The sequence below is a fragment of the Xenopus laevis genome, chromosome 5L (genome assembly GCF_017654675.1).
Source record: "Xenopus laevis strain J_2021 chromosome 5L, Xenopus_laevis_v10.1, whole genome shotgun sequence".
NCBI lineage: Eukaryota > Metazoa > Chordata > Amphibia > Anura > Pipidae > Xenopus > Xenopus laevis.
This window is the reverse complement of record NC_054379.1, coordinates 80,706,425-80,994,782: the sequence shown is the minus strand read 5'-3', so window position 1 is coordinate 80,994,782 and position 288,358 is coordinate 80,706,425. Positions and strand designations below refer to the sequence as shown.

Here is a 288,358-nt window from a genome sequence, read left to right as displayed (position 1 = left end):
TTTGAACAACTGGCAATTCAGCATACAGAAAAGAGCCAAGGAAAAGTAATTTATGAAGTGATCTTGACCTGCTGGGATTTTCAGCATTGGCGTAGTACCCAGGCTCTGTAGAACAAATTGCCCTTTTCATTAGCACAGTGCAGATTAACTCAACACTTTAGCTGTGCCAATTGAACTCTTAAGTGTGTCAGTATATTCTGAGGGGATTGATGAAAATGGGTTGCTGCTTGCGCACATGAATATCTGGCTGTTCTGTGTTCTATTGCCTTTTTGGTGCCTTGACATACTTGTTGACGTACAGTATAAGCTTGTGTATAGAAGTAATCACTTCAATTCAAGTAAATATGTAGTATATGTCATCTGGGACAATTCTGAAGCACATAATTCACCTCTGATACTAATTTCTATTATCTACTATTTGGGATGGCTATTAATCAATAACGTCAGTTTGTATTATGCCTGAGATCTAGAGATTATTTTTGCGGATAAAACAAAACCGGAAGGAATGGAAAGTTGCCATGTGCTATGAGTTATAATCCTGAGCCCATCGGAAAGCCAGGAAGCTGAAACAATAGGCCAAGGCCAGTCAAAAATTAAGGCAATTTTAACTTATAAAAAGTCTTGATATTTGTAATGGACCAACCTTTTTAGAACAGTTAAAATAATCTAGCCCTATGGCTGGACAGAGTGCTAAGTGCCTATTTCCTATTTCGAGGCAATTTAGAGAAGCAGGTTAAACAGAAATACATATTCATACTATTATTATGGGATTCCCCTTTCAAACCATATACAGGTCTGGAGGCTATGACTAAGTGCCCAGAAGGCACGAAACGCGTAAGGCCACCCTCTGAGGTGATTCTTTTTGTACAATAAAACTTTTTTTATTTTCATCTACTTTTGGAGTGAAGTCCAGTTTTTGTGCCAGCCTACCACTGCAATTTGAATGTCTTATGTTGCCTCCACGGGCTGAAGGTCTAGGGCTTGAGCACCTGGACCCCCTGTTGATATTGGTAAGTGTACCTTACCGCTCACAAGTCTTTATAACTACTGGATATTTTCCCCTTTTTTCCATATCCCATGTGTTCCCTGTAAAATCTGGAACCTGTTATACAGAATGCTCGGGACTTGGGGTTTTCTCGATCATTCCGTAATTAGGATCTTAATACCTTCAGTCATACCTTAATACTCATACCTTAAGTTACATAATTACATAGTTAAATTGTGTTGAAAAAAGACAAAGTGGGACATTTACTAAGATTCGTTGTTGCGCCAGCGTCCGCTTTGCCATGCTTCGCCGCGCTTTGCCACACTTCGCCAGGTGTATTTTCGCCAGCGCTACGCAAATTCACTAAAATCCAAAGTTGCGCTCAGGGGAAGTGTAAGGTTGCGACGTTGCGCTAGCGTTAATTCGCCAAGCAAAGCAAAGTTACGCTAGCGATGCTTAATTTGCATACGGCGCCAAATTGAAGTTACAAAGGAGGTATATGTAGCTAGCACTACACAAGCCTGGGAAACCTTCAAAACAGCAAATAAAATGTTTATTTTGCCCTACACATGTGCCCACTGTATAGTTACGGTCCCATGAGTTAGGAAATGTAGGGGGGAAGGAGGGTAGCCCCAAAAAATTTTTCGATCTTTTTCAGCCTATCACCCATAAAAAAAGAAAAAACGCCAGCATTTTTTGGGACTTAGAAAATTTTCTAACTTTTTTTGAAGCAATCACTATTTACTCTATTGAACTTTGCCTGGTCTGAGGTGGCGAAGGAAGTCTGGCGTAAAAGGTAGCGTTCAGAATAATTTGCGTGTCAGTGAATTTGCATAGTTACATCCGTTGCGCAAATTCGCCAGGTGTAAGGGTGCGAAGTAACACTAGCAAATTTACGCCAGCGTCCGTTAGTGAATCGGTGAATTAATTGTATATGCGCTACGCTGGAGCATTCACGCTAGCATTAGGCGCTTCGTCGTTTAGTGAATTTGCCCCAAAGTCCATCAAGTTCAACTTCTCCAAATGAAAACCCAGCATCCATACACACATCCCTCCATATCTTCACATAAATTATATATATACCCACAAAGTTCTTTTCTTTTAGTCTGTAGGGGTGGCCTCTGGTGCGTTGATCCTCTTTATGGGTACAAAGGTCTGATGCTATTTGTCTATAATGTCCTCCAATGTACTTGTAAAGTGTAATCATGTCCCCTCGCAAGCGCCTTTTTTTCCAGAGAAAACAACCCCAACCTTGACAGTCAACCCCAACCTTGACTACCATCATAATTTATAATAATAGTAACTTTTTTATTAAGGTTTCATTAACAACAAGATAGAAGGAAATATAGAAGGAAGGAAGAAGAAAGGTAGACATGGAGAAGATATAATGGACTTTTCTCAAATAGACTTATTGGACCGTTGTTGTGGGCGAATCCAGCGAAGGAGTCCATATTTTTTCGAATTTCTGTGGGCAGCCTCTGGCAATATAAGTTAACTTTTACAGTTCCAGCTGAGAATTTATGAATTTAATCCATTTTTTAAGCATAGGAGGTGTTGGTCCAATCCAGTGTAGGGCTACCGTTTTCCTGACGTAGAACAAAAGTACTCTCATCAATAATCTGGAGTGGGTTCTAGGTACCAGAGCATCTCTTACACCTAGTAGGCAGGTAGTTGGGCTCAATACTTGCGGTAGAGTAAATTTGTCGGCTAAAAACTGCATTACTTTTTTCCAAAATTTCTGTATATCTGGACAATACCATATGAGATGTATGAAATCCGCATCTGGTAAGTTGCAGCGAGGACATCTGGAATGCTCTAGGCAACCCATTAGATGTCGTTTTTTTGGTGTCAAGTACGTTTGGTGTACAATTTTAAATTGAATGAGCCTGTCTCTTGTGCTGATTAGAGGGAGATAAAGGCTTTCCTCCATCTCTTCCCAATCATCGGGTTCTAAGTGAACTCCACTTACCTTCCCACTTAAGTTTGACCCTTGACCCTACTAGCTTATGTTTCCCTGGTGAGTGTATCATAGTTTCTACAGTTGTTTGTTGTATTTTGGGTGGAGTAGTATGAAATTGATAGTGGAATCCATGTTGCATTTGCTTGTAGCTATACACTGATAGATCTGAGGGTTCTGGGGTTTGTTGGAACTGCTCTAGTGTTTTAAAAATACTCGCTTGTGTTATATGTTGAAGTTGCTTTACTCCTGCTCTTGCCCAGAAGTCCCCCCTCCCCCCTACAAATTTGTCAAAGTTGCTTAATGAAGCATTATGCCATAAGGGCATATCTGTTGAGAGGGAGTTGTCTTTATGTCTGTCACGGTAGGCACCCAACACCAGAACAAACACCAGGCACCCTGGTCTCGGCTCGTGCTTCACCAGTAGTGTGACCGCCTTTGGGCCTCGGGAGGAGCCCTCGGCTTACTGGGATGCCACCTGGACTTAAACGAGAGGTGCAAGATGAGGGTTCTGGATAGGCAGAGGGGCACGACAGTAAAGCAAAGTCTTTGGACAGAAGATCGCAGTACAAGGCGTTAGGCAAAAGAGTAGTCAGATCAGGCCGGGTCGAGGCAGGCAGAAAACAAACGTTATCAGACAGGCAAAGGTCAAACCAGGGAGTCAATCAGAGGGTTAATCAGAAGCGGTAGTCAATAATCAGGCAAGGGTCAGAATCCAGAAGTCAGAATAGTCAAATAGCCAGGCAGGGGTCAAAAACAGGAATCAAACAGGTTCAGAATATAGCACAAAGCTCAGAAGCACCAGGAACTAAATCCTATCATGGGCAAGGTCCCACAGCCCTAATGGGCTTTAAATAGTTTTTGAATTGCATGCCCTTGCGCGCTGACGTCACAACGTCAGCGCGCCTGCGCCTTTAAGAAACCCCAGAGCGCGCCGCGCGCACCCTAAGATGCTGGCGCCTGCGGCCTAACGGAAGCCGCTCGTCGAGGCGGGCGTCCCCGCCGAGGGAGCTACAGGCGTCCCTGTCGTCTCCCCCCTAGACCACCAGGTAAGTTCGTTACATTACCCCCCTCTCTAGGTTGGGCCACTGGACCCCCAGGCTTACCGGGAAACCTAGCATGGTATTGTTTCCTGAGGCGGTCAGCCTTGATGTCATCAACTGAGACCCAAGAGTTCTCCTCAGGACCGAAGCCCTTCCACCTGGTAAGATATTGTAACTTACCCCTCACGAGGCGGGAGTCGAGGAACTCCTGGATCTCATACTCAGGCTGACCTTCAACCAACACTGGGGGAGGAACAGACAGGTGACGAGAATTATTGGCAGCTTCAAAAGAGAGACATGGAAGGAATTAGAAATTTTGAAATTAGGAGGTAACTGAAGACGGACAGAGGATGGATTAATTACTGTAATGATGGGATATGGACCAATGAATCTAGGACCTAGTTTAGGAGAGGGAACCTTCAATTTGATATTCTTTGTCGACAACCATACTAAATCTCCCACCTTGTACTGGGGTGCTTCCCTACGGGATTTGTCAGCAGCCCTTTTCTGAGCTAGGGAAGCTGCAGATAAAGAATTATGAACTTGAGACCAAATTTCGGAAAATTTCAGGACAGAAGAATTGAGGGTACAGGGGAATTAGAGTCAGAAAAAGAAATGCTTTGGGGTGCAAACCATAGACAACAAAGAAAGGAGACTCTCCTGAGGAGGAATGGGTAGCATTATTGTATGCAAATTCTGCCCAGGGTAGCAGTTCGGACCATGTGGACTGGTTATCGGACACATAGCATCTGAGATACTGCTCAAGGGACTGGTTCACCCTTTCGGTTTGACCGTTAGTTTGGGGGTGATAGGCAGAGGAAAAAGATAATTCAGTACCCACCAAGGAACAGAAAGCACGCCAAAATCTTGAAACAAACTGAACCCCCCTGTCAGAAACAATATTTTCAGGAAACCATGGAACTTAAAAATATGAGTAACGAATAAGTCAGACAGGGTTTTAGCAGAAGGGAGATGTGGAAGAGGTATAAAATGAGCCATTTTACTGAACCTATCGACCACCACCCAAATCACTGTCTTACCCTGAGAAGGAGGCAACTCCACAATAAAATCCATGGAAATGTGAGACCATGGTTTCTCTGGGACGGGTAAGGGGTTTAATAGACCCTGGGACAGATGATGAGATGACTTAGACCTTTGGCAGACTGGACAGGAATTGACAAATGTTTTAGTATCCTGTTTGAAGGAAGACCACCAGACATGACGGGATAAAAGAGAAATGGTTTTTGCAATACCTGGATGACCTGCCACTTTAGAATCATGAACCTCTCTTAACACTTGTTCCCTAAGCTCCTCAGGAACAAACCATTTACCAGATGGGGTATCAGCAGGAGCGGATGACTGTAAAGGGGACAACAAGGAAGAGAGGTCAGACTCCAAGGTCGCAACAATTATTTCCCTGGGAATGATGGGAGTGCACTCACTAGAGTCAGAGGAAAAGGATTCAAAACTCCTAGAGAGTGCATCCGCCTTGGTATTTTTGGAACCAGGCCGAAAAGTTAACGAAAAGTTGAATCTAGAGAAGAATAAAGCCCACCGGGCTTGCCTTGGATTTTGGCGTTTAGCTGATTCAATATACAGTTAATTTTTATGGTCGGTATAGACCGTCACCAAATGTTTAGCACCTTCTAGAAGATGCCGCCATTCCTCAAAGGCCCATTTGACTGCCAACAATTCCCTGTTACCTATATCATAATTCACCTCTGCGGGTGAAAACTTCCTGGAGAAGAAAGCACAGGGATGTAACTTGTTGGTAGTCGGGTGCCTTTGAGAAAGGACTGCCCCAGCTCCTATCTCAGAGGCGTCAACCTCCACAATAAAAGGAAGCGCAGTGTCGGGGTGTCGAAGAATGGGGGCAGAACTGAATTCCTTCTTGAGGAAGTCAAAAGCTTGTACCAGTTCAGGAGGCCAGATGCTGGGGTCCGCAACCTTCTTAGTCAAATCAGTAATGGGGGCCACAATTAAGGAAAAATTTTTAATAAACTGACGATAGTAATTTGCAAACCCCAGGAACCTTTGGGTAGCACGTAATGATTGGGGTTGGGTCCAATCCAGTACAGCTCTCACCTTGCCTGGATCCATTTCAAGACCCTTGCTGGAAATATTAAACCCTAAAAACTGAACGGAAGTAACCTCAAAGATACACTTTTCCAGTTTGGCATAAAGATTATTCTCCCTGAGTCTGCACAAGACTTGATGAACATGATTTCTATGTTCACCCAAATTAGAGGAGAAAATCAAGATATCGTCAAGATAGACCACTACGAATATCCCCAGCAGGTCCCGAAATATGTCGTTGACAAATTCTTGGAACACGGCGGGTGCGTTACAGAGACCAAAGGGCATTACAAGATATTCGTAGTGGCCGTCCCTGGTGTTAAATGCAGTTTTCCACTCATCCCCCTCCCTAATATGTATGAGATTATAGGCGCCCCTAAGATCTAGCTTAGAATAGATTTTAGCACCCTTAACCTGGTCAAACAATTCAGAAATTAACGGGAGGGGATAGCGGTTCTTTATGGTGATCTTATTGAGACCCCTATAATCTATACAGGGGCGTAGACCACCATCTTTCTTTCCAACAAAGAAAAAGCCTGCCCCTGCAGGGGAACTGGAAGGCCTAATGAACCCTCTTTCAAGGTTGTCCTTAATATACTCTTTCATTGCCTGGGCCTCCGGCAAGGAAAGAGGGTATGTTCTACCCCGAGGGGGAATAGACCCAGGAATTAGATCTATAGAGCAATCATACTGCCTGTGTGGAGGTAGGGTTTCTGCAGCTTTTTTAGAAAACACGTCAGCATATTCAGCATATGCTGCAGGTAAACCTTCTAAAGAAGTGGTTGCCACCACCTGAGGAATACATGAACCACCACATTTAAGACCCCATTGCAGAATCTTCCCCGATACCCAGTCAATATGAGGATTATGGGTCTGGAGCCAAGGTAACCCCAAAATAAGAGGAGCAGATGCACTCTCAATGATAAAAAGGGCTAACCTCTCACTGTGATGATTATCAGAGCACATGGAAAGGGACACAGACTTTTTAGTTACCAGGCCTGAACCTAAAGGTTTTTTATCAACAGCCAAAATCCTCATAGGAGGAATTAGGGGGATTAAGGGAATACCAAATTTTGCCGCAAAGGTGGCATCCAGAAAATTTCTCTCCGCCCCTGAATCCACAAAAGCGGACACCCTGACAGAACCCGTAGGCCAGGTGAGTTTAACAGGTATCAAAATCCTAGAGGTAGACTGGGGAGAGGAAACTTCTGCACCCAAATGGAGCTCCCCTTCTCCATTTAGGCTTGGAAGTTTCCCGGCCTCTTAGGACAAAAATTCAGAAAATGACCCTTTTCCCCACAGTAAATGCAAAGACCAAGGGAACGCCTGCGGGCTTTTTCCTCAGGGGTTAGATGGGATATGCCCAATTGCATAGGTTCCTCCTGAGGTTGAACCATGGAGGGGTTAGAGAGCTTAACATTGGACACCATATTAGGAAAGTTATACTTAACATTGGTAAACCCAGAATGCATAGGAGAACCCCTTTCACCCCTTCTTTCCCTCTGCCTCCTATCTACCTGGATGGCAAGTGACATGAGATCATCCAGGTTGGAGGCCAAAGGATAATTTACCAAGCTATCTTTGACAGGATCAGACAGCCCAATACGGAACTGACTACGAAGCGCAATGTCGTTCCACCCAGTCTCCACTGCCCACCTGCGGAACTCGGTGCAATACACCTCCGCATCCCGTTTCCCCTGGCGCAATTTACGAATCGCGGAGTCGGCAGAAGATGCACGATCAGGGTCATCGTAAAGTACAGCCATGGTTTTAAAAAATGAATCAAGGGAAAAACGGGCAGGATCTGAGAGGGGCAATCTGAGAGCCCAAACTTGGGGATCACCCTGTAATAGGGTTATTACGAACCTCACTTTTTCCTCGCCAGTAGTGAATGAATGGGGGAAAAAGCTGAGGTATAATTTACATGCCTCTTGGAACACGAAAAATTTTGACCTGTCCCCATTGAATTTATCAGGAAACACAATTTTGGGTTCATGGGTTTTGGATACATTACCCAACAGAGCAGGAGAACCCACAGGAGTGGCCACAGGAGGGGTGACTACTGGAGTTGGAGACTGAACCGAAGCATCCAGTCGACAGGTCAAATTGTGGAAACCTTGCATCAGGTAATCTTGCCTCTGCTCATGTTCTTCCAGGCGCTGTAACAGAGTGGTAAGTAGCGCTTCAGTGGTGGAAGGAGCAGCGGCAGCTCGACCTTCTTCGTCCATCTTGGGCCCTTGATAATGTCACGGTGGGCACCCAACACCAGAACAAACACCAGGCACCCTGGTCTCGGCTCGTGCTTCACCAGTAGTGTGACCGCCTTTGGGCCTCGGGAGGAGCCCTTGGCTTACTTGGATGCCACCTGGACTTAAACGAGAGGTGCAAAATGAGGGTTCTGGATAGGCAGAGGGGCACGACAGTAAAGCAAAGTCTTTGGACAGAAGATCGCAGTACAAGGCGTTAGGCAAAAGAGTAGTCAGATCAGGCCGGGTCGAGGCAGGCAGAGAACAAACGTTATCAGACAGGCAAAGGTCAAACCAGGGAGTCAATCAGAGGGTTAATCAGAAGCGGTAGTCAATAATCAGGCAAGGGTCAGAATCCAGAAGTCAGAATAGTCAAATAGCCAGGCAGGGGTCAAAAACAGGAATCAAACAGGTTCAGAATATAGCACAAAGCTCAGAAGCACCAGGAACTAAATCCTATCACGGGCAAGGTCCCACAGCCCTAATGGGCTTTAAATAGTTTTTGAATTGTGCGCCCTTGCGCGCTGACGTCACAACGTCAGCGCGCCTGCGCCTTTAAGAAACCCCAGAGCGCGCCGCGCGCGCCCTAAGATGCCGGCGCCTGCGGCCTAACGGAAGCCGCTCGTCGAGGCGGGCGTCCCCGCCGAGGGAGCGACAGGCGTCCCTGTCGTCTTCCCCCTATACCACCATCTAAGTTCGTTACAATGTCTTTATGTACAGAATGTCCCATGATTTCTTGGTGGCCTCTAATAATGGGATTAAGATTTGTAAGGATTTTTTAGGCATAACATAGAGCATGATGTAGTGATTCAATGGAGCCGAAGTATAGGGCTTCCAACAGAGAAGCTTGGTTTTCAGTGTCCATGGTTTTTCAGTTGGAGGCATGATTGCTTGTGTTGCTAGGTAGTATGATTCGAAGTTGGCCATTGCTAAGCCTAGTTGCGTTGTCGGGGCATGCAGTGTCATTCTAGTTACTGTAGGAGTTTTATGGGCCCACACAAATTCCGCTTGTGTGCAGTCTATTATTTGCAGAATTGATTTTGGTATATAGCAGGGAGAATTGGTGAAGAAGTACAAAAATCTTGGAAGAAATACCATTTTACATATATTAATTCTGCAAATTTGGGTTAAAGGTAAAGTGGGCTATTTTGTAAGTGTACTTTTCATAAGTTGTATAAGTGGTTGTATATTAAGAGAAATAAATTTGGTTGGATCTTATGTATTAGAATTCCTATATACTTGAATGTATCAACTGTTTTAATGGTAATTGTAGGGTTTATTGTCTGTAGCGCTTGTGTGGTAAGTGGAAATATTTGAGATTTATCCCAGTTGATTTGTAGGCCAGAAAATTTCCCAAAGTAAGAGATTGTGTCAATTCTCAATGAGTCCGCTGGGTTTGCTAAGTATAGTAGAGTGTCATCTGCATATAAGGAGATTTTTTCCTCTAATCCTTTGTATAGTAGGTCCTGAATTTGGGGATTTTGTCTAATTACAATGGCCATGGGCTATATTGCCAATGCAAATAGTAAGGGGGAGAGAGGGCAGCCCTGTCTGGTTCCTCTAGTTAGGTTGAGGGGAGTGGATAGAACATTGTTTATTTCAAGTCTGGCTGTGCGTTTACTGCACATTAGGCAAACCCATTTAATAAAACCTGGGGCAATTCCTATTCTTGTTAGTACTAGAAATGGCCATTTGATGGAATCGAACACTTTGGCTGTGTCTAGAGATACCACTACCCATGTTTCCCCATTGTCACACGGTGCTTGTAGGTTAAAATATAGCCTGCATATGTTGATTGCTGTTGATTTGGAGAGGGAATGAAATCAGATTGGTCTTCATGTACCAGTGAAGTTATAATTTTAATTAATTGTCTTGCTAAAATTTTTGCGAATATTCTGATTTCAGAATTTAAAAGTGATATTGGTCTATAGGATGCACAGCTAGTGTTATCTCTACCTGGTTTGGGTAACACTATAATTGTTGCTTCTGAGAATGAAGGCGGGAAGTGAGAAATTTTCATATGCATACATGAATGTGTCTAGGAGTTTAGGGACTAGCTGTTTTATGTGAAGTCTGTACCATTCAATTCTGTTTCCATCAGGACCTAAGGACTTCCCTGGAGACATAGCCATTATCGCCTTTGCTATTTCTACTTGTGAAATTTGGTTGTCTAGCTATTTGGACTGATGTTGGGATAGGTGAGGGAGGGTGATCTCATTTAGATAGGTGTGCAGTTAGTGCATAGTTAGTGTATAGAGCTTTGGATGTATATAAGTCCGCATAGTATGATTTGAATTCTTCTGCTATTTCCGAGGGAGCCAAAATGTCCAAACCTTGTGCATTAACTATTTTGGGAATAGCTGTAGATTGATCTATTGTTTTGGCTAAAAAGGCCAGAGATTTGCCATTTTTGCCTCCCAGGGTAAATGCTCTACTAGTGGAGTATAGAAGCTGTTTTTTTTTAGGTTTAGCCTGTGCAGTTCTACTTGTCTAAGGGCCATGACAAATGTACCATGGTTTTGCAGGGTAGGTTTATCTGTGAAATCTTCTTCAGCTTGTGTTGTACTGAGTTCAAGAGTACCTAATTGATCTTTAGTAATGTTTCTAGCTTTAGTAATAGATGTTATAAAAGCCCCTCATAATACTGCTTTGCCGGCCTCCCAGGTAGTGCTTGGGTTTGCAAATCCTGAGTTTACTTCCCAGTAGTTCTGCAAAGCCACAGTAGAATCTTCAAAAATTGTTTGGTTTTTGAGCCATATTGTAGAAAGTCTCCATTGTTGGCTCTGGGTTGATGGGTGTATTTGTATTGATAAATGGACAGGTGCATGATCTGATATTGCACAAGGGAGGAATTTAACTTCTCTTACGTTCATGACAAGATCAGCCAAGGCTAATATTAGATCTATGCGGGACAATGTGCGGTGTGAGGCCGAGTAACATGTAAATTCTCTGTCGTTTGGATGCTTCCACTGCCAGACATCAGTTAGTTTAAAAGCCTGAAGCCAATCTCGAGGGGGAGATTGGCGTCCCCCATCAGTTTTGAGGGGGAGGCGTGCGAGAGGGAAAGCTTATCCATGGATGGGTCTAAATATGTGGTAAAGTCTCCCGCTATGCATATGGGGGATGGGGGCAACTGTGAAAGAGCCAAAGAAACGTTGTGTAAAATGGTTTCAGAAAATGGAGGTGGAATATACAGATTAACTATTGTGATGGGAAAACCCGATATCAAGCCATGAATTATTTGAAATCTGCCAGATCTGTCAGTGCGCAGTCCCTCTAGATGAAATGAAAGGCCTTTTCTGATGAGTATTGCGGTACCTCTGCTGTAGGTGGAGTAGGTGGAATGGTATGCATGTGCGACCCATGTTTTTTTTAAACCAAGGACTTTTTGTCCTGTTAAATGTGTTTCTTGTAGTAATAGGATATGTGGATTGTAGGTCTTCGGGTAGTTAAAGACTAAGGCTCTTTTGATCTTATCGTTTAAGCCTCTGACATTCCATGAAATGATTTTGATGTCGGCCAATAAGTTATCTGTGAAATTGTCTTACCAAATGGGTAGTTGCTGAGTAACATCCAGATGCCCCCGCTTGGTTGTAGTACCACATGTCCATTAGCTTCATGTCTAGGAAGAGAAAGTTTAGAAAGGAGAAAAGAGAGTGTGGTAGAAGAAGAAACAGTTAATAATACAAAGTAATACAAAACCCCGTCAAACCCTGCCCAACTCTCCCCAACCAGGTGGGCCTTGTTCCCATAACTGAATTAACAGGGAATTGTGGTTGCCACTAACTAGGAAGTCTGTAATAACCTTTTATGGAAGAGCATTGCTCCGTGACCTAGTAAAGAAGAAGGGAGAGAAACTAGAATAAGGCTCCCCAGGAAAGAGAGCACGGGGGAGGTAAACCCAGAGAGATGATCTATTTGAGGGTCATCATTGTTATTGGTACATGTAATAGTGGTTCAAAAGAGATAGGTGTCGATACAAAACAGCGCAGAGGTACTGCTGCAAAAGTGCCTTTATTAACACGACATGTTTCGAGCACCAAGGCTCTTTATCAAGTGTATACTTGTATACTTGGTGCTCGATACATGTCGTGTTAATAAAGGCACTTTTGCAGCAGTACCTCTGCGCTGTTTTGTATCGACACCTATCTCTTTTGAACCACTATTACTGGCTTTGGATGGAAGCAAGGTGCGGCGATACTTAAATCTAATGAAGGAGGAATAAGTACCAGTCTCTTTACAATTGGTACATGTAATACACTCTAGAGTAAAATTGCAATAGAGTTTTAAAATTTTGGATATTGTTATTGAAAATTATAAAGTCGTGGTGTTGAGTTCCATCCCAATTTCCTGGTATGTTCCCTCCTGACAGTCCTGTCCCCATCATACAATTTTTGCTTTCAGAAAGTAACCCTTGATTATTTAGGGTATAGCAATCATGCATGAACTGATTTTTATGTTCCCATATATGGCTCAGTAAGCAACTTAGCACCGAACATTGCTTTATGTCAGGGGTGATACATATATCGTCTCAAGGTTCCAACCCCCTTTAGAGTATTGTCTCTAGATCCAGCACGAGGGCCTTGTCTGGGTCTGGATTCAATCCATTCCATGGCTTCCTCAGGTGATATGAAGAAGTGTGATCTATTGACATCCATTATTTTGAGTTTTCCTGGGTAAAGCATTGCATATGATAGGTTCAAGTCTCTCAGCTTCCGCTTGACTGCTGTAAAGGAGTTATGCTGCTTTTGTAGTTGTGTGGAGTAATATGGGTACAATGCTACCCTCATAGTCTTCCACCCCTCTTACCAGTTTAGTTGCACGTCTCTGCACTCTCTCCAGCTCATTTATATCCCTTTTAAGGACTGGAGTCCACAACTGCACTGCATACTTCAGGTTTGGCCTTACCAGGGACCTATAAAGAGGCATAATTATGTTTTCATCCCTTGAGATAATGCACTTTTTTATGCAAGACAGTACTTTTTTTTTTATTATTTGCTTTAGTGGGCAAAGAATGACACTGCCCAGAATAAGACAACTTGTTATCTATAAAAAACCCTAGATCCTTCTTAGTTAACATTGCCATTTAGTGTATAACTTGCATTTATATTATTTTTGCCAAAGTGCATAACCTTGCATTTATAAACATTGAGCCTCATTTTCCAGTTTGCTGCCCAGTTTTCCAAATCACTCTGCAAAGTGGCAGCACCCTGCATGGAACCTATAGTTCTGCACACTTTTTTTTTTCAAAATAATTTTTATTATTTTCGTACAAACAATCACATACATCAACAGTGAAATTGTACTTAAAATTACAGCACAGTATGTAATAACAAGCACATAGGAGACAAAACATAGGGGGGGGGGTACCGTTTCCCATTACTCTTCCCTAATTCTCATGATGAGATTAGTCTACATCTAATCCTTCCTGTGTTAACCATGGCTCCCAAATCTTTGTAAATTTAGTCATGTTGCCCCTTTTTTCAAATGTAAGCTTATATAATGGAAGTACCATATTTACATGTCTCCTCCACTTTTTCATGGTGGGATTATGCCTACCCATCCAGTGCATAAGAATTGTTTTCCTGCCATAATGGTGTAAAATTTTAATCAAAGTACGAGTGCCCTTACTTGTATTTGGGAGATCACCAGTGGCATCCAGTAATACCTGCTGTGGTTCTGTCGTCGGTGGTAGTCCCAGATCATAAACCATTTACCTAGCTATTTTATCCCAGAACTTTTTAATAAGTGGGCAATCCCACCACATATGTATCCAGTGAGCAGGGGTCTGATTGCATCTATGACAAGCATCATTTTCCCTTCTCCCTGTTTGATGTAATCTCTGAGGTGTAATATATACTCTGTGCAGGAGTTTGCATTGAATAAGTTTATCTCTCCCTGAAACCAAATGACAGTATGGGTCTTCAGTAGCTTCTTCCCAGTCGTCTTCAGTTAGATTAGGTACATCCGCCTGCCACTTTAGAAATAGAGTTGGAAATTTTGAGTCCTGACTACCCATAAGTGCCTTATAGATTCTGGATACCACTTTTGTAGGGGAAGCATTCCATACCTGCTCCTCAATTTTGTTGGGGTGTGAGGGCAAAGATAATGTGCCAAATTGTTCCCTGAAGGCATTCCTTAACTGTAAATACCGATATTGCAGAAGTCGGGGTGGTGACATATTTTGTTGTAATTGAATGAAAGTGGGGAAGGTATCGTTCACTTGTAGTTGTTCCAGATATTTAATACCGTGTTGTGGCCAGTATAAGAAATCTGGAAAATGCCGAAAGTGGGATAGGCTATTATTACCCCATATTGGTTGTTTAATGCTTATATAGGCTGTCTTTTTCCCCATGTGTTTCATCACCAGCTGCCATATTTTAATTGGGGTAGTTATAGTGAGAGGTTGATCTAGCATATTTGCCCCTAACCTATATGGGTCGTTACGTAGGGATTCCCAGGATCCTGCCACTAAAGCTTGAAGGACCAATAGTGGACAATTCGTGTCTGGATTAAACCAAGCATGAAGGTAGGAGATCTGTGAGGCCACATAGTACTGTTGCAGATTTGGGAGCGCCAGACCGCCCATATCTTTAGGCAATGTAAGGGTGTGCAGAGCAATCCTAGGGGCCTTATTTGACCACAAGAAAGGCCTGATTATAGCGTCAATTCTACAAAATACCTTATTGTCAATGTACATGGGGCAGTTCAGGAGGATGTACAGAAACTTGGGTAAATATATCATCTTGATAACATTGGTCCTCCCCCAGAGTGTCAGTGGTAGGTTGGCCCATTGTGTGGTAGCTAGTTGCAATTTCCTGATTACCGGTTCTAGGTTATTAGTCACATACTTGGTCATATCCACTTCTATCTCTACCCCTAGGTACTTCAGTTTGCTAACCCATTGGAGATCTGGTATTTGCAATCTATCACTTTCTGGGATCAGGTCTATGGGGAGCAGGGCCGATTTATCCTTATTTATTGTTATACCAGCGTGTCTCCCATATTCCGTTATTGCCTGTAGTGCATTAGTTAGAGAGGGGCCTGCATTCTCAAGATAAAGTACCACATCATCGGCATACAACGATATTTTCTCCTCTATAGTCTTGTAACGTAGCCCTGTTATTTGAGGAGCCTGCCTAATTAAGAGTGCAAGGGGTTCAATACATAGCGCAAACAGTAGGATAGGAATAGGATAAAGGGCATCCCTGCCTGGTACCCCTCCCCAGCTTCACTCTTGGTGAGTTCACCCCATTTACAAACACATATGCTTTGGGTTTCTTGTACAACAAACGGATCCATTTTACAAAATTCACCCCAAATACAAACCTTTGCAGGACTGCCCACAGAAATTCCCACTCAACTGTGTCAAAAGCCTTGTTGGTATCTAGGGACACCAGAATCCTGGAGCCTGCATTCTCATGTCTTAGCTGTAAGTCTGTGAATAAGCGTCTAATGTTTCCTGTCCTGGTTTTCCCAGGCATGAACCCAGCCTGATCCGGGTGTATGATGTCTGAGACCACCTTGGATAGTCTTGTGGCCATTATTTTGGCCAGGATTTTTGCATCAGCGTTCAAAAGCGAAATAGGTCTGTACGAGCTGCATAACTGTGGGTCCCTGCCAGGCTTGGGTATGACCACTATCTGGGCATCGTAAAAGGATGGCAGCAGTTCTTCCAGTGCATATGCAGTGGTAAGTTTGTTCTAATTTGGTTTTGATAGCCTGTTTGTACCAGTCTACTGGTAGGCCATCTGGACCAGGGCTTTTGTGAGGGGTCAGCTGTGTTATGGCCTCAGCAATCTCTAATTGTGTCAGTGATAGTTCTGCACACTTTAGTTTCATCTGCAAAAATAGAAACAGTACTTTCAATGCCCATCTCCAGGTCATTAATAAATAAGTTAAAAAGCAAGGGACCTTGTACAGAGCCCTGCGGTACTCCGCTAACAACACTAGTCCAATTACCACCACTCTTTGTAATCTATCTATTAGCCAGTTCTCTAGCCAGGTACAAATACTATGTTCCAGTCCAACATGACTGAATTTAACCTTCTGTGTGGCACTGTATCAAATGCTTTAACAAAGTCTAAGTAAATCACATCCACTGCCATCTCAGAATCTAGGTCCCTGCTCACCTTCTCATAAAAAGAAATGAAGTTAGTCTGGCAAGATCTATTATACATACAACATGCTGGCACAAACTCATAGTATTATGATTTGTAATGAAGAGCAGTATCTTATCCTTTATTAACACTTGGAAAAGCTTCCCAACCACTGAATTCAGACTAATTGGCTTTTAGTTTTGAGTCTGAGAACGGGATCCCTTTTTGAATAGCGGCACCACATTAGCAATCCGCCAGTCTCTCTGCACCATGCCAGACCTCAATGAATCCTGAAAAATTAAGTAAAGAGGTCTGGCAATCGCAGAGCTAAGCTCGCTAAGTACCCTGGATGAATACCATCCAGCCCCGGACCTTTGTTTATCTTGAATTTCCTCATGTGTGAACCATGCATCATTAGTTGTATTACTAGAATTAGAACAATTAAGAAGGAAACCTTCATTAACTGGTTCCTTATTTGTGTAGACAGATATATACGAGTTCAGAATCTCATCTTTTTTTTGTTCTCATAAACCATCAGATCTCCCTCTGATATTAAGGGTCTGCTAGAAAATCATGTAAACATTAAATAAACCCAATTAGGCTGGTTTTGCTTCCAATAAAGATTCTTATATCCTAGTTTGAATTAGGTACAATATACTGTTTTATTATTATAGAGAGAGAAAAAAATAATTGTAAAAAAATTGGATTATCTGGATAAAATGGAGTTTATGGAGTTTTTTTGTAAATCAGAGCTTTCCGGATAACAGATCCCATACTTGTATATTAATACTGTTTCCTAATTTCCTTTTTTAATAATGACCTCAGTTATTATTATATATTAACTATTATTATATATAATCACTACATATAATTGTATAAGTTTAAAACATAATATCCAATACTAAAAATTATATTATATACAAAATTAAACGCTTAATTAAAAAGATCACAATCCTTAAGGAAACTGTTGGCTCTCATAATGCAGGATAACACAAGTGAGGTATATTGATTTATTGTAGTCTATAAAAAGAAAAGGGTTGTTTAAAAAGGTTGACGGTATCAAGAGCATTGACGTATTGCCTGATAACGCCATGGCTTTGGTTGTTTACACTGAGGAGCATAAAAGAAGGATTGAACATTGCATAATTTAAAAGTGATATCTGAATTTTGTGAGCTCGCTTCCTTATCGGAAGTCCTGCGTTAAGCCACACATTGTTGCATAACATAGGCAGGAGTCTTATTAAATGGATATGTATGAAAGATTATCTTTTTAAGGTTCATTGACTTCCAGTGATTACGGTGAGATGATTAACAAAACACTGGATTTATTAAGGCATCAGTTGTATGTACAGTTGTTTAACAGGTTCCGCACTTATTACACAGACATCTATTTAATTAACTTTCTATTTAAAACTCTGTGTGCTGTGAATACCACTACTAAATATTATGTTGGCATTGTGTTATTTATTCCAATTTTCATACACCCACCTTACATTCAGAAACATACTTTAATTTTTAACAAGGATGGTGGGTAACATTTTTATTTGGGGAGACTGCTTCTCTGCCTATGTTGGCTCATTTACAAATGCTCAGCTCTAAAATTGATTATTGGCTACTTTAAAGGGTACTTGTATCTATAAATACTTCTTTGCAACTTGCAATGAGTGCCAGTGTGCCTTTTCAGCCTGCACTGAATAACACATACAGTAAGTGCATGCATTGACACAAGGGAACCCTGGAATTACTGTTAGCAGGGCCGGGCCAAGGTATTTTGGCACCCTAGGCAATGGCTTCAATTAGTGATGGGCGAATTTATTTGCCAGGCGCGAATTCGCGGCGAATTTGCGCGATTCGCCGCCAGCGAATAAATTGGCAAAATGCCCGCGATAATTTGCGGCAAAAAAATCGCCGGCGTCAAAAAAACAGGCGCTGACGTTTCGCAAATTTCACGCGAAATTCACTAATTTTTCGGCGAAGTGAAACGGCGCAAATTCGCCCATCACTAGGGCCTTCAATCAGTGCCCCCTCTCCACCCTGCATTACCATTTCCCACCTTACCATTCACATTGCCCCCTTTACCTGTGCCAGCAGCTATCTTATTGCCCCCATTTGTACCTGTGCCAAGTCAATCCCTCAGATTGCTCCCAAGCCCCCAATCTGAACCTGTGCCAGAATAAGCCAAAACATCCATCATATTGTCACCCCCAATCTGTACTTTTGCCAGCGGCAGACAAAAAATCCATCATATTGCACCTAATTTGTACCTGTACCAGCAGGAGCCAATAATCCATCATATTGCCCCAAACATCTGTGTACCTGTGCCAGCAGCCACCATATTGTCCCATGTACCTGAGTTAGCAGCAGCCAATCCCTCATATTGCCCCCAATCTGTACCTGTGCCAGCAGCAGCCAAAATATCCACAAAATTGCCCCCAAATATGTACTTGTGCCAGCAGTAGCTAAAAATCCATCATATTGCCCCCAAAATGTATCTGTGCGAGCAGCAGCCATAAATCCATCATATTGCCCCTAATCATCTGTTTACCTATGCAAGCAGAAGCCAAGATATTGCCCACAAATATGTACTTGTGCCAGCAGCTGCCAAGAGGGAGGTGGGAAGTGCTTCTGCCCCCAGTATGAATCACGGGCAAGAATAGGTGGTTTATAAAATTTAAAAACTATTAAAGGTTAAGCAAACCAAAAAATCTGCCTTAAGTGTGCCCCCCCATGATAGTGCCCTAGGCGGGCGCCTACTCTTCTAAATTCCGACCCTGACTATTAGCCTGGAAGTAGTGGTAATTTCAGGGATCCCCTAACGATTTGCATCAATGAATGCTACTGACTTGCTCCAAGTGATTCACACACTAATACAGCTAGTAAGTGATGCCTTGGAACCAACACAAGGAGGAAAAATCATGTGCTGCAACACGCATGTTAATTTGAATCTATAGGGGTGCAGGTTGTGGTGGATGCAATTTAGCATCGTGCTGGAATTATACTGCATTTTGGGTAGTAAACATGAAGATTTGCATATACGTTTTGCAATTTTATACCTTTGGTGAGTTCATAAGTGAGCCCACGGTGTTGAAACATGTAAAAAGCCTATTCCCTGTACAGTGAGTGCGCACAGATCAAACATCCAGCATTCCAATGTGAATTTGCATAGAACTAAGCAGATTCCTGTTAACTATTATTATAATCCACACGCATGTATGTCAACAAATTTTGCAGCTCTGTACAATAAATGGGTGCATACATTGAACATACATACAGTCATATTAAAAAGTTTGGGAACCCCTCTCAGCCTGCATACTAATTTACTACACTTTCAACAAAAAAGATAACAGTGGTATGTCTTTCATTTCCCAGGAAATGTACTGAGGCAGGGCCGGCCTTAGGCCTATTGGACCAATTGGGCCCAATTGGGCCCCGCGCCTCTGGGGGCCCCGCACCAGAGGGCAGCACAGGTAATATTTCCCCCAGCACATGATGCTGCCTGGCCTGCCCCCAACTCCTCTCACTCTCTTACCTTGTCTGCCCCTTTCCTTTCTATTTTGTGCCTGTATGCCCTTATTTTCCTAAATACTTGGTGTGTCGGGAGCCAGCAAAACTTTGTCTAGGGGCCCCGCCAACATGGTCCCAATTGGGCCCCACATTTGATAGGACCAGCCCTGTACTGAGGTATTTTCTAAACAAAGATTTTTAGTGAAGCAGTATTCAGTTGTGTGAAATTAAATCAAATGTGAAAAACTGGCTGTGCAAAAAATGTGAGTATCCTTGTAGTTTTGCTAATTTGAATGCATGTAACTGCTCAATACTGATTATTGGCAACACCAAATTGGTTGTATTAGTTGGAACTTCATAGACAGGTGTGTCCAATCATGAGAAACGGTATTTAAGGTGGCCAATCGCAAGTTGTGCTTCTGTTTGACTCTTCTCTGAAGAGTGACAACTTGGGATCCTCAAAGCAACTCTCAAAAGATCTGAAAACAAAGATTGTTCAGTATCGTGGTTTACAGGAAGGCTAGAAAAAGCTATCTCCAAGGTTTAAACTGTCAATTTCAACTGTAAGGAATGTAATCAGGAAATGGAAGGCCACAGGCACAGAGCGCTTGTTGTATGCAAAAGCTCATTTAGACAAGCTACAGTCATTTTGGAGACAAAAATGTAGTTATTTGGTCATAACAAAAAGCGCTTTGCATGGCGGAAGAAGAACACAGCATTCCAAGAAAAACACCTGCTACCTACTGTCATATTTGGTGGAGGTTCCATCATGCTGTGGGGCTGTGGGGCTAGTTCAGGGACTCGGGCCCCTGTTAAAGTCGAGGGTTGGATGATTTCAACCCAATATCAACAAATTCTTCAGGATAATGTTCAAGCATCAGTTATGCAGGGGTTGGATATTCCAACAAGACAATGGCCCTAAACACACTTGGAAATCTACAAAGACATTTATGCAGAGGGAGAAGTACAATATTCTGGAATGGCCGTCACAGTCCCCCGACTTGAATATCATTGAAAATCTATGGGATGATTTGAAGCAGGATGTCCATGCTCGGCAGCCATTAAATTTAACTGAACTTGTGAGATTTTGTATGGTGAATGGTCAAAAATACCGCCATCCAGAATCCAGACACTCATCAAAGGCTATAGGAGACGTCTAGAGGCTGTTACATTTGCAAAAGGAGGCTTAACTAAGTATTGATGTAATATCTCTGTTGCCCAAAATGTCTAATTTTGTTATGATGCATATTTTCTGCTAATTCAATAAACTTTATGTCACTGCTGAAATACTACTGTTTCCATAAGGCATGTTATATATTAACATTAAGTTGCTACTTTGAAAGCTCAGCCAAAGATAAACAAAACTCCAAAGAATTAAGAGGGTCCCCAAACTTTTTCATATGACTGTATTACATACATGTTGTAGTTTCTTTCCATGCTTAACTGCTGGACAGAATGGTACTTTCATTGAGACCTAGTTGGCAGCTTATTGGATCATGCACTGGGCTTACCAAACCCATATCAAGGTCTACTCTTGTGGCAACTTTGCCAAATGAGCAGATCAGAAATTAACCAAACATTCAGCATCAGCAAATGTAGCAAAATTAGATCTTCTTTAAATTAACCCCTTGTGCTCCTGTCCAAAGCACAGCGAAAACCAAAGAAATTTGAGGAAGCAAAGTAGTAGAACTATGTTTCTAAACTTTTTTTTATTGATATAGTGCACCACACTAAACTACATGTTTCGGGCAAGCATGTCCTTTATCAAGTGTACTTGACAAAGGGGTTGCTACCCTGAAACGTTGCACTTAAACACGCAAGGCCTTATCCCTGCTTGCATTTGCCACGAGAGTCAGTGAATTTTCTTGTTTCTTGTACACCACAGTTAACCACACAAACATTTAAAGGTATACAATTATAAAGCCTCGTCCAAAGTGCCCATTGGTTTAGCAAAAGTCCATAGGAAGTCCTTTTATTGGTGGACCCTTAAAGGGACTTTACATTTTTGAGGTAGAGCATGATATTTTAAGACAAATTGCAAATGGTTTTCATTGTTTATTATTTATGTTTTTTTAATTATTTAGCATTTTAGTAAGCAGCTCTCCAATTTGCAATTTTGGGTTGCTAGGGTCCAAATTACCCTAGCAAACATGCATTGATTTGAATGAGAAACTGGAATATGAATAGGAGAGGGCCTGAACAGAAAGATGAGTAATAAAAAGTAGCAATAACAATGAATGTGTAGCCTTCAGAGCATTTGTTTTTTTAGACGGGTTCAATAACCACCATTGAAAGCTGGAAAGGGTCAGAAGAAGAAGGCACATAATTCAAAAACTATATAAAAAAAAGGTCAGTTGAAAAGTTACTTAGAATTAGCCATTCTATAGCATACGTAGAGGCCTATTTATTAGATCCTTGATTTTTGTTTTAAAGGGGAAAACTTGAAGTAGAGGGTAAAAAAACATTTATAGATTTATTATACCCCAAAGCTGCTAAAAATCCAAATAAAAAACTGCTCCATCTAAATCCTGTTGAGGTCATGTAGAAGTTAATGGCAGCTGTCCCTTTTACAATTTGAAAAAGGTCATGAAATGTGCTGAGTTTTGTACAATAATCTTAAAAATTCGTGGGTTTTGGGTGACAACTCGAAAAAATCAAAAGATTCTGGCGTCAAATCCAAAAAAAGTTATGTGATTCGAATTTTCATTTGATTTTATCAAAACTTTCCCCACTCTGTCTTTTTTGAGCTGATTATTTGATATATGATTTAAATTCGTTAATGGGAGTTAGGTCGACTTTGTTTTGATAAAAAATTAGATAAATTTGAGTTTTAGTAAATAACCCTCTAAAAGTTAATATAAAGGTGAACCGCCTGGAACTACCAATAACATAGTCTTCCAAAAGAGTGGATCTGGCAGTGAATGGGTATTTTAGAAACCTCAACATAAAATCAAGAGGAGGTGTATTTGCTCTCTGATATTTACTTATTGCCAGACGCAGAACTATCTGTTTTGGGGGAGGGCTGTGGATATACTATAGAAGATTCAATTTCCAGCAACAGCAAACTTATATTTGCAAGTTTAATCATTTAGTCTAATCATTTAGTAATCTAGTAAATACTACATACTGAATGTATCATCCTTCCGTGGACTGTTATTTCATTGTCATCAGTCAGTGCAAATACTAACACTTCTAGTAAGGCTACACTGGATATGTTATTCCTTCTGTCAATTTACTTCCTATCTTTTAAACATATTTTTCATTTAGTTGTATTCTGTGACTACACAAGGTTATTTATTCATCAGGTACAAATCATTACTGTAGTGAGCTGAATTGTAAAATCAGGGAGATGAACTCTCGACACTTTCAATTATTTCTTATAAGTGTCAGACACAATAAAAGTAATTGTTTTTAGCTAAACAACTTGTTATTTTGAAAAGCCAAAGCTAAGAAAGTTGCTACCACCTGACTCACTGAGAGTGATATATTGAGTTCAGTTAATAAAAGAAAAACCCAGACGCAGTAATGGCCATTTCATGAAATGCACCACAGTATATAATTATCAGCTCTGCTTGGGACCTTGAGAAGGTCAGTTTAACTCCCTGTGTTTGATATTAGCAATACCACAATGATATCTGTTGCAGAATCTCATTAGGAATTATGAGCAATGAAAACATTCTGCGAAAGCAACAGGTCACCAGTCTATATATATTTTTCTGTGTGACAATAGTAGCCAGTCAGGTAGACTGGATCTAAAGAAGAACACTAACTTCCAACTCGTGTGGCTGCTCCTTGGAAAGCATAGAGATAAGAGGTAAATGCTGATATGCTTCTACTGATATAACAATACCTACTGTAGGGTGAATATTATGATGTTTTTATACCTTGGCAGCTAGCTAAATGCTGACAAGCAAAAGAGTGCTTGACATGGCAGTGTCAATACAAAGCACTTCCCTTTATTTATACCCCCTATAACCATAAGAACAACCACGGGAGAGCATCATTGGGTTGAAAAGATGGCAACCTGCTTTCAACAACTTACTGCCACAACCCCTAGTCCTAGGTTTAACACACTACCTAAACTAAGCACATTCCCCTTATTATCCACGCATGGCAAGCCCTTTGCCCACAGCTGCAACTAGTTGAATAGTCCCTTCCAATGAATTCATTACCTGTACTAATGTCCAAACTTTCACAGCATTTTACTGAATGTATATCTACATCCCCCACTTTTTGACATGAGCTAATTTAGTTGGGCTTATGTAAAGAAATGGTGCATAAACACTGTTTGAGTTTAATATTATGTTTATTTTGCACCAAAATACTGTACATGTTTACACAGTTACACAGACTGCAAGGAAACCATGAAAGTCTTCTTCTGACTTGTAGGAGCCATTTTTCAACCCATCTTAGTCATTCAACCCCCAATTTCACGTTTTCACCAAGTGTTGACAGTGATAACATCACTTACAGTTATGATGTTTTATTAAATAACCCCTTTCTCCACACTTCTTGTGTATTCTCTTAGCAGATCTATCCTCTCCTAAATTCCCCCAAAATAATAGAGACAGTGGGGCTTTATAAACCCTGGACAAATTTGCCATGGGCATTATGCCATAGCAACCAATCAGTGATTCGTTTTTTTTTAGTCAGCTGCAGGTTAAATACTAAAAGCATTCATCTGATTGATTTCCATGGGTTACTGCCCAGGTGCAAATTTGTCCAGTGTTTATAAATAACCCCCAGTCTGTTTTATACAATGAGAATATCATTCTACACGCACAGTGACCCAGTGGGTAGCATGGCTCCTGAATAACACCAACCCATGTGTGAATGTGATAGGGATTTTAGACTTTGAGCTCACCTGGGGCTGTGAATCTCTGTAATAGCACTGGTTGAATGTGTTGGTCCTATATAATGTAACTTATAATAATATAGTGAATAAAGTCCCCCCTCTTGTAAAATATAAGGATATTATAAGTTACAGAGGAGTTTCATGACCATATAACAGTACGAGGCTGAAGGCGGAGTGTTTTTATACAGGTCATGGAACTCCAAGGTAACTTATAATATCCTAATTTTTTGAAACAGTGGGTACTTTATTTATTATAATACAACAGTTTCAGTGAGTCATGTGACTATCCGATTATTTGATTATAATCGATTACATCACTAAGCACGGTTTATAAGGATATAATCTACAGGATATTCATGGCTCTTGTGTATTCTATAAAAATAAAGCATTTGAAAGAATATACCACCCATATTATCGGCTCGCCCTACTGCCATTTGAAAATTAATCTTTTTTGCTGTTTGGGATTTTCTGGGAGCTAGAATTAGGAAAACAGTTCATGAATGAAAACTTATCATCTAGTAAGAAAATTAGGAACAACTTGTTGGTAACACACACTCAAGTAAATAATTTAATTGATGTTACACAATAAGAAGAATGTAATTATATCTAGCCTTATAGCTAGGGTTCTGGCAAGTTTCAAATGCTAAATCCCATTACTGTTACTGAGTATCACATGAGAAACAGATCTGGTTTTTAACTTGTGTGGAAATTGGCCTTCAGGGCTCCATCCTTAAAGGTCATTGTGCATGTTCAGTCCTTACACTCTGTAGCGCAGGAAGTAGTCAAATGGACATGTTCCACATTGCTTATGGGTGAATTAAATTAATTTTGTTGGACATATCATAAACCAGCATCCTTTGCTTGAAATTACAGTCTTCCATTATCGGGAAACAAATTTACATATGATGTTTAATATCATTTTGTCTGTTTAATACAGTGATCAGTTCTCTCCAGATATATAAATTAATGAACACACTAAAGTGATCTTTTTCTCGATGCAGCACTACATTGTTTCTATTCTGTTCCAGCCTATTATAAAGAATAAAATATACATTATAAATGCTAAGCCCACTACTTCAGCTTGATGGAGCACAGGCCTGCTCTTGCTTGCTAACCCTGACTATTTTACACCCCTGGACACCCACAGGATGCAAGTCTGTAACTTGATTACTTTTGGTTCTGACCTGGGTCCTACCTACACTTTAGGACCTCTGGCAGATCCACCTCCTGCTATGGTGGAGTCCAAAAAAGAGATTGAGTACATTTTCCCCCCCCCTCTAATCAGGGTCAGACTGTGCCAGTTGGACACCAGGAAAAACCCGGTATGCCCCGCCAACCCAGACACTTCCCCCGCTGGGTAGGCTGCCTCATGCCTATTAATCTTTTTTAATCTCGCCATTAACTTCTGAACTCATAACAAACGAGTCCAGTTTGTTAATGCTCACACGCAATTTCCACCAACATGAATAAATTACTATAAGGCATTATCTTTTTCAGAAGATAAATATGCTCTTACAAATAAATTCATATCTTGTGTGTATGTGCGTGTGTGTAGTACAGAGCTACACTTCTGTGGATATTCATTATTTTACAGTGATAACAATGTAGAGACCCATAAATTCTCTTCTAGGTAATGCACTAATTATTAAAGGGATACTGTCATGGGGAAAAAAAGTTTTTTCAAAATGAATCAGTTAATAGTGCTGCTCCAGCAGAATTCTGCACTGAAATCCATTTCTCAAAAAAGCAAACAGATTTTTTTATATTCAATTTTGAAATCTGACATGGGGCTAGATATATTGTCAATTTCCCAGCTGCCCCAAGTCATGTGACTTATGCTCTGATAAACTTCAGTCACTCTTTACTGCTGTACTGCAAGTGGGAGTGATATCACCCCCCTCCGTTTTCCCCCCCAGCAGCCAAACAAAAGAACAATGGTGAAAATAACCAGATAGCAGCTCCCTATCACAAGATAACAGCTGCCTGGTAGATCTAAGAACAACACTCAATAGTAAAAACCCATGTCCCACTGAGACACATTCAGTTACATTGAGAAGGAAAAACAGCAGCCTGCCAGAAAGCATTTCTCTCCTAAAGTGCAGGCACAAGTCACATGACCAGGGGCAGCTGGGAAATTGACAAAATGTCTAGCCCCATGTCAGATTTCAAAATTGAATATAAAAAAATCTGTTTGCTCTTTTGAGAAATGGATTTCAGTTCAGAAGTCTGCTAGAGTAGCACTATGAACTGATGCGTTTTGGAAAAAAACATGTTTTCTGATGACAGGATCCCTTTAAAGAAGTCACAGTCCATGTAACCTATGCCCTCAGGCAGGATAGTTTCCCTACTGGCCCAACGAAGTAGTGACTATTTCCTGTTCATGATTAATATAGTAGATGGCAACACTGGGCTCTTCCTCTTTTGCCTCCATCTGTTGAATAGGATTCATGCTGCTGGGGAGCCTAAGACACAGTAAAGAACAGTGCCCTAAAGAAACAATCCTTTTAGCAAAGGTTGGCGAACAGAGTTGGATAATAGAAAGTGAATGCTCAACTATACTAGTAGGAGTGTAAACTAGACAGAATTAGCTAGAAAGAGCAGCACTGAGCTTCAACCTATGGTTGATAAAATGGAGGCCGCTCCCCCAAGGCAATACTGGTCTTGGGAGCTCAAGTTATTATTCTCTACTGGTGGTTTCTGCTGAAGGGGATCCAGACCCCTAGCTGATGTTCCAAAAAGTGAAAGCCTACCAGTTTTGTCTCCATAGTGTAAAACTGCCCTGTTAGTACTGGATTTTGTCGAGAGCCTTGCGTTCAATACTTCTCTGAAAGGCACTACTTAAATCTACCTCATCTAATACACTTTACTATGTGAGTACTACTCCTTGTGTGTTCAATAAATCTATTCTTTTTATTAATTGTTCTTTCTTGATTTTGCAGTGTGAGAAGTGTAGTACAACAACACCACTTCCTTTCTTCCACACAAAAATGTAAGGGCACCAGGGCAGCCATCAGGGGGGGACAGGGGGGAGAGATGTAGGGGGCCCTGAGGGTAAGGGGGGCCTGGCCACGCCACACTTCTGACTGACTTCGGGAAGGCATGGATGTTTAAGGGGCCCTGGCCACCAATTTTCTCATAATGTGGGGGGGGGGCCTGGACACCAATTTTGGCCACCAATTTTTTTTCTCATGTGGGGTCCTAGCCACCAATATTTTTTAATGGGGGGCCCTGGCCACAAATGTTTTTTTATGGGGGGGGCCCTGACCACCAATATCTTTTTATTTTTTATTGTTATGTGGGAACCCTAGCCAACAATATTTTTTTTGTTTTTTTTACTGTGTGGTGGGGGCGGACCTGTGGGGTGGGGTGCAGCCCAGGGGGCCCAGGAAATTTTGTTGTATGGGGCCCTGCGATTTCTGATGGCGGTCCTGAAGGGCACAGCAGAAAGAGAGAGTCATAGTGTAACCATGTTGTACCTTCAATCTAGCTTAAACCTTCTATGGTTGATGGGAGAAGATTTGGGCCACCTATGTGCTTGTCAAATAAGGTGTGCTAAAAGCTAATAGTTGTCTCATTGTTTTCACATTTTGTTTAAGGGAGCTATGTTATAAATAAGAAACACAGGATTTCTGACTTTGGTTTGAATTTTCTGTTTTGTGAGAGATGTGTGAAAGAGTAACAAAAAAACAGTAAAAACTGAAGAATTACATGTTTAAATAGCTACAGGAAATAACACACCAAGCTTTCTGGACAATGGGTTTCTGGCAAATAGATTCATACCTGAATGAGTAAATTTATGAATCTAGTACTGGTTAATAAAAGGGGCTGTGAAGAAGTATAATTATCTCAGTCATTTCAGTTCAATTCCATCTGCTCTTATGTAGAGTTGCCCATGTAGTTGTTTCTCAGTAAATAAGTCTATTCGCTTGGATGTAGAAAGGGACTTCTTTGCAACACAATCTCATCACATGGCTAACACGAGACATTTAACAATAAAAGGCACGTGAACTTCTTCTTTATGCCATTTTGATAAGAAATATAGCTAATCGTGTACTGATTACTTGTTCCTTCTCACAAACCATGCAGCAGACAGGGATTAACAGGGTATGACAATATAAAGAGTTATCAGCATAGATAAAGAATAATGAAGATTTACACAGGATTAACCAATCCAAAATAATCGGTTTTTATATGTTCATATTCGAATGGGATCTATTATCCAAAATGCTTGGGGTTTTCTGGATGAGGTTTTTCCTTGTATTTTGGCTTCCAATATATTAGGTGGAATGTTGTAAGGGAAGGATGGGTCCCATCCTCCCAACCCCTCCCTGCCTCCCAGCAGGGAGGGAAAGCCAGGCACGGTTCGGCCGGAGGATCTGCTTTGATCCTCCAAGCCGGCGGGGTCGAACAGACGCGCACGCGCATTCGCGCGCTCGCGCACATGCGCGGTGACGTCATATCACCGCGATAGCCCACGTGTTAGAGTGGTGCGTGTCGGAGGAGGGGCGTGTGTGCACGCTGCTGGGCGGACTGAGCAGGGTTTAAAAGGGCCGGCGCAGCTGCACTCTCCCTCTTCTTCTTGTGTGGAGCGCCCGGAGAACATCACCCCCCTGGACAACTAGCATTTAAACCTGGCTGAGTATATCAAACCCCTACTATCCCACCAAACCCCTACTGCTCAAACCCCTACTATCCCACCAACGAATCCCATTAACCCCTACTGCTCAAACCCCTGCTCACACCCCTATTATCCCACCAACAAAAACCCTTACTGATACCACCAATTCCCTATCCCCTGTACCCCAACTCCCTTTTGTTGGTTCAGGGAAAGTTTAGCACCAGGAAGGGCGGGCAATTATAACGTGTGTGATTGTGTATGTGTAGTTAGATTGTGGGTGAATTTTGGGGATTGTTAGTGTAAATGAGGATTGTTTTATTTAGTTGTTTTATGTTGTGTAATTGTGTAATTGGTATATCTGCATTAGTATATCTATATCTATGCATTGAGCATAGTGAACCTTTAATACCTTCTCTGGAGTTTTGTTAAATATTTTGTTTGCGATTGAGGAATTTTATTACATATACTGCAAACGTTTTCAAAGTTTGAGGTCTTAATCAGTCAAAAATTGTGCAAACATGGTCACTAATGGGCGCAAGCGTCTTCGCAAACGTTTTTTGCAATAACAAAGCATATTACATTTGTTAAGGGGGTGTATTCGTTATCGCTGTTTATGCAGATGTTTGATAATTAGTATTCATCCATAGGCAATATCATTGGTTGATAACTCCGCCTATTTATTCCTTAAAGAACTACTCTTAATTAACCTTTCACTATGTACACTATATATTGTACTGTACTAACTATCTGCGTGCGCTTGCTACTCTAATTACATAATAACAAACACAACACAGAAGTTACAAATAACACAATATATATTTAATACGACACTCAACAATAGAAACAGCAACTACCTATCTGCGTGCGCTTGCTACTCTAATTACATAATAACAAACACAACACAGAAGTTACAAATAACACAATATATATTTAATACGACACTCAACAATAGAAACAGCAACTACCTAGGTAGTTGCTGTTTCTATTGTTGAGTGTCGTATTAAATATATATTGTGTTATTTGTAACTTCTGTGTTGTGTTTGTTATTATGTAATTAGAGTAGCAAGCGCACGCAGATAGTTAGTACAGTACAATATATAGTGTACATAGTGAAAGGTTAATTAAGAGTAGTTCTTTAAGGAATAAATAGGCGGAGTTATCAACCAATGATATTGCCTATGGATGAATACTAATTATCAAACATCTGCATAAACAGCGATAACGAATACACCCCCTTAACAAATGTAATATGCTTTGTTATTGCAAAAAACGTTTGCGAAGACGCTTGCGCCCATTAGTGACCATGTTTGCACAATTTTTGACTGATTAAGACCTCAAACTTTGAAAACGTTTGCAGTATATGTAATAAAATTCCTCAATCGCAAACAAAATATTTAACAAAACTCCAGAGAAGGTATTAAAGGTTCACTATGCTCAATTAAGATTTACAATGCAATAAAAGCCTTACGAACAATATTACATTGCGACAGGCAAATCTTTATTTGGAAAGTTTTGCTCTTTTCGAATATCATTAAATTTCCCCCATTGTCTATTAAAACATTTAAATATTGTTGGATGGGATATTTAATCTGAATAGTCAAAGGATCACTTTCTATGTCAATTTCAACAGCTTAGCCCGCAGTCCCGGGTTTCTTATTGAAATGTCCGACTTTCTCTTTGATTTCCTGCACTGACTTGAGAAAAAGATGCAAAGTTCCTAAAACTTAATTAAAATAAGAGACTTTTTGGCAGAGATCTCAGAACAGTCAGCAGCTTTAAGCAAAGATACTATTTGAAATAAGCAGATCTCTTGGAGGAATTATAACATATTGAACATTTTACTTAAACTCCCAAAAATGTGTTCAAACTTTAATAACCTGCCAAATTTAGTAAAATGAACATGGTAATTAGGGGGTGGGGCCATGAAATGGGCATGGCCAAAATTTCATGGCACAGGTTTTTGTCCCTCTTTTTGTTTTTTTTGGAAGGTATGTAAACGGTTGTCATGGGGTGATCCTACCCCCTCTACAGCCCTGAGGTGGCTTTCCTGCTGCCGCCCCTTCCTTTCCCCCGCGCTCACATTTCATTGTCAGAGGGAAAGTCCACGTCACTAGTACAAAAAGTGCAAGTATGCTCCTTTGGGCCCATACAGGGAGTATATGTGCACCTAGCATTAGTCAGTGCAGTATGCATCCTGGCACAAGGTAAATGAACACAGAAATGACAGACAGGGGGTGTGCACTTCCTAGCCATATGTGTGTTTGATGTGCAAGATAGGGTGCAGGGGTGCCACACCTCTACCTCCCCTTCTTGCAGCGCTTCTAAACACGGCTACAAAAACAGGATGTTTGGCATTCGTTATATAACATTGCACCTTGCCCCATATGTAATAAAAAAGATTGATATTGTAGAAAAATACCTGTAAAACCATAGTTTGTAAATCTAATAAGATGGGTGCACAATGGTCATCATGATGATGATATAGGATGACATAGGCGGAAACATTTTGTTGAACAACATATTTTTGAAGCAATGTCAGGAAAAATAAACTTATACCATCATAATGGAACCTTTGCTCTTTCCGTAACTACAGAAAGTTCTTGAACATGTGACTTTCAATTTTTCCTTTACATGCAAAAAGTCTCTATTTCTTCATTGTTTGTGGTAGTTTATTACCACCTAGTGGTGACATTGACAATACAAACCAACATCAATCAACTTCAACATCAAACACAATGGAAACCAGTGGAAACGCATTGTGAGCCCTAGAAGAATCAGGCATGCATACTGGCAGTTCTATCCCCACCTTTAAATTGTACAGTGCCTCCAGCATATAATGGAACAGCAACTCCAACATAAATTAACATACTGAGGTAGTATATAATAGCAAACTGACCTGCATAATGGAATTGTGCACCCCCGAGCATTTAATGGAGTAGTTAACAAAATACAGTATACAGAGGATCAGTAACTCCACCATGTAATATCACATTGACCCTCAATATATAAGGGCACAGTGACTCCCAGCATATGATATCTTACAACAAAGCAGTGATCTCCAACCAGTGGCTCATGAACAACATGTTGCTCACCTAGTCATTGGATGTTGCTCACAGGAGCCTCAAAGCAGGTGCTTATTTTTGAATTCTAGGCTTGGAGGCAAGTTCTGGTTGCATAAAAATGATGTGCACTGCCAAATAGAGCTTCCTGTAGGTTGACAGTCCACATAGGGCCAAATGGCCAATCATAGGACTTATTTGTCACCCCAGGAACAATTCCATGCTTGCCTTGCTCCCCAACTGCTTTTACATCTGAATGTTGCTCATAAGTAAAAAAAAGGTTGGGGGCCCCTGGAATAGAGCAATAAGGGATAATGCTGTATATAATCGGTAGCTCACCAAGGTAGACATGGCGTCCAAGTGCACTTGCCCAGATTGTCAGTGACGAGTAGGGATGGGTGAATTTGACCTGTTTCGTTTAGACAAAAATATTTTTGACGCGTGTCATTTTTTTTTTGACGCAAGGTACCATACAAGTCTATGGGCGTCATTTCCCCGGCAAAACAACACAAAAAAATTCGCCCCTCCCTAGTGACGAGTGATAGCCAGGGCCAAGGAATCAGGTCATAAAATCAACATAGTCAGGCATAATGTCAATTCTAAACTATTTTTATTGGCACGTAGGTACGGTCCAAACAGGGGATAATGTAATCATGGGTTCAGTGTTAGGAGGAGGCCCCTAAAGCGAAAATTGTAATATGTGAGTCTTCCTGCTGAACCCCTCCAGAGGGTAAATATCTCTATGTCTGATCTGAAGACTCTACCCTCCTTTTACAGGGAATTCTCTGATGTATTCTGTAAGAAGTCTGCAGAATTCCTTCCTCCACATTGACAATACGATTGTCCTGTCGATCTTCTGCCTGGAACCATGCCCCCTAGAGGTTGTACTTATCATCTCTCTCCAGCAGAGACCGCTGCCATGAAGCAATATATCCAAGAGAATCTCCAGCGGGGGTTTATTCGCCCTTCTACTTCTCCTGCCAGGGCTGGATTCTTCTTCGTGGAGAAGAAGGATGGAGGCCTACGTCCTTGTATTGACTACTGGGGTCTTAATAAAATCACTGTTAAGAACCGGTATCCCTTGCCTCTGATTGCTGAGCTCTTTGACCAACTGAAGGGGGCTAAAATCTTCACTAAGTTGGATCTCCGTGGGGCGTATAACCTTATCCGCATCCGGGAAGGTGACGAATGGAAGACAGCATTCAACACTCGTGATGGGCACTATGAGTACCTCGTAATGCCCTTTGGTCTCTGCAATGCCCCCGCTGTCTTTCAAGAATTCGTGAACGACATTTTCCGAGACCTCTTGGGAAAGTTTGTGGTCGTGTACCTAGATGACATCCTGATTTTCTCCAAGGACCTTGCAAGCCATCGCTCCGAGGTGAAGGAAGTACTCTCTCGTTTGAGGAAGAACCCCAGAGGGTTTCGAGATGCATCCTGTGAAAGTGTCTGCAATCCAAGAGTGCCCCCTACCGCTGAGCACTAAGGCAATCCAAAGATTCATTGGTTTTGCCAATTACTACCGGCAATTCATTAAGGGGTTCTCTTCTCGTATAACTCCTATCCTGGCCCTCATCCGAAAAGGGGGGTAAACCCAGCTCGTGGCCCCCGTCTGCTATTGAAGCCTTTCAATCCTTGAAGGATGCCTTCACTTCGGTTCTCCGCCATCCTGATCCGGAGCTACCCTTCTTCATCGAGGTGGACGCTTCTGAAGTTGGAGCTGGAGCCATCCTATCCCAAAGACATCCTGCTGATGGGAAATTGCATCCATGTGCCTATTTCTCTAAGAAGTTCTCTCCTGCCGAACAGAATTATGATGTAGGTAATCGAGAACTCCTGGCTGTCAAGCTTGCTCTAGAAGAGTGGCGTCACCTTCTTGAAGGTTCCTTGATTCCAGTCTCAATATACACTGATCATAAGAATCTCGAGTTCATTCAATCTCTCAAGAGGCTGAATCCCAGACAAGCAAGGTGGGCTCTCTTCTTCTCTCGATTTAACTTTGTCTTGACTTATCGCCCATGTTCCAAGAACCGGAAGGCTGATGCTCTGTCACGAAGTTTCACTCCAGTGGATCGTTCTCCTGAAAGACAAGAGACAATTATTCCTCCTGTCAAGATCATCGCTTCCTTGCACCCTCAATTCGCTGATCAAAATCTCGAGTTCATTCAATCTCTCAAGAGGCTGAATCCCAGACAAGCAAGGTGGGCTCTCTTCTTCTCTCGATTTAACTTTGTCTTGACTTATCGCCCATGTTCCAAGAACCGGAAGGCTGATGCTCTGTCTCGAAGTTTCACTCCAGTGGATCGTTCTCCTGAAAGACAAGAGACAATTATTCCTCCTGTCAAGATCATCGCTTCCTTGCACCCTCAATTCGCTGATCAAATTCAGGCTGTTCAATCTTCTGCCCCTCCTGATACCCCCATTGGGATGGCGTTTGTTCCTTCCGAGCTACGTCTGCCCATTCTTCAACAGACCCATTGTTCCAAGCAAGCAGGACATCCTGGTCCTGAAAAGACTCTTGAACTCCTTCGACGTTTAGTCTGGTGGCCGACTATCCGAAAAGATGTCAAAGACTTTGTTGCTGCTTGTACCGTTTGTGCCACATCCAAGCCTAGCCATTCCCGCCCCAGTGGGTTATTGCAACCTTTGCCTATTCCCTCTCGTCCATGGACTCATTTAGCAATGGACTTCATAGTTGAGCTTCCTCCCTCTTGTGGGAACACTGTGATCTGGGTTGTGATTGACCGCTTTAGCAAGATGGCCCATTTCATTCCCCTGAGGAAGCTTCCCTCTGCTGTGGAGTTGTCTCAGCTCTTCATCCAGTATGTTTTCCACTTGCATGGTTTTCCTGTGGAAGTTGTCTCCGACAGAGGTTCTCAGTTTACAGCTAAGTTTTGGCGTTCCCTGTGCAAAGATCTGGGTATTACTCTCCAGTTCTCCTCCGCTTATCATCCCCAGACAAATGGAGCAGCTGAACGAGTAAACCAAGCTTTGGAACAGTTCTTGAGGAACCACGTCTCCCTTTGTCTGATCTCCTCCCGTGGGCGGAATTTGCTCAGAACAATGCATGCCACGCTTCCAGGTCTCCATTCATGTCGGTGTATGTTCAGCATCCTCAAGCCTTCCCCCAGGACTTTGTGTTGTCTGATGTCCCGGCTGCTGATGACCATGCAGCCCACATGTCTGCTATTTGGGCTGCAACCAAGTTGAACTTGCAGAAGAGCGCTCTGGTTCACAAGACGTTTGCAGATTGTAGACCTAGACCCTCTCCTCCCTACAAGGTTGGTGATAAAGTCTGGTTGTCTTCCAGGAACATTCCGTTGAAGGTGCCATCTCCTAAGTTGGGTCCGAAGTTTGTGGGTCCATTCTCCATCTCGGAGATGATCAATCCTGTGGCTGTCAGACTTCAGCTTCCCCCTGAGATGCGAATTCCCAACGTGTTTCATGTCTCCTTGGTGAAACCCGCTACCTCCAACCGCTTTTCTGTGAACCAGTCTCCCCCTCCTACTATCTCTGTGGATGGTCAACAAGAATATGAGGTGGAAAAGATCCTTGACTCCAGAATCTCCAGGGGCTCTCTTCAGTACCTCATCAAGTGGAAGGGCTTTGGCCCTGAAGAATGCTCCTGGGAAGGACACTCTGATGTTCATGCTCCTCGTCTTGTAAGGGATTTCCACTCCAAGTTTCCCCAGAAGCCAAGCCCTGGTGGTCCCGGTGGCGAATAATCCAAAATGGCGGCGCCCAGTCAGCCCACGTGGGCGCTGGGACACCAGCGCCGCAACGCCGACGCAGGCGTAAACGCGCATGCGCAAACACGCCGGCGCAAGCACGCCGGCGTAAGGACGTCAATGACGTCACTTTGGCGCCAAATTTGAATATAAAAAGGCTCCCAGGACGCCAGAATGGCGCCCAAGAATAGGTTCTGCTTCCCTGAACCTGGGTTCCTGTTCCAAGTCTTGATTCCTGTACCCTGATTCCTGCTCCTGCCTTGGTTTTGACCCTCTGCCTGGACTCTTGCTATTTGATCCTGATCTGCCTGTCACTGAACTCTTGCCTGGACTTTGACCTTCCGCTTTGCTTAACCCTTTGGATACCGCGACCTTGCACCCTCAAGAGGGCTTCCTCCTTGATCCAGACTACCTCCCTGGAGGGAGCTCCCGGCTCCCTGACAATTCTAAAGTACAGCAGTATTTTAAGGATTAAGGCTTCTGTCCCAGATTAATTTTGTTTATACAAAATGCTATGAGTTGAAACCCAGATGGGTCAACAACAAAGATATGTGAATGCATAATTCACATTCTATTTTTAGTTTTTTTAATCTGATAAAAATAGATGTTGGAAATGTACCAAGTGGCTTGTATTCAGGGTGATTTCAAAAAACGGTCCGCACACACCAATGTTGCAGTTGATTGTTGGTGGCATTAATAAAAGGGGCACAATCCCCGACTGCAACATTGGTGTGTGCGGACCGTTTTTTGAAATTGCACAGCAGTAAGGAGACCGGGCTTGGTCAACGGAGAACCAGCACCACCACGCAGAATAGTGGAAGGAGGTGTGCGGTAATACAATATTTCATTGTATTCAGGGTGAATAAGCAACAACCCATTGGGGGGGGGGACAATGGTTTGTGACTTGTATGGAATTTGAGTTGAATTTCTGCAGTACATATCATCCTCCTCAGGATTTGAGTGATAACCAGTAATTTCTAGTTATACCAATAATTGTACTTTTGCAATATCTTCAATTATTTTTAATTTTCTTCCTTTGAAAATCATCATGACAGTGTTTTCTATTCATTCCCTGTGAGCAGGTAGCATAAGTATTTCCACGTCTTCCTAAGTAAAGCATATTAACCTACTGGGGAATGTAAGTGCCAAGTCACATTGTCATAGAAACAGACATCACATGTAATTGTATCAACAAATGTCAGCAGCTACACAAAGCATTATGGAGTCATGTCTAAGACCTATCTCCTTGATAAAGGTTATAGTTAAAACAAGACACAATTGTTTTTGATGAATGTATAGGGAAAACTCACTTTGACATGCTGACTTGACACTAGTGAGCTAATATTTTATGCAAAGTTTGAACTCATTGGTGTCTTAACATTAGGGACACAGAGTAAGTGTTCTCTTAGCCCTGCCAGTTAGCAATAATAAAAATAACTTCCTCAACAAACTGTGAGTTGGATTGTTTGTCTTTTCTTAATAAATTCGATTTTCTTTTGATTGAAAACCTGCGTTCACCAGAAAGGACCTTGTTAGTCTTCAATTAGGAGAGATACAGAATTAGAGGGTATAAACAAAACAAAAAAAATGCTTTCTGAGAAAAAGATTAATGAAAATACAGATTCCATATATCTAATATATTGTCCTTGTCTATTTTTACTAGAATACATTAGCCACTTCTGTTTCATATGGTGATATTATTTCCATCATTAGTATTGTTTTCTACAGTACCCTATTGTTCAGGTCAATGATCAGTACATAAGTTATACAGAACATCAAGCATGTGGCTTTCCTGGACTAAAATGTGTCTTTGGTTAGGATTTGGGTATTAAAGGGGCTGTTCGCCCTCATATAAATCTGCAATATTGTATGTACTTTATGTAGATTTTATGTTGTTTTTTTGTTGCTTATATTGTATGTTTTTTAATCATTAGCATTTTCTAATGTGCCTTTTTATAGCCTGTAATTAAATGTGTTATCTGGTTGACGCGGGACGGGGGTCATTGACACATCGCACTCTTGACGCTCCTATCCTCTAAAAAAGTGCACTGGCCTGGGGTACAATCCCTTGAGCGTCATGGTATTATATCTGGATCCTCTGTCCTGTCCTGATTAGCATGAAAACACAATAAAGTAAAAATGTAAACATTCATTTTAGTTTAATTGTGCATATGGGCTTTCCAGGACAGTGAAGAGGATCACAGTGAGATTGGCAGAAGTGATGTGCGGTCTGGCCCGAAGCCCATGTGTTTACCCACTAGTTGGGATGCTTCGTGCTGACCTCTGCACAGCCGTTGCGGGCCGCAGCTATTCCCCTCTTCCACCAGTGGTGGCGTCCTTTTGTACTCACAGGGGTGCGGGTGTATAAATACCGGCACATGCCGGGTTAGGGTCTGGATCTGGATCCAAACGCCCAGGTTAGGGTTGGGTGCGGGTGGACATTTCTTCAACCCCACATAACTAACTGCTAGAGATGCCTGGACAATGCTCAAGCCACTTTTCAGTGATTAGGAGCACCATCCTAGGGTTTAAGATAAGTGATTATATTCACTGGTGGGCCAACTGGACACCAGGGATAAATTCAGCGGGTCCTGCCGACCCAGGCCCACTCCCCGCCAGGATCTTTGGCCACTCCTACCCCTGATTGTGGCCTCAAAATGGAAGTAAAAGGTACATAGCAGGGTTTGAGGAGTTTGGGACTGGGGTGGAGGTGCCATGAAATGGAAGCCCTGGTGGGCCCCAGACATCCCAGTCTGACACTGCTGGGGGTTGACTAACACATCGGCCCCTCCCAGTGAATTTGGGTTGAATTGCCCTTTAAAGCATTGATTTAACACCAGTACTATATAAACTCTTAAAATATAAAGGAAAACATACGATTCTAACTTCAAAGCAATTTTATAATGAACAAATCATCAGTAAAAACATATAGAGTACAGAAAGCATTATTCTTGAAGCTGTTGTTCCCTAGAGAGCAGGCCCGGACTGGCCATTTGTGAATACGTGCAAATGCCTGTTGGGCCGCTGCCCATGCTGTGTAAATGGGCCGCATTGACAGTGTGTGACTGTGCGATCTCCTGTGCGCAGGGCCCTTGCGCTTGGATGAGGAGAGAAATGTAATTTTGCAGGACCTGCACTAACATTTCCTACCAGTAGAGGGCGTGCAGCAGAAGTGAGCCGGAAACTGAAGAGCTGCACGGGAAAACAATTAGCAAGTTTGCAGTGCTTTTGAAACGCTCCAATGAAGGGATGAAGGGAGGGATGGAATTTTCTGCTGCTGTTCTGCATTTCCCCCCTTGCCCCCCCCTCCAACTGTACAGAGAAAGGGCAGGTAAGAACAACTACTTCCTGCTACTTAAAGTGATACTGACATGAAATCACTCAGAAAAGCCACTTGAGCATCTCACATGGATTCCTGTCAGTCTCATTGGAGGATCAGTGTCCTCCTGACTGCTGATGCGCCATGTTGCTGATCCAACCTGAAATTCCTGACAGACCAACCTGGCTAGTTTTTGGGAAAGGAGATCCCAGGGGAGCACACAAGTCTAGACTTGGATGTATCATAATTGTCACAAAGTCTCTAAAAATGCTTTTACATGCCTGTGTCAGTCAGCACCAAGGCCCCACCCCTTGACTTGTGCCGCCAAACTGGAAAACTTGCCCTTTATTTCTCTTAAAGGAGAAAGAAAAGCCATCATACACTTGGGGGTGCCAAATGTTAGGCACCCCCAAGTGATTGTATTGACTTACCTGAAACCCTAGGCCGGTGCTCCTATCAGCAGAAAACTGCACTGGCCTGGGGTTATACCAGCAAGCACCACGGAGCGATCTTCCATCTTCTTCTTTCTTCAAATTTCGAAGGGCAAACGCATGCGCAGTTGAACGAAATAGCCGACAGGCTCAGCCATGCGAAAAAAGAAGAAGCCGGAAGAGGATCACTCCGCAGTTTTCTATGCAGGACATGGCAGGCTTTGGGCATCTGTTCACAGGTTTTTAGCTAATATTCCCCTGTATAATTGTGTCCAAGGAACGGATTAAAAAAACTTGCTCCCAATAAAGACTAATTATATCTTAGTTTGGCTCAAACTACTGTTTTATTATTACAGAGAAAATTAAATCTTTTAAACATTTGGATTGTTTGAATATAATGGAGTCTATGGGAGATGGCCTTTCCTAATTTGGAGCTTTCTGCAAAATGGGTTTCCAGATAACCAATCCTATACCTGAAGTGGGCTGCTTTGATTTTTTTTGCCAGGGCTGCTTTTTTCTCCCAGTCCGGCCCTGCTAGAGAGTGAAGTTCTTTTGATATGGAAAGTTCTCTTTCGTAGTCTCTTAGTGACCTCTGGTGGTTAAAATAGTTTTCCTTCCATTGTATTTTTACATAACAGGCTAGGGACCTGGGGCCCTCTACATATCAGCAACATCCAACCTATAATATGCCAACTGTTAGCATATAACTTCTTTCGGTAATCCCCTTCGCTGTTTGATGGTGATATCTTTAATAAATGTATCAGTATATTTAATATATATCTAATGCTGGGGGCTCAGGGAAAATGCCCTCTCAGTCATTTAAACGGCTCTGTCTATAAAAGAGATTGTAACAGCTTTTCTGTGGGCATTAAGTCTCTCTAAATTTTCATTATTTGCACCCTACAGTTACAGGTAGGTTATAAAATCCAGAATGCTTGGGAACTAAGGATTTTCAGATGATTTGTTGTTACTAACTTTAGTGCATTTGGTGCTTTGTCAACACAATGATGTGGCATACAAATTATTCACTTATAGCAACATATATACCTGCTAACATTATCCTCTTCTTTCTGTAATATGCACCTCCTCTATGTCTCACTTTTTTCTTTTCTTTTTTTTTCACAGTTGTATTGAGTAGGAGAAACAATAGCTTATCTGATAGTGGTTCTATTGTGGAGTGTTTTCTGAAAACACATGACCAGGCACAATGACCTGGCATAATGACCTGAGATGGCTGCCTACAAACCAATATTAAAAAACTACAAAAAAATACACTTATCTGGTTCAAGAATAACATTTTAAATGGTGGAATGAACTATGTGCAATGTACACAGTGTCATTTAGTAATAAAAACTATACCATAAAAACAACGACCAAAACACACACAGGCACAGGTTATATAGCAGATAACAGATATGCCCTGTAGAATACAATGATGTTTTATTTGTTATCTACTATTTGACCTGTGCCTTTTCTCCTTTTTTCCAGCTTGAATGGCTGCCCCAATGGCTACTAAGCAGCTTGTTTATAGTAGTCTTTCTGAAGCAAACACAGAACTTTTACCAGTGCAGGGCAGCAATACATTATATTTTAATTTATTTTAGTCACATTTATTGGTGTTACTGTTCCATTAACTGCAAAACACAAAGAAGATGCTTTTATAGATACATCACTCCATCCTGTCCTGTTTCTTGTACCTTGCAATGTATGCTCACTGTATACACACGGATGCTTGCGTAGTTAAAGTTTATAAAGATGGCTATACGTTGGCTGACCTTAAAATATTGCCACACTGATGGCATTTGTGTGATGGGGCTATACACGTGCAGGACCACATTCTATTGTTTAATTTGATCCAGCAGTAACTAAATGCACCATCAGTGGCGTAACTTCGGATGCCAGGGCCCCCCTACAAAAAACAATTTCAGGGCCCCCTCTGCACAAAATATTGGGAGAATTTCATGTATAATATCCCCAGAACTAATAGAAGGATGGCACACTCACAATTTCAGATATAAATAGCCCAGAACTATAGAAGGGTGGCAAAGTCGCAATTACATGCACAATTACAACTTTGCACATTAAGGCAAGGAAAGAGTTAAACAACCACAAGGCAGTGCAATAAATGTGATTTGTATCCTTACCTCCCTCATTCTTTCTATGCTGATAGTGTTAATTATGCGCATAAAAAGCTGCCTTTCTCACTTAAGTGTAATTCATGTAAAATATGTTAAAGATTCTGCCATCTTGTGCCCCTCAGTGACTTCTAATATCCTTATTATTTACAGTAGGGGGTACATTATCCCTTATAATACATGAGTGATACTCAGAGTTCCCTGTATAACTCAGCCTGCAGCCTTGTGCCTTTATATGGTCACAGAACAACCCCTCAGTGACTTCTAATATCCTTATCATTTATAGTAGGGGGTACATGAGTGATACTCAGAGTTCCCTGTATAACTCAGCCTGCAGCCTTGTGCCTTTACAGTGTATGGTTACAGAACAACCCCTCAGTGACTTCTAATATCCCTATATTACAGTAACGCAACATTAGCACTATAGTGTAATTTTTAATTAATGGGATTAAATGTAATGTCTCAAATGACCCCGCCTCACAAAACACAAAAATCATCATGCCAGTAGCTTGCTATTAATCCCTCACCTCGCACCTGTAGTACCCACATAGCTTGTTCCCGTAACGCTTATTGCTCACCCTCCATCCTGGCCGTTGCTCTTGCTTTAGGGAGTTACTTGGCTTGTGTCCGGGGTGAAGGGGGATAGTCCCCGGTCGGATCTGCCGGAACGGGGGCCTTGCTCTGCAGTTGGTAAAAGCCTGAGCTAAGCAGCATCTGTTACCCCTACCTCCAAGCGGCATGTGACGGGGTAGGCGGGAGGCAAAAGGCACAAGTCCCCAGCAGGAGTGGGGCCAGGCAGCACACATCGGGGTACATTATATATAATGAGGAGTGAAGCCCTGGTTTTCCCGCGCACCGTTTGTATCCTGGGCTGAGCTAGAAGATTATAGGTGTTTGTGAGTCACTAGCAGGGCACTGAGCAGTGGTGTAAAGAAGCCACCTGGTGACTCTGCAATGCGGAGGTGGACTCGGGCCATTCAGGACTTCCCCCCCTTCAGAACAGGACATGACTCCCCCCCCCCCTTCAGAACAGGACAGGACTACCCCACCCCCCTTCAGAACAGGACAGGACTTCCCCCCCTTCAGAACAGGACAGGACTCCCCCCCCCCTTCAGGACAGGAACCCCGCCTTCAGAACAGGACAGGACTACCCCACCCCCCTTCAGAACAGGACAGGACTTCCCCCCCCTTCAGAACAGGACAGGACTCCCCCCCACCCCCCTTCAGGACAGGACAGGAACCTCACCTTCAGAACAGGACAGGAATACCCCCCCCCCTTTCAGGACAAGACAGGACTACCCCAACCCCCTTCAGAACAGGACAGGACTCCCCCCCCTTCAGAACAGGACTCCCCCCCCACTTCAGAACAGGACAGGACCAGGACTTCCCCCCACTGCTAGGGCCTTAATAACGCTACTGCATACTACATACTGAGCTGGGACACTCACACAGGAGACAGCAGCAACACAGAGGAGACAAGCGAGAACAGAGGAGAGGAGTGGGAGGGGCAGAGCCACGATGGAAGACAGGACGGCGGAGCGGTCCTAGAGACCGCTGGATTCCCCCGAAACAGCTTCTGCTGCAGTCAGCGCTGTTTTTCAGGTGAGGAGCGGCCCACTTGTACAGCGGCCCTTCGGGCATTTGCCCAAATAGACAATTGTCAGTCCGGGCCTGGTAGCATTGTGGGTGCCGCGTGAGTATGGATATGCAGAAAGTCATTTTGTGTGGAGCCCGTCAGAGTTCCGGATTGTCAGCACTCGGCACCATACCCCGACATTGTACGTGCTGATTGTGCATACTACTGAGGAAGCAGGCCCCCACCGGGCCCCCTGTACCCCCACGCGACTGCGGGGCCTGCTTCCTCGGTAGTTACGCCACTGTGCACCATGCACCTGCACTCACTGACATTGCCAGAGTAAATTTTTAGTTTGGACAGATAATTGCTATCTGCGTGCCATGGATGATGCACAAGTAAAGAGCGTGCATGTGGCCACATGTTCAGATAAAGCTGGATACATATAGGCAAATATAATTAGACAATACAGGCTTAAATGTAGTTGTGGAGCTTGTGCACAGTTGTGACTGGTCATTTTTTCTACCATCCTCTACAATTATCAAATCCATTTGCAAGCGTATTTACAATCTATTTTATTTGTAGCAGATTACAAAGTGTTTCCTTGGACCCATGCCAGCCAGTATCATACATTTTCCTGAGCATTCAAAGCTGAATTCAAAAAAAAAAAAAAATCCCATTTTTACTTTCTTTAATGAAAAAGAAACCCATCTCCACTATACTTTAATTAAAAAATGTGTACCATTTTTATAAGAAACCTGACATATGCAGTAAAATTCTCTCTTCATTTACTGCCGTGAATAGGAATTGTCAGACGGTCCCTAAATGCTCTGCAGGGAAACAATCATACTTATAAACAGCAGGGGGAGCCCCCGCCTTAATTCCCAGCCATGCAGAACTCAAGCAGCTTTGTTTGTTTGGCGACTGTGTAGAGATTTGTATTGGATTTTAATTTTGCATTAAAATACCCTTTATCGTTTCCAACTCCAGTTGCAGGGACAAAGATCATGGAGCCAGATTCAAACAGATATAAACTGGGATTCTATTTGGAGGATTATTTTGCTGCAGCCACTGGTTCTGCAGAGTTGTTTGTAGTAAACAATACAAAAACTATAAAATCCCCATTAGATTACATGACAAAACAGGACCCAGTTTAGTCTGCCTATTCTGATTATTAATCAGTCTTGCTGTAGTGGCTTCTGGCAGATATTATTTGACTTGTGCTGTTTTGATAATTTATGACGGCCCCTAAGCAGCCAAGACCACACTAAACATGTGCATAGTCTTGGTCTTGCAAAGATGTCTAACAAAGTTACAAGATGGTGACCCCCTGTGGCCAACTTTGATTGGGCTTTTGTGTAGTAAGTTCATGTTTATGTTTAGTATACAAAATACAGCATTTATAGCCTTATTCTATTTTAGATTTTACTTCCCCTTTAAAGAGGTGGTTCACCTTTCCGTTAACTTTTAGTATGATATAGAATGGCCCATTCTAAGCAACTTTTCAATTGGTCATCCTTTTTATTTTTTTTAATTATTTGCCTTTTTCTTCTGATCCTTTCCAACTTTCAAATGTGGGTCACTGACCCCATCTAGAAACAAACGCTCTGTAAAGCTACACTATTATTGCTACTTTTTCTTACTTGCCTTTCTGTTCATGTCCTCTCCTATTTATATTCCAGTCTTCAATTTAAATCAGTGCATGGTTACTAGGGTAATTTGGACCCTAGCAATCAGATTACTGTAATAGCAATCTGGAGAGCTGCTGCTAAAGTCAAAAACTACAAATAATAAAAAATTAAAACCAATTCCAAATTGTCTCAGAATATTATTCTCTACACATCATACAAAAAGTTAATTTAAAATGGAACAACCTTTAATAAACAAGCTCAGTTGCCTACCTTGCTGCTTACTACTGATCATTGAATCACCACCAATTCCTTTGCCTGTAATGGCACTTTTTGAGAACTGCACAAAGTTGTGTGCTCTTCTTGGTGCATTTATACCTCAGTGCAAAATCATAAATGGCCTTGCATTCTAGGTCTGTGATCTGTAGCTCACTGGCTGCTGTTTTATGCTTGGTGTTATTGGCAGGTGCAGTTTTCTAAAGTCTAATTTATTTAAAAGAAACAAATGCGAATACAAGCAGCTTCTGTTACTGGGGTGGATATCAAAGTACACCTTTTTTAAAATTCAGATTATTCTATAAAATGTGTGTTTACGGGACCTCTCCAGGGCAGCTATATTAAATAACAGTTGGATTGAGTTGACTGCTGTACATTACACTCAAACCGCAAAGGTTAAAACGAAGTAAACTTCATCAGAAAGGTCTATATAAATACACCAGTAAACCCGCAAAGTAATGCTGCTCTGAGTCCTCTGTCAAAAGAAACACAGCATTTATTTCCTTCTATTGTGTACAAATGGGCTTCTGATTCAGACTTCCTGTTTTCAGCATAAACTGCTAGGGCTTGGGCGTGAGCATGCTCAGTTTGCTCCTCTCTCCCTCTCCCTTCCTCCCCTCGCTGCTGTAATCTGAGCCCAGAACTATGAGTAAGCAGGGAGAGACTCAGGCAGGAAGTGATGTCACAACAATATAATATGGCTGCTGCTATCTTAAACAAACGGAGAGTTTCTAGAGCTGTTTACTCAGGTATGGTAAAGCATCCTGCAGAATAAATATAGTGTTATAGCTTGCATTATTGTGGCTAATCTGTTGGCAATAAACTGCCTCGGTAGCTTTCCTTCTCCTTTAAGGTATACGGCAAGATTTTCCAGACAGAAATGAAGAATACAAGCAGAAGGGGGGCTGAAAAAGAATTGTGTCATGAGAGAGCTCTGTAGCAATATGAAACTGTTCCCATTCCAATATAAATACATGGTGTTGATATAAATATGTAATGTTTGATCATAAGTTTAGAATCTAATAAAAAAAGGAATAATGTCCATTTAAAATGATGAATTTATTAAATCAAACTGTTCTTAAACAGTTACATAAGTTACACAGAATGTTTAAAATAATATTTCACATGGATCTTGTTTTTTTTTCCATTTAGCATACAGGCAAAATAGTACCATACAACATGTACATAAAAAAAAACGTAGCATTCATATAAGGCCATAAAAAAAAATAGTAGAATTCTTTTATCTTTGATTTCTATCAATTTAAATAATTTTCTCAGTGTAATGACCTGGGACCAGATTTATCAAGGGTCGAATTACGAATTTGAAAAACTTCGAAATACGAATTCAAAAAAGACCAACTGAAATTAAATCAAAGTTTTTTATTGGCTGAATAGGTCAGTTTTCGATCGAATAGTACGATTCAGAGTAATATTGCATTCAATTTTTTTCCCAAAAAACCCCCTGAAGTCCACCTATTGACTCCAAATAGGTTCTAGGAGGTCCCCAATAGGCTAAAACAGCAATTTGGCAGGTTTTAGATGACGAATGGTTGAAGTCGAATTTTTAAAGAGACAGTAAATGATTTGTTTTTTTAAATTCAAATCAATTTTGTACTATTCCCTAGTTAAAGTACACGACCTTTGATAAATCTGCCCCTAATGTATAGCAGTGGGATTTGACAACAAGGTTGTAAAAACAATTCATTTTAAATTAAATAGATTAGTTAGATACAAGCTGCCCTTGGAATTTCAATCTCTGGTTTCCTTCATTAACTTAAAATTCACAAAGTGCACAAGTAGTACATTAAAAAAATAATACCCTTCCTATTCTACAACTTGACAGCTGCCAATTGTAATACTTAGTGGTCTATTGAAAGAAAATGAGTGTCCTCCAAAGAAGTGTAAAAAGCCACTGAAAAATGTCAAGATTTCTAGTTTTACTGTAAACTAAAAGTACAAAAAACATGATTTAGTCTGGTGGTGTAAAGTAATAGAGATACAAAACACTAGAAATAACCAAACATTTTCAATGGACAAGCACCACAGTTTACATCTGCATTCCAGTTTGTAGTGTATATCTATATCAAATATGCTCTATTCTAGCCATTCCACCTCATCAAACTCAGAATCGTCTTCAGAATCACTATATTCCACAGCAATGCGACGCGAGAGGATAGTGGCCACATCATTTTCAACGCGCTCGTGTTTTGCTTCCTGTTCGCGCTGTTCTTCTACTTTGCGAAGCTGGATTCCTGAAATAGTCAAAAGTGATTAAAACATGACAAATCAAGGAGTAACAACAATCATACAATAGACTAGGTGAAACATAAGAGCCAAAGTCCTTTTATTTAGGACTTTAGCACACGGGCCCTTCAGACGACTTCGGAAATCGACGCGCCACGAGTGCACTGCCGCAGGCGATTTTTCATTTTAGCAGACAGAAGGCAGGGGGAAGAGGTGATTAGTCGCGACTTAATCTCCCAAAATCTGCCCGAGTGCTAAAGCCCTTATAGGTACTGTAAACAGGCGTGTATTGAAGCAATTTAGATTAACACACCATTTGGGGGGAGGGGTATTTACATATTCACATAAAAGGCCATTAATTCAAGGATGATCAAATATGAGCTATGAAATATGTAATGCTATATGGTTGAGAGCAGACATTTAATTTGTTCATAGTATAAAATCATTTGTTTATATAGCAAAAGCAAGTTAATCAGTACTTTACAATAATCTAACAAACATAAAAAAAGGACCGGGTCACTGTTAACAAGAGCTTATGCCTATGACACTGCTTTGGGTTTCTAGGGAGAAGCTATGAATGTTTCCACTTAAAGGGATTCTGTCATGTTTTTTTTGGTGTAGTTTTTGTTTCTAAATTACACGGTTTACACTGCAAATAATTCACTCTACTATGTAAAACTTAATTCCTGAACCAACAAGAATATATTTTTTTTAGTTGTAATATTGGTGTGTAGGCAGCCATCTTAGGTCATTTTGCCTGGTTATGTGCTTTCAGAAAGAGTTAGTGCTGCACTATGAAACTGCTTTCTGACAGACTATTGTTTCTCCTACTTAGTGTAAGTGAAAGAGTCACAGTGAGACCAGGATTTTTACTATTGAGTGCTGTTCTTAGATCTACCAAGGAGCTGATATCTGGTTACCTTCCTATTGTTCTGCTGATGGGCTGCTGGGGAGGGGGGGGAGCGAGGGGTGATATCATTCCAACTTGCAGTGAAGCAGTAAAGAGTGACTAGTTGATCAGAGGACAAGTTGATCAGAGGAAAATTCACATGACTGGGGGCACCAGGAAAACAGACATATGTATAGCTGCATGTCAAATTTTAAAATTGAATACAAAAAAAAAATCTGTTTGCTCTTTTAAAAAACAGATTTCAGTGCAGAAGTCTGCTGGAGCAGCACTATTAACTAATGTGTTTTCCCATGACAGTATTTCTATAAATTCTATAGCCACCATAAGCCATAAAAATACAAACATGGGCCCTCAACAAAAAAAGTCTTTGTTTATCCCTTTCTGTTCTTGACTCAAAGGGCTCTGTTCAGCTCTAGAAATAACAAAAACCATAGATTTGTCCCTTATTAAAACAATAGGCAAGATGTATATTTAGCACAAGCCCTATTTAATAACCAAGGCAGTATACTGCTCTTTGAAAACTAACAAACCTGACCTGACACCTGTTACATAATCAACTTTAATCGGAGACAGTAGTGCAGAGATTATAAAGGAAGAGACATATATGGCTTTCTGTTGCAATATCATTTACAAATTTCTTCAAAAAACCAAACCTTAGCTCATATTGGAAAGTGGCTCATAATTACAATCTTTAACTGAGAAAAAGTATTTTTTGTAAGGAGGACCCCTTTAAGGATTACATTTAACATTATCACTTATTTAGCTCAAACACTTATTAATATCAATTATTTTAGTTATGCCAATTAAAATTAGTACTGACCTTTTCTTATTGCTTCCAGAAGTACACTTCTAGCATCACTGATGACTGGGAGTGTTGAGGGGTGCCTCTTAGGTTCAGGGCCTTGTGATGGTGGCGATGGGGGCAGTAATGCAACGTGAGAACCAGGTACAATGGAAGCAACAGGGTGGACACCAGCAGGATGAGAAAGAGGTGGGACTGCAATAGGAGGTAAAGGTGGAGGAGGAGGTGGTGGAGGAAGACCTGGCGCTTCGATTTGTGGAGCAGGAACATTTTCACTGATCTGAGCAACTCGTGTAACAGATGGAGATGGTTGTACAAGTGGAGGTGCTATAGGAGGTGGAGCTGGGTGGAGAACACCAGGAGCAATTTGTAGGGGTGTTGGTGGAGGAGGAACAACAGTAGTCTGAATGGCAGTTGTAGGTGGTGGAGGTGGTGGTGGGATTGGAGGGGGAGGAGTAGAGGATATTGATGATCGTAATGAGGAAGCCGAAAGAGCAGATGGAAGAGGTGGAGGTGGTGGAGGTAGTGGAGGAGGAGGTGGTGGTGGTGAAGGGCTGGCGAAGCCTGGTGTTCTACCCATGGCAGGAGATTGTGGTCTGTTCTCACTTAATCCTGGTGTTGCACTATGATGTTAAGAAAAATAAAAGAAGAGATATAAAAAAAGATTAGGACAATTTAAAAAAACAATAGTAAAAAACCTTTCTAAAACATTTTCTGACTGAATGAACTGGTGTATATTTATGTTATGCTATTTGCAGAGCAAGTCACTAGTCTCTGAGCACATTGTCTGACTGTCCACACTCATTGGCTGGGTGCCTGTGTGTACAGGTATGTTATGCGTCTGTCCTAGAACTCCACAGGTATTCAGAAGGCAGTGGTAATTTATTTTATTTTTGAGGTTCCAGAGAGTAACAAGTTACCTTGAAACGGTTGTCTGAACCCTTTCTGTACCATGCAGTTAGCTGGCCCTGCAATATATTGGTGGTGCAGTGTGTGTCCCTATGGCTGTTGGGTAGGTACAGTTGTTTCCTGCACCAATCTGCACTCCAAGAGAAAAGGACAGGCATGCAGAAAAAAAACATGACTTTCTGCTTTGATTCAGTGGGTTGAACAAAAAGATTTCATAAAAATGTGAGGAACGAAAGCCTTTTTTTAACACAATCACTTCATTTCAGGGGCTCAAGTAATTGGACAATTGACTCAAAGGCTATTTCATGGGCAGGTGTGGGCAATTCCTTTGTTATGTCATTATCAATTAACCAGATAAAAGCCCTGGAGTTGATTTGTATGTGCAAGATTTTGCGATCAAAGGAGTGACACCACGCAATTCCTAAAAATAATTGAAAGCGTCACATTTGAAACACAATCACCCATACATTGTACTATAGACGTCAAAGATTTATATAACTCAATACCACACAACGAGGGATTGGTCTTAAAGCGCAACTACTTTCACTTTGACTCAGATTTTTACTTACAAACCCAGGGTACCAATATGGGGGCAAACATGGCCCCGGCCTACATTAACATCTTCATGCATAAAATTTAGCTTGAAAAAATATTACATCATCCAAGTTTCAAGGAGCATATCGCCCTATGGAAACCCTTTGTGGACGATATGTTCCTAATTTGGACAGGTTCCCTAGAAATCCTAACTGAATTTTTCACATATCTGAACACCATACATGACACCATCAAATTAACCGCCTGTATTGGTCCTAATAGTGTCAATTACCTGGATGTACAAGTTACAATTGCTGATGGCTCTCTAATGACAGACCTATACAAAAAAACTACAGATAGGAACAACATGTTGAGGAACGATAGCTTTCATCCAATAGGGACAGTCAAAGGGCTCCCTAAGAGTCAATTTATAAGAGCCAGGAGGATAACATCATCTGACACACTGTATAAAAAACAAGCTGATGATTTGATCACAAAATTCATACAAAGAGGTTACTCCGAAGTAGAATTAGCCAAAACTAAAGAGGACGTAGGCAGAATGAAAAGAGAAGACTTAATGATAAAAAGATCCAGGTCGCAGAAAAAACTAGGAATTCCATACATATGGCCCCCACTCAACATTTTTCAAAATATTGGCCAATATTGGAAAATGATAAGGTTTATGGGAAATTATTCTTAGATAATCCTTTGTTTTCTTATAGAAGAGGTAAAAGCATAGGGGACCAACTCACTAAAACTGACGTGAGACCTAATAAGCCCAAAAAAATTTATTTCAGAAGGGTGGGTACTTTTCCCTGCTTAAAATGTGGACACTGCAGTGGGATAATAAAAGCAAATGTCTATACCCATCCCGGTAAAGGTTTTCCCATAGAACTGAAATGTTACGCTACATGCAATACTGAGGGGGCAATATACCTGTTAAAATGCCCATGTGGACTGGGATATGTGGGACAAACCTCAAGAGCTTGCTGAGCAAGACTAAACAAACACAAAAGTGTTATCAAGAATTTCAAACCAGAAATGTGTGAGGGGGACCCAAAAGAAAGTAAGATAAAAGACAAAGTTAAGAAAGAAACCCTTTTAGCTAAACATTTCTATACAAAGAAACATACAGTTAGACAAATAAGATAGCAAATTCTTGAAAGATTATTGTAACACAAGGAAATGAGATAAAGCTGGCTCTCCTCAAAAGAGAAGCATTCTGGATGTGGAAACTTGGAACTATACAACCTAAGGGTTTAAATGAGAATTTTAGCTTGACCTGCTTTTTGTAAATGTTTTTTTATACTTTTCACTGACACTTTGTTTCCTTTTCACAGATAATACTTGCCAGTGGGAATAATGAGAGATAAAGATAATGATTATCATTCCGCTGGTGTGAGTAGTACAATTTAATTTGTCTTGTAATATATTTTTACTGTATATTGAAACTTTTGTTTGTGTCTACGTATGAAATGTAACCTATATGGTTATATAACTGGACTTTTTACAATGGTACCAACACATGGACTATGAGTGTCAAGCCTCACTGTGGAAAACATTGCACCCTGGTGGACTATGGGAAAAGGGGTGGGACTTCATGTATTCCATATGTCTTAAATGTGTGTGTGGCACTAACATTTGTATCCTGATGAAGGGAGGGTTAATCCCCCCCGAAACGTTGATGCACAGGTGGTCACAATAAAGAAAAGGGGAAGCTCCCCACCTTCAACATATTTGGTGTCGTGCGATTCTCTTCAAAAATTCTTCATCGTTATGACGTGTGCAACACAATATTGGAGTGCTCGACCTAGTGCAAAATCCTTGTGGACCAGGTGCTCAGCAGTAATTGACGCCACCTGCCACAGGTCAGGAGAGTTCAATACAAAATCCAATGACTGCAGCACACTGTTAGTTGTGTGCTGCAGTCATTGGATTTCGTTATGACGTGTGCCGACCGTCTAGGAAAATCTGCACCACTAAGGCAGGAATATCTAAGGGAAGGTGAGAGGTGCGGCTTCTTCCACATACAGTATTTCGATATTCAAGTCTACCATAAAGAGAAGAAAAGCATGAAAGTAAATACAGAGGGTGCACTGCTAGGTGCAAGCCACTCATAAGCCTCATAGAAAGGCTAGATTGTACTTTGCTAAAAAAAAAAAACATCTAAAAAAGCCAGCACAGTTCTGGAAAAACATTCTTTGGACAGATGAAACCAAAATTAACCTTTACCAGAATGATGGCAAGAAAAAAGTATGGAGAAGGCTTGGAACAGCTCATGATCCAAAGCATACCACATCATCTATAAAACATGGCGGAGGCAGTGTGTTGGCTTGGGCGTGCATGGCTGTCCGTGGCACTGGGACACTAGTGTTTATCCATGATGTGACACAGGGCAGAAGCAGCCAAATGAATTCTGAGTTGTTCAGAGACACTGTCTGCTCAAATCCAGCTAAATGCAGTCAAATTGATTGGGAGGTATTTCATAATACAATAAGCAAAGAAGTGGAATATTCTTGAAAAGCCAAGTCAGTCACCTGATTTGAACCCAGTTGAGCATGCATTTCACTTGTTGCAGACTAAACTTCAAACACAAAGGCCCACAAACAAACAGCAACTGAAAACCGCTGAAGTAAAGGCCTGGCAGAGCATTAAAAAGGAGGAAACCGATGACGTCCGGTGCGAATCTGGTGATGTCCATGAGTTAGAGTCCTGCTCTGGTCCATTTTTTGGGACCTGTACCCACAACCTGCAATCCGCAACCCAGACCCGCATTCTTACCTGCTTGGACCCGCTACCCGACCTGCAAGTACCTTATCCGCAACCCGGACCCGCTGACCATCAAGAATTAGGAAGTGCTGTCATTGTAAACCGGAAGTGACGTAATCGGAAGTATACATGACCAGAAAAAAGGAGTAAATATCGCTATTGAGAAGACCCGCGGCTCAACCCGCAGAACCGCCGACCCGCGTCTATACCCACACCCGGAACTTCTATCCGCAACCCACAGGTTCTTGCGGGTAACTCGCGGGAACCCGACCAGCTGCAGGACTCTACCATGCGTTCAAGACTTCAGGCTGTCATTGCCAGCAAAGGGTTTTCAACCAAGTATTAGAAATGAACATTTTATTTTCAGTTTTTTAATTTGTCTAATTACTTTTCAGCCCCTGAAATAAAGTGATTGTGTTAAAAAAGGCTTTCGTTTCTCACATTTTTATGCAGTGTTTTTGTTCAACCCACTGAATTAAAGCTGAAAGTCTACATCGGAGTTGTTTCATTAAAAATTCATTGTGGTAATGTACAGAACCAAAATTAGAAAAAAGGTGGCTCTGTTCAAAGATTTATGGGCCTAACTGTAGTCCATGAGTTTACATGCGATAAATATTTTTCTCACAAAATTGAATCTAGCCCAAATTGTGAGATGTCCATTTACATAGTATCCAAGAAAAACGCACCAGTATTTTGTGCATAATGTTAAAAAGAAAGTCTAATTTTTACCTAATAATTTGAGGCATTGCCTTTCCATCCCCAGGGGCATGCACTGGTGGAGGTGGTGGCGGTTCATGAGGTCTAACCAACACTCTGTCTTCAACTCTGTTCAGAAGATCATTCATCTGACTAAATGGTAGTGCTGCAAGTGAAAACGGCCCATCGATGTTTTCACCATATGCCTGGGGCCTTAAAAACAAAGAAAAAAAACTTGAAATTTAATTTGTATTTTTGTAGTTTGGGTATACTTCAGCCTTAAAAATGCCAAGCCAGTGTTGCATGGGTAACACTTACATGGTAAAGAAATGTATGAGGTAGCTGTAGAGAAAATCGCACACCCACGACAGACGTCCAATATAGTGGTACCTGGTGCCCGGTGATAAAGGAATCGGCAAACCTCTCAAATGGATACGAAAAAGCACACCGGCACACAGGATTTGAAGCTGCAGGGCAAGCCCTTGCAATTTTTTAATGCAGTGCAGGTGCAACGTTTCGGGGTCACGCCCCTTTGTCAAGCATGTATGAAATGTATGAGCAATTTAGATGAGGCACCAACCAGAATCACAAAGTCTTTTGAAACATCTGATCAGGGCCTCTTAAATACCATCAGGCCCAACATTGTGTTTGCACTTAAACCACTGCATTTTATCAGCAGTTTTAAAATGTCAGCAAATTTCTTATCAATTTTTTTTTTTTGCTTTTAATGGAGTAAATGATTTTAAAAATACAGTTTTTTCGAATGACTTTTACTACTGACATCAGATCTAACAATTTACAATGGATTAGGCTTGAAGTGTCGTATTGTACCTTATAACTGTGGCTTATTTACTACCAAAAAGCATAGCAGTCCTGCCTTTAAATTTAACTGGTATATTTCTGATACATACCAAACTACCAAACTGAGCAAAGCTGTCATACTTAGTGTGTTGCACACTACTATATCAAGCTGAAGAAACACGGTAACATATAGTTCGAAGCAGAAAGAGGGTCACAGTCATCTTAACACAAATTGTTTACTTTCCTAAAACAATGTAATATTATGTACAGGTATGGGTCCTGTTAACCAAAATCCTTGGGTCTGGGGTTTTCCAGATAAGGGGTCTTTCGCCATATTTTTAACCTACTGAAAAATAATTTAAGCATTAATAAAACCCAATAGGATTGCTTTGCCTCCACTAAGGCAATTAATTATACCTTAGTTGGGATCAAGTACACGGTATTGGTTTTATTATTACAGTGAAAAAGGAAATCATTTGAAAAAGTTTGAACTATTTAATTTAAATGGAGGATATTGGAGATGGCCTTCCCATAATTTGGAGCTTTCTGGTTAACAGGTTTCTGGATAACTGATACCCATACAGGTACTTGTTTCTAAAATATCAGATGTTAGATAGGATAGGAAAGTGTATTTCCTCTCGTGATTACAGCAGGTTTGTCATGCTTTACGATGGTTATTCTAGATCCAGAATGATAGCATGGTACATGGAAGGATAAATTACCATATTTAAAGAAATATATATATATATTATTGCTGCAAATGAGCTGTGTGCCTTGGATTCAGTTATCTCAGTAAAAGTATGTTATCACCAGACAAAAAACAAACAAACAAAAACAGACAGTAAATTATGGTAAATAGATTACAAAAAAAACACAAAAAATTGCAATGCAAACAAACCTTGTATCAAAATGAGAAGCTGGTCCATTGGCGATTTCTATATGCTTATGATTAAGATGAAGATCTACATCATCCTCAGCCAATTCCAATCCCTGAGCCAACTTTTGCCATTCACGACGCCTGTCATGTGGAAGCCGAGGCACTTTTTCTGGTTCTTGAGGACGATCGATATTCTTTTGCTGTAAGAAAGAACATCAGTTACAATCTTGACTATAAAACAGAAAAAAAAAATTATATTGTTGCTTGAGTAAAATTATATAGTCATAAACAGCTCTCTAACCCAATACCAAAAACTGTGCATTACATATTGCTGGCTGGACAGATCCACCCAGTATATTTTGGGCAATCTAAAGAGCAATATTCAGATTTTGGGTCAACCCAGTCATCATTACTTTCTATGTGTGTCCCTTAAAAAAGGGAACAACAAATCTAGAATATTTTACTAAACAATTAGGGCATCGAATTTTATGTTATGTTCCAAGACGGTGAACACACTATAGCCATAAAAATGACAATCTTTAACAACAGTAATCCATCATTTGTGCGCAATACAGCAATAAAAATCCTCCATAAAAATAAAAAAAATCACATAGTGGCATACTTTTTGCTTTCTCTTTTCTTTCCGCTTGTCTTCTGTGTCCTGCAACATCTTTTCTTTCCATAAGTCAAAGAAGTACGATGGATTGGTATAAAACTTCAAGCCCTCTTTGCCATCATCTCTGTGAATAAAAAGAACAGCAATTTATTTCATGAGCAACATAACAAAGAACTTAAATCCAAGTGGAGGCAGCGCTCAGTAGTGTAGAATCCTCAGCTTCATACACACCAACCAGAAAATGCTTAAAAAGAAAGAGAGAGCGCACAAGGGAAAACTCTCATAGTGTATAACCAATGGTATAGTTGAAAGGTTTCAAAATCCTGTTACCACTTAGCAGGGAATGTGAGTAATATGTATCAGGTAAGGATTCACCACAGTGCTCCCCCTCCCGCCTATATACTCACAAGCACAATGTTGAGAGTTATTTTTCAAAATACTATTTTTATCCCTCAGTGTTTCAGCAATGGCAACCCATTCAGTCGGTGTAAGAGACAATAGAAGATACAATTGTGCATTAAAGCTTTTAATGTTATATAAATAGTATATACAGATGTCTACGCGCAAAGTGGATAAAAGTACAAGCAGTAGAAATATCAAAGGAGCTGATGCTGACTGCTCCTAACTTCTACCACCCGAGCCCGACCTTCTGGTTCCTTTTATAGACCCACCGCGCCGGTGACATCACAAAGGGGGCAGGTCTATAAAAGGAACCCGAAGGTTGGGCGGGCACATCACTACTTGCAACTATACCATTGGTGATACACTATGGGAGTTTTCCCTTGTGCGCTCTCTTTTTAGTTTTATAACAAAGAACAAATATTGCCAATATGCGCCAATATAAAGGAATTATAACTGGCATATAAATTTGTACAATATGCTAAAACAAATAGGTGTCAACTTTAGTGTTACAAAAAATGGCACAATTCCTGTTAATCACCATATTTATAAAGATACTCAATTTTTACACAAAATTTTACACAGTGTGTCACAATTTTGTGAGAATGGGGAAGAATTTACACAAAAATTATTTAGAAAATATATATTATTCTAGACAGGGCCTATTGAATTAACTCATCTTTAAGAAGGAATATATCCTTTCTGAGGTGCATGGTCATTACCTACTATAACTAAATCAGAGCTATATAGTCTTGTGAATGAACAATCAAAGCCACCAGGATACATAAGGAATTAAGAATTTAATGGAATAAAAAATACACACATAACAGCACACTATAACAATCTAATTGGCATATTTAAATAACAGCCATAAACTAGTGACATCTGTTGGATGCCATGTGCTGTGCTCTGTGGTAGCTCATTCTTAGCAAGAGAACACAGATTGCAATTCGAGAAATTTGATCAGTAAATAACACCGCAGAAAAAAAAGTTAGCATGATGAAATACAATAATAAAATATCAAAATTAAACTGTTAAAAAACACAGATTATGACTATAGGGCTCATTTAATAAGTAACTTCCTCTTGCAGCCCCAATTACAAGAAATTATGCTGCACTGCAAGTAAAAAACACGGTGACCCGCACCAGAAATTGCACACTGCACTTATGCTAGTAAACCAATCCTAATGGGGTGTATTCACTTGCTTAAAATTTTTTTTAAACATGTTTACAAAATCTTTTGCCAAAATGTTGGTTTTGAACAGCAGCTATCAGTAATCAATTTAAAACTGTGGTAGAGGGGGACCTCCTTTTCTCTGTCTCTCTCAATGGCTTGTGTAAAAATTGTGATGAAAAGTTTCTGCACACTTATTTATGCACTCTTTTAAATCTACATTATGTTCTGCATTATGTTCTGTAATTTTGAAAATTACACTGCACCAGGTGTGGTGTTTTAATAAACAAGGCAATCCTATGTCTGACTGTGGGATGGCCATACTGTGGCATGATCTGGATGTCATGGAATAAGAAACTTGCAAAGGCAGACTATATCATTCATGCACAGACAAATTGCCTGCGTCTCTAGAGATATGGGTCAGGGTGAAAGCCAAGTTCCTTTGCACGAATGGACGAAATGAAACACACAAATACCCAGACCTTGCACATAATACCAGATTTTACTCACCTGTAGGGAGATAGTATATTAAGTGGTGGAGGATGTTCACATAGTTCATAAGTTTCATGAAGAGGAATTGGCAATGTCCTGCGGTGAAACAATTGCTGATCTTGAATAGTTGAACTCCGAAATGCTTTTCTCATTGTGATGTCCTGCAGTGACACTGAGAAGTAAGCAGTAATGTGAGTAAAGGAATCAATATAGCATGGAAACATTACAAAATACAATCTTCAAACTGGGAACCTTGTGTTTTATTTATAAAGTGTGCTATCAAATAAACCATGCAGATCGCCTCTGAAAAACGAGTTACTGAAAAGGCAAGACACTGGGGCTCATTTATAAACACTCGGCAAATTTGCACCTGGGCAGTAACCCTTTTTTTTTATATTACAGACAAGCATTAGCTATTTGGTTGTGTCTCAAAAAATGTAGTGCTCTAGAAATATTAAAAGGGTTGTCCAATTTCCATAGGACAATGCTAATTTAAACCATATCCTGTATAGATACCTTATTTTCATTACATTTTAACTTCTTCAATAAGCCTTTTTTTCTACATCCTATTATTGTTTTACTTGCCTTCAGAGGGGCTCATCTGAGCTAGATGCCACTTCAAATATTTATATGCAGCTCTGACTTACCGAGAGTAAAGAATCTGACTAATTTTACTGTTTTTGCTCTCCTATCCAAGCTGGCTTCCTTAAATGCAAGTCAAAGCCAACCTAACAGAGGATCTCCTTTCTAGATATTTTGTTTTGTAATCAATTTATTTTTGCTTGTTGGCTGCTCTCTCTACACAGCCCATATCAAACATCAATGCAAAAGTCAACCAAGACAGTCTCTATCCTAGACACATTCAGAGTTAGTTATGGCAGGTAAATAAATTGGGTCTAAAGTTTGCCAGAAGCAAATCAAAATGGAATTGTGATTCAATTTTTGTGCTCATGCAGTTGCAACACCAGTAATCAATGGGATGCCAGGGGACCGTCTGAAAGCTTACTGGAGGGCATTGACATTGGGTGAATATATTCCCAGATACTTACTTTGGGTGTTAAATGGAAAGTAGGTCTACAAGAAAACCTTACCCATTGAGATTTCAGGGTCCAAAAGAATTTAGACAACAGAGGATTTAACTGTAAAATAATTGTGAGCAGCTTATAAAATAGTACAATCATGCCAGTATGTGCGAATAATTATTTTATTTCATCTACACAATTCTAAATCCTCATACAAAAAGAACTCCTACAAAAAGGTCTAGTGTAATTTCCTTGAATTAGCCTTTTATACAAAGGACACATTAATCTAATGAGTTTCTGCAGAACAAATACTGAATGGATCAATTGAAAGTTACTTAATGGAAACATTCAACTGGTTCTGATTGATAAAGCAATGAAAGTGAGACCTATTGACTGCATAGGAAATCAACGGTCTTATGAATATGTAACACCACCTGCCCCAAACTCCTATAAAAAGCACCACATAGATCAACAGCATAAATGACTGTATTGCAAGGGAAACACATTTATAATCAAGGTTAATTATAATTAGTAGAAGACACAAAGAGAAATCTTGCCATAAACAGGTGCCCTAGAAAAAAAATTAGCTGAATACATTTAAGGTGACAAAAAAAATTTTTTTTTCACACATAAGGTACAAATTATTCAATATGCCAAACGCTAAGAGACAAAACTGTATTAAAACAATTGTGTCATACAAAAAAAAAGCAAAGTGATACTGGCACTGAAAAACTACTCTAAGTTGCCTTAATGTTGATCGTTTTTTTGTAGATAGGTCTTCTTTTGTAAGTGTTACTTGAAGTTCCTAAACCTGACTGTTTTGCCAACATGACTGTCCCTTCTCAGTCTGTCAGTTAGAGTTTCTAATGCCAACGGACTACTGCTGCACAAATATGTCGGCCTTCTCATAGAGGAACATGGGGTATAGATAGGCAATGCAAAAGCATTGTCAAATGCCTTTATGTCAAAATTGCAAATGACATGCAAAGACAATGTTATGATACATAGAGAAAAAAAGGTTTTTATTTCTGTTGTCCGTATCATTTTAAGAAAACCACTGGACTGCTTTATTGGCCCTTGGGCCCCAGTTAAGATAGTAAAAATACATACAATGGGTAGATTGTATGGCAAAATATGTAACAGGGGTTTAAACTCCTTAGACTATAATCTCTAAAGCCTGGCACTACTTAAACAATTATGTGTAAGAGAGAAATACTACAAAGGTTTAATCAGGGAGTTGTATTACCCCAGTGATTTCCATCTGAGTAGGCAGATGGCAAAATGTTTAGAAATGCCCCTCATTCATTTCAACGGCAATCGCCTACAGTACACTCAGTCAGGAAACTGTTGAAAAAGGCATCCACAACATGTTAATGCCTGGACACAAGCTAGAAATCATGTCGGCAGCAAATCACATGAAATACTACCACGTGCCACTGCCCTAAAATACTACATATAATTAGTAGGACTGTATAATATCTCAGCAGTGAATATGACATACACGTGGCTTCCAAACCAACAGAGCAGAATTATCAAATCCAATTCACAGGAGGCTTTACAAAGACTGGCAGAAAAGAAATATCAGATAACTAAGGCCAATTCTATTCCAGTTAAGCCTCTCGGGCAGATAAATAATAAAGGAGCAGAGTTACTGATCAGTAATTCAATGACAACAAATATACATAGGTTGCCAGAAAACAAAACAGAGATAAGCTATGAAATGAAATGTCTATTATCAAATGGCATAAACCCTATATACAGGTTATATATTTATGTAGTGGCACACACTGTGCTAAATCCGAATATTTACACACTGTGAAATTAATTTACTGCTCATATGACGGGAAAGGAAGTAACTCTATGAAAAGGAAATCAATCTAGAAACATTGCATGAGATCCAACCTTTCAGCACTGAGAAACAGCTGCTTCCTAATGTTTTCCCAACAGTTGCTCCTTAAATACACCAGCTGCTGTTTCCTTAAACTAAATTAAACCAGGATTATTTGATAAAAAAAACAATATGTGCATTGTTAAATTAACTAAATCAATGAGGTAGGAATTGTATGTTCAACTGCCAACAAAACATCTAGTTTTCACAAAAAAAAAATCAGTTAGATTACTGAATATAGTATTTTTCACTAGTATTTGATTAGGAAATGTTGTTTCCTACGGTGTGATCATTGTTAATGGAAAAACAAACTGCTGGAAGACTTCTGTGTATATTTAACCTTTTACAGGCTATTCTTGTGTCAGATTCATCTACTTCCTCAGACATCCGGAGGACACAGCAGTATGTGACTTTCTAGTGTGCAAGGTTATCTTCTTTTTTGTTATGATCTACATTCCAAAATTGTTCTCTGATCATTCCAGCCAGACTCATGTAGAGCGCATAGTCACAATTCAAGGCGCCCCGTTTGTATTTTGTTATATAAAGGTTTTACTGAAAACAGATACACCTGAACATTAAAGCTCAATGCACAACAGTTGTCACTTTCCTGAAGCATTAAGACAGGCCTTAGGTAACTTTTAAGGAAAAACTCAATTCCCTTCTTATAGACACTTGGGGTGATGAGCAAAGGTTATGCTACTATGCAAAGGTTATGCTCTTGCTATACATAACAGAATACTTATAAACCACAGCATACAAACATAACATGCACCAGCATGGAAAGCAGTCTACCTTTGCCTTTAGGGAGGCAACTAAATAAATTATATAAATGATATATAGTTATATATATTATATAGTAAGGTGTAAAAAAAAATTCTTATTTTACATGAAACACAAGTTACAAGGCAGGCATTTGTATCCACTAAATATGGAACGCTACTGTAATAGTTTCCTCCATTGTTATATTAATTGCAATGGAATGTGGACCTCCACATGACCTATTTCATGTGCTTGCTCCCAAACAATAGCAACCGTTCAGCTGTGTTAGCTTGTCAATGAATTGTCTGTCTTTTTTTTTGTCTTTTTTTAAAGTGATTTTTGTATTACGTTAAGTGAAAATTTTCAAATCCGTAAAGGCCAGATAAGGGAGAGAAGGAAAGAAAATATAACAATCAATATTTAGTTAAAAGCCATAAAGAACTTACGTTCTTCCTCTTTTGGGTCAAGCTGTGTTACACTAACAGATAACCTGTCTACACGTTCTTGAAGAGAGTTAACTCGGAAGGAGAAACTGTGCGCCTCATTAAAGAGTTCCCCAAATACATCTTCTGCATATTTACCTGCAAGACAAGAACAATAAATTACACAACGGTAGTTGTTCCTATATTGATGCCACAGTTAGCATTCTCAAGAAGCTGTTTTTTGTTACCCGATAAATAAGAAACTAATTTCTAAACACTTTCATATTTCTGTATCCTGTTTATTGCTGCGAGAATGTTCTTTGACTAAAATTCTTGGGATGAAAGGTTAAGAGAGAGGTAGGCTAATCATTAGTTAACACTGGCAAACCAGGTTAAACAAACATCAGCCCAGAGTACTGCAGCGGGTCAGGTACCCATGGGGTATCCGCAATAATTTTAGATACATTTTGATCACAGGTTTCCCTCCTTGATTTGTAAAAGTCTGCTTACAAAGTCTGCCATAAGAACTATTGTAGTGCTTTTCAGACCAGTGCATTTCAGGAGGATGAAAAGCACCACAATTTTCCAACTGTAGCTCCCAGACACCTACAGTAGAAGTTTTCCAGCCTGATGGTAACATTACCATTGTTATTGTTCTCTCTGGCCCCTTAATCCACTTCTAGTCCAACCTTCCTGAATCTGCAAGGTCTGATATTCCTGTAGCATGGCCTAGAGTCTGATTTGTGTTGCATATTGTGACCTCATTTGGGTGTATAGTAACGCATCACTAGCATGTAGTCAAAGAAATTAGAATGATCATGCAAAAAAAGGGGTATAAAAAAATGTATAATTTGAACATATATATATATATATATATATATATATATATATATATATATATATATGTATATATATATATATATATATATATATATATATATATATATATATATATATATATATATATATATATATATATATATATATATATATATATATATATATACACATACATATAGACACTCTGCTGTTCTAAGCACTATTTCGGTTCAGTATGAAAATCAAATGTTTTGAATCCTTTTAGGTCTTTTGAAAAGAAAATTACCTTCTATTCTATTTTGCCTTGTGCTCTTTAAAATAATGTTCTGACCTAATGTCAATTTTGGGAAGTTATACCTTAGTTAAGTGATATTGAAAGTAGTCTAAACTCATATAATTAATTAATGTAAACAAAAGTGCTTCTCTGGGCAGTTGTTGCAATTTACATACATTTTCAATCTTAAGCAGTTTAAGATATTTGCATTTTAAGTTGCTAATGGCAGACTTTTGGCTCAACTAACAGTAAGCAACCTTTGAGTTACCTGAACACAAGTGCTGACACCAACATTTAAAGAGAACTGCTGAGATGAAAACCTAGAATTAGCAATTTAAAACTGCTAATATCTCAGAAACCATGAAAAAAGGATTTGATTTGCAAAAAAATCCACTTTAAATACATTTACATCAATTTAATTTTGGGGGCTTATGTCCTCTTTAAATGCCAAGCTCCATCACAGACCACTGTTCAATGTACTATAAAGCATTTTCTATTTACCAAAACATGGTTACACCAGGAGATATTAGTGGAGTTTTAGGATCAACAAATGTGATTAAAACTGAGAATAAAAGTGTTTTATTTATAATGGGAATGTCTGCACTCTGCAGACAACCTTAAAAAACATCTTTCAATTTATAAAGCATTATACAATGTGGAACCAGCAATGGCATAATGTAAATGTATACAAAACTCACTTCATATTTTAAGGTTACTGGTCAGTAATTTTGGACATAAAAAGACCACATGCTAGTCTGAGTTTATGTCGAAGGTTGTAGAGTTTAAGGTGAAATATCTATTCCAATACCAAATGATTACTGACAATTACTCCTAATAAGATTATACAATAAGGCAATTCTGGGCTTTGATGCAAATAGCTGGTTTTGAGGGGGCTCAGAACCCCGTAGACCATGAGCAATAAGGTTTGGGATTTCAATTCAGAGACTCAATCCTTACAAGGTCTACATAATTGTTGAGTGCTTGCTTGGGATTGTTTGTTTGTGCTCAAAACTTAACAGCACAGTGAAAGTAATTTTGACAACAGATCTCACTAGGTGAAAAGAAATATTGATTTAAGTTTAGTAGTTTGGAGTACGTTTTTACTTGTTCTGGATTCTGGGGAAAATGTACCTTCCAAAAATATACTTTAGGGGGGGGAGGTTGTTTCTATAAGAGGGCCTTACAACAAATAACATTTGCTATCGAAAGTATTAACAAGGAACATTTGTATATATTTTCATTTGGGGACAAAAACATGGGTAAACCTACATAGATTGGGCATTAGACTGTTAAGCAGACCCCTGCTGTTGATTTTTAGGATATTTGATCTTAGTAAATAAGGATATATGGGACATATGACATTGCAAAATGCAGGTTTGTGGGGCTTTTTTGAAACTTACTATTTTGTAGCTTTACCACATAAATAAAATGCACAAAAGCCATGATATTTATATGAATGGTTTTAATTTTGAGGCCTCTAAATGCCACATACTTTACGATCGTATGTGTACACATGATTGCACACCAAAGCATTTCGAAGACCCCTAGCATTCGTATTTAGGATGTTTTATGTTGGCACTAGACATGTGGGAGGCAAAATGCAGTAAAATAAAAGGTTTTAAGTGAGGTTTTCAGCAATTTGAAAATTAACTTTAGGAATAATTTGCAGTTTTGTAGTTTGGAGTAAAAAGACATTTACCCATTCCGGGGGATTCCAGAGAATGTGTTATCTTCAAAAATATATTGATTTCTAGGGTGAATATAGTTTATATGCAATATATATTTTAGCACCTCTACACACTTTACACTTTGGTAAATCTAAGCACATTGGTCATGCCATTGGTTAACCAAAACTAAACTGTTTCCCCTAGCATTCATATTGGTATCTAAAGAGAGCATATTTTTTTAATATTTCAGATTATTATTTTTATTATTTTTAAAGGTTATCTTTTAGAACACAGCTTGGTAGTTTGGCATATAAATACAGCTTTAAACATTTTGGATTTGTCAAAATGTGCATTTTACAAAAAAAAGAATGGTTTCCTAGAGTAAACCTACTGTTGATTATTGAAGCAGTGCTTTGCAAATTTATATAGGTCAATGTCTCCCAGCAGTACAAGTCATTTCCATAAAACAACATATATTTGATATTTGCAGGAGAATATGGACGTTGCAAGTTAGTTGTATTTTCACGTATAAAAATTGTTTCCAATATTGGTGTCCAAATACAATTTTATAGAATTTTGTCTATTTAGAAGTCTATATCTTTTTTACAGAAGTGCAATCACACTAACACTCCAGCAAAGTGTAAAGCTCAGGTTCCCTAGAAAAACTTTTTGCAGATGTAAACTAAAAGCTCCCCCCAAAAAAATAAAGTGAAAGAGCAGAAAATGTTCAAACATTTGTCCCACAGTGAGTGAAACATTATTCTAGCATTAAGAGAGTTTAACTGTAACCCTGAAAACACAGATATTGTATTAACGTGGGTTTAGAATAACAGTAGGGAAACTAATATACATTGGCTAAGCAAAAGTGGCAGTATCTTACAGTGGACTGGGGTAAATGTGCATATATTTTATACAGAGTGACAATAAGATTTAAGCAAAATTACAAGACAAAGATAACAGCAGATTAACAACTAACTAGCTGCTTAATGTATAAAGCTACTTACTTAGACTACTTAACTGTCTAATTATATTGGCCAGCGAAATGTTAGTAACACATTCCAGTTCATTCTTGATTCCTCTGGGAAGGGCAGTATGGCACAAGTGCCGAGGATCGATGTTTCTTTTAACCAGAGGCATTCTTTTTCAGAGTCGGGCACCAACACATCTGTAAAATACAGAAAAGGTTATTAATTCCAACTGATAGCATTCACATATAATGTAAATGTTATGTTTTGGTAGCCGCTGATGAGTAGAGTACAACAGTGCTTTATTAGCAGAGCCATGCAGGCATTACACAACAGGAAGCAACGCTTTCTTTCACTTTTAAACAGTCTAGACCGTATTGTGTATTCACAGTATAACTATTGTGTACAGTGACATCTACAGCCCATTTGTTTCAATAATACTGAAGGTGTCCAAAAATGCTCTGCCCATTCGGTGCAGGATACTAGTGCAACTTTTCTCTTACAGGTCACCACTTTCCTGATATTTATGCTTTTAGTATAAGTGAAATGAGGAGAGCACTCAATAAGCATAAATGCTGTGGTTACTTTATTCAATGCCGACCACCAGTACACGCCATGTTTCGGGCTTCTGTGCCCTTTATCAAGTGCACAGAAGCCCGAAACAAGTCGTGTACTGGTGGTCGGCATTGATTAAAGTAACCACAGCATTTATGCTTATTGAGTGCTCTCCTCATTTCACTTATACTACAGGCCATTTGTATAAACACCACAGTAAAGTGGCGTTTTTTTAATATATATTTAGATAAATAAATTACATCTCGAAAGGAAGGCTTGGAATCATAATTCACTACATATTCATGTCTTCCAGACTGATCATATTTTGCGATTACAGGTATGGGATCCAGAAACACAGAGCGTAGAAAGCCCTAAATTACAGGAAGGTGATCTCCCATATGGCTCATCTTAAGCAAATAATGAACAATTTTCTTCAATCAATTCCAATGGGTTTCTTAAAGGGGTTGTTCACCTTTCATTTAACTTTTAGTATGATGTAGAGAGAGACAAATTGCAATTGGTTTTCAATTTTTATTATTTAAGTTTGAGTTATTTGGCCATTTATTCGGCAGCTCTTCAATTTGCATTTTAAGCAATCTAGTAGCTAGGATCCAAATTACCCTAGCAACCGGGCATTGATTCGAACAAGAGACTGGAATATGAATGGGGGGGGGCTGAATAGAAAGACTAATAAAAAGTAGCAATAACTATACATTTGTAGCCTTACAGAGCATTTGCTTTTTAGAATGGGTCAGCGACGCCCATTTGAAAGCTGCAAAGGAATCAGAACAAAAAGGCAAATAATTATAAAGCTATTAAAAATAAATAATGAAAACCTTTAAATGTTTTTGGTGATCCAAGTACAGAAATACCCTTTATCCAAAAAACCCATATCTGTATTATAATTTTCTTCCCCACAGACTTCTGCCACTTCCCAAGCCGAGCCACGACAGACGCATCGAGGTTGATGACAGCCTCCCTTAAGTAACCATGTTCATGGTTCCCAACACTGGAGCTGTTCTTAAAGGGCATGTAAAGGCAAAAAAATAAAATCCCATTTTTATTTTTTTTCCAATATACTTTAATTAAAAAATGTGTACCATTTTTATAAGAAACCTGACTGTATGCAGTGAAATTCTCCCTTCATTTACTGTTGTGGATAGGAATTGTCAGATGGTCTCTTAACTGCTGAGCAGGGAAACAATCATACTTATGAACAGCAGGGGGAGCCCCGCCTTACTTCCCAGCCACGCAGAACTCAGCAGTTTCGTTTATGACGATCCCTAAGCAGCCCAGTTCACACTGAGCATGTGCACAGTCTTAGTCTTGCAAAGATGTTTAACAAAGTGACAAGATGGTGACCCCCTGTAGCCAACTTTGAAAGCAAAAATTATTTGTTTGATTAGGCTTGTGGTGCAGTAAGTTCATGTTTATGTTTAGTATACAAAATACAGCATTTCTAGCCTTATTCTATTTTAGACTTTACATGCCCTTTAAGGGCCTGTTTCCCATTCCACAGTGCTCTTAACATATGACACTTCCCATCATCTATATGCTCCTGTTTTGCAGCTATCCCACCTCCTTCCCAGCACCTTATAGATTGTAGTGCAGTACCAGTTAAAAGCATACGAACCACACAGATCTGAAGGTATTTTTTAGGGTGCCAAGAGGTGCTGACCGTAATACTAGGAGAAAATGAATTTGAGAGATACTATCTTTTATTAAAAATAATATTGCTGGTAGAGAGAGTCAAGATAAAACCATCAGCGAAAGAGAGGGTAAAGTTACAGTCAAGGAGAGAGAGCCAATAAATATGCCAACCGGTGATCCAGGGACAGCATACAATCTAGAAAATGATTTGTGTCCCAACATGGACTCCACCAAAGAATGCCGAACTGGAAACCAAGATTTATTAAAACTTGAATGACTTTATTGATAAGTTAACAGTGGGCAGGGGAATGTGTTTGCTCGACGCGTTTCGTGACGACTAGGTAACTTCATCAGAAGCATGGGCGCCACCTGTTGGTCATCCAAAAAAATACCAAACACCATTAAGAACATAATAAACATCTGTTTAAAAATCACAATGCGTACATCTAAACCCAAAGATGTGGGAGAATGACATATAGTATAAATATAAATACATACATGGTTAATTAGTTGCATTCAAACCAAAAATTACAATGTTACTTATGGTTGAAAAAGCACAAGCACTCCGGAAAGATAAGGAAAACAAAAAGGTCAAATATAATAGACAATGTCTAAAGCTAAATTAATTAATACTGGACCAAATCAAAATGATAAATACACAAAAGATATATAGATATAAATAATGTAATGTAATACATTATATAAATAATGTAATGTAATACACCGTCCAAAATTCATATATATTAAATTAAATTAAAGATCCTTATGTTGAAGCAGCATGACACAATACAAGTCCTAAGGTAATACACCAGAGGTCAAGGATTAAATGATATCTTACAACTCGTCTAAAAAGCGAAATATGATCATTAAGGTGGCAAAAAGCATCAAACCCAATCCGTAAATATATTTCTGGCCAAGAACATGACAAATAGTTGATCTACAATCATAACCATAAAGGAGCAAACTAACGGTCTATAAAGCAGTTCAGTTCCCAGTCTCTGTTGAGACCAATGGGGTGGCCGTATTAAGTTTGTATATCCAGAAGGCCAGGGCAGATAGTACAGAGGCAGAAACTGGCTCAGGATAAAGCAGTCGTCTGGGAACCGGCACAGGAACAGAGTCTGGCTGAGGAACAGGTAGGGAGACCGGCACGCAGGCTGGAACCGGCTGGGCTGTTGGCACGGAGGCTAGAACCGGCTGGGCTGCTGGCACGGAGGCTGGAACCGGCTGGGCTGCTGGCACGGAGGCTGGAACCAGCTGGGCTGCTGGCACGGCAGCTGGAACCGGCTGGGCTGCTGGCACGGAAGCTGGAGCCGGCTGGGCTGCTGGCACGCAGGCTGGAACCGGCTGGGCTGCTGGCACGGAGGCTGGAACCGGCTGGGCTGCTGGCACGGAGGCTGGAACCGGCTGGGCTGCTGGCACGGAGGCTGGAACCGGCTGGGCTGTTGGCACGGAGGCTGGAGCCGGCTGGGCTGCTGGCACGGAAGCTGGAGCCGGCTGGGCTGCTGGCACGGAGGCTGGAGCCGGCTGGGCTGTTGGCACGGAGGCTGGAGCCGGCTGGGCTGTTGGCACGGAGGCTGGAGCCGGCTGGGCTGCTGGCACGGAGGCTGGAACCGACTGGGCTGCTGGCACAGAGGCTGGAAACTGAAGCACTGGCATGGCAACGGGCACAGGCAGCTTTCAGGGAACTGGAAAAACTAGAGTTTGAGTCCCTGACAGATCGGCAAAGGAAAAAATTCTGAGGGTTTGTGTTGCAGTTATATGTTTTGTACATTCCTCCGGTACAGAGATCAATGTGCAATGTAGTGAAACAAGCATGCACATAAGCAAAGTGTTCCAACTTGCTTATTATGCAAATGTGTGTGACCTCACATGCATTGCAAATAATTAGCAAGCTGTGCGAGTCTCATAAAATGTGAGTGACCAGACATGGCCACCTGGTGTGGGCAGAATATAGCTTGCTACCAGCATTTTTCCCCTCTGCCCCAGATATGTCCTCTTTTAAAGGGCACCTATCACAGCCAAAATCAAACACATATTAATAATCTGACCAGTACAAGCTAAACATGTTTAATCAAACTACATATATAGTTTTTTGAAAAAACTGCAGGTTTTAAAAAAAATCCCTTACTTTGTCAAATGGGTTCTTTCACTGAGGGAGGCCATACTGTGACTATAACAGAGACTCTAATATGCAAATTTCAGGAGCATGCTCAGATTGTAACACTGCTTTGAGTATTCTACCCAGAATGCCTTGTTTAAGTAAACTCCTCCACTAGAAGTATCAGGATATTTCCCTATCTTGTCCCCTGCTGGTAAAGTCATTATGCAAATGAAGGGCACACACTAACTTCCAGCAGGTGGCAGCACTACTGAACAGCAGCTAACACAGAGGTTTGGCTGATTTGAAAATAGCTTAGAAGGGTTGATAAGCAAGCAAGGAATTTCAACTGAGCATGTGCGAGATTTCAGAGCTACAGTTGACTGGGAAGATATAGGTAGGAGGAGCCAGTGAAATCCAAGATGCCTGCCTCAGCTAGAACTGCAGTGGAGATAGGGGAGATCTTGCAGAAGGTATAGTGAGCTGATGATTTACATTATACAAACAATTCTGTTTTAAAAATCGAATTTCTTGAACTTTCACATAGTGTATTTACTTAGTAAATGATTTTGGTCATGATTGGTGCCCTTTAAAGGACCAGTAACATCAAATTTTTTTTTTACAAAATTCGTTAGTATACATGAAAAAATAAACACTCTTCTCCAAAACTTTCTCTCGCTTCCTCTCTGATCGGCCTGCTGCCTGCAACTGCAAACATCCACGATGAGGCCCAGCTCCACCGCCGCAGGTACTCTACAGACGCGCCGATGAGCCAGCAATCCACACACATGGTAACCACGCTCCCTGATAGTGTATTTACTTAGTAAATGATTTTGGTCATGATTGGTGCCCTTTAAAGGACCAGTAACATCAAATTTTTTTTTTACAAAATTCGTTAGTATACATGAAAAAATAAACACTCTTCTCCAAAACTTCCTCTCTGATCGGCCTGCTGCCTGCAATTGCAAACATCCACGATGAGGCCCAGCTCCACCGCCGCAGGTACTCTACAGACGCGCCGATGAGCCAGCAATCCACACACATGGAAACCACGCTCCCTGATGCATCAGCCGCTTCACATTCACAGGCCGATCAGAGAGGAAGCGAGAGAAAGTGATCCTCCCAGGCTGGAAAGTAGCTCGCCTTTCCCCACTCACTTCTTTCTGACTTTGCGCTCTCTCCTTAGCGCTCAACCTGACAGCGCCGCTCCTGCTTCTGCTGTAACTCTGGGATGTGACCCCGGGGCTTTGGCTGGGTCGGCAGCTGGAGAAGGATTGCGCCGGTGCTTGTAGCTAAGATACTGTAGGTGGTGCTGGGGGAATTCGGGTTGGTGACAAGCGCTCTCTAGCATGGAAAGCAGCGCATGACAAGAGTGGCTACGTGCCAGTGACTGGGAACTCCGATCGGCCTGCTGCCTGCAACTGCAAACATCCACGATGAGGCCCAGCTCCACTCTGAAAAGCTCCCCTGCCGCAGGTACTCTACAGACGCGCCGATGAGCCAGCAATCCGCACACATGGAAACCACGCTCCGTGATGCATCAGCCGCTTCACATGCTGTCAATACAACATGAGACAGAGCCAAGGAGGAGAAATCCAGCGCCGCACAATGGATGGTCGCCGTGTCGCCTTTTCTGTAGAGGACAGGAAGTGCAGTTTCGGTAAGTTATTTCTTAATAAAGGCTTTGCTATTTTAAAGTTTTATTTGACTTGGTGTTTATTTTTTCATGTATACTAACGAATTTTGTAAAAAAAAAATTTGATGTTACTGGTCCTTTAAGAAACGGTTCTCCAAATTTCAGAAATATCACTTATGCTTTAATGGATCGTGTTATGAGCTCAGGGGTGCTGATCAAATGTTGGACAACAGAGTAACTCGAGTTCAAAATCCTTAAGTGGACTGCAGCCTATATACCACGTAGGTCCAAGAATGATCTTCTTTCAAACCCCTTTTCTAATGTATTAAACCTTATACAGGTATGGAATTTGTTATCCAGAAACTCGGTACCCAGAATATCAAGTAATTCAATTTGAAATTTAAAAAATTAGTTTTCTCTGTAATAATAAAACAGTTCATTGTACTTCATCCTAATTAAGATAACAATCTTTATTGGAGTCAAAACAATCCTTCTGGGTTTAATTCATGTTTAAATATTTTTTAGCAGACTTATGGTATGGAGATCCAAATTATGGAGAAATACTTTCTCTAGAAAACTCAGGCACTGAGCATTCCCAATAATATGTTCCATACCTGTATATTCTTTTCAGGTACAGTTTCTTATAAAGGTTGTGCTTACAACATGCAAACTGAATTACTATCAGTAGGCAAGCACTTAAGTGAAAAGGAGACAATGGGAACAAAGAGTCCACAGGTTCTTAAGTTATAGAGCAGAACTCTTCTCCAAAACACTCGAGAGAAAAATCTCACAGCACAAAGCGCTTTAGAAAAAAGAAGCCTTCAAAAAAGCCTTCATGACTGCATATATTGACAGTCCTCCAAATACTGGAATAAACGGAAAATAATTCCTTTTATATTTTTAAGTTGTTAAACCTTCTACATTACAGGAAGTGCTTCTGCGTTACTCAACAGTTCCTGACTCCCCTAATATAACATCAGAATATTAACCGCTCTGTTTTTGAGTAAAAATACAGAAGGCAAAATACATTTTAAATGTTACAAATAAGAAAAGCAGAAATATAACAAAAGCAGAAGAATAAAGGAGCCTTTAATTTGCAAAAAAAAACAAAAAACAAAACAACCCATGGCTGTTGCTATGAACAAGAAGCAGGTTTTGCCAGTGGAATTGTCTAAGCATGCACAAGCTACCCACACAGTTTGGAATGGTACATAGATTCCGAAATTGGACGGATATCAGCTCAACTGTAGGCGAACATTCATCCTTTTGTTTTGTTCTCCAGTTTACTTGGGCTTTGCATTTGTCCTACCAAAATATGTCCTTTAATTCAACACTTTAGTTTTTTTAGCAAACAGGGTGTCAAAATTTCCCTTGGCTATCACACCATTCTTCCATTATTTTAAGATGCCCAACAAGATGCCCAGTCCCACTGGTAAATTATCCCCTACATATTCTGAATTCCACCGGGGCTGCTGTCAAGGGCCCCCTTCCGGACCCCTGGCCCCCACTGCTGCAGAGGCTGCACCAACTCCCCCATGCACCGCCGCTCCAAGGAGCGTGTGCACTTCTGCTCCGGCGTGCATGCGCATGTTTTACGCCAGTCACGGCAGGAAGGAGCGTGAAAAAGGCCGTGCCTCCAGGGCCCCCTGCATGCATTCGAGAATGCCAGCGTGTGGAGCAAACTGTTTTTATGGGGGGCCCAGCAGATCGGGGGAGGCGGTCTGGGTCGGGGGGGGGCCCAACGGGTTTTTCCCGGTGTCCCGCCGGCCCAGTCCAACAATGGACAAAGGAGTTTTAATTGGTGGTTCACCTTTGAGTTAACTTTTAGTATGTTACAGAATGGCTAATTCTAAGCAACTTATTAATTGGTCTTCATTTTTTAATAGTTTTGAATCATTGAAAGTGGGCTTCTGACTCTTTCCAACTTTCAAATTGGGGTCACCAATTCCCATCTTAAACAAATGCTCTATGCGGCTACACAATTATTGTTATTAATACTTTTTATTACTCACCTCTCTATGAAAGTCCTCTCCTATTCATATTCCAGTCTCTTATTCAAATCAAGCATGGTTGCTAAGGTAATTTGCACCCTAGTAACTAGATTTCTGAAATTGCAAACTGGAGGGCAGCTGAATAAAATGCTAAATCAATCAAAAACCACAAATAATAAAACATGAAAACCAACTGCACATTGTCTAAGAATTACACACTCAAAACTACTAAAAGTATGCTCAAGGTTAATATAGGAGATCTTGAAAAAAAAAAAAAAAAAAAAAGTATTGGTTTTGCAACCACAAAGGACCATTATGTCCTTGCTGCTGAACCTTAAGTAAAAGATGTAAAGCAGTGCGGAGTAGAGAGTAGATAATTTTACAATGGATATCTAAACAGTTGTGTCCAAAGATAAAGGATTGTACTAGACAGTTGTTTCTAAGAATTTTAAAAAAGTAGTTCTAAAATTGACAGTGATTTAGATGGTATACAGAAAAGTATATTTACATAGAGTATAAAGGACTTCATTATGTATGTAGCAACAGTATTAGGTAAAAGACACAAGATTCTTGTTATATATTGTTGCAGTAATTTCATTTCTAAGCAATGGAGGGTGCGTTATACATCTATATTTATTTCATAAAAATTGGCGACGGGAAATCAGGTTCCAAGGATATTTCTGTTGTGTTGAGAAAGAATGCAAAGAACAAACTATAAAGGAACAATAGTTCTGACTTTTATTATTATTTTATTATGTTACATCCAATATTAGAAAAGGTGCAGTGTAGTGAATGAAGATGCTAATTAACAGAGTACAAATATTAATAAAAGCATACCAGTCTAACAGCATTTGGCAATGGATATAGGATATATTTCAAACAAACTGTGTGATTTTAAAATCAGGAGGTATAAAGGATGCATTTCATCATTTGCCAAAGAGAAAAACAATGAGGTCATATCTGAAGAGAAATGGTAATACAATCCAAATTAACTAATGTGTTCAGCAAACAAATTCATGTTACACTCGAGGCAGATCATTGTTTAGAGGTGGCTCTGTTAAAAACAGTGAACCTGGACAAGCATTAGGGTAGGTAAGAGAGTGCAAATGATAACAATCCATAGGAACACATTTCACAATAAACGCACATTTGCAAGGAATGGCTTCCTGCTGTTGAGCCTTTGTGTTCCTATGAACTGTTATAATTTGCACTCCATTACCCTGGCTGTGGGGGAACAAGGAATTGAGATAATAAGGCTCGGTATGTAGATATAAGGCATAGAATCTTTTACTACATGAAGCAGAAGAATTTTCAACATAGCATAATGACTTTTGCCTGATTTGTTTTTCTTTTAATACTCTTGTGGCCATATAGGCAGCATAGCTGTGTGTGATATACAATTAAAATGTGTTGGTGCTTATGCTGATTAAATGTATGTCCCTCTGGGCATATGAACTAGACAGAATACAAATGATAAAAAGTTGAGTGGAACATGAGATTAAAGCTACCATATTTTGCTCTGCTAGGAATGGAAAATGAGAAGAGCCTGTCTAAGCTGTGATGCCCACCAAAAATCACACACACATTGGGGGTTACTTACTAAAACTTGAATTTCTCTCATATTTTTTATTGAGCCAGACTCGACCAAACTCCCATCCACAGTCAGGAAAAAAACTTAAAATCGAGTGAAAATACAAATCGTAAGATTTTTTGAGATTGCATGGCCGAATTGCTCGCTCAAAAAAAACACCAAATTTTTCAGGGACATATCCCATTTACTTATACAGGATCTCGGCGGTTTGAGAAGCAGATTTTCAGATTCTGACTTGTTGCAGCTTCGGGGTATAATAAATCTCGAAAGATTTGAGTTTTTGGCCAAAAAAATAAAATCGAGTTTAGTAAATGACCCCCATTATATGTTAGTCTATATTTTACCAAATCCATCTGGAAATTATGGTTTTGGATTTAAAGTCATGAATGCCATGCTGGGAGAAAGTGACACATGCTGGGAGGAAATATCCATGTAGATGTAGCCTCACACCAGCTTTACATTTATGGAGGCATTGGGTTTTTGAAATCCAAGTGGACAGTGCAGCCTTTTTCCCCAAAGGCATTATATATTAGGCCATTAAAAAAAGCACAAAACAACTTGGACCACAACAGTTTTTTCCTTTGTTGCCATGGATGTTTGAAACATTAAATATTTATCTTTTTTATTGTCAATTTCATTAATAAAAAAAAATAGATAACAGATACATAGAGCAAAGGTTCATTATTTATGAATCTTTATCGCACAGTAACAAAGCAATGTTCTTTGCTTGTGTCCGGCCCATTGCAGCAAACTGCTTTTAACCTCTTGTCTGCTGGAGTTCTTTGATCACATCATGCCATTTGTTACCAGAGGTATGTAGCAGATTAAAGAGAATCCTGCTGCTGCCATAACGTATATATGGCAGGCAAGTGATTAACGGGCAACTACAGTGCTAATGTGACATAATGTGACACTAGTGGCTATGAAGAGTTAACCAGACTGAAGTCAGGTATTGTTTTACACAAAGACCCTAACAACTCTAAACCTGTGAGAAAACAGTTATCATTGCAAAAATTCCCTTTGCTCCGCTCAAAGACAACTCACAGGTAGTTACTGGGAACCACAAAGGGGTGACACCATGTTCTCAATGAGGCTGTGCAAATTGCTACCCATTACTAGCATTGTACACATAGTAGGTGTATAACAAATACTGTCACAGATTATTAATCAAACAATAGCAGACATTTGAAAAGGTTTTTCTTTATATCCTTTTTTGGGAACCCATTAAAGGCCCCCATATATTAGCAGATATAAGCTGCAGACAGATTAAGTCAACATCTTATTGGGCAGTGTATGGGGCCCTCTGATGGGCTTCCCCAATCAATATCTGTCAGATCAAGGACTGCATTGATTTGCTGATGTGGTCCTTTAGCCGACCGTCCATATTCTCCTCATTATGATCCAATGGTTAGGCTCTAGGGCCCATGATCGGATCAGCCCGTTATCAACCACCTCAAGGTGTATATATGGCCAGCTTTAGGGTATATACCCTTAGACCCTAAATGGGTTGGGCAAATGGTTGATAGAAAGAAACATAAGGAGAAATTAGTCAGAAGGGCCATTGTTCTGTATTGATAAGGGTATGCATTCATAGGAAAAGAGGGCAGTCTCCACCCTTAAAGCACTAGCAAATCCAGCGTAGAATATACAGTGCAGTTTTGGTCCCCAGTGCTTAAAGGAGAACTAAAGCATAACTAAAAAAGTAGGCTAGAAATGCTGTAAATGCCTCCAAAGAAGCTCCCCATCTTCTTTTCTGCTGATCACATGCTCTGTGCTGCTGTCACTTACCTGAGCTTAAGGACCAACTCAAAATATACAGTAAGCATAGAATATAGATGTCAGTATATAAAAATGATTAATAAATAATACAGATAATTATTACATGGCAGCATTGAACCCAGTGCAACTAGCATCAGAATTTAATAATCAGCCTTGTTTCATCAGCTTATATTACAGGCCAACCTCATTTTCTGCTTGATAATTTGCAACAACCCCTAAGCTTAGCTTCTCAAAGCACACTGAATATGTGACCCCCATGTGACAAGTTTGAAGTTCTAGATCATTTCTGCTATTGAGAAGCTGAAACTTTAGGCAGGTGTAATAAGTTCAGTAGATAAAATATGGCATTTTTAGCCATATTTATTTTTAGGGTTTAGTTCTCCTTTAAAATAAAGACAATGGAAGATCCCAGTAAAGCATTATGCACCAACATATCCTTCCAGCAGATGATTTAATCTTAAATGACAAAGCAAGTCCCAAAAAACAAAAAAGTGTTCCAATCTGTAATCACCTATGCCCTTTCTCAATTTCCAAGTTTATTTTGTGCTAGTGCCCTTAATTTAAGGAAAACCAGATGTTCAAAATTTGACTGCGCATCCATTTATGTAGTAGTCATATCTTCCATAAATGTCACCAAAATGTCTGCCAATAGACACCCTATAAGGTAAATTATAGGCGGCATTAAATTGTTATTTTTATGCTTGTCACCTGATGTTAAAAGAAATGGCAGGTGATAAGGACAGCAAGCCAGAGGAGGACATTCATTCTTGGTGCCAGTACAACATGTATTGTAACGAATGGGATCTGTTAAGGGAAAACTATACCCCAAACAACGCAGGTCTCAGTAAAAATATATTGCATAAAACAACTCATATTTAAAACCTTCATCTACATAAACCAATTTCATAATAATATACTTTAATAGTAGTATGTGCCACTGGGTAATTCTAAATAGAAAATAGCCATTTTAAGAAGGAGGACCGCCCCCGAGATCCTACAATTCACAGTGAACAACAAACCATACATTACGTCACATAAGCCAATAACTGGATGAAATTCTGTCTTTTACTCCTACACTTCTTCCTATTACAGTTAAAGCTGAATTATTTCTGGTCAGGTGATCTGTGTGGCAGTACAGAGAACATCACAGAAAGGTAGTTCAAGGTAAGAGTTGTAAAAGGGCAATATTTACTTAAATATATATTTCAGTTTGGCAAGATTCTTTAAGTTGCCACTTAACATGATATACACTGATGCTCAAGTATCTATTTTGTGGGTAAAGTTTTCCTTTAAGACATATGGCACGGTAAATCATAAGCAAATGTTAATGAGTAAGAGCCATAAAGAATTTAGTTTCTTACTGCACATCTTTTTTCTTAACTAAAACAGTTTTCATGAAAAACGTGCATAAAAACTGCAGGTGGCACATTTAACCCTATTGTTCCAACTATTTTAATAAGCAGGATACCATTAGTAAAAGCTTTACTGCTTCTGCAAAACTATATTATTATACCACACATACAGTGAACAAAGATTCTAAAGTTTCTTCACAAACAAAATTTGTTGTATAAAGCAGTTATTTAAGCCTTAACCAGGATCATTTGTGGCACCAATTAGATCTTAGAAAAGAAAAAAACTGGCACTCAGGACTCCATGCAAGCGGGCCAAGCCCTGCGTGTTTAATGCAACTTTACGCACTACAGTAGAATGGCATACTTTGGATTACAAAGCCAATAAATCCTGGAACAGTAGGTTTAATCAAGGAAACAATATATTTTTGAAAAGTACAGATTTGTTCTAATCCAAAATGGTTAACCATTTCTGTCATGATTGTTATGGTATAGTTTGTATTATTAAACTACACTATGTGCATTGCAAATAATTCATTCAACCATTTAAAAACGTTATACTTGAACCAACGTGTGTATTCTTTTAGTTGCAATACAGGTGTATAGGCAGCCATCTCTTGTGCAAACAAGGGAAAGTTGTGCTCACCACTAATTTTTAAAACCATTAGACAAATACAAGAGTCCTCTGCACCCAATATCAATATATTTAAGACAGGGACATTTTGTGCATACTGTTACTAAAAAATGCCTTACCCTTCAAACAATACAGGGATTGTTTGTCCATATATTGCAATATATTTAAGCTGGCCAACAATGTCAAAGTCATCCCATATCTGGCCAGTCCTATACTCAATTTTCATATGATTCATTAAGAATTCTATTGTTTCATTATACATTTTACAAAGGGACTAAGTTTTAACTGTAACTTACTAGCTGCTTTCAAAGTAAAACTCCCAAACTTGGCTGCCCTTTTATTAGACACCAGTGGGTAAGGCATTTTTCAGTAGCAGTATGCACAAAATGTCTCTGTCTTAAATATATTGATAATGGGTTGAGTGCAGAGGCTCTTGTATTTGTCTTTAGATACTGTAAGCCAGTTTATCCTACTCAATGTAATTGAAGGTGTCATGGCCAGACTTGGGTGTTTTACTACTGAGTGCTGCTCTCATATCTACCACTGGCTGGTGCATGGGAGTACTTTAAACAATGCAGGTGTCAGGGAGCTGTAACTTTCCCATTGTTCTGTTAATAGGCTGCTGAGGGGGATATAACTCCAATTTGCAGTGCAAAAGTAAAGACAGACTAAAGTTTATTACAGCACAATTCATGTGGCTGAGAGCACCTTGGAAACTAATAACAGGTCTAACCCCATGTAAATTTCAAAATTAAATATTATAAAACCTGAACCTGTGCTTGCTCTTTTGAATAATGGATTTGAATGCAGGATTCTGTTGGAGGAGTGCTATTAACTGATGCATTTTGTAAAAAAAACAATTTTTTTTTTCCTGTGACTGGATCCAAAAATCAGTACTTTATGTAGTAAAACCATCTCCATATAGGCAGATGCGAGTTCCTGGCATTGTGTGAATTTGGTTTATACTAAAACGAAAGGGGTTTATCCAAAAAAAAAAAAACAACTAAATTTGATTTACGTTGTATAAAGCTAGTTAATTTTAAATTAATATAGCAATTTAAAGGAGATCTAAAGTCATCATTTTATTCCCTGCAGTTCTTGCGCTCCTCTCCTTTGATTTCCCCGGTTGCCACTGTTCCTGCAACCCTGCAAATGTTGGAGTCAGCCAACAGGAAGTCAGTGGGTGTGTTTGTTTATATCTAAAACATTTACAAATACATGCTCTGCTGTCAATTCTTGTTTTGCCAGCAAAACAATATCCATCTCCATGCATCTCCTGCACTGCTAAATATGAGATACCTCTTAAAGGGGAAGGAAACCTAGTCGGCGCAAACCCCCCACCCACCCTCCCTCCTCCCCCCTGGCCTACCCGCGATCTTCTTCCTGCTGTGAACGGCGTTTTGGCGCATGCGCAGTAGGATAATTTCGCCGGTATGGATCTTCTGCGCATGCGCCAAAATTCACGCGCATGCGCAGTAGATCGTACCGGCGAAATGATCCTACTGCGCATGCGCCGTTCAAAGCAGGAAGAAGATGTCGTCTGTGAACTCCCTGGACTGGACCTGCGCAGAAGGGTAAGTAACAAGTTAGGGGCATTTGCCCAGCGGGACGGGTAGGCCAGGGGGGAGGAGGGAGGGTGGGCAACAAACGGGTGGGGGGATGGGGGGTTTGCGCCGACTAGGTTTCCTTCCCCTTTAAGAGTCAGAGCATAGTCATCTTCTAGACAATTCAATAACAAAAGATTAAAACAGATGACCTGTACTACAGCAAACAACAGTTTATTATATATACATGCAGTCATGCAAATTGCCCTACCTATGATGGGCGTTTGCACGGTATAAATTGACTGCATACTCAGACTGAGCCTTTTTATGCAAAGCATATGCTTTAAATGTCAAACTATTAAATGAATATTTGGCATTTAAAGGCGCAGCCATGAAATTGTTGGTTTTTTTCACACATGCTTAACCCTTTAGGTTCCAGCAGAATTTCATATTTAATTTGCATGTTTTTTGAATATTTTGTGCTCTCTCATTTTAGGGGCATTTCCTGGGGGGGATTTTTTTAGTTTACCAAGAAAAACTATACATTGTTTTTATATACCTGAATTTCTGTGTATTTCAACTTCTGGAACAAGATTTATAGCTCTAAATACAAAAGAAAAAAAAACATTTTTATATATATTTGGAAAGCCTCAAGTGTCTCGAATGTGCCAATACCAGCTATTTCAAGCAGTATATTAACAAATTTCAAAGCACTACAGTAGAATGGCATACTTTGGATTACAAAGCCAATAAATCCTGGAACAGTAGGTTTAACCAAGGAAACAATATATTTTTGAAAAGTACAGATTTGTTCTAATCCAAAATGGTTAACCATGTCTTTCTGCTCCTAATTACCAAACATCAAAGCTTAATTGACCTTACTGGTTTCTATAACATTTTTTGATAAATCACCTCAAAACTTTCACTTTGCGAGTTAATATCTCCCACATAGCATTAGGTACCAAGAAAAAAACATCCTAAACATGAATGCCAGGTATCCACTGAACAGTTTGATGCACATTGTGCATAGACCCCAAATATAACTAGTCCCAGAAGTTCCTTAAGCTACTGAATAATCATCACGTTTACTGCATTTTTTGTGGGGTAAAAACACAAAAAAATATTTTGACCCTCCAAAACCATATATTTTTGGAAAGTGCACATTAAGACGAAACCAAAATGGGGAACCATGTCTTTCTACTCCAAACTACAGAGTCACAATGCTTTCCCAAAATTGTTGGTTTTGAAGAAATAGCTGAAAATCACTTCCACTTTCTAACATCTTATCTCCCTCATAGCATAAGGTACAAGAAAATATATCAAATATGAATGCCAGTGGACCACTGAACAGTTTGATGCCCATCGTGCATAGGTTTACCAAAGTATCTGGCATTTAGAGACCCCAAAATAAAATTAGTGCATACAAATTGTCCTGGAGGTCAGTCGAAAAATCAACACATTTACTGCATTTTACTACAAAAATATACATTTATCTTCCAGAACCATATAATTTTGGAAAGTACACATTCAGATGAATCCAAAATGGGTAACCATGTCTTTCTACTACAACTACTAAGTCACAGCTTTCCCAAAATAGTCAGTTTTGGTGAAATAGCTGAAAATTGCCTCAAAGCTTCCACTTTCTGGTATCTTTTCTCTCACATAGCATTAGGTACCATCCTAAGTATAAATGCCAGATGTCTACTGAACAGTTTGATGCCCAATACGCATAGATTTACCAGACAATAGTAACAATAGTGCACATGAATTGGCTGACACATTGGCTGCTGCAATATGAACACATAGTGTGTGTATTATGTGCCATAAGCCATCAGAAAGTACACATTCTTACAAACCCAAAATGGGTAAATCTTTCTACTGCAAACTACAAAACTGTAAAGCTATGCTGAATGTAGTGTTCATGAAATATCTGAAAACAAAGCCTGCAATTTACCCCATTATATGCCCCACATTTTCACAACGTATCAGCATAAAACATCTAAAATATGAAAGAGAGGGGTCTACTTAACATGTGATGTATAGAGGCACAGAAATGACAATAGTGTATATAAATGTTCACGTCTGACATTGGCTTCTGCAATATGAACACCCAGTGTGTGTATTATGTGTAATAATACCCCCTAACAGTACGGAGACGCTAGAAACCCATACATTTTGAAAAAATGGCAAAATACATCTTTCTACTGCAAACTAGCAAACTGCAAAGCTATGCTGAATGTAGTGGATTTTATGAAATTTCTGAAAATCGTCACAAAGCTTATATTTAACACCAATATATGCCCCACATTTCTTAACGTATCTGATAAAACATCCTAAATATGAACTCCAGGGGCCTACTGAACAGTTTAGCCCATTATGCATTGATATGCCAAACTATATCTAGCACAGTGACCCCCCAATGGATATATAGCAGACACAATTTACATGGGCAAAACAAAGAACAGTACAACATGCAATAAAATCCAATAAAACCACAAAAAGCAATGCTTTTTTTTTTTTTTTGCCTAGCGTAATCAGCAGTAAGAATCACAGTTTGAATATTTTAGCTTGGTCAAATTGCCTAGAGGCGGGGGAATGAGCAGGGATTGAGTGAACAGCTCTGCTCCTCAACCCAGAAGATTCTGTGGCACGTTGGTACTTTTATCCACAGAATGTAGATTCTACATTATGTGGCAATTAAATGGTTAAAAAATGCAACACTGATTTTGTTATGGGAAAAAAAAATAAAAAAAAAAATATATATATATATATATATATATATATATATATATATATATATATATATATATATATATATATATACTATTATTATTATTATAATTTTGAAACTTATTAAAGCTTTGCATGCTTAATTCACATTCCATAAGCCTCCCACTCTACTGCTTTTTCCACCGATAACATCACAACAAATTTTAAAGAGTATAAAGAACAATGGTTCTGCACTTGTAAATCTTAAAGACAAAAAGAATTTTCAATATACAGTGATGAATCATTTTCAATAGTTATATAAGTTATTTGTAAATAAAACAGTTGCTAAAAAACAGTATGTCTGTCTTTTTCGATTTCTGCACCAGGGATTCTGCTTTCTGAAACTTAGCAGAGGCCTGCTGACTTTCTGACCTGTGAAGTAGTATATAACCCTATCAACTTAGCATGCTGTTTTGGGGTAATCTTTCACTGATCATATTAACACCACAGTCAAAACCGGTCATTTTTTCTTACATAACATTGCCAAAATCTGTCCCTTTCTTTCACCTGCTACGGCCAAGACTCTCATTAGTGAAAACAGGAACTGTTGTATTTAGGTAGCGTGAACCAACAGTGTGTCCGAAAAGACCGTTCTTGCAGCGGCACACAAACAGTCCAAAGTAATAGAAATGGACTCAACCGGAAGAATAGCGATCATTGTGGAAATCAGCGTATTAAAATTTTTCAAATGCTTTATTGAATACCACTTTAATAATCACAGGAGTAGCGGGCAGGGGAATATCCCTATTCTTCCGGAGGAGTCCGTTTCTATTACTTTGGCCAAGACGCTCATGCATGCTCTCATCCTAGATTACTGTAACCTTCTACTAACTGGCCTCCCTAACTCCCATCTTTCCCTCTACAGTCAGAGAGAATCCTCCCTTAAGGTCTTCAAAACGAAACTCAAAGACTACAGCTGGCCATAGACGCAAAGATACCATTGTATAAAACGAAAGTTCGTACGATTTTCGGACAGTGTGTGGAGTGTCCTGAGATTTTTTGTACCATGCCTGTCGTTCAGTCAATCGGACAGCTTTAAAGATTTATATCGGCTAACAATAAGATGTCTGCATGTATTTTGACAATATCAATGACACTACTATTTGTTGGACATAACTTTTGTACAATTGCAGTCTGTCAATTAAAGGCCCGAGCATTAAATTGAATGCTTAGTTGCAGGTCAGAAGATTGGCCCGGACGATCGTTCATCTGACATAGGCTAATAATCTGCATATCTATGGCCAGCTATCTATGGTTTGCATAACATCTGAATTGGGAACTAGCAGTTATATGCAAGTGCAAAATCCGTAACAAATTGTGGACAAAACAGGCTCAAAACCGCAGATACTTTGCTGCAAGGTTTATTCAACACAACATGTTTCGAGCAGTGTGGCTCTTTTCTCAAGTTTTGAGCCTGTTTTGTCCACAATTTGTTACGGATTTTGCACTTGCATCAGCATCTAATTGGGACAGAAGCAGTGGCACAGGCAAGTTATTGAGTAACTGGTACCAACTCATATAATTCCAACTAGCAGTTATATGGCAGTGTCACTGACTGTAAGCTATGGCACTTAATATCCCTCCGATTTGTGTCTAAGTTACCCTTCCATTTAGTAGTAAGCTCTATGGGGCAGGGACCTCCATCTTTTTGTCTCATTGACTGTATCTAAAAATACATATAGGAGGCTTTTATCTCAATTTAAAGTCAGCAAAAAATTGTGTTAATCATTGCTGCCAGAAGAACGGATAAACTATACAAGTTACTCGGATTATAAAAGGAAATAAGAGGGGTCTCATTTAAATGGTAGTTTAGCTTTGCAGGCAGATTTAGTAAACCAGTATTATGCATGGCCACCTTAGCTGAAATTAGCTATATCAAACAGGACCACGTTAGTTTTTCATTTGTCTTAGCACAATTTGCTGCCCTTGTTCTCATCTTATATGTGCATATTTTAAAATTATAATTAAATTTAAAATTATAACAGCAGAGCTTTTTATGAAATTGAAACAGGCCCAGGGTGCTGCTGAGTTGGTAGTTATTTTTTTTAGTCCTGTGCCTGATGTGCACTGCTGTGTTATAATGCTTCTTCTTTATGCATCAGGCACAGGAGTAGACTGTACATTGCATGGTATGAGCCACCAGTTTACATTTTTCACAGGGGGTCTGAGGAGGGGGATAACCTTCGCCAAACCTCTTTTTAAAGAAACATAAACATAGCAAATGGAAAACCGAATTATACATGTTAATTTATGTGCTCTCAGATTGCAGATTAACAAAATGAGGAGCTTCATATTCAAAACAGTCTTTACAGTAGACACAAAGGGGTCTATTTATTAAACCTCTTTTTCTGGTCGAGTTTTTATAGGGGAAAACTTGAATTTTTAGAGGGGAAAAAAAACCTTGAATTTTCAGTGATTTATTATACCCCACAGCTGCTAAAAGTCCAAATCTGAAAATACTCCAGCTAAAACTTGTCACGGTCCTGTAGAAGTCAATGGCAGATGTCCCATTTACAATTTGAAGAGTTGTGAGTTTTCTGGCAACAACTTTTGAGCGATTTTTGTGTTAATGGGTACAACTGAAACAGTCATTCAATTTTGTCGAGACTTTCCAATGTTTAAGATAGATAGGGGGTTATTTATCAAAAGTCGAGTTGTTTTTTCCATGAAAAATGTTAGTTTTTAAGTTAAAAAAAATAGATCAGAAAAACAGATTCGATTTTTTTTTTTAAACTCGAATTTTGGAGATTTATTATACCCCGACCCTGGAAACAGCTTAAATCCGAACATACACCATCTAAAACCTGTCCACCATTTGAAGATATTAATAGCCTTTATGACGTTCAAGTTCATTCGGTGGGTTTCAAGCGATTTGTGGGGTTTTTTTCTCCGAACTCGTTGAATAGAGAATTTAGAAACCATTCAAGTTGTGAGTTCATTCAAGGTCTAAAAAAAGCTCACATAGCTCTAAAGTTTTGACCTTTGATAAAGGTCGCAAAATGAGCGGATTTTTCACGAATATGCCCACCAATGGCACGTCGATATTGGGTTAATCTGATCGTTAGGCCCTAGGGCCAAATGATCCTATTAGAACGATGGCAATGGGTGCAGATGGGTTGTAGTTTATGTGGTCCTGAATAGCAGGAAAATTCAAATCTGCCAAATCGATATTGGGCCGATTTTTGGCCAGATATCAATCAGAGAGACCCACCAGAAGCCCCCATACACGGGCAGATAAATTGCAGAAGGACCGATATCAGCAGTTTTAATCTGCTTGTGTATAGCCACCTTAAAATATCATTAATCCTTGGCAGACTTAAGGTATGAAGATCCAAATGAACAAGTACAACCCGTGTAAAACTTTCAATCTATGGACAGATCAATATTTTATCTTATTGCAACAGAAGATGGAGATAAAGGCGAGTCAACTGATCCAGGACTTCAAACATGCATCAATGATCCAGGACTTCAAACGGGTCACAGGGGTCACCATCTTGGAAAGTGTCTCCGACACTCATATGCTCAGCTGTTGAGAAGCGGAGCTTAGGGGTAGTCACAAATCATCAGGCAGAAAATTAGGTTGGCCTGTAATATAAACTGATGCTACAAGGCTGATTATTAAATGCTAGTGTTCGTTGCACTGGATTCTGTGCTGCCATGTAGTAATTATCTGTATTTATTAATCAGCCCATATTGTGACATTTATATTCTATGTGTACTGTAAATTGAGTCAGCCCCTGAGCTCAGTAACTGATAGCACCACAGAGCATGTGCAGTGAATCAGCAGAAAAGAAGATGGGGAGCTACGGGGGCATCTTCAGAGGAACAGATCTTTACTGCTAAAGGGCTGTGGTCACCTTAGGCTGGTATAGAACCCAAAAACATAATGGACAACATTCATAGCTTACTTCTTGAGTTTTTTTTTTATAGATGTCAACCAGTCTGTATCATGAGCTGCTGTCATTCTCCTTGACTAATTATAGAAGCCTCCTCATTAGATTTACTGGAATGGTTAAGGTAATGGTCATGTTGAAGAATCCACCAATGTTTTCAGTCTCACAATGTCCTTGAGGACCTTCTGGATTCTATGGAAGGTAAGCTGTCCAGGTCTGCATGCAAAGCATTTCCACCACAACACAGATGGAAGTGCTTTCTTCAGTGACCAAATAACAATCATGCCTTGTCTGTGGGCAAACTTAATTCTTGACGGTCATCAATAGTGGCGACTGATTTTCACTTTCAATCAGGGATGCATCGAATCCACTATTTTGGATTTGGCCGAACCCCGAATCCTTTGGGAAAGATTCGGGTTAATATTAAACCGAACCCAAATTTGCATATGCAAATTAGGGGTGGGAAGGGGAAAACATTTTTACTTCCTTGTTTTGTGATTAAAAGTCACGCAATTTCCCTCCTGCGACAATCTCCCCGAAATGCCTTCCCCCTGCCCTCCGCCGGCTAAAATTAAAATCGCCTGGGGGAAGGCACACGTGGCGCTTCATTTTCCGAAGTCGCCTGAAGTTTCCTCTGGGAGATTGTTGCCCCGAAGAAAAGGAGATTTGTCGCTGGGACGACTAATCTCCCTGAATCTACTCGTGTAGCCAGACCCTTAAAATGGTGATCAAAAATCTATGTTGAATGCCAAAATGTGCCATGGGGTGTACTTCACACAATTGTAATTTATTGGGGTAGTTCATATTAAGACTGAATAGGTCTGCACATTGATATGTTTTCAGCTGTAATTATGCATTGCCTGTTATGGATTGTTTTTTTTGGCTGCATCTTTATAAACACCCGTAAAATGTATTATTCAATTCAGGAAAAAGTACTTTTCATGTGTTTTTGCCAAATTCATCTTTAAGGTCTGTCTGTGAAATTGACGTTAACTGGTATCAAATTAATGCTCATGCTGATCAATAATCACATATATAGTTATAAGCTTTAAGGAAGAAAAAAAAAAAAAACAAGTGTGCTACACCACTACATTTACATTAAAAATATCAAGACATTTTTATACTTGCTTGCAAATGTTGATTACAACTTATGGTAATGCCAAACTGATGCCAGAACAAACAATATAGTAAAGTGAAAAATGTATTCCACCTATTTCATACTACCCTAGATAGTGCCCCCAGCCTGCTTCCCCCCCCCCCCGGCATAGTTCCTTACCCCTGAAAGCTTCCCAAATACATTGTTCACATATCAGTGCATAGTAGTTGCAGCGGAGCTCATTAACGCCATCTTCCGGATCTTCGGTCTTCTTTGGGTCCTCTTCCTTCCCTCTAACAAATCATGGCACTTTTTGGCGCACGAGCAGTTGCTACAAACAGGAAGTCTTCTCCAACTGCGCATGCGCCAATACAGCGCTCATCACACTTGAAGACCGAAGATCCGGAAGATGGTCCCCATGAGCTCTGCTGCGCTTACACTGCACCGATATGTGAGCAATGTATTCAGGACACTTTCAGGGGTAATAAACTATGCGGGGGAGAAGCAGGGAGGGGGACAATCTAGGGAAGTAGGTAGGGTTTTGCTTATTGGGGGGGGGGTTAGTTTTCCTTTAAGAAAGGGTGCAGCCATACAGGGGAGACACTATAGGGAAGAAGTTTAAAAAAAAAAATGTGGTGGTGTGCGGTCCTGTCAAAAAAAAAAAAAAAAAAAAAATGGTACACAACCACTGTTGAGCTATGTGGAAAAATATTTAACTGCATTATGTTGGTTATGTTTTTATGAAAACACAACAAAAAAAGGATCACCATTAACTACCTTTTACCACACGTAAACAAAAAAGAAGTGAACCATGAAGAAATAGCTCAACCATTGTTAAACATACTTTTCAAGATGAACCAACCTTATCTAGTCCAACACGTCAGTCATGAAATATCAGTTTAGGAATGCTGAAAACAACTAAAATAAGTCCGACGCTAAATATAAAAATTTTAATTTTCCTTATTAAAAATAGTAACTTGCCCAAATCATTCAACTGTTGTTTCACTGAAATAGACAAATCTCTAAATGGTCAATGGTCAAACTGTGCCAGAGTTTTGACAATCTGTGCTTTTCTGTAGTGACTGCAATATATGTGCCTGCCATTGCGTACAACCCATGTGCACACAGATAGGCGGATTGCTTTCATTCCTGTCATTACACATAGGACAGGTGTGGGACATAACGACTTACTCTCTGCAAGTATACAAAACTTGCAGTGTGGTGTACACTTATCAGCCACACACAACACAGTACTAAGCCAATTAAATTTCATGACACACTGGGTGGTCAGATTCTTAGAAAATTATGTCAATCATAAATACATGTCCGAAGAGTCTTTGGAGAGGCTGACGCCAAATAAACAGTAGTCCCTTGAACTGGAGCTTGATTGCCCTGACCTACTACCTGTAACATAACAGTGCATAGGTTAACAAACAGACTAGATAATGCAAACAAGGGCATACAGTTCAGGATGAAAAAGAAGGGTCTGACTCTTAATGCTTAAACTAAGCATTAAAAATAAATGACCAAAGTGCCAAAGAGATGGATATTTTGCACATTAAGGGCAGATTTCTTAAAATGTGAGTATACATGGTAATAAATAAACTCAGCCATGTTCTATCATTCCTATGGGATATTTAGAAACATATTTATCAATTGGTGAAAGTTAGAACATTTGATAAATACACTTCCAAACTCCCTATAGGAATGAAAAGAACTTGGTCGAGTTTTTAGTTATCAAAATCTAAACTCACATTTTGATAAATCTGCCCATTATAATGGGACAAGGCATTTTGACACACCAGGGTGAATCTTTCAGAAAACTGTTGACCCAATAGTATGCCTTTTGCCCAGTACGTCATTATCTGTACAACCTACTCTTCTTTATAGTGTAAATAGTTTTTGTTTAATTTTACCAATTTTGGTTAAATCAAATAGTTTGAATCTCAAAATAAAGCAAGAATATAGTAAAGAAAATGTGACAGGCAACACAAAAATTAAATTCTCTCTTCAGCAAAAGTTCAATTAACATAACGTAATAAACAATTTATTCCTAAAATTCACCTAAAAAGAATGCTAAATTTTAGAAAGAATGAAAAAAAAAAACCACAAAAATGATTATATAATTTACTAGATGGGCTGCAAAAACACCAAAATGCTAAATTTAGATAGCAAATACTTGGCATGGATCTCTACACTTGGTGCAAAATGACTCGTTCATATGAATACAATTTAAGAAGCAGCAATATTTTTATATGTAGGAATTTCCATGAAGGGTTGGAATCTCACAATGAAAAAGATTTCATTTGGCAGTTGGAATGCTTCCCCATCAGGTAATGCATAAAATAAGCAAATTTTCTCTACAGTGAAGAATTCTCTCTATACGCTGTAAACCTGCAGGTAAGGGACAAAATGCAAAGAGAACAAACTCAAAATAAACTGAACAGAAGAACATGCTGTGCTAATAAACAGCACTTAATTTAAGTTTATTAATTTAAATTGTTACTAGTAAATATCACACAGACTTTACTTTACTGCAGGTCTCTTTAGCTTCAGATATACCTTCTCCAAATAATTCAATGCTAATGGGCAAGTGCAATAAATAAAAACCAATGACTCCAAAGATACAGCAATGGATTGAACTGGTAAATGGCACTTTCCAAGTAGTCAAACTAACCTATACAGCCCAGAGAACTCCCCTAAAATATGAAAAGCCTCCATAGTTGTATTCCATTCCCAGGTACGGGTTACCCTCCGAACGGCCTGCCCCACCAATATCTGGCCAATATATGATTTGATCAGCTTGGTTTGCCCAGTGAGTGAGGCCAAATCTGGCAGAGATCTGCTCATTTGTGAAACTTGCCAAATTAGTGGTTCTCTAACTGTATGTCCAGTTTTACTTTACCAACCAAACTCACACCATCAAATGGAGAGGTATCCCAAGGGAACAGTATGTAATTTAAATATTAAATACTATGCTGTCAATAATTGTATTCCTGGGAAGCAAGGTATTTACTCGTGTTGTTTTGTCAAAACTATACACATTTGGTTTGTTATTATATCAGCTCTAAATAAAGCTTACAACAACTGCTGTTTCACACTGATATAAATAAATTGTGGCTTGCAGAGTCTACTTGAAGCTACACCAGGAGTACCGTTTAGCTACATATAGCAGGCAAAATTTACTACACTGTATTTTTGTAAGTATGGTTTGCTGAAAACTCAGGACATTTAGGGGTCATTTACTAAAATCTGATTTTATCAAATTTTGTTAATGAGACCAACAAAGCTTGACCATACTCCTATCCACAATTTATCTTACAGACTCCAACCTCACCCATAAAAAGATATGCAATAACTTTGAAACAAAAAAACAGGGACATGATCACCTATAAAAAATGGCAAGAATGGAAAATCAAACACTTCATTGATTAGTAATTTAAAGTAAAAAGAAAAAGAAAAAAAAGACTCAAAACAATAAGAAGCCAGGAAGTAGCAGGGAGAAAATCCAGCAATATAGACATGGAACAATTAAGCCTTTCCCCTTTAGCCCCCACTCGGACGATTAACTTTTCTTTCTTCTTCTCTTTTTTAATTGTAAATCTTATGTAACGAAAAAAAATCAATAAAAATTAAGTTAAAAATAAAATTACTTGAAAAAGTCGGGTCCGGAAAAACTTTATAATACGGAGTGATAAACTGGAATCGTATGAATTTTTCGGATATTAGTTATTGCCCGCTAAACCCATCGCAATATCTTCAAACTGGGATAGGGACATCTGCCATTGACTTATACATATCCTTGACAGGGTTTGCTGGGTTTTCAGATTCGGGTTTAGCAGCATAATAAAGATCTGGGAGGAAAACCGACATGCTCAGTCCGTTACGATAATAAAATTAATTTATGGATCTCCGGTTCTCGGGGGGGGGGACACACTGGTCTCTGCGGCAGTCTCGCTGTGTATCCGAATAGTGTAGCGGTTCTTTTTAGGGATATGTACACCAGTATTAGGGATTCCTCTGGGTCAGTCAGTCTGCATTTCGTATATAGAATACTTCATCAGGGACTTTTTTCATATTACAACACGGCACTCTTTATCTGGTCTGTATTTCCGGTAATTAATTTACATAATCAATTAATTAATTTATGTATAACAAGCAATAAAAACAATTCATGTTGAATACATTAATTTCATGGTAACAAAATATTTCATGTTATATTTCAAGTTTCTTTAAAAACATGTCAGAATCTAAAAAATCTATTTAAAGAAAAAGAATATAAAGAAAGATATAAAGAAAATGTGCGACAATAAAGAAAGAAATACTTTTAGAGAGAAAAAAATAAACAGGAAAACAAAAACAACAAATGTATTCCTTTTATCACCACCTTCAACAACTCCAATAGAAAGTTCAAAAATATAATTAAAAAACATTGGCACATATTAAAAAAGGATAAAGATCTAACTGAACTCCTAATCAAACATCCAAAAAAAAAAGTCACAATAAAACAAATCCTTGTATACAGCTGTCTACACAATAAGATCAAATAAAAAAAGGCTTCTTTACCTGCAGAATCTGGAAAGCTTGCAAAATATGCACTAACAACGAAAGAAAAGTAACCAAATTCAAATCAAATGTTACAAACGAAGAATTCAATATTAAAAAGGTAATTGCCTGTAATAGCAACAATGTAGTCTATTTGCTACAGTGCCTATACAAACTACAGTATGTAAGTAGAACCAGTAGAAGTCTAAAAATAAGGATTAGAGAACATACAAACAACATCTGTAAAGGTTTACTCACACTTAGGGGCCAATTCACCAAGCTCGAGTGAAGGATTCGAAGTAAAAAAAACTTCGCATTTCAAAGTGTTTTTTGGGCTACTTCGACCACGACTTCGACTCGAAGGATTTGAACTAAAGATCGTTCGACTATTCGATAGTCGAAGTACTGAAGTACTGAATCTTTAAGAAAAAACTTCGACCCCTTAGTTCGCCATCTAAAACCTACCGAACCCAATGTTCGGAAGGTCCCCATAGGCTTGCCTAAATTTTTTTGGTCGAAGGATAATCCCGATAAGACCGTGATCATACTGCCTTCTAGTAAGTATAACCGCACGTGGGAGCTAGGCCAAAGAGTCTGACGACACTTCACCATAAGCGCCTTCAATCTGCAGGTACCACATTGCACGGGAGACACGCTGAAGAAGTCCGCGATTCACATTACACGCAAGAACAAGTGCTCCATATGTGAGTAGTTTCTGTTTTGAACGCAGCTGCAATCTTAAAAGGTATAGTATTTTTCCTTCCTTTAGGGATCGGCGAATATGGCACCTAACAATTTTTCTTTTAGCGCACTGAAACCTAAACATTTTTACTTATAATAAAGATTTATATATAAATATATATGATAATAAATCTGTAATAGTTTTTGCCCTAAAAAGTCCAAACAGAAAAAAAATTGAGTTTTAGTATATGACCCCCTTATTATCGCATGCTGGAAAATAGCAATATGGACATAATTCACTAAAAGGTCTCTTTTTCATACTTTAGTTTGATTATTCTCAATCAATTGGGACTGAGAGTTGGTGCACCTGGCTGATTTACAGTACAAACTATTAAAGGGGTACTGTACTGCACATTTTTCATTATTAAAACCATAGGTTAAAAGTATGTTGTGTACAAGACCTAAACATTGAATTCATGTTAAACAAGAGAATTTACTGCCACTTTAGGTCTGGGGATTTCATGATCTGATTTCATGTAGCAATTACCTCGCATTAAACAGAGAGTTCCAGAATGCTGCAGCTTAAGGTGGCCATACACGGAGAGATCCGCTCGTTTGGCGATGTCGCCAAAACGAGCGGATATCTCCCCGATATGCCCACCTTGAGGTGGGCAATATTGGGCTGATCTGATTGTGGGCCCTATGGCCCAACGATCGGATCCTACGGTGGCTTTACGGGTGGTCAGATCGCGGGACCGCATCAACGTACAGATGTGGTCACGATCCGACTGGATTTTTAGTCCCATTCGATCTGGCCGACTTTCGGCCAGATCTCGATCGGGGAAGCCCGTTGGGGGGCCCCATACACGGGCCAATAAGCTCCCGACTCGGTCTGTCTGCAGCTTTCATCGGCCCGTGTATGGCCACCTTTAGATCCAACCTGAAGAGCTGGATTTAAGACTAAAAGCCAATTTATGCCAAAGAAGCAGCATGGAATTCAAAACATGTTTCCCATGTAACCAATTGTGATTTTCATTGACTTTGCCAGTCATTTTTTCCTTTGAAAACCCCATTCCAATTAATTGTAATTAAATTGCATCATGCAATTGGCAGATGCATCCAAATTCTGTAAGATACATTATCATGCTGCTGGAATCAGTCCAGCTGAGTCAGATCACAGCCCATAGTGTGAATTATTAATTAATCAAGGTAGGAATAGTTTTCTGATATTTCACAAACTGTTCTGGTGGTGGTATATGTGAATGAATGTGCACATGCAGTAAAAAAAAAAAAAAAAAAAAATACCACATCTGCTATTATTTAAAGAATGACCCCTTTAAACATATATATTAACTGTGACACCTTTAGATTCCTTTGCACAGCTTTATCACCATTATCAATCATATGGCTACACTCTCAAAAACAGATACATGCACAGACATAGAATGCCACAGACTGGAACAAATACATCTTGACCATGTATCTGGTTTTCACATTAGTATGATATATCCTTTTAAGGGTAGCTGCAGCATCCCATAAAAATGTTTGATAATATAGGGGGAATTGCAATGAGTATTTAACCATATATGCTTTCTGTTCCTGAATACCAGAGCAGCAGGGACAGGTTGGAAAAGACCAGCACTTCCCTCAAACCTTTGCTCATTACTTCCAGGAAAATAGACTGCAGACTCCTCAGAGAGCAGCTCACCCACAGCCTTGGTATTCAGTGAAAATGGACACTGCTTTTCCCACAGTGCGGCTCAGTGCCTTTGCTAAACTACAACACCCAGCACATATGCTGCTAAAGGCCCGGCTGCTGTAGTGCAGCAACAGCTGGAGGACACAAAGGTTGCAAATGAGTGGAGCATGGCTTGTGAAGCAGTGTGTGTGCAGGTATGCGCTTTCCATGTGGAAATACTGCTCTCCTCACAATCCCATGTACATCATACACAAGATAAACACACGCACATACGTATACACATGCATTTCTACACAGACGTTTCCCCGTTGCCCGGACAAATACATACACACAGCCCAAGCTCCGGCTGAATGAAGCCCTTCGCACTTGTCTCGGCAGCTGGACACTCAGCGCTCCCTGCAGCTCATCCTCCCTCCGTTACTCCCAGAGTCACGTGTTGCCTCAGACTCCCCTTCTTGCTCTGCCAGTTTAGCAGCTTTCCCCCATCCCAACCCCCGTTGTCACGGACAGTCCGAGAAACAAGGACAACAAATAATGACACAGAAACCCAGGGGCGCTCCACTGCCCTACAGCAGGAGCTTGTGATGGAAGAAGGCGGGGAGAGGTGATTTGTGAGAAGGAAGGAGGCAGGGAAAAAAGGGGGGGCGTGTTTGTGAATATCAGCTGAATCTTCTTGTCCCACAACACGGCATACAGCTAAGTTGGCAAAATGGCGACTGCGTTATGTTTCATTTATTTCACTCGCTCCTAAGCATAAACGTGAATTTGTATATGCTGTGATATGCTCTCGTGTTCCCAACCCCTACGGACACACAGTGGTACAGCCCATCGACCAGGGCAGGACTGGGAGTAAAAATCAGCCCTGGCAAAAAAATCAAAGCAGCCCACATATAAATGCTTGCTGGTCTTTTACATATACACATGCATCTTTTTATCTATCTATATAAGGTATGCAGGAAATTACCGGCACTCATAGGGTTTAGCAAAAACAAAAAGGTTCTGTTTCAGCTCAACGTTTCGGGAGTACATAGAAAAATATTGTGTACTCCTGACGAAGAGCCCTGTGCAGGCTCGAAGCGTTCAGCTGAATAAAGAACCTTTTTGTTTTTGCTAATCCTATGAGTGCCAGTAATTTCCTGCATAATTTATACAATTTTCTTACCAACACCTGGGTATCAGCAAGGTCAATGGTGTGCACCACTACATTTTTTTTTTTGTGTGTATATATTGCACACTGCACACACTAAAAAGAGTTAATGCCCTGGTGCTAACAGTAGTAACATATTGAATTTACAGAAATGCTGTTGCACTCTAGTGATTTGTGCAAAAAAACTATTAGAAACAACGTTTTGACCCCTCAATGGGGTCTTCAAGATTTTGCTAAAGATCCCATTGAGGGTCGAAACGTCAATTCTAATAAAGTTTTTTGCACAAGTCCCTAGAGTGCAACAGCATTTCTGTAAAATTATATAAATATCCAACCCGCACTATATATATATATATATATATATATATATATATATATATATATATATATATATATATATATATATATATATATTTATTTATTTGGGGAAAGTGGGAGAGTAAATTAACACTGGCAGATAGTTATAGTTTGACAAAAAAAAGCTTTAGTCTTTTCCACTATTCTCCAGGCACACTGTTTAGCTGGGGGGGGGGGTTTGAGAGCAGAGGGGGAATCTGGAAAGAAGCCAGCCACAAATGTACCCAGTTTTTCCAGAGCCCAGATCAGTGTGAGTCTGTCTGCAGCTCTTTAGTTGTTCTGCTGCTCACTTGCTCTTCCCTGACAGAGGAACATCACAGGCAGGAGGCGGGCCTCAGATTGAAGAAGATCCGGCAAACTTCTGTCACAGTGTGCAGGAAGAAAAAGCTGCTCCTGGGTCCTAGTGGTGAGCAATCTGCCGGCCCTGTGTTCTCTCCACACCCGCCCTCAGTCTGAGCAGCAGGGCAGACCGAAAAGTAGTGTTTAATAAGTGCAGTGCCGCATCTAATCAGGGAGCCTGTAGCCCACTTAAAGGCTAGAGCGGCCCCTCAGGCAAATGTCCGAATGGACAAATCACCAGTCCGGGCCTGCCATCGAAATGCGTCTGATTCTATCCTTGTGTTTTCTTGAGGTTAAGTAATAATAAAAAAAAATAATTGTGATGTCACTGCCGGCTCGTTCTACCAATTAGAAATGCTGGTTGTTAGTGAAGTGGCCGGCGATATGGTGTGTGAGGCGTTTGTGCTGTCAGTGCAAGCTTTTTCTGCAGTCACACAACAACATGTTAAAAACCGCAAATGTTAGTGTGGCACATATTTCGTAGAGACAACCTGTGCTCGCTTACAGATTAAGGGCTCTTACACATGAGCGTTTTTACCTGCGCTCCCCTGCGTTCCGTTTTTCGGCGTTCAGCCGCAGGGGAGCGCAGGAATAGACGCATTTAATTATTTCAAATGGGGCTGTACTCACACAGGCGCATGTAGGCGCCGAACGCAGGTTGAGACGCAACATGCTGCATTTTTCCTGCGTTCGGCGCCTACATGCGCCTGTGTGAGTACAGCCCTATTTGAAATAATTAAATGCGTCTATTCCTGCGCTCCCCTGCGGCTGAACGCCGAAAAACGGAACGCAGGGGAGCGCAGGTAAAAACGCTCATGTGTAAGAGCCCTTAAATAACTTTATAAACCCCTGTTCAAGCTTTTTCTATTTAAACTATACTTTTGTCTTTGTGGCCATGTATATGTTTATAAATGGTTTAGGTTTGCAAAGGCCTCCTGTAGTAATTAACCTTAACATACACAAATCATGTTGAGTGCGGTGGCCTTGTGAAGCATGATGGTACCAATGAAGGCCGATATAAGCTTATAGGCTTACTTTTCTCAGGAGTTGCACAGTCCCTGGCATCCCCCAGGTCAGGTCAGTCTGGGGGTGGAGGAAGGGGGGTTGGTTTATCTGTAGGAGATGTCTCAAGACTAGACAATAGAAGTTTGGGCAGACTTGCTAACTATCCTTGGTGCAGCTCTGATTATCCTTTACACTAAGTCACAGACTTTTCGTTTTTCATTACTTTGTAAAACACTGTTGCATTGATGTTTTCCGAGTTTACTGAATTTCCCTTATGAAATAAGAACTGCGTTTTTGGAGCAATTCTCAGAATAAATCTCTGGATTTCCTGATGCCTTTGGGTCATTACAAATATCAATACTGTATATACTAACCCAATAGCTATATGCACATCATGTGGCACCTTGTTGCCTTTGCTATCCAAAACCACTATTCTGTATACACTACCAAAAATCTTTAAACAAACCTACGGGTCAACTTATAGTAGTGGGGGTTAATTTGGTGTTTGGTGGCAATCCATAGGTTAAGGGTAGCAAGGAAACAAGGAAAACAAACGTAGGGGCACGTTAACTTAGCTTGAGTGAAGGAATTTTAAGAAAAAATACTTCGAATTTCGAATGTTTTTTTGGGCAACTTCGATCTTCGACTACGACTTTGAATCGAGCAATTCGAACTAAAAATCTTTAGCTTTTTTTGATTAAAGGAATTTCGTTCGATCGATGGATTAAAATCCTTCGAATCGTTCGAATCATTAGATCAGACGAATATCGCTAAATCATTCGACTTCGATATTCGAAGGATTTAACTTCGACAGTCAAATATCAAGGGTTAGTCAACCCTCGATATTCGAACCTAAGTAAATCTGCCCCGTAGTGTGTATTTTTGCCTGTAACAGAACCAACTGGACAGGAGAGATACAATATAGCTGTGTGGTAATGGTTTACTGCTGAACCTTGTTAGACTTCTGTTTACGATGCAAAGGTATGATCATTGATCATATCAGTGGATGCACGTTAACTTTATTGCATTATGATGCTTCACAAAGATGTGTCACTTAGGGCAATGACACACGGGAAGATTTGAGGTCCATTTTAAAAAAATTCACTACCACTGGCAACAAATCTTGCCAAAAATGCCTTGCCGTTATTATGGTTCACTTTTGAGTTAATTTTTAATATGTTATAGAATAGCCAGTTCTAAGCAACTTTTCAATTGGTCTCAATTATTTTTCATAATTCTTTAATTATTTGTCTTTTACTTCTGACTCTTACCAGCTTTCAAATGGGGGTAACCTACCAACTCACAAATGCATTGGTATTGCTGCTTTTTATTACTCATCTTTCTATTTAGGTCTCTCCTATTCATATTGCAATCTCTTTTTCAAACCAATGCATGGTTGCGAGGGTAAGTTGGACCCTATCAACCAGATTGCTAAAATTGCAGACTTGAGAGCTGCTGAACAAAAAGCTTAATAACTCAAAAACCACAAATAATAAAAACTATTTTGTATTATTCTATACATCATTCTAAAAGTTCTCAAAGTTCTCAAAGGCAAACAACCCTTTAAACTTGTAATTACCACAAGTAAATTACATTATTAACGGAGATTCGGCATAATCACGGTAACAAGAACAGGTATTTTCCAGCAATGAAGCCGAATTGCCCCAAGAAATGTAATTCACTAGCGGTGATTATCGACAGACTAAATTAGCAGGTTATTGGCACGTGTATGGGCCTTCTGAAGGGCTCCCCTAACTGATATCTGAAGCCTTCAATTAACACAATGTAATACACATTTTATGCCTACAATTCACCTTAAAAAGAATGTTAAATTTTAGAAAGAATGAAAAAATAAAACACACAAAAATGATTATATAATTTACTAGATGGGCTGCAAAAACACCAAAATGCTATAATTTAGATAGCAAAACTTGCCATGGATCTCTACCCTTGTGCAAAATGACTAACTCGTTCATAGGAATACAATTTAAGAAGCAGCAATATTTTTAGATGTAGGAATTTCCATGAAGGGTTGGAATCTCACAATGAAAAAGGTTTCATTTGGCAGTTGGAATGCTTCCCCATCAGGTAATGCATAAAATAAGCAAATTTTCTCTACAGTGAAGAATTATCTCTATACGCTGTAAACTTGCAGGTAAGGGACAAAATGCAAAGAGAACAAACTCAAAATAAACCGAACACAAGAACATATTGTGCTCATAAACAGCACTTAATTTAAATAAGAAAACATTATTATGCCGAAAAAAGCAACCTGTTTCAATACTTATAAGATTAATCAAGTTTGTTAATTTACATTGCTGCTAGTAAATATCACACTGACTTTATTTACCGCAGGTCTCTTTAGCTTCAGATATACCTTCTCCAAATAATTCAATGCTAATAGTGCAAAGATGCCAAAATAAAACCAGAAGAACTTATGAGGCATACTATCATAACACTAATGAAACCAATGACTACAAAGATACAAAAATTGATTGAACTGGTAAATGGCACTTTCCCAGTAGTCAAACTAACCTATACAGCCCAGAGAACTCCCCATAAATATGAAAAGCCTTCATAGTTGTATTCCATTCCCAGGTAAGGGTTGCCATCCAAAAGGCAATAAAATCTGCAAATTCTGACCCTCTGAACCGCCTGCCCCACCAATACTTGATTTGATCAGCTTGGATCTGCTCATTTGTGAAACTTGCCAAATTAGTGGATCTCAAACTGTATGTCCAGTTTTACTTTACCAACTATACTCACACCATCAAATGGAGAGGTATCCTAAGGGAACAGTAAGTAATTAAAATATGAAATACTATGCGGTCAATAATTGTATTCCTGTGAAGCAAGGTATTTACTTGTGTTGTATTGTCAAAACTATACACATTTGGTTTGTTATTATATCAGCTCTAAATAAAGCTTACAACAACTGCTGCTTCCCACTGACATCAATAAATTGTGGCTTGCAGAGTCTACTTGAAGCTACACCAGGAGTACCGTTTAGCTACATTTAGCAGGCAAAATTTACTACACTGTATTTTTGTAAGTATGGTTTGCTGAAAACTCAGGACATTTAGGGGTTATTTACTAAAATCTGATTTTATCTAATTTTGTTAATGAGACCAACAAAGCTTGACCAAACTCCTATCCACAATTTATTTTACAGACTTCGACATCACCAATGAAAGATATGCAATTACAACTTTGAAACAAAAAAACAGAGAAATCATCACCTATAGCAAGAATGGAAAATCAAACACTTCACTGATTAGTAATTTAAGTTCAAAGTAAAAAAATAGACTCGAACAATAAGAAGCCAGGAAGTAGCAGGGAGAAAATCCAGCAATATAGACATGGAACAATTAACCCTTTCCCCTTTGACCTGGGATAGGTGCCTTATTTGCCATTCCCAAAAGGAAGGAAAAATACTATATGGTGTATTAACCTTTTTAAGATTGCAGCTGCGTTCAAAACAGAAACTACTCACATATGGAGCGCTTGTTCTTGCGTGTAATGTGAATCGCGGTTTTCTTCTGCGTGTTTTCCATGCGATGTGGTACCTGCAGATTGAAGGTGCTTATGGTGAAGTGTCGTCAGACTCTTTGGCCTAGCTCCGACGTGTGGTTATACATACCAGAAGGCAGTATGATCGCGGTCTTTGTAGGAAGCTTTGCAGAGGTAATTGCAGAGAGGGATTTGCCGTCTGTGGTTTTTATCGATGTACTTGCTGGTTCCCGGTAGGATCTCCGGTTCTCGTGGGGGACGCTGATCTCTGCAGCAGTCTCGCTGTGTATCCGAATAGTGCAGAGGTTCTTTCTAAGGGATATGTACACCAGTATTAAGGATTCCTCTGGGTCAGTTGATTTGTGAATAATCTTTTATTCAAACACTCTTTTGCCCAACGCGTTTCATATATAGAATACTTCATCAGGGGCTTTTCCCATATTACAACACAGCACTCTTTATCCGGTCTGTATTTCCGGTAATTAATTTACATAATCAATTAATGTATAGCAAGCAATAAAAACAATTCATGTTGAATATATTTATTTTGAGGTAGATAAAATATTTAATGTAATTCATTTAAAAGTTTCTTGAAAAACATATGTCAGAATCTAAAAAAACAATTTAAAGAAAAGGGATATAAAGAAGAAATAATTGATTTGGCAAAGAAAATGTGCGACAATAAAGAAAGAAATGAACTTTTAGAGAAAAAAATAAAATCGGAAAACAAAGACAACAAATGTATTCCTTTTATCACCACCTTCAACAATTCCAATAGAAGGTTTGAAAATATAATAAAGAAAAATTGACATATATTAAAAAAGTATAAAGTTCTAACTGAACACCTAACTAAACAACCACGTATGATCTATAAAAAAACACTCACAATAAAACAAATCCTTGTACCCAGCTGTCTACCCAATAAGATCAAAGAAACCCCGACAGACACCTTTCTGACTGAGAAAAAAGGCTTCTTTACCTGCAGAAACTGTAAAGCTTGCAAAATATAACAAAAGTAACCAAATTCAAATCAAATGTTACAAATGAAGAATTCAATATTAAAGAGGTAATTGCCCGTAATAGCAACAATGTAGTCTATTTGCTACAGTATGTAGGTAGAACCAGTAGAAGTCTAAAAATAAGGATAAGAGAATATGCAAACAACATCCGTAAAGGTTTACTCACACACAGGGGCACATTTACTAAGGGTCGAATATCAAGGGTTAATAAACCCTCAAATTCGACCCTAGAAGTAAAATCCTTCGAATTCGAATATTGAATTCAAAGGATTTAGCACAAATGCTACAATCGAACGATCGAAGTAAAAATCGTTCGAAGGATTTTAATCGATCGATCGAAGGATTTTTCTTCGATCAAAAAAACATTAGAAAACTGATGGGGAAGGTCCCCATAGGCTAACATTGTACCTCGGTAGGTTTAAACTGCCGAAGTATGTAGTCAAAGTTTTTTTTAAAGAGACAGTACTTCGACTATCGAATGGTCGAATAGTCTAACGTTTTTTACTTCGAATCGCTCGAATCTAAGTCGAAGGTCGTAGTAGCCTATTCGATGGTCGAAAGTACCCAAAAAAATATTTTACTTCGAATCCTTCACTTGAGCTTAGTAAATGTGCCCCATAGTGTTTCAGCACACTTTAAAACACACCATAATTGCGACCCCTCCTTACTCACCTTCATAGGAATTATCCAAAAAAAAAAAAAAAAGCTCACTGGCGTGGTTGCAATATGGTACAGTTAATATCCAGAGAGTAAACTCTCTGGATTCATGAATTAAAAACATTAGCACCAAGTGGTTTCAAAACTGAAATTGATTTAAAGTGTTTCTTAAACGATTATTGGTAACTAACCGTATCTTCTTACTAAAGATAGCTTTTATCAATTTTTTAAAAAAAAAACTTTTAAAATGAATAACATATTTTATCTGTCCCAAATCAACTGACCCAGAGGATTACTTAATACTGGTTTACATATAGCAAGAAAGAACCGCTGCATTATTCGGATACACAGCGAGACTGCCGCAGAGATCAGCATCCCCCACGAGAACCGGAGATCCTACTGGAAGCCCTACAGAAACCAGCGATAAAAACCCACAACGGCAAATCCCTCTGCAAAGCTTCCTATAAGACTGGGAGCTAGGCCAAAGATTCTGACGACACTTCACCATAAGCGCCTTCAATCTGCAGGGACCACATCACATGGGAGATACACTGAAGAAGTACGCGATTCACATTACACGTTAGAACAATGTGAACAATCCATATGCGAGAAGTCAGGGCCGGACTTACATAGCGGGCACCCCTAGGCCCACAGTTGTTCATCACCCCCACCCACACACACCCACAACCCCCCACACACACTTTTATTCATTCAAATTTTCATCATCGGGACCAGAGCAATGGGGAATGGTGCACAGGAAATTTAAAAAACGATTGTATCTCCTGCGCATCCCCAGTGTTTGTGAACCAATGTGGGTGTGGTTGGACATCATGCTGCCCTAGGCCCGGGCCCCCCCACAATTCCGGGCCTACGAGTAATTTCTGTTTTGAACACAGCTGCAATCTTAAAAGGTTAATACACCATATATTATTTTTCCTTCCTTTAGGGATCGGTGAATACGGCACCTAACAATTTTTCTTTTAGCGCACTGAAATCTGAACATTTTTACTGATAATAAAGATCTATATATAAATATATATGATAAGAAATCTGTTTTTTTTTTTGTGAAAAATTTTAGTTTTTGCCTCAAAGTCAAAACAGAAAAAAAAAAATTCGAGTTTTAGTAAATAACCCCCTTATTTTGCATGCTGGAAAAATAGCAATATGGACATAATTCACATAAGGTCTCTTTTTCATACTTTAGTTTGATAATTATTCAGTTGGTACACCTGGCTGATTTACAGTACAAACAGTATTAACTGTACTGCACATTTTTCATTATTAAAACTATAGGTTAAAAGTATGTTGTGTACAAGACCTAAACACTGAATTAAGGTTAAACAAGAGAATTTACTACCACTTTATGTCTGGGGATTTCATGATCTGATTTCATGTACCAATTACCTCTCATTAAACAGAGAATTCCAGAATGCTGCAGCTTAGATGCAACCTGAAGCGCTGTATTTAAAACTAAAAGCCCATTTATGCCAAAGGAGCAGCATGGAATTCAAAACATGTTTCCCATGTAACTAATTATGATTTTCATTGACTTTGCCAGAGTAATTTTTTCCTTTGAAAAACCCATTCCGATTAATTATGATTAAATTGCATCATGCAATTGGCAGATGCATCCAAATTCTGTAAGATACATTATCATGCTGCTGGAATCAGTCCAGCTGAGTCAGATCACAGCCCATAGTGTGAATTATTAATTAATCAAGGTAGGAATAGTTTTCTGATATTTCACAAACTGTTCTGGTGGTGGTATATGTGAATGAATGTGCACATGCAGTAAAAAAATAAAAAATAAAAGCACATCTGCTATTTTTTAAAGAATGACCCCTTTAAACATATATATTAACTATGAAGCCTTTAGATCAATTTGCACAGCTTTATCACCATTATCATATGGCTGCACTCTCAAAAACAGATACATGCACAGACATAGAATGCCACAGACTGGAACAAATACATCTTGACCATGTATCAGGTTTTCACATAAGTATGATATATCCTTTTAAGGGTAGCTGCAGCATCCCATAAAAATGTTATATACACAGCTGTTAGAAGACCCAAATACTGCTCATACAGGAACTGAACAGGAACAATCCGTACCACTCTCTCTACAAAAGCCATCTCATACAGTTCCTTTCCTGTACATGTCAGATAAGGTTTAATGTACTGCATAATGTCTAGAATTGCTCTGATAATCTATCTTCTGCTTTGCTTTACAGTCATTTTGGAACGGTCTGCATTAACATGACAGAATTTACACCTTGTCACAGCCCTGCTCATTGAAATAGAAAATTATATAGAGTAATGTGTGCTATACAATCTTTCAAGAGCAGCTTAAGAAATGATTACCGATAATCATATTTTATTCAGATATGCATTAAGTATATATAATATATATATATATATAATATATATATATATATATATATATATAAATTAATACATTAAAGGGTTTGCTGTGCCACTGTAACATGCTTTCTTGGGCGATCAGCAATGGTTTCTTTCCTCTTTGCCCTGGTACAATTCCCACAATTCACTAACATTACATGAAGAGGAGGAAGCAGGATACCAGTGAGACATCATCTCACCCCTCCTTTTCCAGGAAGGACAAACTGGCAGGTGGGGGTTGGTTTAAAGAGAAGGAGGATCAAATTGCTTTAATCAGATACCAGTCCAAGTCTGACACAGCAAGATTTATATTCAGGGCACACACCTTGTCTGTGCACACAGAAGTATGACTGTGTTTGCTATAGACGACATACTTTCAGGTACACAGGATACCTATATACAGTACAGAATGTCTAACTCACATGTCTAACATATCCAAATGAGCACCAAAACCATTAGCTTTTCTTTTCTGAAAATCTGATCTCTTTATTCAACTTGAAAATAATAATAATCATTGAAAACAAGAAAGCACTAGCCTTGAATCCATACTCATTTAATACATGCTGCCTTAATAAGGCAACAGCCTACTAATACATTTTGATATCACTGTCCATATCAACCAAACGGATATGAGTGACACTGAAAAAGCACTTTAAACTCTATCCACGTGAAACAGGGTGACCTATAGGGTAAAGTAACAAATTACAAAATTACAAAAATTTGTCATTTTTTTTCTAGTTACTGTATATTTTTCCTTTTCCTGCATTAGGGCTCTTACTCATGAGCGTTTTTACCTGCGCTCCCCTGCGCTCTGTTTTTCGGCGTTCAGCCGCAGGGGAGCGCAGGAATAGACGCATTTCATTATTTCAAATGGGGCTGTACTCACACAGGCGCATGTATGTGCCGAACGCAGGTTGAGACGCAACATGCTGCATTTTTCCTGCGCCTACACACGCCTCTGTGAGTACAGCCCCCATTTGAAATAATGAAATGCGTCTATTCCTGCGCTCCCCTGCGGCTGAACGCCGAAAAACAGAACGCAGGGGAGCGCAGGTAAAAACGCTCATGAGTAAGAGCCCTAAAAGAGAATGTGTGCACCAATTAATAAGACTACAATAAAGCTTCCGTACAAGGTTCACTGAGGTCTGGCAGATAACACGTCCTCCTATTAGAAATATTTGAAGCGGACAGATACAATGCATGTTTCACAGTCACTGGCTGACAACACTAGCACCACAACATAAACCTTAGATTATCACGGATTATTTACCTCTCCAGATGTTGCTGAACTACAACTCCCATCTCATTTGACAGCATTTAGCTCCCAAAGGGTGTCATATTTCAAAAGCTGCATACTGGGCATCCCTTTATCTCAGAGACCCCTTCTATAAAATCATCTGGGAATATAAATATGGGGCAAGTAGAAACATGCAGATAAAGCAGGGGATGTAAGTAAATTAACAACGTTTCCATCTCGCAAAGATTCTATTAAAATGAATGGTAGAAAAAAGGCTTGAAACTGATCAGAATGAAAATGAATTATTTGATTTGATAATATAGGGGGAATTGCAATGAGTATTTAACCATATATGCTTTCTGTTCCTGAATACCAGAGCAGCAGGGACAGGTTGGAAAAGACCAGCACTTCCCTCAAACCTTTGCTCCTTACTTCCAGGAAAATAGACTGCAGACTCCTCAGAGAGCAGCTCACCCACAGCCTTGGTATTCAGTGAAAATGGACACTGCTTTTCCCACAGTGCGGCTCAGTGCCTTTGCTAAACTACAACACCCAGCACATATGCTGCTGAAGGCCCGGCTGCTGTAGTGCAGCAACAGCTGGAGGACACAAAGGTTGCAAATGAGTGGAGCATGGCTTGTGAAGCAGTGTGTGTGCAGGTATGCGCTTTCCATGTGGAAATACTGCTCTCCTCACAATCCCATGTACATCATACACAAGATAAACACACGCACATACGTATACACATGCATTTCTACACAGACGTTTCCCCGTTGCCCGGACAAATACATACACACAGCCCAAGCTCCGGCTGAATGAAGCCCTTCGCACTTGTCTCGGCAGCTGGACACTCAGCGCTCCCTGCAGCTCATCCTCCCTCCGTTACTCCCAGAGTCACGTGTTGCCTCAGACTCCCCTTCTTGCTCTGCCAGTTTAGCAGCTTTCCCCCATCCCAACCCCCGTTGTCACGGACAGTCCGAGAAACAAGGACAACAAATAACGACACACAAACCCAGTGGCGCTCCACTGCCCTACAGCAGGAGCTTGTGATGGAAGAAGGCGGGGAGAGGTGATATGTGAGAAGGAGCAGGGAAAAAAAGGGGGGGCGTGTTTGTGAATATCAGCTGAATCTTCTTGTCCCACAACACGGCATACAGCTACGTTGTTTGCGTTATGTTTCAATTATTTTAGTCGCTAGTAACATAAACGTGAATTTGTGTATGCTGTAATATGCTCTTGTGATCCCAACCCCTACGTACACACAGTGGTACAGCCCATCGAGCTGCGTCTGATTCTATCCTTGTGTTTCCTTGAGGTTAAGGAATAAAAAAATAAAATAATTGTGATGTCACCGCCGGCTCGTTCTACCAATTAGAAATGCTGGTTGTTAGTGAAGTGGCCGGCGATATGGTGTGTGAGGCGTTTGTGCTGTCAGTGCAAGCTTTTTCTGCAGTCACACAACAACATGTTAAAAAGTTGCACAGTCCCCGGCATCCCCCAGGTAAGGTCAGTCTGGGGGTGGAGGAAGGGGGGTTGGTTTATCTGTAGGAGATGTCTCAAGACTAGACAATAGAAGTTTGGGCAGACTTGCTAACTATTCTTGGTGCAGCTCTGCCTGCTGATTATCTTTCACACCAAGTCACAGGGGCAAATTCACTAAAGCACAAAGAGGCTAACACTAGCGCAAAATCACCAGCGTGACATCCAGTACCGTAACTAGAGGGGGACGGGCCCCTGGTGCGTGAGTCTAGGGTTGCCACCTGGCCGGTATTTTACCGGCATGGCCGGTAAAAATGATGGCTGATCCCAATGTTATTAATAGGGAAAAAAAAGAAATATATAGGAAGGCCGGTATTTTTCTCCGGAAAAGGTGGCAACCCTATGCGTGATGCGCAGCCGGGTCCCCGCCCCCCTCCGTACGGCCCGAATTTCAGCGGCACACGGCGCTGCCCGGGGGATTTCACTGGCCCCTGGCACTGCTGGGGGGATTTCAGTGGCGCCCGGCGCTGCCGGGGGGCCCTGGCCCGCTCGCACCCCCTGCTCCCCCGGTATTTCCGCCACTGGTGACATAATTTCTTTAATTCGCCGATTTACTAACGGGTGCTGACGTAAATTCGCTAGCGAAGTGGACCTACTCTAGCACTACTTCGCACCCTTATGCCAGGTGAAGTTGCGCTCTGGCGAAGGGAAGTATCTACGCTAATGCACTAACCTGCAGATTTTGCTGAACGTAACTCTTGCGCCACACTTGCCTTCGCCACCTCAGACCAGGCGAAGTGCAATAGAGTAGATAGGGCTTTCTTCAAAAAAAGTTAAAATTTTTTCTAAATCCCAAAAAACACTGGCATCTTTTACTTTTTTAAGAGTGATAGGCTGAAAAAGATTTTAAATTTTTTTGGGGGTACCCTCCTTCCCCCATACATTTCCCAACATATGGCACCTAAACTATACAATGGGCACATGTATAGGGCAAAATAACAACTCTATTTTATTTTATGAAGCTTTCCCAGGCTTGTGTAGTGTAATGTATTTGCTGCTACATATACGTCCATTGTACTTTAACTTGGCGCCGTATGCAAATTAGGCATCGCTAGCGTAACTTTCCTTGACCAATTAACGCTAGTGCAACTTCGCTACCTCCCTGATCGCAACTTCAGATTTTAGTGAATTAGCAGCGCCCTGGCAAAACTTTGCATGGCGAAGTGCGGCGTAGGCATTGCTATCACATTTTCGACAATTAGTGAATTTGCCCCACAGACTTTTAGTTTTTCATTACTGTAGCTTTGATGTTTTCCGAGTTTACTGAATTTCCCATATGAAATAAGAGCTACGTTTTTGGAGCACTTCTCAAAATATTTCCCTGGATTTTCTGATGCCTTTGGGTCATCACAAATATCAATACTGTATATATCAGTGATCCCCAACCAGTAGCTCGCGAGCAACATGTTGCTCTCCAACCCCTTGGATGTTGCTCCCAATTGCCTCAAAGCAGGTGCTTATTTTTGAATTCCAGGCTTGGAGGGAAGTTTTAGTTGCATAAAAAACAGTTGTACTGCCAAACAGAGCCTCAATGTAGGTTGACAATCCACATAGGGGCTACTAAATGGCCAATCAAAGCCCCTATTTGGCACCCCAGGAACATTTTTCATGCTGGTGTTGCTCCCCAACTCCTTTTACTTCTGAATGTTGCTCACGGGTTCAAAAGGTTGGGTATCCCTGGTATATATTAACCCAATAGCTATATGCACATCATGTGGCACCTTGTTGCCTTTGCTATCCAAAGCCACTATTCTGTATACACTACCCAAAATCTTTAAACCAACCTACGGGTCAACTTATTTAGGGTTGCCACCTGGCCGGTATTTTACCGGCCTGGTCAATAAAAATTATGGCTGATCCCAATGTTATTAATAGAAAAAAAAATAACTATATAGGAAAGCCGGTATTTTTTTCCAGAAAAGGTGGCAACCCTACTTATAGTAGTGGAGGTTAATTTGGTATTTGGTGGCAATCCATAGGTTAAGGGTAGCACAAGGAAAATAATCTAAGTGTGTATTTTTGCCTATAACAGAACCAATTGGACAGGAGAGATACAATATAGCTGTGTGGTAATGGTTTACTGCTGAACCTTGTTAGACTTCTGTTTACGATGCAGAGGTATGATCATTGATCATATCAGTGGATGCAAGTCAACGTTATTGCATTATGATGCTTTATGATGCTTCACAAAGATGTGTCTTTTAGGGCAATGATACACGGGAAGATTTGTGGTCCACTTTAAAAAAAATCACTACCGCGGGCAACAAATCTTGGCAAAAATGCCTTGCCATTATTATTTAAGGGGTGGTTCACTTTTCAGTTAATTTGTAATATGTTATGACCAGTTCTAAGCAACTTTTCAATTGGTCTTCATTATTTTTCATAATTTTTCAATTATTTGCCTTTTACTTCTGACTCTTTCCAGCTTTCAAATGGGGGTAAGCTACCAGTTCACAAATGTATTGTTATTGCTGCTTTTTATTACTCATCTTTCTATTTAGGCCTCTCCTATTCATATTCCAGTCACTTTTTCAAACCAATGCATGGTTGACAGGGTAAGTTGGACCATATCAACCAGGTTGCTAAAATTGCAGACTTAAGAGCTGCTGAACAAAAAACGTAATAACTCAAAAACCACAAATAATAAAAACTTAAAATCAATTGCAAAATTTATTAGAATTATTTTCTACATCATTCTAAAAGTTCTCAAAGGTGAACAACCCCTTTAACCTTGTAATTGCAACAAGTAAATTACATTATTAACTGCGATTCGGAATAATCACGGTAAAATGCAAGAACAGGCATTTTCCAGCAATGAAGCCGAATTGCCCCAAATAATGTTCTTTACTAGCAGTGATTATCGACAGACCGAGTTGGCAGGTTATTGGCACATGTATGGGCCTTCTGACGGGCTCCCCTAACCGATATCTGAAGCCTCACGGCTGGGTATAGCTCAGACTTTTTGGTAAAAATGGGCTAACCAGTCAATGTAAAATCTGGAAATCACTAAAGATATACTTACCTTTGTTGAACTTCCCTGAATTATATCAAAGTAGCCAGCAAAATAGTAACTTTTCTGGCCTGGTAGAATTCTAAACTGAATAGGAATGCTTAATGTCACCAAAATTAATATAATGCTTTAACTACATTATGGGGGTTATTTACTAAAACTAGAACTAATCTCATTAGTCAACCTAACTCCCATCTATGAATTGAACTCATTTATCAATAATTCTTCTTGAAGGATTTGGAGCGAAAAAAATGCAACAAGTTTGTGAGTCAATTTGAATCGTATATTGACACTCCAAAAACTTGTTTTTATCGAATTGTCGCTGCGAAAACTCAACTTTATCAGATTATCCAGGGTAGAATGAGACAACAACTTCAGGGATATCTGCCATTGCTTCTACATGACCTTGACAGGTTTAAGATGGAGTATTTTCAGATTTGGATTTTTAGCATGAATGTGATTGCTAGTTTTTATTACTCATCTTTCTATTCAGGCCCTCTCCTATTAATATTTCATTCTCGTATTCAAAGCAATGAATGGCTGCTAGGGTATTTGGACCCTAGCAACTAGATTGCTGAAATTGCAAGCTGTTGAGCTGCTGAATAGAAAGCTAATTAACTCAAAAACCATAAATAATAAAACATGAAAACTAATTTGTCTCAGAATATCACTCAAGATCTTACTCAAAGTAAATTTAAAGGCGAACAACCGATTTGCATTGTGGGAAATTGAGCATTAGTTGGAGGAGAGTTGTTTTCTGATACATTGTTTCTGTAGTCTACTACTTTTAATTGCAATTTCATTTTCAAATCAATTTAAACTCTTTACAATTATTAATAAATATATGAAGGTTGAAATTGTACCATTCTACTTAGTTGGCTGGACAATGAGCTAATAATGTAGGCCCCTGGCCCTATTAACCAAATAGTATAAGGCCCCATTATTTCTTCATGTTGGTTCTGAAGATATATAACCTCCTAATATTAAAATAGTTAGAGTTTACCAAACTTTTTCTTCTCTATTTTTATTATTCTTTAATACAGATAAGTACCTTAACTTTTATATAATACAGCAATGTCATTACATTTATTATACCATATACTTGGATTAAAAAAGCAAGGTATACAACATAGGATTAATATAAATTAAGACAGATAGTAATCATTTTCCAAAAGAATAAAAGAACAGACAATGATGTTGCTTTATAAATTAATGTTAATACTACTACTAATAATAATAAAAATTATTCCAACATTTTCTAAACTTATTTAAAAGAGACAATGGGTCTAAAAGAAGTAAAAGCATCTAACAACTTTTTTGAAAAGAGGTTTCAATCAATGGTCTAGAACAGGAGTAGCAAAAATAGCTGTTAATGACATGAAATAATTGGTAGCAGAGAAGGCAGACAGGAGTGACTTAGATATTGTATAGTAGAAAATCTTGAAGAAAGTTTGGAATTCACTAATTGTGACATTTGTTCTTTAGCTGAAACCTGGTTGAATCATATTATTTCCAATTTTTTTTCAACTGGAAGTTGAAAGATTTTATGAATTCAGTTACTGCTACTGCTAGTCTAAGACAGCGGACCGAAGTGTTGCACAGAAAGGCCACCTGTTCTGCATCCAGGTCACCTTAGGTCATATTCTTTCAGGTGTCACTATTGATAAAGCATCTTAGCTTTTTTCTACCATTTGTGCAGACCCTGCTTCATTATCGCTAGAAGAATACTCATGGCTTGTTAAATGGGCACTTCATATTGTTCTTTTCATGTTGCTGTTGTGTGTTTTGTTTGTGCTTGAGAGATACCTACAAAGACCACACAGACATCAGCGCTAAAAAAGTAACCCCCCCACACACACAAGTTATAAAAAGCTATTGATGGTCAGGGTCCCCTTATAAATTAAAAAAAAAACATTGGCGCCAGGGCTTCCCATAAAAGTTTTTTTAAAAAAGCATTAGCGCCAGGGCCCCCCTTACAAGTTAAAAAAAAATGGGGCCCCAAAAAACATTTTTTTAAAAAACCATTGGTGGCAGGGGCCTATAGAATATTACAATAATACATTGGTGGCCAGGTGATTAAAAAAAACACAAATTGGTGTTCAGTAGAATTGAACTGATGGCTTCAGGACTTCAACTTCGCCTCCTTTCATGACTTTGGGTCTTTTCGCCGCTTCAGGACTTCAATTTCGTCTGTTTTCGTGACTTCGGGTCTTTTCGCCGCCTCAGGACTTCAATTTGGCTTTTTTTCGTGACTTCTGGACTTTTCGCCGCTTCTGGACTTCGGCTTCGACTGTTTTCGTGGCTTTGGGTCTTTTCGCCACTTCGGGAGTTCGGCTGTTCGGCACTTCCGCATTGTTAGCTGTTCGGATTTCAAAATGGCCCTGACCGTAGTACACTTGCACTGCATAGTCCAGATACTAACAGGCATTGTAACCTAATAGCCTTGTAACCTTGAACAAGGCAAGTGAAAAAGGCTAGTATTAGAACAGCACTCAGCCTCGCCCGTAGACACTTATAAGTTCTAAGGCCTTCATCCTGTTAAAATGCAATGTAGTAAAAGCATAAAAGTAGTGTATTGATCTCACCTTGCTACTTGGGCCAAGTAAGTGTTTACTCCTGCTGAAACGCCATCATGGGAGCCATAAACTGATATCACCCCAGGGACATTGATACTTCCAATTTCAGCAAAGCAGATATCAGTGCAATATGTGTTCATTCTGCTCTTGAAGCTTGCTCAAGGCTGCTACTCACAAACACTCTCTATAAAAAACCTTGGATGTGGTCCTCACCTAAAAGAGTCTTACATCTTCAAGATATTGGGTGGACAGGCCTTATATTGGCCAATAATATGCTGACTAAATCTGGATTGACCAATTAAGCAAATTTTATAGGCCTATGTGTGGCCAGCTTTACTTTAGACAGATCCCTTATGATAGAGTGAATTAAAAACAACCTCCAGATTCCCAGAAGGAATATGTGAATCCACCTTGCCACTCCTTTGAGGTGATTGTACACTGACAAACAAGAGGAGATTCAAGATATTGGGTGCCAAAAAGATGCTGACTGTGTCTGGATTGACCAGTTAAGCAGATTTTATAGGCCCGTGTGTGGCCAGCTTTACTTTAGACAGATCTCTTATGATATATGAAATTAAAAGGAACCTCCATAGTCTCAGAAGAAATATGTGAATCCACCTTGCCACTCCTTTAAGGAGAGGATCTGGGCCTGATTTGGCAACTCACAGGCTTGGCCAAATCAGACTGATCCATTTGTTGGCTGGGACCAACAACTGGATTGGATCATACAGTGGGGGGTCAGGTTTGGATCGCATCAATGTGCTGATAAGAACTTATAAGTTTGTTACTATTGGCCTAACTATAGCAGGGCAAACTTTACAGCATCAGGTGGGCCTGGGGCACAATGGGCTCTTCAGAGGAGGGGTGTGGTCATGGGGAGGGGGTCCAAAACAAATTTGGTGGGCCCATCCCATGCACCTGAAGTTATGCCACTGGTTCTCAATTTACCATATGGCAGAACCATCCTTGCCTAACAGCCTTCGCTATGGCATGGGTGTGTAAGGAGAACTAAACCCTAAAAATGTGTGAATGTGAATATGGCTAAAATGTCATATTTTATATAATGACCTTATTGCACCACCTAAATTTTCAGCTTCTCAATATCAGCAATGATCCAGGGTTTCAAACCTGTCACAGGGTGTCACCATCTTGGAAAGTGTCTGTGACACTCACATGATCAGTGGGCTCTGAGCAGCTGTTGAGATCCTAAATTTAGGGGTTTTCGCAAGTTATCAACCCGAAAATAAGATTTGCCTGTAATATAAGCTGATGCTACCAGGCTGATTTCTAGTTGTGGCCATGTAGTAATTATCTGTATTAATTATTAAACTGCCTTATATTACAACATTTGTATTCTATGTGTACTGTATATTTTGAGTCAGTCCCTAAGCTCAGTAACTGCCAACAGCACAGAGCATGTGTACTGAATCAGCAGATGGGGAGCTACTGGGGCATCTTTGGAGGCACAGATCTTTACTGCTAAAGGGCTGTGGTTGGCTTGGGATGGTACAGATGCCTAAAACATAATGTATAATATTTCTAGCCTTTAGTTAGGCTTTAGTTCTCCTTTAAAGAACAAACTGTCAAAAGTCAATAACATCATTAAATAGTACTTTCCTGCAAATTAAACCCATATTGATAAATGGGCAACTACATACTAAATATTACTAATTACCAATAAATATACAGTTATTCTTTATTTCATAACACTTGGGTTAGACTATGGTTTTGTAATAATCTCCGCTTACCCTGATAGTCTAGTGGTGTTTCCTCTGGCATGCAGGGGCGCCAGCCATGCCTTCGGCAGGGACACCTGCCGCATGAATCCTGTCTCTTGCAGTGCCAGTTCCTCTATGGAGCGCGCGGCTGCACGATCCCTTAATTATGCGCCGGCGTGATGACGTCATCGCGCAACGGCGCGAAATTTTAACTATTTAAAGGGACCTTTTAGAATTTCTCACTGCCCGTTGTTAGGTTCAATTCATTTTTTCCTGGTGCTTTAGAATATTGTATTCTGCTGTTTTCGACCCTTGCTTTGCCTGACTACTCTGAAATCTCCAATCCTGATCTTAGCCTGCCTGTGACTACTCTGACCTCTCCAATCCGACCTTTTGCCTGTCCACTGACTATTCTTCGCTGATTCCAGCCTGTCTGACGATTCTCTTCTTGTGCTGGCCCGGCCTGCCTGTTCCTGGTGGTGTTCTTCATTCCAGTATCCTGGTGAGACGATCGTGCCCCTTTGCTCGTCCAGAACCGTTAGCTTTGCTCCTCTCTCAATTAAGACCTGGAGGCATCCGATTGGCCGTGAGCTCCTCCCGAGGTGAAAGGCGGCGGTTAGAGGCAGAAGTGAGAGCCGAGACCAGGGAGCTTAGCTTGGGTTCTGGATATAGGTTGCCGAACGTGACAGGTTTGAAGTGTTATGAAGTAAAGGATAATTTTATTTTAATTTGTGTAAAAGTAATATTAAGTATGGATGTGTAAGAGCCCTGGAGCATTGTCATTATGCAAACTTTTAATGAGTTACTGGGCATTCACTGACATTAAATTGCACACTTCAGTTTGCTGAGAAAGGATGGCTGTCGTCCTGTTGGTTTACAAGCCATCTCCATATTTTTTTACAAAAACTGAATTATTTTCATATTGCAGGGATGCTATGAATATCTGTCCGTGTTTCTGATCTCAGGCCATTTACTCCTGAGCAGCATGTGGTTCTAGAGTGACAACCACCTGTTATCCTCCTGTTCTGAGCCATGCACCGGTGGTTCTGTCTTAGGGAGTGCATTGCCTCCATCTTTTTTTAAATCTCCCAGATAGTCCTTGCATGGGCTTGAGCTGGGTACATGCAAAGTATAGCAATTTCAGTCCTACTGTACTGCACATATTCCCACCACAAGTCCAGGCAAGGACTACCCAGGAAATTGAGGTGGCAAGCTCTCAGCAGATAGCCCTGGGTTGGTGCAATTCTTTTAGGAGAGGTACACCAGCTGAGTCAGAAGGTTAATGTTTTGGGGTGGGGGTGGGTCCTAACAAATTGGCTTCCCCTATTGTTGCTCTAATTGTCCTTTAAGCAATACATTAAAACTGTCAGCACTTTTCAGCATTGTTTTAACAGTGTTGACAAACCATAAATAGCATAGTAATGGACAGACTTGTTTGGTGCACAAGCATGCAAATGAGGCTTAGGAGGTTATTTAGTAAACTCCGAATGCAAAAATCACGAAAAATGTGTGATTTTTTTTTTTTTTACAAAATCTATTTGTTAAATATAATTTGTTAAAACCCGAGGATGGAAAAATCCGAATCAGAAAATCTGGCATCTCAGACCTGTCGAGGTTGCATATAAGTCAATGGGAGAAGTCCCAATGATTTTTTGATGTGCGCTGGGTTTTGCGCAATACCCCGGAGTTTTCGGGCAAAGAGCAGAACAAATCAGTATTTTCAGGTAAAAAAAATCCGAAAAAATCATGAAAATCGGGTGAAAAATCTGAACAAGACGTGAAAATCTGATTTTTTTTTTCCTGCATAGAAAATTTTACGGAAAATGTAATAATAAATAAGTGTAAAAAACCCGAGCAGATTTGATCGGAGATTGTAGCAGAAAATATAGAGAAGTTTGGACTTTGATAAATAAACTCCTTAGTGCCCCAGTTTGCTTGTTATGTGCAAATGTGTAACTTCACATGTATGTGGATAATGAGCAAGCCAAGGGGGATAGCATATTGTATTTAACCCACAGCCTTCAGGATGGCATTTATACTTTACACTGTTTAATGTCTTTTGTGCTCAATTAGCAACCTTCTGGGAGCCTGGCTTTCACATGGTAACTAGCACAGAAGGGCTGGTGCTTTCTCTGTTGAATTTTTCTGACCAGCTGGCTTTAGAGCATACATGTGGTTATAGCTGCACTTTTGAACCCTGGGGGGAATATTACAGTTCCCCATAAGATGAAGGTTATGAAGAAGCAAGTTGTCAGCTTTGTGTATAACAACTAACACACATGCAGTTGCCATAAGGCATGCAGTGTAATTTTGCCCATAAGTTTGGCACGAGTTGTTTCCCATTTGAAGGGTAATGGCACACAAAAATAAATTTAAATAAAAAGGCATTGAAATCCTGTGGTTACATATCCTTTAGGAAATACATTAAAACAGTGATCTTTAGTTATATTCTTTGATCACAAACAAAAATATAGTTCACTTGTAATTAATGTTCACTCACTTGTATTACCCGATTTCAGGCTGTGTAGAGGTATATAAACCAGAATAGGGATACTAAAAATAAGAGAAAGCAGTAAAACCCCACACTGCCTTACTAAAATTATTTGAGATCTAATTATATAAGTGCTTAGTGCTATTATAAACATATGCTTAGTCCTCAATAAGTTTAGCACCAACATACAATTAATGGTATTTCAATCGATTGTGTTAATACAAATAATTATGATTAGTGCTTAAGTGCTATAAGTTAGGTGCTGTGACCTTCAACAAAATGTATCTACACACAATTGATGAATAATCTAAAAGTTCATGGTTCTTATATGAATTAAATAAGGTGCTAGTGCTGTAGTTATAATTTTAAAGTGAGTTCATGGTATCAAACAATTAAAAATAAAGCGTCAGCAATTCATGAATAAAAGTTAGAAATTAGAAAATAGTATAGAGGTGGAGTTGTCCCGAAGAAACTAGCTGCGTTGTTCTAAACCCTGGGACACCACACGTGGGAGAAAGGCAGAACACTGAGGACTGTGGTCTCATTACTACGTTTAACTGTCTTGTAAGGAGAGCTAACTTTGCTATAAAACCAACAAATCCTCAGTGCCTTAGAGATAAAAGAGAATAAAAGGAATGAATGCTGCGCTAATAGCGCTACAATTCCATTAAATTTCTCTGGATTCGAGATTCAATTAAAGTTTAAAAGGTAAGATTTCAATAATGAGCTTTTTTTCAAAAAAAAAAAGGGTTTGAAGGCTCGCCGAAGTACGTTTCGTTTACGCTTTATCAAGGAACCGAACGATTCAAAGGATTTTAATCCATCGACCGAAGGATTATCCTTCGATCATAAAAAACTTGGAAAGCCTATGGGGACCTTCCCCATAGGCTAACATTGGCCTCGGTAGGTTTTAGGTGGCGAACTAGGGGGTCAAAGAAATTTTTAAAGAGACAGTACTTTGATTATCGAATGGTCGAATAGTCGAACGATTGTTAGTTCGAATCGTTCGATTCGAAGGTCGTGGTCGAAGTAGCCAAAAAAAACATTCGAAAATTAAACTATTTTTCCTCACTTGAACTTAGTGAATGGGCCCCATAGTGTAGTATGTCCATTCAAGGGAAAAATCCTATGTGAAAGTGCTTGTGTCCAAATAAAGTGCTCAGAACACAGTGCCAAAAGTGGATGTACCCAAACAGGTCACTTAGTTAGTAAGCCCAGTCACCGGGCCTAGTTAAATGCAAGCTCAATACACAGTCCCCACCAGGGCCACTAATATAATATGCAGACAATCCAGGTACAGCATAGGATTCCAGCTTCAGGGGTGTATGTTTAGCAGTGTAGGTATCCCTGGTTATATGGGAGACAAAACTAATATAGTGCAACCCATTTATTAAAATACATATAAAATGTACAGAATCTACTTACAAACCAGCAGTAGGGTTTCAGCATATATAAAATCAAACTGTGAATTGGAAACTCAATGCATTTCACATAGAGTCGCCACACTACGTCTCAAGCAGATAACTTCTTGATAAAAAAACGTTACTATTTATACCCTTTCTGAATTTTTTGTGAATTTTCACTCCACAGATTCAGTGTGAATTCTAATTGCGCATGTGAGTGTGATGATGTTGGCGCCTACAGACGCGCGCTGCGCATGGGCGTGTCCCCACTGAGCCATTATTGCTTCCAGATACCCTACTCCCAAACCCTAAAGGAGCTATACCCCTAGGGATTGACCCTGCAATAAAAAAATAAATAATTAAGACCAATTAAAAAGTTGCTTAGAATTGGGCATTCTATATCATACTAAAATATAAAGAGACTAAAAAGGGGAACAAAACAGTTGGGGACTAAAATCATACATGAAAGTAATAAAGGCTGCAGTGAACCCATTGACACTACAAAACTACTAAATGATTGAAATGTTCTCTTTGAGAAATTCTAAGTACTAAGTACAATTTGAATGAGAAATATTTTCCTATTTTGAGTTGTAAAAATGTTTCGATATTTTCTAAAACATTTCCAGATTGTGTTTATGTAGTGCATGACTTACCTATCCATAGTGAAGTCATGGTATTTCCTGGAGTCCCACCGGATGACTGTAAAACCTGGGTGTTTTTGAATGTTTTTGAAGCCTAGTCTTTTCTCTGGATACGTTTCGCATGCGAATATATTTATATATTATTGACATTAAGCTGCACTCTTACCCCCTTGCCGTGCAAACGTTTTCAATGAAAGTGAATATCAGGATCAGGGCTGCTGCTAGGAGCACCACCAAGTACCTGGAAATATATATGTAGCAGGACTAGGAACTGCCTTTCAAAATCCCCACCTGTAAAATATGTATCCTTCAAAGCCTTCTCAGGTGATGTTTTGTTAGCCATTTTGCAGATGATGACCTTGAGTGATTTCTTATCTTTAGCCCTGCTGAGTAGAATCCCTGAGTTTCATTAAATGCAGCTGTTAAAATTGATACAATAGTTGCTTACATTCCATAGATGCTGCTGAGAAATGTATCAATTAAATGTAGAAAATTGTAACAATACATTGAAATGTAACAGTTAAGAATCTGCACCTGGATCACTGAGCTGCCAGACTGAAATACCAGGGACAGGAACATTAAAGGAGACATATAGGATAAATGAACAAATCCTACTTTTGTAGGCAATTATAAGTAATATATGGTTTTGCTTTTACATGGTGCTAAAAATATATTTTATCTTTAAAAATAGCCCCTTTATTGGAGCTCCCTATAGATGTTCTCTGCAGGCCCGGATTTGTGGAGAGGCCACCAAGGCCCTTGCCTAGGGCGGCAGGATTTTAGGGGGCGGCATGCTGCCCAACCACACCCACATTGGTTCAGAAACACTGGGGAATGCACAGGAGATACAATAGTTTTTTTAAATTTCCTGTGTGTGAAACCCCATTGCTTTGGTCCCCATGATGAAAATTTGAGTGAATAAATGGGAGGGGATGGAGGCAATGAACGACCAGCGGCGATCCTTGCCTCTTTGCCGCCTGAGGCTGCCTTCCTTTGCCGCCCCCACCCCCGGTGCACTTCGCTAGTGCAGAGAGCGCAATTACGCTCTCTGCACTAGAAGAGCCAAATTTCCGGGCTTGAAAACCGGAAATTTGGCTCTTACTTACCAGGAGCGGCATTTTTGGGCCTAGGGGCACCTGCTATGTAAATCCAGCCCTGACCACACCCACATTGGTTCAAAAACATTGGGGATGCACAGGAGATACAATAGTTTTTTAAATTTCATGTGTGTGAAACCCCATTGCTTTGGTCCCCATGATGAAAATTTGAGTGAATAAAATTTCCCCTGCACCAGTCCCCATTGCTCTGGTCCTGATGATGAAAATTTGCATGAATAAAGGGGAGGGGAAAGGGGGCGATGAACAGCAGTGGTCCAGGGGCGCCCGCTATATAAATCCGGCCCTAGTTCTCTGGTCCCTGTCTGTGTTTCAAATGAGGGGTGGGCGTGTCCTAACAGTCCCTGCCAGAAGCAAAGTAGGAGAGGGACAGCCAATCACAGCCCTGCAGTCACACAAGCACAGAAAGGCTCCAGTTCCCTATCAGGTCCTGCTAGCTGCTGATTGGCTCCTGTCCTACAGTGCAGTGCGCTGAGAGCCGCTGGCTCCCCTGCACAGCCAGGGAATTCAGTGGAAGAGAAGGGAGGGATTATTAGGGTTTTTGCAGAAATATTCAATAAATCAACACTACTTTTTAAGCACAATTCTTCTATATCTAAATGAGTATAATGCACTGGCACATTCTTATTTTTTACACAAAATGTCTTTAGACTAAAATTTTTATAAAACTAATAAAAGATAAAAAAAATGGAAATGAATTTAAAAAAGTCTTTATTGCTGGTGAACAATCTGAAAACAACTAAACTGAAAAAAAGTGTTTGGAAGGTGAACGACCCCTTTACCAGTTTGATAGCTCTATTATTGTGAGTGCCCCAAATAGATTAGCCAGGCCGCCATTATTGGAATTCACAAAGCTCGACGCTAACCAGCCTGCGCTCCCTCTGCAATACAAATACCTAACACCCATCTGAATTTGGCCACACTTCAAGAAGGTCCGATGGAACACACACATCAAATATTTTGTACGGATTTTTTTTTTAACTAAGCTTTATGTATACAAAACGCTTTTGCGCAATAACAAAACATCTTGTAAACCCCTCCTCCTATTGCTGCTCCCACGCTCCTTTGCGGTCGAACTGCCGGGGTTCTTCTCACTTCCGCTGGCAACATGGCGGCGTTTACATCCTTAGTATCGTACAGCAGTGGTTCAGAGTCTGATAGTGGGGCGGACAGTGAAGATTGCAGCGCCCATTTAAAATCTTTACCCCCGGGAACAGGAGTCTTAAGAGTTGTAGACTCAGCACCGGAGGTAGCGGTGAAGGTGAGTGCTTACTTGAGTTCTACTTTTTGCATGTTCTTTCCATGTGTATCTTGAATATTATAGTTGGACTCAGACACGATGATTTTTCTGCAGTTTGCTTCTCACTTTCTGGGAGCGATTTTAATTAGCTTTGTGCTTTAAAATGTGTTTGATTCTCTGCCTATGAGTTCTATATCTATAGCAGGTGTTCAACCAGCTCAGTGTCGTTCTTCTGCATATATATATATATATATATATATATATATATATATATATATATATATATATATATATATATATATATATATATATATATATATATATATTCTGTTCTGCCTGTAGCTGGCTGAGGGAAAAAGCAGATATGTGATTGGTTGCTATGATTTAGTGCCCTGGTCCAAATTTGCCCAGTGTCACTAAATATTCCCAGTATCTTTTTAATGGCCGCAGTGCAAAAAAAATTGCTCCCATCCATTCCGATTAGAAGAAAGCAGGTTCCATCTTAATATTTGGAATGTTTTTTTTAGTGAGAGCTGTCAAGTTGTGGAATTCTCTCCCTGAATCAGCAGTGCTTGCAGATTGATAGCTTCAAGAAGGGGTTGGATAGCTTTTTAGAAAATAAGGAGATTCAGGAATATTGAAAATAGCTGTTAGTACAAGTTGGTCTAGAAACTGCTCTGATTGCTATCTTTAGTCAGGAAGGAAATTTTCCCACTTGAGGGATAGACTCAAAAGGGGATTTTTTGCCTTCCTGGATCAGCTAGCATTTAGGCAGGTTTTATATAGACAGATAGGGGAATTAGAGCTACAGTCAGTAACGAACAGTAATTACGTGGCCCGCAGGTTTGAATATATCTACGTAAAAAAGGAGAGAAAATAAAGGCATGGGGTTTAGAGGTGTCTTGACTTGTGGTCACCTCCTCCCCCCTCCCTTGTGCAAACCAGTTCAGGCGGATCAATGAGGTCTAATATTAATAAATAGCTAGAATAGCGTGTAAAACTTCACCTTTAATATCATTTAAAACCAGTAATCAAAAACACTTGGCCATGCCCTCACAGCAAACCAGAAAAAACATTAATACAGACTCACTGCTCCATAATACTGTGGGCAATGCAGGACTGTTGCCTTAAAAACATACATTAAAAGATAAGCAAAAAGGTGGTAGGTGAGGGAAACGTTAGGCAAATACTACTAAGTGTTAGAAAATGCCTGAGTGTGCATGCACATGAACATGCATAGTTACACTAGACGTAAAAAAAAGTTCCCTTTCAACCAGCCCCACTCCCCAGTGCATAATTCTGCATGTCTACGTGGGGAGCGGATAGGTTTTATATAGACCTAAAAAGGTCTTTTTAGGTCTATATTTTTTTTTTTCCAACCTTACTTACTATTTACATATAGGTGATTATTGAAATCTAACTGTTGCTTAATTGCTGTGATATCTCCAGTTGTTATTTAACCCACCCCCCTTCTCTGTAAGACTGGGCTAGGAAGTATATCTCTTGCGATGATGTATTCAATGTCATGAACACTCATTTCAGCCTTGACACTGAAAACATCTTTCATCCGCTCTTAAATAATGTTTTTGACACAATGTCTCCTTTAAGGTTCCAAAATAGAGCAATATCTCTTATCCAGAAAACTCCAGTTTCCAAGCATTCTGCATAATAGTTTGTATAACTGATTATAAATAAAAAGCTAGAGGGTACTGCAAAGGGGTCTGTTTGCTATCGTATGTGATCTTATTCCTGGAGCATATGCAGTTAGACCTCACCTAAACCTTTTTTGAGATGCACATGCTCAAGGTCCTTTCTTCTGAGACTGCAGATCCGAGGTGGCACAAGATGTCACCCAGTAACCCTGCTGAACTACTCTGCTTTATACAATCTGGTAAGAAAACAGTTTTGGGGCCAATGTAAAACAGTATTCATTCATCATTAAGAAAAAAAGTTAAAACATTTGTGCCTGTGAGTATTTCTCAATGAATGGAATCATGTAAGTGTGTCATTAATCAGATTGGTAAGAAGTTACCTTGAAAACCCTCAGGTACATGCTTCTCCTTTGCCTTAATGCATTACTGAGTAGTTTTCATATACAATGTATAGGATATACTAGGATATGCAATGCTGTACAATTTTACAATATAGAGGGGTACATGCAAGGAGGACAAACATTGTAAAATGTATGTATACATATACAGAGAGTAAGTGCCATGTGGAACATGTATAACGTTGGACTCCAAGTTGTCAGGAAAATTTGCTGTATTTTAGGTGGGGGGGGTTGTTTTTTTTCCACAAAAATAGTAATTGACCTCCCTAATAAAAGGATGGTCTCTTAAACTTTGTTGCATATAGTCATACACTATGGAAGGATATAATCTGATTGGTTAGATTGGCAACTATTGCAGGTAGTGGACAAATGTATTGTCAACAGCCATTGACCTCCCATAAAAGGACGACAGTACCTGTAAAGTTTGTGTACTCTATCTAAGTCATTGATCTATGGTAACATGAAGTAACACTGCCATGGGGTAGACAGGGTCATTGCATACAAGGGTCCATTGTTTTTTGTTTTGTACATCAAAACGTAGTTGTTGATTTAATCAGGAATGAGAGGATGTCGCGCTGCCTTGCCGCAGCGGCACAGAGTTGTTTGTGGCTGGGGGGCCCCTGAGGCTGCAGTTCACAGTCCAAAACTGGACGTTCATATCTATGGTGTTTTTATGCTGGTGCATTAAAAATGTGAGGCATATAATGGGGTAAAATGCAAGCTTTGTGAAAGCTACGATTAGCATAGCTTTGTAGCATAAAGATGCATTTATCCATTTTTGTTTTGTCAGAATGTGTACTTTTGGAAAATAGTTTTCTTTTGTTTTCTACCCCACAAAAAATGTAGTAGATGTGTTGATTTTTCCGTTTCTTATGTGATCTCTGGGCCAATTTGCATGCACTAACTTAATTTTGGGGTCACTAAATGCTAGATACTTTGGTAATCCTATGCACAATGGGCATCAAACTGTCCAGTGCACTCCTTGCATTCATATTTAGGGAATTTTTTTCTTGGTACCTAATGCTATGAGGGAGAGAAGGTGCTCAGAATGTGGAAACTGAGGAGAGTTTTAGGTATTTTATCAAAACTGGCAATTTTGGGAAAGCATTGCAACTCATTGCAGTAGAAAGACTTCGCTACCAACTTGAGTTTCGCCGAAATGTACTTTCCATAATTATTTGGTTTTGGGGTTTTATGTGTTTTATCCCATATTAATTGTAGTAAATGTGTTGAATTTTCAATAGCCGAAGTGATCACTGAGTCAGTTTGTATGCACTAACTTCATTTTGGTGTCTCTAAATGCCAGATACTTTGGTCTTATGGGCATCAAACTGTTCAGTGGACCCCTGGTATTCATATTTAGGATGTTTTCTCTTGGCACCTAATGGTAAGTGGGAGAAAAGATGTAGAAAGTGGAAGCTTTGAGGCGATTTTAAGTTCTCATCAAAACATGCAAATTTGGGAAAGAAATGGTTACCCATTGTGGATTCGCTAATGTATTTTTTTTGTTCTTTTAACCGCACAAAAGGCAATCAATGCGTTGATTATTCAGTAGCTGAAGTGACTTGCAGGAGAACTGTATGTGCTAACTTCATTTTAGGGTCTCTGAACTCTGGATGCTTTGTTAACCCTATGTACAATGGGCATCAAACTGTTGAGTGGACCCCTGGCATTCATATTTTTCTTGGTACCTAATGCTGTGGGAGATTAAAAACTTGCAAAGTGAATGTTTTATGATGAATTTTCATAAATTTTTATAGAACCTGCTAAGTTCAGAAAAGCTTTGATGTTTGGTATTTGGGAGTAGAAAGACATGGTTTCCCATTTTTGTTTTGAAAGTACTTTTCAAAAATATATGGTTTCCTGGGGGAAACCTTCTGTTCCAGGATTTTTTGGCTTGGCCAGAAGTGGAAATATAAAAAAAAAACTCACGCAGATTTAGAAAGCTGAAGTTCTCCCGAAAAAAATGATGTGTTCTTAGGTAAACTAAAAATCCCCTCAGGAAATGCCCCTAAAATGATAGAGCACAAAAAGTTCAAAAAACCGTCTGGCACGGAGTAAAAATGAAAAGCGAAATTCTGCTGTCACTTAAAGGGTGAAAAGCATATAGAAACTAGTTAAAAGGGACTTTTCATAAAATCATAAACACTACAAAATCTTTAGTTAACAGCATGTACTTTAGTACTATGGTTTCCTTTAGAGCTTTTCTACTGTCCTATGCTGCTGTATCACACCTTTCCCATCCCCTGTAGTATTTTTTATGATTTAATTTGCTCATATAGAAAGAACATACATTTGAAACATGTTTGATTGTATATTCTAGAATAAAAAAGAACATTGTTTTGGATGAAATAGTGCATTACAATTTGTCACCAAGGCAACATGGTGCCAAGTTAAAAGCTTGTCTGTCTCCCACGCTCAGTAGTTAGCATCTATTCATTTTGGCGAGGCTAGTAATTTTTATTTCCATCCTTTTATATGTGTTGGTTTAATGTAAAACCTGGCTGTGTGCCACTTCGCTAGCAATCCACAACCTTAGGGTAACCTTGTTAAGAATGAAAGGATCAGGCTTTTATCATTTCAGAATGCAGTTTGCATAGTTCAGTGCTGAAAAAAAAATCTTTCCACATATTCTGTTTTTATACTGTGTATTTACTTGCTGACCTATTAGTCTATTGTGAGAGTCCTGCATGTAAGCTAATGTACAGTTTCTAAATCACTGTAGGCCACTCCTACCCAGCTTTATACCTCGTCTTTGCACACTTGTTTTATTATATGTTTAGTCTGTCTGCCCCCTCTCACACGTTCATTTTTCTTTCAATAGTTTTTATTTGAGTTTTAACATATTAAGAGAGATAAGCAATCGTTACATTCACGCAGTATCTTCTGTTGTTTGCTTAGAAAAGGAAAATGGAAAGAGAGATAAAGATAGAATCGGTCCTAGAACTTTTTCGAGCTTCTCAATTGTTGCATTGGGTTAAAGAACGTTGGCTATTGCAAAAACCGGGCGCAGCCGCCCAAACCTTCTTTGAACGATGGTGTTCGAGGGAAACCATACCTGCAAAATCAGTGTCAATTCTATATAGATGGATGCTTTCGCCCAAGGAGGTTACTAATTTGGGATATATTAAACTCTGGGAAAAAGAACTAGGGACTTCTTTGTCGGAGGAGGAATGGTTCAGGGTCTGGTCTAATTTGAAATATAGTTCCATTAACACGGTCCTTTTGGAAGCAGGGTATAAAGTCTTGACTAGGTGGTACTTAACGCCAGCTAAAATAGCGAAGATATACCGCACTTCTAACAACCATTGCTTCCGAGGGTGTAGGATGCCAGGCACGATGGGGCATATTTGGTGGACGTGCCCGAGGGTTATTAGATTTTGGAGGAGGGTCTATCAACTAATATTTTCGGTTTTTCAAATTAATCTAAGGCAGCACCCTTACGAAGCCTTAATGGGACTACCTCCTCCAAATATCCCGAAAATTCAATGTAAATTGTTGAATCACATATTCTTGGCGGCCAGACAAACGATAGCGAAATGCTGGAAGTGCCCCACTGTCAATTACACTATGTTTAAAAATAAGGTCGATTGGATATATGTAAATGAAAGGCTCTCGGGGTTGGCCACGGACAGGTTACAGACGATTAACAAAATTTGGCAACCCTGGATTAGGTATAGGTTTAATGGTACAGTTTCGGGCGCCATTTGATGGGTTGCGATAGCGGGGCAGTCAGGCACTCTATATGTACTTGATTTCCATTCTCACTCCATGGTAACTGGGTCTCCACCGGTTAGGTTATGATGACCGTTTTTTTTTGTTTTTTTCTGTTTGTTTTGTATTTCGATTTGTGGTATGATGTTGAATTGTTGACACTATTGTTGAAACGAAAACAGTGGTTCGCATTTATACATAAAATGTAGTTCTGTATCATGGCCGGTACGTACCGTTTTGTGAATGTATCGGGAGTATGCATTTTGATATTAACAGAATGTAATGTGATGGTATATTTCTGCAAGGAACTACACAAATAAAAATATTTAATAAAAAAATAAATTTAAAAAAAAAAAAGATAGAATCGGTCCTAACGCTGACTAAAGAGGGCCGATTAGAGAGAGAGAATAAAGCAAATAGATAAAAAATAACTTTTGATGGCATATTGTGTTTCATGAATTAGTATTGAGCATTGCTTGTTCTAAGATGTTTTCTGCGAGGTCCCTTGTTTACCATAATAGAAAATAATTATGTGGGCTTACAGTTGTAGGACTTTCCTGAGATATAACCTGGGAATATTAGCTAGTCTCGAAATATATAAAAAAAAAAAAAAAAAGAGTATAACAAAACACTTATCGCTCTATATAGTCATTATAGAACGATTACAGGAAGATTGAAGGGGTTCCTGTATTTGGGAAAGAATACCCATGGTTCCCATATTTCTTTGAATTTCTCATATTTATCTGTAAGTAAACTGGTTAACTTTCATTAACCATTATCCAGTTAAATTTGTCTTTAAAATGGGAAATCGGAACAAAGGTCATTTCCAGTGTTTAGATATTGTGATTTTCGCTGCCAAAAACATAACATTTATCAAAATTCTGGTATAGGTATTGATGTTAGATATCCTTTTATTCAATAGAGCGTTTAAAGGATCTTTCCTAAGGTTGACTTGTGTTACCGAATATATAATAGTATAAATCCTGGTCCAGAACCTTTGGATATTTGGGCTAGTGCCACCAGATATGCATCACAGTACCCGTTTGACCTCAGTGTCTTGACTACCAGCGCGTAAGAATTTTATATGCAGTTTCCAGTAGCGAAATTTTCCTAGAACAGTGAGCTGTGGTTTCCCATAAGATCCTTGTCCCATGCTGTAACATATGACAGAGGGGTTTGGTACTGTGTGTCAAGAAGTAATCAATACAAGTACGAAATTAGGCCCCTTGCGTATGGATATTTAATTCAAGCATTTTCAAAGTATGTGGGAGTAATTGGTACTTTTTCTTTATTGTAGGTATGTATAAAGTGGTTTATTTGCTGGTATTGAAATATCTCTGAAAGGGGGAAATTATGAGTTTCTTGTATAGTAAGCCAGGTTTTAGCACAGAATAAAAATTGTATATAGACTTGAAACCCTTAGATGTCCACCTTTGGAAAGATGTGGGAGATAAGCCAGGGGGATTGCCAAGAATCGGTGCTGCTGGGTGGGAAGATGACATAAGTTTAGCTTGGTATTTATATTTATCCCAGATATTCAGGGAATTATTTAAAAAGGGGTCAATAATTTCTGGGCGTTGTACTGCGGGGCACCATAGTAATGCTTGTGGGGTAACTGGATGTAGTTTCACACTTTCATATTTACTTATTTGGAGTGCTATGTACATGCATTCCTGTGAGGGAGGACTTGGTAAGGTGGTGAACACTCCACAAAAGGTTGGAATTGGGAAACGCCACCATTTTTTTTTTTTTTGTAATTTAACTTTTTATTGATCTTCATTTCCAAGGAAAGAGAACAGGTACAACAATGATGTTAGAAAATATGCAGTGGGCTATATCAGATGCTTCACAACAGAATATATCCTTTCAGTTAGCTCAATCAACACATATGCATCATATCTTGAAAATGTACATTGCAATAACGAAACATTGAATCCACACGGAAATGGAAGAAGTTTTGGTAGGACGCCACCATTTATTTAAAAAAAAATATCAGATTACTTTTTTGATAAATGGACTTGCTGCACTGGTTCAGAGCAGTGCAGAACTATGAATTTAGATAAGGATAAGACCAAATAAAAAATCATTGAGTAAATTATAATAACTTGACCAAGTATTTTTTATAATGGCCGTAGACAGTCGAATTGCAGTAATAATATTTTTGACTGAATTACTTTATGTAATTGCTGGTCGGTATATGGTAAATATTACTTTCAAAAGCTTTTGTCAAAGGGCAGTGTACCGGTGCACATTTCCAAATATTTGGGTTCGTAGAACTTAAGAAAATGGGGATGTAGAGCTGTTTCTGCTGGTTTAAACAAATGTTATACAGACATGGGATCCCTTATCTGGAAACCCATTATCTAGAAAGCTCCAAATAAAAGGAAGACCATCACCATTAATAATTATAAGTTTTAAAAATGATTTCAAGGCCAGACTGGGGCCCAGGGCTGCGGCTTCGGGAGCCCTCCTTGCAAGGTCAATGGCCTTTCGTCCTCATCCCCAGGGCTGCCCCCCTCTGTCACAACTACTTACTGTTTTTCCAAGTAACTGCAGCTGTGATTGGGGTACAGAATGGTCTGAGCGGGTGAAGGGGCTTGGGTTAGAGCCGGCCCAGTTCCACCCTGAATGATTTCATTTTTCATTGTTGTAATAAAAACATTACATTGTACATAATTGTAACTAAGCTGCATGAATTTATATTGGTGGGTTTTTTAAGGTCTAAATGATTTTTAGCAAGCTTAATGGATGGGGATTCAAATTACAGAAAGATCCTTTATCTGGAAAATTCCGGTAGTACAGTAGTTTAATCTGCAGTGGTTCTTTTCTCTTAGAACTTTTTGTTTCTGAGGTGAGTATGGTACTGTATATCTCAAAGCTGTGGCCGTTGGTTAAATAATAGGCCATTGATCCTCTAATAAACTTACTGTCTTAATTTAGAGTCTTAGAACAGACAAGATTTATAGAAATAAAGCTGAAAGATATAGTGTACCCCTTTTTAAACTTGAGTGCAATTAATAGGGCTTGAACTAAATTGCCTATTGTTTTAGTAAATATCTATGTTCATTATTCTAGAGCTAAAAATTAAGCTACTCCATGTTTGTTCCTTGCAAGTTATATAATTAAATTTCCAACATGTATCTCCTTCCCTTCTCTCTCTGTTGTGACTGTTTTATTAGCAAGAGTCGGTTATGTAGGGGCATTATCTGTGCTCGTGTAATCTGATTATCTCATAAAAGCCAAACATGGATAAACTTCAGTCTCCTTGTTTGTCGTCTTTAGCCTGTTGTCCGGTTAATAAAAACCAAAGATTTTTTTTTCTCGATTTAAAACAACAAGTAAAAGTATTTTAAGCCCAAGCCCTAATTATTGAACTCATATTGAGAAGTAGTTATCACTTTCCCTTTAAGAGAATGTTTAAGATTTTCTTTAATTTTGTCGTAAAACTATAGATGGACTCAGCTGTAGTTATAGAATTGTGATAACCATTGGTCTTTTGTTGTAGTGTTTTGTTTTAACAGCAACTTTAGCTTACTTTACAGATATGCATATTTGTACTTCATAATTAACTTTAAACGAGATAACAACAGACCTTAAGCTGGCCATAGACGCAAAGATCTGGAGAGAGATCTTTTGGACCGTGTGGAGAGTCCCGACATTTTTCGTCCGGCGGAGATCGGTCGTTTGGTCGATCGGACAGGTTAAAAGATTTCTGTTGGCTGCCGATAATATCTCAACATGTATTGCCGATCGTACGATTTTCAGTGGGAGACTGTCACTAGCTTTGGTCAGACATAACTGTTGTACAATTGCTGTCAGGGACAGAACATTGGCTGATCTGTTCTTTTGTACTTTAGTTGATGGAAATGGTTAGTGGCAGGTCGGGAGATGGGGAAGTCCGATCGTACGTTGATTCGTACGATCGGATCTTTGCGTCTGTGGCCAGCTTAATTCTCCAAATTTCCTTTGGTAGTTTTGTGGTGTATGTCCAAGTATGCACTAGATTCTGTTTGCAGACTGTTTTCAGTAAATAAATATAAACATATATTGCACACCCTCTACTTAAGTCCGTTATCAGGGGGTGTTAGTTGTTGTATCTGCTGAGTTTGAGATATTATTACAAACTGAAAGAAAGTAACGGTCTTGTGAAAAGCTATTGTCTGCCTCCAAGTAATACATAATTATCTCCATGAATCATTGCCTAATTCAGTAGGCTGGTGTTCTTAATGTATCAACTTGTATAATTGACTGGAACGTAAAACCTGAAGTCAGGGTGCATGATTGATAGGGCTGAAGCCACTAGAAATTGCAATGGTATATCAAATTGTAGCATCAGGACTTACTGAGCTGCTATTCAGCTAAAGGGTAGAAAATGTACTGTAGCTGTTTTTTATTTATTTTTTTCATTTATTTTAAGATTTTTTATTTATTTATTTTTAAAGAATTCACACTGATATTTCCCATCCTCAGTGATTCTGCTGCTTTTATTAACATGCCTGTTTTTGTTATAGGAAGATGTGGAGACCGGAGATCACCTTGATCCGTATGCCAAAGAGGTTCAATTTAATCCTACCTATGAGACAATGTTTGCACCACAGGTAAGATTTTCTAAACCTCCGACTATAGTACCGTTCTGCTGGCATTAGTGGCTGAAAATCAATATTCACGGTACAGGCAATCCCCCCCGTGTTACGTACGAGATAGGGACTGTAGGTTTGTTCTTAAGTTGAATTTGTATGCAAGTTGGAAACATATACAGTACATTAACTTATTAAATGCAACTAAACATAGTATTTATTTTTACCTTTCTGTGTTCTGCAGTAGACAACACATGCCAGTGGAGATTGGGGCAAGTGATTTATTAAAGCTAAATGCTAATAAAAGTCAAGCAAACCATAGTATGTTACTGTAATAGCCCACTTGACAAAGGCTTGATAAAGGGCCCAGTGTGGTCCGAAACTTTGCCTTACTTAGTCTACTAAGAGTCAATAAATCACCATTGCAATTTAAAAAACTGGATCAGTGTGCTACAGTTTCCTTGGATTTACTTATTACTTACTTTGACTCTGAGCAGGGGGTCTGATAGACTGTTTAGCACCTGATACCCGAGAGGGTACTTTATAACAGGTAGAGCACTCTATTTTCGTGTGGAACTGTAATAGTCCCTGTCTGTAAGTGTGAGTTGCATGTAAGTCGGGTGTATGTAACTCGAGAACTCCCTGTACAATATTAAGGAAAAATACAGACTGGGCACATTGTCACCCCCAGGAAACGTCACATAACAAATCCTGATTCATTACAATTGTGCATGTAAAACACTTTACATGTGGTGAATCCCAGGTTATTATGTGAAAATGTTGAAGAAAACCTTTTTGCACAGTTACCCGGGATCACAGCATTCAAAGTGTTTCACATGTACAACTCTAATAGATCATGAGGAGATGGTATTTTCAGTCTAGGGAAAATAGTTTCAAACAGGTGAGTAGCAAATGCTATCTGATTGCTTTGGGTTACTATACCTGATGCAAAGTTTGTAACATTTATTCCATTGCCCCGTAAAACTTCCAGCAAGGTGGGTCGGTAAAATGTTGTAAATATTTTTATTTTGTACATATACAAAATTTTTTTTGTACATAAGTTGGTGCAGTTTTCATATGTTGCAGGAGTCACAACAATGTGAACCCCTCACAGCATTGAGGAAATTATCACAACGTTTCTCTTAAACAGCAGATAGAGAGCCTAAAGGGGTTCAACTTTAATCATAAATTAAAGTTTAGTATGACGTGAACAGTTATATTCTATGACAGTTTGCAATTTTTTTTGGGATTTTTTGAAGAATTTAGAGTTTTGGTTAGCAGCTCTCCAGATTATAATTTCAGCATGTTTGTGAAGATTCACGTTCATCCCGGTCCTGGTATATCTATAGAAATAAGTCAGATCAACTGGACTTGCTGTCTTTTTCTTGAAGACGTTTCACCAGTCATCCAACTGGCTTTCTCAATTCAGAATGACTTGTAAATAAGACCTTTCTTGAATAAATACCCTGGAATGTTGTTCCAATCAGCATGTTTATCATAATCAGCAAGGCTGTCATGAAGTTAGGTGTTGGTTGTATTAGCATGATTGAAGCTTTAAGGTGTTAAAAAAAAACCTTCCAGCGAGAGGTGCAAATAACACCTAGGAAGGTTTAATACACCTCAAAGCTCCAATCATGCCAATACAATCATATGCTGATTGAAGAAACATTCCAGGGTATTTATTCCAGAAAGATCGTATGTACAAGTCCAGTTGATTTGACTTATTTCTACAGAGATAATTTCAGCACCCACCAACTACTGATTTGAATGAGACACTGACCAGGGCCAGAATTGAATCATAAGTAATAATAAAATAAAAAAAATTGCAGCCTCACAGAGCAATATGTTTTGACTTCCGGGGACAGTGACCCCCCCCCATGTGAAAGCAGGATATTCTATGACATACTAAAAATTAACCCCTTTAAGGTTACTTGCTATTGAAACAGTATTTTAATTTTGTTGCTGCAGTTCGGTCCCAAAAATCCGTTCAGAACACAGCAGATGGCTGCTCCTAGGAACATGCTTTCAGGATATGCAGAACCAACGCATATTAACGATTTCATGTTTGAACAACAGAGAAGAACATTTGCAACATATGGTAAGAAATGTTATCATTGATATATTTAAGACATATTTAACTTTCTACAGGTATGGGATCCGTTAACGCCATTTTATCCAAATAATTAACATTTTTAAATTTTAATGATTTCTTTTTTCTCTGTACTAATAAACATTACCTTGTACTTGATCCGTACGAACATATAATTAATCCTTATTGGAAGCCAGTCTATTGAGTTTACTAATGATTTTCTAGTAGAATTTAGGTTTGACAATCAAAATTACAGAAAGATCCATTATCCGGAAAACCACAGCTCCCGAGCATTCTGAATACCAGGTCCTATCCCTGTACTTCTAATACTAGTGATGTTAGCTTTAAGTACACCTTTTAACAAGTTTCATGTATATTAATTGTTTTTGAGGCTGATTGATTTGTGATTTTCCCTTGGGAAAAATTATGATCTAAAAGAGGGAAACTTTGCTTTTCACCTCTATTCGATTTCTATTAAGAAAGGATTTTTATATGTATTCTTTCAAAGACATTTACCCAAAATGGCATGAATCACCAATCATTCCCATCATTATCATTGTTGCTGCCTGTCGACTACAAAGTGAGATAAGAAGAAATTCAAACAAAGTATTTTTCTCTTAATTTTGTATACGTGGTAATATTGCATCAGTGCAGTCTTTTTCCACTAAGCAGTGTATGAAACTGGCTTCATGAATGGCTAAAAAGCAAAAGTGGCGCATGTTTTGTTCGGCTCACTGAGAATTTCGTTTTCTTTGTTTCGTGTCTATATGTTCCCTGTCGCTGCCCAATTCAGCTGTAGTCCCTTTACAATTTTATCATCCGTTTCTTACAAAATGGCATATAGCTTCTTTAATATATTTGTGTAGAATAGCAGTATTCAAACAAAATACATTCACTGATGCTTGTACATGCTCTCTGTCCCCTGCTATATGTGTCTCTCTATATCAGGGGTCCCTAACTGTGGCGTGCCAAATTGGACGCCAGCACGCCCAAATTGGACGCCAACCCGATCCGACCCCCTACCTAGCCACAATGCCTTATTGGTTTGTTTACACTCTGATGCATGACTGTTGGGATATCTCTGCGTAGGCAGCATTCATCCCTGTATTGCATATAATGTCAATATATGATGAAGGAAATCATAAGGCACAATTCTTTTGTAAAACCTCATACCTCATAATATGACCACTGCTAAATAATTTGTATATAGTGAATAAGTATATCCCATCAATCAGAAAATCAGAGTATTTTCTAACTTTCATCTTTCATCTACAGGTAAGGAATGCTTTATTTGACAACCCTTTATCAGGAAACTCAGAAATACAGGAAGGCCAACACCCATAAAGTTCATTTTAAACAAATAATTCTAATTTTTAAAAATTGATTTTTCTCTGTGATAATAAAACAGTACTGTAAGAATTAATGTATTCTGATCCAAATTACAAATTGATTTCTCATCCGGAAATCCCCGGGTAGTTGGCATTCTGAATAATAGATCCTATATTTGTAATACCATGTATTTATACTGGCATGTTTATTATCTAATCATGATAACAATAAAGTATATTAGATCTGATTACTCGGTGTATCCTCTAATGTTATTAGATAATAAATTACATTATTATATTATTCTATTATATTATAATATGTTATTATAGATTAATAATTGCGTTATTTACAAATCAGTGCTTTGGTTTCTTCATAAGAATCATCTCATTAGATAATGTTTAATGTTATCAACAGCAAAACGTGTATTTAAAAAATTACTAACAATTCCATCAAGTATCTGGTCGATTGTGATTTTTACATAACATCAGTACTTTGTACCTTAGGCACAGCATTTCATGTGTACTTCATCCACTCTGCATTAATGGTGGGTTGGGTTTATTGTTCCATTAGGTGGTGCTGTCTACAATGTCATATTTAAGTCCATGCACTTACAAAGACCCTTTTGTAAGAATATTGCATGAAGATTTTGCTGCATACTGTTCATGTTTGTGTTGTCTAAAACCTACAAATAATGTTTTCTGCTTTAAAGCCAAGTTACTTTTGAAAAAACTAAACCTGAATTTTAAGATAAATCAAAAGATTCAGTTCCAGCATAAAATAAATATTTCAGCTTTTTTGTTCTATTTCTTAGGTTATGCATTAGATCCTTCCATAGACAACCAGGAAACCAGCACTAAGTATATAGGTTCTGTTGATGAAGCAGAAAAGAATCAAGGTAAATGTATTGAGAATATATTGAAATATATTTAGAATTTACCTATTTTCTCTAGCAAGTTTCATGCAAACATCTTGCTTTATATTCTTTGAATGTGTGTAACTCAGAATGTGGATGTTACTCAAGAAAGGCTATTCAAATGAACCTTAATGGAATACATAATGCTCTTCTTTTAATACACTAACAAATAGTGTATCGCATTCTATGAGCCTTATTGCAAATATTTCCCGACACCTGCCTGTCCGGAACCAAAGGTATTACTATGATGGTGGGGCTCTCTAGGTTGCTTTAACAGTCTCTTCTGTTCTAGGAATGATTTCCAATACATGGAATGTACTTGAATTTACTTTTATACAGTCACAAGAGCATTAGTACATTTTGACACAGGTGTTCAGTTGAGTTGAGATCAGGTCTAAATTCAGGCCTATTAAGTTACTTTCTCAGGGCAGGTAGTGGTGCTTCCAGCTTGAGAGCCATGATTTCTTTGATCACTGAAGCATGTAGCAGCAATTAACACTAAAGTTTATGCATACCCAGGCAGCTAGCAAAAGATTCCAGTCCCACCAGTAAAATTCATTGGAGTTACCTTGTTGTACTGCAATTCTAAGTACGTCAGAAAAGATCTCTACTTATCTGTACAGCACAGCAATTGGGCAAGAAATGTAACCAACAGTAGATTTGTAGGCCGCGCACTCCTGGGTATCAGCAAAGATCGCTCGTCTCCAAATTATTTAAAAAGGTAAATTCTTTATTAAGACATACAATCAAATAACCATAGCGTCTGAGGTCTGACGCGTTTCGTGACAACACACTTCCTCAGGAGGTCTCTGAGGAAGTGTGTTGTCACGAAACGCGTCAGACCTCAGACGCTATGGTTATTTGATTGTATGTCTTAATAAAGAATTTACCTTTTTAAATAATTTGGAGACGAGCGATCTTTGCTGATACCCAGGAGTGCGCGGCCTACAAATCTACTGTTGGACCTTTTGACGTTCCCTCCTAGTGACGGACTCGGGGCTGGCTGCACCCGGGTCACTTCTCCTGCAGGGTAAGATTCCAAGGATTGTCTTTAATTGTGTAAAATCTTGCACAGCGGACTAGGAGTACCCGGTGTTCAGATTAAAGAGTGGGGTCCGGGGCGTAGTGCACCCGGACCAACCAATGTTTACGGTGAGCAGGGTTCAGTCTGCATTAAGCTATTTAGTTTGAATCGATACCCGCACTATTGTCGTATTTATTAAGATTAAGCAAATGCTTAGAGCCGGATTTGCTTCTTTTGCAAGAAATGTAACCATGCTAAGATTTATTGTGGGTGTTATATTGCATACATGCCTTTCCTGGGAAATGCCAGTAGAAACAGATGAGAACAGTGTATTCCTGCTGCTCACTCTTCAGCCATCACAGAGAGCTATTCGCCTCTCCCCGCTATATGACATAAACACATTTTTGTATTGAGAACACAACAATGCGGTCTACTTAATCTTTGGCATTTTCCTTGAATAGCAAATAGATTGCAGTGTTAACATTTAGTTGATCATGAAGAATTAAAGCTTAGGGTTTTTCATATTATTTGTAATGATACAAAAGCTGTAAAAAAGCTAAAATAAACAAGTTACATGGCTAGAAGACTCCTTAAGGAAGTGTTTTGTGTATATTAATATTATTTTATGCCAGTCCTTCCTGTCCCATTATATAGAACTGCATCTAAAACATTTAATAAATACAAAGTGTTAAGATTTTTAAACTTATAATGGGGTTCTTAACCCTATGACCTTATAATCTACTGTTAATTTGTTACAAAAGCTAATGTGGGTAATGTATTTTATATATGTCCATTTATTAGATATATTCTGAAATGTAAACTGAAAGTCTGTTGTAACTCAAGCCATGGGGAAAGTCTCACCCAAGACTAGCAATGTGGCAATTCCACTTATTTCTAATACACCTATGCAGACAAGTTATGACCCCTGGAACATGAGCCATGATAAGCTTTTCTGCTGGCCTACCAACTATCCATTTCAAATTCTTCCTCATAGCCACCAAATATTCAGAAGACAAACATAAGAGGTCTAGATATCTACATTTGTTGTTATGAAGGCTAACAGTAGCTCTAAGCATTATAATTCACATTATATGATGTGACTGCCAATGGTTTGTATTCTGCAGCTTTCCCTTGAAATGTCAGAATATTGGTTACAGGGTAGAAAACCAGTATTGGTTTTGAACATCGTCTGGATGTCCTACCCCCAAAGTTCTGGTAGTTTTTATGATAATTGCTTCATTTCAGGTTTAACAGTGTTTGAATCCACACAGAAGAAAGTCGACAAAAGAAAGAAAATTAAAGGAAGCGATGCCTCGAACATAGAGGGTTTTCTTGGCCCATGGGCAAAATATATTGATGAAAAGGATGTTGCGAAACCTTCAGAGGTAAACTTGTGTGAGCTGGTTTCTGAGCACAGTACAGGTATAATCAGGGCTAAGGCATGGAGGGCAATTTTATAAAGTAAAAAAAAAAAATAGTGGGAAATACTGCAAGTAGCAAGCAACACATGATTGTTTGCACATGATTGTTTGGTGGATTCCTCATGTCAGTAACTGGCATTCTGGCTGCTGCCATAAAATAACAGTAAATTAAACTTCTTGTGTGCATGCACCATGTAGTAAATCTTAAGCATTAATTAACATGTATTGTTATAATTAAAAGCTTGTTTTTATTTTTACACTTCTAGGAGGAGCAGAAGGAGTTGGATGAAATAACAGCGAAAAGGCAAAAGAGAGGCAAACAGGAGGAGGATAAGCCTGCAGAAGAGAAGACCATTTTACATGGTATCTCGCTCCAAAATTACAAATTATTTTGTAAAAGTAAAAGCCTGTTTTTAAGAGTGCACCATCTACTCTTATGTCATTTAGTCCAGAATATGTACACACAAGTTTTTTTCCCTTAGCTTTACAAACTTCATGAGCGCTTCATGACAGGACTGTGCAGTAGGTACATAAATCCTTCATCTCCGAGTCCTTATTTTGTGTTGCCTCCGATTCCATCTTTGACTGCTCTGTACTGGTAAAACTGGAGTATTTGCTTCAGAAAGACTATTATAGTTTATATAAAAAAGCTGCTGTGTAGCCATGGGTCAGCTCTTCAAGCTGGAGAAAAGGCACAGGTTTCATCAGCATATATAAATATGCCCTGTCCAATACAATGGTGTTTTATCTGTTTTTTTTGTAGTAGATTATATATTAATTACTTTAAAACTTAATTTTTTTTGGTGGTACAGTTTTTTTTAAATATACTAATATACTGCCCATGTTAATTGAAAGAAGTACATAACATACAAGGCATTTTATCACTGCCAAATCTTAAAAATATTTTTGCAACTCTTGACTCCAGATACCCAAAATTGCTTCCAACCCTATGACCCAGACTCCACTGCTCTGCTTCATGAGCACATTCAACACATTCCTGCTTTCTAAGCTGCACTTCCTTACTGCTGCACCTTTTTTCCCTCCCCTTTTGGATGTGGCAGAAATGGACTATCCACACCTCCAACAATTGATCTCTTGGTCAAATTTCAGAATCCATGTAATTTGACCATTCACGCATTCATGCATGTTCTGTGGAAGATATCTGTTGGATATTTGCTACTCCGCTCTGATGTGGCCATCAGTTAAGCACAACTTGTTTTGTACATGCAGAGCTTAGGCAGATAATGAATTTGAGACAGTGTATTGACGTATATGACAGTTGTGTAACTAATTTGTGTTTTTCTATCCCCAAGGTAATCATCATTACAAATTTGGTTTGTATACTGTACACATTTCGTTAATAGCTTATCTCCACATTAAAATAATAATAAAAAAATCTCATCACTGAACTATAATTCATATCCAGCAATCTAATTCAGGTTTTTGGGAGGCAAATTGACTCAGCCAAAGGATGTTTTGTAGTGCAAGGTGCAAGTGTATAAGTATACCTTGATGTTACTCTTATTATCTTAAAACTAACTTACCCATTTTCCCCTAGTTAAAGAAATGTACGACTATCAAGGAAGATCTTATCTTCATATTCCTCAGGATATCGATGTGAACTTGCGCTCAACAGAACTCCCAGAAAAGTGCTATCTTCCAAAGAAACAGATACATGTCTGGTCAGGGCACACTAAGGTAAATGTTTGGAATATGGTAAATAATGTGGCCACTGATCATTATGCACCATGGATATTTGTGTTTTCTTTAATCACAAAAGGTGAAATGGTGCCCCTTTACAGAACCCTGGATAACGGTTTTAAAAAGTATTGGAACTGCATCACTTGATGTTATTTCAGCAACTTACTTGCCCAAATCAAAAGTTTTTGTAGACTGAGGTAGCATGGAGAGGTGCGGAAAAATCATATTGAATTCATTGTTCACAAGATATGGATTCATTCACTATTCTGTAGGACAGTTGAAACAAAAAGTGAAAGACTTGTAATTGCATTTTGGAAAATCATGGAAACAATATGACACATCTGTGACTCTGCCAAAAGAAGGCCATGCACCACGGTGCAGCATGCTGGTGGTAGTATTATTTCTTATTTTGGTAGAGTGTGGGAATCCTGTTAAAGTGGACCTGTCACCCAGACACAAAAATCTGTATAATAAAAGTCCTTTTCAAATTAAACATGAAATCCAATTTCTATTTTTTATTAAAGCATTCATAGCTGTTGTAATCTCATTTAAAAATCTCAGCTGTCAATCAAATATTGTCTGCCCCTCCTCTATGCCAGTGGCATAGAGGCGGGGCAGACAATTACTTTCACTTTCCATTCAGCACTTCCTAGATGTCACTGCTCTCCCCACATTCCTCCGTTCTCTTTACCATTTAATTGTGTAGCCAGGACATGGGGATGGACATCGGATCCCACATTCTGGTGCACAAACAAGATTCTGAGATGATACAAGGCTTGTCTTAATAACAGTGTCCACAAAATGGCTGCTGCCTGCTTGTTATAATTTTGAAATCCCAGACTGAAGGAAGCAAGATTCAAATAATTTATATAGTGTAATTAAAGTTCATTTTGCTTGACTAATGTGATAAAATAGGATTTTGAATAATTTTTTTGGGTGACGGGTCCCCTTTAAGGCAGTGGTCTAGATGGATAGAGCCAAACATAGGGCACTTCAAAAAAAACATGCAGCTGGTTTAGGTTTACTGTTTAAAAAGGCAATACTGCAAAGAAGGCTGCAAGGCAGTATGCCTGTGTTTATTCAGAGGTAACAGCGTTTCTTGCCTTGAAACATTGTGTGTTACCTATGATTAATCAGAGACATTCAGCTTTGCATCTTCCATTGCAGTGTCACCTTTCTGAAGTGACTTGATACATGCAAGTTTAGAATAAAGCCTTTTTCAGTCTACAAAGACACTTGAGTAGCAGAGGTTCAGCTTTCTGCAGAACAATGACACCCAACGCACTTCTACAGCTTTCAATCAAAGCCAATATCTCAACCTGCTTAAAAATCTGTGTCAGAAATTGAAAATTTCTGTTCACAAGCGATCTTCTCCAGCCTGACAGATCTTGCATAATTTTACCAAAAAGAATGGGCAACAATTGCAGGATCCAGATGTGCCAAAAACAAGCCTATATATGTCCCCAGAAAGGGATATATATAAGAAGCGATCAGCGCCTGTGGCAACAGAAATAAAAAACAGTTTTTAATTATGTTTTAAATAAACGGTGTTATACTATTATCGATTTGTATTCCTGCTGAGAAACTCGGAAGGAGTGGTGAACGCTGAAGGAGGAACTTGAAAGAGCTTCATGTTAAATACACCATACCACGGCAGTGGTTTGTAAGTAGGCATTTTTTATATATAAGGTGAAGGCATCTGCATCTTCGGAATACACATTCCATTTCACAGGAAAGTTCATAGAAAAAAATACCTTTCCTTTCTTCTGTCCATCTGTATTGCCACTCTACACCCTTATAAGTGGCCATTTAAAGGAGAAGGGAAGAACACATCCACTTACCATCCAGTGTATGCACAGGGTGATATTCCACATTGTGAACATACTGCGCTATGTCTGTTTTTTATTTCTGTTGCCACAGGCGCTGATCGCTTCTTATATATATCCCTTTCTGGGGACATATATAGGCTTGTTTTTGGATTTACATACGGTTGAGAGACTGTGAAGGGGTCGGCAAGAAATATTCTAAGAGACTGACATTTTTTATTGGGCTGCATTTTGTAAGCTATACATTGTTTTCATCCAGATGTGCCAAGCTGGTAGAAACTTACTGTAACTTGCAACTGTTATTGCAGCTAGAGGTGTTCCTCCAAGTATTGACTTAGGTGTGTGAAAAACATATTTTGGATGCACTAAATCCCAGATTTGTTTTGCAATTCAGTCAAATTGAATGCACTGGATTGGCTAAATCTTAGTGCCAGGCCATTCTCATCTGAACTCTAAATCACATGATTTTTGACAACTGACGGTGGCGTACTTTTTGCAAGGTGCACATTTTTTATTTTGCTCCTTTAATATGCAAATTTAATTCCATCAAATTCAGAATTAAGGTGAATTTTTGTATTGCAAAAAAAATATAGAACAATCTAAGTTAAAAGACCAGTAACATTTTTTTTTTTTTAAATTCTTTTCTACTTAACGAAAAAAAAAAACCAAAACAGTTTTAACTTTAAATTCTCAAAGTCTTTATTAAGAAATTACTTACTGATTCTCTGCTTGCGCGCCTCTTCAGAAACGGCGACAGGGCGTCGATCCATTGTGCGGCGTCCGATTTCTCCTCTGCCTTCTATAGGAGATAGCCAGATAGGAGAAATCAAGCGCCATAAGATGGCCCTGTTGCCATTTCTGAAGAGGAGCACAAGCAGAGAATTAGTAAGTAATTTATTAAAAAAGACTGCGAATTTAAAGTTAAAACTGCCTTGGTGGGTTTTTTTTCTGTTAAGTAGAAACAAATTGTTTTTTACATTTTTTTTTAATGTTTTTTACATCTTGGTTTTCAGGGTGTCAGTGCTGTGAGGTTGTTTCCAGTTTCTGGCCATTTGCTGCTATCTAGTTCCATGGACTGCAAGATTAAGGTGAGAATTTTTCTTTACCAAATACATTTAAACATGAAATTTACAAATGACATATGACCTTTTAATGCATCGATACTTGTTAATAATTCTGCCAAATATCTTCCCCGTAATATGTGAATTTGAATACTAAATGCTTATGTCGAACCATTTAAAGAAAGTGACCTTTTATGTGACTGCTCTTTTATAATGAAACATTAGCATGAATCCGTAATCGGTTTTGAAAAAGGAATATCCTTGTTCTGAAAAAACTTTCCTTGAATATCATTATAGTTAGTCAACAAAGATTTCACCTTTTCACCATCTTTGTTTGTATTTCATGTTAAATGTTTACGGTAAATTTTGGGCTATTTGGCTAACATGGTACAACCCCTTTACGTATGGAGTTATGTTACAACCCCTTTACCTATGGCGTTAGATTACCTTAAGCTTTTTCAGTACAATGTAATTGAGCAATTCTGTTTTATATTCTGTGCAGTGTTGAATGAATAGTGATTGGCAGGCAACTGGGCAACAAAACAGCAAACATGCTGTGCCACTCCTGGGTAAATCTATAAAATAAATTAGTCATGTAAAAAGACCCTCCAAGCATTTTGCACAGTTAAATTATTTTAATACTTTCATTGCCGTTAAGTAATTTCTCTTGTATGATATATCTACATTTTGTAAAGCACAGTTCTATTAATATTTTTCCTTTCTTCTTTTTTTTTTTTTTTTAAATAGCTCTGGGAGGTGTACAAAGACCGAAGATGCTTACGCACATTTATCGGTACAGTACTGAACTGTCTTTTCTAAACATTGCAAGAACTTTTTAGAATATGTTCAAAGATATGACTGTATAAAATAAATTTGGTTCATGGACTGTGAAGTATGCATATGAATTGACTTTGAGTTGTTAGGATTATTTTTTAATGGCATGTGATTCGTGTGTGAGACTGTACTGCTTGTCTTTTGCTCCCTAAACTAGAAAATGGCACGTCCAGCTTCCACATTTTACAGATCGTGGTATCATATTTAATATCTGACACTTCAGAGCTTTATGTACACTATGGGAAACTAAGTATCCAATATCATTGTTAGTGACTGATGTTTTATGCATGTTTATTTTATTGTACACATGGCCTTTTGAGGAATTGGCAGTTGTATCTGAAAAAACTTACCGGATCTATCAATTCAGTACCATATGCCTAGTTTAGAGCTACAGTATATATGTCTGGTTATACAAAACATTTACCCATCTGCTTATTACATTTATGCATTATAAAAAGACAGTGTTAATCTTAATCCTTTGCATTCTATCTTGTTACTCTTAGCATTAGATGGCGACTTATCCCTAAGCATGCCATCTTGAATTCATCCCAAAGGAAAAAAATGTAACTTTTCTATTTAACTGTTCAATGGAAAGATTTAAATGTTTCTATTAATGAAGGGGTATCATTAAAAGGTTAGGTAATTCGCTCATGCCACTCGTTGCACAAGTACCTGCTATAGGGGTAACAAACTGATCCGTGCTTTTGTGTCTTGGGCTACATTGTTAAAAGTAAGCCTGATTTGCCAAGGGATGTCCCATTCACCTAGAACTCAAGAACTCAAATAGCTGCTAACTCTGCCCCTTCAGCTAACTGACCTATGTTTTGTGGAAGCCTGACTGATATTTGGCTAATAACTCACAGGTAGAAAATTACACCTTTTCTAATAGCTGTCTAATGCCTATATTGGCATCCAGTCATTGGCCTAGGGCAGGGATCCCCAACCTTTAGAACCTGTGAGCAACATTCAGAAGTAAAAGGCATTGGAGAGCAACACACAGCATGAAAAATGTTCCTGGGTGTCAAATAAGGGATTTGATTGGCTGTTTAGTAGCCCCTATGTAGATTGTCAACCTACATTGAGGCTCTGTTTGGCAGTGAACCTAGTTTTTATGCAGCCAAAACTTGCCTTCAAGCCTCTAATTCAAAATTAAGCAACTGCTTTGAGGCCACTGCGAGCAACATCCAAGGGGTTGGAGAGCAACATGTTTCTCACAAACTACTGGTTGGAGATCACTGGCCTAAGGGCTCAAACCATAAGATCCTCCCTGTTGGGTTCAGAACATGGATGGCCTTTAATGATTTTCTTGTTTTGCTCATCTCTTATGTCAGTGCTGTCCAACTGGCCAACCCCCCGCTTTTCTGTCCCCCACATGAAAGTCTGCCTGCTGTGCCTGCTTACCTTGATTAAGCTTTAAAAGCAGACAAACTGCTGGAGGGGCACTTTGTCACTGTATGTAGCACAGTATGAACTGTTCACCTTAGAGTGGCCCTGATAGGTTTCCCTGTCTCCTGCTGTATTCTACCTTTCCTATGATCACTGTGTGTGCCATACTCTGCCTGCCCTATGCTCCCTGTGTATGCCATACTCTGCCTGCCCTATGCTCCATGTATGAGCCATACTGTGCCCGTCCTATGCTCCCTGTGTGTGCCATACTCTGTCTGCCCTACTCTGCCTCTGGGAGATGAACCTGGTGGGGGTTTGTTAGCATTTTGAAATACCTGTTAGGGGTCCCCAAGGTTTTAACCATGTGCTGGGGGGGGTGTTGTGTTATCCACAGGAGAGGATGAGGCATATGGATTTATGGCTGTATCTTAATATGACTTAATAAACTTGTTTCACATATGAGCAATATCCCTGCAGTGAACACCAACTATTTGTTTTTTTTGGTGTTCTACCACCATTAATGTGGACATGGTCTTAAAAGTTCTTGTGCTAACTTGGGTGTGATTTAAAGTGGGCGTGGCTTAAAAACAGGGAGTGGTCAACACTGGCTTTCATTATCAGCCCTCCACCACATAGGCCAGAAAATTTTTGGCTCTCGGTACCTTTGAAGTTGGACAGCACTGTCTTATGCTATTACTTTTCTTAGTGGTCACCCTCCCTAATACAATTTTTTGTATAGTGAAAGGAAAGGTCATTTTTAAGCAACCAATACATTAAGTACAAACGTTCAATGATTTTAACATTATTTACTATTTTAAAGCAGTATCTTCAGGCTAATTTACATTTCCTGCACACCTGGTTCCGACTCCTGAAACAATGTTTCAAACTGTCTGATTAAAAGACCTAGAGGGGACCTGACTTCTATTACATTGTTTTAAGAATCAGACCCTAACAAATACTTTTTTAGACTGTATTTACATTTGCAAATAACTTTACAGCCATTGAACATTTTTAATTAATGTGTATTGCACAGTTGCTTAGTATAGCATGATCCTTCATTATGAATTTTTTTTTTTTTTAAATGGACACCTTTAAAGTAGAACAATTCTATGCCCTTAACTCTAACTTTTTTTATTTATTTAATGGCAACTCAGGGCACAGTAAAGCTGTGAGAGACATATGTTTCAACAATGCTGGGACCCAATTCTTAAGTGCTGCTTATGACCGCTATCTCAAGCTTTGGGACACAGAAACAGGTACATTTGCTATTTAAGACTCATTTACAAAAAAAATAGGAGTGCTTGTACCAGTAGCCATAGCAACCAGCAAATATTTGCTTACATTGTTCTACCTAGCTCTCCTAGTGTTATTAAATAAATCCTATGCAGAGTTTAAGTTCTATATAATTCTAATTTTTACATTTTGTTTTTGTGATCTTTATTTTAGATTTTCTAAGAAAAAATGCATTTATCTGACAAAAATGGTATTCGCATGGCTAAATTATATGGCGAAAGGGCTTATATTGCATATTCATAAACAGTTCGGATATAATTGACACTAAGGCTTTTTATGCTTGTTTGTCAGATTTCATGTACTGGTTGAAATGCTTTCCAGCAGCTGGAGGTGTTGATGTGCATCTGCCAATAATAAACTAGGGGAGTCGACTGGGTTGCAGAACAAAAGAGTGCAGCTAATCTTCTATTCATGCTGATTCTTCGTTACTGATAGTCAAAAGTGATTATGTAAACACTTTTACCCACCCACACATTAGATGAATTCCTTTGACAATTCATTGCTCATTGTTGTTGACAAAAAGGCATTTATGCAGTAAAGTGGTTTGCTGGAGCAAAAGTACATTTTACAGTGTAGGTTTAAGCCATTTTGGACATGAGAATGTTTGTAATAGGATTATTGACTACATTTTTTCTTTTGGGTTTATTAGGACAGTGCATTTCTAGGTTTACAAATAGAAAAGTACCCTACTGTGTAAAATTCAATCCTGATGAAGATAAACAGACTCTATTTGTGGCTGGAATGTCTGATAAGAAGATTGTGCAGGTAAAACCTATTTTGTTCATAATCTTAATCACAAGTACAGATCTGAAAGTTCTCTCTGATGGGCAGGTGCATAACTTGATCTGTAGTAATAACTGTTCAGTCGATGAATAGAATGTGCTAGCCAGTCTTTCCAGTATATCTAATTGTAATCTGTTCCACCTCAGACAAATGCTGCTGGGTTCTTTTTGATCCACATATGGACAGGTTTAGTTGAATAGCCCAGATTACCACAATACATAAACTGCATTCACCTGTGTACAACCTTCTGTCTATTTACTACAAAAATCTTATAAATTGACACTGTTCATGAACAGCAAACACAGGCAAAACTGTATGTATGTTTTTGTGCTAAGTTTGGCACTTCAGTTGGGAACTTTTTTTTTTTTGTTGGTATTTCTTCTGTTTTAGGGCCTTTTTAAACAGTACTTCTAGCAACCGATTAGGCTGCTGTGTTGTTGTTTTTTTTCTACCAAATTAAAGGAGGCCAAAGTCTCAATATTAAGCAGACCCAGCCATTATGGGGTCCATACAGTATATAAATATCAGATATTCATGATATTCATATTATGGACTTATTTCTAGTTACTTCTAAGTAAAATTGTAGCTGCTGTTAAAACATATGGAAATTTTTCATCAAAAGCCTTAATTAAAACGGTCTGGTTGTCTGCTTTAGTTGTATAATGATGAATTTTGCACAGCTTAACTCTCTCACCATGTTTGCAGATATTTGCTATAGCTGTGAATAGGAGATTAAACTATAAAATATAATGTAAGTGCTACTGATCGAACCAAATTGCTTTCAGATACAAAAACAGAAGGTATTGATCAATGTACGATTGCTGGGTTCCCATGTTTTATCAGTAATTCATTCTGTGCAAGTGCATAAATATTCAAAACAGGTATGTTGCGTTATACAAGTCTATGATGAGATAAAATTGCCAAGCCATTATACCATATCAAGTTAAATCCCATATGGTGGCCCTAACTATTCTGGTCATATTTTTCACAGGGTGGTATCTCCCTGTTTGTTTGCATTTCTTGAGAAAAGTGTATTTTGACAAACATTCAGTCAGCTGTCTTTACAAGAAGTGTCATTGAACTCCAATGTGCTGTCGAGTGTCTTTATACTGCATTTTAAAATATGGAAGGATTTGCACATAGGATTGAACCTGGCTCATTTACCAACACTTGGTCACCTAGACCGTGACCCAAGGCTTGGGTATTATGTGTAATGCTATTACACACATCATATATAGTTTAGTTAGGAAAACAGCTTAGCTTCTTTGATAAAAATGCCACAGATAAGGGTTACTGCAAAACACATTCTCTCTCCAACATTCCAGTGGGATGTTCGAAGTGGAGAGATAGTCCAGGAGTATGACCGACATCTGGGGGCTGTCAACACCATAACATTTGTGGATGAGAATAGGCGTTTTGTGAGCACCTCCGATGACAAAAGCTTGAGGGTCTGGGAGTGGTAAGTCCTATATCTATTCATTCTAATTATTTACACACAATAATATAAAATCTTTTTTTTCTTTTTTTTTTTAAATCAGTATCTTTAATTAAAACTGGTTTATGAAATTGCTGCATTTTCAGAATTGCAGTTTTATACATTTTACCATTCTTGTGTTGGAGGAGAATACTGTTTGTATTTTTCTATAGCATATGTTCTTTTTCAGCAGATGGTATAAGCATTTCTTATTTCCTAAGGATATGCATTTATCTGCTGGGGTTAATCATCAACATCCAGCTTTTTTTCTTTTGCATTCTTGCATGTTAAAATGTTTAAGCAATGTGTTTTACAGAATCTTGGAATTTGCTCCTGAATTGGGTGCCTTTTAAAGGCATTCTGTCATGGATAAGCATGCTGCTAATAGTGCCTCGTCAAGGATAATCCTCGACTCATATAAAATATATATTTTTTTTAATTTGAGCCAAGATATTCTAGTTATTTCCCATGATTTCTTCAGCCTCCTGAATTGTGCTTTGATAAGCTGCAGTCTTTCTTTCTTCTCTTTTCTATCGCTCATCAGCGCTGCTGAGCATGCATCCATGCACCACCTAGTGCTGGGTGTCAGAGTGCTCCCAGCAGGTGAATTTTATTTGCAAGGCACATACAATATGGTATTAAAAACGACATCAAATCACGACCATATCCCTTTAAAAGTAAAATTAACCTTAGTTAGTATATTGTAAATCCCTGATGGTATAGTGTTTTTTTTTTTTTTTTAATTTATCTTTTTTATTTTTAAGGGACATTCCTGTGGATTTTAAGTACATCGCAGAGCCAAGTATGCACTCCATGCCTGCTGTCACCTTATCACCAAATGGTAAGTTGGCACAAGACACATTGTCTTACCACAGATCTTTCACCTGTCCAAGTCTGCATCGTTACATTGCACTGGCCAGACGGATGACTAGGATAAGTAATACAGCTTTATTAATTTGCTTTGCCATGTTCTAGAGCAGGGCTGTCCAACTGGCGGCCCACGACCCCCCCCCCCCCCCCCATGTGGCCCTCCACATCAAAGTCTGCCTTCTGTGTCTTTTTACCATATGTAAACTTTAAAAGGTATCACTACAGAGATGAACTGGCCCCTGCATTGTCTAAACCTCAAATTCAGATTAATCCCCTGCATTGTTCACACCTGTGATCCCCCTGCATTGTTCAAACTTGTGACACCTCTATTGTTCACTCCCCTAAAGCCCTGTACTGTTCACACCTGAGACCCAGACTGAAACTGCCCACATTGTTCCTGTACTGTTCACACCTTATACAAAATACTAATGGGGCACCAGAACTGTGTGTCTGTATGTAGTACATATTAGACTGGTCCTGATTTTCTTGTCTCCTGCTCTGTTCTGCCTTCCCTGTCCTCCCTGTGTTTGACATACTTTGGTATTTGTTCTGGGGGTTTGTTAGCATTTGAAAATTATTGTTAGTGGCCCCTAAGGTGTTTAATCATATGCTGGGGTACTGTATTATACACAGGGGAGGAGGAGGCATATGGATTTAAGGGTATGTCTTAATATGACTTAACTTTTTTCACATATGACATCCTTGCCAGGACAGGCACAAGGTAGTTTGGCCCCCTAGGCAAGAGCTTCAATCAGTGCCCCTCTGTCCTGCATTACCATTTCCCTCCTTACCATGATGGTTTTTAAATAAAGAGAGCAAGAAAATGTACAACACTTTTTCATTTATATTACTGCCCCCTGTACTTGTACCAGCAAACTCAGCAGCCATCCATCATACAGCCCTCCTGCAGCCATCATATTGCCCCCAATCTTTACCTGTGTCAGCAGTAGCCAAAAATAAATCTGATCACATCATATTGTCCCCAAGTATTTATGTACCTGTACCAGCAGCAACAATATGGCCCCCAAATCTGTACCTGGCTGTCCCAGCAGGAAGCTTCACACTTTACAGTAATAGAAAGAATGTCTTCAGTTCAGTGCAACTGTGCAAGGCTGAGAGCAGCAAGAGCAACACCAAGCAGCCCCCCAGCTCTCTCCCATCCAACACATCAGTGATGTCATTGACGCGTGTATGCACGTCGCGGTGCACCGCACAGAAGGAGCTATTACTTGCCGGCAAGAAGGGGAGGGAGATGGATTCCACCCAACTGGGTGACCATGATTACTGAAACAAATTATTAAATAAACGCTTGAAAAGTGCTCCCCTCAATGTCTACCTACTCTGTCTACCCCTAGTTCCGGCCCTGATCCCTGCAGTGAGCACCAACCATTTGGTTTTTTGGTGTGCTATTAATGTGGACATGGTCTTGCGGTAACATGGGTGTGGTTTAAAGTGGATGTGGTCTAAAAACAGGGAGTGGCTAACACTGGCTTCCGTTATCGGCCCTCCACCATGTAGATTTAAAAAATTCCGTCCCTCGGAACCATAGAAGTTGGACAGCACTGTTCTAGAGCATAAGAAAGAAAACACACATTTCTGTGAATAATAAAATGTTAACGTGGGCCTTTTCCCAAAAACTGTAACAGTTGTTCGGGCTCCAGCTGTTTTGTTACTCTGCTAGCTTGCAGCATTGTTTCAGGAGTCCGAGCCAGTAGTATCAGTGATACGGCTTTTAATAGTGATTGCCTTTACAAATAGCTTTTAAACCATTTCAGTTTGTATTCTTGTATAATGGCAGTTCCTTAGGATTATATATTTATACACTAGATAAAGAAAAAATATTGTATGGGTGCCTGTTATGCAGAGCTTAGTACTACTCTTTTGGCAGCCATTAACAGGAGCTTGTCTACACATTTTAATTTCAGGATTCCGTTACATTAGTAATTGCTGTTGATGACAGTGCTCATGTTGGGATACGTTAACAGGGAAGGTCTCTGTAGCAGATGGGCTCATAGAAGCAGCCTTGTCTTCAAAACCCACATCTCTGTCCACACCTGTACCTAAAGATAAATATCCTCAAGTCCAACTTCTTACACCAGATGCACTTAGATGCATTACCCTACTTGACCCATGTTAGAAGCCCATCTCTGAACATGGAAGCAAAATCATAAAACCAGAAGATACATATCTGAGGGTGGGAAGAAGGCAGGAGTCGATTAGCCTGTTTACAGAGTAATATGGCAAATGTGTTAACTCTCCTCTACACTGTACTTGCATCTAATATACTGAATGGTCCGTTTTCTGCATGCACCCATGGTTACCCAGCCCTCTATTAGACTCTAATATAGGGATAGTTACCATGTATGGTAGTGAAAAAGGTTCATGAAAGTAAGGAGAAAATTGCACAAAATATTCCATGGCATTTCATATGTACCTTGGTTCATCATAACTACTTGTGATTCTTTCATATATCATTCTCTGGGAATATTCCAATGGAAATGATGCTGGTCACTGTCTTGTCTCCAGCACAGAAGGTTTTGTTTCTGATCTGTGATGAGGCTAAAAATAGCTTGCTTCATATCCAGACATTTAAACTACAGCCTACAGATTCTACATCAACGTAGATGGTAATGGTAAAAAGTACTAGACCTCTGGCTGTTACTGTTAGTCTGTAGTTACTTTTATTTCTTCTCCTCTTCGCACTTGTTTGACACTGCCTTTCACTTGGATCTGACCCCAGTTAGAATTCTGAAACCTGCCTTATTGCTACCATTCGTAACCAGTAGCCTTTATCTGTTTATCCACCTTCCATTTCTTTGCTATGGAATGAGAATCTGAATCTATGTATAAAAAGTCTAATGATGACAGGCCCCAAGATGGCCTTATTATTATCCTTTATAGAACATGATGGTTTTCTTGGAACAACACTGCTGCTATTGGATATGGTTTCCTATTAATTTCTACCAACTGCATATTTTATAAATTCTCTAGAAACCCTTTATAAACAATCCTCTTGCCCTGAGCAAATAGGAATGGTTTTAATGATGTAAAATATATGCAAAATCTCTTTCTTGACATTCTGCTTACTTATTAAAAAACCTATGGTGGTGAGGGACATTAACTGTACCATGCTGTAAATGAAAATTAAAGGGGTTGCAAACCAAGTATAAACTACTGTATAACTTGTTTTTTTTCGGGTAAGGAATCCCATACCAGTTTATACTTATATAATTATGTATTTAGTAATATCACTGGTAGTTTGTAATTAACATATATTGGAAAGCTGCTTAGAGTAAAGTGCTTTATATATTGATGTAGGTATAAGAAGGCATTAATCAAGCTCTCTTAGAAAAGACTGATCTGCTTTTGTATATTCACAGGTAAATGGCTAGCCTGTCAGTCCATGGACAATCAGATTTTAATATTTGGTGCTCAAAACCGATTCAGACTGAATAAAAAGAAAATCTTTAAGGGCCATATGGTGGCAGGGTATGCCTGTCAAGTTGACTTTTCTCCAGATATGAGGTAAGTGAATTGTATCAGAAATAGGCTGGAAAAGCAGAAAACTCCACCATTTGAACTACATACAACCCTAAAGCAAAGGGTACAAAGAGTTTATTTAGGACTCCCTGTCACAGGTTAAAATACTTCTCTATAAAGTAAGAATGAGCAACCTCACTGGGTAATTACTGCTAACCAATCAGACGAATATAATGGGAGCTCCAGTGAGTTGGCCATTTCCAGATTCACTGTTGCCAAAATAATCTCCTGTGAGGTCCAGAGAGCATGTGGCAATGCATTACATCGTGCTCAGAATACCTGTTAGATTCTTTCTGCACATTGGTTCTGCGTGACAATTTTTTTTCAAGTTTTTGTTTTCTTTGCAATCTTTAAGTTTTCACACAACAAAACTGCTGGCAGGGTGACATTCCAGCTGTTACTGTGTGACAATTTTAGTTACAATCTTTCTTTCAGATAGCTAGATTCAATTATAGCAGCTTTGTATGTCATGTGAGAGGATTATATATCCCAAAGTAACAACAATTGCATTCCTTTACCTTTATGAACAATTGCCAACATCTTCCCACAGTAAGAGTGTTAGGTACTGGCTTTAATTGTTTGTAATAACTTGTGTATTTTGAGCAATAACATGCCCCCTCTGAAATTTACAAAGGATATAAGAAGTTAATCAGAACTGTGACAAAAAACTATGCTTTCATGTTTATGCTTTTACATTGCCATGGAACTTCTGTTTTATTATATACTATAGAGAGGTCCATTATTCCTATATTTTCTAGGACTAGGAATCCATATAAAAAAAATTAAAAAAGCTGATGCAAATCATTTACCCCCCAACACATGCATACATGCTGTATATTCACACACACTTGTTAATTGTGTAATTGTGTTGCTTAAATGCATTAACAGAAGCTGATCTTCCTATTTCCTAAACAGCTATGTAGTGTCTGGAGATGCTGATGGAAAGCTGAACATCTGGGACTGGAAGACAACTAAACTGTACAGCAGACTGAAAGCACATGATAAAGTTTGCATAAGTGCTATTTGGCACCCTCATGAAACCTCCAAAGTAATAACATGTGGATGGGATGGTCTTATCAAACTATGGGACTAAGCAGAGTGAAACAGAGTGCCTATGCATTTCAGTGAGGCTATAAATAATGGCTGGTAATCTTTGGACAACAGCAGAATTAGCAACAGAGAAGCACAATATCTGGATCACTGATCTGTGCCAATAAGAATAAATGTTATTAGGCCGCCAATAATGCAGCTATGAAAGTACAATATTTTGTATATGTTCTTGCAGATTGCATGCTGATTGGGTTATATTTTTTCTACTCTTCAGGTGTTTTTTGTGCTTCATAGAATGGGTTTAACAGTAACTCAAAATGTGGCTATCCTGTTGTCATTGGATGGTTCCTGGGATCTATAGTATAGGGGTGAACAGAAGTGCAGTAGGTTAATGACCAAATTCTTTTTGTAAATTTTTTTTCCTCAAAATGTATTTTGCCTGCCAGTATTCACTTAAAGGGGCAATATACACTTAAATACAACCTTGTTCAACATGAGCAAAATAAACACAGTTTATTTTTAAAATATATGTCTGTCTTTTAGTTTAAATTCCATATTTGTTATATTATGAGCCATTGTTTGACCCACACTACTTTCCACGATCAACTGATTTAAATATTAAAATGTGAAGGAGTCTGTTATGCAGGTGGGTTATTTGTCCCCTGGTAATCAGTTTGTTTCTCCTATAAGTGCTTGAAAGAACCAGTGAAAGTGAAAGCAGTGTTGATTTCTCTGTACCCTGCTTAGCTCAAGGAATACTAAAAACCTAATTTTTCTTAATGAAAACAATAGGCAAAAATGTTGCTCAGGCCAAGTTCTTATTCATTGAACTCCTGTTGAACAAAGGGTTACATTTAAAACCATGAAATGTTATGTATGCCATGAGAGTCATTCATGACAGACATTTGTAAAGCATCACCGTTATTTATGTTCCATGTATATAGACCTTGTTTTTATGAGCCGTAATAAAGTTTTATTGACTTTTGTTACACATTTTGTAATAATGAATAGCAGATATAATAATTTTTTCTCCAACGTTCGAAACCACACACTTTACAGGAATTTGCATCATGGGTGTTTGCAAATATATGTGGATCATTGTATATATTAAAGCATCTGTATTATCAACCCAGACTAGTTTGCTTCAGAAGTTCTTGTAGTAAAAGACTATCTAGCCATTGGGGCAGCCTTTCCAACTACAATAGGGCCCACGTGTACAGCAGATAATAGGCCAGTAAAGTACAATGATTTTATTACTAGGGTGGAGACAGATAAAACATCATCAATGGCTCTTCTCAAACCTGTAGTATGGAATTTTTTATAGTATAAAATAGGACTGTTGCTGGCAAGAAATATTTTGTTATACCTGCTTTTCGAGAATCTACTAAACTTATTCTGGTGTAATGGTCCTTAAAGTTTGTTGCTCAGGCATATGTTTAATAAATATATACATATACTATTATCTGGAATGCTTGACACCAGGAATTTCTGGATAAATGATGTTGGGTGCCTGTAACAATATTACATATTATGTATTGTCTAATGCTCCTCGTAAACATTCCAGAGCATTCAAAGTCCTCCGAGTTACATGACTGTATGCAGAGGAGGTGCTCAACCACCATCCGGCTGTACCCATAAAAGGTAGCATGCTCAAAATTGTAAGCAACTGTAAGTATTTGCCGTGGGTTTTACACACTACATTACAAATTTAAGATGTCCTAATTTCAAGTAAGTCTAAACTCCAGGTTCAAAGGTGCTGTACATGTTTGTTAGTCTGCAGGCCAAGGCATTGTAGAAGTTGGGGGAGGCAGCTATTAGGTCTGTGATAGAAAACTGATCCTGTACTTTGTAGCCAGCAGCACTGAGTAGGATCAGTTCAACAATGTGGTCAGTGAAGATAAGCAAGACCTGGAAGCCTGCAGTGTTTGCACCCCGCTGCAGTCAATGAGGTGTGCTTTAGGCTGGCATACTCTAGTTTAGAAGCCTTTTTTTCTGCTGAGCATGATTCCCCTTCACACTAAACTATGCTCCTTTTCGAAATGTTGACTGATCCAATAGATATGCAGTTCACACCTTTGCAAGCCAAGTCCCTATCACATTCACACATACTAGAATCGAATTTATGAGAAGCCAGTTAAACTGGATGTTTGTTTTGTAGGTGGCAGAATACCCCACAAAGACACGGCTGAACTTGAAAGAAAACAGTGAAAAACTCCTGTAAACTGTACAATTGTTTATTGGTCATTTAGACCTCATAAAACATCTTTTCACATTGCAAACATACAGTATCTGTGGGTATAAATAAATACCTAACAAACCATTTCAAGCTCTCATATCATAACACAATCCAGTTGTGTTCTTCTTACTATAAATATTGACTCTGTAAAACATTGACAGATTTGTTGCCCTAATATTATAACCAAGTCACCATACCTGACTGCCACACTTTATTGAACCAATAAAATGCAAAACTCAGGAGACCTGAAAGTTATGTTGTTCTTTCTACAAACTTGACTCGAAAGCATGCTACTGCATTCATCTCTATTCAGTTCTGCAGTACATGTCTAATATAAAGCAGCCAATTAACTTGCAGGTTTCATGTCTTGTTTTAATGGTATCTTTATAAATTTGCCACATAGAAAATCTACACGCTGCATGGCTAACTATTAAAGGACCAGTAAGACCAACAATGGAAATGACTGGTTTGACATTTATATTCTTTATATAAACAAATGTTTTCAGCATATTTGCCCTCACCTCTCCTCCGTTCTGCCATTGTTTTCTTCTGTTGGAGTCCCAAATAACAAAAATTCATAACTTTCCTCCCAAAATCCTTTTTCATTTTAATTAGAAACATCCTTTAGAAAATGTTTGCGTTATTTTTTTTTTTTAAAGTGTAGACCAAGGGGCAGATTTATTGTCTAACTGAAAACTCTAAAAAAATTTTATAGTGAAATTCAACTCAATTTTTTTTTTTAAATACATTTCTATTAGTCGAGTTTAGGGGAGTTTTTAAAAAATGTTTCTCTTACGTACCATATCAAAGTTGACTCAAGCTTATGTTTTGTCTGCCCCTATGTCTAGAGAGCATAGAATGGTGGTGGACAAAGATAAACAGCAAATCTGTTTAGCCCTGGATTGGGACCAACAAAAACTTCATGCTGACGTTGCTTGTGGATGGAACAAGAAAACGTATTCTTTAGGGTAAAAGAACACAGGGTTGTTTTGGAAGGGGCAGTCCTATTTTTTTTTTTTTTTATCAAGTGTGGCCATCATGAGGATGCTATCATAGTATCGACACAAGACTTTGCCTTTTACTATTTTTTCCTGCTTGAAGCCACTCAACTGCAGAAAGTTCAAAACTGATTTCTCTGGTCTAATAAACAGACTGCAGTGGTTCAGTAAATCATTATGTTGGGAGTATTAATAAACTAATTATTAACAACTATAAGTAAACTATACTTTTGGTTCCTAACCTGTAGGTTACCAATCGCTGCCCTATGCTTTCTATCAGATAGTATTTGATCATCATGGTTTTTGCTGGTAGAAGTTACAATAAAAATACAGACAATGGTCATGGAATGCTTTCCTTTATAGTCAATGCAAAATGGCAGTAATATAGAACAGGAGTGGAAACCATTTTGTCTATTTTTGCTTTGACTATAAGCTGGTGAATCCCTTATTAGGACTGCATGTTCAGTTAATTGAGTTAGTCATTGTCAGGTTGCATATCCAGCAGTAGTAATGCAATGCAGGTTAAGTGCATGTCTGTTGGAATTAATGTTTCAAAGGTTTGCATAAGTATATCTTAGTGCCACTTGATATATAAATCTACAAATGTTTTGTTCGTTCAGCATACAATAGCAAAACTATACTATGCAGATCCTACCCATGCTACAGTTTTTGTATAGCCAAAAGGTTCTTGGAGCAGAGTTTCTTGATGTGTGGCTGACTTGTTTTGCTATTCTTTTTTTCCCGTCGTGTAGACTTTTACTATTTCAGTCCTGTGCTCTGAATGTTCAGATGAAAACATATCATGTCCATCTAGTGTTTACCCAGCTTAGTATGTAGCAGCTGCTTGCATTAAACATTTCCTTTTTAAGGAACATTTGTGGCTTGGATAAGTCTTTGTAAGAGTAGAAAAGTTTAAAGTCTTTGCGCTCAAGCTCTTTGAAAAGGCTGTACCAGTATCTGACAACAGTGCTGTCATTTCCACTGACTTCAAAGCCCGGCCAGTGAAGGTGGATCTCAAAGACCAGTTGTCCTATTTGTTCAACAACACCTTCTAGGATGAGGTTTTCCAGAATCTTCCACTCAGCGCTTTCCATGTCTGCTTTAAGAACATCGATCTGAAAATTTAAGCAAATCAATTTATTCAGATGGAAATACCCAAAGCTGCAATGTATGATTTATTTTCTCCAACTGTGAAAACAGGGCTATCGGTTTAAAAAACCCTAAAACTGGCATGTTTTATATACTGAACTTATTGCACCAGCCTAAAGTTTCAGCTTGTCAATAGCAGCAATGATTCAGGACTTCAAACTTATCACAGGGGGTCACCATCTTGGAAAGTGTCTGCAACACTCACATGCTCAATGGGCTCTGAGGAGCTTTTGAGAAGCTAAGCTTAGGGGTCGTCTCAAATTGTCAATCAGAAAATTAGGTTGGCCTGTCATATAAGCTGATGCTACAGGGCATATTATTAAATTATGATGCTGGTTGCACTGGTTTCTGTGATGCCATGTAGTAATTAACTCTATTAATTACCAATCAGCCTTATCTGCCCTTTTTCATGCAAGACAGAACTTAATTTGCTTTAGTGGCTACAGAATGACACTGCCCAGAATTAGAATCACATCCACTGCCATCCCAGACTTGAGGTCCCTGTTCACCTTCTCAAAAAAAGAAATTGTTAGTCTGGCAAGATCTATTACCGTACACCATGCTGGCACTGTCATAGTATTATGATTTGCTATAGAGTCCATTATCTTATCTTTTATTAACCCTTCAAAAAGCTTTCCTACCACTGACGACAGACTAACTGGCCTATAGTTTTGGGACTGAGAATGGGATCCATTTTTAAATTGCAGCACCACGTTAGCAATTCACCAGTTTCTCGGCACCATGACAGACCTCAATGAATCCTAAAAATTAAGTAAAACGATTTGGCAATCACTAGCGAGCTAAGCTTGCTAAGTACCCTAGGATGAATACCTTCCTGCCCCAGACCTTTGTTTATCTTAACATGTTATATTCTCTTTTGAATTTCCTCATGTGTAAACCATGCATCATTAGTTGTATTACTAGAATTAGGACTATAAAGACGGATATGACAGATGGGTCCGATTTTGATTGACAGGTACATCTAATGCATCTTTTAGGGCAGAATAATTCTGCTTTTGAGTAGAATAACTCAAATAACCCACTCCAGCACAAACAAAAGGTAACAAAATAGACTCTGGCAAACACTCTGCATGCAGAGAAACACGATATCCATCAGAGACTGTTATTTTTAAGGAGTGAGCACCTAGTTAAGGGTGCAACCCCTCCCCCCCGAAGGATGTATTAGACCTGTCAATCAAAAACGGACTTCACCTACTGCATGAAGACAGAATAAAGAGAGACAGGTTTCTGAAAGGGAGAGAGTGAAGAGTAACTTGATTATGTAATACATGGCACAGCATTTTTAATTATATTTATAAAGTTTATTATTTCAGCAAGATGTATTTTGCAAAAGATAATTTTTAACAAGTGTGTGCAGTGTTACTGCTGTTTATACCTTTCTGTAAATATTTTGAGACACTAATCAAAATATTTAAGTGTTATTTCTATGAAATAAAATAAGGGTACAGACCCTGTTCTTTTAAGTGCACACACATATTTTGAGGCCAGTTCACACAAAAAATAGCCAATTGCACAGAGAATTTTGCGTGAAAACATAATTTTTTTACTTATTCAGACCTGCAAACACCAGCGTTTTTAAAGTGCCCATCTGCTGGATAATGCAGACGTGCGTGTTACAGGAAATAGAAGATCCATGGACTTATTAACAATTTGCAGCTGATATCTGTTTATACTAAGGATAACTGAATAGATGATTCAACCAAATGGCCAACAACTGCATGGAACTATTTACATTTTTAATGGTAATAAAACAGATTAATGAATCTACAGGGTTTACAGAGGTTCTTCTACCACTATGAATCTAAAGATGAAGTACTAGCGATTGTTCTTGCCACAATAATAGCTGTGTATGCTTGCCAAGAATGACATGACACAACTGCTGAGGAAATGAATCATGTTAATTTGATAAGAAATAAAATGCAGTTTTTTTATTTAGATGATCTCCTTTAATTATTTTCCTAACAACAGAATAAACATCTTACCTTCCAATGACCAAATTCAGAAAGAATGGAACTAAGTTTCTTAGTAGTAATATGTAATTTATGTTTTGCAATGACAGGGTTAGGATCCCTCCAATCAATGGAAAGACGATGGTGCCGCAGGCGTTCTCCTTCATGGCTGAGTGCAGATGCAATGCTTGGGTCAAACCTATGGACGTCACACCCTCCACTGGCCATATTGACTTCAAAATTGTTGTCATCCTCGCCCAATCTAAAAACAAAAAATATATATTTTGCATAATAAAGCATGAGTTGGGTATTGAAAAAGCATACTTCTGCTTTCACTCCCAGTTGCTGTTAGAATGTGCTGAGGGCCCACAGTAGCTCAATGCATATTTATAGGAATCATTTTCTGAATCGTTTCCAGTCTAAACTTTCATCCCCCTGCACTTTTAAAGGTGCTCAGACTGGCTAAATGGCAGTTGAAAAAAATCTGCATTGTTGCCTTTATTCTCCTTCAGTAGAGGATTCTAGATTTAGCCATAGTAGGACAGAAAGTGATTTTACAACCTTCTTTTACTGCATGTCTACATTTATACATTTAATGGGAGTTGAAATAATGTTTGCCTTGGCAGAGACATTCTCCACAGAAACACTGATCATAAAAAGATTTTGCTGTTCCTAATAGTAGGCATTAATGAGCATTTCAAGAAAAGGCACTGGCATAACTATGGGTGAAGCAGTGGGGCTCCGACCGCAGATCTGCTTATTCTATGGTTGTTAGAAATCCCCCACTTCCCCAGTTGCTCTCCTACTTAATGTGCCGCAATTGGAGGACACTGTTCGTGACACTGTGCTTTTTAAATGGCTGTCCTATCACTTGTGCTCTTTCTCTCTGCCACTCATAGAGCCCTAGGTGAGGGCCCAGAAAACCTTAGTTACTTACACAAGGCACTGCATAAAGAAATGATATATGATTTATTTAATATATAGAGGCCTCAATATTTTTCACTGTGAAAATCTGGCATATCCAATCGTGGGAAGTAAAAAAAGACTTTCTGCTGAATGTGACGTTGTTCTGATGGGTAAGGATAACAAATGCATTCTAATACCAGACTGTTTAAATACCAGTCTTTATCAGGAGCCTTCTTGTACTCTTAAGGAGTCGGACTGACTATGCATCATTAAAAACAAAATTCTTGGCAAGAACTTCGTTCTGGAATGACTGCCTAGAGCATAGTTCAATGATGGAGTTTATACTAGGAACACTAATTACCTTTATCTTCAGAATTTCTTTCAAGAGTGGAGTATAATACTGAATACTTTAGTCCCTACTCAAAAATAAAGATTGGATTTCCAGTTAATTAATTAGAAGTGAAATATAACCTAGGTATAAGACTTGCTTTCCTATACTTTTTTGTACAGAGGGCCTTAAAGAACTGCTTTGCCTCGTAGAATTTTATTAATGTATTTTTGTTTATAACCCAGTCAATTATTTTTAAAGGAGAACTAGACCCTAAAAATGAATATGGCTAGAAATGCCATATGTTATATATTGAACTTATTGAAGAAGCCTAAAGCTTCAACACCTCTAGAGTAGTAATGGCCCAGGCCTTCAAAGTTGTCACATGAGTTTCCCATCTTGGATTTTGTTAGGAGTGCCTGTGACACACTCATGCTCAGTGGGAGTTGAGAAGCTGAGCTTAGGGGTTATCAGAAATCATCAAGCAGAAAATGGGAGCTACTGGGGCATTTTTAGAGGCACAGATCTTTACTGCTAAAGGTCTGTGGTTGCCCTGAGCTGGTATAGAAGCCCAAAACATAATGTTCAATATTTCAATATTTCTGCTCTGCTTCTTTAGTTAAGCTTTAGTTCTCCTTTAACAACTAATATATACATAGCAACATAATTTGCATTATGTTGCTAGCAAGCCATGCACTAGAAAACAACAGCAGAGAAAATTCTCTACTACTCTTTTCGACGGGATGAAGTTAATTTTCAAGCTGTCTTGTCCTTTACATACTCTCCTATAATGATTTGGTTTCTACCTGTCTGGTTTTGTAGATTGAACCTAAGAGTTTGGTTTTTCTTACAGTTGTTTGGTTCATAATTGTCTGTTGAGGTTTTAACAGTGTGAAGTCAAAATAAAAAGTTGGCCAAAACCCAGCTCCAATGTCACAGCCCCAAACCTAAATGGTACGACTTGAATGCACCTCCATCCATACAACATTGCTCCAGCCCTGATGTCAGAGGCCTGCCCCCTTGTGAAGTTTTTTTGTGGGGTTAAAAGGAGGCAATGTCTATAAAAATAAAAAAAAAAGGTAGAGAAGGCATCTAAATGGATAAAGTTATGCATTAAACTATGTCTTTTTAACTGCATATTAAAAAGGAACATGATTAAAGAGTTTTAACAGGACATGTGCTTCCAATAATCTGAAAAATGTGTTATGTAAACTGTGACTTGAGTTGCTATATGAAGAGGAGCAGTGATACAGAGCACAGCCACATTAAACACTACAGACTCAATATTCTATATGTAACATTCTAACCCACATTCCTTCCATGGGACATGAGAAGTAATATTTAATGTGGTGCTTAAGCATTTTTCTCATGCTTGTGCAGTGCCCACATCACACCAATATCTTATTTGAAAGCAAACATATTTCAATACAGGTATGGGACCTATTATCTAAAATGCTTGGGACCTGGGGTTTTCCGGATTACGGGTCTTTCCGTAATTTGGATTACTTTGGACTACTAGAAAATCATAAGAAAAAAACTGTAAAACCAATAGGCTGGTTCTGCTTCTGAGGATTAATTATAACATAGTTTCGATCAAGTGTTTTATTATTAAAGAGGAAAAGGAAATCATTTTTTAAAATTTGGATTATTTGATTATGATGGAGTCTATGGGAGAGTGCTTCTCCGTAATTCGGAACTTTCTGGATAAAGTGTTTTTGGATAATGGATCCCATACCTTGACTGTAAAGGCATTTACTGACATGGGTGTTGGGAGTGTTTTGTTCCACAATCATCATAGCATTTTAGCTTCTCACATATCATAAGGGTCATAAAGCTTTCTTGAAGAGGGAACAACTATAAAAATGAAACCCACCCACCACCAACCCACAAGCCATGCTCAGCTTTCCACTTAATGTGATTTATCTGTGTATAAAAGCTTTATAAAACAGTTTTTGGCAAATTAACTCCTGTTGATCCATCATAAACTCCAGCTACAGTTAAGGTAGAATTCATATTAGGACTCACATAAGTCCAATCCAAAGTTCAGCCAAAATTTACAGCTGGTGGAATGTCTGATGGTGGCCCCCCTGACTTAGAGATCGCATTTATTAAAATGGCCTTGAACAGAGTGGTGCCACCAGCTATAACCCGTGTTTCTTTAATGGCTGACAAGCATTAATAACATTTGAAGGAAGCATCTTGCAGGAATGTGGTCTTCTCCTTTTAATAAGCAGGTATAGTTTTAACAAAGGTGCCTGCCTTGCGGTGGCCCAGACTGAAGTCTAACTAGAAAGGTTAAATATTAAATATGCCAGCAAAATGACAGAAGGTTTCAGTCTTCAGCAGTTCCCAATGTTTAATTGTTTCTTGAAACCTTCATGGAGCTATAAAGCTTTCAGCACTGTATGCGTTTTTCTAATCAGTGGATGGAAGTGGCTTTCAGTGGCTCACAATTAATCTTTGTATGTAATTCCAATTTCACATCTCCTTTCTATCAGTTAATACAAATCTCTCTCTGCTATGCGATAAGAAGACGCTTTTCTAAGAAACAGAGAGGGGTTGGCACTAAGCCTAAATGTTAGTTCTTGCCAAGTGTTGTTGTAGGCTTCCATCCGGCCAAATGGAATAAGAGCAGCCAATATAAAGGAACACATCAAATATGATTTAATGCAATGCAGCCTTTAGACTCTTATTTGGCTCCCCAAGAACAGTTTTCATACTTGTGTTGCTCTCCAACTCCTTTTACTTCTGAATGTTGCTCACGGGTTCAAAAGGTTGAGGATCCCTGCTTTAGAGTCGTCCCAGTATCTCATACTGGGACGACACAGCCATTTCCCCTAAAGAATGCTGGAAGTGGTAGTATAGCAACACCCGTCTAGAGAAGTTATATTGAAGTTGAACTACAGCTGCTGCTAAACTACAACCATCATCATCCTCAGCCATCTTAGATATGGCCGGGGGGAGGATGAATTTAAAATCCATAGTCTAGTGCTATATTCTGTACTTTCCTACAATTAAGGTTTTAGTGTCAGAGAGCATTCTGAAAGCAAAATTATAAGGGCTGGTGATTTAAATGATGCATTGGTGAACCATATTACAACACAATCTCAGCAAGCCTAAGCCTCAGTCTAACAAAGTTACATCCTGTAAAGTATCAGCTTGATTTTCCCAGAAAGTAAAAGCAATGTGTTTATGGCTTTATACAAATCCCACTCCCCATTATGAAATGTATAAACACGTTATGTATTATATTATTTACATATTTATATATTTTACAAGAATATTTATGCTAGCAAATAATTATTTACCCCTAGCTGTTCTTTACATTATGTTTTCAATATATACAGTATGACAGCTAATAAGCATTCTGCCTTAAACAACACACCAGCTGGCCCTCAGACTGACATCATGCAATGCATCTGCCTCCATGAGGGAAACCCTATAGTTTAGATTTATATAAATAAGTGGAATTAATACAATTTCTACCTAATCAGTGGAACATCTAAAGTATGTTATATGCCTGGCAACTCCTAGTGAAATGCTGGGACTCAAAACACAGGAGCTGGCATTCGGCTAGAGAGAGACAGCTACATAAATGGGCAGTCTTTGGATCTGCATGGATGATAATAATTGTAGTTCAACCCCCAGTTCAAAGGCTTCATGTTAAACAGAACACATTTTGTAAATATATAAAAATAAAATGAATTTTATCATTAATATGAAATAAATCTATAAACAATGTGACTTCCCAAAAATATACAGTATGTGATTTGCAGATGGGATTGAATTACAAAGAAAACATTATCACCAATTACCCCAGTGAGTAGACACGACATTGTTTATTTCTGATTTGATGTGCCAAGTTAAATTTCTCATCTAAGCAGACAGTCCAAGGCTTACTGGCATCCACAGACTGATCTGTCTGTCCATTCTTCATCCTGCGAGAGCAGATGATCTGTGGGGGAAAAAACATCAGTTTTGTCCAATGAAATATGTTCTTCTTAAAGGTCAAGTGCAGAACACTGGACAAACTAACCCTATTTACTGCTAAATGAATTGAAGAATTAAAGAGACCATAAGTATTAATTTTTATGCAGGATGTAAAACAAAGGAGAAAAGACCTTTCACAATTAAATTTGAAAAATGAATCTTAGAACCTTATTTATTAAAATTAGGATATTTGTAGTTTTCGAGGTTTTTTCAACCTTGGCTAAACTCATATATTTAAAAAGTATGAATGTCTACTTGTTTTTTATTTTTTTTTAAAATTTGTTTTTATTTAGAATTTCTTTACATAATAATCGTGTAATATTGGTTATACAGTAAATTTTCCATCTGTCCCATCAACATTATATATCAACATTATTATAACATAATAATAACAGTACTAACATTCAGCTCTTGTGATATTGGTAATGAGACCCTATAGAGGATTGTGTGGGTAGGAGGCTAATAACCTATTAGTTAGGTGACTCTCGGGGGGTGCGTAGTTTGGTTGTCTATGTTCTTGTTGCAGGCTTCTGAGGTACTGGGACGACTCCATGACCAATGGTTGTTCTGTCAGTAGTGCTGTGTCATACCATGTTGTGTATCTAACTGTATGGACTGTGAGATGTCTGATTTGTTGTGGTAGAGATTCTATGTATGTTGTCCATATCTTAAAGAGTTTTGTTGTATTTTGTTCCTTTCTGATTGTTGCTTCTAGCTAATTCATGTGAAAGATGTGTTGTAATTTTTGTTTTACTATCATCATGGAAGGAGGATCTTTGTTAACCAGTGCTGCAGTATTGTTTTCCTAGCAGCCACCGCCAGTCTTCCAATCAGGTTCTTGCCTGTTTATCAGGTCATCTGAGCACCATATTCTGCTACTTCTTTCCATACGTTTTGTAGTGAAGGGCATGACCATAGGTTGTGTATTAAATATGCTTTAGGGGATTGGCATCCGGGGCCAGTTATCAGAGGGCAGATTTCCGATTTTGTATCTCCTGATTGGAGTTAGGTATGAGTTATGTGTTTGAGTATATGAGTATTTGGAGAGCCATTTCTTGATATCTGCTTACTGGAAGTAGCTTCATAATGTTTGTGTGTTGTAATGTCTACTTATTTATTAATAGATCTGAATGTAGAAAGCATGAACAAATAATAACACTGAATCAATCCAAATAAGAATACAAAAACCTCGAAATCCTTGTTATCCTCAAATTTATGTGCGAAATGACAAAAACCTGAAAACCTCTAAAAGCTCAAAGCAAAGAGAGATTTTGACTTCTACATGATCTCAACAAATCACATTAGGCAGGCACCAATCCGGAACATCCAACGAAAGTAGATTCCAAGAGCCAGAAAAGTATATATTAAATATGAAACTTTATTTTACATCTCATCTAAAATGGAATAACGCCTGACGCATTTCGTGTCACACAGGGACACTTAATCATGAGCCTCAAACCACACACTCAAACACACGCTGTCTAGGAGTTATCCTAGACTCACATCCAAACACTTGCAAAATCTTGTCGTATTCAGCTGCACCACATTGCCCAAATATGACCATATCTTAGTTCAGACTCAACCAAAACATATATTCAGTCTCTCATCATCTCCCGCCTTGATTACTGCAACCTAATCCTCGCAGGTATTCCAACAAGTCACCTTTCACAACTCCAATCTGTGCTAAATGCTGCTGCTAGACTCATTCATCTATCTCACTGCTCAACATCAGCTACTCCCATATGCATGTCCCTTCACTGGCTCCCAATCTCCTCTAGAATCAAATTCAAACTACTCACACTTACATTCAAGGCCCTTAACGATGGAGCACCTCCCTATATTTCATCTCTGATCTCCAAATACACTCCTTTATGCAACCTTCGCTCTGCTTCTGACCTTCACCTCGCTTCTCGTCTCATCACTTCTGCCCATTCTCATCTACAAGACTTCTCTCAGGCTTCTGCTTTTCTCTGGAACTCTCTGCCTCGTGCTGTCAAGACTTTCTCCTTCTTTCCAAACTTTCAAATGCTCCTTAAATACTCACCTGTTTAAAGAAGCTTATTCAATGTACCTTAATTAATTAATCAGTCATTGCTGTATCATAAATTACAAATGTGTTTCTACAATCCTAATGTCTCAATTGTACCCTAACCTTTAGTTTGTAAACTCTCACGTGTAGGACCCTCTTATCCTATTGTACTCTGTAAACCCTTGTTTGTTATTCAGTATTTATTCCCTGTTTGCTATAGACTGAGGTAAAGCACTGCGTAACTTGATGACACTATATAAAAAACTGATGATGATGGCAGGAGAAACTTTAGCACTCTCAGTGTTGCAGTACTCCCAGCATTCCCCTACCAGAGTCAATTAAAGCTACAAAGTAGCCGGACGGGCCTGGTCGGACCGTGCGGCCTAGGGGCGGCCGGAAAAGAAATCCAGCGCTGTATATATTCTCAAATCCCAGCAGTATGACTTGTTAAGCATAGTAAATAGTAACCTATCAAACCCTCTCCCCTTGCATTTAATGATTTCCACTAAATAAAGCTCCCAGAGAATAAGATTGTCCTAAGCTGTTTTCTGTGCGAAACTAAATGATATTGGAGTCTCACAGGCAATCCATTTTTCAGTAATACTACAAGGTTTTACTGAACATAGATACTGTATATACTCTAATACAACAAATACACTACAATGTATCACTTTAAACACCTGCCTTGTCTATGCTTTAAAACAGGGATCAGGAACCTTGGCTCTCCAGCTGTTAAGGAACTACAAGTCCCACAATGCAATGAAGGAGCCTTTTGAAGGAATCTAAAGGCAAATGCATTGTGGGACTTGTAGTTCCTTAACAGCTGGAGAGCCAAGGTTCCTGATCCCTGCTTTAAAATGTTTCAAAATATCTGCCCTACCCAACTTCAACATCAAGTTCAACACTGTATCTGCTCCTATGGTGACTGTACTAATCACACACAATGTTATGCAAATAGTCCATGCACACCTATGTATAAGGCCCAACAACAATTAAAATGTGAGTCAAAATCCAATAATGTTAAAGATAAAAATAACACTTGGATAATGTCACACAGTATGCACCCAATTGAATAGAACAGCAAGTAGTTGCAAGTACCTGCCCAAGCTTGTGTCAGGCCAACGTTGCCAGGAAAAGCAGACTGCTAAGCTCAGACAGGCATTTTCAGGCCATTGCAGTGCACGTTAGTGTGGATTCATTTAAACATGTCTGAATCACTCCTGCAGTGGTTTTGCTGGAAAGTTGCAGTTTTGTTTGTTGCAGATTTTCTACACATTAGAATTAGTACACACATGGCTTTCCTGCATGATTGTTGCCTTACAAATTCTTGTGTTTTTGTTGCAATGCTTTGGTCCACACCTAAACAACTGCCACATGTTAAAGCTGCCGATATTGGTCCTTTAGACCAGTTTGGCAGCTTATTCGCCAACAAGCTTATTTTGCTTCCAACAAGTCTCCCCTATCGATATCTGGCCAAAAATGGCCAGATATCGATAGGGCAGGTTTGAATGTTTCTGCTATTGAGGACTGTGTCAGCTAATTGATGCAGCCCGTCAACACCTATTGCCATCATTATAATTTGATCATTTGGCCATAGGGCCCTGGTGTTGGTGGGCAATATGGGGGAAAAGACTCGCTCGTTTGGAGACCTTGCCAAACTAGTGGATCTTATAGTGTATGGCCAACTTTAGGGCTAAAATACACAAGAGACTTTAGAGTCACAAAGTGTTTCAAAAGTGATCACAATCATCAGTGTGCCATGGGATGATGTTTTTTGTAAGCAGCAGTTTCCCATTTTCCCTTAGAAATAATGGCATCTTTGGATCCTACAGATCATATGGCAAACAACAGAAACATCAACATATTTCAAAGAATACAACTCGTTGAAGTACTCTGTTGTTGATGCTGAGTTTCTTCCCTGCTATTTTGTCACACCATGTCACATATTTGCCAAATGTTTTTTGGAAACTTAAGATGAAATTTGATGAACTAAAATACATTAGCTGAGATGTACAAAAGTTGCAGTAAATCTGATGCTGTTCCATGTAGTACATTATGTTCCATGTTTACATAATGTATGTCACTGCAAGAGGCTTCTCTCTGCTTGAAAACTGCCTGTGTAGTTAGCCTACAAATTAATTATGGCATCACGTTCTGTAGTGACTGTAGTGACTAGCAGGTAATACATGCTGGAAGCTGATTCTATCTTTAAATTCTTCACATAATTGTTTTTACTGTAATAATCAGCAGATTGTTTTAAAGGTGGAAGAAAGGCTTAATCACTGAGGGGTGCAGATCGGGTAGACATCCTCTAGTCATTATAATCTTTAACTTCTGATCCCAGGCAGGTGCTCATAAAAAAAAAAAAAACGTGTAGGTCCAGGGTATTATTGTAAGACGTGCTGGGTTGCAATCTTATTCCTGGTCTCTGTGATTCTCTCTCCTCCTCTGGATTGTGAGCACTTTCATTGTCTAAACGCCCAATATTGTCCATGAGCAATGGCCAAGGCAGCAGTTACGATTGCAGGGACTGAATAGAATAGAACCTAAGGCAAGTGCAGTTTTTAGCAAAGAGAAGCACTGGCCCAGGCTTTAAGGATAGTATTTATAATTATTTGGGGCATCCCCCAGTGGTTAAGCCTTTCATTGTCCTTAATAGAGATAAAAATGCTGTACAAACTAAGGTGTGAAAAAATATTCTCCTGTCAATTTATGACTAACTTACTTGAGTTGTTGTTATGTAGCGAAGAAACCTTATGGCCTCACTGTCAAGCGAATGAGAAGAGCTTGCCCAGGGCTGTAAGTCAATATGCCAACGAATTGGCTGAAAGAAAGAAGACATATTAACCATTAAGAAAGGAATGTTCACAAGCCTTCAAGCAGCAAACTGAATAGATAGTGACACTTTCCAAATGAACCAGGAATGTGTCACTAACTTCACAATCAACACAAAGGAAAGTGTTAGAAAATCATATCATTTAACAATGTTTTAGTCTCAAAATATTGTTTTTAAGGAAAAAGTGTAGAGAATAATTTGTTGCCTAAATGTATCTGTTTACTTCAGTATCTTTTATTTATATAACACCAGCACATTTACATTGCACTTGTCAGAGATTTTACATCATGTAAATCATCATCCATCCCCAGTGGAGATATATAATATAAGGTCCCCAAAAAAGAAGTGTAATTCACTCAGCCATCATGCTGCCGCAATATGTCAATATAGTTTCCCACTCCTCAAAAAGCATTTTGTGTGTATTCATTTTTTTATTCAACACTGGGCATATTTACACATGGCCTGTAGCCCATGGCAACTAATTTTGACTTTATTTGTTCTACCTGTATCTGGCTGAAATAACCCAAAAGTAATGGTTAGCAGTTGGGGTTTGAGATTTTCAAACTGCTGCAGAGACAATAAAAAAGTTATATTACCTCATGATGTTTTAGTAATTGGAAAATTGCAAAAATTGCCCAATCAGGGGACAGAAGAAAGGAGCACATAATTAAAGGATACAAAAAACACAGGGCCAAGTCTGGCTCAACACCACATTCAGGAAGGTTGCCATCTCTGCTTTTCATTACAAATAAAATTAGTGAAAGTGGAACAGTTGTATTAGGTTTATTCTTCCTATAGCTGCTAACCATAGGTGTTAAAGGGTAATACACCTTTGAGTTAACTTTTAGTATGTTATATTAAGTCCTGTTTTTAGCAACTTTTCAATTGCTCTTCTTTCTGTCTCTTTCCATCTTTCAAATGAGGGTCACTGACCCTGCAGCACCAAAAAAAAAACAACAACATAACTATTGCTCTTTGAGTCAAAAATGTTATTGTTATTATTACTTTTTATTACTTATATTTGTATTTAGGCCGTCATTTGTATTTTAATTTTTCATATTATCTATCATTTAAACAACTGTCTAGTTTCTAGGGTCCAAAGTGGAGAGCTGCCAAAATAAAAAGCTTACTAAATGATGTAGACATTAAAGGGATACTGTCATGGGAAAAAATAATTTTTTTAAAATGAATCAGTTAATAGTGCTGCTCCAGCAGAATTCTGCACTGAAATCCATTTCTCAAAAGAGCAAACAGATTTTTTTATATTCAATTTTGAAATCTGACATGGGGCTAGACATGTTGTCAATTTCCCAACTGCCCCAAGTCATGTGACTTGTGCTCTGATAAACTTCAATCACTCTTCACTGCTGTACTGCAAGTTGGAGTGATATCACCCCTCCCTTTCCTCCCCCAGCAGCCTAACAAAAGAACAATGGAAAGGTAACCAGATAGCAGCTCCCTAACACAAGATAACAGTTCCCTGGTAGATCTAAGAACAACACTCAATAGTAAAAACCCATGTCCCACTGAGACTCCTTCAGTTACATTGAGAAGGAAAAACAGCAGCCTGCCAGAAAGCATTTCTCTCCTAAAGTGCAGGCACAAGTCACATGACCAGGGGCAGCTGGGAAATTGACAAAATGTCTAGCCCCATGTCAGATTTCAAAATTGAATATAAAAAAATCTGTCTGCTCTTTTGAGAATTGGATTTCAGTGCAGAATTCTGCTGGAGCAGCACTTATAACTGATTCATTTTGGAAAAAAAAATTTTTTCCCCATGACAGTATCCCTTTAATATTCTGAGATCATTTTCAATTGGTCTTCATTTTAATTTTATTATAGTTTCTCAGTTATTTAGAATCTCTTCAATTTGGTATTTCAACAGCTATATGGTTGTATGTTTGCTAGGGTCTTATTTACCCTAGCAACCAGGCAGAGGTGTGAACGAGAGACGTGACTATGAATAAGAGAGGTACTGCATAGAAAGATAATTAATAATAAGTAACAATAACAATAAAAGTGTAGCCTCACAGAGCAGGAGTTTTTGTCTAAAGTTTTGTTAAAGTTGGAAAGAGACAGAAGAGGAAGGCAAATAATTCAGAAAGTATAAAGAACAGGGCATTCTATGTGACACTTAAATAACTTAAAGGGGAACCACTCCTTTAATTCCTATAAGTAAAGGTGTGCTCAACTGATACGTCGTGTTAGCCATGGATGGTTGGTAATTGGTTTGTAAGGAGAATTCTATATCCTTTTCAATCTGCTGCTTGAGTGTTAGATACATAGGGGCTAATAACCAATAGTATTTTCATATTTAAACTTAAGGACTGTTCAAAGCTAACTGCTTCTCTGTAACAGTGTGTTCATTGTAAACTCCACTATAAAACTATTATTATAAGAGCATAAACCCTAAGATCATGTTACAAAAAAATGACCAATGCCATAATTTGGCAAATTGATGAAAGTGCATTCCAGAGATAAGTGACAGTTAAGCAGAAAAATGATTACAATGTAAGGTATTGGGTAGGTCATCTAAAGGCAAAGCAAATATCTTTCGGCTAAGATCACCAAGCCATTAGTCTCTTCTAGACCAGAGTTACTTTGAAGAAACAACTTGGCTACTCTGCATCCAGTACACAATGACATACGACGTCAGTTCATTATGTTGGCTTGGGCTGATTTATGGGTTGGCAATTGCTCCAAATCTTTACCTGCAGTTATTTGTAATACAGTGTAATGCAGTATAATGCTTCCCTTTTAAGAAAAATCTCATTATTATTATTAGCATTATTATTAAGCAAATTGTCTGTCAGTGTTCATGGGAAATCTGTAAGTGTTTATTTTTATTCAATGGATGTCTGTGGAAGAACATTATGTCAGCTCCCACTGAAATTATTGAACTATAACATAAATAAAATCCCTGTGCAGATAAGTACATGTTGACATGTTCTACGTAACATTTAGGGGGTTATTTACTAAACTCTGAATGCAAAATCACGAAAGATTTGTGATTTTTTTTTTATAAGATCATACTTTTATAAAATCAAAAAAATGTTGGGAATTTCTTAAACCCTGAGGATGGAAAAGTCAGAATCTGAAAATCCGGCATCTCAGACCTGTCGAGGTTGCATATAAGTCAATGAGAGAAGTCCCAATGATTTTTTGATGTGCGCTGGGTTTCGTGCAGTACACCAAAGTTTTCGGGTGAAAATTCTGAAAAAAACATGAAATTCTTGAAAATCATATGAAAAAATCAGAAAAAATCGCGAAAATCTGATTTTTTTTTCCCACAAAGCAAATTTTTGGGAAAATGTAATAATAAATAAGTGTAAACAACTCGAGCGGATTTGATCAGAGTTTGTAGCAGAACATATTGAGATAAATTGGGGTAAATAACCCCCTAAATGACTCATTTTAGAAAATTATATTTCTGCTTTAAAAGGGACTGAACTGAAACATGTTCTTGCAGAATTGTGATTAGTACAGGGGAATAACTATTAGATTGTTGGATAACTAACAGATTATTAACAGATTACAGTCTGATTCATCAGATATTGATCTGAGGAATACTAAATATTCCAGTTGTTTCCAGTTTATCAAACCTTTCTTGACTGTTGGGAACATTGTTTGTTTTTTACAAAACAAAACATTTATCAAATCTGATTTTTTGATTTATCAGATTATGTTCGACTTCTCTGAGCAGTCTGATTTACTAAGGGGTAATGATAAACCCTACTACTCACCAGCAGCACTGACCACTATCACCCATCAGAATCCCTGATGGAACTCACATGTGGAGAAAAGGATTCAAATTGACTCAGAATAGATTGTTAAACCTGAACCCGCCCATTAAAGTGATACTGACACTAAACATTTTATTTTCAAAATATTAATCTACAATATGAAAAGTTACCTATAGTTCATGTTGAACATTTTTTGCTGATAGTTCTGCTTTTGTAAGTAATTGTCACTTGAAGTTCCTAAACCTGACTGTTTTGCCAACTTGACTGTCCCTTCTCAACTTTTCAGAGTTTCTAATGCTAATGGGCTACTGCTGCACAAATATGGCAGCCCCCTCATAGGGAAAAAAGGGGGTAAGAAAGGTAATGTAAAAGCATCAGGCAGATACTTTTATGGCAAAATTATAAATAGCATTCAAAGATAATGTTATGATAGATATTAAAAAAGTTTATTTTCTGGTGTCAGTATCTCTTTAAGGGCTTATTGAACTACTGCTTGGTATAAAGTTTGTCAGCTCTTAGTTTCTGTATATGCCATAAACAAAGGTGAAAAGAAACTCTGCCCATGTATTAAAAAAAAATGTTTCCCTAATGAAAGAAGCTGTCTTCTGGTAGCACAGGTTTGAGGCTTTAAGGTAGATCGGGAGACCTGGTAATTAGTAGATCTCAAGACACTGTCTAGTCTTGAGATCTACAGCTTGTCTAAATTACCCTTCTGTTTAATTCAGATATTTATTCTGTTAAGGTTACATAAGAAATAGTTCATAATAATAAATTATTATTATAATAATACTACAATAATATCATAATAATATAATAATACATAATAAATAATACAATTCTTAAATATAGCAATATAACTTTACCCATAAATCAATGTAATATTCAAGCAATACAAAATGCTAACACTGTTATTATAGATGTAGATCATAATGGGACAAAATCACTAAAAGTAGAACCCACAATAGTAAAGAATGGGGCTGGGCACTCCTGCTTTAAGATAAGAAGGCAAAGAGAGAGCAGGCCTGTGGTTGGAGCTTTCGGTCATGGACCAAATCTAGAAGAAGAGGTCATGAGTTACAGGAAGAAAGTGCAGAAGTGAAGGTGAGGGAGAGAAAGAACTTTGGATGTTAGCTAGCAAGGATACGGTTAGGAAACAGTAGAACTGTGCTAGGGAAAGTGTTACGTCCTTGGGGGAAGCATGGAGCTAAGGCTGAGAGAGTGGGTTACAGACAGTGTCACATTGGTTGAGAGAAAGAGATGTAGTATCTATGACAGTGAAAAGGTTCTACTATGGTTAGGACAGAGTGAGTATGGATGATGATAATGCTGACCTTGTGCCTAGCACCTAATATCCAACAATAACAATATGTTGCTTGCTCCACTTGTCTTTTTTGTGGCACAAGGGCTAATACTTCTTGATGGGCAGAACAAAGAACAGAGCCCTTTATGGTCTGTTTATGAATAAGCTTCCAAAAATTACAGGGCAGCAACAAAGAAGTTTATAAATCAAAAGTGATACATTACATATTACAATGCAAGAAAACATACAGTGAAGCTAAATTCATAATTTTAGTATATAGCGTATATTTAATTAAAATGTATGATTTCTTACTGTTCACTTGATAGAATTCTATAAGTTTCTGCTAGTTACATTCACTGTGTTTTGAGTGGGATGGGAGCCACTTGTGGAAGCCTGAAGGGGCAAGGATGAACAATAGGCTACCAGCCATTTCTATTATATACAGCTAATTAAGACTAGAGATTTGTGGAGCTCCATAGAGCTAAGCAACATGGGAATTTTGCACACCTTTGTAAAAGCTGCTAGCGCTCATTCTTTGGCTGGAACAAGTTAAATAGGTAATGCTACACTGGCTCAGTTATTATTTGCAAAGACAATAAGAAGAGCACTTCTGTGGCGCTAAACCGGCTAATGCTACAAACTCTCACCTGCTACATCAGCAGTGACAACACTCCAGTATGCATGTCTCTTTTTTGTTATCACAAGGCAGGCCCACAGCTCATTCTATCTCCCTTCCAAGCCACACACATAAATCTAGAGATGAAAATCTGCATGCACGATAAACGTACACTATATTAAAAGAAAATCCTCTATAAACAAACAAAAAATAGATCATTCTGCTACACTGCAGAGACAGGCAATTTTGTATAAAACTATGCAGAGCTGAGACGCAAAAGCAATAAAACATTTTCCCAAAAGGATATGTAATTATAAATAGTACCTGAGGTCATAAAAACCAACAGTGGGTCCTGACAGCACTAATCATTACTGTCAGCAACTTCCTCAATAGTAAGTCAATTAGTAGTGTCTACCCCAACAGACACACCTGGTATGGGAAGATATATGTGCCTTCTGCTGTTGCCGAGGTACTCAGATGACCATTACTGTCTCTTTCTGAAAGCAGTTCCTGTCTATATAACTCTCCATTTTTACAGAAGCTTAATTCCCTACACTTTAGAGAAACTTCAAATTAACTGGGGTAAGGTTCCATAGCCAGAAAGTACTGTAAGTTGAACTTCAGCAACATCTGAAATGCCACTGTTTGGACAAAGCAGATATAAAGCACAGCGGTCATTACCACTACTGTCACCACCTTGTTCCGCTTTACCTATCTCTCATTCTTATTATATAGAAGCTGTTTGGGTTCAATTATTTGTTGATTCTATGATATTCACCCCTATTTGCACCTCTTTAAAGACAACTATGGTGAATTGCACTGAATCCACAATTGAATCCAAATGATGACTACAGTAATGCTTATATTTCTATTCCAGATCAATTGATAACTCCATATACATGTCAATAGGGATCAACAGACTTCCATTCTGATAGAATAAAAACAACGGAGTAAAACTGTTACATTTGCTCCTTTGGATGGTTATTTATTTAGTTTTGGATAGGGATGTAGCGAACGGTGGAAAAAATGTTCGCGAACATATTCGCGAACTTGCGTCAAAAATGCGAACGGTTCGCGAACGTCGCGAACCCCATAGACTTCAATGGGAAGGCGAATTTTAAAAGCTAGAAAAGACATTTCTGGCCAGAAAAATGATTTTAAAGTTGTTTAAAGGGTGCAACGACCTGGACAGTGGCATGCCAGAGGGGGATCAAGGGCAAAAATGTATCTGAAAAATACATTGTTGACACAGCGCTGCGTTTGGTGCTGTAAAGGGCAGAAATCACACTACGTCACTCAGGTGATGTTTCTGGACACGGAATGTGAAAAAGCTCACACAGCTAGGTGGCACTTGGTTAAAGACTGGGCAAACAATGCCTGCAAGGGCAACGTATACAGTAGTGGATACGGAATATATTATTGCTGCTGTAAAAAAATCACTCAGGTGATGTTTACGGACACGGAATTATTATTGTTATTTAGACAGAATGTGAAAAAGCTCACACAGCTAGATGGCACTTGCATACCTCCCAACTGTCCCTCTTTTGACCACTCAACCCCCTGTACCTCTTTTGTACTGGAAAGTCCCTCTTTTCTCTGCACTGAACAGCCAGAAAAAAAACAGTTTCTAACTTAATTAGCTTATGGCAGAGAGCTCAGAACAGCTAACAGGTGCAAATAAGATACTTTGTAACAATTTTGACTCTGGTTGGTGCTGGTGGTGGTGAACTACTAGGAGGAGCAGCACACCAGTCCCTCTTTTCTCTGAACTGAACAGCCAGAAAAAAACAGTTTCTAACTTAATTAGCTTTGGCAGAGAGCTCAGAACAGCTAACAGGTGCAAATAAGATACTTTGTAACAATTTTGACTCTGGTTGGTGCTGGTGGTGGTGAACTACTAGGAGGAGCAGCACACCAGTCCCTCTTTTCTCTGAACTGAACAGCCAGAAAAAAAACAGTTTCTAACTTAATTAGCTTTTGGCAGAGAGCTCAGAACAGCTAACAGGTGCAAATAAGATACTTTGTAACAATTTTGACTCTGGTTGGTGCTGGTAGTGGTGAACTACTAGGAGGAGCAGCACACCAGTCCCACTCCCCAACACAGCTAGACTAATAGCACTGGGCTCTTATAGTAGCAAAGTAAAAAAACAAAAAAGAAAATAAAAGCAGTCCTTACAAGGACTATTGGGTTACAGGCAGCAGTCAGCAGATGAGAGATCAGAAGCAGTGCCCACAGCAGCTACATACAGAGCACTGCAGTAGAAGGTAGATTACTAGCCAGCAAAGCTACCTAACCTAAAATGTCCCTCAAATCCCTGCAGAGTTCTGTCCCTACAATACAGAGCAGTATCAAGTAGATTACTAGCCAGCAAAGTTACTATCAACTGTCCCTCAAATCACTAAACAGCTCTCTCCCTACACTAGCTCTCCCAAGCACACACAGGCAGAATGAAATAACGCTGCAGGGCTTCAGTTTATATATGGAAGGGGAGTGGTCCAGGGGGTGTGGGGGTGGTCCAGGAGGGAGAGCTTCCTGATTGGCTGCCATGTATCTGCTGGTCTGGGGTGAGAGGTCAAAAATAAGCGCCAGCTAAGGCGAACCCAAATTGGCGAACATCGCGCGACGTTCGCGAACATTCGGCGGACGCGAACAGTCGATGTTCGCGCGAATTAGTTCGCGGGCGAACAGTCCGCGACATCCCTAGTTTTGGATACCAAACTCAGTGACAGCATATCAACAAGCCTATGAATATGACACGAATATAAAACAGAATGAAGAATATAGAATGCAGTTTGGATGCTAGTTCTTTTTTATCAGCATTCTCCCCACAAGGAAAGAAAATAAGTGCAGGATGCTAATCCCCTTCCTGTACCTAAATTCATTTGGCCTTTTTGCTGATTCATATTGCTTAAAAAATGTGGTGTGTCTTTATTCTGAGCTTCTTTAGCCAGGAATAACAAAACTTGATGGTGCTTGCTCAGGGAAAGCATGTCAATTAGGACAATTAGACAGTGACTCACATATTCATAGATGTTGCAGGATGCGGCCCTTTTAAGTTTTCTTTTCAGTCTTTTATCACCATTGCTCCCTTTGTTCTTGTTTGTTTTAATTAATGAGTACTTTCACTTACTAGTGTCTGTGCTTGCATGGAGTTAAACATATTAAGCAGGAGCCATTTGCACGTAGAGTGGTCCCTGTTGCGGGTAGTCTCCTGTTATAGTTTGCTGAAACATCATAACAGGGCAGTAAGTAACTGGTTGGTTTCCTAAACTTTACAATGAGAAGCTTATTTTCTGTGGCATCAGTGCCGTCGCAGTGTCAATCCCTTTGACATGAGGCTGATCAAACATGTGGCTTCAAAGTAAATTGCAATGAGATGCTTTAGAATTACAGATCCATTAAATTCTGACACCATGTTAGTCTTTATGTCTTGTTAAAACGTGTTTAGCTCTTCCTAGCTGTGCCAGTGACTCATGGTGCAATTACTTGCTTGGTATTTGTTTTTCATTTAAATTTTGCCAAAATCTGCTGTAAAATAAATCCATGTATAGGATATTTGCTCCACTAGCTCTAATCAAAAGGAGGACGAGGTACAGTAGATTACCTTTAAATTAATAAACACGTGCTTATTCTATGCAACTTCTACTTTTCTTATCAGAATAAAAGATTACAGTGCAACCATGTTGGATGTAAAATTTATATGAAGCTGTAGAGATTATGGGCCTTTTTGCATTTTCTGTATGACAAGACAGGGGTGGCAGGCTATTCATTCACACAAACTCTTGGGAACTGGAAAGTCAAAAATGATTTCCCAAGATTGTCTACAGCTGCAGCACTTAACTGGACTCAGAAGAAAGCTTAGGCTTAGGTGAAATTTAGGGAGGGGCCTGAGCCTGCTCTAAAGGAAATAAATGTGCCCATATACCTCATTTATACTTCAAATAACACTGGGTAAAATGTTTTTGGGCAGGGATAACAATATAAGTGCCTTTAGGGCATCATAAAACAAAACTGCAAACAATAATAACTATGCCAAGTCCAAAGATAGAAACTTGCATCGGCATGTCAAATTTGACATACCAAAAACCAGTGTAATCAGTGTTGGGCACGGTGAAATTAATTTAGCTTTGCTAATGATCAAATTCTCGGCAGTATAGGTTGATATGACTTACTGCTCTTTCTTCATTATAATGTTCCATTCCTTATCCAAAATTTAATCTCTTGATCTAAATATAATGTGTACTTTAGAACAATGCTAAGGATACATTGCTATAGTTTAAAACACCAAAATATACATTTACATCCAAACGCACCATTTTAGGTTCTCCTAAAGGGGCCAGCCCCATAGTTTGGGAATCACCGTCTTAAAGGTTAAAGAAGCAGAGTCAGAACCTAATCTGGTGTATCTGTGCATTCCCTTTGTGCTTCCGAACAATCGCTCTTGTGTCTGAAAGGGACCCTGGCCTGCTATCACTGAATGTTATTGTCAGAAACTACACTAAGCTATATTGAGCTTTCTGGTGCACAGCTGTTCCCTCTGTAAAGCCCACGAAATGAAGTCTTAGGGTGAGAGCAATAATTACATGAACATGAGAAGTTTCCTATGCTCATGACCACACAACAAAAGCCATTGATGCCTAGTGTAGCCTTATGTCATTTTGCTGCCCACCATAAAGATCTAACTGCAGGCATGGTGGTATCAGGTTTGTAAAGTGAAGCTTTCTACAAAAAGAAAAGTTGCTGGCCACTGGCACTAAAATGAGAATATTATCCCATCATTAGGAATGATAATTGTTGGACTAGTCTTTATTTTTATATGTCATCAGAGAAGGGTGTATGAGGATTACAAGTAAGGGCCCTACTCATAGCATGTATACATAGGACTATGGGTTATAAAATCTACACAGAATATTCAACAAGACCACTAGACAAAGTTACTTTGCTTTCACAACATTCAAATCACTAGGCTTATCAACATTTAATAAAAAAAATGTAACTTGCATTTTTTGGATGCAAGTTTAATCATGTCTGATTTTAATGTAGTGCCATCTGAGGGACCGAAGATCATGGCCAACCAATCTTGGATTTTGGCCTTGTCCCTTGCCTACAGAGATTTCTCAAGGTTCTCTAAATCTTTTAAGAATATGATGTATTGTAGATAATGAAATCCCTAAATTCTTTATATTTTTTATTTTGAGGAATGTTATTTGTAAATTGTTGCTGTATTTACCTTCACAGTGTTTCACAGTGATTACGGAACCCCAGACCAAGTGTGTTTTTTTATACCCAATCATGTTACTGACCTGTTGCCAATATTTTTTTTTAGCATTACACTACTTTTTTGGTCTTTTATTGCCCCTTTCTTTTTTTTTTTTTACTTATAGTTTATTAATAGATTTTTCCTTTTTTTCCAGATAAAAAAAAATTATTGCCCCTTTCTAAACTTTTTTAAGTGTGTTGCTTGCATCAAATTCAAATCAAAATATATTTTTCAGAAAACAATAGACTCATTCAGTTTCAACAATTGATATGTCATTTTTAAAACTATTTTCAATTTAAAATGGGGTTTAAAGGGATACTGTCATGGGAAAAATTTTTTTTCCAAAATGTATCATTTAATAGTGCTGCTCAAGCAGAATTCTGCACTGAAATCCATTTCTCAAAAGAGCAAACAGATTTTTTTATACTCAATTTTGAAATCTGACATGGGGCTAGACATATTGTCAATTTCCCAGCTGCCCCAAGTCATGTGACTTGTGCTCTGATAAACTTCAATCACTCTTTACTGCTGTACTGCAAGTTGGAGTGATATCACCCCCTCCCTTTTTCCCCCCAGCAGCCAAACAAAAGAAAAATGGGAAGGTAACCAGATTGCAGCTCCCTAACACAAGATAACAGCTGCCTGGTAGATCTAAGAACAGCATTCAATAGTAAAAACCCATGTCCCACTGAGACACATTCAGTTACATTGAGAAGGAAAAACAGCAGCCTGCCAGAAAGCATTTCTCTCCTAAAGTGCAGGCACAATTCACATGACTGGGGGCAGCTGGGAAATTGACAAAATGTCTAGCCCCATGTCAGATTTCAAAATTGAATATAAAAAAATCTCTTTTGAGAAATGGATTTCAGTGCAGAATTCTGCTGGAGTAGCACTATTAACTGATACATTTGAAAAAAACATGTTTTCTGATGACAGGATCCCTTTAAATGATTTGCAAACCATTGCATTCTGTTTTATTTATGTTTTACTCAGTGTCCCAACTGTTTTGGAAATGGGGTTGTACACCATGGTCACCTGCATTCACTTTTCCTGTCCCTTGTGGCTTGGATCAAGCCAAATAAATCAAGCTGAAATCAAAGGAGCAGCCTGTTTTTTCTGAAAGAAGCACAGCACCGTTTATGGCCTTGAGCATAATTATGTCTGATGGTTACATTTTTGTTTTGTTGTTGTAGATTGTAAACAGCAACTATTGAGGTCAAGCTTCTTACTAGCAGGCACAACTGTATGGCATTTAGGCATTTCCTTCACTCACTCAATCGCATGAAATGTCTGAAAAGCTGGCCACCAGCCAAGCATATAAAAAATATGGCTAGAAATAAATAGCTGGGACAACCACATGTGAATACTCTGACCGGATATAGTGACTTGTCAATTTCATGATCATAAACTTGTAAATAATCCCCCTTATTTAAAAATGTCTGCATCTGCTAAGTTAAACTATCAATAAAATGTGGGGCCAGGGAATGTGCCCAACAAGCTACATCCAGCTGTTAGTCTATTATTGAAGTCTCAGTTTTGCAACAACCTGGGGGAGATGTAAGCTGAATTTTAAAAATCCATACAGTGATTCTGGCCTTACCACAAATAAAGACATTTCTGATCAACCCTTGGAACAAAACTTAAGGCAACTGATTGTTAATTCTAGAATTCCCAAATTCTAGAGCAAGCATGGCAACTACAGGATCTTAACCATGAGAAGATGCTCAATAGCCTGAGGTCTGGAGTTTGACATTCCCATTGTGCAATTTTATGAGCATAACAATTATGCCATTCTTCAAAAGACAAAAAGCTCACAGTAAAAAGGTCTAACATTTCCTTCTTTCCTTCTATACCTGAGCACAAGCCAACTCATAACCTGCACGTTTCTGGGTATAAAGTAAATAGGTGCACAAAACAGAGATTTTCTTTTTCTAAAAACAGCAGAAAGCTGAATGCAGTTGGATGAGAGAGCAGAGTGAATAATGATCTTCCAGAAGGCTGATGGAGGATGCACCCAACAGCATACTTGCTAAGGGGAAGAACTGTCATTTTCAGGAAAAAAATGTGCATAAATCTATCAAAGGAAGATAAATTAAATGTGCAAGGAGACAGTATTAATTCAGTTGTTTAGGGTTCTAGCAAGTGTGTTTGTGGCTTTGCACATGGTTATGTTAAGTTTTGTAGTCTTTCGTATACAGAATACCACATTGGCTAAATACTGAGCTGAATCTAAAATCTAAGTTGCATTTTGAAATTTAAAAATCACAAACTTGCAGCATCTGCAAAATATAGGGTTGCCATGTTGCCAACAGTGATCCATAGGTCTAAAGTTACATGAATGTAATGTTTCAGAGGAATACTAAGGCTAATTAAGGGTGGCCTAACTCCTACTGTGCTACTGCTACAAGAATTGGTTCCATGCTGGACTCTAATACGAGGGCTCACTACCATACAGCAGACTGCTACATGGTAGTTACATCACTGCTAATTAAGTTATTTACTTAACACCTTCTGGCATTGGCAGATTGCCACAGGTCTCTGTGTTCTTTTTCAGAGCACAATGATCAGTGTTGAACTGGGCTGGTGTGACACTGGGAGAAATCAGGTGGGCCCTGACGGCCCAGTTCTGCTCAGTTCCTATGAAGGGCCCTGTGCCCAAAAGCACCAGTCTGACCGCACCACTACCCCCACAAATACAATGCTGCCTGAGTTCGGCACTGCTGTATTCATGAGGGGTGGGAGAGATACATATGCACGATTTGCAAGTTAGACAGCAGAAGAGGACACAGACCACAAAGGGGCCTTGACCTTGGAACCTGTCCCAGTATAGGACAGGACTGATCTGCATCCCCTGATGCTTTAACCTGCACCTAGTGCCAGATGTTTCTTTCAAGGTACAAGTGGCAGCTAGTGTCATGCTTGTGTGTGTGTATATATATATATATATATATATATATATATATATATATATATATTATATATATATATATATATATATATTTGATATATTTATATATTTGATATATATTTGAAAATTCATTCATGGTCTTCATGATTTATTTTTTATTGTTTTTAACTATCTGATTTTTTCCAGTTCTCATATGGGGGTCACTGACCCCATCTAAAAAAAACAAATGTTCTGTAAGGCTACAAATTTATTGTTATAAAGCTATTCCCCCCGGTTGCTAGGTTGATTTGGACCCTAGCAACCAGATTGTTGAAACTGATAACTGAAGAGCTGCTGAATAATTACCTAATTGTCTCAGAATAACAGTCTTTACATCATACTAAAAATGAATTTGAAAGCTAAAAACCCCTTTAAACAAAAGTTTCAATCAGAAAAAATGTGGTAAGATTTGGCCAGAAGTTAAATGATTCCTGGGCTCTGTGCATCCAGGGCAGCCATCAGGGGGGGGACAGGGGGGAGAGTTGTAGGGGGCCCCGAGGGTAAGGGGGGCCCCGGCCATGCCACACTTACTTGATTAGCCTGGCCCCCCATCTTTCTGAGAGCTGCTGACTTCGGGAAGGCATGGACATTTAAGGGGGCCTGGCCACCAATTTTCTTATAATGTAGGGGGGGCCCTGGCCACCATTTTTTTTTTCTTATGTGGGGTCCTAGCCACCAATATTTTTAATGGGGGGGCCCTGGCCACAAATGTTTTTTTATGGGGGGCCCTGACCACCAATATCTTTTTATTTTTTATTAACATGTGGGAACCCTAGCCACCAATATTTTTATTGTTTTTTTACTGTGTGGTGGGGAGGGTGGACCTGTAGGTGGGGCTTGCGTTGGGCGCAGCCCAGGGGTCCCAGGAAATTTTGTCGTACGGGGCCCTGCGATTTCTGATGACGGTCCTGTGTGCATCATTAAGTTATATACAGTTGCATATAGAGTACAGATATGGGAGACGCTGCTGAAACACTAAATTAACCAGCTAACCTAGAAAGTGCAATTTAGCAGATGAGGACATTAAAAGGCTCTGACAATGATTTCATGCTCTGAGAGGTGTGTTCTGCATTCCATGATCCTGCTCCTGTTATTTGGATGTCACACTACAGGTGGCACACACAAAGCCCAGCAGAGCAGCACACTCCTACCATATAATTAACCTTTTCTCGCCCAAGGGGGAAAACAGATATTGAAAGTAATGTATTTTCTTGCCTTGAGGCAAAAACTGTGTTTAGCAAAGTGAGGCACTTTTATTAAAAATTCTGCAAAGGCATTTCTTGAATTATTAACATATTACATCAAGATTTTGTGAATTTATTATGACAAGAAGTGACAGCCCGGCATTTAAGAAGCTCTAGAACAGCTAATGATTAGGAGCACTTGTGAATAAGTTCACAGTAGTGAATATTAATGAATCTGACTACTTACTTGCCACCAAATTTAGCAGAGCGGGTTAAAATGCAGTGCTGGCAATTTCAGAATATTGTTCATGGGCAGAGAAAAGTACCTAGAGCCATGTATAAAAAAACAGCAAAGCCATGTGATGATGATGACTGGCCAAACCTCTGCTCAAAGCAGCTCAATGCCAACAATAAAAAGACTGAACCCAGGAGCCCAGCATTAGTAATGCATTCCATATACTGTTAGTACTACTGATAAATGTGAATCGAAAAAGTGCTTTCTCATAGCTTTTTTGCTCAATAATAGAGATATGCCAGTAAGCAGATGCCCAGGTATTCACTGACCTTATTATTGTCCCTCCGGTGAGTGTGAGGGTTGGCAGCCTTGCTGCTGCTACTGCTTCTCCTCACATAGATCACCTGCCTTCTGCTTGGCATTTCCTCTGGCCGCTTATTACTGAGATCCCTGTCAGTACTCTCCATCTTTGGCACCGGTCTTTCTGGGCTCCAGGACCTCCGCTTGAGCTCCGCAGTGAAGTGAGTACAGAGTAGGAGTGCGAGAGAGATAGCGAGGAGGCGCAGGACGCACGTTCTCCAGCGCAGCCGGACCTCTCTCCCCAGCATCCTTCTGGCCGAGCTCAGTATGAGCAGCAGAGGGGGGGAGGTTATTGCATGGAGACCCGGCAGCCAAGGAAGGGATTTAGTGTATCACTTGGTTAATGAGTAATACCTTGGTTAGCGAGAAACATTGTTATTCCCCTGGAGGTTCTACAGCTCAGTGACTGGAGAAGGGTTTCGGCTCCTGTAACTTAAAAGTTTGGAGCCTCCCATCTGTGTCTCCCCTCCCCGGTCAGAGTTCTCCCTTCTCCAGTCCTATGTAACCCTATCCTCAGCTTCTCTGTCCTGGCACTTGGGGAGGACACATGGCTGCAGTGTTAGAGAGCTCCCTAGTGCTGAGATTTACACAGGTATGGGACCTTGTGTTTTACTGATAATTTTCCTTAATTTGGATCTCCATAGTTTATGTCTACTAGAAATGCATGTAAACATTAAATAAACCCAATAGGATGGTTTTGCCCCCCCCCAGAAAAGATTTATTATACCTCAGTACAAGGTACTGTTTTATAATTATGGAGAAAAGGGAAATTATTTTTAAAGATTTGTATTATTTGATTAAAATAGAGTCTATGTACCCAGCATCCATACATACACCCCTCTCTACTTTTAATTAAATTCTATATACCCATACCTATACTAACTATAGAGCTTAGTATCTCAAAGGCTATTGTGATACTAAGCTCTATAGTTAGTATAGGTATGGGTATATAGAATTTAATTAAAAGTAGAGAGGGGTGTATGTATGGATGCTGGGTTTTCATTTGGAGGGGTTGAACTTGATGGACTTTGTCTTTTTTCAACCCAATTTAACTATGTAACTAACTATGTAACTATGTATGTAAGATGGCCTTCCCATGTTTCTGGATAACGTGTCTGGTTAACAGATCCCATACCTGTACATTCAATTGGCTCTGTAATTGGCCTGTCATGTGTTATATAATGTTTTATAAATGAAATATGTACTCAGTAACGTAACTATTGTGAGGCTGGCCTGGGTGCAGACTGTGCAGCCTCCCACTCCCCTCTGGAAGCGGTTTTAAGCATTTTTTCGCTCACTCGAACTGCCGGCAGGCTTGGTCCCTGGTACAATTGCACCCCCTGCTTCCCCGGTAGTTCCCCACTGTATGTACTTTATCTTCCTTCCCGTATTTGTCACTTTTCCTGCTGTTAATAACATTGGCATAAATAATAGGTTTTACCTGCCATGCCAGTAAAGTAGTAGCCAGGAGGCAACTCTATGCATTTGTTCTGCCATGTGTTCTGGGGTATTAAACGATGGAACTGGTCCATGGGTGTGGAATATGTACAGTATTTAATAGAATTGTTCACTTTCCTTTTAACTTTTAGTACGACATAGAGAATGATATTCTGAGACAATTAGCAATTGCTTTTCATTTTTTTTTATTAGTTGTGGTTTTTTGAGTTGTTTCACTTTTTATTCGGCAGCTTTCCAGTCTGCACTTTCAACACTATGGTTGCTTGTTACCCTAGCAACCATTCATTGATTGGAATGAGTAATAAAAAGTAGCAATAGCAATACGTTTGTAGCCTTACAGAGCATTTTTTTTGCTGAAAGCTGGTAAAAGTCAGGAGCGAAAGGCAAATAATTCAAAAACTATAAAAAGAAAAAATTAAGCCCAATTGAAAAGTTGTTTAGAATAGTCCCTTTAATTATCCTCCCCAAACCCAAAAATCTCACTGTCAGGAACATTTTCAAGGTCCCCTAAAAGGGAATAAAACAATTTTCATAAAGATACACCAAGCTGCTTATCATTCAGTGGCAGTGACCCAATGGGCCCTCTGCAATCGCAGGGCCTCCTTACTTGGCCTTGATGACATATCATCCAATGACTAATATAACAGTAATAGTGATGTGAAGGCCGGCCCTAAAACCTTGATAAAGGGCCCTGTGCGGCCGAAAGGTTGCCTTTTTCTACTGTAATGAGCCAATAAAGCATTTGAAACGCAACAGAAACCTATTTGTCAGTGTGCTATGGTCGTATGGACTGAGTATATGATTTCAACCCATGGCAGAGAGGGTAATTGACCACTAAGCACCTGGTCTGACGAGACGGAACACAGGGGTCGAGCACTTCATTATCGTGTGGCCCTAAAACCCATGTGAGTCGGGCTGGCTGGTCTAAAAATCTTCGGGGTCTCATGCACGTTCAGATCGAGCACTCCCTTCCGCAAACTCACACTGGCGACTTACGTTCCCTGAATTTATAGACTCAGGCCTGCCCCGCCACTTTTGTAATGTCACCATGGGGCAGGCACAGGTCTATAAATAAAGGGGACAGAGCGGGTCAAGAGAAACTTGAGCCATACATCACTAAACAGTAACGTTAGTGACTAAAATAGCAAGGGAAATGGAACAAATTGTCACTCCTCCTGCTGCGGATCACTTCCTATTCATTTGATTATTATCTCATCAAAAATTAAATTGTTTATTTCCAGGTGGTAATTCCAATGCAGTGCAACACCTCATGCCTCCTGTTCTAGTCAGTAGAAAGACCTGTGTCCCTTTTCACAGCCACACTAGCAGGTATCAGAGAAAACACACATGATTGATTTAACAGGCATTTCCTCAACAATAATTACTTGCTGGGAGATTTACAGCCAGGACATGGTGGGACCTTACCTGGAATACCCATCTCTGCCTACTCCTGGCTTGGAACTAGGGTTGTCTCCTGGCTGGTAAAAAATATGCTTGATGCCATATTAATAGGGTAGGAAGATAAAACTATAGAAAAGCATGTTTTTTCTCCAGAAAAGTTGGCAACCCTACTTGGATATCATGCTCCTTGCCACTATTTCAATTCCCCTGCAAATCATTTCTCAGCTTTTAAAGACTTGATTTTTACTTATCTATATAAACAAAACAGAGAGTATGCATGGTCAGCATTCTATTCTCACAGCCTACACAGACTACATATCTTCATTAATATTTAACAGAGCTGTTATTTATTAAAGTTATTACAAGAGGCATTCATTGCACTCTGTAGTTACTGGAATCCCCAGCAAAATCATATCAGAGTTTTAAAATGATTTATGAAAATGATATTCTCCATGTAGTGTGCCGCAGTTACTCGTGTGAATGCAGAATTTAGCTAAGGAATATAAAGAATAACCATCCACACACTGATTGTCTTCTGATTTGGTCCTGTTCAGCCACAAGCTGATTTATAAATCTATGTACTTGGCTACCCACATGTTTGGTCTAATTCATGAAATCTTATTTCTTGGCTCCCTGGGAACTATGAGTATAATACTATGAGAGTATATGGAAATTAGACAATGTGACCTGTCTGAAGAAAGCAAGAAGCACATGCTATCATTATTTATCTTTTTATTTAGGCCCCCCTCGCCTATTCATAGCCATGCCTGCTGTTTAAACCACTGCTTGACAGCATTTATTAATTTTTTAGCCCATGACTAAGTGCTTGCTGAGAATGAAATGCATAAGGCCTCTAGAGATGTCCATATTTTTTTTTTTCAATAAAAGTTGCTTTTACTTTTATATCTGTGACCTTGCGGATTTCCTAGAGTGCACAGAGGGTCCACGTCTGCTTGTTTAGAATTTATTTTTATCCTTTCTTTATCTAGCACCTGTATATTATATACACAAACATGGGAGAAAATACAAATAATTGCCAATAGTGCCTTGGGTAGATAAAACCTATGACTTTTCTCCAGCATTTCCAAGCAGTAATGCAACATTCCACTACTGTGCCACTGAATTCCACTAACAACCATAGAGCAGTTTAAAATCTGGATCAATGCAGAGCTAAAAAGCTTAACACCCCATTGCATGAAGTTCATTGGGCTCAGAGCTTGATCATAGCCCATTGACTGCAAAACAAAGCTACCACGTAGTTCTGCCTTTCACTTTGATAGCATATTAAATATGTTTTCCATATTTATAGGAGCAAGTAGGACTTTTTGTTGGGTCACTACATGTATAGACAATAGGGGCCATATAGGAACCATGGGGAGCGTTAATTCCGTAAGGATTTATGCTTCCTGCCAGCAGAACTCTGTATGATGAAAACTCTGGTGCTCAGCACAGAGAGCAGGGTCAGCAAGAACAGGGCAGAGTGTGGGCTGTGGGTCTTGCCACTCCCTGCCTTGCAGATGTCCCCCAGCTGTCAGTGCTGGACTCAGAGGCCAAGCTGCTCCTAAATGGATTGCACAGGCTTGTGATCATGTGCAGTCAGCCAAACACATGGTGCTAAGTGCAAAAAACAGTCTAGTGTTGCCTTATTTTCAATTTTGCAAGCTATGTTTGGCTTCACAATATTTTCTTTATCAGCATGAATTATAAAACAGGTTTGTGGGAATAAACACTGTTTTATCAATATATATGAACATAGTCCAGATCACACAGGTGAATTATCACAAACACCAAGCAGGGGCTGACCAAAAGCGGAAACTCCAAAAGGTGAAAAGTTAATATTTAGTTTAACTTGTCCTTTAACCTACAAACATTGCCACTGTCTGTTACCATGTCACAAATGTATGTGTTATTTTCATATGTTAGCAAGTACTACTCTAAATTTACACCAAGGAAATGCAAGAGCTAATGAAATAAAATACCCTGAATGAGACAGGAGTGGAAGAAGGCAACTCCCACAATATGGATCTTACAAATAGATGTACAGACATGGCAACTATAATCAGGCATTGCATGAATGAATATGTCGTTTTTCAAAAAAAAAAATCTATTTTTTAAAGTACTTTTTTAGCATTTTGGCTGTAAGGGAAATACACCCAGAATCGCTTTTCAGCTGTGTTTTTTCAGCCTTATATTGATCTTTGTTGTAAAAAAAAAATGTTTCTTTCACTCATGATGCTGATTTGTTCCGGATTGCCTTACTTATGTCATTTGATTACAGCATTTTTGCCTCTCTTTCTCTGGTGTGGATTTACTTTTGGCTATATAGGGTTATTTTGCTTCTGGCATAGTGGGAAAAGTATTATTTTCTTAATTTTTTTTCCTTTTCATAAACAAAAATCTACAAAAAAGTGAATACTCTTAGCTTATATTAATATTATATTAACTAATGCCCTCATATTGTACTGTCTATTTAAATGGAAATAAATGGAAGAAGAAGTACAAAAAATCTTCTGCAATCTTATAAGGCTCTGGCGGGATTGCATTTCTGTTTTTTCTTTAGGAAAGATACTATCTGGACATTTCTTAGGGCATTTTCACACAGGGATTTAAAGAAGAAAAAAAAAACTGGTGTAGAAATCTGTGTGTCCTGAGGCCATATTAGACAACATCTGCAATATAAAGGTCAAGGGTCAGGTTTTTCTGCTGAAAAGACTGTCTGCTCTAAACCAAACAAAGGTAATATTACTCTGGGGACTTTCTAATGAACAATTCCATTAAGTCTGGACGGCACTCTTGACTGAAAGAATTTCACCTGTCCAAGGAGAGAGATTCCAGCTCTTATTATACTACAAAGTATTTTAACCTCTTTGGTTATAAGTGGAACACACTGCATGGAATGAGTTAGTGTTTGTTCCTGTACTCCTGCAATTTAAAGTTAGTCCCACAATTGCCAAAGGGTGCAGTGAAGTGTGACCCTGTTGTAGTTAATCCAGCCAGGAACAAAGTACATAATGCTGGGCTAAAGTGTATAAAATGGTATACCACTAGGGATTGCTGCTCCCCTCTAGACCTTTCCTCCAGAACTATGTGCATCACTAGCTATTTCCAGAATTATATATATGGCTTTGAGTATTTACCCAAAATGTAGGTTTATGGGAAAATGTGCTTGCCAAGAGGGGTAAGTTCATCATCTTTAAATATTTTCTACCTCCACTAGAAAAGCAGCTTTTCTGGATGAGATACAAAAGTGCCATTATTGTCAAAATGCATTGTTGAATTGTACCAAGATTCCCAATATTTGGAACGGCAGTTGATGGACACTGAGTACTAGTTCATAGTCCCAGTAAAAAAGAGGGGCTTTAAAGGGGGATGTAAAGGCAAACAAATTAAACTGCATTTTTACTTTCTTTATAGGGATCCTGTCATCGGAAAACATGTTTTATTCAAAACACATCAGTTAATAGTGCTACTCCAGCAGAATATAGCGCTGAAATCCATTTCTCAACAGATTTTTTTATATTCAATTTTCAAATCTGACATGGGGCTAGACATTTTGTAAATTTCCCAGCTGCCCCCAGTCATGTGACTTGTGCCTGCACTTTAGGAGAGAAATGCTTTCTGGCAGGCTGCTGTTTTCCCTTCTCAATGTAACTGAATGTGTCTCAGTGAGACATGGGTTTTTACTATTGAGTGTTGTTCTTAGATCTACCAGGCAGCTGTTATCTTGTGTTAGGGAGCTGTTATCTGGTTACCTTCCCATTGTTCTGTTGTTAGGCTGCTGAGGGGGGAAGGGAGGGGGGTGATATCACTCTAACTTGCAGTACAGCAGTAAAGAGTGACTGAATTTTATCAGAGCACAAGTCACATGACTTAGGGCAGCTGGGACAAAAAGTCTAGCCCCATGTCAGATTTCAAAATTGAATATAAAAAAATCTGTTTGCTCTTTTGAGAAATGGATTTCAGTGCAGAATTCTGCTGGAGCAGCACTATTAACTGATTCATTTTGAAAAAATTATTTTTTCCCATGACAGTATCCCTTTAATGAAAATAAATCTATCTCCAATATACTTTAATTAAAAAATACGTTACATTTTTATAAGAAACCTGACTGTATGCAGTGAAATTCTCCCTTCATTTTACTTGCTCTGACATCTGCAGATAGGGAATGATCATACTTTCAAATGGCAGGGTGGAACCCCCCACCTTACTTCTCTGACCTTGAGCAGCTTTGTTTGTTTCCCTATAAAACAGCCGGTGACTGTGTAGAGGTTTGTATCCGTAGACCCAGTGCAGTCTGCATATTGTGATTATTAATCAGAATCATTTATGATGACTTTTTCAGTAAGAATTTTTACTATATACATTGCTTACAAATGCAATCAAAAATATTAGCTTGATGAGGTTGCTGGATAGTTTCTAGGTTCGCAAAAGCTATATTAAATTTACATTAAGGAATACGTTTTTGCATTGGAAATATTTTTCCGTTTGGCGACTTTTTCTTACATTCCCTGATACCTCTGTTAATAAAATGCATCTGGATCTGTTGCATGAATGTGATTGACTTATAATCTTGTTTACAAAAGGATCAATAGTTAGTCTGGTTTGCTATTACCCTGAGATCTGGGTATCATGCCTAAGATGATAAATGTGAGTCCACATTTTCCTATAGCTCCCAGTGTTAGTATCCATTAACACAACCTACTAAAAAGAGAGTGATTTGATATGTATGACAGACTATACGGTAAAAAGTATCCAGACTTCTGCCTGTCCAACATCTCATTCCCAATCCAAGGGCATAACTATGAAGTTGGTATTTGCTGCTATAACAACATCTGTTTCTCTGGGAAAGCAGTGCACTTTGGAACATTGTTGACGGGATTTCATTGTAAGCAGCCACAAGATATACTGATGCTAGGGATCAGGCCTGGCTCCCATTCTGTGTTCCAATGGGGCATTATAGTGTTAGAAAAGGAAAGATCCTTTTCAAAATGTTGCCACAAAGCACAACATTTTTAAGAATGTAATTATACACTGGGACATTAAGGCTTAAACCAGGGCAATAGCCTAAACTGTGGACTATAGCCCCAATCAAGGACTGGTATCTTCAAGGTCAGCATTATGCATTTAGACAGATAGTATTCTCCTAGCATCTGCCAAAGCTAGACTTTTCCAGCAGACTTCCATTTAGCACTCCATGGAACATGTTTTCTCTGCTACAGACAGTGGCAGTGACCTTTAAACCATTCCAACCAACTGATGCCTGACATTGTACATGGTAATTTAATATTTGGTTGCTTCTGATCACCCATAAAAACTCTACCCTCCCTATGAATAGTTCTTGTGATGACATTACTTCTGGAGATTGTGAGTGCACTGAAGACATGTCATTTTAGTGTCCAGGAACCACAGTTTGATCAGTTGCTGTCTTCTTGCAGATTTGTCATGTGTATATGCTTGACTAATGACCTATCATATGGATGAGCTTTAAATAAAAGCTACTGGTATTTCAGACAGGTCATATGGCTTCTCTCAAATCTGGAACTCATTCGAAGACCAGGGATTGTATTCCCATTAATATTTCCCACAGAATGTCAGTATGCCACCATGCACTCCTGCAATATTCAGAAAATACAGAGGAGGGCAATGGATGGGTCACAGGTTTTTACCAGCATGAACATTATAAATCTCTGTTTCTGTCTTAGAAAATCATCTCCAAAATTCAGTTTTCCCTGGTCACTATGGCAGCCTACACCTGATGCTTGATAAAGGGGCTCGCCCCGAAAACGTTGCACGTCCGCACTTAATAAACGCAAGGGGTAACCCTGCATAAAGTTCCCTGTGTGCCAGTGTTTCCCTCACTTCAGCCTACACACCTATGGGTTTTCCTCGCCCTCTTACCAATGATAGGACAGAATCCGCAAATGATATTCCTATATAGTACACCTCCCTATGTAGGCTATGTTTTTTTTCTGTCCTTGCCAGTGTGAAGGATTTTGGAGTGTTTTTTATTTTGTGGCTCACCAGGACCCAGTTTTGGGATCCCATACCTGGGGTGTTCAACTTCTCTCCCTGGTAGGACCTAGCAAAGTACTTCCTTAGAGGAGGTCAGCAGATCAGACCCCTTTATTACGCAACCCAGGAGTCATTTTCTTTACCACCCAGCATATCTGGATTATCCAATGCTAGGGATATTGGTTTCGCTTGTCTTAGACTGGCAGTGGGGTAGAACTTAGAGAGTTAGGTTTGAGGGGAGGAGATTTGCGTTCCAGCACACACACCTTAAAGGATACGTAAACCTTTAAAATAAGTGAATGTAAAATTGATGAGGGTGCTATTCTAAGAAATTTTGCAGTGTACAATTATTATTTATTTTGTTTTTATTTCAAGATATTAAGGGATACATGTACTGTTAATATGAATGAATTTTGTTACAACAGCACCACCTGCTGGTCATTTTCCAATCAGTCTGACCACTAAGTAGTCAAGGAAGTTGTCCAGTAGCCCGGACAATGCTATGAATGAGAATAGGAGGTGAGCCATGGTCATGGTAAGTTTGTAGTGTTGTCAGGCAGGCAAAATAGTGCTAAGGGTAATTTGCTTTGTTTTAAGTGTGTCCCGTCCCCCCCAGAAAGAGGACCAGCAAGGAGAAATATAATAATTGTGTTTCATGTGACAGTCCAGCAATGAAACATTCAAAGTTGTGTCAAAGTTTCACATAAAGGTTGTCTGGAGACGCAACATCAGATATGGCGGATGTAATGTGCTGGATAAAGGAGCAGTAACAGAAGGACTTAAGTCAGCAAAGCGGTCCAGGGAGGAAATTGAACATAGCCCAAGACAGGAGTTTAGGGTTAGATCTCCAAGATGGAAAGAAAGGGGGGTTTCAGAAGATGAGGAAGTATTAGAAGAAGAGAGTTTCTCTACCTTTGAGATTGTGGAACCGCTGATAAGGGCAGTTAGAACGCAAGTAAATTTACCTTTACTTTCTTAACCTTTTAAATTCCTTAGAAAAGAGAAGGCTACATTCCCTTTACATGAATTAATCAAGGAGTTGATTGTAAAGGAATGGGAAAAAAACAGATGCAAAATTTCCTATTCCATCAAAGGTGCAAAGGGTGTACCAATTTCCATTGGAAGAGGAGCAAATATGGGACAAACCACGGCTGTCTCGAGATTGCCAATAAAAACACTTTTACCTGTAGAAGATGTAGTATATTTCTGAAACCCCATGGATAGGAAGATGAAGGCATCACTCAAGAAGTCTTATGTAGCGTTGGGGGCAACATGCAGACCGGCATTTGCACTTACACCAGTATCAAGAGCAATGCTGATGCGGTTGCAAAATATTGAATCGGCCCTAAAGAAAGGTGTCGATAGAATAAATATCATAGACACTTTAGCAGAAATTAAGCTAGCAGCAGATTTCATTACCGAGTCTTCAGTGGACTTGGTAAGATCATCTTCAAGAGCAATGGCGTTGTCAGTGGCAGCCAGCATTATGGCTGAGAGCATGGTATGCAGACAAGGCATCTAAGATGAATTTGTGTAATCTGGCATTTGAAGGTCAGATGGGATCATTAAATGAGTAATGGGAGGAAAAAGTGTCTTCCTACCTCAAGAAAAAAGTTTGGAAAAGCATCAGAGGTCACTCAAAATAGACATTCCCTTCAGAGCAGGCCTTCCTTTAGAGAACAGAGGTCCAGAACAATGGGACAAGGTATACAGTCGCAATGGAGAGGAGGAGGTCAGTCACCATTGTTTAAAGCCCAGAAGCCTAAGCAAGAGAATACAAAATTCACAAAGCAATCATTATGAACAATTGGCAGCTCAAGTTTTAGGGAAACCCAGAAGACTTCAAGCAAGTTTGGGCGAGGTCCATTACAGATCAGGGGGTACTACACACAATAACAAGAGGATAGTATTTAGAATTCAAAGAGAAACCAAGACGGAATCTTTTCGTTGTGTCACAAATTCCTCTGCAAATGGCCAAGAGGAAGATTTTGGTATCTCATGTTCAACAGCTCCTAATAGATGGGGTAATAAAACTAGTACTTCAGAAGTTTTGGGGGAAAGGCATATGTTTAACTTTATTCATGTTAAAGAAAAAGACTGGGGATTTTCGACCAGGGCTAGATCTGAGGTCAATAAATCCTTCCTGCAGGTAAAGAGCTTCAGGATGGAGTCCATCTTCACTATAATTAAGGAAGTACAGCAAGGAGATTGGCTGTTATCACTAGATTTCACTAGACGCATATCTGAATGTGCCAATAACAGAATCTCATCAAAGGTTTGTAAGATTTGCTATAATGAGAGGCCTGCACTATCAGTTCACATGTCTCCCGTTTGGCCTATCATCTTCCCAAAGAGTTGCCACAGGCACTGCTCATTTTTCATTTTATTTTTGGAAACTTCCCCAAGAGTGTTTACTTGGGTACTTCGGGTCCTAATAGTGGAGTTGAGGAGACAAGACTGATATAGAGCAGAAGGGGCAGATGTCATTGCAATACTTCCAGGTTAGCCAAAAAAGGCATTGGTATACACTCCTCAGATCGTTGTTAGTGGACAGACCATTGACTCTACCAGTTAGAAAAGATCTTTTACATGGGGGGGCCAGTGTTGCATACAGCTCCGCAGATATTATCTCTGAAGGTATGGATATTGAGAGGCAAAAGATTAATGAATGAATAGCTGTCTGGCCCATAATAAACACAATTTTGGCAGCCAGGAAAAGCTCTACAAACAAAACATATGAAAGAGCATGAAATGTTTTTCTTCCCTGGTTATTGCAAAAGGGCTGAACGGGGGGAGAACTTTCAGTTACACAGTGACGTTGATTGCATTCACGCATTTGCAGTGACGCCGCACACCTTCACTGGAGTTGAATGATTGGTGAGTCTGGACTAAGGGGTAGGCAGAAGAGGTAGCTGCCCTGCACCCCCTAATTGTTGTGCCCTAGGCAGCTGCCTCTTCTGCCTACCCCTAATTCCGGCCCTGAACAGGAGCACATTGGCAAAAGACTCTAAGATAGAAAGATTTGTAACAGGGGTAATGCACCTTAGACCACCGAGCAGGATATGCTTAGCTTCATGGGATTTGCCATTAGTCTTGGAGGTACTAACAGAAGAGCAATTTGAGCCTCTCAGGAAGATAGCTGACATGCTACGTACCTTAAAAACTGTTTTCTTAACAGCAGTAGTATCGACTAGAAGGGTGAGTGACTTGCAGACCCTCTCAGCTAACCGTTCATTATGATCCAGGGGGATAAGCTAACGCTTAGAGCAGTGCCAGAGTGCCTACCAAAGATGAATAGGATTCAACATCTGAATCATGAAACAGTTTTACCATTGTTTTTTCAATAAGGCACTTCGGAGCAAGAGAGGAGATGTCAAATGTTGGATTTAGTTAGGTGCATATCAGTCTACTTAAAGTGAACAGAAACTTGGAGAAAGCCGGATAGACTTTTTGTTATATCAAGTGGCAACAGGAAGGGTATAGACCCATAGGTGTGTAGGCTGCCATAGTGACCAGGGAAAATGTAACTACCTTTCCTGGGCAGCCTTCACACCACCGCCCTCCCAGAAATCAGCCTCGACCACAAAGACGTAGCCTACATGGGAGGTGTACTTTATAGGTAGGTGGAATATCATTTGCGTAAGATTGCTGGGAAAACTGATAGGTGTGAAGGCTGCCCATAGTAACCAGAAAAGAAAAATTTTGGTAAGTATTGTAGTTAAATTTTCCCTTATATGTAATCTAAAATATATGTCTATGTGTGTATTTGCATACCTCCTGCCTCGTTTTTGTGGGACAGTCCCAATTTTAAGAGCTCAGCCTCCAGTCCCTGATTTTTATTAAAATGTCTGGAGTTTCTCTTTGATCTCCTGCACTGATGCCAGAAAAGATACAAAGTTTCTAAAACTGAATTAAATAAGAGGCTTCTGTTAGAGAGCCAAGAATACTCAGCACTTACACTTAGAAACCATTGTAACTAATAAAAGAAGCAGATCCCTTCGGGGAGCTTTGACTTGCAGCTTAAAGGGCAATTTCACCTTCCTTAGCAAAACTGTAATAACACATAAAACATAGCCCGAAAACTCCCAGAAATGTGGACAAACTTTCCATAACCTGCCAAATTTTGTCAGACACCTGTTTATCCGGCATGAAGTGCAGAGTATAGCCAGACCCCAGGCAGTAATACTCTTTGTATGAAACCTCCTTGTACCCCTTCCCAGTGTTGTCATAAAGGATCCCTATAAAATACAAATTGAATACAAAAATACAAGTTGAATATCCCCAGAAGTTAACCTTGCACAGATAACAACTGTCTTTTACTGTGATTGGAACGCTCAAAATGACTGTCAATTAATGTGAATCAATATTTAGTCATTTTTAAAAAATATATATTATTTTACACTGTAATGTATGGCTGTTGGAAAGCATAATAATAGTATTAGGGGCATCATGTAGGGTGTGTGCAATAAACTATCCCTTACATAGTGAAAGTGTCATATGGCAGATGTATTTAGCAAAAATGTGTCCTGGAATTTTCTTTCAGCTGTTGGCAGAGATAACTGTTCCGTACATCCCAATCATTGATAAATCAAATCAAAACAAGACATCAGATATGTGTCTGGATGCAATTTTTCAGGCGTTAATTAGTCAGCAGAAAAAAGTTCTCTCCATTCCATAACTGTGTAAATAGTCAAGCAAAGGCTCAGTGGTGTAGTGGTGCAGCAGCAATGGTCACTGCATCCAATCTGAGTCACAACATTTCCAGTTTCCATGCCACTCAGTAGCAGCCATTCATTGTAATATTTACCACCTCGGTGAACTGTGGAATAGAGACAATAAAATTGCTAATCAGAACAGAAGATTTGTATTTTAATGCACGTACCACTGCTGGAAGCTTTTTTCTACCCAGCTCAGAATGTGTGTGAGCTCAGAATTTTGAGTGAAATCTGACATTTTTATATTAATTCTGACCTGAGCAGACAGTTTAAAATGTGCGCACAAAAGGAACATTGCTCCCCAGCAGCAGTCATTGGGAGGCGTACATATCAAGCCTTCAGTGCTTTGTAAAAAGTGTCAACATGCCTGTTACCTGCTGAGATTCATTGGCTTTGGCTGTCAAAGTTATTGTTGTTGAACTTGTAGAATGAACTGTGCTTATTACTGCAGGCAAGAGCAATGTCGTTCACAATCTAAAACCTGGATCTCTTAGCAGGTGCTCTTGAAAGTGCTTTTTGTATTTGTAATGCTCTGTAGCTGACTCTCAATTACACTTACTGCTGTGATCTCCAATAAGAATGTAATTGTCTGTTCATGCTTCGTGTGCTTAAAAATATATTTAGTTATATATTTAGAAAACAAAAGGCCGTAAAGAGAAGTGTCATGGATGTGGAGGAGGATATAAAGAAGCATACGGAGGTGGTGTTAGTCTCAGGGTTAGCTTCAAGACTATAAATACATTTCAGCAAGCAGATATCCACAACTAGCTTATTCTCTGGGATTTTCAAAGGATTTTTGCAACATTTGCAGTGCTATACCATGCCTAATGTGTTGATATTTTTTGGCTTTAACATGCCTGTAAATATGGTGTATGGTAATGAGCTGACTCAATTTGCAGCTTTATTTACTTACAGACCGGTAAGTCGCCAGTGGCTATTCGTTAACATCTTCTAGGATCATTATCAGTACAGCAGATTTTAAAGCACACAGAATCTAATGAGTACAATAAAAAAAAGAGAACCACTCTAATGGTTTCATCTCCATTTAGATTGAAACTGTTTCTGAAAAGCATTATTTTTCTTAGTGCCACTGCATTATCCTGAATGATAGTACCATCTAGTGGTAAAACTAAAAAATACATTTATTGGTGAAAAGCATTGCTGATAACAGTGGCAAACAGAAGGCAAAAAAATAAAGCACCTCGGTATCCCCAGTCTAACATTGATTCCTGTACTTCGAGAAGGTAAATAGTACTTTGTACTTACTGTACCAATTCAGTGATAAAGAAATGCTATGACAGCCTATTCCGCTAAACAGGAATGCATGAGTTGATAGACCCCATGCTACCCTATATTGACAGTAACCACTCCACTGCTGAACACTGATGTCTGCTTGTTATATCTCACCTGCGTTTGGCAGTTCAGTGGGGTGCAATGGGTACTGTAACTATAAGGTAGAATGGGGTCTATTAAAAAAAACAGGCTAAAATAATCATAATCAAATTTTAATTGTGCTAGCTGGAGAATGAGCACTGATCTGGGATGAGGACTGCATCCATAGGCCAATGTGATCTTTTGAAAGATCTTTACTGGTAGAAGACCCACTGACCAAATATTTGGTCTCAGGCTTGCAAAGAGACCCTTGTTTGGGTATCCCACCAGGGGCTATGGAAAGGTGACATCCATATCTTCTGAGACAATTGGAGTCACACCATTTGGGCAAGGAAGCTGGGCCAGTCAGTTCTTTGATCAGTTGATCAAAGAACAGAGCTGTGGACCTAGAGCAGCAGGGGGGATAGTTAGTAGAAAAATATGGATTATAGGAAAGGATCCATATCTCCTGTGTCATAGGATTCACATCCTCATAAGTTACATATTGGTTATGAAGAGGTCACATGCTTCCTAATGATACCAAACAGGGCCAGCCTATACCCACCAGTTAGGAGAGTTGGTTCCTGGGGGACTGGAACATGCAACCCCATTAGTGTGTAACACCTATTTGGGCCACTCGGGGTTAATTCACCAGCTAGAACACTAGAGCATGGGTTACACGCGACTTACACCCAGGGCAGGGCCTTCACTAAGTGGAAGTGTTCCCTCTATGGTGTAGTGCAACTACATCCCCCCCAGGCTACTGTGCACACAAAAACAACTTGGGCGCCAGGAGGTTCTTAACAATCAGGAACGGTTTATTATGCCAAAAAGGGCAAATGACCACAGGTTTCAGTACTGACGCAGGAGTTGAGGAAAACAGCATATTGAGAGTTCACACAGAACAAGGCAGGCTCACACAGAGAGTACACAGGCAGATGCAGTACAACCTTTCCCTCCTGGAAGTTGTCAGGCAAGCAGCTTCTACCCTACAGTCCCTCTTCACTGAGGTCCCTGACTGGAGGCAACACACAGAGCCTCTGGGAAGCTACTCCCTTACTGCAAATCCTTGTTGGAGCTCAGCTGCTCTTTCTCTCTATCCTATCTGCCTTTCTCTCCTAGAGAGACTATGACAAGTCTGCCCTAGTATATCTGTTCCTCATTCATGGGGTTACCTGGTCCCCGACTTGGACACATGCCTTCTTCTGGGCCTATTGCACTCAGTCCCCCTGAGCACATCCAGCTGGAATCACATCCAGAGGCAAAAGAGAAAGTGGCCACTCCCTGCACACACTATATAGGAGTGAGTCAGAGCAGTGTCATCAAATCTCTCAGCCTATCACTGTAAAGGTTATTTTGTAACAGGGATTCTACCCAATAACCCAAGGAAATGGTGAAAAGATTAACTCTATAGGGCCTGTATCCCTATAGGGCCCTACAAGTGTTTGGTATTAATCAGAACGCCCACTATTGATCACAGCCTGCCAATGTTTTAATTATAATATTGGGTACTGGCAAGTACCAATATTATATTGGGGGATCTTGCCTCCCTACAGGGGGTCGTAATTGACAAGTTCCTGGGCACTCCTACCTCATGCATAAGGTAACGAGGGGAATGTCCCAGCAGGCAATAAAAAGGTGATAAACCCAGTACCCAATGTCATGCAAAAGAGGCTCCATACCCGTGGATTGTATGCCCAGTGTTTCCTAACTCTTGCCTCAGAGGACACAATCGGAAATTCTAAACTCGGTAAAGTACATAGGGTTTTCTTAGTGTTTTTACTCCCTTTTATTTTATTTACTGTTTTTGAAATTCTATGTCTTCTTTGAAATATATTATTTTAAATACATGCACTGTTAATATTAAATAAAATACATTTTAATACGTTTGTCCTTGTGCTCTAAAAAACTCATTGCCCATATGAATGCTTGTGCCTAAGTGTATTAACTCTTTGTATGTGTGGAAAGGGAAAGTTACCTATTTGTATGTTGAATAACTAGTACGGCTAGCAGGAAAGTGTGTTTGAATGTAAATTAACCCTTTGGCTGCTGGAGAGCTTGTTGAACTAGTAGGATCTAACCCTGATCTACCATATGAGAGAGTGTTTGATGCATTTCTGTAGTGTGTGTTATTACCTGTTATAGAGGGCAGGGGAGTAGTCACATTTAGGTTTTGCCTGTTAATGATAGATGATGGCAGCAAATTAATTTTGTGGGTTTTGGTATGTTTTGGGGTGTCTGATATTAGTCTAACCTGTGTGTAAGGTGATTGAGAGACTGAGTGTAACCCTTTATAGCCAAACCCAAGAGTTATGTGTGGTTGAGAGTCCAGTTTTTGCGTGGCTTTCTATTAGTACAGTCTTGTACAGTTTCTATATATAAAAATGGTTAAAAGTGTAACATTATAGTAGACTTTTATGTACAGCATCACTTTTTTAATGTCTAATCATTTTACAAATAATTTGTGCACTAGAAACCAAACTTCTTGGGAAAGGACCATATGAAAATCTAACTTTAAAAAAAGTACTTACATTCACAAGGCTTTTTTTTTTTATTGTTAAAGTTTTGACTTGGTTTGAATGTGTCTTAAATCAATGATCAACTCTTCAACCAGTCTGCTGGCTGTTTTAGCTGTTCCTATATGGACTGAAAAGCCACCCCCACCATGCCCATAATTGTGAACCACAGGAAGCTGGTGCCCATTCTTGACCATTAGATCTTTTTCTAGTCTTACAGCAGATCTCACAGGCCTCAAACCAACTTTCTCTTCAATTACTTTACTAGCCTGAAGAGAGGGTTCAAGAATACAACATCTATCAAAGATTTCTTTGCTGGTCTTAGCATCTGGAGAAAGAGTCCAGTTATGTTTCTCTCGTGTCCCACCAAGGGTGGAACTGCCTATTCCAGGATAGATATAAGTGCTTCCATCACCATCTCTGATAAAGTGTTTTAGCCAAGGAGCATGGACCTGTAGTACTTGGCCCTTAACTGGGTACACTGATAAATCACCAAACAAATTTCTTGATCCAATACCAGAGCAGTTGACGATTAGATCATATTTGCCATGTAGATCCCAGACATTGCTTACTTTTTCACTACGGACCAAACCACCATGGTTTCGGAATCTATGAAAAAAAGGTTTTAAAAAAAAAAAGTAATTATTTTGGTGTACTCTTTGAAAACAATCTGTTTTGTGAAAGTGAACTTTCCCTTTAAAGGATACTGTGAAAGTTATTCAGGTCTAAATTAATAGCTCACTATAGGACAAGACACAGCTCATATCCGACCAAGAATGTTGTCTGTCTTGTCAGTGGGTAAACGCTTAGATCCCAGTCTGAATTGTTGCCAATTGTTAAATAACAATATTTTTTCCTAACCAGCAATATGTCGAATGTTAGGTAATCCCCATACAGCCTGTCACAGTCTTTCAGAGAAATAAGCAATGATGCCTTGAGGGGGCTTGTCTCCTTGCCCCATCTACATCCAATCTCACTAGAGCAAGTGACTTTAATCAGTGAACTGTGCACTGAAATGCACAGCCTCAATAATGAACGGGCTAAGGGAGGGTGGGTTAGGGTCGGGTACGGGTCGGGGAAATCCCGACTCGTACATCACTACAGTACAGGTATGGGATCCCTTGTCCAAAAACACATTATCCAGAAAGCTCTGAATTATGGGAAGGCCATCTCCCACATACTCCATTTTAATTAAATAGTTCCAATTTTATAAAAATTATTATTTTTTCTCTTTAATAATAAAATTAAAATGAACAAATTAATAAAAACTAAGTATAATTACTTTAATTATATATATATATATATATATATATATATATATAAATATATATAAATATAAATATATATAAATATATATAAATATTTATATATATATATATATATATATATATATATATATATATATATATATATATAAAAAATATAAATATATATAAAAAAAAAAAATATATATATATATATATATGTGTATATATTATATATACATACATTAAAGTATGGTGATCCAAAGTATGGAAAGACCCCTTATGTAGAAACTTATGTAAGCAAGTATAATAAATAAAAATACCATTATTTTAGATTTATTTAAGATTATTTTAGATTGCAAGCTCTTTTAATTATCAATAATAATAATAATAATATCTTCTCTGTTAGTGTACAGTTACAAACCTTTTTTCCATCCAAGCCAGATACAGAGAGGACTGGCACTTCAGGGTAGTAAATGCCTGACCAAAAGAATAACCCGGAAACTTCGCCAATTCCGCTTCTGTCATTGTTCTAAAGCCTAGGACCACATCTGACCAAAAAGGATAGATTTCCTTAGGAGAGGTCTTGTATATCTGCCATCTGAAATAAAATGAAGAGAGCCGTGAGGACATACCACTATAGGTAAACTGCCTGTCTGTACTGGTGACATTCTATATTTGAAAACAAATTTTATACCAGCCTGTCAATAATAATAAAATAATAATAAAGAGAAACCCCCAACATAGTATGAAAGTTCACTACATTTGTATTGGTTATCCAGAATAATTGGAAGCTATGGTTTTCCTGATAAGGGATCTTTTTGTAATTTGAATCAACATACTTTAAAGGGATTCTGTCATGAATTTTATAGTTTTTATTGCTAAATTACACTGTTGTCTGACGAAGGTGCCAGCCCCCAAAACGTTACACTTGACTTGAATAAAAGTGCAGGGGTTCAACCTGCTTAAATAGCCTTTTGAGTGCTTGGTACATCATTTCCTAAATTACACTTTCACCTAATTCACTCAACCATTTAAAATTTTATTCTTGAACCACAAAAATAATTTTTTTTGTCATTGTAATATTGGTGAGTAGTCAGCCTTCTCAGGTCATTTTGCCTGGGCATGTACTTTCAGAAAGAGCCAGCACTTCACAATGGAACTACTCTCAGATAGGCTATAGTTTTTCCTACTCAATGCAACTGAAGGAGTCACAACTTGGGTTAGCTGGACTTGGATTTTTACTGTGAAATTCTGTACTCATATATACTACTAACTGGGGCATGGGAGCATTTTTAGCATTCTCTTGTTACCTACCTATTGTTCTGCTGAAGGGCTGCTCGGGGGAAGAGAGGGGTGATATCCCTTCAACTTGCAGTGCAGCAGCAAGAGTGACTGAAGTTTATCAGCGCACATGTCACATGACTGAGGGCAGCTGGCAAACTGACTCACGTACATTCAGAAGTCCAATGAGCAAAGTGCAGTTCTGAGCACAATTACCATGTTTTTTTCCCACAATGTAGCATTTTTCCCCCAGAATTACAGTGTCATTGTGGATGCAAGATGGTGATACAATTGGTGCAACTGCACTGCACCATTGTGACTGATTTTCCACAATTATGCAACTGCACACACATTTTGCTGCAAGTATGACACAATTGCTCAGAAGTCCAATTGGCATCATATTCAGTGTTCTGCATATGAATGATGTTTGTACATGATTTGTGCTGGTACAGTAAGTGTGCTGTGCCTATTGACACTCGGTGAGAAGGGAACCCTGGAGCTACTGCCTCATCAGGAGCTCTTGATCCAGACTGTAAATCAGGGCAGACCGAGCAAGGTCAAGCACAACTAGATGGAATTGCAAGTGTCTGTGGTTAATTGCAGGGACCACAACTGCACTTGGGGATGTACATAAGGCCTTATATCTTAGTAAGGCTATAGTGAAATATACCGTTATTATTACAGTACAGAGAAAAAGGAAATCATTTTTAAAACATTTAATTATTTGATTAAAATGAAGTCTATTGGAGATGGCTTTAACATAATATGGAGCTTTCTGGATAATGGGTTTCCAAATATGGGATCTCATACTTTACCTGTTGTGGTATAGTGTTTGAGTTGTAAAATTGGTGCAGCTCAGGTGGGAAAGGATTTAAACTGAATCTCAAAGATTGCAGAAACTCAGAGACAATACCTACGATTGATATTTGGGAAGCTCCAGAATATTGATTCCCTTTCCCCATATTCCCTACAGGAAAGAAGCTATAATCCTGTAATTTCTGTAATCCTAATTGATTATTACATTTACCCAATAACATATAGATATTCTTTTATTGAAGTGTACATAATGTTTGAAAAGAGGTCCCTTGCAACCAATGGCAAGAAGAACCAATAATATTTTTTTCAGGTGTGGAAGTACCATGTTAAACTCATGTATAAATGGCATATACAACCTGTATTGTTCTCAGAATAAATCACTGGTCAATATTATGCCTCTTTATAATTACGAATAGAAACAGTACTTGACAAACAGGTATATATCTGCCAATGGGCCTCCTGAGGTGGAGGTAGACCTCAGTGGAGCCCTAAGGTAGCCCAAGCCTTAGAAATGTAGGGGAACAGGGGAATAAAAAAAAGTCAAATGAGCCCAAAAAAAGGTGTAACTCCATTAAAGGAGACAAAATGTATTACAAATCCTAAGTATGTTTTATCAGAAAGATCCCATTAATAAACCTTAGGTATGAGCACATTTTTCCCCATGTTTCACGTGGAAATGACGCCCATAGACTTCAACAAAATGTTCTGCGTCAAAAAAATTTGCCATGTAACAAAAAAAAAATTTGTTGCCTATACACTTTAATGCATTTCGGTGAATTTTTGGGCGATGCGAAATGGGTTAAATTCGCCCATCTCTAAGTCCTCTGTCAAAGGAAACTAATTTCTTTCCTTCTGTTGTGTACACAGGGGCTTCTGTATCAGCAGGAAGTGATGTCATGCTAAGCTAATATGGCAGCTGCTATCCTAAACAAACAGAGAGAGCTTCTAGAGCTGTTTACTCTGGTATGGTAAGTGGAGTAGGGGAGGTGGGAATAGGCTGAATTAAAACCGTGTCCTGATATCCTGGTGGGAGAGTTTTTCTGTTGCCACTTTAGAACATTCTGTACCTTCTACAAAACATGTGCTTGATCTATTATTCTTAATTTTATTTCTTATAATTCAGGAAATATCATACACATAAAGACACTTGTCATATATAGTGAATAAAGTACCTGCTACTGTAAAATATAAGGATATTAGAAGTCACCGAGGAGTTCCATTACCATATAAAAGCACAAGGTTGAATATATCCTGAATATTTTTCAACAAGGGGTACTTTATTATAATACACAAGTTTTAGTGAGTCATGTGAAAAAATGACATCACTAGTCACAGTTTATAAGGATATCATTTACAAGAGATTCATGGCTTTTGTGTATTATAAATGTATATACAGTATATGTTGTTTTTCAAAGTACTGTTTTTCTTACCCAGAAAGCAAACTAATACCAGCTTTTGAAGCCTCGGTTGAGTTAGCAATTTTGAACAAATGGTCAAATGTTTCCTTAAACCATTCTTTCTGCTGTGGAAGAGGAATGTCTTGAGAAATAAAACAAAAAAAACATGTGAAATGGTTTACTTGGAAATCCAAGCCTTAAATAAATAATAATATATAAATAATAAATAATTAATATAGAATAGTAAATATATGCGTATAATGTTCACAAAAATTGCTATAAAGTAATTAAAGGAGAACTAACCCTGCCTTCCACTTGCCATTTTAACTATTAAGGCCAGGATAAGGTTAACAGATTCTGAAAAAGAAATCCAGGTACACACCCCATTTTGACCAACCCCACAAACATTCCCAAATTACTACTGTAGGCTTTCAGAACATATACCAAAATAAATGGTATCAATTTTCACACTGAATGCCCGCAGAACACACAACAGTACAGTATATTATATGTATATAAGGATACAGGTGATCAATTGTATACTAATGTCCCAATATGCTTTTGTTATGCACAATCCCTTTAAACAATATTAATAGTTATAAAGGTGCAAATTGTGCCTCATACCACTAGATGTCACATTTGTGTATATAAAATCAGTGCAATGGATTATATTACTATGTGTCAATACATTTGAAACATTATAACATTTTTATCAGTAAAAGTGCTACACAGTTGTAATATTAATAAAGTGAAAATGTGTATTATTAAACAAACCTATATATATATAGGTATGGATCTGTTATCTGAAAACCAATTATCCAGCAAGCTCCAAATTATGGGAAGGCCATCTTTCACAGACTCCTTTTTAATCAAATAATGCCCACTTTGGAAAATGATTTCATTTTTCTCACTAGACTTGTACTTGTTTCTAACTAAGGTATAATTAATCCCTATTGGAGGCAAAATAATCCAATTGAGTTTATTTAATGTTTAAATGATTTTTTAGTAGACTTAAGGTATTGTGATCCAAATTACAGAAAGACCCTTCACCTGGAAAAATGCAGGTCCCAAGCATTCACAGTGGGCCACCTGGGATATAAAATAAGAGACTGTTCTGTATTGTTAATACCTGTTGTTACATCTGTATACTTACCAGGATAAGCATGAGGAATAAGGCACCCAGCTGCAACATCACCAGTGGTATATGGGGAGAATGTTTCAGAGATAATAGTGATGGAGCATTGTGGCAATGAGTCACAAAGACAAAGTGCAGTAGACAAACCAACCAGTCCACCTCCGATTACAGCAATTTTTGGCTTCTGCATTAAAACAAGAAAACAGAAAAAAATCTGTCTATTTCAGTTTTGAATATGGTGTTTCAACCCAAAGTCAGAGTCACCAAGTAGCATCTATAGGGTTAAAGGTGGAAAGTTGGCTACATGTCTAGAAACCAATAATAACTATGCCAGCATTTACTGGTCAGATATATGAAAGCAAGGATATGATAGCAGGAACGGGGCAGGAGACTTGAATCCACTGGCACCACACTTTGCACCTTGTGCTAGATTCTTAACCATAAGATGTAATACATCCCTTAGTACCTACCACTTGTATCCAAGATATTCATAAATGAGGCAACACATTCTTATCAAAACTTTTTTGTTTGCAAATGTGTAACATTGTCACATAGGAACTTTATTTGCAGACAGAAGTACAATGTATCATTATAATTTAAAAAGCAGGCATCAGATGTTGACTAAGATATCAAGGAGACAGTTCTGTGGCCATTATTGATGTGCGGGTTGACTCAAAACCTGATGGTTGGCCGGGCAGGTTCAGGTTGTAATTTGCCCAAATATTGCAAATTAGGGTTGGGTGAGGGTCAGACTGGGGAAGTACACTGCTCCTCTGCCGCCAAAGAGTTTCTTTCATTTAATCAGAGGCAAGCACAGAAGTAGCATACAGAGCAAGAAGACGCAGGTATTGGTTGGGTGCGGGTCTTACAATGGCAACATTTTGCGGGTTAGAGTCAGGTGCGGGTTAATGTTTTGCAAGTTAGTGTTGGGTGGGGGTGAAGTTTTTTCTGACCCACACATCACTATTGGCCATGTCACAAATAGTTTTTGATTAATGGCTTGTATAAGAAAAACTGCCAGTATTATTTGTAACCTGTACTGTTAAATATCTTTATTCCTAATTTTACTGTGACATTTAGCACATTGTGTAGAAACCTCGACACATCATATGAACACAGAGGGATGAGTTGCCCTGGAAACATATTAAATAACAGCACAGGTACAGTCAGCGGTGTAACAAGAGCGCCCCCCCTCCCACATAGGCCCTCCTGCTCGCCTCTCTGCAACCCACCCTCCGCACTGCATGGTCAGACATGAGCAGGTCAATTAAAAGAAAATGGTGGGGAGGGGGATTTATATACTATGGAAACAAAACATGCGGTTCGGATCCCCTGCTTCCTCTATAGTTACTCACTGGGAACACTGTAGCCTACAGCACAGATGTAATCAAATTCCTAAATAGCCATGCAGCATGTCTTTATATTCATTTAGTTTTTATCAGTTTATTATATTTTAGTATTTTGTGTTCCATCATTAAGAGGGCAGTTGAACAGGCGCAGGGCCATATAATCACCCATTTAAAAAAATAAATTGATGATGAATACAGTGCAACCTTTTTAAGGGGACCAGGAAAAAAATTGTGTATAAGCTGGAGTAGTCAGTTTTTCTTTGAAATACAAGATTTACTGTTTTAATGACAAGGGTTAATCATTGCAGCGGTTAATGTTATTCTGTGGGGAGGGGGGCATGTACAATCACATGCACAACCTAAAGCAATAAGTGAATGGCTGTACAAGGGGCAGACTAATTGGAATTCACTATTTACACAGAACAGAACAGAACCAGGGCATAATATGCATCTGGTTAGTATTATAAAGCTCTTAATTTCAATAATTCACAGAGGGCAAACAGCAGTTTTTGGGAACATTAGGACAAAATTGTATTTTTAAAATCTGGGAAAACGTTATGTAAAATCAGGGAAAAGCACAAACTGAAATGCATTATAAATTGGTTGGACCGCGAAAAAATGAGAAATGCAGGAAAACGTAATATCAGGGTATGTAAAATTGATGTTTCACTGTAAATTGATCCAGCTGGCTTCCCCTGGTTCCCCTGTTGATTTCTCTGTTATGTTCACAGTTTATGTTACCTATTCGGCATATTGAAAAGCAAACGTCACACCTGTAATCAGTAAGTGGATCATCAGACATTGTATCTATGAGCAGTATTACATATATACTTGTGCTGGGAGTCAGGGGATACAGTCTCAGGCCTCTGTGTGGCTACTCACTCTATGTCCGTGCTCCATTTGTTTGCTCTGCCTTGTTCTTGTAGTGACTGGGAGTTTCTGTGCAGGGAGGGGGAGGAGTCTCCACCCCTTGAGCTGAGCTGGAAGGCGGGTCTAATAGAAATAGAGAGAGGAGAGCCAGGCATAAACTGAAGGGGGGGAGGGGGATATAAGAGGGGTGAGTTAATTGCATGTAACAAGTAAAACAATCTTCTTAGGGTGTCAAAGGATGGAAACCCTCACAAGGGCTTTCTTTCCAGGCATAGAAATTCCAAGGGGGTTGTTTCTAGGACATCAAAAAACTGTAAGTGTAAGTGCCACTTGTGTAAGCAAATTAAATATCAAGCAAGTATTCCTGTTTTTAGTCACTTCTACCTGGATCAGAATCATGCCCCCCTCCTAAGCTTTTTTTTTTGCCCCAATTCCAATTTTAAATGGCAGGACTGGGTGCACATATTGTTGCATCTTACCCTCTTCCACCCCCAGTAGTATGACTGTACTAAAGCTTATTCTAATGTTTGTTTTATCCCTGGCAATAAAGCTGTCACTCTGTTCAGCGAGTGGTGCCAAAGGGATGGTTGTTACTGCAAAGTGTGTCCTGATCCTGGGTTATAGCGAACGAATCCAATGTTATTCCTGCTCTCTAATATAGTGGAGCCACTGGACAACTGTTGCACCAAATAGGGTTTTTATTTACATAAAAGAAGAAAAAAACATTTTCTTTTTGTTTTCCTTTTCTTATATAGACTAAACTAGATTGAAAATGTAAATATATATACCTTACCAATGAAATGTGAGGATGCCTGATCCTTCAGTTCCACTCTGCCCAACATACAGCTGAAGGACTGGCAGACAAGGTGCAAGGTCTAACAATGAATCATGTTGGTGGGAGGGAGTGTGTGCAGTCACTCTGTGATTGGTTTATAGGTGGCATGTAATAGAAGATGTAAAAAAATTGGAATAAAAATGTAATGTTTATTCATTACAATTTTAACTATGCATGCACAAGAACAGCTTGAAGGTGACCATTTATTTGACACAAATAGAGCATTATATAATAGAACCTGTGCACTGATGTAAATGACAAAATACACTATCTTTTGTACAATTGGTGGCTGATTCCCTAAAAGTTTTTCATTTAAAATGAAGAAATGTTATTCTAAATTAAGTATATAAACATTCAGTGGCTATAGGCAATCCGGTGCTCAATACAACTATGCAAGAGGAGTTCTCACCACCATCTTTTACTGTATTTCCTGCACCCTTCTTCCACTGGAGATTTAAATTAAAAAAGCAGTCAATGCTCATACGTATGGGATCTGTTATCTGGAAACCCGTTTTCCAGAAAGCTCTGAATTATGGAAAGGCCATGTCCCATAGACTCCATTTTATCCAAATAATTGAATTTTTTAAAAAAGAATTTCCTTTTTCTCTGTAATGATAAAACAGTACCTTGTATTTGATCCAAACTAAGATATTATTTAACCTTATTTGAAGCAAAACCAGCCTAGTAAAAATATTTACATGATTTTCTTGTAGACTTAAGATATGAAGATCCAAATTATTGGAAAAATCCGTTATCCCCAGGTCCTAAGCATTCTGTATAACAGGTCCCATACCTGTATGTTAACCTGGAGATAGTTGCCAAGCTTTATACTTCTGGAGTAGCAGAAAGTTAGTTTTTGGTGTTGGAATTCCTATCTCGCTCTATGGGGAATTATGGAACTGAATTAGGAAATAAGATATTTTTATGAAATGTAATCTGCCCCATTGTATCTTACACTATATTATTTCACTCAAAATATTTTTATATTAATGTTCACATAACAATCAGATACATTTTCACAATTATCAAGTTTGTGATCACAGATTATATATATTACATTTCAAAATGCAGCATTGCTTTGTGCACCATTGCAGAACCAGACAATAAAAAAGAAAAGAAAAGAAAAGAAAAAAGAAGAAAGGAAAATAAGAAACAGAAAAGAAGAGAAAAAGAATGGATCCCCCGCTCAACACAATTTATATTCAAGATACATCTTTAATTAGTATCCACATTTACTTGTAATATTACTGCTAGTGCTAGTGATGGGCGAATTTGGGGCAATTCGCTTTGCCAAAAAACAGCGAAAAATCTGCGAAATGGCGCCGGCGTCTCGTTTTTGATGGCGGTCTCCATTTTTGACAAATTAGACAAAAACGTTTTTTGGTGAATTTTCGCGGTGGTATAGCGAATTTATTCGCCGGCAGCGAATCGCGGGGATCCGCGCCTGGCGAATAAATTCGCCCATCACTAATTACTGCAAATTCAACCGGCTCTCAGCCACATAACTCTTCCATGGTGTCCATTTCAATAAACTTGTCCATGTTATCCTGTACTCATGTTGAAAATTCTTCCATTACGTATATTGCATTTATTTTATTCAGGGTTTGCTGGGGACAGCCAATTAATGGCTAAACTCCACTTAGATGCTGAAAGAATATGTTTAACAAGATGTCTAGCTTGTTTATTGAGCTGTACTGGTGGGAGATTATGTAGTAGTTCCCATGGATTTAGTGGAAAAGTTACTGTGCAAATTTCTTGTATCAAACCATGTACCTTATGCCAATGCTGCTGTGCTGTAGGACAATCCCACCATGTGTGAACTAAAGTTCCTATGTTATCACAACCCTGAAAACATAATGGTGAGTGTAATTGCGAAATCGTATTTTTCCTTTGAGGTGTCATAGTCAGAAGTTTATATGAAAGTTCTTTCGTTGCTATGTTCTCAGATACTTTTTTGGTGGCCATCCAGATTTTATTCCATCCATCTCCAAGAAGGGCTATTGGCAAGTCCTTCCCATGTTGCACAATATGCAGGAGCGGCCTGAAATGTATTGGAAAGCATCTGAGTGTAAAGCATTGATATCATGCCTTTTATAAGTTGGAGATTTTTCGATACAGTCTCAAACATTGTGTACTCCTTAGATGGCATATTTTGAATTAGACCCTGTACGAAATGTCGCACTTGAGCATAAGCCTACATTTTAGAATCAGAAAAGTCATATGCAAACTGCAAAAGTTGAAAATAGTTCATATGATAAGGACCCAAGAGAGATTGTATAGTATTTAGACCAATTTGTGTCCATTTTTAAAAAAAAAAAGTGCTTGTAAACCTGGCATAAATGAAGGGTTACCTACAATAGTTTGCATTAAAGATTTGGATTTACATAATGAATAACGATATTACAGGAATCCCATATCCGTAAAAAATGCTGCATTACTAAATTGGGAATCTTAAATTTATTTCTATCTTTATGATCTGCCCACAATAAGTTATTAGTCTTTAACGGAAAACAGTCCCTCGCCTCCATCTCTACCCATACCGTTGCAGTTGGAGAAAGCTGCCATTTAACCAGCTGGCCAATTTGCGCAGCCTTGTAATATAGCATTAAATTTGGGGCCCCTAAACCTCCCAATACTGGTTTTTGATACAATATCTGACTTGAAACTCTAGGTTTCTTATAATGCCAAATGTATGCCAACATCTGTTTCTGCAAATACACAATATCTTTTAAGGGAACAGCACTTTTGTGTGAGCTGTAGGATTAGAATGTACTCTTTGTATAGCTGTTAAAAATTCCCCAGTAGTACCAATTTTTTTTAGCACTTCATACATATATGCCCACTGTAGCAAATCGAAAGCTTTTTGTATATCGAGGCTTACTATCAATAATTGTTCTTTAGTCCTGTTAACTTGCTGAACAATATTTGTAATCCTATGAATGTTATCTGCTGCATTACGTGTAATAATAAACCCTTGGTTGGTGCTAACCTAGTTGCTAATATGGAACATTGATCATTAAATAGGCCTATAAATAGTATATTGATGCCTATCAGTATGAGGTTTTGGTATTGGAAACGCAATCACTTCCATCAATTCTTGCGGGAGGGTTGCCCCTTGAAGTATATCATTAAAAGCTGCCACTAAATGAGGGATCAGCAATTTTGAAAAATGCTTATAAAACTTTGCAGAATATCCATCAAGACCTGGGGCCTTATTATTCTTAAGCTTTTTAATAGCGAGTTCCACTTCCTCCTCTGTAATTGGCACATTTAATATTATTACACATTTAAATAATTACATACTTATATCACACTACCACGCATACACAAGTAATGAAAGAGAGTCTGTTCATTTAGTAAAATAGGTAGAGTTTGCCCTAGTCCAGTTAGCCACTACCCCAGTCAGACTGTGAATAAGGAACAGGGAACCACATGTATCCAGGCAGGCAGGGTTTACATTGGATAAAACTTGTGCCACTGGCCCTTGAGCAATGTTGCATCAATAATACATTCCTGCTGTTGCAACAATTATGCCTATGCTTGCAGTCCAGCAAAATCCAGAGGAGTTTATGTTCTCTTTAAACTGGGTTTAGCAAAGATCTTTTAATTACCTGTGCCACAAGAACCCAAACAGTAAAGCATATAGTTTACAAAGCAGGGACTTAATGTGCATGGATAATTTTGTTTATTGTACTGTGTACATACTGTATTTGTAGCACAATATACATATTAGAGACAAATACACATTATTAATACAATATGGCTCAACTCAATTCTAAAAAAATATGCATATTAGGAATTCAAATATGCTTATCTACCATAGTAACATTCCAAATATTATCTAAGAGGTATGTGGTTAGTACTTAAAGACAGGATAGAATCAAGTATTAAAGGACAAGGAAAGGCAAAGAAATAAAATCCCATTTTTACTTTTTTTAATGAAAAAGAAACCTATCTCCAATATACTTTAATTAAAAAATATGTGCTGTTTTTATAAGAAACCTGACTGTATGCAGTGAAATTCTCCCTTCATTTACTGCTGTGGATAGGAATTGTCAGACGGTCCCTAACTGCTGAGGGAAACAATCATACTTATGAACAGCAGGGGGAGCCCCCACCTTACTTCCCAGCCATGCAGAATTCAAGCAGCTTTGTTTATGATGATCCCTAAGCAGCCCAGACCACACTGAGCATGTGCAGGGTCAGGGTCAGGCAAAGATGTTTAACAAGTTACAAGATGACAGCCCCCTGTGGCCAACTTTGAAAGCATAAGCATAAGCATTTGTTTGATTAGGCTTTGTGGTGCAGTAAGTTCATGCTTATGTTTAGTATACAAAATACAGCATTTCTAGCCTTATTCTATTTTAGACTTTCCTTGTCCTTTAAATGACATCTTATAGACCTGTCTCGTGTGGTCTGTCTCACCCTCTTTGATGCATTCAAACAGATGACTGTACTGGTACACATGTGCTTCATCCAGCATGAAGAGGAGATTGATAGTTGAAAGACAACAATTGCTGGACTCTTTCCTTTTTACAGTATAAATAAAGGGAACCTTTTAGTACTTTACCTGTCATTTAATGCAATGTTGGAGCTGAAGCAAGTGTTTTATGGAAGTGTTTCATGTTATTTTAGTAATGATCTACAACAAGCCTACCAAATGGCAAACATTACAACAAATACAGTACATGAATGAAATCACATTTTGTTCAAAAACGCAACAGCTGCTAAGAACAGCAGCGAAGTGAAAGTCCCATGTATTTCAGTGTTTAATAGTGTTTATTTCTTACATTTTCTGTTGATATACAGTATAAATGGAATTAATGCACAAGGCTGTTACAAAATGTTGTCTAGCCTATCATACTCTGTACAAGTTTATGTGTGAATTTTTATGTCAAACAAAATCCTTCCAGAACAAAGGATCAAATAAGTCATGTCACAGAGCCAATTCTTGTGCGATGAGATGTTGCCGTATTTTGTTTGGCACACAATGTTCTGCAGATGGGATGGAGGTGTGTATTACTTTCTTTATTCAAAGTAACCCTCTGCTTGTAACCTACTGTGCAACAAAGCTCAGGGTCCATCATCTGATCAGCCAAAACAAGCACCGATGGTCGTCACTTGTGCATGCCTGCTTCATTAATTAACTATATTCTGTAATCTGATGTAAAGCTATAATTCTAGCATTTCTGTTGATCAACATTTGTTTTTCAAAACGATGTCTATAATAACTATTACTTTTACATTAATATATTATTTTATTGTAATTTTATTTAATGTATTTATACAAATATTTTTATTGGACCACAGATGTATGCCTTATTGTGGATACTGTGTACTTCCAAGTCCTGATTCATCCCAGAAGCCCACTGTGTAGCAGCATATTATTATTGTTTTTGAAAATACAGATCAAATGGTTTTAGAGAACAAAAAACACTCAGGGGCACATTTACTATTGGTCAAATATCGAGGGTTAATTAACCCTCCATATTCGAACCTCGAAGTAAAATCCTTCAACTTCGAATATCGAAGTCGAAGGATTTACTGCATTTCGTTCGATCCATCGATCGAACGATTTTCCTTCGATCAAATAAACCTTAGAAAGCTTATGGGGACCTTCCCCATAGGCTAACATTGGTGCTCGGTAGGTTTTAGGTGGCGAAGTAGGTAGTCAAAGTTTTTTTTAAAGAGACAGTACTTCGACTATCGAATGGTCGAATAGTCTAACAATTTTTAGTTTGAATCATTCGATTCGAAGTCGAAATCGTAGTCGAAGGTTGAAGTAGCCAATGTGATGGTTGAAGTAGCCAAAAAAAACTTTGAAATTCAAAGTATTTTTTATTCTAATCCTTCACTCAAGCTTAGTAAATGTGCCCCTCAGTGTTCTCCCCTGCAGCAAATGAATAAACCAGTTATGGTCACGTTGTATAAGAATATGAAGACCTTTTAGGAAGCAGCGTTGTCTGTTGTCTGGTCGAGCTTTTCCATCACAACCCCATTACTTTCTGTAAGTGCTTTCCTTTTAGTGATCCCACTGGTTGTTCCCATTTCTGCTGCTTCTTCCATTGTGCTTGTCAACGGAATCCCCAGGGTTTCAGGAAGCGTTAACGTTAATATTCCAGTAAGGAAAGCCATTATTCCAACCAGCATCTAAAATGTAAAACATGTATATATATATATATTATATATATATAATATCTGTGGTACAAACCGCACTCAAAGGACTTCATATATGAAAAAAGAAAAAATATTTTTATTTCAACGTTTCAGCTCCTCCACTCGATCCGTCTTCAGGAAATATATCTATAATGTTATTATTTATATGGTACTGCATCTTAAGAAAGGTTCTAGACCATGAACCCAAATATTGATGTATCGGATATGTTATATTTGTGTTGAATAAATATGCGAAAACAGCACGTATAAAGGTTATGTGTGCCTGGGTGCAAAATGCAAACAATAAGGTAACTGTTCCAAATAAGGCATGCACTCACAGGTCTTATCCAAGGTGAAAAAAATGGTGTTTATTCATCAAAAAACTGCTAACGTTTCGGCTAGCCCTCTAGCCCTCTAGCCTTTCTCAGTGATTTATATACAGTATATACATATATATGTTTAAACCTAGATGGCAGCATGGACTAACCTGTGGCATGAATATCCAAACATCTGTCAGGTAGACGCAAAAGGGGGCAACGACACTCCCAATGCGACACATCATGCTACCACTGCCAACGGCAAGGGACCTAAAGAACAGGGCACATGATGATTACTTTATGGTTTATCTGATTATTTGTTGTTTTTTTAACAATTTCTTGAATTGCATTTTTTATTGCAGTGTGACTTCACATATAAAATATTAATAGAAAACAGTCTGTGACAACAATCATTCAGATTAAACTATATGGAGCTGTGTACATTACATGATTGCAACAGGCTTTTCTGTATTTCGTAAGTTTACTTTTTTTTTGTAAATTGATTTTTATTGATTTCAGTTAAACAGAGGGTACAGAAGGGAAAGGGGGGGGGAAATAGTAGTACATTACTTCGATGCGCGATACATATCTTAATCTACACATGTAAATGCAGTTTTATATGAGAACAATGCAATAAAGAGATCTGTGACAGTGTGAAATATCATAACAAAACAAGACCTTGATTTGCCCGTGAAGTAGGGGGTTTTTGGCATGGGGACATAGCCTACCTAGGTGGAATTCTAAGACTAATCTCTGATAAACATTTCTATATACGTTTAAGAGCTCAAGAACTGCTTATAGTGTCTTGGTAGTGTCCCTATATAGAAACCAGCGTGTCCAGGTATCTCTAAAGCTAGAGTGCTGTTTCCCTGTGAATGTGGACAGCTCCTTGAATTTAGCTATCTCATTGACTTTCTCTATCCAGTTCTTAGGGGTTGGAGGAGTAGAAGATTTCCATAATCCAGGAATGAGTAATTTAGCAGCGTTGAGTAAGTGTTGTTTTAAAGTGAAATCAGGAGTTCCCTCTGTGTTTTCCACATTCCACATTAGAATAGGGTTCGAATAGGAAAAGCTGGTATGTTTCTTCCTAAAATTTGTGAGTAGGCTTGTAAAATGAATGGCCAGTAACCTGTGAGATTAGGGCATTCCCAAAATATGTGGAGTAGTGTACCCACTCCTGCTTTGCACCTCCAACAAGTATTGCTTGTGGCTGGGTAAATTTTATTTAGCCTAAAGGGTGTGTAATACCATCTACTTAAAATTTTGTGGTTACGTTCTTGGATCTTGCAGTACCTGGAGCTGAACATAAGATTAGCAATTAGTTTCTTATAGGAATCTTCTCGGATTTCAATGTTTAGATCGCGTTCCCAAGCTCTTAAGAAGGGTGATCGATTTCTCTCTTATTGACAAGCATATAATATATATGGGATATTATGTGTTTTGGTGGATTGGTGCTACTGTACATCTTTTCAAAGGGAACAAGTGGTCTTCCTAACTTACTGGTACCTCCCAAGTACCCCTAGAAATGCTTAAGCTGCCAATATTGGTAATCATGCAAAGCTGCCGATGGTCTGGCTCGTCTGAAAAGTGGTAGATCAGCCAGTTGACCTTTCTCCATTATGTACTGCAAGTGTCCGTCAACCAGCCAATCCTTGTAGGTATTAGGTTGAACTGCAGAAGGAAATGCAGGATTATTTGTGATAGGTATTAGTGGCGAGGGAAAGGTTGAGATTTGGGGGTTTCCATTAACTTGATCCCAAGTTGCCATTGTGTTCTTAAGTAGTGTGTGAGAGTTATGGATGATCCTGCGCAGGTCCGGACTGAGAATTAAAATAGGCCCTGCATTTCAGGTACACAGAGGCCCAATCAGCCCAAATAGAGGCCCAAACAGTCCCCATCAGCCCACTAAATACTGACTTTCTATGGGACCTTATAGAAGCAGCAGATTGCCAGTCCGGGCCTGATCCTGCGATGGATTTTGTCTATCCATGGCAAGTGAATCAGGTGTGTAGGAGTGGACTGTTGCTCTATCTATACCCATTCTTTACTGTCTAAGTGGTGGGACCAGTCTATTATCCTGGACAGGAGCGTGGCTCTGAGATATCTGATGCAGTCTGGGAGAGCCAGACCTCCGTCTGTCTTTCTCCTATATAAGATAGTTTTGATTTGCGGATTTCCAGATAAATTTAATTATGCTAGATTGAAATGCTCTTATCCAGGCAGTGGGGTACGTTAGAGGGACACATTGAAATATATACAGAAGACGTGGCATAACGCTCATCTTAATTACGTTAATTCTTCCTTTCCAGGATATTGGTTGTTTGCTCCAGTTTAGTAGATCTTTACTTATTTTGGCATATAGGATTTTGCAGTTTGTTTCTGTCCAATCATCTTAGTCTTTGGTAATAGCTATTCCCAGGTAGGTAAATTGCCTATTGGCCCAGCTGTATGGGAAATTATTAGAAAGTCTTTGGATCACTTGAAGGGGTAGAGAAATATTCATGGCTTGGGATTTGGAAAATTAGATTTTGAAATTGCTGAGTTGGCCAAAAGCCTCAAAAAAAGGTTATTGAGATTTGGAAATAAAAGTAAATCATCCAGGTATGCTGCAACTTTGTATTGTCTATCTCTGATGGTAATCCCAGAGATATTCGGATCTAAGAGCATTTGCATAAGAAGGGGCACCAGAGCTAGGGCGAATAACTTGGGTTAGGACACCCTTGGCGAGTGCCATTTTTAATCGTTATATATTCAGATAAGACTCCGTTCACCCTAACCTTTGCAACTGGGCTGTTATAGAGTGACCTAATCCATTGACATAGGCGCTTCCCAAAACCAAACTTTGCAAGGCAGGAGAACATATATGTCCAGCTGACCTTGTCAAAGGCCTTTTCGGGATCTGTTGACAAAAGCATGTAGGGGTTTTCTTATGTTTTGCGTAATGCATGATATTGATTAATTTATTAGTATTATCTCTGGATTCTCTTCCAGGAATGAAACCTGCGTGGTCCAATCCTATCAATTGACTTAGAGCTGTTTGTATTCTGGTAGCCACTATCTTAGCTAATATTTTCACATCCGTATTTTCACATCCGTATTTATCAGGCCTGTAACTACTCGAGTTTTAGTCATATGAGATATAATCAGGTCAGAACACTCTTTATAATAACCAATAGAATAGCCATCCGGCCCAGGGCTTTTACCTGTTGGGGAGGAGTTGATCGAAGAAACTTCTTCTGCAGTGATGTCTGCTTCCATTGATAACTTCTGTGCCGCAGATAGTTGTGGGATAGGTAGTTTATTGAGGAATGCTTCAATTGCCTCTGTAGGAGAAGAACCGTCTATTGTTGTAGGGGGTTGAATCTGATATAGTTCAGTTTAGTACTTATGGAATTCTTGTGCTATCTGAGGGCTGTGATGAAGTTTATCACCCTTTTTGTTTTGTATGCTGTGGATATGGTTTCTCACGGTTCGTGCTTTTAATAAGCGATAGTTTGCCACATTTGTCCCTGTGTTCATAATATCAGTGTCTCATTCTTGTAATGACTTTTTCAGTAAAAAGGTTATGATGATCTGTTAGCTCAGCCGTAGAGTGGTAAGCTTAGTGAACGTCTCTGGGTCGGGATTGCGTTTGTGAGTAGTTTTGAGGTTTCGGATTTCACATAGAAGAGTCTCATGCTTAGCTTTATGAGCTTGTTTTCTTCTGGAGCATAATTGAATCAGTGTCCCCTAATGCAGTACTTGTGAGCTTCCCAGACTGTTACTGGGTTGACGTCATCTGTCACATTTTCTATAAAGTAATTTCTGATGGCGGATTTAACTTCATTCAGAAGTTGTCTTTTAGAACCGATGCATTTAATCTCCAGTTGCCTCTTTTAGGGGGTCTGTATTCAAAGGTATTGTCAGAGATATGGGAGCGTGATCCGACCAGGAGCGAGTATGTATAGCTACATTGCCCAGTGAGCTGAGATGGTGCTGAGATAGGAACAGAAAGTTAATCCTAGTGTACAGACTGTGTCTCGCTGAATAAAATGTATAGCCCTTTTCTGTAGGTTTTATCAGCCTCCAAGCGTCCACCACTTGTAGTTTGTGAAGATCTTTTGCTATATTACTGATGATTCGATGGGTAATGCTGGATTTTCCGGTAGAGCAGTCAATTTGGGAATCCATGGGAGCGCTGAAATCCCCTCCAAGGATTAATAAGCCTTCTGAAAAATTCTGTAGGTTCTCTGTTATGGTATGGAATATTTCATCTTATCGCTCATTTGGTAAGTAAATAGATGCAAGGGTAATCTTCTGGGTTTTTAGGGTGCCCGTTACAAAGAAAAAGCGCCCAGCGGGGTCTTTCTTTGTGGACAAGACCTTAAAGTTGACGTTTTTTCCAAATAGGATGGCTGTTCATTTAGTTTTGTTTTTTTGGGGTACGCTGTGATACATTTCCAGAAAATATCTGTTGGACCATTGGGGAGTCGAGGAGTCTTTAAAGTAGGTTATATGCTTTTCTCATCAAATTGAATATGGCCCATTATATCACAAAAGGAGAACAATTCTGGAAGAAAGACAATTTTGGCTATTCTTAAAACCCCAAGCACAATGAAACTCACTAATAATTGTATGCCCCCAATTCTCAGATAAAAATCCTAAACTTCAGTTTTACAGAAGAAAAAAATGGTAGTTGCCAGTGTATACACTTTGTTCTGACTACAGCTCTGAGGTAGTTGTCTTACCGTACTATTGTTGGATACAGTTCAGCAGTGTATAAGTAAATTAGTCCAAATGCAACTGCTATGGAAAACTTTCCTGCCATGCTCATTGCTATAGTTACGGTGCTGTGGTCCTGGAAGAGAAATACAAAATGTAATTACAATCATATATATTCAAAACACTTCAGTTAGCTTTATCAGGTCACTTTAGTGAACAATGCTTTCAACACAAATAGATATTGTGAAAATATGGAAGCATGAGTAAGCAAAGTACAGGTATAGGATCCGCTATCCAGAAATCCATTATCCAGAATTCAGAATTACGTGAAGGCCATCTCCCATGGACTCCATTTTCAGCAATTCACGTGTTTAAAAATGATTTTCATTTTTTCTCTATAACAATAAGAAAATACCTTGTACTTGCTTTCAATTAAGATATAATTAATTCCTTTTGGACCCGAAACAAGACTATTGGGTTTAACTGATGTTTAAATTATATTTGTTAGCCCTAGCTGAGATTGAGTGTGCTTCACAATATGAATCAGAATGCATTTAAATGGATTCAAGAGGGCTCCCATTCCCAAAATATACATTGTTGTCCTGTGCAAAAGCAACTCCTGGCTCCTTAGGGTAAGGCCACACTGGGCGTTTTGGGTTGCCGCAAAGACGAGGCGATTAGTCGCCAGGCGACCAAAGCTCCCCAAAATGCCCAGTGTGGCCTTACCCTTAGGTACAGAATTAGTAGCAGCAGTATCTGATGGTTCCGTTTTCTTGGTGCATTTATAGTCTATATTCTAGCAAGCATGAGATGTGGGCATTTTGGTGTAATTCTCCAGAATATATATATATATATATATATATATATATATATATATATATAAATCATTACTCGTTTCTTCTTTCTCTTCTTCAAAGTATTCATTTTAATGTTCAGAGTTCTATTATATCTCTCAGTTTTTTGTGTCATTCACAAACCCTCCGACTGATCTACCTGCTATAGCTGAAAAAGGGCTTGGCTTATTGTGCAAATTTAGGTTCTGGATGAACTAGGAGTGTGGCTAAAATGTCCTGAACAGAGAATAAGAATAATATGAGCACTTAGTATGGATGCAGGTAATATTTGCACAAAATATCATTTTGTTGATATCAAAGATTTCCCCATGGTTCTTAGTAAATAGATTATACTGACTGCATACACTTGAAAAAAAAGATTTTTCTACCTGAATTAATAATGTGACCATACCTCCATTGTATCACTGCTTCATAACATACAGTTCTCTAGCGGGGAGCAAAGCGATAACTTATTGGCGCACATACATAAGAGTAATGCACCCTCACAAAAAGAACTCTACCACCCTCCCCAATTTGATCAAAATTTCTGTGGATTTTATTGATCTGCATTCTTAAAAAAAATACTTGCAATGAGAGAATATGAATAAATAGGGGGGAAAAGGAAAGATACTGAACTTCCAAAGAAGAGAAACAAAGTCAGTTACATTAATTGAAGAAGTAGTGAAATAACCTGGGGAATTAACATTATCACGCCACAGATTACAGCACTGATTATGAGGAATGGGGCCAGTGTATTCCTTCTCCCAATTTTGTCCATTCCAAGACAAGCAACAATGTAGGATGGTATTTCCACAGCACCTACAGAAAGATAAGAATTTTACAATTTATTATGGACTTTGGTGATAAAATAAATGTAAATGACAGCCCTAATACTCACCAAACAAAATATATAGTTCTCAATAGTTTTCAATACATTTGTGTCTTAACAGTTTGGTGAAGGTTTATATCCACAGCTATACGTATTAAACATAAAATATAATCTGGCTCAATGTATTTGATTAAGGGAGGCAGCAGCCACTCGCCTTTTATGTTCAGTTTTAGCAAGACCAATGTATACTGAAAAGACTATTTTGTAAGGACATCATTCTCCATATTTGCTTGCTCTGGTGTTTCCAACCGCACATTGCTCCCCCTTTCTCTACATTTAGGGGCCTATTCATTATTAAAAATTTGGCAAAAAAACAGCGTAAAAAGCTATGTAAAAGAAATTGTCAATTTATCAAGGTGTGTTTTATTTTATACCATGCGAACACCAAATTTTCCATTGTTATTTTATATTGCTTCAGACCTTTGTAATTAAGTTCTGGCAGAAGGCACTCAAAGAAAACAATTATGCTGTTTTTATGCCATTTTTTTGTGCTGTTTTTTTTTAAACAGCAAAGTCTGATGAATTGTGGTGAATTATTCGGCTGTTTTTTACACCGCATAATAAATCACTAGTAGGATATTCATAAAAGAGGAAATATTCCATGCCACAATTATTAATTATTAAATAAATTTAACACTCAGCAGTAGAGGAATAATGTAAAACGTTGTAAAATGAAAACTACCTCTACGTAGTTTGGTGTTTGCATAGTTCAACGGCCACCATATTTATTTAGCTGACCTCAGAATCTGCAACGGAATTACTGAGCTGCCAGACTGAAACACCAGAGACAGGAACAGTAGCTTAATGCCACAAGGGCTTCATTTCTGGTGAACAATCAAAAAAACGATTTGGAAAGTGTTTGGAATGTGAACAATCCCCTTTAAAAAATAAACTTTTAATAACACCAAGTATTTATTTATATGAATATATGAATTCATAATTAGTATAGTTATATTAAAAAATAATATATTATAGTTCATGAAAACATACCTGTCAGAAAAAGGTTCAAATACTCATTCCCTCCCAAATTCACAGAATTCAAGGCAAACACATAGTATCCCAAACTTCCAGTAAACCATATCAGCCACACTGTAATGGTCCTTCTTGCAAAGCTCCAGTTATAGAAGAGGTCTAAGACATTGTGGTTTTTCAAAGTATTTGGTTGGTCCACATGAGTTTCTTGGGCTGGACATAATTCAGACAGTTTGCATGGGGTGCTAATTTTATTCCATTTTTCTATGGTTCTAATTAGTTTTTCAACCTCCTTGTATTTTCCTTGTGAATAGAGCCAGAAAGGTGTTTCAGGAAGCATCCAACAGCACAGCACAAAGGGAAGAGTTGTTAGAGAAAGGATGATCTGGTAGATCCACCACGTACGCACCAAGAAGCCAACCAAGCTCACAATCATAACTCCAACAGCAAAGAAAGCATGGACATGCATGGAGGCCCATGTGCGAGCTTTGATTCCCACATATTCTGTCAAATATACAAATACAACCACATAGTAACCACTGGATACCTGGAAAGCAAAAAAAAAAAAAAAAAATTCAACACTTCTCATGCTAAATATTTTCAGAAATGTACCAATCCGACATAGACTTTTTTTCCTTTACCCTTACTTAAATTAGTTGATATCCTCTCTTGGGTTTGGATTCAGTTAAAAGAATTGGTGGAAAGAGGTTTTGATATTGTATACAATACTGTTGGGGCAATAAATCTTTCCATACACAGCTACCTCTGTTTTTTTTGGGGAGCCAGGCTACCAAACAAGCAGATCTTTGCCCGATGCAGTTTGATGTGAACTGCATTCATGGCTCAATGTGATAAATATCAGAAGGGATGTTCTGCCTGACCTGATTCATCTTGATCAAGCCCTGATCAGATAATGATAGGGGAGCACATTATTTTGGCCCCATATACAGGACAATGTTCTGCAGACTTGGTGGAGAGTAAGCAAATCAGCAGTCAATAGCTGCCTTTGTATGTGCACCTTAGGTAGAATAATCATCGGAAATCAACAGAAAGAAAATACAAAACATTTATCTATCTACTAGTTTTTAATTTTAAGTCATTCTGGGTCTATCTCAATTGTCTCAGTTACGCTAGTGGTAGCATTGGAGTAATGGTATATAATTAAGCTATTGGGCTGCAAGTTAAAAAAAAAGGTTATCACAGACTTGACAGTGCCAAGCAGTATTTGCTCCTGCTTGTTAGTGCTGAGAATGCACTTGTCATATGCAGTTCTCAAGTCCAAATACCCAAGATGTCTGAGGGCATAAATAAGTCTAATAGTAAACAGTAGCTTGTTTAGATGCAGATTGTAGATTGTAGTAGCTTGTGTAGAAGCCTTAAGAAGACTTGTTCTACCCAAGAACAGAATTTAGTACAGGGATATTCAGTCTTAGGCAGTCTTTCTGTTGTTAGTGCTTAACTACCACCATAATCTGGGAAAGTAGGTTTTACAACATCTGCAAGGCCACGGCAAACAGAGACAGTGACATTCATAATAAATGTGAAGCTACAGATAACACCTCTGATATTCATAATAGAGAACTTTATTCCTCTCTCTAGCTTCAATGAATGTTTACTGTAAAACAAAATACATCTGGCACAAATGTGAAGAGAGCCTATCAGTATCTTCACCATAGATTTAACCATAGTCTGGGTTCCAGAAGAGGAAACTTGTCCACATCACAGGGTTTAAACAATGATTTTGATGTATCCTGATACTACAAGTATTTTTCTAACCAAATGTCATTTACATAATTTTTTTGGTTTAAATGTGCCTCCCCTTGCTTTTTATTGGTTGATTGATGTGATTTGTCGATTGGTGGATTTAAGGTATATAGTTGGTATGCCAAACCATGCCTGTTCAGCCTATGATTAAGTGCACATAAGGTTCACATAAGGTTTTGTTTATTATTTGTCTAATAAAGTCTGTACTTCTTTGATTTTGCCTTTCCATGGGATCTGTGAGTGCCTGCTATTTCTTTCCTCGGTCTAAAAAACTCACTCAACAATCTGGTTGCTTTGTTCCAAATTACCCTAGCAACCATGAATTGATTTGAATAAGACACTGAAATATGAATAGGAGAGGCCTGAATAGAAAGATGGGCAATAAAAAGCAATAACAATATATTTGTAGCTTTAGGGATCATTTGTTTTTTAGATGGGGTCAGTGACCTTGAAAGCTGGAAAGAGTCAGAAGAAAAAGGTAATAATTAAAAAACTATAAAAAATAAATAATTAAGACCAGTTGAAAAGTTGCTTAGACTTGACCATTCTAAAAGTTAACTTCAAGGTGAACCACCCCTTTAAAGTAAACTGCCTTATCCCCTTTCAGCAATGACTGTAAACAAGTTATTTGTTCTAGTATAAATACCGTAAAACGGACAATTTTCAGGTCTAAGCCATTTTACATACAAACAATGGTTTGACTGATGTCATGTGCCCAGAGATGGATAACTTTACCAGATCTCAAATAGTTTAATAATCAATCCACAAAGAATAATTAAAGTGAACAATTGCTGATTAAAAGCAAAAGAAGATCTTTCTATTCAGGGTGCATAGCAATAAGTAACACATGCCATTTTCTATTGACTGAATTAGAGTCATTCTGTTTAATATTTACATTTTGGATAAATGAGTGAATGAGATTTTTTAATTAAATGGTTTTTGTTTGTACTTTATGCTTGAAGTTGCTCAGTTTAAGAAATTATTGAAAGCATTCTCTAAACTGGGCACAATCAGCCCATGTCTAACACTACTCTCTCTCAGTAAGGAAAATGAATTAGAATTAAACCAACCATTGCCAGGAGGAATCGTACAATCACAAAGCTGTAGTAGTCGAAGGTGAATGCCACGGCAATTCCGAACAAAAACTGGCCAGTGCTTGTGATCCAAATAATCGGTCGTCTTCCCACTCTAGACGTTAGGAGAGGAATAAAGAGGGTTAATGTTAAACTTTACAAACTGTATAACAGAGAAATGAAACAGGACTAACCAGTCAAGGCTCTTATACTATTGCTGAGTTACAACTCTCAGAATCTGCCTGGCAGAGGAAGCCATAGCTCATCAATGGCTTGTAAAGTAAACAACTATAATTCTCAGCTGTGACATAAGCTCCCTAAGATCTATAGTATGCGCTGTATGAACCCTAATATAGCATATTTTATTTGGAAAAATCAAGGGTCAAGAAACCCAGTCACATTACAAATTGTGTGATCAGAAGATTATATAGTGCATAATTACAAATGCTAAAACAAGTTTGTGTTTTGGAAGCAATCAAGTAGTTGATGGAAAAACTAAATATAACACACTTCAGCTAACTTCATAGAGATGCCAAAAAATAGGCGTACAAACAGTCAGCTAAATAAACACCATAATAGACAGCTAATGTCAATAATATACTTTTAAAGACATATTGTACCAAAGCATAAGAGGAAGTGACAACAACATATACCCCCAGTGGCTTAACTAGATGTTGCTGGGCCCCACAGCAAATTCATTTTAGGGCCCCCAACATATCCAGTCTTTGTCCTGTTTTACCAATATATGTTCAAATTGCTCATCAATGAGAGCCTCATGGGGCCCCCTGTACCTCCTGGGCCCCCCTCTAGCCGCAGGGTCTGCTTCCACTGTAGTTATGCCCCTGTATACCCCATATTACTGTTACTGCTTAACAGGAAAGGACATATCTCCCTTTTGTTCCAGTTTCCCATAAAGTACTGATTATGTGTTGCCAAATTGAGGCTTAATAGGTGAACATAATCTGGGTGTCTAGAGATGAGGACAAACCTGTCAAACATTAGTTCAATACTGCTGCCTGGGGAGGGGGCACATTATCATGATACAGTGCACATTAGTTCAAAAAGTAAAGAACATTCAGAAATATTTATATAGTATCATTATAATATTTATATAGTATCAAAAAGGATGTGTCTTCAGACACAGTAAAACCAGGGATGTTCTACAATATATTGTTCTATAGATGTAATAGATGTAATATCTCAGTTCACTTTAATGGTTTCTTTCTGTCTAGTAAATAACGCACTATGAAACTAAGAGGTAATTGTGATTGTGTTGCCACAGATGAAATAGCTTTTGGTAGCAGTCATTTAAGCTAGGGTTCCTTGATACTATGGGGCAGATTCACTAAAGGGTGAAGTGGCCGTTTCTAGCGAAAATTCACCAGAGATCCAATCCGCAGGGACATCACCAATTCAGGCGCAGACCACAATTTGTTAGCGAAAGAGACCATTGCTAGCGTTCGTTCGCGCTCTATCACCAGGCGACCTTTTGCTCTGGCGAATGGTTGTTGCTCTGCAAATTCACTAAATTGCAGATTTTACTGAAGTTACCTCTTTTGCAAGAGTTTCCTTCGCAACCTTAGACCAGGCAAACTGCTGATACAAAGCGACATCTTCCTCAATCTGATGTCAGTGGCATCATATTCTGCACCACAGAAAGACATAAAAAGTGTAAAAAATGCAGACAACTTTTCTATTTTTAAAGCGGGATTGCCTTCAAAAGTCTGAACTATTAAAGATTTTTTTTTACACATTTGATGGGCCTGCCACATATATTTTAGGGCTCATATCTAAGGCATTAGAGGAGCTTTAATGTCTTTATCTAGCTGCCTTGGACATTTGGAATTAAAAAGTGGCCACCTCAAGCATTTACACCAACATCTCCCCTATTCAAACTGACCTAAGCATAAGATCACTAGTGAATTTTCACTAGGCACAAACGAACGCTAGCAAATCTTTGCTATGAAATGGTCACACTGAAGAAGAATCACTAGTTAAAAGTCACATTTTAATGAATTTGCGTAGTGGTAACGAATTTGCACTTGGCAAAGTGGTGCGAAGTGGTCGCTGGCAACAATTTGCCCTTTAGTGAATCTGCCCTTATGTCTCCAGCCTAAGAAAGGGACATTATTATTCAAGCAGAGAATGCATGCCCCTAATGCATTTTCCTTCTGTTTGGAATTGTAATTGATTGGAGTAATTAAGGACCCAGTTATAACTACCTAGTAAAATGTAATTGTACATTACTGTGCAAGCTTCTAACAAGTGACTTAAACTGATGTGTCATAAAATATAAAAAATGCAGGTTGTTTTGAACGTGCTCTAGATCTGCGACAGAGAGTACTATGTTATACTGGTACAGTGATCCATTCCAAAATAACGAAAACAGGCATGGGATATATTACATCTGTGTGTCAATTGAAAACCTTGACAATATTAATACCACAGCAAGATAAAGTTAAAACTATAAAAAAAAACTGGCAGAACTTAAGTCTACGTTTTGCTTTATAAATCGCTGAAATAGGTCTTCTCCCTGCACACTGAAGACAGATCAAAAATAAGCAAGCATCCTACTGACCTACTATTTAAGCAAAGGGCAATACTAAATTATCTTCCCCTCAAAACCCCTGGAATTTAAGTAATAAATAAATGATTTTTCCCAGGGCGGGTGCTGTTTTGTTCTTGCCCCTAACCATACTAAAGTGAAGGTCTACTCTGACCAATAAAAACTTACTGCCAAAAAGTTTAAAAATAAGAGTTAAAGATTTTTAGTGTTAGTTTCCGTTCAATGTCAAGCAAAAACCCTCATCTTCAGCTCACCCCAACAGCATAGAGTAGAACACAGATGAGTGGCGCTCTTACATCTGCCCTGTGTGCATTCAGTCATCCTATAGCCTAGAATAAATGCAACAATTCTTTATGAAAAAATTCTGTCCTGAGGTACAGTTGACCCTTCTCCCCAGGCTACATATCTGTCCCATATGGACTAAACTTCGTCCATTTGAAATAAATGCATGTGCCTCTCTTTAAGGGTTCACTTTGGTCATTCCATTTATAAGAGATGCTAGGTGAAATGGACAAGACCAGTCAGTGAAATGAGAATGTAAGTTAGAGTATTGCACAAAAGAAACAGAAAAACAACCATGTAAGCTTCTCTGAACAACAATAGGCAATTTCAGATTAGAAGAATGGGGGCCCACTGTGAAGCCTTGGACACAGGACATAACCTCTCTCGTTTTATCTTACCCCCAACTCTCACAAGTTTACCACATTCTGCTCTGCTTATTTACTCTTTCCAGTTCTGTCTTTTACTTCTTCTTCTCCCTTTAGCCAGTCTGCTTTAAGTTCTTCGATTTTTTAATCCTGCCTCTTTTCTTCCCTTCTACATTTTGGATCTCCTCTCCATTATTCAGTCTATTCACAAACCTTATTTTTTCTTCTCTTCAGTTTAATCCTAAAAGTATAACTATGTTGTGACAGAGCTCAGCCTGAAGTCATACCGTCCATCTAATTCTAATGTATAAATCAAATGCAACTGCTTATACTGTATCAGTACAGTTGCTCTCACATCTGTTAACTTTAATCGAAGTTAGGTGCAAGTCCTAAATGTGTCATTCACAAGAGAAGAAGGCACATTTTTTGTTTTGGGAGGACCTTTTTTTACCCATGCGCCACATACAAAAATAAAAAAGAGGTGGGGAGCAACACAGGCATGCAAAAAGTTCCTGGGGGTCCCATATAAGGGTTCTGATTTGCTATTTGGTAGCCCCTATGTGGACTAGCAGACTACTGGAGGCACTATTTGGCAGTGCACCTGGTCTTATCCAACCAAAAGTTGATTCCAAGCCTGGAATTCAAAAATAAGCACCTGGTTTGGCCGGAACTAGGGGTACGCAGAGTAGACATGTGCCTAGGGTGCAAAATCTGGGGGGCGCCAAGCACGTACCTCCTCTGTCGCCTACCCCACATCCAGTCCCCTCTCTCTGACTGTCTTGTGTAATTGCGCGTCCATTTACGCTTTCGTGTCTGCATGTCTCATGACTGAGATTTCGCACATGCGTGGCGCGACCAGGATTTCATGCATGCGCGCCGTGACTAGGTTGCCTAGGGCGCCTGGCTGGCGTGGCCCGGCTCTGACTAGGAGCAATATCCAAGGGGTTGGTGAGCAACATGTTGCTCGCGAGCTATTGGTTGGGGATCACTGCCCTAGAAAGTTGTGTCCATGGACCCAACTGACTCACAAGTCAGCTAATGAAAGCTATGAAAGCTAATTAGAACCCATTATGCTTGAATCCTGGTAAAAACACATTGTGGGTATAAATGTGAGGTTGTCCGATGAGTGCTCTTTGTTCTTTGCATTTGCTTTGTAAATAAGCCCAAATGCAAAGGTTTTGGAGGGAAGTGATTAGATATTTGGCTGACAACTTAGCACTTCCCTGTGGTTATTCTCCAGGAATATGTTTATTGGGACTGGTGGATGACTTAGTACCCTTGAACAAAACTAGAGCACTTATGCGGGTTGTACTATTTTATGCCAAGAAATTAGTGATAATGAACTGGATGGGTAAGAACAATCCGACCATAACTCAATGGGTTACACTAATTAATAAAACACTTCCCTCTATTAAGCTTACTTATCGGGCCCGAGGGTGTCCGGAGAAATTTGAGAGAATATGGAAGCCATGGCTGGAGGTTAACGGTGTGTGAAACCTGTAGAAAGCTATACTTATAATCTAGTTAAACTCAGGTTGGACGCTGGGTATAACGTGCTGTGAATTATGATCTTATTTAAATGGTTTAAGTGGATTGATCAGTTAGTACTTTGGTGGATAACTGAATTTGAATTTATACTTGAATTGTATTTGTGAACCAGGTTGGTGTTGTGTCTATTTCTTCCTCTTCCCTTTCCTCTTCCCCTCTTTCTTTCCCCCCCCCCCTTTTTTTTTTTTTTTTTTTCTTTTTCCCTCTCGCCTCCTGGTGGTAGTGAATATGAGAGGCTGGCGGAATCACATTATAATAGAGGTGACCATTCAAGGGGTAATGGTATTGGGTGAGGGTAATACTGGGACTAGTGTTGATAAAGGAATAACGAATTGGAATGGTGGAGAATATTATTGGTATTGCTGTGGTTAAGGGGGAGATAGGACACAGTTGTGACTGAGTGAGGGGAAACACTGGGATTGTGTGATAAAGGCAGGCATAATCTAATGAGATTGGTAATATAATTATCCACTTGTAATATTGTGGGTACGGGGGGGAGGGCACAGATATGAGTTAATGCGATAGCACATGTATAATGAATCGCATAGGGGGGTAATATATGTAGCTACACACAGTAGCCCATGGGCCAAGTATTTATAATAACACGGAAGGGGTCACGAAATGGATGTATATACAAGGGTTGTGGAATGTACGGTGGGAAACTCCCTCAGCTTCTATACGTACTACTGACTATAGGAGGATGTAATGTATTGTGTCATGTATTTTTTTTTTTTTTTTCTCTCTTCTTGTTTTGTTTTTTGTAAAATTCAAATAAAATAATGTTAAAAAAAAAAATAAGCCCAAATGGTTTTAGTACTGTACCTGTCAGCAATGTCGCCAAAAATCACAGCTCCAATAAGAACTCCAAGCATAAAGATTGGCTGAATGAGCTTCGCAAGCCATTCTCTGTCACAGACCAAGTCCCATTCAGTAACTATGCTGCTCTCTAGATTTGATTTGTCATAGTGATAACCATTGGAACAAGAGAATAATGTTTTATTTCCATCATAGAAATATGTGAGGTAAGAAGCATCTTCTCTCTTTAATAGGCTGCATTGATTAAGCTCCCAAATATCACCATTTTCCTGCTGGACAACAAGATAATCTTTAGATGTCCATGATTCCCAGGCATCCTCCAGTCTGAGAGTGGAAGCATTTGGCAGCAACACAGTGCTGATGTTTCCTGGAGCTCTGCATATGAATTTTGGAGTTACAGCAATAAACACTGAAGCCAAATAGTGGATTCCACAAGAGATAGTTTGGAAGGCAGATGCAAAGTATAGGTAGGCCTGGAATCTGTGGAATAATATAGATCAGATGTAAGTCACTACAGTAGACATAATTTATCTAAGAGAAAAGAGACAATTTTGCACAGAACAAGTGTCCTTTGAGTTTTAGAAATCTATGTCACTCCCTCCGCCTGAGTTTATTAAGAGCGCTCTCTGTTCTTGTGTATTTGGCACATATAACAGCTTACTGTGCTCTCACTTTGCATTATGCAACTGCTGCAAAATATAAGGTCTGCTATGCAGAGAACAAATGCATCAAAGTTGACCTGTGAAACAGAAGGTTGTGTGAGTTGATTGCATTACATGTATAAATCCAGAAGGGCTATTCTGCCTCTATGTACCGTACATATTATGAATACTGTATATTACTAGTGTAAAAACAGCAGTGGCTTTAGTTATTTTTCATATCACAAAGTCTATCTGGGAAATAAGTACAACCAATTTTATATATTAAGGAGCAGATTCTCTTCTGGATAAATAACTGCAGTTACATATTTACATAGTTAAATTGGGTTGAAAAAAGACAAAGTCCATCAAGTTCAACCCCTCCAAATGAAAACCCAGCATCCATACACACACCCCTCCCTACTTTTAATTAAATTCTATATACCCATACCTATACTAACTATAGAGTTTAGTATCACAATAGCCTTTGATATTTTGTCTGTCCAAGAAATCATCCAAGCCATTCTTTAAAGCATTAACTGAATCAGCCATCACAACATCACCCGGCAGTGCATTCCACAACCTCACTGTCCTGACTGTGAAGAACCCCCTACGTTGCTTCAAATGAAAGTTCTTTTCTTCTAGTCTAAAGGGGTGGCCTCTGGTGATCCACTTCATGGGTAAAAAAGTCCCCTGCTATTTGTCTATAATGTCCTCTAATGTACTTGTAAAGTGTAATCATGTCCCCTCGCAAGCGCCTTTTTTCCAGAGAAAACAACCCCAACCTTGACAGTCTCCCCTCATAATTTAAGTCTTCCATCCCTCTAACCAATTTAGTTGCACCTTTTATCTCTATGTATGGGTGCTTTAGGTTAGTTGAACACTTTAAAACTTCTCAGGATACTGTTGCAGTGCTGGATGCACATGGCATTTTATGAACTGCAATACCCCTGGCAAAAGGTACCTAATTTTCTCAGGATTCCCTTTCGACCTTTACGTTAATCCTCTTTACTGGGCTCCTAATAATCCTTTTACGTTCCCCGCTAGTATGACAGCTGCACAGTATCTGACCTCATTACCTAGTAGTCGAGTACACTGGGTTAGTGCCATCAGAACAAAAACACTTTCCATTTATATAAAAACAATAAGCCTTATTTAGGAACGCAGCAAATTGTGCTGTCAGTGCTGTCCAACCTTTTCAATTCAGTGGGACAATTATTTCTCCGATAGCATGTTCGAGCCCTGTCTTATGTCATTGTGGGCAATTGCGTGTAATTCATGAGTATATAATAAAGGGGAGCAATTATGTTCCTGGCACCACTTTACCTTTGCGCCCTAGGCACGTGTCCCCCATATTTTTCCCAGGAGAATTCTGCCACCTATTAATAGAACTTGCTCTTTCTACAGCAGGGTTTCCCAGACCCTTTTCTTACACAGAGGCCTAGCGCCAGCGGTATAGCAATTATTGTTATTAATATGTATTTTTAGAGTGCCAACATATTCCACAGTGCTGTAAAATAAATGTGTTTATACAAATAACATACAGAATTGCATAGATAGTGATCAGTAACCATTACAAAAGATGCCCAAAAGAGCTTACCTATTGAAAGGGCAGAGCCCATGAGCACAGGGGGGAACAAGGGGCACATGTGTGCTGCTGTGTAATTATGGGAGGTTATGGGAGCTATTCAAATTAAAATAGGGATAAATGGTATAGATTACCTATCAGATAACAGATTAGCTCAGTAAAACACCATTGTATTCTGCTTATCTGCTATCTGCTATGTATCCAGTGCCTTTCTACTTTTTTCCAGCTTGAATCCCTGGCTACAGAGCAGCTTAATTATATAAACTATAGTAGTGTTTCTGAAGCAAACACAGAACTTTAACCAGTGCAAGGCAGCAGTACATTACAATTTAATGATTTACATTTTTTGTTGTTACTGTTCCTTTAAAAATTAAAAAACTTTTTTTTTTTGGAACACTACCGTCAAGTACAACCTTGGGTACTAAAAGCATCAGATTCCCGTACATTAGGTGTACCTAAAGTATGGTGCTGGATCCAAAACCATGTAATGCAGTTATGCAGGACCTCTTTATCCCCCTATAAAGCAACACAAGAGGGAACACTTATAGAAAGACCACTGATACATCACAGACTTTTAGATACCCATCCATAACATATAAATGATGCTGAGAGACCAGGTTTATCACATAAATATTATCTAGATATAATCATTCTTATGAAAATGCCTGTTTTGAATGTAATAAGGAACATGTAAAGTAATGTGCTATAATCAGGCAGAATATAGCTGATAGTTTATAGCTACTGCTACTTCATATCTCGCTGCTGCGGTAAAGTATTCTATATACAAACACTGCACCGACAATATGTGCACCTATGAGCAGTGTTTATGTACAGAATACTGAACAGACTGTTACTATTCAGAAGGTACCTTTGTTGGCACATGCAGTAGAGCACGGATTAACTCTCCCTTCTGCAGCACCATTAATAAGAATAGTCCTTTACATAAAATAGGTTTATGTATCCCCTCTCTGAGGACATGTGTTAACCTTGATGCAAATGTTTCATACACCCATATCCCTTCTGGTCCCCCTTTATCAAAGACAAATCCATGTGGGGGGGTCCTTACCTCCCAAAGTGTCCCACGTAGTCAAACAAGTGCTCCATAATGTGACTGCTGGCAGCTCTGGTGTCTCACTGCTGCCTCAAGGTCTCCTCCCAAAGTGTTTTCTTTCAGGCAGTAGAGTTTGGCATGCTGCTAGTGCCAAGTTGTGCTGAAACTCCCGCCTTGCTGTTGCGTGAACTTTTACTCTGTTTTTTTTTCCTGCTTAAAGAAAAATACATTGTGTATAACATTGTGCTCAATACTTAGTGGGAGAATAAGGGCAGAATGAAATCTACATGTGTGTTCCTAGTGTACGCTTGTATTAGTGTAAAAGCATCTCTGTAACAGAACTGCCAGAGCAGCCAGACATGTTCTGTATTTTGGCACCCAGAGGAACAAGAACCTAGTTCAGCCTGCAGCTTTTCCAAAATAATGTCTGTTACCATGTGTCGCAGCTGCTTACTTTTCTCTTTATAACTGCGGCACAGCAGGAACAAATGGTACAAGATTGGATTCTCAAAGGGGTGGTTCACCTTTGAGTTAACTTTTAGTATGTTATAGAATGGCCACTTCTAAGAAACTTTTCAATGGCTCTTCATTATTTATTTTTTATAGTTGTTTTTTTTAACATATGTTTTTATTTAGTTTTCATAACAGTATAAAATAATGAAAGGAATTTGGAGGTACACAAAATAATTCCATGGTCCTTACAGTCTTGACAAGTAATAATAATAAGCAAATTATAGATTTAACCTAACTGTCTCTAATAGAACAGTGATCTGTCCAGCAATATATTGCACAACCAAAGCTTATCACTGCTGATTATACACAACTTGTAGATCGCATCCTATTGATTTGGTGACTCCTGGGGGGTGATCGCGGACTCTGCTTGTGTGGTCGATGAAGATTTTGGACATATTGGTCTGTTTCTTGTACTATATTGTTGGATAGTAATTCCGGGTCATACCATGAGGTGTGTCTGAATGCATAAATTGTGAGATTTCTGATATGTGTGGGGAGTGAGGATATGTAGCTCATCCAGGTTGAAAATAACTTTCTGTGTATTGTTCATTTGTGGTAGTTTCTAACAAGTCCATTTGAAAAATGTGGTGGAGTTTTTGTTTAACTAGTGAGAGTGGAAGTGCGGAAGGGGAAAGCCAGTGGTTGCTGCCATTAGTCTTTCTGCTAGATGTCTCTCAGAGAGTGTGAGTTTTATTTGTGTGTGGGGGGGGGGATTCCAAAGAGTGCCATGATAACGTAAAATAACCTGTCTGTTGTGATAGAGATTTCCAATATTCCGGGATGTCTCCCCTTAATTGTTGAATACAGGGGCAGAGCCAAAGACAGTGTACAAGGTCAGCTCGGGGTTGGTGACATCTCAGACAATTATCCGTGTTTAGAGTGCCTATATGATGTCGCCTGAGTGGTGTAAGATATTAGTGGTGTAATATCTGTAACCACATTTCCTGATATTTACTGGCAGACAATGTTTGCATGGTTCTTGCATGGTATTGAAGTATTTGAGAAGCGTCTGTCTGCGGAATTACTGAAGTCCATTTAGTTATAACGGTTTCTGCTGTTTCTATTTGTAATGTGGTCCGAATTATACGGTATATCTGCGATGTGGTTTTATATGTGTTACTTTTGGGCCACAATGTATTTATTGGGTTATCTTTGTCTACCTGGGAAAGGCGTTGTAAAACTTTTGTAGCAAAGTGAGCAATTTGAGTAGAGAGCATATAGTCATTGGACAGAAATGGAAATTTTCGGGTAAGATTTTCCTTAGATAATATAGTAAATGTATCACTGATGATATCTTTAACAAGTCTTAAGTTTTGGCTTTGCCCGTTGGGAAAATTGGATTATCAAGCCATGTGAGATAAACTGAATGGCCAGGTGTCAATTTAAATCTACGCCTTTCTGAAATCCAAGCTTTTCTATATATCTCGGAATATTTTCAGTAAAGAATGAAGAAGCACGTTAAGGGAGATGCCGCCTGTGTTATACTGTAGCTTTTCAATGATTTGCCCTTTTCTTCTGACTCTTTCCAAATTTTAATTAACACAAAAACCACAAATAAAACAAATGAAAAATAATTATAAATTGCATCAGAATATCACTCTGCACATCCTACTAAATTGAATTTAAAGGAGAACAACCCCGTTATAATAACATAAAACATGTTGGCAAATGCAACAAAAAAACACCAACACTATTTTTCATAAAGGAGCAAAAAGAGGACCAAATCCTAAATGCTTCCCAGTAAGGGTTTGCACCCACTGCCATTTTTAACTTAGTTTAGGGTGCTGGCACACAGGGAGATTAGTCACAAAGCGACAAATCTTCGCTACTGCGGGCAGCTAATCTCCCCGAAATGCCTTTCCGCCTGCAAGAATGTGAATCGCATGAGTATCGCTTCAGTTTTCGGAAGTCATCTGAAGGGTGATTCACATTCTTGCCAGCGGGAAGGCATTTGGGGAGATTAGTTGCCTACAGTAGTGAAGATTTGTTGCTTTTCGACTAAACTCCCTGCGTCCCACCACCCTCGAAAGGACAGTATGCAGCCCACGCAACATAAGTTCAATGAATAGGGTTTGTTCTAAACATTCTTTTTGTCTGTTGTTGTAATAAAGAAATATCTACGGTTTTGTTATTTCTGGCACTAAAAAAAAGAAAATGAAACCACATTCACTTTAGCACAAGCAGAGAAACAACTGATAAAACTAGCCCACTGAAAAGCCCTCTGAATATGAGCTGCTCAGGGTGTAGTTTAGGAAAGGGAGGGGGGTTGTTTGTTCAAGGCAGATAGAGAGCTCTGAACAGGCTGTCTTGTTTATAACGGGAGAGGAGAGGAGGGAGAAAGTAATAAAAAAAAAAGTCCAATTAGTGCTTTATAATAAAAAAAACTCTATTAAATATAATAGTTAACTGAATTACAAGAATAGGTAGAATGCATTTGCAACACAAGTTCCATTTAGAACTATTTAAAACGTTTTTTAGCAAAGATGTTTTTACTCTAGGTGTATACTGTCCCTTTAGGCTGCAGTTCATTTGCACATATTAATACAAGGCCAATTTCAATAATGGATCACAGCCCCAAAACAAATACTGAACCTGCAGCTGCCATACTTGAATGTTCCTTGAAAGTTCTGAGTGCGGAAGCCATGGGACAAGGATCTATAGGGCATTTAAAAGAGACCTAAACTAGAAAAAACATATTTTATACACTGAACTCATTGCATCAGCCTAATAGTTCATAATCTGCTTAATAATACTGATCCACGCCTTGAAAGTTGTCACAGGACACAGGTTGTCACAGGACCTCCCCATCTTTGATTTTGTTAGAAGTGTCATGTGATGTCTCACATGCTCAGTGTGCTTTGAGCAGCTGTTGGGGAGCTAAGCTTAGGGTTCATTGCAAATTATTAAGCAAAAAATGAAGCTGGCTTTTAATCAAGGCTGATGCTACACAAGTGATTATTAAATTCAGTTGCAAATTTTACTGGTTTAAATTTTACTGGTTTCGAAGCTGCCATGTAGTAATAATATGTATTATTTACTTATCAGACCTATATTGTGACATATATATATATGTTGATATATAAAGTATTTTGCATTGGTCCCTAAGCTCAGTAAATGACAACAACACAGAGCATGTGAAGTGAATCAGCAGAAAAGAAGATGGGGAGATACTGGGGCATATTTAGAGGCACAGATCTTTACTGCAAGGGGAACGGCACGCCAGGAGGTTGATCACTAGCAATAAATCTCTGCTTCTGCGGGCGACTAATCTCCTGTAAAAGCTTTCCTACCAGCAATAATGGGAATTTCTGATGGTAAAAACCCATGTGTCACTCTAGTCTCCCAAAATGAATTTGCCTCAAAGGCCTGTGGTGGCTGGGATAGAAAACAAAATTAACAAGACTTCTGCCCTACCTCTTTAGTTGAACTTTAGTTCTCCTTTAAACTTCCAGATTAGAGTTGCTCTGTTTTTATGAACAACCACCCCCATTTACATTACACTCTTACATCTGCCAAATAAAGGGTAGACATAGGGCACATTCATGAATACATTATGCTGCAGGGCAGGCACAGAAATTCTTTCTTCTGGCTGTGCAGAGATAGTTTTGTCAGTGTTCTGTGACATTATGCAAACATTTCACTTACTGTGCCAGGAGACAAAGGTTCATTGAAATGCTGGTATAACTTGCATACAAAAATAGTATAATGTACATCATGTTTAGCAGCAGTTCATCGTAAAATGTATACACTATAAGTGTAATATGTAGGCAGCAGTATTGTAAGAAAAGTTGCAGTCTAATTCTTTTTATTTGTTGTTGTTTTTAAAATATTCACAGAATTTGTTCTGTAAAATACAGGGTAGAATTTCAGCTGCTATCTAGTTGCTAGGACTTAATCACTATATAATACACAAAAGCCATGAATATCCTGTAAATTATATCCTTATAAATTGTGAGTTCTGATGTCATCAGTTATAAACGGTTCTGATGTCATTTCTGTCACATGACTCACTGCAACTTGTGTATTATAATAAATAAAGTACCCCCAGTTGCAAAATATGAGGATATTAGAAGTTACCTCGGAGTTCCATGACCTGTATAAAAACACTCGGCCAGAGGCGGGCCAGGCAAGCCGGGCGCCCAAGGCAGCCCAGCTGTCAGCTCGCCCCCTCTCTTCCTCCGTCACATGCGCTGGCGCCCATGCGCAGGAACGGCGCAGGTGCGCATGCGCAGGAACGTTTGGGGCGTATTGCATACGCGAAGTTCCAGGTGAGTCCAGTCTAGGGGTAGGCAGAAGAGGTAGCTGCCCAGCGCCCCCTAATCATTGCGCCCTAGGCAGCTGCCTCTTCTGCCTACCCCTAGTTCCGGCCCTGCACTCGGCCTTCGGTCTCATGTTTTTATATGGTCATGAAACTCCTCGGTAATATATAATACCCTTATATTTTACAAGAGGGGGTTCTTTATTCACTATATAAACCCACAGCATATTGGAATTCATAATAAAAGATCATTAGTAGAGAGCTTGAAAAGATTGATAAGCAATTAAAAATAACAATAATAATAAAATTAAACCCCAACAGTCACAGTTTTTGTGGGCTGTGGGTAGGAATAGTGAGATGCTTGTTTGATCAGCTGTATGTGTTGTTTCCTCTATGAACCTATAACTTTGCTCTGCCATGTCTACCACCAGTCATCCAATTAGCTGTTGCTGCAGCTTGACAGACATAATATTTTGCCTGTTACAACATAGCCCCTTCGATTTTGCCTACACTTTCAGCGTTACTGACTACTTAGCTAAAGCTAACAAATATCATTATGAAGATCACTCTACTGGATGCAATTGGAAAAGTAAAGTCTTCACTTACTGCATAAGTTCAGTTTAGGTCTATTCCTGTGAAAGCCTCAGATTACTCTTGCTTGGACTTGGATGGACTCCTAAAGTAACAGCCAGGTTTTAAAACGCTGTCTCATCTTGGAGAACCATTTTTTTTAATATAAAGTATTGTCTTTCTGGCCTGCTCGGCCCTTTGGTTTCATTGCTCCATATAAAAAATCCTCTCAACTGAAGGGTCTTGATCATAATTTGGAATTGTTAGAAATTAGCTTGTTATTTTTGTTAATTCATTTTTCATACATTTTGTTGAGGATAGCACTTCAAGGTATGTATATTTATATTTTTTACATAAAGTACAATTCAATAAAATAAATAAATAAAATCCGAAACACAGACATAGTTACAGAGTCACACACATTAAGTCCCAGGTGAAATTAGAATGTATTGGCATCTCCAAAGTGCTAGGAATTAATCCTTCCCAAGAAACAATATTTGGACACATAACGTCTAGAGAACCACACTGAAACATCCTCATCAAACCATGAGATGTTTTGTGGGAGAAAAACTTGGTTTCAGGTTCACATGATACAATTTTTTCCTAGGCAAACTGATTTTTAGGGATGCACCGAATCCAGGATACGGGTCGGGATTCAGTCTTTTTCAGCAGGATTCAGATTCGGCCGAATCCTTCTGCCTGGCCGAACCGAATCCTAATTTGCACATGCAAATTAGGGGCGGGGAGGGAAATTGCGTGACTTTTTGTCATAAAAAAAGGAAGTAAAGAATGTTTTTTTTGAAAAAAACATTAGACCTTTAACAATTATATAATTATACTTTTTGAATTCTGTAACAGTGCTTATTTTAACAACAGATCATATTTTGATTCCTTAAGTTTAATATTATTGTGTTCCTTTGTTAAGATGTACGCTGCTGCATTCACATCAGCCATTATTAAAGTCAGTTTACCACCACATTTGGGTATAAAATCTGAAACCTTGATATTAAAGGGGCTAACTTTTAGTATATTATAGAATGACCAATTCTAAGACAATTCTAATTCTATTGTTTTTTATTATAATTTTTTTTATAGTTTTTCTTAAAATTATTTGCCTTCTTCTTTCCAACTTTTAAATCTATGGAACAAATACTTTGTAAAAAATTAAAAACAATTGCAAATGGTCTCAGAATGTCACTCGCTACATCATATTAAAAGTTAACTCAAATGTGTACAAGCCCTTTAAATTACAGGTTTAGGGAAGTAAATGTTTTGCCAACCTTTATTTCATGAAGTCCCCTGAGAGGGTTTTTGTCAGCTAAGAGCTAGTCCTCATCTACAGTAGGGAAGGGGAGTGTTTCCCATTCCAGGTTATATTATTTTCCTGACAGTTGAGTAATTGTCCAGAGGGTGACAGGGTTCCCTAGTTTATAAGAGGGGAAGCCACCACATTGTCTCTTGCTGGAGGAGGTGGTGTGCTGGTGAAGCAGGGCTATCAGTGCAGTTAGTAGAGCAGCAGCCATTGGCTCCAATGATGAAGCCAAGAAGCGTGAGTACACTGTGGTGACAAGGCCACCAGTATCGGGAGGCAGCAATTATTAACTCTGGGAGTTATGAACACTACAGCTGAAAGGTACAAGTACCATCTATGGGTTGAAGGTGTTTAAAGTTACTTTGAAGAGGTTGATTTATGTACCATCATATCAGCATAAATAAATAAAGAATTTGTTTTTAGGAACCACTGGCAGCTAAGTTATTTGTGAGATCAAGTTCTGTGCGTGAAATCAGTGTGGTTAACCCTTCCTTCTCCAGTACAGCAAGGGCCCATGCTTTACTGGGAGTTGTTACTTACCTGGCAAGGATTGAGGTAATCCATCAAGGGTAATTCAGAGTGTAATGTAACCCATATTGTTACACAGTGATAGGCTTTATTATCTGTAATGTCTTTCTAAAGCAGCTCTGGGAAGGGGTCACCGACTAAACTGTTCTAAATTGATACATTTAGTTGCTACATTTCTTATTTTTTCCCTGCTGAACAGAATCGTTGAGTTTCATTAAAGGCAGCTGTTAGAATTGATACAATAGTTGCAAATATTTCACAGATACTACTGAAAAATGTAGCAACCAATGTAGCAAATTGTAACAGTACATTTAAACTTACATTCTGGAAAAACAGTCAAAAATAAAAGATGAGAAACAAGTGAAAAAAGTATTTATTTCTAGATAAACAATCTGATTACAACTGAACTGAAAAAAATGAAAGGTGAACAACTCATTTAAGTCTGCTAAAATAATAATCCCAGTAGAATTGTTTTACCATCAACATGGATTCAAGCATCTCAGTTGCAATCAATTACACGGTACTGTTTTTTTATTACACAGAAAAGGAAATTAAGTTTAAAAATTAGAATGATTTGCTTACAAATGGGAGAGACTGGGAGATTCCTATAATTCAGAATTTTCAGGATAATGGGATAAAGGGATCTAATACCTGTACTACAATTTTTTTTCTGTAGCTGAAAGTTCTTCATGCTTACATAGTACACTTACTCTTCACCATAATACCCAATTACACATTTTGGGGGGTGTGTGTATAGGCCCCTGATGTGGCAGCCCTGGTGGGCCCCAAGTCCAATGTAGCCTGGTGCACTAGGTGCTTGGGACACAGAAGATGAAAACAACTGCCAAATGTTGTGCACACTCAGTGTCAAGTGCTATACTATGTATATCAGTATTATTTGGTATCAGTATTTTGTGTGTGTGTGTGTGTGTGTATACCATTACTAGATTTTCATGTCTGGAAAGTCCATGTATGTGATATGTACACCTATGCTTGCCATCAGCCTTCCTACCTTTATCTGTTTTCCATAATCCATATTAATAACATTGGCATTAAGCATCACAGTTACTGGTTTGACTAGTAATACCATAATTTGCACAACTGCATTTAATTTATGTTAAAAACAAGGATCAATGTGAAAATTAAACCCTTTCCCATATCATCTGGGCCTGCATTGGTTTTAATTCCATGAGCATTTGGGAATAGTAGGTCTGTTTTATGGCTGATTAAACATCGGATTAAACAACCTCTCCTCTCAGTATTGGACATATTTTCTAAGTTTCTGGCTGCTCTGCACATTGAGGGCACTGCAGGTTCCCTTTTGGGAATCCCTGTTATATGGAACATTGCAGAACCCTGATGGCGTGAGTGTGTTCTAAATATATCTGTATTCCAGAGACATGTGGTAACCTCACTCTCAGTAATGAATTGCCTGTCTGGACAGCTCACTGGAAAGTTACACTAGAATTTTACTACACTCTCACTCTGTCAGCAGCACATGATCCATCTCATGCGTTAACATTGATGAATACTTTAACTAAAAATATCCATTGTGCACTCAATGTAGTATTTAAAGAGCCCTGACAATTGCATTCCTGAATTTTGTATGTATGGATGTATATTTTTATTTGTATAGTGCTACTTGAGAGCAAAGCACTTTACTGCATAACAATAAATTAGTAGAACAAACAGGGGGTCATTACAATAATAAATACAAATAAGTACAAAATACAGTACAAATAAATATAAAGTACAGTTGCAATAACGATTAAGTGCTTAGTGTCAATGAGACAAGCCCCATAGATCTAAGTGGTGGGTAACCTATAGACATAAATAGAAGGCCATTAAGTGTTGTAGGTAACAGTAAGTGACACTGCAGTATAAGTGCCAGTTCCCAGTGCAGGTGTTATGTGAGTGCTCCAAGAGGTAGTGTTTAAGTTCAGTTCTGAAGAGACGGAGGGAAGATTCTCTCCAGAGGAATTCAGGCATGGCATTCCAAATATATGGAGCAGCAAGACAGAAGGGTTTAAGGCTGGATACACCAGTATTAGTGTGGTGGGGCGGGTGCAACCAAGTGGTTGCTCTTAGAGGAGACAAGAGATGAGATGTAGTTAGGTGCAGATGAACAGAAGGTTTTGAAGATTATGAGGAGGAGTTTGTAAGCCATGATAAGGACTTCAGCAGGAGGGGGGGCTCTTTGATGAGAGGAGGACAATTCTGGCAGCAGTATTTAATACAGGCAGTAGAGGGGAGAGATGGGGAGGCCAGTTAGTAGCAGGATAGGATGAGAGCATCCATGATCATCTGAGCTGTAGCAGGTGAAAGAAATGTATGGACTTTGACAATATTGCGCAATAGGTCCATTGCCTTGTTTTACTGTTTTATCTCCATTCCCGGATTTATATATAGGGTGTCCCTAGGGTGGGATCTCTTGTTGCCCCTTTTTTCCACTTTAGCCTCCCCCCTTTATATGTGTGCACGCATGCACAAGACTTATCTCGTCGGCATGCCACTCTTAAAATTCTGCCATCCTAGGCCCGGACTTTGGGGGCAAATCCGGGCCTGGCCATTTCCTAGCACTTGTGAAATATTAGCACTTAGAAAATGTTCTAGTGCTGTACCCCTGACATGAGTGCCATCCCCTATGCCGGGCCTGATTTTATATGCAGCTGACTGGGAAACCCAGACCCTGATTGACTAATGAATCAACAAATGAATGATCAAAGTATGCAGGCTGTGTAGGAAACAACAGAGTGGTCCAAAAACACTAGAACCAAGTTTTAGGGCTGTAAAAAAATATTTCTTGCTCACCGAGGAAGGAGACACAAATGTGAGTTTAAGATCACAAGTACTAAATGAAAGTGGGCCTAACAAATGAGAATTATTAGGGTGACAGATACAAGCTAAAATACAATTACAAGAATTAAGCAGTTTACAAAAGGCTGCAATATAGTGGTGTATATAGCAGAATAGAGCATAGGGTTATGCAGATGAGTAAAACTGCCAGAATTAAGCAGTATAGTAATGTAAAACTAAACCACTACATGATAGATGTTTAATGCATGGGTTAGGCTATTTTGCTAGCTGATGCTACTTCATGGAGCACCAAGGCAATTAAAATCTAAGCACCAGAAAAAGAAACATGTGGGAAGAAGCAGGAATTAAACTCCCAACCTTCTTTTCAAAAAGCAGCTTCTTAAACCACTTAAATAATCAGCTGGTTACATCAAATATCAGAATATTTGGTGGCAGGTGCACCTTTATAATGAACCAAGGCAACTGCCAGCAAACCATCCTAAAGCCACAGAATTTGACAGAAGCAGAAATCAAACTGAGGAGTCAAGAATAAGGTAGAAACCTTAGAGTTTTAAAGAAAAGTAAAGATGTTTTTAAAAATGTTTTAAAGGTCTCTCCCGGCTCATTAAAATGAGGATTCTGTCATTACTGGGGGATGCTTTATTCAAAATTAAAATTATTAAAATGAATGAGGGCTCCCAGTAGTAACAGGCTTCCTGACTGGACTACAACCTGTCTTTTCTGATGGTGACCCTGCAAGCTCTTTATAAAAATTACTTGCGAATGTGTAATTTTAATAGAATGTCACCCTCTAATTGTTTTGCTGATTTGTTTTTCTCTTTTTATAAATATGTGTTTTTTTTGCCACTAGGTGGCAGGCTTTGACCTCCTAGTTTAAGACTAAATGCAGGCTTTGTATTTTTTCAGCATGAAATAACTGAAAGTCCCAACCTCAGAAAGCTTGTTTTGCATGTCATCTACAAAATAATTAGGTACATAAGCTATAGGTTTTCATATTTAGTAGCACTAAAAAGTATGGAAGTAGAATGCAAAGAACATACAAGATATCCCCTGCACTCAACCATAACAATATATTTAAAGGGATACTGTCATGGGAAAAAAAATTATTTTCAAAATGAATCAGTTAATAGTGCTGCTCCAGCAGAATTCTGCACTGAAATCCATTTCTCAAAAGAGCAAACAGATTTTGTATATTCAATTTTGAAATCTGACATGGGGCTAGACATTTTGTCAATTTCCCAGCTGCCCCTGGTCATGTGACTTGTGCTCTGATAAACTTCAATCACTCTTTACTGCTGTACTGCAAGTTGGAGTGATATCACCCCCTCCCTTTCCCCCCCCCCAGCAGCCAAACAAAAGAACAATGGGAAGGTAACCAGATAACAGCTCCCTAACACAAGATAACAGCTGCCTGGTAGATCTACGAACAACACTCAATAGTAAAAACCCATGTCTCACTGAGACACATTCAGTTACATTGAGAAGGAAAAACAGCAGCCTGCCAGAAAGCATTTCTCTCCTAAAGTGCAGGCACAAGTCACATGACCAGGGGCAGCTGGGAAATTGACAAAATGTTTAGCCCCATGTCAGATTTCAAAATTGAATATAAAAAAATCTGTTTGCTCTTTTGAGAAATGGATTTCAGTGGAGAATTCTGCTGGAGCAGCACTATTAACTGATTCATTTTGAAAAAATTTTTTTTCCCATGACAGTATCCCTTTAAGGACATTAAGATACCAAAATATGCAATGTATATATAGTGAATAAAGTACCCCCTATTGTAAAATATAAGGATATTATAAGTCACCGAGGAGTTCCATGACCATATAAGCACGAGGCCGGAGCACAAGTACCTATATATGTATGTGCACAAGAGCTATGAGCATGATTCACTTATTATAATAAATCAACTCCTCGGTAACTTATAATATCCTTATATTTTACCAGAGGGGGTACTTTATTCACTATATATACCTTTACCTGCACTAGCTAACTGTAGATCTTAAAATTATTCTTGTCCAAAAAATCATCCAAGCCACTCTTAAAAAGGCATTATAAGAATCTGCCATCATAACATCACCCGGCAGTGCATTTCACAACCTCACTGCCTTTATGTTGAAGAACCACCTACGTTGCTTCAAATGGAAGTTCAGTTCCTCAAGTCTTGGTTGGGTGAGCTCTGGTCAATCATTGATCTTTCTATGGTAAACAATCCCCCACCATCTTTGTTTAATGTCCTCTAACGTTCCATTTATTATCACTCTGTATAATGTATCCTTCATCCAGTTCTCTCTCCAATAGGGATGCACCAAATCCAGGATTCGGTTCGGTATTCGGCCGAATCTTTCATGAAGGATTCGGGGGTTCGGCTGAATCCAAAATAGTGGATTCGGTGCATCCCTACTCTCCAAGTACAAATATTATATCCCAGGCCAATATTCCTTAATTTAATCAGTAACCCTCTGTTTGGTCCTGTACCAAATGCTTTAGAAAGGTCTTAGTAGATCATATTTACTGCCACTACAAAAACTAGGTTTTTACTCACCTCCTAATAGGAGGCAACTATATTAGTTTGGCAATATCTATAATGCATAAAAATCATCCAAGCCACTCTTAAAAAGGCATTATAAGAATCTGCCATCATAACATCACCCGGCAGTGCATTTCACAACCTCACTGCCTTTATGTTGAAGAACCACCTACGTTGCTTCAAATGGAAGTTCAGTTCCTCAAGTCTTGGTTGGGTGAGCTCTGGTCAATCATTGATCTTTCTATGGTAAACAATCCCCCACCATCTTTGTTTAATGTCCTCTAACGTTCCATTTATTATCACTCTGTATAATGTATCCTTCATCCAGTTCTCTCTCCAATAGGGATGCACCAAATCCAGGATTCGGTTCGGTATTCGGCCGAATCTTTCATGAAGGATTCGGGGGTTCGGCTGAATCCAAAATAGTGGATTCGGTGCATCCCTACTCTCCAAGTACAAATATTATATCCCAGGCCAATATTCCTTAATTTAATCAGTAACCCTCTGTTTGGTCCTGTACCAAATGCTTTAGAAAGGTCTTAGTAGATCATATTTACTGCCACTACAAAAACTAGGTTTTTACTCACCTCCTAATAGGAGGCAACTATATTAGTTTGGCAATATCTATAATGCATAAAAATATGTTGTCACAACTTTATTGTATTGTAATTTGCAATTTATTCAAATATCCCATCCCTAATTACCCTTTCTTAAAGCTTTCCTACCACTGATGTCAAACTTACAGTCCTGTAGTTTTCCGGCTGAAAACAGTATCCCTTTTTGAAGAGTGGCACAATATTAGCAATTTGCCAATTTTACAATACAAGACCTTAAGAGATCCTGAAAAAATTAAGTGAAGAGGTGTGGCAAAACATGGTGGCATCAATTGTGCCTTACAATTTACCACAAGCCCTACGCTACACACATGCAAATAGCCCCATCAGCACCCTCACTCTCATGCACACAGTGTCGGACTGGGACACCAGGGGCCCACCCAAAAACTATTGACCAGGGGCCCACCAATTTACTATTATTCTTCCTCTCCTCACACAACCTCTATTCTCCTAGTCTCTTTTCTTTACATACTCTTTATATACTCTTTATTCCATTATTTAGCCTCTTTGTTCTCATAGAAATGTCTAGCAGCCTGAGGGCCCACTGACACCTTGGCCCACTGGGACTTTTCCTGGTATCCCAGTGGGCCAGTCCGACTGCATGCACATCTTCAAGAACAAGATCCTTTCTGAATAACTACAAGTTTTCTTGTTCACACTGCAGTGCCCTCAGCCCCAGGCATCAGATCTGCTTTTATTGTGGACAGTAAAGGGAACATGGAATGAAATCACAGAAGGCACAATAGAGCAACATGCTTCTATATTAAAATTAAAGTGATTAAGTGATTAAGTAGTTGAGCATTGTGCCTTCTAGTAAGTCCTACAGGGCTCCGGTGCTGCGTTCCGGGCATGAGGTCTTAGTATAATTTATAGTTGATTATCATTCAAAAGTCACATACTCTTTCAAGGATGCGAAATTTAATTTTATTGTGTTTTGTTAATGATATTTATTTAGGTCAGTGGGTGGCAGCAGCCCCTATGGTTGGAACCGTCCACAGGAAACATCTAGAAAGGGGAAGGACCAAATGCTAAGAGCTTGACAAAGCTAGACCAGCAGAAATGTCTTCCTTCTTCTATAAACGGTTGTATCACTTTTATTTCCAATGCCAATGAACTCCAGATCCAAAAAGTAAATTGTGTTGCCACCAAATTCACTCATATCTATACATCTATTTAACATACTCAATCATTGAGGAGCTCCACCCATAAGGCTTGCATTTGCAAACATACATTTAATACTGGTACCATATTGCATATACAGTATATGACATGTGGTCCTCCCTGTCTTTAACACCCGACCAAATCTCCTCCCCCATTTTCCCTTTCTAAGACCACTACCTCATCTAACCTCTCTTCCAATGAATCCTTTACTGCACCCTCTCCCCCACACATAGTTTAACATCTTCTCCAACCTTCTAGCCATCTTCTCTCGCAAAGTAGCTGCACCATCATATTTATGTACAGCCTATTCCTGCAAAGAGTCTGTAGTTGATTAAGAAAACTGCCCAGATCTCCAAAAACCCAAAGCCTTCCTCCTTACACCAATCTCCCAGCCACGCATTAATTCCCCTAAGCTGCTTCTGTCTTCGTAACATTGCTCATGGCACAGGTAATATCTCTGAGAAAATTACCTTGGAAGTCCTCACCCTCATTTTTTCACCTAGATTTTTTAAAATCATTCTGGAGGACTTCCCCCTCCTCTAACTTTGTCATTGGTACCTATGTGTAGCAAGACTGCTGGGTCTTCCCCAGCCCAACCCAATAATCTGTCCACTCATTCCACCACATGCCAAACCCTAGCACCAGGCAAGCAGCAGAGCGTTTGGGATGAAGGTTCCTTATGACAGATAGGGTCATAAGGAACCTTCATGCTGAACATTCTGCTGCTACCGTTCTAATAATTGAACCCCCTATAACTAAAACCTGCCTTTCCTTCCTTGCACTCCCCCACTGCCCATATTAGAGACACTGCCTCCCAGTATGCTCTGAGAGTCAGCCTGATCAAAACACACCAGTTTAGCTCATTCCTCCCCAGCATCTTCAACTAAAATGGCAAATCTGTTGCTTTGGACCAGCTGTGGACCAGCCCCCCCTACCCTTCCATCCCCTACTTCCCCTCTTGACTGGCACACACATGTCTCCCTTATTAACCTCATCTGTCCCTTCTCCACCCCCGCTACACTGGCCCCTGCCAGTAGTTGCTCTACAAGCATCCTTTCCTCCCCCACGTTTACTGCCACTCTCAGTGCTGCAATCATAGTAAAGGTTCTTTCTGAATGCACATGATGAGGCACAATGACTTGAGATGGCTGCCTACCAACCAGTATATTGCTGAAAAAAATAAATTTATTGGTTCAAGAATACAATTTTAAATGGTAGAATGAATTACAGTACACAGTGTAATTTGGTAATAAAAATTATACAACAAAAATCACCATGGAATCCCTTTAAAGATGGACATCCTTAAGTTCCATCAAAGCTGCTGGTTAATTCTTGGACAAATCTTCTTTTGATAAAGATTCTATATCCCCTTGTATTTACTGTACATAATCGGAGATAAAATATTTGTTAAGAGTTAGTTTGTGAATAAAGTAATTCACATCTTTTTGTGTCTCCAATACTTTAAAAATTCTGATTAGATAAAAAGAAAGAAAGACATTTGAATTGCAAACATAACAGAATCATTAATCATTTGTATGTTATGTTAAAAACAAATAACTTTGCCCCTTTGAGTTGTCGTAGCCCTGGTGTTTATCTCATGGGAAATTGTCTGACCTCTCCACTACTATGCCTCACTATTATTGCAACTAACCATTTTTTCTTTCTTTCTTTGTTCTTGTGCTCGGGTTGAGGGCAACCGGTTATATTTCCTTATTTTTCTCTTCTCAGGCTTAAGCTTCTGTACAGACTGATAAGCATAACCTATGAATTTATTGTTTGAGTATAACAGAGATCTTTTAGTAAAGAAAGCTGAACATTGTGGATGGCTTTGCTGACTACGAATCCTTGTCAAATTCCTGGAGTTATTGCATGAAGAGGCTCATTTAAACAAGGGAGTATTCTCCAGGTAATAGAAGCCAACTTAGTCAGTGAAGACAATTAAATTGATTTTGGAAATGTCTAATCAATTTAAGCACATGAGTGTACTGAGGACAATCATCTTGCCTGTGAGGACAGTACCTCCTTCTGCTGCTCTTCTTCTTCTGCCTCTCCACTGATACCTTAAGATACCATATAGCAAAAAAGAAAAAACCCACAAGGAACATTCCTTAAAAACTGAACCCTATACTTGTTACTCACCCCAGAAATAGAGAATAAATTGTAGAAATGTATCCACTTCAATACCAAAAAAGCCCACTGACATTTTCATTCTTTGTAGTGTCCACAACTAGGATCTTTTAGTGTTTATGCACTTTTTCTTTAAATATAGTAAGTTAAAGCCCTGCCTTACAGAAGCTAACACTAAACAGCAAGACTCTTAAAGGAATTGTTCAGTGTAAAAATAAAAACTGGGTAAATAGATAGGCTGTGCAAAATAAAAAATGTTTCTAATATAGTAAATTAAGCAAAAATGTAATGTATAAAGGCTGGAGTGACTGGATGTGTAACATAATAGCCAGAACACTACTTCCTGCTTTTCAGCTCTCTTGGTTTACACTGACTGGTTACCCTGGTTACCAGGCAGTAACCAATCAGAGACTTGGGGGAGGCACATGAGTCATATCTGTTGCTTTTGAATCTGAGCTGAATGCTGAGGATCAATTACAAACTCACTGAACAGTTATGTACCATGTGGCTCCCCTTCAAGTCGCTGACCAACTCAGAGTTAGAGAGCTGAAAAGCAGGAAGTAGTGCTCTGGCTATTATTTTAGACATCCAGTCACTCCAGCCTTTATACATTACATTTTTGGCTAATTAACTTATAAACATTTTTTATTTTGCACAGCCTATCTATTTACACAGTTTTTATTTTCACACTGAACTGTTCCTTTAAATGAAAGAAAACACAAAATGTTATGCACAAAATATATCTAACCCTTACCTGAATACCTGATATATATATATATATATCTGTATATACTGGATGCTGAACTGCCACCTTACCCCCTTTCTTGGGTGAAAATGACTTAATAAAATACTTGAAGGTTAATACACTTACTATTTATCTTGGATTACGATATGTCAGTCAATATCTGCTTCATTTTGATTTGGATTGTCCTCATAACCTTTATGAACTAGATCGTAGCCATAAGGCCACACTACCACAGGGAATAATTCTCTAGTCTAGATGAAAGTCAGATGAAACGGAAAAAAACTATTTCAACTAAAGGAAACCCACTACAAAAAAGCATCTACGATACAACAAGTAAACCAAAACATGCAAAAAAAACATTATAAATACTCAGATCACATAGCCAATTAGATCCCTACTAAAGCTTAAAATCTATCTCCTCTTTTCCCAGCAATAAAGCTCCTGCTTCTCCTGGATGATAGTTTGATTACACACTTGACAGAAATGCTTTTCTCTCAAATAATCACATTACCCAAGCATATTAAAGATATGTTATTCCCTCCAAATTGTAAACCAGTCAATTTTTATTCTCCCGACACAAAAATGTATCCATTCTTCAAAAATAATATATGCCTGTGTTGATTAACCCAGACCAGGTAGGCTTCATGACATCATTTACACCAATACAGTTATACTTCTATAAACATCATCCAAAAATGCAAGATATTATAGGTATAATATATTACATGTGGTTTTCATGAATATGAGTCAGCCAAAATAACAAAGCATATGAGCTTATTAAAAGTTGTACCGTGACTTAGAGTGTCTTACATTTTTCTGATGAATTTCAACTGAAGCAGACACCTGCTCTTGTACCACTTCATAGGACCTGTAATCTATATTTTACCAACATGTGTTGCTTAGGGTTATTTATAGATGCAAAGTCACTTCACATAGGAAAGTATACCAGAGCCTCAAGTTGTAACGCCTGCCATAATATTTGTAGGTATATCACATCTTGCAGCTATTTTAACTGGAAATAGGATAGGAGTAATTGCATGTCAAGTGCCAAGCATGGCACTAGCTCACGTACCCATTTTATTGGAAAAAAAAAAATCATATTAAATAAGGAGAAATCCTCACCCACACCTCTGGGCCCCTCTCCTCCCATATTATTGCCAGATGTAAATTTGGGGGACAGGGCTTGGGGGATTGGTAATTGGGATCACAGGACTCAGGTATGGAGGGGCTCAGAGTTATGGGTCCTTCCAGTTGCCATCTCTCTGATGTCTCTATAGAGCCTAGTTTTTCCATCATTTGGCAAGCGTTTTTTTGAGAGACTAACCAGCCTAAGTGTTGTAAGAACACGAATCGCGTAAGGCTGTAATTAATGCTAGTACTTTAATAAATACTTTTTAAACTACAACTGCCTGGAGGATTGCTCTTTGAGTGCCTGCTCTACAAACTACACAGTTCTTCTTCTGACTCATTCCAGCTTTCAAATTGGGGTCTTTAAAACAAATCTTCTGTAAGGCTTCAAATGTATTGTTATTGCTAGTTTGTATTACTAATCTTTCTATTCATGCCTCTCCTATTCATATTCCAGTCTCTTATTCAAATCAGTGCATGACTGTGTAAGGGCCCGAAGGCGCAGTTGGAGTGCGGACCAAGGAGGAGGCAGGTAGTCACCGAGTTCGTGGTACAAAGGGATCAGGCAGGAGAATAGTCGAGGTACAGGCAAAGGGTTCAATCCAGGCAGCAAAGGGTCAATCCGAATAACAGGCAAGGTAGGTACACAAGAAATCAGTCAATAATATAACACCCAGGAATCACGAAGATGAACCTATACTTGGGCAACAACTGTAGTGTCCAAGGGGTTTAAACAGGCAAGGTTTGGCGCCAAGATTTGGACGCGATGACGTCATGACGCTGACGCCGGCGTCAAGATACTATCGCCGTGACGCCGACGCACATTCTGACGCCGGCGACCATTCCGTCGCCGGCGACCAATCGGTGGGCGAGAGGAAGCCGACGTCATCACACAGCGACCAGCAGGATCCACGTGGGGAAGGAAGGAGTCGCCATTTTGGACGCCGTCGCCATCTTGGAGGTAAGAAACTTCTGTTTCCATTACAGTACCCCCTTCCTTAGGGGGGGCCTCAGGACCACCAAAACCGGGACTGGAAGGAAATTGTTTGTGGAATCTTTGGATAAGAAGAGGAGCATGGACGTCAGAATCCTTCACCCAGGAGCACTCCTCGGGACCAAACCCCTTCCACTCAATTAAATACTGTAACCTACCCCTGGAAATTCGAGAGTCCAGAATTCTTTTGACTTCAAACTCTTGGTGTCCATCAATAAGAACAGGAGTAGGAGAAGATGAAGAAGAAGAATCTTTTGCCGGCTTGAGAAGAGATACATGGAAGACATTAGGAATCCGCATTTCCGGAGGAAGCTGAAGACGAACTGCCACAGGATTGATGATTTCAATAATAGGGAAAGGACCGATAAACTTGGGACCGAGTTTGGGAGTAGGAACTTTAAGATGAATATTCCGTGTAGAAAGCCAGACCTTGTCATCGAGGCAATATTGTGGAGACGAAACTCTTTTCTTGTCCGCGAATTTCTTCTGAGATAGAGAACTTTTCTCCAAATTAGCTTTGGTGGCCACCCAGATAGCGAGCATATGAGCAGCCTGATCATTGGCAGCAGGAACGTTAGTGAGAAGAAGATCTTGAGGGAATGCAAGAGGATTCTGGCCATAGACACAAAAGAATGGAGATTTCTCGGAAGAAGCGTGCATAGCGTTGTTATGAGCGAATTCTGCCCAAGGAAGAAGATCTGCCCAATCGTCCTGGCACAAAGATACATGGCAACGAAGAAATTGCTCCAAAGCTTGATTGACTCTCTCGGCAGCTCCATTAGATTGGGGGTGATAGGCAGAGGAAAATTGGAGAGAGATATGAAGTGCTTTGCATAACGATCTCCAAAATTTAGAAACGAATTGGGACCCTCTGTCAGACACCACTTCAGCCGGGAATCCGTGAAGGCGAAAGATATGTTGGATGAATAATTTAGAGAGTTCTTGAGCAGAAGGTAGCTTTCGCAGGGGAATGAAATGGGCCATCTTGCTGAATCTGTCAATCACGACCCAGATAACTGTATGACCGAGGGAAACAGGCAAATCCACAATGAAATCCATCGCCAGATGAGTCCATGGACGAGAGGGAATGGGTAAGGGTAGAAGTAATCCTTTGGGAGGAGAGTGACCAGACTTGGAGGCAGCACAAACAGAACAAGAAGAGACAAAATCTTTAACGTCCTTTCGAAGAGAAGGCCACCATACTAGGCGAGACAGGAGTTCGGTAGTTTTCTTAATTCCAGGATGGCCAGCTTGTCTGGAATTATGGGACTGAGCAAGGATGGAATGACGGAGATCTGGAGGAACAAAAGCGACTCCCAAAGGAGTATCACCAGGAGCAGAGGACTGTGCAGATAATAACTGAGAGGCCATGGTGGGAAATAGGGCAGCAATAATTTTGACGGGAGGCACAATGGGTTCAGGATCTTCGGAACACGAATCTTCGGGAAAGAAGCTTCTAGAAAGGGCGTCAGCTTTCTTGTTTCTGGATCCCGGGCGGAACGTGATTACGAAATTGAATTTGGAGAAGAAAAGTGCCCATCTAGCTTGCCTGGGATTAAGGCGCTTAAGAGACTGGATGTATTCAAGGTTTTTGTGATCCGTAAAGATAGATACTGGCACAGATGATCCTTCCAAGAGATGTCTCCACTCTTCAAGAGCTAATTTGACTGCCAACAGCTCACGGTTTCCCACATTATAGTTCTGCTCAGGAGAAGAAAACTTTTTAGAAATGAAAGCACAAAGATGCAGTTTGCCATCATATTAGAAGACCTTTGAGACAACACAGCACCAGCCCCCACGTCAGAGGCATCCACCTCAACGAAGAATGGTAGAAGAGGATCCGGGTGTCTAAGAATTGGAGCAGAAGAAAAAGAATCTTTAAGGATCTTGAAAGCTTCTAAAGCTTGAGGAGGCCAACATTGAGGTTTGCCACCGTTCCGAATGAGAGACAGGATAGGGGAAATCTTGGAGGAGAAGCCCTTGATGAACTGTCTGTAATAATTGGCAAAGCCAATAAACCTCTGGATGGCTTTAGTACTGGTGGGGAGAGGCCAATCCTGAATCGCAGAAACTTTAGCCGGATCCATCTTGAAGCCTTGTTGGGAAATAATGTACCCCAGAAAAGGAATGGAGGAAACTTCGAAGGAGCACTTTTCCAGCTTGGCAAACAGATTATTTCTTCTTAAGCGAGATAAAACTTCCCGTACCTGGATTCGATGCTCGGAAAAGGTTTGAAGAAAAGATTAGAATGTCGTCTAGGTATACGACCACACTTTTGCCAAGTAAGTCCCGAAAAACATCGTTAACCAGCTCTTGAAAAACCGCAGGGGCGTTACACAGTCCAAAGGGCATCACGAGATACTCGTAGTGCCCATCACGAGTATTAAATGCGGTTTTCCACTCGTCTCCTTCTCTGATCCGAATAAGATTGTAGGCTCCACGGAGATCAAGCTTGGTGAAGATGCTGGCACCTTTGAGCTGATCAAATAACTCAGAAATGAGAGGGAGCGGGTAGCGTTTTTTTACTGTAATCTTGTTCAATCCGCGATAATCGATGCAGGGACGTAGACTGCCATCTTTTTTCTCAACGAAGAAGAAGCCCGCCCCAGCAGGAGAAGAAGAAGGACGAATGAAGCCCCTAAGCAGATTTTCCTGGATGTACTCTTTCATCGCCGCGGTTTCTGAAGGAGAGAGCGGGTAAGTACGTCCACGAGGAGGCATAGTACCAGGAAGAAGCTCGATGGGGCAATCATAGGGTCGATGAGGAGGCAGAACTTCAGCAGATTTCTTGTTGAAGACATCGGAGAAATCTTGATAGGCAGGAGGAATTGAAGAATTTGGAACAACAGAGGATATCTTGACCAGGGACTGGGCCGGAAGACAGTTCTGTTGACAAAAGAAACTCCAACGAGAAATTTGAGTTGCGGACCAGTCAATGACTGGATTATGGGCGCGCAACCAAGGGAGTCCAAGGACCACTGGAGTTGAGGGGCATTCAATAAGCAAAAATGAAAGTCTTTCGGTATGCAGGGTGCCCACTTGAAACGATAATTCCTGCGAAGACTTGGAGATGAAGGCAGAAGAAAGAGGCCGGTCATCAATGGCAAGGACACGAAGAGGAACAGCCAGACTTTGGAGAGGAATAGAATGACGTTCAGCGAAGGCTTTATCCAAGAAGTTCCCAGCTGCGCCGGAATCAAGGAAAGCTTGCGTAGAGATGGTCTCGGAAGCCAAATGGAACTGTACAGGAAGAAGGAAACGATGAGCAGAGGTTTGGGGAAGTTGATCAATTCCGCCCAGGCAAGTTTCCACAAACTTACCTAGGCGTTGGCGTTTCCCGACTTTGCAGGGCACTCATGGGCAAAGTGGGATTTGCCCCCACAGTATAAGCAGAGTCCAGCAGCCCTTCTCCTTAACTTTTCCTGTTCAGAAAGACGAGCACGACCAATCTGCATAGGTTCTTCAGAGGTGGGAGGAGAAGAAGCCGGAGCCGAGGAAGCAGGAGTAGTACTGGGAAGGATAGGTCTCTGGAAGCGGGGAGCCAGGGGAGGTTGAAACTTCCTCACACGTTCCTTTACGGCAAGGTGCTCTCTTTGGCGGGTGTCCACTTTGACTGCTAAGGCCACCAGATCCTCCCAACGAGTAGGCAATTCACGTGAGACCAAATCGTCCTTCAGGCGCATGGACAACCCGTTGTAGAAGGCAGCGTGATAACTGTTGTTGTTCCAATTAGTCTCGGCAACTAGAGTGCAGAATTCGATGGCGTATTCGGGCACCGAACGTGTTCCTTGGCGGATCTGGAATAAGCGGGAAGAGGCAGATGCAGACCGGCCAGGAGCATCAAACACAGTGCGTAGATCACGAATAAAGGCCTTCGAGTCATCGATCAGGGGATCCTCTTTCTCCCACAACGGTGATGCCCATTCCAGGGCTTTACCAGTCAAGCGGGTAATGATGTATCCCACCTTGGCACGTTCCGAGACATACTGATGAGGTAGCAGAGTGAACTGGATTTCACACTGATTGATGAACCCTCTACAAGCCTCAGAGTCACCACTGAAGAGCGGAGGTGCCGGAATCCGGGGTTCGGAGACGTGAAACGGCGCCACTGGAGTAGTGGCTGAAGCAGAGGCAGGAACCTGAGCCGTAGGAGTGAGAGCCGACAACTTGTCCAGAATGGCCTCCAGGGCTTGGCCGAAGTGCGTCTGCTGAGCTTCATAGGCCTCCATGCGAGAGGCAATCCCACGAAAGGCTCTTCCAAAATCTGGTTGAGCCGCGGCCTCCTCAGATGGGTCCATGGCCCAAGTATAATGTAAGGGCCCGAAGGCGCAGTTGGAGTGCGGACCAAGGAGGAGGCAGGTAGTCACCGAGTTCGTGGTACAAAGGGATTAGGCAGGAGAATAGTCGAGGTACAGGCAAAGGGTTCAATCCAGGCAGCAAAGGGTCAATCCGAATAACAGGCAAGGTAGGTACACAAGAAATCAGTCAATAATATAACACCCAGGAATCACAAAGATGAACCTATACTTGGGCAACAACTGTAGTGTCCAAGGGGTTTAAATAGGCAAGGTTTGGCGCCAAGATTTGGATGCGATGACGTCATGACGCTGACGCCGGCGTCAAGACGCTATCGCCGTGATGCCGACGCACATTCTGACATTCTGACGGCGACCAATCGGTGGGCGAGAGGAAGCCGACGTCATCACACAGCGACCAGCAGGATCCACGTGGGGAAGGAAGGAGTCGCCATTTTGGACACCGTCGCCATCTTGGAGGTAAGAAACTTCTGTTTCCATTACAGATTGCTAGGGTAATTGGACCCTAGCAATCAGATTGCTGAAATTGCAAACTGGAGAGCTGTTGAATAATAAGCCAAATAACTCAAAAACCACAAATAATAAAAAATGAAAACCAATTGCAAATTGTCTTCAAAGAGTGAAGTTAGAAATAACCACAAAGTCCACTAGAGTGAAATACCGCCACTCTCCATTCATTTATATGGGATTTTTAAAGGCGTATTTATCAAAGGGTGAAAGTTCACCCTTTGATAAGTACACCTTTATGAATCCAATAGAAATGAATGGAGACGGTATTTCACTCTAGCATATCTAACTTCACTTTTCCATAAATATACCCCTATATGTTAATTTAAAGGTGAACTTTTAGGGGCAGATTTATCAAGGGACGAATTTTCGGAGTAAAAAAATAAAAAAAGACCTAAATTTATTAAAAAAATCTTAAGTTTTTAACTTCAGGTGAATAGGCTGTATTCGAATAGAAGTTTTAGTGCATCCCATCGAATTCAATCAAAGTATTTGCCTTGGATTTGTCAAAGTCCACCAAATGACTCCAAATAGGTTCTAGGAGGTCCCCCATAGGCTAAAATAGCAAGTTGGCAGGTTTTAGATGGTGACTGGTCGAAGTCTTAAAGAGACAGTACATGATAAATTTTGAAGTCTAATTTTTTTCAAATTCGAGTCAAATTTTGGCCTATCCGATAGTTGAAGTACACAAAAATAGCTCGAAATTAGACTTTTTTTACTGAGAATTTTCACTTCGACCCTTGATAAATCTGCCCCTTAATGTTGTTAAACCTTACAAAAAGTACAGCTTATATGGTACAGCTAGACTAACTTTATTGCTGACCTCCATAAACAGAATAAGAGTTGCTGATTAATTTTAACTGAACAACAGTCTGAACATAGTTTTTAATCAATAAATAAAAAGACCTCCACAGCATGATGGAAAGATCTGATCAAATACATTCAGACTCATCAATTGAATTCTCATTACAATTAAAAACTCACTTTGAAAGTTCACTGTTTATATTTAAAATAATGCACTTTACAGAGATACTTATACAAACAATCTTCAGATTCTACATTCTAAAGAAAATAAGTAGCAGACCTTACTTACACTAGGGTAAGGACCAACTGGATCTGATTTCAACCTTATTGGGGCTCATCACTGCAGTAGTTTTAAGGGTTTCTGATCAGCGAATATGAAGCCAGTGCCAGTGAAAAAATTACAGTTGCAGAGAAGAGAGCAAAAATAATGACCAAAATGCCACCTCCTTTGATTCAAATGTTCCTTTATTGTGTGTGGAATGCCCTATTAGTTGACACTAACCCTGTGAGTTTTGGGTACAACTAGGGTAGGTGCTGGCTAAATTTCAATAACAAACATATATGGTGGATATGATCAAAACATCCTTGCTGTGCTTTAAAGGGGACATAAACCTTTCCTGAAAGTAGGCATCCCAAATATTATACTGAGGATTCTTCAATGGCAGGCATCGCTACCATTACTTAATTTGCCATTTTATTAACCAACACAGTAAGGCATGATATAGTACAGTTTAAGGGGCCCATTTGTTAAACCTTAATGTTTTTGGTCGAGGTTTGGAAAAATAAAAACTCCAATTTTTAGAGATGTATCATGCTCCAAAGATGATAAAAATCTGATTCTGAGAATGCACCATCTCAAACCTGTCGAGGTCATGTAAAAGTCAATAGCAGATGTCCCTGAAGTTGTTTCTTGACATTGCGATCTGCGCTGGGTAATCCCAAAAAATTGGGGATTTTGTCCGATAATCCAAATTTAGTTTTTGCAACGAAAATTCGATAAAATTGAGTTTTCGCAGCGTCAATGGTATGATACGAATTGACGATAAATTTTGTCACAAAGTTTTGTCTCTCTGTTTTTTTTGAGAAAAAACATTGATAAATGAGTTCAATTTGTGGAAGGGAGTTTGGTCTACTTTCTTTTCATAAAAAAATTAGATCACTTTTCTGTTTTCGTAAGTGTTTGGAGATGAAGTAGTTTAATGCATATATTTCTGATGGCATAAACAATGAATGGGGAGCCAGTGAGCACATTTAGGGTAGAGACACACGCTTATATTCAGGGACATTAGTCACCCAGCGACAAATCTCCTCTTTGTCACTCGACTAATCTCTAGGGATGCACCGAATCCAGGATTCAGTTCGGGATTCAGCCAGGATTCGGCCTTTTTCAGCAGGATTCAGATTCGGCTGAATCCTTCTGCCCGGCCAAACCGAATCCGAATACTAATTTGCATACACAAATTAGGGGCGGGGAGGGAAAGTGCATGACTTTTTGTCACAAAACAAGGAAGTAAAACATGTTTTCCCTTCCCACCCCTAATTTGCAAATGCAAATTAGGATTCGGATTCAGTTCGGTATTCGGCTGAATCTTTCGCAAAGGATTTGGGGGTTTGGCCGAATCCAAAATAGTGGATTCGGTGCATCCCTACTAATCTCCCCGAACTGCCTCCCGCCGGCTAGAATGTAAATCGCTGGCGGGGTGGCAATCGGTGCGCTTTTAGTTGCCTAACGAGGAATCTTCCCGGCGACTTTGGAAAACTAAGTGCTCCAAGGCACTTCGGGGAGATTAGTCGCCTGAAGAAGAGGCAATTTATCACTGGCAGGCCCGGATTTGTGGCAAGGCCACATAGGCCCGGGCCTAGGGTGGTGCAATTTCAGGGGCGGCCCAGCCGCATCAGTAACTAGCACTGGAGACTCACGTCAGTCTCCAGTGCTGTTCCCAAGTGTTAAGATGTGCGCATACGCGCGCACACACTGAGGGGGAAGAGGACGGCAACTGGAAGGGGAGGGACATCGCTGTACAGGGGGAAGTGGAGGCGACAGTGCTGGACAGGGGGAAGCGAAGGGGACAGCACAGTGCTGTTCCCGAGTGTTAAGCTATGCGCATGCGCACGCACAGAAAGCGGAAGGCCCTGGAAGGCAAGGGGACATAGCTGGACAGGGGGAAACTGGAAGTGGAGGTAACAGTGCTGGACAGGGGAAGCAAAGGAGACGGCACCGGCAGGGGAGCGCGGGCGATGAGTAGAGCCGGCCTAGGGGCAGCAAGTTTGTAAATCCGGGCCTGATCGCTGGATGACTAAATCCCCCCCGAATCTGAGCATTTGTCTCTGCCCTAAACAGGCAGGATTCCCACTGCAAGGTCATGTTGCATTAAGTGAGTATTTCTATAAGGACAACATTTGGGGCATTTCATTGGCCAGACAGTTTTTAGCAGTGCACTGTAACAGTAAATTATATTTAAATGCACAAAATCCTTTAATTTTTTGGTGTAACTGGACCTTTACGTAAACTAGTATGGTGTGTGCTGCTTTTTTTGCATACAGATTTTACGATGCTGTGGTGATTGCTGATTGAGGAAATAATGTACACATTTACAAAATGCTTCGGTATTTTGGTTTGCTGACCATGATGCACAGGATTACTGCTAATGGATTCCTCATCTTAGCTAAGTGAGCCTTTATATGCTTGAATAACCAATGTCAGGGTATCGAACACTTTTTAATGACTAGGACTACTTGAGTTTTACTGAGAGTCGTCTGATGTCTGTAGCTCAATACTGGACATCACGTGCTAATGAAAAGCTCCCTACTCTTTGAGAAAATTGCACCTGTTAAGAATTATTTTTTCTTTTCTCAGGCAAATTTTTATTTTGGGGTTGACTTGCCCTTTAAGATAACTCTACTGTGCATAATTTTCTTGTAAATAAACTCAGTATATTGAGGACATTGGTTCTAGGTGCACATGCCTCAGACCTGTATCTTAATATAAGTAATCCATACACTTCTTCAGAACAACCGCTGGCATAAACTGGACTAGAGTGACTGGGGGGAGTGAGATATTCCGAGCAGACGTACTGCCCCTGCAGGTACTAGTCTTGCTAAGCAAGGACCTGCTGTCCTCCCATGCTCCTCAACAGAGCTAGAAATTCAGTAAGTATTCCCAGAGAGTCCTGAAGTTTCCCTTTAGTTGCCAGCTCCCAATAGACTCGTTCTCCTTCGAGTATAGAACAAAATTTTGTTTGGTTTATAGAGAGTCAGCGCTATCACAGCTTAGGGAAACAAGCAGTATGAAAAAAGAAATGAAAAAATATAGTGTAGTATATTCACACTCTTTTTGGTTTAGTCAGCCCACCTTCCAAAATCTCCAATCACCACAGTGGTTTCTTGCTTTCCACACTTTAGTGTCACACTTAAAATGTTGCAGCACGGTCACCTCGTGTAGTTTAAAAATACTTGCAAACGTTTAGTTTAGATGTAAGCCTTCAGGGGTGTCTTTAGTCCTAACTGGCACTTCCGCTCTCACGTTACTTAAAAAGGGAGCAATACATAGCATAAAATCCTTTTAATAAGAAATATATATTTTAAAATTACACTCACAATTGTGAAAGATTAAACGAGCAGCTTAAAGTCGCCCGCACTTTGCAGCGGATCCGCTCCGACCAGCGTTGCCTTTCCGCCGCGTGTGTTCCTTCTGCGGTGCTTAAAGATGACGTCAGGTGCTCGTTTGTCTCGTTTGACGCGTTTTTTCCGGTTACCTGACTTCTTCAGAGGCTTAGAAGGTCATAGTGTGTCTATTGCGCTTCTTATAGCGAGGGTTGTCGTCATGAAGACGCGTCCGTTCGTTGCTATGCGTCTTAACCATGGTAACCCTCTCCATATACCTTACATCCAGCTCCAAGTCCACAACTCTTTATGAGTTTTATATACATATTAATTGCAATCACTACATATTTATTTTATGACTTACAATGATGATTTCCAAATATATTGGCCCTTTTAATTTTTGATAAATTAAATATTGATAACATAATTAGATTGATAAAATAATTAATTTATTAATTATGTTAGCATTATTGAATTAAAACTTTTGGTGTGGTATTACTTTGGTGAACCGACTACTTCTTCATTGTAATTCAATCCTAAATTCATACAATCGTACAGTTGGTGTATTAATACAAAGGTGAATGGACATAGCTTTAAAACTGTTTTTTCATAAGAATGCCCATAGGTAAAAATCTATGTTAAGTCCCTTTGGTTCTAGTGTTTCTAATAGGTGGATCCATCTACTTTCCTTCCGCAGAGTATCTTTAATAATATCTCCCCCTCTCCATTTTTCGTTTATTCTCTCTATCCCCCAATATAGCTTGCCTTTTGCATTTTGTTTATGGCAATATTTAAAATGTTTTGAAACTCTGTGTGATTCTTTTCCCTTTTCTATATTATTCTATGTGTTCCCTAATTCGATCGCATAATTTCCTATTTGTCTTCCCTATGTATTGCAATGCAGGGGCATTGGATACAATAAATTACGTTTTTTGTGGTACATCTTATACATTGTTTTATGTTGTATTCTTGTTTCGTTACAGTAGAAATGAATTGTCCCTCAGCAGAGCTGCACGGGCAATCTCTGCATCTGTCAGCCTGTGTAGTAAAGTTGCTTTGCCCAGTTGACAGCTGAAATATGCTTTGCTTGTTTAAGAAGTTGGTAAAACTGAAAGTGAGGTTTGGATATTAATCTGTAGTCATAAGTATATTTCAATAAATTCAAAGTAGATTATATATTTTCTTTAATAAATTAAATAATAATTTCTTTCTCATGTCTAAATGAAGGCCTTTGCTTTCTTTTACAAGGTTGTCTATCATTACTACTTTGTTTTAAGGTACTGTAAGTGCAAAACAAGGTCTCATAAGTGCATTTGATGCTGAAAAACAGGCAAGCATCACTTTAGCACTATAGATAGCACTATAGTCTCTGTCATTGATCTCTAAAGTGGGTAGGTGCCTGATTATCAACAGGAAAAGTCATTAGTGCAGTTGTGCAGGGTATTGCTTTTTCTTTTTTTTTTAATGTTCCTAAATGCAATTAGTTACCATTTCCATGCATTTGTGCAATCTATGGTCAAATTATCTCAGGGAGGTTGAAGAAATGTTGGCTCTTTCAAACAGAAAACTTAAAAAGAAAAACACGCAGGGATTATTATTATCATACCTTTAGCATGATGTAGAGCAGCGCTGTCCAACTTGTGACCCACAGCCTCCCCTTTTGAGGCCCCCACATGAAAGTCTGCTATGACTGCTTCCCTTGTGTAAATTTAAAAGATATCAGTACTAAGATTAACTGGCCCCTGCATTGTTTACACCTCACATTCAGACTATAAACTCCTGCATTGTTCACACATATAATCCCCCTGCATTGTTCACTCCTGTTCACAGCTCAGACCCAGATTGAAAGTGCCCAAATTGTTCACCTGTTCACACCTTATACAAACTGCTGGAGGGGCACCAGCACTGTGTCACTGTATGTAGCACTACATCATCTGTTCCTCTTAGCGTGGTCCTGATAGGCTTCCCTGTCTTCTGCTGTATTCTGTCTTCCCTATGCTCCCTGTGTGTGTCATACTCTGCCTGCCCTATGCTCCCTGTGTGTGCCATACTCTGCCTTCCCTATGCTGCCTGTGTGTGCCATACTCTGCCTGCCCTATGCTCCCTGTGTGTTCCATACTCTGCCTGCCCTATGCTCACTATGTGTGTCATGATCTGCCTGTGGGAAGTGAACCTGGTGGGGATTTGTTAGCATTTGGAAATACTTGTTAGGGATTCCCATGGTGTTTATTCATATCATGGGTGTTGCTGTGTTATCCACAGGGGGGGATATGGATTTAAGGGTATGTTTTAATATGATGTAATAAACTTGCTTCACATGAGTGATATCCCTGCAGTGAGCACCAACCATTTGGTTTTCTTGGTTTTTCCACCATAAACATGAACATAGTCTTAAAAGTTCATGTGGTAACATGGGTGTGGTTAAAAGTTGATGTGGGGGGCGTGACCGGATGCCGTGCTGAACAGACGTGCGACACAGCAGCTCCCGTCTCTAAGCTTTATTAATCCAGCTTTCTATCGCATAAAGACCTGAGATCCGACGGCGAAGGGCAAAGACAATAAAAAGAAGCAATACCCGTCCACAGTAGCGACTCAGGCGAAGCTGAAAACCCCGTCAGTGTCCTCTTTCTTTGAAAAGGACTCTGGGCCCGACGAGAGACAACTCAAGATGGCGGCCGCGCCGCACCGCAGCCCCAGCCCTGCTGACTCGGTGAGTAGCGATGCTCCCCGCTCACACCGACAAGAGCTGCACGAAATTTTAGCGGCTATGCCGACCAAAACAGACCTTTTGGAGTTGGCTAAAACTATTAAAGCAGCCCAGAAAGCAGAACTCTCTGGCATAAAAGTTGCACTGAAAGACATTGGGTCACGGCTTGAGGAGATAGATTTGCAACTCCACGACAATTCGCAGGCGCTTAAAAAAACCATGGGCCGAGTAAACGCGCACCATAAATATGTCTATCTGCTGCGACGCCATATGGAAGGTCTGGATAATAGAGGTTGCCGTAACAATTTGCGCATTCGAGGAGTGCCAGAATCCGTTAAGCAGGCAGATATCGAGCAAACTCTGTGTGGGATCTTTAACCCTTTGCTAGACAAGCCACCTCAGACGGTCATCGACTTTGACCGAGCACACAGGGCTCTTAACACCTCGCTAAGAGGAGACCAACCTAGGGACATCATTTGCTGCTTCCACAGCCACAAATTGAAGGAGGACATTCTGAAAAAAGTAAGGATGGCTGGGCAGCTTACTTTTGAAGGCCATGATTTGGAAGTTTACCAGGATCTAGCGTGGCTTACTCTACAACAGAGGCGCACACTACGTCCCCTGACATCTTTACTTACGGGAAAGAATGTGAAATATAGATGGGGATTTCCATTTGCACTTATCGTTAATCTAAATGGCAGATTCATCAGCCTTAAAGAACCAGATGACCTCCCACAATTCTGCAATCAACTGGAAATTGCTCCGCCTGATCTGGCAGAATGGAGATCGCTCGTTTATAATGGAGACGACCTGCCGGAGTTGGATTCCAGAGATTGGTCGACACCTACCAAGCGCCGAAGAGGTACAGATAAACAACCTACCGAATGAAGAGGGCTGTATGCTCGGGATTTGGTGATCCTCGTCTTCACTGCCTTGGGAGGGTAACTATAACCTCACTTCTGCAGGCCTATCAGCCTATTCATGGTTTTTTTGCATTTTGAAGTAGTTCTGTGGACCCTGCTATTTTTGTGCTGTTACTCGCACTGTTACCTGCACCTACTTTAACTTTGTTATCTATTCAGTTGGACTTTTGTGGCTAGTTATGTGACTTTTCGATTACTGTGGGATACGACGTGCCCTTCCCATGCTGACCACCCCCGGATCCCTATATCTGTCTCTTTTCGCAGGACCTACCACTTTTTTTTTTTTTTCTCCCCACAGTCTTTTTATAATTTTTGCGAATTTCTCCTAATCCGTTACTCATATTACATGTTTTACTTCATATTGGTGCACACTTACATCCTGCTGTTATGATGAATGCTACTTGAGGGATACAGGGTGGTTATCTCCCTTTCTATGCTAAGCTATCTTTAGCTTTCCATCCCTACCTCGTTTCACTAGAATTATTTTTTCCCTTCCCATGCCCTCCCTCCCCCCCCCACTCTCCACCCCTTTTTTTTTCCCTTAAATTTCCCTCAGACTTTTTATGCTTATTGTGATTACGCTGGTTATGTATACTATGCAATTTTTCCTACCATGACTGTTACTCTTATCACACGCTTCACTTCATTTTGATGTGTACTCGGTTTGAATTTTAGTGCTATGAATAATGCTTATTGGCTGCTGCAGGATGACTGTCTCCTTCTTTATGATCTCTGTCCTTGCCTCGTTTCCCTAGAGTTTTTATTTTTCTTATTTTTTTTTTTTATTTTTTTTCCCCTTCTACCCCCCCCTTTTTTTAATTTTTTTTCCTTTCTCTCCCTCTTCGCTCATGACAGCTCTGACCTATGCACCCCCCTTTCATGTTGTACTCAGTATGGTCTTTCACATATTCTAGTTGCAATGCCTTATATTTTTATATTTAACGGAGACTGGGAGCTGTAGATACCACGTACCTTGAATCGGTTTCGGACTCTCCCCCCACTACCTTTTTCTCCGTTGTGATATCACTCCCCCCACTTTTTGGCGAGGGAACCCACGGAGTACCTATACCGTATCCCCCCTACCTGTTTGACTACTTGCACATTGATATAGGAGTCTTCTCGGGGAGGACCTGATATGTATACGAAATTTTGTTTATGTTACCAGTTACAGCTTTATTTTCTATGTTGGGCGGATCTCTTTACTCTGTTACTCGGCGCTAGATGTGCGGTGGAGAGGCATTATGATTGCATTGGCTTACGCTTATCAAACGATACTAATGAGTGATAACCTATGCATAATGTCATTGAATGTCAGGGGTCTCAATACGATACAAAAACGAAATAGCCTTAAATTGGAGCTGAAACGTAGTAAGATACACGTTGCCATGCTACAAGAGACACATTTTAAGCAACAGGCGACGTCCAGGATATGTATTAAAGGCTTTTCAAATATCTACACTAGCAAACCACAACCGACTAAAATTAGAGGCACAGCTATTATTCTCGCAGACCACCTACAATGGACACATATAGATCAGACTGTGGATAAAATGGGGCATATGAATGCTATTAAAGGACTTATTGATAATACGATGTATACCTTTGTATCGCTGTACCTTCCCAATGTGGGACAACTAGGCCTTCTTACACTGTTACTTCAACAAATTGATCAGTTTACAGAGGGCACTGTGGTTATAGGTGGCGATCTTAATTTTCCTATGGAACCAACTCTAGACTGCTCTACTACGCATTCTAGCTTACCGACATATCAACTGGCTCAACTGAGGCATTTGCTGCAGGAGCACAATTTAATCGACACTTGGAGGATCTTAAACCCTGAAGTTAAAGACTATTCTTTCTACTCCAACCCACATCAACAATACTCCAGAATAGATTATCTGCTCACATCACACAATACCCTTCCTATGTGCTCTAGGGCCACCATCGGACCAATTACCTGGTCAGACCACGCACCAGTTTTACTGTTCGTCCTGAGGCAGAGACCCCCCCAAAAATCGTGGCAATGGAAGCTCAATGAAACTTTACTTGATGACGTTTCTACGATTAACCTTATTACGGAGGTCATTGACCACTATTTTAAGGAGAATGTTACCCACGATTCGAATCCGCAGATGGTCTGGGAAGCACATAAATGTGTGATAAGAGGGGAACTGATCAAACTCGGCACGCAAAAGAAGAAGGAAAAACAGCAGAAATATAATCAGCTGCTCCAGACTCTAATGGCACTGGAACGACAACATAAATCCCAACACTCAGACAACACCCTTAATCAGATTACGGCAATCAGAAAAGAAATAAAAACCCTGTTAAATAACTATACTACTAAAGCCATTTTCTATCAGAAGCAACTTTATTTCGAGCATGGGAACAAATGCGGCCGCCTACTAGCCTCCGCCTTGAAAATCAAACAACGGAAAAATCACATTACGAGCATCAAGGACAGTACTGATACACTTACACATGACACAGGTCAAATCAGCCATGTTTTCCGGGATTTCTATAAATCTCTATATAATATTGACCAGGAACTGGTTCAGCCCGCAGAGTCCGACCAATGTGACAAGATTGACGCCTATTTGCGAACTGTCCCTAAGCCTCATCTTTCGGTAGAAGATCTCGATCACTTGGAATCCCCTATCTCCCTAGAGGAACTTCAATTTGCTCTCAAACACACACCAACCCACAAAGCTCCGGGCCCCGACGGATTTACTAGTCTGTATTATAAAAGATTTTCCAAAGCTCTCATGCCATTTTTCCAGAAACATGTCCATGCGATTATAGCTGGCGGTCAGCTGCCCATAGACGCAACACAAGCGAATATTGTACTAATTCATAAAAAAGGGAAAGACCCTTTAGACGTCAAGAGCTATAGGCCGATATCCCTTCTCAACGTGGATACTAAACTATATGCGAAAGTTCTGGCAGAAAGGCTAAAACCTCTTTTGACAAGAATCATACACCCCGAACAAGTGGGATTCGTCCCTACGAGGGAGGCTAGGGACAACACTCTCCGGGTGTACAACATCATACATTATTGCAAGTCGAAGGACATTCCGCTGGCGTTATTATCTACCGACGCGGAAAAAGCGTTCGACAGGGTGAAGTGGGATATGATATTCAAATGTCTTCAGTGGATTGGCATTGGCCCTGTTTTTCAACGATATGTCCACAGCCTATATGCTCGACCACAGGCACGTATCCGAGTTAATGGGATGCTGTCTGAACCGTTTGATATTAAAAATGGCACACGTCAGGGATGTCCGCTTTCTCCCCTCATCTTTGTCATTACACTCGAACCATTCCTGCAGCGCATTAGACAGAATGCGAATATCCCGGGAGTGCATGTACGCGATCATTCACATAAAACGGCGGCTTACGCGGACGATTTGTTATTTTTTATAACACGGCCAAGAACCACGTTACCGGAGGTCCTGCTTGAACTGGATGCCTATGGCTCTCTAAGCAATCTAAAAATAAATCAACAGAAATCCAGCCTCCTTAACATATCTCTGTCTCCCCAGGACTTACAACATATAAGACATAATTGTCCATTTATGATTGAACCTAAATGTTTCACCTATCTGGGTCTCAAGACTTCGACTAAACTTACAGATGGGGTCCCCCTGAATGTTTACCCACTTCTCAAAACAGTGAAAGCCGACTTGCAGAAATGGGACAAACCGGGCTTCTCCTGGTTTGGACGTATCAGCATTGTTAAAATGAATATACTTCCTCGTTTTCTATATCTGTTCCAGACGATCCCATTCCAGATACCCAGACCGTTTTTCAAGGAGCTACACTCTCTCGTTTCTCAGTTTATTTGGAAGCATCAGAAAGCTAGACAGAAATTTGATTCCCTTACTCAACTGAAAGAGGCCGGGGGTGTAGGTTTGCCGGACTTTTGGGCGTATTACAAAGCCGCGGTCTTGCAACGGATGATAGACTTAACGCAGCCTACGACCCTTAAATTATGGCCATTTGTGGCACAAGATGGCTATGAATATCCACTGGCAATACACATGTGGTTGCCCAAACCTAGCCGTTGCAAACCAACATTTCCGAATCCAGTTATCAAGGAAATTGCCAACACTTGGGACGCATTGAAATATAAAAAATGCCTTCTTAATCCACACTCCAGGTTAACCCCGATATTGTACAATAAGGACTTTCCTCCAGGATTACTGCCCATACATTTCAAGCACTAGACACAAACAGAAACTTTATGGGCTTTTCAACTGCTCAATGGTAGATCCATCAAACCGTTAGCGGATATCTTGCCCCCAGAAAAGATTACACCACTAGAGAGATTGCGATTGCATCACATTAGGCATTTCCTAGATACTGGAATGATAACTGATGCCACAGGATCCGAAGATACCTTGTTTGAACAATTGTTCATCAGAACTGAACACACCCCACATGCAATTGCACTAATTTATAAACTGTTGCTAAGTCGCCCCTCTACACCGGCGAATGATTTCAAACGTAAGTGGGAAAGAGAACTGCAACGCACCTTTACTGACTCAGAATGGCAGACCGTTGTCACAAACTCCTATAGATCTACTATATGTGCCAGGCTACAAGAAAACAACTATAAATTGCTTTCGCAATGGTATAGGGTGCCAAGCATACTATCTAAAATATTTCCAACTGTTCCTGACACCTGTTGGAGATGCGGTCAATCCAATGGAACTCTTAGCCATATTATGTGGCATTGCCCCAACTTACAACCGTACTGGACTCAAATAAAACAGTTGCTGCCCAAATTCACTGATATGGCAATACCGGATTCGGCGTCATTTTTCTTGTTGCATTGCAACGAAATGTCTCCCGCACGTTATCGCAAATCGCTCATCTCAACTTTAATTACAGTAGCTAAATCCTTGATACCTTTATTTTGGAAATCTAAAACAATCCCTACGCTTAAGGACTGGGCGCTTAAAGTAAACGAAATTTACCAATTTGAACACTACAAGACAGAGACGAGTAATCCGCAATACCTGGAAAACTTGACACAGAAATGGTTCTACTGGCTCCAGTTCACCGACTTGCAGGAATACCGGACCCTTACTTCCTGAAACGGCCACTATTGGTCCATTGCTTACAAGAGACCCCTGATATTCAATTGATATTCAATTGATATTCAATTGATCTTCAATTGCTACCTCATTGATATACGATCACGACACTCAGTTAATACATGATGCTTATCACCGTACCCTCTCTGTGCTTACTCCTCCACCCACCATCTTGCTACTATATACAGGATTGTAGATGTGCCCAACATAGTTTGTTTTTTCTGTTTTTCTTTTTCTTGTTCAATGGTTTCTTACTCACAAAGTACGACTACGAGATATGTAACCTGCTGGTGTCTTGTTATACTCTTTATTTTGCGATACTGTATGCTCAAACACTACATCTTATACTTGAATTCTTTATTGCAGGAATCTCATGCCATTGTACTTTTTGTATTTTGCAAAACACGTAAATAAAGAATTTATTAAAAAAAAAAAAAAGTTGATGTGGTTTAAAAACAGTGAGGGGTCAGCACTGGCTTCCATTATTGGCCTACACCACATAGACCAGAAAAATTCCAGCCTTCGGTACCACAGAAGTTGTACAGTACTGATGATGTTTTCTGTTATTTGAGGTTTTTGAGTTATTTAGCAGTTCTCTGGTTTTTAGCAATCTGGTTGCTAGGGTCCACATTATCCTAGTAACCATGCATTTATTTGAATGAGAGAATGGAATATGGATAGGAGAGGTACGGAATAAAAAGACGACTAATAAAAAGTAGCAATAATAATTTGTAGCCTTACAGATCATTTGTTTTTTTAGATGGGGTCAGTGGCCCCCATTTGCTGAAAAGAGTCAAAAGAAGAAAAATTATTCAAAAACTAAAAAAAAACCTTGAAGTTTCCCTGTATTTTATATTGTTTTGTTGTGTTCATCAATGTATAATGCATTTCAGTGGGTGCTTTCCCCAACTTTTACATAATTTTTCCCTGGATTTTACACTAAAAGTTTTAGTATTGTTGTTCCCAAAAATTACTGTTTCCCCTCTGTGAATGTTATTATTAGTGAAATTAAGAGGTTTAAGCGTTTGTTGCCATGGTACTGTCTATAAAGAGTCAATTGCACCTCATACAGTTCTGCACAAATCACTTGTTACTTTAGGTTGTGCATGTTACTGTAAGAGGCCTTGTACATGTCCCCCCCCCCCATAGTGTAACATTAATGCTGCAATGCTTAACACAGTAAATATTGTAATTCAAAGTAAATAAGACTCCTGTGTGTAGATCCTTTCAGTACTTGAAGAATAAGTTACTTTAACAACTTTCCCTGATTTTACATGTTCCTTTTACATGTTCCCGACTTTACATTATTTTTTCCCGGTCCCCTGAAAAACATAAAAAGGGTTCTGCTGTATTTAACATATTTCACCGGGTAGTTCTTTTCACAAAGACAGACACCCTAATATTGCAAATCTTTAGAAGTCTGTCCCCAAAAGCTAACAGTCTGCTAGATAGAAATGCTCACACCAAATGCTAGAAAGCTGGTGTGTATCCCTTCCTTGATAGACAGGTCATTTTTCCATTGTATCTTTAACTTAATGTCTTTATTTGCCAAACTCTTCATGGCAACCCACACCTGCAATCGTTTTTTGTTCCAGGACCTCACTAATTCCTTTAGGAACAAGACTGCTGCAATCAGGTATTTCATCTACTGTTACCAGGCTACACACCCCAAACTGTTATCACATACAGTACAGGTGACTTGGTTTATTCTCACCCCTTCAGCCCTCATATCTTAATACCCATATAAGGACTTCTGGTTTTGTGAATACATTTTTTTTTTTTGGAGGTGATATTACGGTTATCCTTTTTTATGGCTGTTGGTCCAGGCAGGGTGGTGCAACTGGACCCTTCATGTTTTTCAGTAAGCACAGAACCTTTATTTATTGCCTACCTTATTGCCTGTTTCAGGTTTTTCAGGTTAGATATCACAAATTTGTTAGGCCAAATAGATCTTTGCCCTGGTATGTTAAAGCAGCCCTGTCTACATGTCTTGTTGAAAGCACAGTTTGGAATAGGTTACTATACCTGCAGCAGTTCTCTAACAACAACAACCATTTGTAGTATTTATATCAGTAATACCTACCCCCAGTCAGGGGTACAGTAGATAGCATACACTAATGCTGTTATTGTAGACCAGCAACAACTGGAAGGATACAGTTTGCCCTATTCATGAAATGGTGACTTGGACATTGTTTCTTTACAAAGTATTATGTATTTTTAAATAATTTTATGATTTTGTACCACTTGAATACATCAGGTCCAGGTACTATTATCCAGTAACCATTTGTCCCCATTATTTCTGTAACAGAACATTTAAGGTATATGTCCCATCTAGGCCCCTTGACTGTAAATACAAATGCGAATTGTACAGACCTATGGAAATGGAGAAGCAGAAAAGGGCTTGAGGAATCTTAGCAGTGAATAAAAAGTGAGAAACACTATTTACAGTGGTGGATTAATTAAAGGTGAGGCCTTTAACCTACACTTCACCCAGGGCCCCCATTCCAGGCTACTCCCACTCCGCCAATCCCATGTGTCCGGATGTGTGCCTGAATCTGCATGCATCCATGTGCACACATATGCCTTGCCTGTCTTCCATCTTCTCCCGATCCCAGGTGCACTCCAGACCCAGCTCAAATAAAAATAAATATTAAAAGTTTTAGAAGAATTTTAAAAAAGCTAGATGGGACCCTGATCACACTGGATCCATAGGCTATAACCTAGGTAAGCCTGAGCATTAATCCACCCCTGACTATAAGGAGAAATCCCAGGTGTTTCAGTGATATTCAATATAGAAAAAATAATATATGCAGCATGTTTATACACCATTATCACAATTAAAGTTTGATATGTCAAACATTTGTAATTGTTTTTCAGCAAATGAGGTGGGTTTTATCAACTATGGGTTTATGGGTTTATTTCTAAGTTTGGGGCACATTATGGACTTTGACTTAATGTATTTTGGGGTCCTGGCCCCACCTCTGACTGTGCATCCCATTACAGAGTAGAGAAGTAAGGGTTCAGTGGTGAAAATACATATACTTTACTCCTAGGCCCTCACGTTTCCATAAGTATAGCTGGATAGGATTCAAACACTTTCCCCATCTTAAAAGACACAATTCAGTTTAAAAATAAAAACTGGGTAAATCGAAAGGCTGTGCAAAATAAGAAATGTTTCTAATATAGTTAGTTAGCCAAAAATGTATTGTATAAAGGCTGGAGTGACTGGATGTCTAACATAACAGAACCCAACTTCCTGCTTTTCAGCTCTCGAACTCTGAGTTAGTAAGTGACTTTAAGGGGGGGCACATGGGACATAACTGTTCAGTGAGTTTGCAATTGATCCTTAGCATGCAAAAATTCAAAAGCAAATGGTTTTGACCCATGTGACCCCCAACCCCTCAAGTCACTGATTGGTTACTGACTGGTGGAAACCAAGGGAGCTGCAAAGCAGGAAGTAGTGTTCTGGTTATTATGTTAGACATCCAGTCACTCCAGCCTTTATACGATACATTTTTGGCTAACTATATTAGAAATATTTTGTATTTCGCACGGGCTGTCTATTTACTATTTACAGAGGAAGCTATAGCTGTTGAATAATTGCCACTTTCAATTCTGTGCATTAGAATATAACAAATATAACTAATAGTCTGGTATAAACATGAAAATAATTAATGCTCTCTCTGCTTGAAAAAATGTTCTCCAGCCTGGCGAAACATAGCACCTTTTTACTGAAATTTTACACAGGAGATCTCACTATTCAGATCAGTTTGTTTTGTAAGTCATATAGAAATTAGAATATCTTGTATGTACCTAAAATTCATGGAGCTGGATATTAACATGTGGCTTTAAGATACTTACATAAACTGACACCCCTACCTGGCATTTTCAGGGGATGGGATATGCACCTAATTCTTATAAAGGAACGTCAAGATTGTCTCTGGCAGCATTTTAACTGACTCTTTAAAATCTTCTGAAAAGGTTCTTTTTTTTTATCTGCTTCATTTATAGGAATATACAACCTGCTCCTAATTATAAAATGAACACGCAGCAATAAAAAAACAAAACATGCAGCATTTATTCATTTTTACAAAAGGCAATCAGCATGGAAAGAGAAAACAAACTTTATGTAGCATTTTTCTAGAATAACTATATACTTAGGGAGAGCCAACCTGTTACTAACTATTGCTGGAAGATAGTCCTCTGGATGCTCAGTCAGCACATTTGGGCCTGTCATTCACAGCAATTAACAGAGGTCTGGTTGGCTAGGCTATATTAAAGATTCTGAGACATAGGTAGTAGGCATTAAAGCTATACATACACAACACAAAAGTGAAGTCCTTCTTCTATCTTGCACAAATAAGAGGATCTGCATGAGGTCAAATCAATTAAGAATAAATTAGCAATTTTTTAAAAAAAATTGTTGATAAGTTTAAACAGTCTCTTGAAAGCAAGCCGAGTTCCAGTACAACTATGTTGATGCATACAACGTGTTTGCAAATAATATATAATGTGTCACATTGATATTAAATGAACATTTGTAAGGCTCACAAAACATTAACAATAAATGGAAATGGCATATCTTTACACCTTGACAAGATGTGGGACATTGCTTCAGAACAGAAGTACCCCTGAACACAGAGCAAATATTAGCTCAGGGGTATTAAATCTGTACCCAGTATGTTATTACAGACTAACACCTCCAACAATATAAAGTCAATGGGCCCTCCAGTACATGAGGATCTGAGCATGTAACACTTTTAACTCACATTCAGTGCTAAAAAGGTTTCAAAGGAAAGTCAGACCTACCTTCAAAAAGCAGTGCATGATCTATGAAACAAAATAAGTCTTCAGTTTGATCAGTTGACTAGTTAAAGTTGACAGAATGTTGGCATTAGGACAATGACTCTGTATAAATATATATATATATATATATATATATATATATATATATATATATATATATATATATACTGTATAGATATAGTCCATAGGGTGGCACACCACTCTTTACTACCCAGGTGCATGGTAAAAAAACATGTAACATTCAAAAAGACCAGCAACACCGGGATTTTAGTGAAACAAATAAAATCTTGTATTCAAGAGTGCATATACAGCCAACGTAACGTTTCTGTCCTCTCCGGGACCTTTCTCAAGGTTGCCTTGAAAAAATCCTGGTGTTGCTGGTCTTTTTGAATGTTATATATATATATATATATATATATATATATATATATATATATATATAAAGGAAAGCAGGTTGCCAAGTCCCAGCAGTGATAATATTGTTTGTCAATGGGGGTGCTGTGTATATTTGTTTTTATGATATATTTCTCACTTTCAATATAGTCTCCTACCCAAACACTTTAACTCTTACATTTTATTGCATCAAGAGCAGCTCTTACGAGGAAGCTGCTGAGCAGTCACACAAGGCATTCCTTTGCAAGGCAACCTTAGAGACATCATAGTATTTGGTTAACAATTACATTTTTGGAAGACAAGTAAAGTAGCTTAAGCTATTCAAATAGGGAGCAAATATAGTATTCACACAGGTGAAGAATCCCAATTGTCATAAGGAATTCTGAGACTTCACTATCCACATGGATGAATTCAATATGGAAATCTCAGGAGCATATGTAATAAAAGACAATACATTTGCTAAGGAGCAGTAACCAATAGTAACCAATAAGATGTTTGCTGTTAAACAGGTTACCAGTAAATGTTTCCTGCTAATTGGTTGCTATCGGTTACTGCTCCTGGGCAAACTTAGTGTATTTTATTACATAACCCATATGTGTCAACAGCATCCCAGCCTCAGTGTTTAAAATACTTTAATCTGAAAACATTAAGCCAGTTTCAAAAACAGATTATGTTTAGGAGTAAAACTTTCCACTTTGTTAAGATTTCATAATTACTATAAGGGGCAGATTTATCAAGGGTCGAAGTGAATTCGAGGGAATTTTCGAAGTTAAAAAATTCGAAATTCAAAGTAATTTTTTGGATACTTTGACAATCAAATAGGATACTATGACTTCGAATTTACTTAGATTCAAAGTAAAAATCGTTCGAATATTCGACCATTCGATTATCGAAGTACTGTCTCTTTAAAAAAACTTAGACTTCAATACTTCGCCAAATTAAACCTGCCGAATTGCTATGTTAGCCTATGGGGACCTTCTACAAACTTTTTCCAAGTCTTTAAACATTGAATAAAAATCATTTCGATCGATCGCTGAAATCCTTCGAACGATTTCTATTCAATTGTAGGATTGCCAAATTCAGTGAAAAAATTTGAATTCGATATTCAAATTCGAAGTCTTTTAATTCGATGGTCGAATTTCGACGTTTTTTGTACTTAGAAATTCAACCCTTGATAAATCTGCCCCTTAATCAATGATATAAATTTTCCAGTCTTGACAAACAGCAATAGGTAAACAGAATTGGGAATTTAATGACAAGGTGATACATAGTCTGGCCTGTGTTTTTGTCTCTACACAAGGCCTATTGGGTTAGGACAAGGTCATTACTATTTTTATACAAATTCCTCATTGATATAATGAACATTACAATGAACATAGTAACATGGACTTATGGTTAATATACAATCACTCAATATGTACAGTAAGGAGATGTATGCTCATTATGTTCATATCCCCCATGCAAAGTCTGTTTCGCTACTAACCATCATGGGACTTGGCTTAAGTATTTCTATATATACATTCTGACACAAAATAATCTCTTTTCCTGCAAAACTGTTTTTTCAGTAAGTTATAAACTTCTCTAATATGCATTGCATAATCACAAGGTACATTGTTCCTAACTGAAGGTAACCATCAACTATTTTTATTTTTACATGTAGAATAAAATAAATGAATCCATGTTCACAACAGTTTTCCATTTACAACATTTTGCTGGAGCTGTCAGACAATCAAACGCCAAAGAAAATACATATACAAATATTTTCAGTTATTTTATAGGAAATCTTAGCTTTTAAATCTATTGTCATTGCTCATGTAAGAATAAGGAACTTGCATAATAGTTCAGAAACCTCTTATAAACTGGGTAAGCAGGTTACATAAATCATTGTACTCAATGTAAGGATGGATATAATATACAGTAATGACTCCCAAGTGGATACCATGACATGTTCCCCTTTATAAATGTACTATAGTGTTTGATACAATTTGGAAGGGGTGCAAAAGCACAAAATTTCAAAAAGAAGTGCTAATGTCTCATACTATCTGACCATCAAGTTGTAGCCCGGCCCAATGCAACCATGAGTCACAACAGATTGTATGGGGCCCGCTGGCCCAGTCATTTCTTGGGCCTATAAACCAAGATAGCTGTGGGGGGGGGGCACCCACCTGGTTTCTAACTGTGTTCCATATTAGAAGAGAAAAGACTGCTTTCAATAGTTTAGTTTAAATTGTTGTTGCAAACCTTTTATGTCATTCGTTAGAGGGTGGGATGGGTAACAACTATGTGCTGCCCCTTAGGAATGCAATTCATGGAGTTTAATACAGATATGGACTGGGCTATTTTGCACCTTGTGTCAGTGTCTGATATAACTGCCAAAAAAAATAAATGTAAAAGTATGTAACCCCCAAATGTGCTAGTGTACATCTCAATTACATTCACATATTCATATTTATATTTTTCCTGCTTTATTCAGTTTACTATGAGTTTCATTATATGTTTTTTTTAGTGAAAATGTATTCCTCCTACAAGTGAGAGAGAACAAAGAAAAGATGAATGAAAATATAAACAAAATAAATATAAGATGATTTACTGAATGCGTATACTTGTATATATAAGCATTAAGATGTGGTCTTTTCCTATAAATTTGCCTATATACTTTTTAAGTATGTGCACATTTCTTTTGAAAAGGCAGAGCAACAAATGCAATACATTGTCACGTAAATGTACGGGTCATTTTATGGGTTACATTTTGACGTTTTGAAGTAGAGGTACCATACACTTAGCTGCCTTGACAGCTCTTATAATGATGATATGCCTAGAATGAAGAAGGCAGATATGTTCTTATCATTCATGTAATACATATACTGTATTTTATGTATTAAAAAATCTCAGCTATAAGAGTGGTCCTGTCAAAAAGAAATTTTCCAACTGCAACATATATACAGGTATAGGATCCTCCAGTTAAAAAGCCATTATCAAGAAAGCTCAAAATAAGCCTATCAGGAGGTAGAGTCAATTTTAAGAAAATAATTATGTTTAAAAATGATTTCAATTTTCTCTGTAATAATATAGCAGTATATTGTTCCTGATTATTACTAAGCTGCATAATCCATTTTGGTGCCAAAACAACCCTATTGGGTGTCTTTAATGTTTAACAGTTTTTTAGCAGACTTAAGATATAGTGATCCAAATTACAGTTAGATCCCTCATCTGGAAAACCCCAGGTCCCAAGAATTCCAGATAATGGATCCTATATTTGTACAACAAATATATAAATATACAGGTATGGGAATTGCTATCCAGAATGCTGGGGACCTGGGGTTTTCTATATAAGGGGTATTTCCATAATTTGGATCTTCATTCTTTAAATCTACTAAAAAAATTGCAAACTTTTAACTTGTTGACTTCCCGTACTGTCATCCCATACCCCTTGAACGTTAAATATTTCAAGATACTGTTAAAACTGAACATTGTACATTTGTACTATTGTTGTATAAAAATAAATAAGAGATTTAAAAAAAAATAATTTACAAAGTTAATAAACCCAATAGAATTGTTTTGCCTCCAAAAAAGGATTAATTATATATTAAGGATTAGGATCAATTGCAAGGTACTGTTTCATTAGTAGAGAGAAAAAGGAAATACTTTTTAAAAATTAGAACTATTTAAAATGTATTAAAATTGAATTTAAAATTGATTCTATGGTAGTCTTCATGTAATTGAGAGCTTTTAGATAATGGGTTTCCGGATAACAGATCCCATACCTGTAGTGTAACGTTATTATCAAATCCAGCTTTTAATTATGGCTCAGTGTAATATTTTCCACTTTAGATTTGCATTCAGTGAATTCAGGCTGGGGATCTCTGTCTCATATGGAATAAGTCTGCCGGCCCATTTACATCTGAAGTATCATAGAGTCATGGAAAACAAGGTTTTATTCACTCTAAATATTACTTTATAGATTCCAAATTCCAATTTTGCAACAAGAATATTTGAAGTACAATTCAAATGTATTATTGCTATTTTTCATCCTTTGGATCTATACACAGAATTCAATGATAGCTGACTTAAGTCTGTCTGGGGAAATGAATCCAGAAGTCTGAGAGCCTCATACAATAGCCTGGCCAATAGTGAAATGTACAGGTCAGTCATATCCAAGCTGAGAATGTTTTAATTATACCTACTTTCCTCAGGTAAACTTTAAACAACAAGGAGTATGAAGGTTCAAAATGGTTCTGGATATTGGAACCATTCATCTGTAAATTATCTGGTGAGCAGGGCTCTCCGATTCTGTGTTTATTCTGCAACCCTTGTCTGTTAATTATTTTAACACTCCATCTGCTATAAATTATTGTTGTATACATAAATAAATGATGTTGATAAAAAAATGAACCCTTCAGGTGAGCATTGTGAAAATATAAAGATGAATAATATCATGGTAGAAACAAAGTTTATACCAACATTGAAGACAAATCATCTTGCAGTTTTACAGCTGCATACTTTGCAAGTTCTACATGATTTTTCTCTCCCTGACATACATTTCATAAATGCCCATTTCAGTCCTGTTCTTAGTACAATATTACAAAATCTAGAGCAAGACATACATTCTACAAAATACATAATATTTTAATTATAGAAAATAGTTTAATCTATTTTAATGCTATGGCAGAAGAGCTACTACATACTTGATTCTCCTTCATGCAAACAGAGAGGGCTAGGTGAGATTGTCTGTCTGTCTGTAGCACATTTACTGGCAGCTCAACCTCCACAAGACAAAACAATAAGTACCAAAAGTGCAAACTAATATGTGTCGTCTGACAGGTAATATTTTTTTCCCATTACTTCCAAAACGTCTAAACATATTTACAAATATTACTTTTTGCTGTACATGTGTATATCCACTGCAACCTACAAATGACATACAGTAAAATCCTTTTAGGCAACTGAGGGCATTTATAGAATTCAGGAAAGTGTAGAGACCATTATCCCACTTTAAAATACTGTTACCCCAAAATAAATAAATGCAGACATAAATAACCCATGTGTATCAGGAAAGCAAATTGAATCAAGCAGCTCTGTGACACTTGATAAAGGGCTACGCCCGAAACATGTAGTGTTCCTACACTGCTAAATAAACACATTGCGGTTTAAAAAAACTGCCTGGAGCTGCTTGATTCAATTTGCTTTCCTGATATTGTATCCCAAGGTGTGACACAGACACCTGAACCTGCAGCCGTAAGGAACTGAACATTGTGGTCTGAATCAGAAAAAACCTCTTTCTTATTAACCCATGTGTATGTCATCTGTGTTTCATTGGGATAGACTAAAAAGTACATGTTTCTCTTCCATGTGTTCTTTGCCTACCTTACTTCTTATATGCAAAAAATAAAAACACATGGCATGGGTGCCTTAGTGACCCTTAATTAG

The 288,358-nt window shown here is 39.1% G+C and overlaps 5 protein-coding genes across 13 annotated transcripts; 1 reads left to right on the top strand and 4 right to left on the bottom strand.

Annotated features, from left to right (window-relative positions):
* Nucleotides 1–46,572: 46,572 nt before the first annotated feature.
* wasf1.L (WASP family member 1 L homeolog) lies at nucleotides 46,573–108,810 on the bottom strand. Of its 6 annotated transcripts, XM_018263311.2 has the most exons (11): nucleotides 108,552–108,810; nucleotides 102,573–102,754; nucleotides 102,426–102,498; nucleotides 66,611–66,771; nucleotides 62,871–63,005; nucleotides 58,774–58,927; nucleotides 56,697–56,814; nucleotides 56,096–56,274; nucleotides 54,430–54,609; nucleotides 49,507–50,111; nucleotides 46,573–47,784 (listed from the first exon to the last, which is right to left on the bottom strand). In XM_018263311.2, the coding sequence occupies exons 4-11, from the start codon at nucleotides 66,741–66,743 to the stop codon at nucleotides 47,627–47,629; spliced, it is 1,662 nt and encodes a 553-aa protein (XP_018118800.1). In that variant the 5' UTR covers nucleotides 66,744–66,771; nucleotides 102,426–102,498; nucleotides 102,573–102,754; nucleotides 108,552–108,810; the 3' UTR covers nucleotides 46,573–47,626. The 6 variants fall into 6 exon arrangements, with proteins under 6 accessions (XP_018118800.1, XP_018118802.1, XP_041418926.1 ...); XM_018263313.2 differs by lacking the exon at nucleotides 102,426–102,498; XM_041562992.1 differs by lacking the exons at nucleotides 102,426–102,498; nucleotides 102,573–102,754; nucleotides 108,552–108,810 and adding exons at nucleotides 72,035–72,510; nucleotides 96,413–96,809.
* A 353-nt stretch (nucleotides 108,811–109,163) lies between these two features.
* Nucleotides 109,164–157,560, top strand: cdc40.L (cell division cycle 40 L homeolog). Of its 2 annotated transcripts, none has more exons than XM_018263309.2 (15): nucleotides 109,164–109,259; nucleotides 133,767–133,853; nucleotides 135,801–135,930; nucleotides 138,062–138,145; nucleotides 140,433–140,572; nucleotides 140,875–140,971; nucleotides 142,167–142,306; nucleotides 145,149–145,223; nucleotides 145,944–145,989; nucleotides 148,571–148,672; nucleotides 149,359–149,474; nucleotides 150,818–150,951; nucleotides 151,731–151,807; nucleotides 155,217–155,361; nucleotides 156,292–157,560. In XM_018263309.2, the coding sequence occupies exons 1-15, from the start codon at nucleotides 109,224–109,226 to the stop codon at nucleotides 156,467–156,469; spliced, it is 1,587 nt and encodes a 528-aa protein (XP_018118798.1). In that variant the 5' UTR covers nucleotides 109,164–109,223; the 3' UTR covers nucleotides 156,470–157,560. The 2 variants fall into 2 exon arrangements, with proteins under 2 accessions (XP_018118798.1, XP_018118797.1); XM_018263308.2 differs by lacking the exon at nucleotides 109,164–109,259 and adding an exon at nucleotides 123,304–123,512.
* A 1,084-nt stretch (nucleotides 157,561–158,644) lies between these two features.
* mettl24.L (methyltransferase like 24 L homeolog) lies at nucleotides 158,645–188,994 on the bottom strand. The gene is made up of 5 exons (XM_018263307.2): nucleotides 188,484–188,994; nucleotides 172,758–172,856; nucleotides 167,829–167,968; nucleotides 162,813–163,041; nucleotides 158,645–160,775 (listed from the first exon to the last, which is right to left on the bottom strand). Exons 1-5 carry the CDS (start codon nucleotides 188,760–188,762, stop codon nucleotides 160,461–160,463), a joined length of 1,062 nt encoding a protein of 353 aa, XP_018118796.1. The 5' UTR covers nucleotides 188,763–188,994; the 3' UTR covers nucleotides 158,645–160,460.
* A 16,750-nt stretch (nucleotides 188,995–205,744) lies between these two features.
* On the bottom strand, nucleotides 205,745–214,955 carry ddo.L (D-aspartate oxidase L homeolog). 2 transcript variants are annotated; one of them, XM_018263305.2, is made up of 6 exons: nucleotides 214,876–214,955; nucleotides 214,095–214,205; nucleotides 211,882–212,047; nucleotides 210,762–210,870; nucleotides 207,656–207,832; nucleotides 205,745–206,596 (listed from the first exon to the last, which is right to left on the bottom strand). In XM_018263305.2, exons 2-6 carry the CDS (start codon nucleotides 214,110–214,112, stop codon nucleotides 206,029–206,031), a joined length of 1,038 nt encoding a protein of 345 aa, XP_018118794.1. In that variant the 5' UTR covers nucleotides 214,113–214,205; nucleotides 214,876–214,955; the 3' UTR covers nucleotides 205,745–206,028. The 2 variants fall into 2 exon arrangements, with proteins under 2 accessions (XP_018118794.1, XP_041418925.1); XM_041562991.1 differs by lacking the exons at nucleotides 210,762–210,870; nucleotides 214,095–214,205; nucleotides 214,876–214,955 and having other exon boundaries at nucleotides 211,882–211,968.
* A 1,897-nt stretch (nucleotides 214,956–216,852) lies between these two features.
* slc22a16.L (solute carrier family 22 member 16 L homeolog) lies at nucleotides 216,853–240,863 on the bottom strand. 2 transcript variants are annotated; one of them, XM_041562990.1, is made up of 9 exons: nucleotides 240,492–240,863; nucleotides 237,206–237,679; nucleotides 231,620–231,737; nucleotides 228,804–229,332; nucleotides 227,616–227,743; nucleotides 226,118–226,227; nucleotides 221,561–221,660; nucleotides 220,861–221,067; nucleotides 216,853–216,958 (listed from the first exon to the last, which is right to left on the bottom strand). In XM_041562990.1, exons 1-8 carry the CDS (start codon nucleotides 240,527–240,529, stop codon nucleotides 220,864–220,866), a joined length of 1,701 nt encoding a protein of 566 aa, XP_041418924.1. In that variant the 5' UTR covers nucleotides 240,530–240,863; the 3' UTR covers nucleotides 216,853–216,958; nucleotides 220,861–220,863. The 2 variants fall into 2 exon arrangements, with proteins under 2 accessions (XP_041418924.1, XP_018118793.1); XM_018263304.2 differs by lacking the exon at nucleotides 216,853–216,958 and having other exon boundaries at nucleotides 219,678–221,067; nucleotides 240,492–240,862.
* Nucleotides 240,864–288,358: the final 47,495 nt, after the last annotated feature.

Coding starts and splice junctions, on each gene's coding strand:
- cdc40.L (XM_018263308.2), top strand. CDS start 123,360: ATGGCGGCGTTTACATCCTTAGTATCGTACAGCAGTGGTTCAGAGTCT. Junction 133,854..135,800: donor AGACAATGTTTGCACCACAG/GTAAGATTTTCT, acceptor TTGTTGCTGCAG/TTCGGTCCCAAAAATCCGTT. Junction 145,224..145,943: donor CCATGGACTGCAAGATTAAG/GTGAGAATTTTT, acceptor TTTTTTAAATAG/CTCTGGGAGGTGTACAAAGA.
- mettl24.L (XM_018263307.2), bottom strand. CDS start 188,762: ATGCTGGGGAGAGAGGTCCGGCTGCGCTGGAGAACGTGCGTCCTGCGC. Junction 167,969..172,757: donor GCTACATAACAACAACTCAA/GTAAGTTAGTCA, acceptor TTTCCCCCACAG/ATCATCTGCTCTCGCAGGAT. Junction 160,776..162,812: donor CTGAATTTGGTCATTGGAAG/GTAAGATGTTTA, acceptor TTAAATTTTCAG/ATCGATGTTCTTAAAGCAGA.
- ddo.L (XM_018263305.2), bottom strand. Junction 210,871..211,881: donor TATTCCTCATGCTTATCCTG/GTAAGTATACAG, acceptor TTATTTCTCAAG/ACATTCCTCTTCCACAGCAG. Junction 206,597..207,655: donor CTGGCTTGGATGGAAAAAAG/GTTTGTAACTGT, acceptor TTTTTTTCATAG/ATTCCGAAACCATGGTGGTT.
- slc22a16.L (XM_041562990.1), bottom strand. CDS start 240,529: ATGGAGCACTTGTTTGACTACGTGGGACACTTTGGGAG. Junction 231,738..237,205: donor TTTGGCGACATTGCTGACAG/GTACAGTACTAA, acceptor CCTAACGTCTAG/AGTGGGAAGACGACCGATTA. Junction 226,228..227,615: donor TGATAATGTTAATTCCCCAG/GTTATTTCACTA, acceptor TTTCTCTTCCAG/GACCACAGCACCGTAACTAT.
- wasf1.L (XM_018263311.2), bottom strand. CDS start 66,743: ATGCCTCTGGTTAAAAGAAACATCGATCCTCGGCACTTGTGCCATACT. Junction 56,815..58,773: donor AATATACTATCTCCCTACAG/GTGAGTAAAATC, acceptor TTTTATTCACAG/AGATGATGGCAAAGAGGGCT. Junction 50,112..54,429: donor GCAATGCCTCAAATTATTAG/GTAAAAATTAGA, acceptor TTAACATCATAG/TGCAACACCAGGATTAAGTG.